General features: G+C 41.9%; 1 protein-coding gene across 6 annotated transcripts; it reads right to left on the reverse strand.

Moving 5' to 3' along the window:
• SYK (spleen associated tyrosine kinase) lies at positions 27,545 to 132,606 on the reverse strand. 6 transcript variants are annotated; one of them, XM_013966200.2, is made up of 15 exons: positions 132,408 to 132,606; positions 87,122 to 87,188; positions 84,095 to 84,523; positions 81,627 to 81,787; positions 65,139 to 65,274; positions 61,972 to 62,053; positions 61,555 to 61,598; positions 59,833 to 59,901; positions 50,723 to 50,810; positions 48,984 to 49,161; positions 45,291 to 45,500; positions 44,263 to 44,452; positions 34,663 to 34,803; positions 33,405 to 33,517; positions 27,545 to 29,929 (listed from the first exon to the last, which is right to left on the reverse strand). In XM_013966200.2, exons 3-15 carry the CDS (start codon positions 84,494 to 84,496, stop codon positions 29,857 to 29,859), a joined length of 1,887 nt encoding a protein of 628 aa, XP_013821654.1. In that variant the 5' UTR covers positions 84,497 to 84,523; positions 87,122 to 87,188; positions 132,408 to 132,606; the 3' UTR covers positions 27,545 to 29,856. The 6 variants fall into 6 exon arrangements, with proteins under 6 accessions (XP_013821654.1, XP_005684241.1, XP_005684242.1 ...); XM_005684184.3 differs by having other exon boundaries at positions 87,118 to 87,188; XM_005684185.3 differs by lacking the exon at positions 132,408 to 132,606 and adding an exon at positions 97,824 to 98,151 and having other exon boundaries at positions 87,118 to 87,188.

The following is a 265,188-nucleotide window of genomic DNA, read 5'->3' on the forward strand; positions in this document are numbered from 1 at the left end:
TTGGGACTCACCATTGTTTTGGGGGGGTGGACCTCAAGCATCTGGGATACATGGTATTATTGAGAAAAACTGAGACTTGTCCTTAGGCAAGCCTGAGAGTCACTCTTGTGGGACAGCCAACCTGAGGGGTACAGCTGAGGGGTGTAATCCTGGCCAACAGCCAGGAGGCTGCTAATGTCAGCCCTCTCCATGGAATACGTGCTCCAGGCTCATTGGACCAGAGGGAGGTTGGCAGGCATGAGCTCCTCTCCCTCAAGGCCAGTGGCCCTACCTTGGTTACTCTCAACCTTGTCCTTTCATGTCCCCCAGGGGCAATGGCCTCCTCCCTCTGATGCTGTGACCACAACCCTGGGTGATCCTCTTTCCTCCCACCTTTCCCCAGCCTTGGATAGGCCAGTTACATACTCAATCTATTATTCATGGATAACATGACGCCCTGCCCACCAGTCTTTGGTTTTTTAAATCCTTTTAAATAATTAGTTTTTGTGTATCAAAATACTTTTCTCTTGCAGATTGAAAAGTTTGCCTTTTGATACTATTGTCTCAATAGAGACAGCCTCTGTTAGAGGCTAAATGTTGTATGTGGGGCTCTTTCTTTGATAAATTCTTTCCATAACATTCACCCTCCTTGAGAACACATCTAACAGGCGGAGGAAAGGAAAGGGAGGGGCTCTCAGATGTGCAGTCAGTCCTCTGCTTCCTCTTTCCCCTTATTTATTTTGTCTCCTTAATAAGTTCAAATCCTGGGCATAGTTAGAAGTTGTTGCTGTTGTTTAGTCGCCAAGTCGTGTCTGACTCTTTGGCGACTCTACTTTCTTCTTAGTGTAACAATATATAAAGTGGTCGTGTTTTTCACAAAACCTGCAAGACTGAAGACCTTTGGAGTCCAGCATACAGTTGTTCCTAAAAAAATGTTCCCTTTGAAAGAGGTCACCTGCTCCTCCTTTTTTTCTGCTCCTACCCACTCATCTTTCCTTCTCTGATGAGATCTTCCAGTGAATGAAGGGTGGGATTGGTAAGCAGCTTCCCAGGTTTCACCAGCTATCTAAGATCTTTATAAGCTTAGTCAACACTGCCTGTCCCAGAGAATGCAGGAAAGAGGCAGTGATCCAGGGGTCTAGAAGTAACTTCTCCCACCCCTCCCCCCCACACTTATGTACAGATAGAATTGTACATTTAGTGGGACTTGGATTGGTTTATTTCTCAATTCCTTAGACAATAGGGGCTGTTTCCACCTGAAAATATTCTTGAAAGTGCTGGCCCCTCATCCAAGCAAATGGGAATAAGTGCACAAGTGCCCATCAGCAAAGAATGCATGAATGCATCACCTGACACCCCACTCTTCCCAGAGAGGGAATGCCCCTGGAACTGGGACAGAGTGACCTACAAGCTCATGAGAAAACCCAGGGGAGGAGCTGGCAAGAGTAACATGAGCCAAAGAAGCTGAACAGGAAAGTACAAACTGCGATTCCATTTGTGCTGTTTGGTATTCAATCACTAAGTCGTGTCTGACTCTTTGTGACCCTCATGGACTGCATCACACCAAGCTTCCCTGTCCTTCACTATCTCCCTGAGTTTGCTCAAAGTCATGTCCATTGAGTTAGTGATGCTATCTAATCATCTCATTCTCTGCTGCCCTATTCTCCTTTTGCCTTCAATCTTTCCCAGCATCAGGGTCTTTTCCAGTGAGGTGACTCTTCACATCAGTCAGTTCAGTCACTCAGTCATGTCCGACACTTTGCGACCCCATGGACTGCAGCATGCCGGGCTTCCTTGTCCATCACTAATTCCCAGAGCCTACTCAAACTCATGTCTATCACATCAGTGATGCCATCCAACTATCTCATTCTCTGCCGCCCTCTTCTCCTTTAGCCTTCAATCTTTCCCAGCATCAGGGTCTTTTCCAAGAAGTCAGTTCTTCACATCAAGCGGAAAAAGTACTAGGGTTTCAGCTGCAAAATCAGTCCTTCCAATGAATATTCAGGACTGATTTCCTTTAGGATGGAGTGGTTAGATCTCCTCACAGCCCAAGGGACTCTCAAGAGTCTTCTGCAATACCACAGTTCAAAAGCATCAATTCTTTGGTGCTCAGCTTTCTTTATAGTCCAACTCTCACATCCAAACATGACTATTGGAAAAACCATAGCTTTGGCTAGACAGACCCAATGTCTGTTTTTTAATATGCTGTCTAGGTTGGTCATAGCTTTTCTTCCAAGGAGCAAGTGCCTTTTAATTTCATGGCTACAGTCACCATCTGCAGTGATTTTGGAGCCCCTCAAAATAAAATCTGTCACTGTTTTCAATGCTTCCCCATCTATTTGCCATGAAGTGATGGGACCAGATGCCATGATCCTTGTTTTTTAAATGTTGAGTTTTAAGCCAATCTTTTCACTCTCCTCTTTCACTTTCATCAAGAGGCTCTTCAGTTCTTCACTTTCTGCCATGAGGGTGGTGTCATCTGTGTATCTGAGGTTACTGACATTCCTCCTGGCAATCTTGATTCCAGCTTGTGCTTCATCCAGCCTGGCATTTCACATGATGTACTCTGCATATGTTAAATAAGCAGGGTGATAATATACAGCCTTGGTGTTCACATCAGGTGGCCAAAATATTGGAGTTTCAGTTTCAGTGTCAGACCCTCTCATGAATTTTTAGGGTTGATTTTCTTTAGGATTGACTGATGTGATCTCCTTGCAATCCAAGGGACTCTCAAGAATATTCTCCAGCACCATAATTTCCAAGTATCAATTCTTTGGCCCTCAGCTTTCTTTATGGTCCAACTCTCATATCTATACATGACTACTGGAAAAATCATAGCTTTGACTAAACAGAGCTTTGTTGACAAAGTGATGTCTTTGCTTTTTAATATGTTGCCTAGGTTGGTCATAGCTTTTCTTCTAAGGGGCGAGCATCTTTTAATTTTATGGCTGTAGTCACTGTCCTCAGTCATTTTGGAGCACAAGTGAATAAAATCTGACACAGCTTCTACTTTTTCCTCATATAGATGTCATGAAGTGATAGGACCAGATTCCATGATCTTAGATATTTCAATGAGTTTCAAGCCAGATTTTTCACTCTCTTCTTTCATCAAGAGGCTCTTTAGTTCCTCTTTGCTTTCTGCCATTAGAGTGGTATCATCTGCGTATCTGAGGTTGTTGCTATTTCTTCTGGCAATATTGCCTTCAGCTTGTGATTCATCCAGCCTGACATTTCACATGATGTACTCTGTATAGAAATTAAATAAACAGAGTGATACAGCTTTGTCATACTCCTTTCCCTATTTTGAACCAGTCTGTTGTTCCATGTCTTGTTCTAACTGTTGCTTCTTGATCCGCATAGAGGTTTTTCAGGAGACAGGTAAGATGGTCTGGTAAGTCAGGGTAACAGCGGCCCTGGTCCCACTCTAACCAGGTGATCCTTCCTTGGGGCTGCTGACATCTGCTCTTGTTCTGGGACTGGACATGTGGGTTTAGCAATTAATGAGACTTCAATAAATCATGCACTTATGAAATGTGCTCTGTGTGTGTGTGTGTGTGTGTGTGTGTGTGTGTCTCACATTTAAAAGTAAAAAAACTCAAGGGCCACATCTGTGTGGAGTGAGGAATTCAGAAGATCCATGTGGGTCTTTGGGAAGGAGAGGCCCACAGACACCACTTTCCTTGTCCATGGCACTTCCCTCCTGCTTGGTGATCTGGTCTATGTTTTCTCTCCGTGGGCTGTAAGTGACAAGCTGCGGTTATAGTGGGGGATGGCCAGTACAGACTGAAGTGGGATCCCCCAATGTCACCCACTGTGTGATCATGGCTTTGAGGTGGCTGACAAAAGGGAAAATAAATAGATATATGAATCATTATTGCTGCTTTTAACATTAAGACTCCAGATTATCCAGAACAGTGAAAACACTAAAGAGTGTTTTGATAATTGAAGTTGAAGATCCAGGTTTCTTCCAGAATGTTTGCAGAAGGACAAACAGATGAAAGTACAAGAAGAAGCAAAGCTGTGAGGGGCAGCTGTTGGTCCTAGAGCTCTAGGAGGAGAAGCCTGGGAGAGGATGAGAGCTGAAAACCTCCCAGAGCCAAGGAAATGGGTTTCCAGTGGCAAACTTCTTTTGTGAATATAATCCAGAATTCATTATTATTGTTGTTGCTGTTATTTGTTTGATTCATGTAAAACTGACCTCTTAAGAGGAATAAATTCAGTTTTCCTCTGAGAAACCCTTAAAAACAGAACCATCCTCTTTGAGATAAAAGAGGACAAACCAATTTAAAACTTTCACTTCCTCATTTCTTTTGTTGAATCTCAAGGGAACTTAGGGAAAAAACAAAACACTGAGATACACGGGTCTATTTTAAGAACAGCAGGTATTTCCACATTGGTGCTTTGACTTATTTCTAGACCAGAAAACCGGATTGCAGGTCGTTTCACAGAGCCCTGTCCCACCTGGCATTTGCTCTTCATGGGGCATGGGAAAGGGCAGCATGGGGTCAAGCCAGAAAGGCAGTTTTGTCTTTTTCATGATCGAATGCAAGAATGCAGAGGTCAGGATTGGAGCTTAGTCTTTTCTGGAAATGATTCCTTTGAATCAGGAGGACCAGTTAAAGAAAAGAAACAGAATTGCGTGTTCCCTGGTAACTCACGTCACTGCTGCTATGTGCAGCTTTCCTTATCAAGACTTTATCTGGAAGCTTCTCGTGGGAGGTTTGTTCCCATCCGAAGTGTGGTGGTATTCGAGTCACTGCAAGTGTATCTGCTAGCGGAGTTGCTTCTATTTCTAGAGCCATGCCCGAAGGAATATGTAGGAAGGGATTTCACAGATTTCAAGTATGAGTGTTCTGCATAAGGAATCCCACAACATTTGAATGCAGACTAGTACAGCCACTACGAAGAACAGTGTGGCAATTCCTTAAAAAACTGGAAATAGAACTGCCGTATGACCCAGAAATCCCACTGCTGGGCATACACACTGAGGAAACCAGGATTGAAAGAGACACATGTACCCCAATGTTCATCACAGCACTGTTTATAACAGCCAGGACATGGAAGCAACCTAGATGTCCATTAGCTGATGAATGGAAAAGAAAGTTGTGGTACATATACACAATGGAATATTACTCAGCCATTAAAAAGAATACATTTGAATCAGTTCTAATGAGGTGGATGAAACTGGAGCCTATTATACAGAGTGAAGTAAGCCAGAAAGAAAAACACCAATATAGTATATTAATGCATATATATGGAATTTAGAAAAATGGTAACAGTGACCCTATATGTGAGACAGCAGAAGAGACACAGATGTATAGAACATCTTTTGGACTCTGTGGGAGAAGGTGAGAGTGGGATGATTTGAGAGAATAGCATTGAAACATGTCTATTATTATATGTGAAACAGATCGCCAGCCCAGGTTCGATGCATGAGACAGGGTGCTCAGGACTGGTGCACTGGGATGACCCAGAGGGATGGGATGGGGAGGGAGGTGGGAGGGGGGTTCAGGATGGGGAACACATGTATGCCCATGGCTGATTCATGTCAATATATGGCAAAAACCACTACAATATTGCAAAGCAATTAGTCTCCGATTAAAATAAATAAATTTTTAAAAAGTTAAAATACAAAATAAAATGTATCAAGAAAAAGATGAAGTACTTAGAATGTCAATTTTTAAAATAAAGTCATTTTTACATGAAGTTTGAAAATTGTATGGAGAGTGTAGACATTGGGAAAGCCACCTTCTCATTTGTAATTTCTGTGGTAGGCAACTTCTGAAATGCATCCCAATGGTCCCCACCCACTGATATTTATACTGTTCTGTGCTACCCTTCATTTGAATCTAAGCAGGGACTAGTGACTTGTTTCTAATAAATATATAGTGGGAAAAGTTTTGAGATGGTATTTCCAATACTAAGTTGCAAAAGATTGTGATTTCCATCTTGCTCCCTTTGCCTTCTCATTTGCTCAGTCTCATGAATCTAGTGGCCCTGTGTGAGTCTTCTAGGAAGATGCTCACATAGTGAGGAGTAAAAGGGAGAAGTCTGGCCAATAGTGTGCAAAGAACTGAATCCTCCAGACATGAGTAAGCTTGGGAATACTCTTTTACTAGTAGTCTTCAGACAATGCTGGTTCAGCTGGCACCTGGAAGGCAGCCTTGTGAGTGACCAGAGTCAGAAGACCCAGCTTAGCAGTGACTTAGATTCCTGACCCACCAAAAGTGAGATAATAAATATTGCGGTGAGCCACACACACACACACACAAAGGAATCCCACAACATTTGAGTTTGAAATGACCATCTGGATCATCAGGTCCAGGAGTCCCATCAAAGCCTTTCTTGAGGTGGGGCTGCCGGAGGGAGTTCCAAGTCGATGCCTTCACGCTTGGCACCTGCTGTGAGTATTGCCACACAATCTCCATTTATGCACTGCGCTTTCTCACAAACAAGATTTCATCCGACAACACTTACCAAAGTTAAAAAGAGTTGAAAACCACTCAGTTACTTGAGGCCTTTATTCCACAAACAGGAGAACCAGGCACAGAGAAGCATGCTGATCAAGGATTCCCAAACAGAAAGTTCAGCAGATCACTGAGAACTCTCAAACATGAGAGAAAATGGAACATTATGAAAAGGCAACAATTCAACAAATGGAAGGAGCCTATTTGGCAAAGTCTTAAAGGTAATCACAATATAGTCAAGGAGATTAGAGAACATAAACTATTCATAAAACAAGAAGAGTTTGTTATGAAAAAGAACTAGGAAACTTGGAAAATTTTAAAAAAAATGATTGCTAAAAAAAAAACCCTCAATAAGTAGGTTCAGTAGCAAATGACATGATTGAAGAATGATTTAGTGAACTAAAAAACCAGTCATTTCCTGCAGAATATTCCTGAGGACAAGAAAATCAGAATAGGAGAGAATAGTGAACACATAGAGGGGAGAGTCAGAAGCCTCATCACTTATTTTCCTAGAGTTAGAGGAGAACAGACAGAATCCAGGGAGGAAAATAAAAGAATCTCTATCAGATATTTTCAGTTCCAAGCAGGACTAGCCTTACCACTGTGTGGCCTTTGCAGTCTATGGGGCCCTGTGCTTGAAAGGCTGTCGACTTGACTTAATACCTTGCTGTCACTGACTTGAAATTGTTAATCATTTAAGCTTTGCATTTATGTTTTGTAAGTGAGTCTGATGGGGATAATGGAGCATACATGTGACAGGGGAGACATTGCGCAGAACTGGCGTCTGCTGGTGTCCTGTTGCCTGATTCAAATCCACAGTGCCCCGTAAAGAGAGTAATTGTGCACAGGATGCATGGAGTTCATTCAGCAAGACTCAGAGTGAGTACAGTAAGTGTGTAGCTTTATAGCCAAGTGAAGGGGTGGTGACAGCTCTGCAAAGCCACTCTTTACTTGAACCAGAACTTGCTTCCAATGCACAGGGAAGGCAGTGGCCATCTCAGCAACATGAAGCACCAAGGCGCCCTGGCCTAGCCTCCCTTACCCCTTTACATTTCTGTTTCAGCCCACCACTACTCTAAAGTGCCAACACAGCAGGAGAGGGAAGCACATTCTTATTTAGTTCTTCCTTTCTCCTCGTCAGGCCAAAGTGTCAATAAGTGAACTAAAAATGCTGGAGTTAGTTTTGTGCAGTATTTCCACTGTTTGGGTAAGAATGAAATACACCTGCATGGCTCTTCCCTAGTGGTCCAGTGGTTAAGATTCTGTACTCCCGATGCAGGGGACCCAGGTTCAATTCCTGATCAGGGAACTAGTTTTCTGATATGGCAACAAAGATCCTGTATGCTGCAATTAAGACCCAGCACAGCCACATAATTTTTCTTTTTAAAGAAAGAAATACACCTGCATGAATTACACAAATAAACTATGCAATTTCAGTGGTTCTTCACGTGGCTCAGATACTCTTGCATTTACATTTAAAGTGACATTGCACAGTATGAAGGTGAATGTTAAAATGTATGCTAATAATGAAAAATTTTAACTTGTATTTATTCAGAACAACATTAAAAACACCATGCACAGTGGAATATTAGTCAGCCATTTAAAAGAATGAAATAATGCCATTTTCAGCAACATGGATGGACCTAGAGATGGTCATACTGAGTGAAGCAAGTCAGACAGAGAAGGAGAAATGTCATATGACATCCCTTTTATGTGAAATCTAAAACAAAATGGTATAAATGAACTTACAAAGCAGAAACAAACTCACAGCCTTAGAGAACAAACTTACGGTTGCTAGAGGGAAGGATAGGGGGAAAGACAGATAGGCAGTTTGGGATGGACATGTACACACTGCTATATTTAAAAAGGATAACCAACAAGTATCTACTGTGTAGCACATGGAACTCTGCTCTATATATATGGCAGCCTGAATGGGAAGGGAGTTTGGGGGAGAAGATACATGTATATATATGGCTGGGTCCCTTCACTGTTCACCTGAAACTATCACAACATTGTTTGTTAATCAACTGTACTCTGATACAAAATAAAAAGTTTAAAAAGCATAATGAAATGGAAATATTGGCACAAGTATGGGGAGATATCAGCATATTCTTAAGGGAAACATATAAATGAATTTTTACATCCAAAAAATAAACGAAAACCAAAACACCATTCAAGTCAAGAGAGTCTGTAAAGGAAAGGAAAGCTTTATACTATGGTGTCTATAAGTATGCTGTAGAGCCCCGCATTAAAATTTTTCATGGGGTACTGCGAATGAGGTAACAGGCCCTCTTTAAAAGGCCTGATAGATTCACAGCAGAATATACTTTAAACATGTTTCTTTTGGAAATTCAAAGGTAAAGGGGAATTTTTTGAGCTTTTCAGAGACAGAAAGAGAGTTCAATGACAAGAAATGAGAGTGACCAGGACAAGCGATGTCTGAGCTGGGTAAGGATTTCATTGCTGATCAAGACTGTGCCACTCTGAATGTGAGCACTGTGGGGTGCCCCTCCAGGGCTCCCTACTCGGTGAGGCCATGCGGGCAAGGCCCACAGCCTCTCAACAATTGGGTGGCCCAGGCGGGACCTTGTCTTCAACTGGTCTAGAAAGCAAAGGAGGTGGTGAAGCCAGCGTCCCAGGGCAGTAAGATGGCTGGTTGTGAAATCCCCAGGGCTGTCTTCTCGCAGAACCGGCAGGGCTGGCTCTGGATCTGGGCCAGGTTCCCGGACGTGCAGAGACGCAACCTGCTGGGCTGTCCCTGCGGGGCTGTAGGCAGGGCTGTGGTTCAGGGACAGGTTGGAACAAAGCGCCCACTTCTCTGGCACTTGGACACTGAGGCCCAGCAGAAAGCCCAGGAGGCTGGTGTGGGTGGGGGAGGCTGCAACAGATGTGGCCGGGACTGAAGGACACTTGAGCCACCTGAGAGACTGCTGTTACCCATGTCAGGATGGCCAGGACTAACTCTGAGTTCATGCCCTAAGTTCATGCACTTATAGACACAAGCACACACAACTGCAAACAGACACAGGTAAACATCTGCAGACAGACATACAGAGACACACACATTTACAGACATACACACACACACACCTAGAGACACACACAACACACATATATTAAAATACACTCCACAGATATATATATAGACACATACACAAACTCATGGACACACGCAGACATATACTTAAGAATACACATAGACATGCACATATGCAGACACACACATAGACATCTACACACACACACACACACACACACACAGATGATGAAAATTTCTCTTTTGGCTCTTTAAATATAGAAACCAGGGAAGGAAATGTACAAACAATTCACTTGGGCCAAGCAAACTCCTGGGCAATGCTAGGAGCTGGTGAACTATACAGGGAGTCGGGGTTCTCTTTCATCCCTTCCCCTTCAACCCTTGGTAGAGGCACTAATTAACGAATGTAGCCAAGCCATCTAGGAGGAGTGATACAGGGCAAAAAAGTCCAGTCGGCCGGAGTGTTGGAAAAGCCCTAGGTGCGCACTCATTCTCATCCTTGCTGGGCTGGTCCAGGCTCAGAAAGGAAAGAAATACAGCTCCTGCTTCCAAGGACTTATAGCTGGACCTCCATAAAACACACCTCTCAGGGTGGATGGTACATTGTGTTACAGGGACCATGAGAGTGAGGGAACGCAAGGGAGTGGGTGCTTAGCAAGGGGAAGGATTTATGGGGAAAGAGGCCTGGGCTAAACTCTTTGGTTGGAAGGGCTCAGGACAGAGAGTGAGGCCAGGGCAGGCACACAGGCACTCTCACTGGGCTAGCGTGAAGGGAAACTTCTGGCCAAGGACATATGGAATCATGTTAACAGGTTCTTATGCTGAGGAGTTCTATGCATTTTCTAAAAATTTATTTTATATCAGAAGATAATTGCTTTACAAAGTTGTGTTGGTTTCTGCCATACACCAACATGAATTAGCCATAGGTATACACATGTCCCCTCCCTCTTGAACCTCCTTCCCACTTGCCACCCCATCTCACCCCTTTAAGTCATCACAGGGCACCAGGCTGAGCTCACTGTGTTATACAGCAACTTTTCACTGGCTATGTATTTTACATATGGTAATGCATATATTTCAAGGCTATTCTCTCAATTCTCTCCTTCCCGTGCCGTGTCCACAGTCTGTTCTCTATGTCTGAGTCCCTATTCCTGCCCTGCAAATAGGTTCATCAGTACCACTTTTCTATATTCCATATATATATGGAATATATGATACTAGTTTAATATAAGAACATATATCGTTAATGTACGATACTTGTTTTTCTCTTTCTGACTTACTTCACTCTGTATAACATGCTCTAGGTTCATCCACTTAGTTCTATGCATTTTAAATGTGCTTTCTGGATCTCTGAAAGGGGGCTATTATCTACACAGGTTTCTATAAGAATTCAACCACAGACTCTGTTCTGCTCAGCAGGATGCAGCCTGTAAATCCTGATATGAGCAGATGGTGGAGGCTGTGGGGGTTATGAGGAGGTGACAGGTTGTAGCTGGAAGATAGGACAAGTGGGTCCTGACTCTAATGCACAGCGGAGTTAATCCAGTCTGCTAGATCAACAGCATGTGGAGCTGGAAAGTCGCTGTTGGCTAAAAAGGTCTGATCCTGGGTTGAGGGGCTGAATAAGAGGTGAGGGGATGGATCTTAGTTGATCGTTCTCTCTGTGGTTGGAAAGAGAAGGTGCACAGAGAAATCTCCAGGTCCAGTCATTTATAAACAGAGACACGTCTATATTGATAATGGGGATTCCGGTGGGAGTGGGTGATGCAGGTCTGGTAGCAGCTACACCGTAGAAGCAGGCTCTGCACTGGGGCTGAGGCCTGGAGACTCACTCTGGACCATCCAAGGGTGCCAAGTCCAAGTCTGGCCCTGGGTTTTAGCAGTACCTCCAAGGCACAAAGAACTCTCCAGCCTTGGGGTCCACGTGTGAACAGAGAGGCCTTTGGCCCTTGATCCTGGAAAGTCTGGACAAACGAAGACCATGCAGGGGCTGCCCTTGCTCTTATGAGTCCAGTTTTGGCATCTGGTCCCAGAGTTGCCGCCTGGGTGCTGAGGATCTCTTGGACTCCTTGTGTAAGGCCAGGCTCTGTAGATGCCTGGGAGGCAAAGTTTAGGGAGATTTTCCCCCACTGCTGCCAAAGAATTCATGCTTTAGAACTTGGTGCTAGAGAAGACCCTTGAGAGCCTCTGGGACAGCAAGGAGATCAAACTAGTCTATCCTAAAGAGATCAACTCTGAATGTTCATTAGAAGGATTGATGCTGAAGCTGAAGCTCTAATACTTTACCCACCTGATATGAAAAGCCAACTCATTAGAAAAGACCCTGATTCTGGGAAAGACTGAAGGCAAGAGAAGAGGATAAGATGGTTGGATGTCATCATCAACTCAATGAACATGAGTGTGAGCAAACTGTGAGATAATGAAGGACAGGAAGGCCTTTAGTGCTGCAGTCCACGGGGTCACAAAAAGTTGAACATGACTTAGTGCCTGAACAACAACAACTCCCCACTGCCCTCAAAGCCTGCCCTTCTTTCTCTAATCCATTCCTCATCCAGCACATAAGTTCTAACTCTAGCCTCACCCTCTCATGCTGCAGAAAGATATGATAAGGCGTGATGCACAGGTTGGAGCTTATTTCTCGAGCTGAATCTCCCCATGTGGGGACCAGGACTTTGCCTGGAGGTGCTGTGGTGGGAGGGCTGGGACTCAGCTCCCAAGTGGGTCACTTGAAATTCTTCATGGTGGTGTGCCCAAGTGCAGGGGAAACTGGACCACAAAGCACATTTGTTTAGGGTCTAAATGCCTGCCCTCTGTGTGAATGTTATCCGCAGATCAGGAGTCAGTTAACTAGAAGGAAGTAAGAGAAAATGTAGAAACACCAACCTAGAAGGGTGATCTGTCACTCTTGACATTTCTCAGATATTTGGGGGTGTGTCAAGGAGGCAGCTCATCCTTGGCTTTGCTCCATGTCTGGGAATCAGGAAACGACACTTCAGCCCTGCAGTGGGATTTCCTCCACTTGCTGACGATTGGTGACCTGGGTGGAATAGAAAGAGCTCCGAGTAAGTATTTATGAACTCCACAGGCTCTAACCACACCCATCTTGGGGACTTAGTTGCTCCCCTTGTAAAACAGGGTGGGTTAGACCTGGGACCCTTTGTGTTACCCCCTTAGAACCTGCATCTAAACCATGCTGACTACATAGCAAATGCATTGTTTATAGATTTCTTTTAATCAAAGGCTTGGACTATACAAGCCTGAATTAAGCAATCTGAGTATTTCTGAAGTCTGAGTGGCCTTCTCCAGGAATATGTGGTGAGTCCTTTAGTTCCCAAAATTCTAGACTGGGGAAGAACAGGCGTGAATGAGGGACCCTTCCACCTCAACCATTCAGCTTCCCACCTCAAAATGAGCTCATCTCAAGGTCAGGCCAGCAGGAATGAACGCGAGCCAGGCAGATCTTTACAAGAGGACTTGAAGAAGCCTTTCAAATTCCCTCTACTGGTCAATATCTAATGGCAGATTAGAAATTGCTTCCCTGAATAGAGTAGCCAGCTGCTAACCACTTACATTGGAAGTAAATCACTCACTACATCTTTTTACCAGCCAAAATGTGATTTCCAATACTGCAAACTGTTGTTGACTTTCAGGCTTTTGTGGAAATACTGCTGCTAAGTCATTTCAGTCGTGTCCGACTCTGTGCGACCCCATAGAGGGCAGCCCACCAGGCTCCGCCGTCCCTGGGATTCTCCAGGCAAAAACACTGGAGTGAGTTGCCATTTCCTTCTCCAATGCATGAAAGTGAAAAGTGAAAGTGAAGTCGCTCAGTCATGCCCGACTCTTAGCGACCCCATGGACTGCAGCCCACCAGGCTCCTCCGTCCATGGGATTTTCCAGGCAAGAGTACTGGAGTGGGGTGCCATTGCCTTCTCCGTTGTGGAAATAGGCGGAACCTAAATCACTGCCTCCGGGGCTTCCCAGGTGGCGCTAGTGCTGGTAAAGAACCCAGTAGGCCTAAGAGACGGGTTCGATCCCTGGGTCAGGCACATCCCCTGGTGGAGGGCACGGCAACCCACTCCAGTATTCTTGCCTGGAGAATTCCATGGACAGAGGAGCCTGGCAGGCTGCAGTCCACAGCGTCGCAAAGAGTCAAGACAGGACTGGAGTCACTTCGCCAGCAGGCTTGCAAATTGCTGCCGCCAAGACTGGTGAACTCTCCTAGGTGTTGCGCTGCCACCTAGTGGCCGCTGGGGGAGCGGCCCCGCTGGGTGTTTGTCCTGCAGCCAAGGGCGCCCCGGTCAGCCATGCTCCTGGGAGGGAGCCAGGGAGCCTGCTGCCTTTCTGCCATGGTCTGGTCAGACTGCCTATGTTGACTCGATGGGATGGTCATCCCTCCCATCTTTGTCTTTCCCTTATTTTCCTCACCTCCCATCTCTTCAAAGGGGTTCAATCCAATGAAATAACCCCCCACTTCCCCCCGCCCCACCCCCTGCAGCACATGGCAAGGTTTTTGCTTGGAGACGAGGCTTCTAAGTCTCAGAAATTACCCTGGATTTGGCCCTGGCACAGGCTGACTGAGCCCCAGCAGGTTAGGACTACACCATTAGATTCAGGAGGACCAGACCCCTAATCTTCAGTTTCAGGAATATGGCTTACTTGGGGATCTTTGTTCTGCCCTGGCACCCCTAGTTCACTAGGTCATTATAATAGGGTGCCTAGCAGCCCAGAACGACCTCACCAGGTTGTCACTTGGTGGCTTCAGAGCAACTAACACTTGTGGGTGCCTCCCTGAACAGGAACTGCACAGAGATGCTACCCCATTCCTGGGTGGCCCTGGGGCTGGCACCTGTGGGCTTCTCAGACGGCTTGAGAAACAGGCCACAGACAGGCTTGTAGACCAAGGGGTGGTGGACTCTGGGTGGGGGGAACCCCGGGTCACACACCCGGTTCCCTTCCTGCTTCCTGCCCTGATCAGACTTCCCATCACCTCCTCCCCAAGAAGCCCTCTGTACAGGTGGGATGATTATCACTGATTTGGCAGCTAAAGCAGCACCAGGGAGGAGGTGGCTTTCTCCAGGCACCTGTGAGAGACGCAGAGGGAACTGGGGCCTGGTCCAATTTCTCAATTTCCTTGAGCTCTTTCACTTGGGAGGGGGCTGGAGAGCAGAGGGGCTCCCCGCTGAGGCCCTACAGTTCCGGTTTAGAATGATGACCTTGGGGTTGTGATGACTAAAGCTCTGTGGGGTCATAGGGCAAAGCCAGAACACAGTGGCTGGACTGGGCACAATCCCTCCTCAGATCTGGCTGAACAAACCCACACGGAGAGGCCCTGGCGAGAGCCAGGAAGCCGCAGCTCGTGGGGACATGGCCCTGGGCGGCCTCCCTGTCTGCCCTGTCACTGTGCCCTTGCCCAGGTGGGCGAGGGTCTTGGGAAACCCCTTTCAGTGCCTTCACCTGCCTGCTGCCCACCTGGGCGGCCCATGCCCAGCACCAGGCAAACACAGCAGCTGTTTGACACCGACTATCAATGCCTGGGCACTTTCTCCAGGTGAGCCTGACCTCCCCCAGCTCCCAGCAATTCTGTGTCTCCCTGTGGCTGGCTCTGTCTGTGAAAAGCTTTTGGGGCCGTATGGGATGGGCTAGACATAGGGGAGCAGGGGGGAAGGAATCCTGGATTCTAGCAGAGCCCCCTTTTGTCCAGGTGACTTCTGACATCTGTCTCCCCACCACCACCACTGCCATGCCCACTGTCTGACTGGCCAGAATTGGGGTGAATGCTGGGGGCAGATAAAGGATCTGTGGCCATGAACGGGGGCAGGGTCTGTAGGCTGTTAAACACAGCTGTTCAGAGATCATAGTGGAGTACCTCAGATGGTTCCCATTTCTCTGCCTGACCTGGAAGCAGGGGGGCCTAGGTTGGGGGTAGCAGTTCCTAGCCAGGCTATTGGAGGCAGGGACCCATAGTAAAAGTATTTCTTTATGCAAATATAATCATGTCTGAAACAAAGTGTTAGTTGTTCAGTTGTGCCCAACTCTTTGCTACCCCCATGGGCTCTGGCCTGCCAGGCTCCTCTGTCCATGGGATTCTCCAGGCAAGAATACTGGAGTGGGGTGCTGTGCCCTCCTCCAAGGGATCTTCCTGACCCTGGGACCAAACCTGGGTCTCCCACATTGCAGGCAGGTTCTTTACTATCTGAGCCATGAGTCAGCTGAATCACAGATTCTCTGAGTGAGAATATTCCTCTAAGGTCAGCATTTCTGAGCCCATGGGCCTTGAAGGGACACAGAAGCAGACACACGGGAACACAGCGATGGCACCTGGCTTCTCAAAGGACTCTCAGGACCCTGCACTTTTGCTGTGCTGACATGGCCAGACCTGGTCTGTTGCAGGTGGGCAAGCCCATGTTATAGAAAGAGAGAGAGCCTCAGGGCAGCGATAACCATCCTGGTCAGCTACCTGCCCACAGATGTCCTCAGCTACACAGCACTATGTTCTGACCCTGTGCTGGTCTGGGTGCTGGGACCCAGGGTGAGCAGGACCTGGTGGATTGGTACTGCCCTCCTGCCTGTGACCCTGACCCCGACCCCTGCAGACTTGTGGACTCTGTGGGGACAGAGTCCGGTCTCCTCTGGCTCAGGGATCAGGAACCTGCCTAGTGCTGCAGGGAGCAGGAGGGGTGAGGCCAAGCACCCTCACTGAGAAAGTGGTGGAGTGCTGGAGACAGTCGGGCCGCAGCTGTCAGCATCTGAAGTGCAGTGCCCTCTGACCCCCAGCAGTTCACACGCCCACAGCTCCCGGGGGCACTGGGTTATTTGGAAAGAGCCTGGAAGCAGGTGATCCTCTGAGAAGCTGACTCTAAGGAAACGTCAGGGCAAGCGTTTATCAGCTAGAGCGTGGGTTCCACATGAGGAGTGGAGAGAGGCAGGGCCACAGCCGCCTTCCCATGGGGCTCATGTGGCCCAGCAGAGCTGTCCCAGGAGGGCCAAATGCCGGACCTACACAGACCTGGACAGCCCACCTGGATGAGGTGATGTCCCTCGTCCCTCAGGATGTCCGCCTGTGCCAGGAAGCTTCGTGGGTCTTAAACTACCCTCTGGCTGAAATGGGGCCCCTGGGAACTCAAGATATGCCTCCAGGCCCTGGGCTTCCCTCTGGGACAGCTTCAGGCTCAGTCCTGGGAGCTTCTCCCTGTGGCTCCACTTGTGACCAGAGAGGGGGGTCACTGTACAGCTGAAAATGGTCAGGATGGGCCTCGCTCTCTGCCCCACCCACCCCAGGACAGGGAGGCAATGACTTGGGGTCCTGGCACCCCAGGACCTCAGTGACTTGCTCATATAACCTTGTGTTCTAGTGAAGTGAAAGTGAACATGTCAGTCGCTCAGTCGTGTCCGACTCTCTGCGACCCCATGGACTATAGCTTGCCAGGCTCCTCTGTCCATGGAATTCTCCAGGCAAGAATACTGGGATGGGTTGCCATTTCCTTCTCCAGGGGATCTTTCCAATCCAGGAATCGAAGCTGGGTCTCCCGCATTGTGGGCAGATTCTTTACTGTCTGAGCCACCAGGGAAGTGAAAGTTACACATTTTGACCCCAGGGCATGAGACTGTGGTCTCCCTTCTGGACCTTCTCAGTGTATCCATACTTATCTGTTCTTACAAGTGGTTCCCAGGCTGCACCGGATTCAGGCCCCACAGAACTAGAAGTGCTTCTGCTCCGACCACCCCACCCCAAACACCTGGGAGCCTGTTCCTCCCAGAGACCACACATCAGACTCACCCACCGGCCTTTAAACATTGTCAACACCCAGGCCACAGCCCAGACCCAAGGACACCAGCACAGCATACCCCTGCAGGCAAGACTGGAGGGCAGCAGGTCAACCGCCAGAACCGGGGCCTCTTGTTATTCCGCTTGGGGCCGCATGAGCCTCACCTGGGAGCTGGGAGGCATGAAGTGTGCTTTTCCAGTCCCATTGCCTCAGAATCTGCTTTTCAACCAGATCTGTGTGATCCATGAGCCCGGGAAGGCATTGAGAAAGGGGACTGGGAGCCACTTGTCCCCCTCCCAGGTCTCCCTGGCACTCATTTAGCTCCACAGAGAGAAAGGGCACCTAGTGCGGGCAGGGCCGCCGGACCCTGGGTTTCCCCGAGGATGCTCGTGATCGCTTCCTGGACCCGTTGCAACAAAGCACTGCAAACTGAGCAACTTAACAACGGAAACGTGTTGCCTCACAGCCCTGGTGGCTGGATGTTCAAGGTCAAACCGTGGGCCTGCATGGTTCATTCTAAGATTGTGAGGGAAGGATCTGCTCCAGGCCTCTCTCCTTGGTCTGTAAAAGACCGTCTTCAGGTTCACAAGCCATCTCCTGGTGTGCATGTCTCTCTGTCCAAATTCCTGTTTTTATAAGGACAAATGTTGGATTAGGGCCCACCCACATGACCTCATCTTACCTGAAAGTGAAAAATAAAGTGAAAGTGTTAGTTGCTCAGTTATGTCCAACTCTGACTCAGAGAGCCCGCCAGGCTCCTCTGTCCCATGGGATTCTCCAAGCAAGAATACTGGAGTGGGTAGCCATTCTCTTCTCCAGAGGGTCTTGCTGACCCAGGAATCGAACTCCAGTATTCTGCGTTGCAGGTGGATTCTTTACTGTCTGAGCCACCAGGAAAGCCCCATCTTACCTAAATCATGTGCAAAGACCCTCATCTGTCAGTAAGATCATGCTCACAGGTACTGGGCTGGTATTTTAGCATCTTGTTGGGGACACAGCTCAACCACACCTTTCCCAGAGTGTCTCAGGGCAAGGTCGGTGCTGCAGCCCCCTCCTAACTGGCTAGAGCCATCCTCGGGCAAAGGAAACACTGCAAGTCCCTTAGAAGGCACAGCCTGGCTTCAGCTGCCCCTGTCATCTTCAGAAAGACACGGCATGGTCTTGGGGCCCATCTCTGAAGGAACTATGGGGTTGGTCAGCTAGAATCTCTCTGTGCTGGGAGTGCGGTTCTGGCTGGACTCCGGTGGGGACCCAGCTATTTCCAGGCTCTTGAGATGAACAAGTGGGCTCAGGGACAGAAGAGTCCATCTGCCCAGTGTTATGGGCTGAGTCATGATCCCCAAACCCATGTTAAAATCCTAAAGATGGGAACATTTGGTCTCAAAGACAGATGTTCACAGAAGGACTAACACGTTTTTCAGGGAGAAAACAGCTGTCTGCAAGCCAAAGAGAGAGGCCTCAGGAGAAACCAACCCTGCTGATGCCTTGACCTTGCCCTTCCAGCCTCTAGGACTGTGAGGCGAGAGATGTCTGCTATGTAAGTTGCCCTGTGTTCGGTGCTTTGTTATGGCAGCTCTGGGACACTGCCACACCCAGGGATGTTGACCCGGGGAGGACTCAGTGACGCTGGCTTCAGGCAATGGATGGGCACAGGGAAAAGCATGTAAAACATGCTTTTGGGGGAAGGGCCTGATGGCCACACGCAGCTCCAGACATACACCCAGGTGTGCAGGCAGATGCGGGCAGGCATAGTCTGAAGAACCCGACTTTGTTCTTGTCCTGTGAGACATGGGCCAAGAACAGTCCTGCTGGGCCTTGGTCTCTGCATCAATTCAGGGCAGGCTGCCCTGCCAGGGATCACAAAGTCCGTTGGAGCCACATGTGAGACCCCAGGATGCTCAGCAGTAAGGTGGGGCATTCACAGATGCCGGGGATCAGGAACGTTTCCATCTTCCTTATGAATCTAGCTTTGGTTTCATCCACAGATGGTGTGACCTGGGGAAAAGGAAGCAGGGAATGTGGGTGCCAGGGGGACCCTGATGATGTCCCAAAGGGGCTGAGCTCCAGGGGACCCAGCTTGATGGTGCAGAGCCAGGTGGTAAGCATCCAGGCAGAACCCACAGTAGAGTGTGGTCCTAGAAGGTGACTTCTCTCCTCTTTTTAGGCACTGTCCATCCACCCCCACTCACACCATCTACACCCTCCAGGATAAACTTAAAAGATATTTAGTTCCCCTGTGCGAGGGAGTTATTTAACCAAGCCTCCAGGTTGTTGGTCTCCACTAGGATGTGTGTAAGGGAATGGCTCAGACTGACAACACCATGGATTTTGCTCATTGCTGGGCATCCTGCAAGTCATCTGGGACACAGGTGCTGGCTGTGCTTTTGAGGCTGAGGTCCCCAGATTCTTTTCCTGGACGAGGCCTGAACCTCACAGTTTCCTCCAAGTCACCCTCTGCTGATTGATGATAGCTCCTGACACCTTCTCAGGCCCCCTGACACCATATTGTCCTATTTGTGAGACTCTACAGACAGAGAGGGAGTGAAGGAGGCAGCTCAGTTGCTAGGCTGTTTCCCAATTTGCTGGCCAACACCGACAAGCTGATCATGACACTGACTTCATGCCACAGATTTCTCAGTTCTTTCGTGAAAAGTTGGAACCCAAATCACAGGGATGTGATGAGGTTTAACAGTCAAAACCACCAAGTCAGATTTTTATCAGCCAAGAGAATTCAAGACCTTCACCTTTCACTGAGATGCTTTGCAATTGCTGGGACCCCTTAGAGAACTGTCCTGGTGGGTGTTCAATGACCCATCACAGAGAACATCGGTCAATGCCACTTGGCTTTCATTGAAGAAACCCAACCTCCTGGAACTCAGGTGGGGCTCTGACTTGAACTTCCTGCCCCAGGATGCCAAATGGTTCCAAGTTACCCAAGTTAGAGCTCTGATACAGAGGAGCACCAGTGATGGGCCACACAAGGGGGATGGGTTGCACTGTTAAGTATTATCAATGCCTTGGCCCCCGAGGCTCCACTCCAGAAGAATGGAGTATTGCTGTGGGAACACTATAGAGAATGCAGCCTGGACACCAGCATTTTTAAGGTTCCAGCTGACTCTACTGTGCAGTCAGGCCTCGGAACCAGTGGTATTAGATGAAGACATCTGGGTTGGCTTCTTTTGGGCAGCTCTTCTCTGAGTCAGGAAATTTCCATTTGTAAAATGAAGAATCAGTGACCATAATCATCTCAAAAGTTGATTGTTTTTTAGACTAAAGATAGAAAATGTACCTGAAAAGGCTTTGCAAGCTACATTATGCAGATGCAACTTCTATTACAGAGTGCTCAAAAGTGACACCACACACACCTAGTCTACCAAAGCAAGCTGAACCATGTGTGTGTGAGCAATGTTCTGGGCATTCATGCTTTGCTTGATTTTTTAAAAATCAGTTTTAAAGCCCTGTGCATGCTGGTTGTCCCAGTAGTCAGAGGTGGAGGCCAAGGGTTGCCAGAAGGCATCACGTGGGAGTTCCTTCCTCTGACCCACGTGTGTTCACCGGGCACAATCCAAAAGCTGCATGTCACTTTCAAGTGACATGGATGAGTGGTCTTTGTTTTCTCTCCTGGTGAAGTCTCTAAGAATCAACAGTGGCTTGGTGCTTCAACCGAGGCCGAGGAAGGGTCCTTGCCCCTGTTAGCCATGCAGGGAGTTGTCTTTGAGACAACCTGGGCCATGGCTAGCTTCCAAGTGCCATGCATGCCCACTCTGCCAGTGGGCTGGTTCCTCAGGGGCAGGGAGACAAGGAGTCACAGCAAAAGCCTAAGTTCCACTGAGGATGCACCTGCAGGTGTGGAAAGGATGCCACCTGCTCTCAGTAGACCTGCCTCTCTCCTGACATGGGGCTCCCCAGCACACCACCCTCTCACTGCAGAGCAGCAGGCGAGTCTCTGCAGTGCAGACAAAGCAGCCTTTCTTGTGCACTGAGACATTAGGCTCTTAGAAAGATATCAGTAATAGTGCCCTTGGTCCATGCTGCCAAGTGGGGGAAACCAGTTCTGCACACTGAGAACTGAAGTGGGGAAAGCAGTGATCAGGTTGTTAACAATAAACAGTTATTTTTATGTTGAGAAGAGTATTAAAAGGACAAGAAAGTCTGCATATGACCCTGCAATCCCACTCCTGGACACATATCCAGAGAAAAACACGATCCGAAAGGATACATACATCTCAGCATTCATTTCAGCACGATTTATAATAGCCCAAACATGGAAGCAACCTAAATGCTCATCAACAGAGGAATGGATAAAGTAGATGTGGTACATACATTCAATGAAATATTACTCAGCCACTAAAAAGAATGAAATAATGCCATTTTCAGCAACATCGATGGACCTAGAGATTGTCAAACTGAGTGAAGAAAGTCAGAGAAGGAGAAATAGCATATGTCATCCCTTATATGTGGAATCTAAAAAGAAATGATACAAACAAATTTATTTACAAAGCAAAAACAGACTCATAGATTTAGAGGACAAACTTACAATTGCCAGGGGGAAGGATGTGGGGAAGGGATAGTTAGGGAGTCTGGGATCCATGCATATACACTGCTATCTTAAAATGGATAACCAGCAAGGACCTACTATATACCACAGGGAACTCTGCTCAATGTTATATAGCAGCCTGGATGAGAGGAGTGTTTGGGAGAGAATGAATACATATATGTGTATAGCTGAGTCCCTTTGCTGTCCACCGAAACAATCACAACATTGTTATTCAGCTATGTTCCAATAAAAAGTGAAAAGTTTTTTTTTTTTTTTAAGTACAAACAGATCTGAAAAAGAAGAAAAAATATGAACACCTGTTTGACACAGCTTCACACACACACAGAGAATCCCTGGGGAACATTACAACAGAATACAGGCCCCATGAGCCAATTTTCGACCCTGTGTTTTCAGATTATGACATCCAGAAGCGGAGTTTTGGAGTAGAAGGAACTCACTGGCACTTTAAGGCAAACCCTCACCTTAAATGAGAACGCAGATGGGGGACATGATGACTTCAGTTCACTGCAGTCGCTCAGTCGTGTCTGACTCTTTGCAACCCCCTGAATCGCAGCACGCCAGGCTTCCCTGTCCATCACCAACTCCCGGAGTTCACGCAGACTCACATCCATCGAGTCAGTGATGCCATCCAGCCATCTCATCCTCGGTCGTCCCCTTCTCCTCCTGCCCCCACTCCCTCCCAGTGCCTAAGAATGAGGCACAGGAAAGATACAGAAAAATCTCATTGCAGGACATTCAGGAATGGACATCATACTGACTTGAAGAGAAGGAACGTTCCAGACTGAACAAATGTCTGAATGTTCTGATTGCAGAGGAAATCATTTGCCATGGCTGTCTGCGCTGTGCTGTGCTTTAGCTGGGCAGCCCTTTTCTTTGGAGTGATCACCTCCACTCAGTTCTGTCTGTCTCGGAAGCTTGGCTTCATCTCTGAGCCGAGTGGAGTCTGCTCAGGTTCTGATGTCCTGATGCAGATTCTGTATTTAGGTCACCTTCTTTCTGTCTGGTTTTCCTACCGTGTACATACTCGCTTGAGGTAAAAGGTAGAGATAAGTGGGTTTGGCTTCATCAAGCATCCTGTTTTTTTTTTCTTCAGGGTTGAATGTTGACAGAAGCAAGAAGAGGAGGGGGGAGGTGGTGGGCTGGGGGCTTATTGGGCAGCTCATGTGCCTCAGTTCTGGCGGGTGCTTGGGGGGCAGCACACTGCTATGTAAGGTTGCTCACTTGGGCACCTGGGCAGGCAGAAAGCTCCCAGGCCTCCCTGGGAACGCATCCAGTGCCCAGAGATTGTGCTCTCCAGGGTGCCTTCAGGATGAGAGGAGATGCCACTCCTGATGTTCTCTAAGCATCACCGGGTACATCACGGAATCAAAAACCCACTTCCTGCGCAGAGAATGCATGTAACTCGCCTACTCTGGTGAAAATCATTTTCTTTCTGGCCCAAGTCCCCTTACCAAAATGGTTTTCTTGATCAACGATCTTTCCTTCCTTTCCTTACCTGCTCGCTGCCTACGAGGCTGACGCCTCTACCCTGCGCCCATGTCAGGGAAGAAGGGACTCGAGCAGCTGTTCACAGGCCATGAGTATTTACAGCGTCGTCTTCCAAACAGCTTTGACAGCCTTGGTGGTTTATAGAAAATTCATGATGTCATTACTTCATATGTGCCATGGAGAATAAACAGCAACTAGACACTGGCTCTTTACTTTTATGAATGAGGAAGAGTTGTTTGTGAACAATGTTCATTTTCCACTCACTGTTCCACAGCTGAATGGTAGTCATGGAAAACTGAGTCATTCAAAGACCTCAGAGATTGCAAAGGCATCAAGTCTCATGACTCATGGCTTTGGTGAAATAACGCCTAGCTAAAAAAATAGCTCCTGGAAATGGCCTCAGTTGAGTGGCATGTGGGCTGAGAGCATCGCTTAGTCAGCGAATATCCCATAGGAGGGTGGTGACTGGCAGTGCCAGGCTGGTGAGATCACCAGTTCAAACAGGCTCAGACGGGCCGAATCACAGCTCAGGATGTGCTGGCTACCCAGGTGAATGCTTGCTGGACTTGGTGGTAGTGGCTCTGGGAATATGCTCTTTCTTTCTTTCATTTTGTAGCCACACTGTGTGGCACGTGGAATCTTAGTTCCCTGACCAGGGGTTGAACCTGTTTCTCCTGCAGTGCAAGTGAGGAGTCTTAATCCCTGGAGTGCTAGGAAAGTCCACGTTCTTTCTTAATGTAGGTTAATGTTGTAAAACTAAAAAATAATAAGTGGTCTTAAAAAGAGTCCTATGTGACGAAACATCAAGTTATATGCCCGGTGCCCTCCTTCTGTATGAAAATGCCATCGTTTGATTTCTTTTTCTTCGAAGGAAAGAGTGATTATATATGTCCTGGCATTGTGTGTGTGTGAATGAGAGAGAGAGAGAATATGGTGTGTAAATAACCCACATTTGAGGACAGGACGGGGCTAGTTTTTCAGCAATAAATACATGATAACTGCTTCCTTGAGCTTCCCTGGTGGTCAGTGGTAAAGAATCCGCCTGCCAATGCAGTAGGCATGGGTTCATTCCTTGGGTCAGGAAGATCCCCTGGAGAAAGTCATGGCAACCCACTCCAGTATTCTTGCCTTGGAGAAACCCATGGACAGAGGCGTCGAGGGGGCTACAGTTCATAGGGTCACACAAGAGTAGGACACGACTTAACAATTAGACAACAGCTCCCTTGGCTGATTTCAGGGACAGAATCACCTTCCCACAAACACACTGCATCTGCTGTTGAGACCCCGCCCTCCTGCGTGTTAACTGTGATGTTTCCCAGACTGTGAGGAGCACCAGCTCCATCTTGCTAGTAGTCTTGAGCACAATGGTGGCTCTATGGTCAAAGAAGTCAGGAAAATGATGAGCTAGAAAAAATGTGTGAAAAGGTCTTTGCTGCACTATTCCTTGAACCTTGGGCTAAGGGGACACTGGGATTCTTATGTGGAAATGCTCTCAGCCATGCTATTTCGCCAGGGAACTGCTGGGTGCACAGCACGGCTCTGTCTCCAGACTCACATTTGGAGGGAAGACACTTGTGAGCTGTTTATCGGGCTTCTCTTTGGGTGATGGCAGGGAGAAGGAGAAGGGGTAGGGCTTGGGTGCCTGAGTGCACTTTGCCTTTGCTGGGCTTCCAATGCCTGAGAAAGGTCACGATTCAAGAGGACTGGCTTTCCCTGAGGGTGGGGATGAAGTCCATCCTGAGGCCACAAGCCAATGTCCAGAAGGAAGCAATTACTGCCTAAAGTGGGAAATGCCGGCATCGTTTGTCCTGAATTAAGATCTCATTCTGGCGCTTTCAGTTATTTTTATTTTTCTGAAAATCAGCTGTATGTTTCAGAAGCTGGGAGCCACTGCCACTCCTGGTCTTGAATGAAATGAAGTTGCTCAGTCGTGTCCGACTCTTTGCAATCCCTTGGACAGTAGCTTACCAGGCTCTGCCGTCCATGGGATTTTCCAGGCAAGAATACTGGAGTGGGCTGCCATTTCCTTCTCCAGGGGATCTTTCCAACACAGGGATCGAACCCCCGTCTCCTGCATTGCAGACAGATCCTTTACCATCTGAGCTTAGGTGTCTACAAATTGGTGGGCAGTTCAGGATCACATGAGGAGTTGTCATTTCCTTGTATTAGGTGGTCACTGGGTATGTTTCTTTATAGTAATCACAGGACTTTCCATAAAGGGGGTTACTTCTCAGGCTCCTCAGTTTGGCCTGTGTGGGTGCAACGGGGAAAATGCCTTCTCTTTCTCAAGTAGACAATTTCAATGGAACTACTGAGTGGACAAGAAGTTGCCCCAGCTTACAGGAAGGTGGCTGTTCTCTGCTAACCCCTTTCCCTTGGGCCCCAGCAACTCTCATCCTAAATGCAGCTCGGGACAGACAAAGTCTAGCAGGTGCTTTTTTTGAAGTGAGAAAGTGTTTATTAACTGGTTTTGAAGTCCCTTCCTGCCTTTGGAAAGTCAAGCCACGGGTCTTAAAATCTCTCTCAGCCCAAGCTCAGTTTGGTGGTAAAGCCACTTCACGTCACCGTTTCCAGTGGTCACAAACATGTGATTGCTCGGGTTCTGCTCCCTCACAGTGATCACAAATGGGATTGCTAGTTTTCTGCTCCCTCCCTGAGGTTGAAGAAGTCATTTCCTGTGCCATCACTCAGCGCCACCTGCTGGCCTGCAGAATTCCCACAGGTCAGGTGCTGTGGTGACCGGGGCATTTTTAGAATATGTAGCCCCGCCTCCCCCCCCCCCCCCCCAATCCCGCCTCTGCGCCTGGCATTTACGTGTGCCAGGGCAGTCAGTGGGTAACCCTCAGCTGCACTTTTGCACATCAGGAGGCTGAGTTTGTATGACTCCCCCAAGGTTAGTGCTGGAGACCACCTGTTATGCTCTGCTTCGGGGGCAACCCGCCAAGAGGCTGTTTGGCGGTCTGTGTTGTTCCTGTCCTGGGGCCGTCCTGATCTCAGGGCCCACCAAGGGAGAGTGAGGCCAGTCAACCCAGGTCTCTTTCAAACCTCTGCCTGCCAGGAGCCGGGGAAATTCTAGTGGAGCTGGAGGGAGGCTGGCAGCCAGGAGAGACCCTGGTACTTGACCCTGGCATAGAGCAGGTAGAAGAAAGATGACAGGGCCACCACTGTATCTCCCACGGCAGGACGTCTGCCTTACACTTGTGCTGAATTCCAATGAAGTGGTCGTTTGCAATAAGGTTCAGTATATATGTATGGCATGTGTGTTTATGAGGTATGTTACGTGCAAGGTATGTGTCTATGTGATGTCCATGCATGTGTGTCTAACCTCCTTTAAAACAGGGAATGGGGGCTCTGGCTTTCTTTCCTTGTCGCCTTCAGTACTCCCTAAGCTATGTGTACAGAGAAAGGGAAAGTTCGAACCCACAGCCCTGCTCTGGCCCCTTTTGGGATTTCTGTCTTGTCGGCCCACATCCCATTAGGGTACATTGTGAACTGCAAGGCTCTTGCTGGGCAAACCCCTGCCTGTGAACAGAGGAGCTCCGTGGCTCAGGGCCCTCATCAATAGGCCTTTACCTTCTGTGCATGGCAGAAACTTCCAGATCCATTCCCACCAGCCTGCAAACATCCACCATTTTAGACCGTGGCTGGGGACTTATTGTTTTTAAACACACTGCACACTGGACATGCTGTTTGACACAATGTATTTGACAGTATACCTATCCTATTTTGGGCTTCCCAGGTGGTGCTAGTGGTAAAGAACCCACTGTTCAATGAAGGAGGTGTAAGAGACACAGGTTTGACCCCTGGATTGGGAAGATGCCCTGGAGGAGGAAATGGCAATCCACTCCAGTATTCTTGCCTGGGGAATCCCACCGACAGAGAAGCCTGGCGGGCTACAGTCCCTGGGTCACAAAGAGTCGGACATGACTGAGTGACCGAGCACACCTATCATATTTTAATTACATCCATGCAACTCATCACAAAGCTCATTTAAATGTTTTATTAAAAATTACAGTTGAAAAAAAGTCCAGTGACAAAAGATTGCTCTTCCGAGATGAATGGAGAATACAACACCAGATTAACTGGTCAATTGTGCTCCTTGGGAGGCTGGAGGCCTGACAACCCAGCAGTCTGTCCCACATGTGAAAAGCCGGGTGGGGTTCTGCAGTCATTGGTTGGGGGTAAATGTGAAGTCACCATCCAGTGGCAAAGGCAGGGCTGATACCAGCAATTGCAGGGAAAGAACAGGTTCAAACAAAAAGCATTTATTACTTTAACCACAGAATGAATTATGTTTCTGTTACAAAAACTTTTGGTCCCACTGAGGAACAAGGTGTTTGTGGCATCATCAGACAACAGATGCTGGCCAGGGCAATGTATCCATCATACTGTCCTTTTGTTCCTGTTAAACATGGACTGAAAGGCACATGGAACTGAAGGCACACGGACTGAGCCCAGATCAGGGTAAAGACGCGCTTAGAAGCATCAGAAGGGCAGCATGCATGTGAAAGCCCAGCCCAGGCCAGTTGCCCCAGAGGAAGTCCTAACCTTCCAAATTTTGCTCATTTACATCACAAATCCCTCTTCTACAAGGTTGCCTTTCCCTGTGTCCCTTCCTCTGTGACCCCTCGGGGAAAGGAGAGTTATCCATAATACGGGACACAGTTTTCCCTAGACGTGGACACTGGCCACAGGGGGAATTCTACACTCAGGTCTCTCTCCACTGGGGGCGAAGCAGAGGACAGCGTGGGAGGGGGAAGCGCTGGCTGCCGCCCAGGCTGGGTTTCTCTTGCCCGCTAGCATTCTAGATGCTCTTCCTCCCCTGAGTCCGGGGAGGGGTGAGGAGATGCTAGGCAGCGGACAATCCCACCGGAAGGATGGAAAGAGCTCTGCACACTCACTACATGCACCCCCCTTATTCCTGTATGCATGCAGCCTCAGCTACAGACACACTCTAGGGCTGAAGAAGGACCCCGGGAGTCCAGCAGTGTGTATGGATGGCCTCTTTCTTAGATGCCATCCTCGCTTTATCCAGATCTTCCTCTGATAACTCTACACAGCCTGACCACAGAGATGGAGTCACTAATCTTTATAATTTCAGTGTGCTGTGCACTGAGTATCTGCTCAGCACACAGGGATCCTCTCTTTAACACAGGGAATAAACCACGAGGGGGCACGATTCCAAAAAGCAGGGGTAGGTTCTGAAAGTTTCTTAACACAAGTTCCACCAGGGGACTCATGTCTTTGCCTGGCTAAGCTGGGGTGCTGACCGCTGCCTTTCTCTGTCCCCAGCTCCCCTGTCAGGAGGGGGGCCTCCTCCTCTGGCCATCAGCTGGATGTAGATGCAACTGATGATGAGATGCTCTGAGTTTATGTGTCTTGACAGACCTAACTAAGAAGGATGGTCAATTAACACCTACCTTCAAGGGCTACAGCAAACCTGATATCAATGAGCTGATGCCCTACATATGATCAAACAATAGTCAGGATTAACTAAGAAGTAGGGGACTAGAAAAGATTTCCTGGGTTTCGTAGCTTCAGCTGAAAATCATACTCAGTGAGGCCTACTTGTGGGCAGGGCAGGGTCTTTGGCTTTATTTTGAATTAATACTTGCCTCAGAAACTTATCTTTAGATGGCCTTGGCCAACAGGTTGTCCCTTACCATGAATACATCCAGCTGCAGCAGAGGAAGCTTGGCTAAGCAGACAGCAGCCCGCAGCACCCTGCTGCTTGTCCTTGGTCAGACCTGAGATGATGGGCACCTTTTCCCCTACTGGATCTTCACAAAAAACCTTCTTTATTAGTCTTCAGTCAAGTACAGCCTTCAGAGAGTCTGAAGGAGAGAGGCTGCTGTGGGGAGAGTAGGCCTAGCCAATTCATTCTAACAGGCCCCATTTTCCATGTAGACCTGAACTTTCTGCCTCAGAACACACAGAGCAAAAGCAGGATCCAAACTTTCTATTTTCCCTGAACTGGGCTACAGGCTTAGAGACTGCACGGATGCAGCCTGATTTGTTTGTTTGTTTTTAAGCCTCAAAACACTTTTATTGGGGAAAGTTTCTCAGTGGCAGGGCTCAGTCTCAGGACCTGTCGGAGCCATGTTCTAGAAGCAATCAAACCCCTTCTCTCCTTTCCCTCCCTGGCAGGTGTCACAAGCCAAAGGCATCCTCCAGAAATTGCAGCCAAGGTGGGCAAGAGGGCTGAGCACGCCATGGTGATGCTGGGTGTTCAAATGCAACCCAGGAGCCTGAAAACTGGAAAATGAGAAAGGAGTTTGCAAACAAATTCTGCAAACAACGTGCCACATGGACAAGAAACACGCACGAATCCATAGGCTCCTTAGTCCTGCTGTCTGTCTGTCTTCCCACCACTTCTCTGGGGCGGGTTTACTTTGTGGAGGGTGTGTTCCAGGACAGGCCTTGGGGGAACCACAGTCACAGACACAGTCCACATGAGCTGTCTCTCCCAATGGGCAGAGGGAGGGAGATGAAGGCTCAAAATCAACGCACTAGAGAAGTCTTCCCGCGCCGCTCATCTGCTGAAAGACGGCGTGGGAGCCTTTAGTTAACCACGTCGTAGTAGTAATTGCGCAGCCGCAGTTCCACAGCTACGAATCCAGGCCTATTCTCCACGCTGCAAAGGGAAGAGAGGTATTACTGTTTGTTATCAATGCTAGAGAAAAAGCGCTGATCACAGCTGGGGCCTTTGCAGGCCAAGTGCGAGTGGAGTGACAGCGCCCTCTGCTGGCTTTCTCAGGAACCCATGGTCACAGCACACCTCTGCTCTGGGCTCAGGACAACCAGAAGCTACTGGGGAACAGTGTCAGGCCCACCCCAGACCCACAGAACCAACCTGCATACAACAGGGTACCCAGGTGACTTTAAACCCCACTTTTAGATCTATAAACCCCACTTTCAGAGACGGTCTATTTATGATCTAGCAAAACAGAATGCGTCTGAAAATACTTAGTTGATCAGTGTGCTGTGGATAAACACTTAGCTCCTAATCTTTTTAAGAAAAAAATGGGGGCACAATTTAAGGTTGTGCCCCAGTAGATGGCTCTAGATTTTCTGAAAACACGCTGCTATTACACACCTTAATGCGGCAAACTCTTACTTTTGTCACTGTTAGCAGGTGAGGCAATGGTGTATGCAAACCACGGGTAAAAGTCTTTAACAATCTGCAACCTCTAAACAAACATCTACAGGCATCTCTGTTTCATCTAACATGGGCACACTGAACAGGATCAGCTGAAAGCAAGTATTTCTTAAAACTCTGAGAATGTGTCCTTGTTTGGAAGTTATTTTATTTTGCAAGATTTTTGGCAATATTGCAAGTGGGTAAAATCACCCAGTAAGTGACACAGAACTTGAGGTTAAACTGCATACACTGTCCACATTCAACCTTTTTGACCAACAGCAGCTGCAATTTCACATGGTTCAGCCTAGGTATGAGAGAATAGCCAGGCACCACACATGGGGACAAAAAATCACTCACTCACTGTGCAGTGGTTGCAACAGAACCAAAATGGGCTGTTCTAGCAAATGGCATCAAAATAAATGGTTGCATTATGGTTTTCATTTGCACTCATGGTTTTCAAGAGCAAGCAATAAAGCTGCTTGAAGTATGTCATCTGCGGTCATGGTTAGAGACAAAAGCTTCCTCCAGCCACCAAGATGTGTCTCCAGCCACCAAGGTGTGTGCAGGAGTGGAAGTGATGGCCAAGCCTGGGATGCAGAACCGCAAGTGGAAATGTGTCCACAGAGAGGGAAACCTTCCCTCCTGCTACTAAGCTTCTACAACTAAAGAGCACAACCTCATCATCTTTGCCAAATGGGTGTTCTCTGACCGAATACACAAAAAGTCCCTTAAGAGTCTTACTGTGAGGGTTTCATCCACCAAATAGACTGTACTGTGTGCGTGCTTAGTCACTCAGTTGTATCCGACTCTGTGACCCCATGGACCATAGCTCGCCAGGCTCCTCTATCCATGGGGATTCTCCAGGCAGGAATACTGGAGTGGATTGCTGTTTCCTCCTCCAGGGGATATTCCCGACTCAGGGATCAAACCCAGGTCTCCTGCATTGCAGGCGGATTCTTTGCCATCTGAGCCACCACGGAAGCCCATGAATACTGGACTGGGTAGCCTATCCTTTCTCCAGGGATCCCCTTACGTGGCAAGCGAACTAGTGTGGGGAAATAGGAATATAGAAGGACCCTCAGCAAAGACGCCTGTCAGGTTTCCCATAGAATCTCTCCTTTACATTACGGGTCAGGCTGCTGCCAGGAAGCCAGGGAAGCTCTGAGCTTCTGCAGAGGAGCGTGGCCAAGGCCTGTGTACTTGATGGTGTCCTGCCCACTTCTGTGTACCCGGGTCTGGGGTGCTTTTGCTGCTCTGACCCTGGTGCCCAGCAGCCTCCTTCTCATTTCCTGCACTCAAGTTCCTCACCCTGCAGTTCTCAGTTGGAACACTCCTTCCTAAAAGAGGCCAATATGGACTTGTCAATGGAAGTAAAATCCCCACCCCTCGCAAATTCTCTGTGCGTGTGCTGTACTGTACTCAGTTGCTTAGTAGAGTCCGACCCTTTGCGACTCTATGGTAGGAGGGTCTGACTACTACCAGCTGGAATAGTGTCCAGCTCTGTGTGCCTGTAACCCTCCAGGTTCCTCTGTCAACAGAATTCTCCAGGCAAGAATATTGGAGTGGGTTGCTGTTTCCTCCTCCAGGGGATCTTCCCCACCCAGGGATTGAAATTCTCTACTCTCACTCAAAGATCCCTGTGGTTTGCTCTATGGCACCATCACAATATGTAATCATGTGTTTAAGTGCTTAGTTTATTTGTTTCCTGTTCGCCCAGCCCAGAATTGTTAACTTCCATGAGGAAAGTCGGAGAAGGCAACGGCAACCCACTCCAGTACTCTTGCCTGGAAAATCCCATGAACAGAGGAGCCTGGTAGGCTGCAGTCCATGGGGTTGCGAAGTCGGACACGACTGAGCGACTTCACTTTCACTTTTCACTTTCATGCATTGGAGAAGGAAATGGCAACCCACTCCAGTGTTCTTGCCTGGAGAATCCCAGGGACGGGGGACCCTGGTGGGCTGCCGTCTATGGGGTCGCACAGAGTCGAAAACGACTGAAGCGACTTAGCAGCCGCAGCAGCATGAGGAAAGTTGCTCTTTCCCTTGGCTCACCCCAGGTCACTTTTAGATAATAAAGAGATTCTTAACTTCCATTCCCAGCTACAGTCACGGAAGATGCTTCCTGGGATGTTGCAGAATTCCAGGTTGCATCTGAAAGCACTTAGAATATCCATCATCTTGGAGATGCTTCTGCAGCATCAGATGTCATACCTGAGAAGAAACCTGATCCTCAAAATATTAAATCTATTGGCAGATATATGAGTTCCTCTTGATTACAGACCTGCATCTTTTCCAAGCTACAAAGGTTCTGCAGCACACTTTAGTGTCAGAGGGACGGAGACCCTGGCCCTGGGTTTCTCCACAATACACATCCAGGCAGCCAAACCCAGGCAAGGTCAAAGGCCATGTCCCTTATTCTCGGGGGCAATGCATTTCCCTTGTCAGCTGAGCTCCCCTGCATATCACCTGCCTACAATGTCACATGTGCTCTACCTGGCAGGCCACTGGGGCAGACTCTAGGGCCACTGTTTCAAGTTCTGAGTCACTTTTGGGGAGTGCAACCTGAACCAATCCATCCGTGATCATGCCTCAGGCTGACAGGTGATCAGGAATTAGGACAGTATGACATCTCTCTAAGTACTTCCATCATCTTCTCTTACCAAACATGGCATGCATCCCCAGACCAGACACTTAAGAACATTTGTTTTTTATTTTGAACACCCCTTAACCCTGACTGATATCATCTACATTTAAATTTTCATACCTGGAATTAGAGTAATTTATACTCTTTAGACTAAAGAACAGAAGTGTATGGTCCAGGAAGCAAGACCTGTCCCCGATTGTTTGTTTAGAAGGGAGCCGATCCCTGATTCATGAAAAGATAGCATTTATGCTCCTTATTAGTGCTTGGCAATTCCATCTGCCTCCAGAGGATCGGGCTACATGGCAGGAAGGGCTAGGTACTCACTCATAGGTCCAGCACAGGGTCATCAGCTCGTACATCTCTCTCGGACACCCTGGTGGGCACCCCATCCTCTCTCCTTTCTCCAGCATAGCAGAAACTTCACTGCCTTTCATTCCCTAAACCATGCAAAACCAAGCACAGCATTCAGCAAAACAAAACAAATAGAACCCATCCCTGAAAAGAGACGAAAGAGTAGATACTGTGTGACTTCAATTATATAAAGTGCAAGAAACAGAAGCACCTAACCTATGATGCCAGGAATCAGGTGGGGTGACCCTTGGGGTAAGTCTTGTGCATGTAGGGGGAAAAGGGAGCTTCTGTTTCTGCTTTGAGGGGCTGGCTTCATGGGCAGGTCCCAGTTATGAAATTCCATCTAGCCGTAGCCTAGGATTTGTGCACTTTTCTGTATATATATTTTGATGTGAAAAAAAAAAAATCTTAGAGAAGATTACTGGACTGCACATTTGCAAATGAGAATAGCCATTATTTTTCTTTCAACTCTAATGAATGTCGATTTGGGTAAATGTTTAAGTAAAATTTGTATTTTAAGGCAGGACAAAAAAATTAAATATAAAATCCTCTCTGTGTGTTTTGACCTCCTCTCTCCCTCACTAATGGGCAGCGTGTATCTGCACTACACATTAACCCGAGCTCCTCAAAGACAGGAGTACCTGCTTGACCACACAGATCAATTTTCTTTCTCTCTTCTGACACTGGCAATGTCACTTCTTTAAAAAATAGTGCTCTTTCTTAGCTCTGAGGGGGTTGTGCTGACTCGCTGCTCCCTCTGTACATGCTTACCTGGACTGTTTATCCTTAGTGAACGAGTATGTCATTTTGATGTATAATCTTTTGTCTCAAAAGATCTTGTCTCTAAGACTGTGCCTTCGACTTTTAACAGGTAGAATAACTCTCAATGCCTTCTAAGAATTTGCTTCCTGGGTTATGAGCCTCAGTTTGGCTCAAATAAAATTCCCTTTTTTCCTTCTGATCTCGATAGTTAACCGAATTTTTGTTGACATATGAATGCATATTTATGTGTATAATACACAATGAAAAAAAACCCACATATTGTCCAGATAGTTTCAAATATTTCTTTCAATTTAGAATAAACTGAGATCATATCAACTCTGTACTCTCAAAAGATACAGACTCAGGAAGGGTGACCAAATTTGAAGTTTTTCAGGGTCCTGTAAGGATAATCTGGTGCTTATCTGTTCTGATGGCCTGATAATTAGGAAATGGAGCACAAGTAACTCACCCGATATGGCTTCTGCCCATAGGAAAACGCTTCCCACATTAACACTCCGAAGCTCCAAACATCACTTTTGCTGGAGAACTTGTAGTAGTTGATGCATTCCGGAGCATACCACTTCACAGGCCACTTTCCATGGGTCTGGGCCTGAAAACGAGGCAAATGGAGATGTTCCATTAAGGATAAAATGATGGACACCATGTCTGTTCATAGCAGCACTATTCACAACAACCAAAGGTGTGAGCTCCCCAAGTGTCCATTGACAAATAAACAGATACACAAAATGCGTGTATTGACATAGTGGATGCACATTTAAGAAGGAAGGGGGTTCTGATAGATGCATGACACAGATGAACCATGCAGTTGCCTTTTATTATGCTCAGTGAAATTAAGCTGGTCAAGTCACTAAAGGACTAATATACGATTCCACACAACTGAGACCTCTGTGGAGTCACAGAGACAGCAAGGAGAATAACTGTTGCCTGGGACCAGAGGAGGGGGAGAGATGGAGAGCAGCTGTTTAATGGGTACCGAGTTTCAGTTTGGGAAGATGAAAAGAATTCTGGAGACTAGTTGTGAGCAACGTGAATGAACATTACTGAACTGTACTCTTGAAATGGTTAAGATGGTAAAGTTTATGTTATGTATCTCGTGCTAAGTTGCTTCAGTTGTGTCTGAGTCTTTGTACCCCTTGGACTGTAACCTGCCAGGCTTCTCTGTCCATGGGATTCTCCAGGCAAGGATACTGAAGTAGGTTGCCATTTCTTCCTCCAGACGTTAGGTATATATTTACTGCAATTTTAAAAATCAATAAAATCACGACTCACAAAATGCCTATGTATATATATTGTCTGAATCTTAAAATATGATTAAATCTTAAATTTTTAAGATTTAAATATGCATGTTTAAGATTCAGACTGAAGTTTTTGTATCCTCTAAGTCCCTTTCTCTTACCTCTTCGGTTGCTCACAGCTTCTTGGAGTTTGGCATGACAATGCAAAAGTCAGGCCTGAGTATTACTTAATGGTTTTGTTTCAAGAAATACTGGGCTGTTTACAATATATTTAACTATTATTGTACATTTGTCCACAGTTTTAAGTCAGCCCTGATTATTTTGGGGGAGATGGTTTCCTAGTATCATTTAAAACAAAGTTGCAAACTTTCTAATTTAAAAAAGCAAGTGGTGGTAAAAAGATAAAAATTTTGCCCAGAAAAACCCATTCTGAGGGACATGAGGTTCAGTGTGACATGGATAAGTCTTACTACCTCCCCTGGAAGTCACTATAACCCTGGTGGCATCTCTTAGGTGGACAGAGGGAGGCCAGCTGCCCTATGGTGGCCAGAGGGGGACAGCTCAGGGATTTTAATCTGAGATCATAGCTGCCAGCACACTTCTTTAAATGGCACATTGCTTATACTTCTGTCTCATTCATTTTATGTATTATTTTTAGATTTTGATTTCAGATTTTTTTGAACAAGCTAGTCATGTATGTTATTTCAAGTTTATTCTGAATTTTGATTATAAGATAAAACTTTGACAAATCCTAAATATGAGGGAAAGTGAGTCTGTTTCCACTACAAACTCCAAGTCCTCATCAACAGAGACAGCACGTTTGATTATTTTTCTTGAGTCCTTCCAGAAAAATCTATATACGAGTATAAATAAGTAATACATGTTTTTTTTTGAGAGGTAATCAAGCTACAGGCATATACTTTTACACTTTACTTTTTAATTTTTCTACTTAGCCATGTGTCATAGATATATTTCTGTCAGCACTTGCAAAGGAAGTCACTTTTAGAAGAGTTAATTGCATGCTTTCCATAAATCTGCTATGATTCATCTAGCCAGCCTCCTGCTGAGAGGTCATTAAGCTTTTTTTTTACCGATTTTCGCTCTTATACATCATGCTAGAGTGAACCTTACTGAAGTGTGTATTTGCCCTGTGTGTGGAGTACTTGCAAGGAGTTGCTGGATCAAAGGGCATCTGTGTTTACGGTCCTGGTGCTGCCCAAGTCCATCCTGCCATGCACAGTTCTCCAGGAGCCCAGCTAATCTGCTTCTGCCACTATCATCTCTCTTTAATCTTTCTTAACTTTTTAAAGTTTTTCATTTCACTTTGTTTTCTTAAAGAAATTCATCATGTTCCCATCTTTTCACGTGTGTTCAGTTTCTTTCGACTGCTTCTAACATGGCTTTTTTTGGATACAGTTTGATGACTGAGACGTGTATATACTGCAAAATATTTACAACAATAAGATTTGTTAACACACCCTTCACCTGACAAGATTACCATATTATTTGTTGTTGAAATGGTGAGAATGTTTAAGATCTACTTTCTTAGTAACTTCCAAGCTTACAATGTAGTGGACTTTCCAGGTGGCTTAGTGGTAAAGAATCCAGTTGCCAATGCAGGAGACCCAGGTGATGTGGGTTCTATTCCTGGATCAGGAAGATCCTCTGAAGGAAATGGCAACCCATTCCAGTATTCTTGGCTAGAGAACCCCATGGACAGAGGAGCCTGGTGGGCTACAGTCCATGGGGTCACAAAGAGTTGGACACAACTGAGTATGAGCACACACAATGTAGTACTCTTAACTCTAGGCTCCATACTGTAGGTTAGAGCCCTAGAATTGATTTTATAACTAGAAGTTTGTGCCCTTTGACCAACATCTTCTCATTTCCCCCACCTCCCAGCTCCTGGCAACCACAATCTACTCTCTGTTTCTATGACTTTAGCATTTTTTAGATTCTACCATGTAAGTGAGGTCATATAGCATTTATCTTTCGCTGACTTGTTTCACTTAGTGTAATGTCCTCAAGGTATGTCTGTGTGCTGTGCTCTGCTGTGCTTAGCCGCTCGGGTGTGTCTGACTCTTTGCAACTCCATGGACTTTAGCTAGTTAGGCTCCTCTGTCCATGAGTATTCTCCAGGCAAGGATACTGGAGTGGGTTGCCATGCCCTCCTCCAGGAGATCTTCCCAATCCAGGGATTGAACTCAGGTCTCCCTGGGTTCATTGCAGATAGATTTTTTACCATCTGAGCCACCAGGGAAGCCCAAGAATACTGGACTGGGTAGCCTATCCTTCTCCAGGGGATCTTCCCAACCCAGGAATTAAACCAGAGTCTCCTGCATTGCAGGTGGATTCTTTACCAGCTGAGCTACTAGGAAAGCCCCCAAGGGACGTTGATGTTGTTTCAAATGGCAGGATTTCCTCCTTTTCTATGGCTGGATATTCCCCAGGTATTTGTCTATAGTTTTAAGCCAACACACACATACACACACATGGACACACTCACACACACATCACATTTTCCTTATCCATTCATCTATTGATGGATATTAGATTGTTCCTATGTCTTGGCCATTGTGAATAATGCCGCAATGAACATGAGAGCTATCTTTACCAGATAGTGATTTCATTGTCTTGAATATATACTTGGAAGTGGGACTGCTGAATGATAACAGTAGTTCCGTTTTTATTTTTTGAGGAAACTCTGCATTGCTTTCCATAGTGACTGTCCAAATTTATAGTCTTACCAATAGTGCACAAGGGTTCCTCTTTCTCCACATCCTCAATAACATTATCTACCTCTTATCTTTTTGGTGACAGCCATTTTAACAGGTATGAGGGGACATATGGTGGTTCTGATTTGCATTTCTCTGTTGCTTAGTGATGTTGAATACCCTTACAGATACTTGTTGGCTATTTGTATGTCTTCTTTTATTATAGAAATATAGGAAAAATAGAATCTTTCCATTCTGGTCCTTTGCCTATTTAAAAATCGGATTATTTGGATTTTTTGCTACTGAGTTGTATTGAGTTGTATGAGTTCCTTATATATTTTTGATAATTACCAATTATCAGATAGATGGTTTTTCAAATATTTTCTCTCATTCTCTAGGCCGATCTTTAATTCTGTTGATTGTTTCTTTTGCTATACAGAAAACTTTTTAGTTTGATGTAGTCCTGCTTGTTGCTTTCTGCTTTTGTTGCTTGTACTTTGGATGTCACATCCAAAAAAAAAAAAATCATTGCCAAGACCAATGCTGAGGAGCTTTTTCCATATGTTTTCTTCTAGGAGTTTTATAGTTTCAAGTCTTACATTTAAATTCATTAATCCACTTTGAGTTAGTTTTTGTGAGTGTTATAGTCCAGGGGTCCAATTTCATTCTTTTGAATGTGAACATCCAGTTTTTGAAGAGTATTTTCCCCCACTGGATATCCTTGACTCCCTTATCAAATATTACTTGACTATATATGCATAGGTTTATGGGCTCTTTCTTCTGTTCTATTGGTTTTCATGTTTGTTTTTATGTCAGTACCACACTGTTTTGTTTACTATAGTTTCATAGTATAGTTTGAAGTCAGGAAGCATAATGCATCCAGCTTCATTATTTTGGAGGATTGCTTTGTCTATTCAGGGTCTTTGGGGGTTCCATATGAGTTTTAGGATTATTTCTTCTATTTTTGTGAAAATGGAATTCTTGTAGGGATTTGTATTGAATCTGAGGATGGCTTTGTGTAGCATGGTAATTTTAACAATATTAACTCTTTGTATCCATGAACACAGGATATCTTTCCATTTATTTGTGTATTCTTCAATTTTTCATCAATGTCTTATTTTCAGTCTGCAGATCTTTTAACTTTCTTGGCTAAATTTATTCCTAAATATCTATTATTATGCAATTGTAAATGAAAGTTTTTCCTTCATGTCTTCTTCAGATAGTTCACTGTTAGTGTATAGACATACAATTGATTTTTGTATGTTGATTTTGTGTTTTGCTATTTTACTGAATTTGTTTATTTGTTTTCACAGCTTTTTGATGCAGTCTTTGGTTTTCTATATACAATGTGGAGGTTAAACAGTGTGGAGGTTCAGGGTGCCATCACTTCATATACTCAAAAATCCATGTATAACCTTACAGTTGGCTCTGCATCTTCATGGTTCTGCATCTATGGATTCAACCAATAGTGAAATATGTAGTGCTATAGTACGTACTTAGTGAAAGAAATCCATGTGTAAGCAGACCTGCACAATCCAAATCTGTGTTGTTCAAGGGTCAACTGTATAAGATTATGTCATCTGTAAATAAAGACAACTTTATTCTACCTTTCAGGTATGGATGTCTTTTATTTCTTTTTTTAACTTGAGGAAACTTTGATACATAAGCCCTTTTTTCCCCTAATTGCTCTTGCTAGGACTTCCAGTACTGTTTAATAAGCACTCATCTTATTCCTGATCTTAGAAAAAAAGCTTTCAACCATTCTCCACTGAGTTTGACATCAGTTGTGGGCTTGCATACATGCCCTTATTGTGTTGAGGTATGTTCCTTTTATACCAACCTTTATGAGACTGTTTATCATGAAATGATGTGGATTGTGTCAAATGCCTTTTATGCATCTAATGAGATGACCATATGATTTTTATCTTTCATTCTATTAATATGGGGTATCACATTTACTGATTTGCATATACTGGACTAGCCTTGCATTCAAAAATAAATCCCACTTGACCTTGATGTGTGATCTTTGTAACGTGTTGCTAAGTTTGCTAGTATTTTGTTGAGAATTTTTGCATCTAAGTTCATCAGGGATATTGGTCTATAGTTTTCTTTCCTTGTATCTGGCTTTCGTATCAGGATAACATTGGCCGTGTAAAATGAATTTGAGAGTATTTCCTCCTCTTCTATTTTGGGCATTAATTCTTCTTAATATGTTTGATAGAATTCTCTTATGAATTCTGTTAGGTCGATTTGGTCTAAAGTATAGGTCAAGTCCAATGTTTCCTTACTGACTTTCTGTTTGTATGACCTATCTATTGTTAAAAGTGGGGTATTGAAAACTCCCACAATTATTATATTGTTATCTATTTCTCCCTTCATATATGTTAGCATTTTCTTAATATATTTAGGTTCTCCAATGTTGGGGCATGTATATTTACAATTATTATATCTTCTTTATGAATTGACCCATTTATCATCATATGATGACTGACCTCCTTTGTCTCTGGCTAAGGTTTTTAGATTGAAGTCTATTTTGTATGATATAAACCTAGGTACATTTGCTACTTTTTGGTTTCCATTTGTAAGGGATATATTTTTTCATCTCTTCACTTGAAGATTTTGTGTGTCCTTAAAGTTGAAATGAGTCTCTTGTAGGCAGCATATTAGCTGGTTTTTTTTTTTTTTTTTTGTCCTTTTAGTCACTCTATGGTTTTTGATTGACAGATTTAATCCATTTACAATTACAGCAATTATTCATGTTATTCATGGGTGAAGATTTACTAATATCATATTATTGTTTTCTGGATATTTTAGATTTCCTGTGTTCATTTCTTCCTCTCTTGTCTTCCTTTGTGATTTGATGATTTTCCATAGTGGTATAGTTTCTTTTGCTCTATCTTTTATACATCTACTGCAAGTTTTTTCCTTGTGGTTACCCTAAGGCTTACATAAATATCTTACACATATAAATCTATTTTAAGGTGATAACAACTTAACTTTGATTGTATGAAAATACTCTTACCGTTTCACTCTTCCTCATATAGGCTATGTTTTTGATATCACAATTAAAGTCTTTTTATATCATATATCCATTAATAAATTATTGCAGCCATAGCTATTTTTAATACTTTTGTCCTTTAGCCCTTATGCCAGCATTAAGTGATTAACACAACACCATATTATAGTAATGGGGAATGCTAAATTTGATTATATACTTATCTTTATCAGTATGCTTTATATTTTCATATTTTTAATGTTATTAATTAGCTTCTTTTTATTTTAGCTTGAAGAATTCAGAATTTCTTATAACATAGGTCTAGTGGTAATATATTCCTCCAGCTTTTTTGGCTGGGAAAGTCTTTATCACATCTTCATTTCTGAAGGACATAAAGCGTTCTTTGGGATATATAGTATTCTTGGTTGGCATTTTTTTTTTCTTTCAGTACATTGACTGTATCATTCCACTCTCTTCTGGCTTACCGATGTGTGCTGAGAAATCTGTTGGTAGCCTTAGGGGGAGCCCTCTTGTAAGTGACAAAATTTTTTTTCTCTTGCTGCTTTTACAATTCTTTTTCTGATTTTTGACAGTTTTATTATTGTGTGTCTTGGAGAAGATCTATTTCAACTGAATTTATCTGGGACCTATGAGCTTCATGGACTTGGATGCCCAAATCACAGATTTGGGAAGTCTCAGTCATTATTTCTAAAACAAGCTTTCTGCCATTTCATTCTCTCTTCTTGGACTTCAATAATACATAACTCATTTCGCTTTATGGTGTCCCGTGAGTCCCATAGGCTTTCCTCATTCCTTTCTTTAAAACAGTGTTTTGGTTGTGTTGAGCCTTTGTTGTGGTGTGCAAGCTGTGGTGCATAGGCTTAGCTACCCTGAAGTATGAGGGATCTTAGTTCTCTGACCAGGGATTGAACCCATGTTCCCGGTATTGGAAGGTGGATTCTTAACCACTGGACCCCCGGGGAAGTCCTGAGAGAATCAATTCCTAGGCAGGTTGATAAGAAGTCTGGGGTCCCTGAGGAGAGGAGGAAGGGGTCAGGGGCTCTTGAAGCAGAGATAGGGGTCTGAAATTCTTGAGGCTTTCCTTTCCTGGTGAAGAGAACTCTTTCTAGCTGCGTTCTCGCCTGGCACTGAGTGGTACTGACCTGAAGGATGGGATGATGCAGGAAAAATGAAGTTATTGTTCTTTCCTTTTAGTGCAGTTATTCTCATGGTTTTCATTCTGCTGTGTTGCTAAAGCTTTTTAAGTGGACTCCAGAGTTCTCTCTGGAGCTCTGCGAGATAGTGAAGGACAGGGAAGCCTGGCATGCTGTAGTCCATGGAGTTGCAAAGAGTCAGACATAACTGAGTGAATGAACAAGAGTTCTCTCAAAGCTGTTTTATTCATGGATAGCTACCTGACCATTGATCATTTTTGGAGGACAGAATCTGGATCTCCTACCCCACTGTCTTGTTCCTGATCCTTTGCCTTTTATTTCTACACTGTCTTCTATATTTTCTTCCCTTCTTTATAGATTTTTAGAGATCTGCTTGTTCCCTTTTCAAAATATGCTGTTTAATATCTGTGGCAGTTGAAAAAATTGACCCTCATGTTCTTTGATATTCCTCCCTTCTGCCTTGAATATGGGTGATTTGGGGTTGCTCTGACCAGCAGAATAAGTGGACAAGACTGTAAGCCAGTTTCTAGGCCCTGAAGTTAGGAGTGTGACAATCTCTACTTCCTGCCTCTTGAGTAACTTGGACTCAGGACACAGTCACCATGCTGTGAGGAAGCCCAGGGGTAGATGGAGAGGCCACATGTAGACAAGTTATTGTTAAATGGATACAGACCAGTGAAAGTCCCAGATCATGGCCCATGTCAAATGAGTCATTAGTGGTGTGAGTGAGCAGAGCGCTTGGAACCACCCCCATGACACTGTATGGAGCAGAGATGCACCATTTCCACCAAGCCCTGCCCACACCGCAGAACTGTGAGTAAGTGCTTGGTGTTGTTTTAATGCAACAAGTTTTGGGACCATTTGTTATCTCAACTTCTCCGTCTCCTCTTTAAGCCCTTGCTTTAGATAGTCTGTATTTCTTTCTTCCTACTTATCATGAAGTGCATGTTCCAAAGTGTCTCTAACTTTAAAATCTATTTTTTTTCTGGTGTGTATGTGTGGTTATTATTTGAAGGCCATTGTTTCTTTTGCTCCATCTCCTAGCAGTCCCATCAAAAGGATCATTTGATGCTTCACACATTCTGGCTCATTTCTGAAGTGGCTTCTCTGGGGCCAGCTTGTCTATGAAGAATGGAGTGAGGAGCTGTGATGGGGGCTCTGCTTCTGTTGCTCAGCCTTTGCGCTGACCCTTCGCTGACTGAGATCTGCTATCCATCACCATCTGCCATACCCACTCAGAGAAAGCATGAGTGGGTGTATGTGGTCGCTTAGGTGTTTTCTCCAGCCACTTTGTGGTGCAGCACTCAGGGAAAGTTCACAACTCTCACCCTGCCATTCACTAGTTAGATCATCAGGGTATGTCATCTATTTCTGAGACTGTTGGACATTCCCAGGGACATGAAGAGTTGAGAATATGTTCTTGACACCCTTTTCTGCTATCTCATCTCTGTTACATTTTCCAGTGGGTCAGGGTAGACTCTACATACACTCTGTGACTGAGTTCATATGAGGATGGGGCTGTTTACTTTTTTCCCTTCTTTTACTTTTTCATTTGAGGGTTCATAGAGGAGCTTTGAAAAATCCTACTAGAGTCAACCTGTCCAATATGTATTTTCCAAAGTAATTTAACAAATGAATTATATTCTTGTTTTTTCCAGATGAATCATCATTAATACCTTGATTCCCTATTGTTCTAAAGAACATAGTTTGGAAGATACTATTCGGAGTAAATCTCAAGTTGTGACATATTAGAGTATTTCCATCTTTTTAACAATAGAATCAAAGCTTAAGAAGAACATTTCTTACACAGTTATTTTTCTATAGGGAAACTGCTTCTTGAAATCTTACCAAAATAAAATAAAGAACCATATATTTGCATTTCAGATTTTTACTACCAGCTGCTCTCAATGGTGGGTGAGTTGTTCGTACCTTGTAGTAGTTTTCATCAGCACGAAGTGCTTTGGAAAGTCCAAAATCACTGATCTTGGCATAATGTTGAGTAACCAGCAATACATTCCTTGCAGCCAGATCTCTGTGCACAAAATTGCACTCTTCCAAATATTTCATTCCCATAGACACCTGATGAACCAGCTCTATGATGTTTTTATCCTTGACATGCCTGAAAGCCACACATATGTCATTAATGATAGTGAACAGGAGTCCATTTCAGAACAACCAACCATGCTTCTCACACAGAGAAAATATGAATCCACTTATTTCCTATTCTTCTAAAGCAAGAGTCACAAGTGGCAGTGACTGGTATTCAGCTGCTAGAATTACATGAAAAGCAGTATACAGGGTGGTCAGACCTGGCTCATGGAGAATCAGGGTTCAGTTAGAACCCTCATTCCAATATTGAAAAGGTAAGAACACAACCTTGAGTCCCACTGAAGTACAAGCATAGGTACAAATGGGATAAAGTAATCAGTGGCTATTGTTATGATTTATTCCTCATGATTCTCTATCTCAACCATGACTGGAGATGAGCATAGCATGATTACTCCATTGATGGTTGCCATGAATTAACAGCAATGGATATTTTCAAAAATAATTACTTATGGGAATGCAGTAGTTAGCCAGATATGTAAAATATCACTGTTTTCCCATATAAAATGTTTATTTAATTGTTTCTTTTAAAAGAGCACATTCTTTCTGCCTGGTGAGAGGAGAATGCTTGCTAAGATAGTCTAGGGCTGACTTTATCACCAGGCCAGTATGACATGAGCAAAGGAGACCAAATTGTTGAATTAGAGTTTTTCTTTATACATTAAGGGGTAAAGAACACTTGATCCAAAGACTACAGCTTTCAAACCTCCCCACTCAAGGTCCCTGAGTGTGGGCCAACTCTTGGAAGGCACCGGAGGAGACAAGGGTTCTGGAAGAAATCAGGCTATGATGTGCACTGGGCAGGCAGGCCCTGCCCCTCACATAAGAGCTGCTGGGGCACCTAAGGATACCTGTTCTGTTGTAAATATTTGTTGAGTGGACCAAGTTCTGCCATCTCCATGACCAGCATCCAGGACTCAGCTTCACATATCCCTATCATGCGCACAATGTAAGGGTTGTCAAGCTGCTGCATGACATTCGCTTCTGCTAATAACTCATCCTTAAGAGCAGGGTCATTGGCCTCATTTTTCAGGATTTTCACAGCCACTGTTTTCACAACTCTGCAAAAGAAATCAAAACACATAAGGAACTTTTCAAAGTAGTTCATGTATGGATAATCATCTTCCATGACGCATAATTCCTGTGCTGGAAATGAAGTAATGGAAATACCTGCCACAGAGTGGAAATGTGTCTGAAGAAGCCATGTTGTACATGGCTAATTCTTCAATCATGTTCTCTCATTTTATAGACAAGGAGTAATATGTAATTAGTTGAAAATAATCGGAGAGTGCCGAAGAATGCCCCAACCAACCAGAAAGCTGACACACTGTAGAATATTTAAATAACTTTCAAACAAACTTTAAAAACTGACATGCATGGATTCCAGTAACATCTTGAGATTTATCACATCATTATGTATAATGTATGTAATTACAGCATGCCTTTAATATATGTTACAATGAATTTCTAGATGCAGAATTAAAAAGCATGCACTGTTGAAGCTTATAATTTACAAAACACTTCTAAAAACTGAATTTTGTTCGTTTTAAGCATGCTTCAAAAAGTTTGGAAAAAAACTAATTTTTTTCCATTTTCGAATAAAAGCATCATCTAAGTCATGTTTGAACTCTTGAAAATATCCTGACATGGTGGGGGCTTAAAGAAATAAATAGCACTTAAATATGTACAGTTTGAAAAACTGCATCTTTTCATGATACAGTTCCCACAAATGCAGGAAGTATAACTCTTTTGTTGAACTTCAAAAGTAGAAAATGAAAACAGATGTATCAAATAAAATAGGTTAAATAACATAATAACAGAGTAAGTCTGACATACATTCAGAAAAGAACATATAGCTGCAGTGTAGAACTCAAGAGTATTTACACATTGCACACAAGATGTAGTTCCTACACAGATGGAAGTATAAAACATATCCAGTACCCAAGAAGCCTCTGCATCCTCCTCCTGAGATCAAGGAAATATAATATTATGCCATCTATAGATAGCTTATTGTTTCACCTTTCACATTTCAGTCTACCATCCATCTGGAATTAGTTTCATGTATGGTGTGAGGTAGGGGTCAAAAATAACAAGCACAAACCTCTTGATTCTGCCAATGTTTAAGGAAGAAATAATATTCACAAATTTTTCCAGAAACAAAAAGAGGAAGGGAACTTCCCAACTCATTTTATGATGTTACCATTAGCCTGATGCCAAAACCAGACAAAAAAATTACAGGAAAATAATTTACTGATATCTCCCATCAATGTAGATGCAAAAATCCAAAGGGAAATATTAGAAAATTTAATTCAGTGCTTTATGAGAAAGATATAATGAATATATAATTCATGAATAAGATAGGTTTATTCCAGGAATGCAAGGTGGGTTTAACATCTGAAAATCAATCAGTGTAATTCATCCATAAACACAACAAAGGAGAAAAAGACTATCAGCAGAGGAGAAAAAGTAAACAAAAAAATGTAACACACATTTACAATTAAAAACAAATCTCTCAGAAAAGTAGAAACAAAAGGAAACTTCCATAATCTGATAAACAGCAGCTATGAACCTACTGGTGAAATATTGAAAGTTTTCCCCCTGAAATCAGGAATGAGGAATGTGACCACTGGCACTTTTATTTAACATTGAACCACAGTATCTAGTTAATACAATAAGCCAAGGAAGAAGTGTAAAAGTATAAGAATTGGACAGGATAAAATCAAACTGTTGTTATTTATAGATGATATATTTCTGGGTCAAACAATACACAAATAAACTACTGGAAATAATGAGTGAAAAATAATAGAAGACTTTAAGAAAAGTTGTTGGACATCAGGCAAACAGACAAAGTCATATTCTTGCATTCAAGCAATGCCAAGGAATAGCAAGAAAAAATTTTAAAATTATACCACATATAAAATCAAAAATATTAAATACCTATGAATGAATCCAGCAAAGAAGCTGTGCACGACCTGTACACAAAAAGCTAAATAATTTTGCTCAGAGAAATTAAAGACCCAAATAAATGGAAAAATGGGTCATGCTTATTGATATGAAGACTCACTACTGTAAAGACATCATTTTGCCCTCAGTTAACCTATGTGGTCTTTCCTCTCCCCACATCTCTAGTTGAAATTATGTATCTATAGTCATGTCCCTGTCAATTTGTATATTTAATTAAGCAAGGAATCGAGTATCACAAACAAGTTGAGAAAATTTATACCTTAATACAGGATAATTTATATTCATTTATGAAATAATGGACATATATTAATTTATTTAAAAGTAAGCATAGCAGTCATATATCTATATATATATGACAATATATCTGTCATATGTCATATATAGATATATATATATACACACACAAAGTCGGACATAACTTAGTGACTGAACAACAACATATATATATATATATATATATATACTTGTATAAACACATATGGTGAAAGGGGTATGATTAAAAGCATGTTTCTGTGCATATTCTTGCTTGTATTTTTGACCCTTGGGCCACATAAATTATCTACTCAAGAAAAAAACTGTATACAAAGTCCTTAAATTTAAAATAGCATCAAACAACCAAACCCAATTATATTCATATCAGTAACTTCCTAGCTTGAACATAGATTTTCAGAGGATTTGTTTCAAAGGATTTTAGAAACCAATAATTTTACTGAAAATTCCATGACAGATGCCTTGTAAGCACCAAATAAAATACAAAGAGATTTTTAGTAATCTAGCAATTTTAATTGTTAAATAATACATACTAGGGGGTTTCAAGGTGGTGCTAATGGTAAAGAACCCTCTTACGAATGCAGGAGACATGAGACATGGGTTCAGTCCTTGGGTTGGGAAGAGCCTCAGGAGAAGGAAATGGCAACCCACTCCAGCATTCTTGCCTGAAGAACCCAATGGACAGGGAAGTCTGGTGGGCTACAGTCCACAGGGTTGCAAAGAGTCAGACCCAACTGGAGCAACTTAACACGCACGTGCACACACATAATACATACATACTGTTCTTTGAATTATAGACTAGAGCAAATAAATAATTATACTAATGATACTTGTCATCAAGAATTTTCTGGTTAAGAGAAATGAGACACAATTTTTAAAAATCAAAGAAAATAAGTGAAAACACTGTTATCAATGAATGATTGCATCTTAAATAATACATATGTGTATGCATGTGCATATAAAGATCTAAAAATTATAGACACTCAGGTTTGTTAACGGTCGCAGTGTTTGAGTGGTAAAATATGATGTTTTTAGTTTCTTATATTTTCATTGACTCTTAATTCGCTATAAGGGACACACAATACATCTAAACTATTACATACACAGTTAATATATGTAATAGAGGCTTTCATTGTAATTGTACCAGAAATGACCAAAAATTGTACTGTCAATCATAAAGGATTTAGCCATGCTACATGACATTTTGTGTCTGGGATTAAAAGAACATGACACATGTATATGTGGTAGTTTCTAGAATGCAAGCTCACATGAGAATAAGTGCAGGGAAATGGTGCAAACTTTTGACTTACTTTTTCATCTGGTAATAGCCCTTCTTCACAGTCCCAAAGTTCCCAGAGCCTAGTTCCTTGTCCTCCAGGGTCAGCAGCTTCCTGTCCAGGTAGACCTCCTTAGGCCGGATCTCCTCGGGGTCTGCATAGGGGCTTTCGTAGACCTCAGTGTCCATGGGCAAGGCTTCTCTCTGAGCTTCTGAAAAGGAGTTAAGAAACTTACAGCCCATGAACTTGATCCCATGTGAAATTGCCATTGTCCCCTGCTCTTGCCTCCTGGGGTCATGCCTTGCATTTCATGACCTTGGTTATCTTGGGCATTTATAGTGCCTGTGAGCACTTCAGACACAGCCTTTCCCAGCTACGGCAGGGTAGGAAAAAGGCCCTCATCTTTGTTGTACTTGACCCCTGTTCTTGCACTGAAGTACATCAAGAAAGAGTTTTCCTGTCAGCAGCAGAGACGGATGTGCTCAGTTGTGTCCAAATCTTTGGCGTCCCATGGATTGTAGCCTGCCAGGCTCCTCTGGAATTTTCCAGGCAAGCATATTGGAGTGGGTTGCCACTCCCTACTCCAGAGGATCCCCCCAACCCAGGGGCTGAGCCTGTATCTCTTGCCTCGCCTGCACTGGCAGGTGAATTCTTTACCATTAGCACCTCCTGGGATGTGGCCCTCCTAGTGGGCTGTGGTGCCTTTAAACTGTCTGAAAATCCTGGCCCTCCTTCACTGAGAGGCGGGGTCTACGTCACCTCCCCTCCGTGGCTTCTGTAATCATGTCCACCAATAGAGTACATCAGTGGTGATGTTTGTGATATACTCAGGCCAGGTCCTAAAGGCCATGCCTGTTCTGTCTGGGTTGCTGGGACTCTTGAAGCTTCAGACTCCGTGCAGTTGTTCAACTGCCCTGGCTCCTTCTATGCTGTGAGAATGCTGTGAGACCAGATGAAGAGTCTCTGAGGCTCCATATCCTGGAGATGAAAGCTGCTGCCTGGCCTCCAGTGCCTTGGTCGTAGTCCCACCACGGTCTCCACTCCTGCTGGCCCAGCTCCACCCCCGATCTGCCTGTAAGAGGCCCCATGCCACCACGGCCCAGTTCAGCCTTGCCCAGATTCCTGATCTGCATAACTGTCGCTGATTTAAGCTACTAACTTTGGGGTTGATTTTTTTGTAGCATTAAATAGATCAAGTTTACCAACTAAAACAAAAACCTGGGGCCACCTAGAAAACCTAAGAAGCTGATCCAGAGGCCCCATTTCTGACCAGTCTAATAGAGGCCTTGTGAGTTTGAAGGGGTGCTTCCCCTCCTGCCCTCACAGAATCACTGCAGTTCCCTGAACATGTCTAGAATCCCAAAACTTAGACGTTTCTTCAGTTTTTACCAGCTACCCATTCTTGGACCTCCATCTGAATTTACTCCTGGATACAGACATCTTTCCAAGAACAGATCTTAGAAATGGAAACTTTAAATAGCGTTAGTTATTACTGGAAAAGGTGAAATATTCTGAAGCAGGGGGTTTGGAGGATATTTTCAATATGGCTCATTTATTGTGAGGGAGGCTGTACAGATCATTTCCTCCAACAGACACAACTACTCGCAGACACATAGCATCTTCCACTTGCCCCCAGATGACAGGATCACTCACTGCTAAGCAGCGCCTGTAACAGCTGCTGACAGCAGGGCGAGCCTGCCCTGCCATTTGCAAGGGACTGTGGGAGGCATCCTTGCGCTGTGAATGCCCAGGGCTAAAGGGGCAGCTCTTACCTCTCTCGTTGGCCCACGGTCCTCGGTCTGGCTCGTATGGGTTGAATGTTGTAGAACTATCCACCTGGTTCCCTGAGGATGTGCGGGTCTGAGGCACACAAATGATAACAGCTCATTTTTCTTCATGAATAACACTGTTGAGTTGGCCTGCATACTAATTTTTATTTTCAAATAATCACATCTTAACTTAAGCAGGGAAGACAAAGGAAGGAACCAGGAAAAGAGACAGGAAAACAACAACAACAGCATGGCTTATCTCATTCTCCGGGCAACTGATGGGATGCTGTGAAGGCTAAATAGAGCTCATGCTTCTATAACAGAAGGGGCCTGCAGGGATCCCAGGGGGTGTTGTGAGAGAATTAACTAGAACTGTTTTGGTGGAATTCCCGCCTACTTACTTGCCCTTTCAAATCCTACTTCCACTTGCTTAAAGATGCTGAGTATTTTCATTATCCCCTTGGATTCATTCTCTTCCATTAATTTTTTCTAATATTACAGAGAAGTTATTGAAAAAGAAACATTAAATATCCACCAGCTGCTTCAACCCACTTCCCAACTCTAAAGCATCCATGAATTCCCAGTATCCACGTGTATCTTTACAATCTGTGGAGATCTAGCAACATTTGGGTAGATCCCAGAGGGTAGTGTTGGTCTGGTCAGTAAGCTAGAGGTACCAAGATGAAGCGGCTGCTAGCATCCCAGGGTCTAGTGCCCCACCTGTTAATTGTCACAATCGTCATTATCATCATCTACCAACCCTCTGAGACAGGGAAGCCTGTTTTTGCTAATCTGAAGGCAGGTATTTCTTCCTTGTACCCAGAGCAGGTAACTGATGCAGATAAAAAAGCTTTGCTGGCCATTATTAATGGCAACTTTCCTTAATATTTATTTGATTTGCATCAGTTTGCAGCAGGAAATAATTGGGGGAAATCCACTGTTATATTCCTATATCTTTTCCCTTCCAAAAGTCTCCATCTCAGTGGAGATCCACCTTTATCCTCAACTAAAAATAAAGGTGTGTGCTTACTCACTCATGTCCGGCTCTTTGTGATCCCATGGACTGTAGCCCACCAGGTTCCTCGGTTCATGGGGATTCTCCAGCAAGAATACTGGAATGGGTTGCCATGCCCTCTTCCAGGAGATCTTCCCAGCCCAGAGACTGAACCTAGGTCTTCCACATTGCAGGTGGATTATTTACTGTCTGAGCCACCAGGGGAGCCCAAGAATACTGGAGTGGGTAGTCTATCCCTTCTCCGGGGATCTTCCTGACTCAGGAATCGAACCAGGGTCATCCTGCCTTACAACTGGATTCTTTACCAGCTGAGCTAACCGGGAAGCCCCCAAACAAAGATACTGCTACTAAATTTGGTTCACAGAAAAACCATGGTTCAAATTATCTTTGTGGCATGAGTTGAGTAGAAAGAAATTTTATATACACCCCCTTTTTCTTTTTTTAGCAGTGCCCAAACACTGGCCATGAAGAAATGAGATACTGCCATATTTTGGAGAAATTTAAAGAAACAGACAGTAAGCTGAATTTTACACAGTTGCTTATCTACTGGCACACACAGAATGTTCACCTGTCTTCCTGATATCCCCAGCTCGGGATCCAAAATACAGTAATGAAGTCACAGTGCATCACTTCTGCGACATGGTCACCTGTGCCTGAAACTGTCTTCTTGCTGCTTACCGAGCTCTATAGAGCCCTGGCTCACCATGGCAAAGGCCCTTCTGACAAGCTAAAGGACATCTGCTCTTATGTGTCAATGGAATGCCATTGTATCCATTTTCTGATCCACTTTCTCAGCATTCTTATCAAACTGTTTAATAGAAACAGCTGTGATGTATCAAGAATGAAAATAGAATATAAGTTACAGGGGATATAATCATTGATTTACTGCATCAGAGCTTTGTTGCTAAATTGTTCACGCAACCACTGCTAAATAAAAATGAGTGCAACAAACATAACATGAAGGCATGAGTGAACGGAGATAAACTTCAAACTGGGAGGCGTGAAATGTAAACCCTTTTAGTGTGATTTAAAAATGAATTCTCTCTCAAGTTCTTCTATTAATAGGTGTGGAGAATTCCAAATAACAATACACCACTTTAAAAAATTAACATGATTATAAGACTCTTGGATATACAGCTAGTTCACTTTTTATTTATAATTACCCTGTCTCAACGGAACTGTCCTAGGAGAAACTAGGTAATTCCCAAAGCTTGCCATACTCCTGCTCTGCTTAGTCCCCTCCGGTAATCAAACTACAAGGTTGAAATAGTTTTCAAATTAAAAAATAAATTCTCTTTTAGGTTCGCATGGACTGTCATTTCAACTTCTCTGATTTTTGCCCTCGAGGTAGGAAGGTTCTGAACTCAAAAGCTAAACCATGACCCCAGGACCAGCCATCATGGACAAGGAGAAGGCACCGATACCCCTTCTCTGCACTCGAAGGCCTCCCACTCTTTTCCCACTTAGGGATGTATTCCAGGACTGCAGCCCCTCCACCCTGACGGGATGTTCTCCGGAGCAGAAAGACTTCATGAAGGCTGTTACATTTGAAGCCAGAATGCAATGATCTGCGATATGAATCCTGCCAGGGAGAATTTAAAAACAGAGGTGGGGATGTAAAAAGTACTGAAAAAGACACTAGGGCATGAGGAGTAGGAATCAGTGGTGATGGCCACAGTTTGCCTATGGCCCTGGACAGACTGATGCATACTTTGATTGGCTGTGTGGTGTCCATCCCTTGTCTGTCTTGTCTATGGATAAGAAAATGGGTTGTGGGTCTCCTCTTGAGAAGGTTGAGCCCCATGTTTTAAGCCGAAGTGGTTCAAGGGCTTCATTTCAACACTGCCCAATTAGACCACCAGCCTTTGCAGCCTAAACCTAGTTTCCTTCAATAACCACATCAGCTCCCTGCCTGGACCCCTTGGCCCTCCCTGCCCTGACTGCGACAAAAAATGGAAATACACTCCACAGAGAATGCACTCTGGAAGAAATGGGAGGTTTTTCTACTGTGTCTGTTAAAAAGGCCGTATTGACTTGATTTGAAGATGAAGCTACAAATGCAAGTTTCATCTTTCCCAAAGCACTTGGTGATTCTACCATTCAGCAGAACAACAACAAAACCCTATGGAATCAAATGCTTGATTGAAAAGAAGATTTGAGGACTTTGTAAACAATGAACTCTAAGGCAAAATGATAAACTAGGAAAGTATTGTTAATATTTAGAATTGAAATGCCTTTTAATTTAATGAAAAATGTATTGCTGATCCATTATATCATCTGTAGTTATTAGTTCTGCTCTGTATTTTATCATTTGTTCTGCCCTAATCAGTAACATCTCCTTTTCTGCATAGAGAACAAGGTATCAATGAAATGTGGACTGTTGCTTTCCCCCTACTTTGGCTGACATTGGAAACCAAAGTCAAACCTGCAGGACACCACTAGATGTCAGTAGCTACCTTAGCTTTCCACCTTTCAAAGCGCAATTTGCGAGTTTTAAGTTTTGTAAATTCAAGTAAAAACAGATCACTCCACAATAATAAAAATAGTATTTGGTTAGGTTGGGAAGATCCCCTGGAGGAGGGCATGGCAACCTACTCCGGTATTCTTGCCTGGAAAATCCCCGTGGACAGAGGAGCCTGGCGCGCTACAGTCCATGGGCTTGAAAAGTGTCAGGCACAACTGAGTGACTAAGCACAGCACTGCACAGGTTATAAATTATGATCCTTGATCTCTTGTTGGCTACTTAGCTGAAAGTAGAGAATATATTTGACAAATATCCTTTGAGTGCCTATTTTTAAGAAGTATAGATTCAGAAGTGAACAAAAGAGAAAAATACATTGCTTTTATGGAGCTAATTGAGAGTTTCTTGACAGGTATTCTGATTTTCATTTCTAGGCTTTAATTTTTAGACTTAAAACACATTTTCAGGTCAGGTAACAGCAGTAATAATGATGACAATATATTCAATGCTTGTCACCACTGCAATGACAAAAAGAGCCAGTAGGCTTCAGAAATTTTAGCTGCCCAAACCAGACCCAGTTCTGGTCTTCAGTGGAATGACTGGTCCCAGTCCAAGGTTCCAGAGCTAAAGGCAGACTCTCCTTGGTCAGGGCATGAAATAATCTTCGGTTTGCTTCAGATCCATAAAAATAAGCACTTGGCTGTCATAATTAATTTTCCTTCACCTTAGAAGCAAAGATCTAAACCTGGTCCTTTATAATGATGTGGAAGCATTTTCTCAAGGGTGTGGCCCACCGCTTCCACATTACCAAGTACATGGGTATGATTTAAGAACTCCTTTCTTTCTCCTAGCTGATTCTTCATGAATCGTGTTAAAACGTCTAAAAGTATTCCAATCAGCAATGTAGGTGCTGGAATAAAACATGAAAAATGGATTTGAATTTGAAATTCTGGAACATTTTTCCACAACTAAGACAAATGTGAACGCTATGTTTCATCTTAGAGAACGTGCCTTTGAACTCTGAAACAGAAGCACGGTCTTTAAGGCTGCTGTTGTTCAAACTGACAGTGATCCTCAATAGAAGGATTGGTTTACATACTTAAAGCAGCAAAGAAAAATATTCCAATGCTAACAATAGGTGGAATTTTATCCATGTAAGGATTAACAGTCCTTAGAGTAAGTGATGGCAGGAAGCAAGGATAGGGTAGGTTATACTTGAATTATTCTTCAGTTAAATTCATTCATAATTTCAAGTGTTAAAATGTTACTAATCTCTAAAGAAAAATACTCCTGCCCTTAAATTTTTGTCATAATATTTCAAATTATCTGATTAATAATATTCTGTAAATCATAATACATTTGTCATTAACTATCTGCATGCTGAGTTAATTCAGGTTCTAGCATGTCCATTTTGTGCCTGAATTATTTAAAAAACAACTATTCATATTGAACAAATAAACAAATTCAAGAAAGTTATTTATACCTCAACAGATGGGATATTTGACATAATTTCCACAAGTCTTTTTCATGACTGGTTAAATAATGGGAAATTCCTCTTTTATTTTTTAAGACCTAAGTATTAGTTCTCCTAAAATATTTCCGGTGAGCAATTAAAATATTTTTAATTCATTGCTTAAATCATACAATGTTTCTCTTTATTAATGAACTACTGATAATTTTGGCTTTTATGAAAGTTCAATGCATACTTCAAAGCTGTTATAAATTTAAATACACAATAGCCCTCTTTTAGCCAGAAAAGTATTTCCACAGTATTAACCAGATTAATTAGCTTCTAATATTTAATTGTCTTTTAAAAGTGATTAAGTAATTTAATAGGAGCAAATTTTAAAAAGCACAACAGGGTTTCAATGAAAAAATGGGTCTCCTTGACACACCATTTCCTACTCCCAAGGCAACTAGTGCTATCAGTATTTGCTATATTCTTCTAGAACATTCTACACTGTATCAGCACATATATATGTGCCCAACTTTGTCATCTTTAATTAACATTGCATTTTGGAAATGACTCTATATCTCAGCTACCCATCATGGTATGAATTTTATCATAACTGATTTCATTTATTTCCCATTGATTTTTAAATTATTTCCAGTCTTTGTCAATGATACAATGTTAGACATGTACCATTTCACACTTCTCCAATAAAGTACAGCTTACTCACCACACACTTGTTGTGTGGTGTCACCAAGCTTATTTATATGGGCTAGTTTTACAGCTGGACATAAGACAGCACCATAGCTTTAACTCACATTTCTCTTATTATGAAATGCAACAGCTTTTCCTATGCTTAAGAACTGTTTGTATTTTCTTTCCTATAAACTATCCTATGCCCACTAACCTATTAGATAGTTAAAACTTTTATTGATTCATATAATTTCTTTATATAGTAAAGATATTGACCTTATATATGGATATGTGTGTATATATATATATATATATATGATCACTGCTAATATTTATTTCAAGTTTATTATGTTTCTTTGGAAGACGTTTTGGTTCTTATCCACACGTCTTTTATTTTTTGGTAGTCTTGCTGATGTTTTCTTCAATTTCTTTAGACATTCTTCTTTCATCTAAAGGCCTACTGAATCTTATTTTCTGGATACTTCTGTATCACTGTGGGTGGGTGGGCTTCAGGCTGCTGGGGATGACCACGGGGCAGGAGAGGGGCTTAGTTCTTCACAGGCCGGGTTACTGTTTCCTGGGGTGATAGCGCCTTAATGTGTCACCCTGACTGGCCTGAATGATACTGCTGTGTTACTGACTCAAACTATGATCATGGTACTGCTGTGATGGGATTTTGGAGAGGTAATTAAAATTCTTAATTAGTTGCTTTTATTTAGGGAGATTATCCTGGGTGGGCGTGACTGAATAAGTCAAGGGTTCTTAGAAGAGGTTGAGACTTTTCTAAGAGGGGTGGGGCAGGGCGAGTGACTGACCCTTGGCTGTTAATGACAGTTCCACCTTGCTTATCCGCCCTTCCTGATGACTTGCCCTATGGACATTGAACTTGCCCCAACAGTTGTGTAAGGCAAGTCCTAGTGATAAGTCAATATATATATATGTGTGTGTGTGTACATGTATACAGATGTTTATATAAATATGTACTTATGTGTGTTAAAAATGTACCTATGTGTGTGTATGTGTGTGAGTGCACTGTGGGTGTTTCATGCATAAACCTCTGATCACATTCTCCTGGGTGAACCCTAAGTGATGCCCTTGGACACTACAGAATTAAGGTGAACGTGGAAAGCTGTGTCTTCTCTGCAGTGAAACTGCTTATGTCTGGGACTGCCCATGGGTGGAGGACTGTGCATCAGCACTTGAGCCTTGGGCCGTCAGAAAGAGAAGGATGAATAAACAAGTGGTGGGAGTCAGAGTGTGGTCCAAGTCCACAGAGACTCCTCCATGGCTGCCACACAGACTCCGTGCGTGAAGGGCCGAGGAAGCCAGGTGAGTGAAAGGTTCTAAGCCTGCCGATGGGGCTCCATGGATGGGCAACGCAGTGTCCTTCCCCAGGTTGTACTATAATATGAAGTTTTGTCAATGCAGTGTTTGATTAAGGACTCAAAGAGATGACTCATGGTTGAAAAGCACCCTGAACCAGAGCATATTTTGAATCACCTCAGTTGATGGGGCACCATCTGGCCTATTTTCCCCAGAATATGGCCCTATGAGATGCCATCTTGACAACTAGGTGTGCCTTCCCCAAGGAGAAGGGGTGAATGCTGACAGGGGTTGAGGGCCAGGAGGGCCAGAAGGTGCAGCCACGGATAGTTCACCTTGGACCATGGGGAATGTTGACCTCTCCAAGGCCAAAGCCTCAATCACCTATTGGCCCTGGTGGCTTGAAACAAACACCAAATCATGGGGCAAATGGGGTACTGGCCTAGCATGCATTCCCTTGACAACTCCCCAGCCTTCCAGCTCCTAACATGCCACCCTGGCGTGGACAGCCCTCAGGGTCACCCCTCTAAGAGCAATGCCCCAACATAACTGAGGTTTCCCATGAGCTGATCCACCCTGACTGGGAATGTGGCCTTAAAACAGATAGTTACTCCATTCAGGTTTATCACCTAACTTTCCCCCTCAAACACTACATTAAACTCACTTCAATTTTTTGTAGTCAACAAGATTGAAAATATCTAGAATACAACAGCTCACTTGGAAAGAAAATCTCGGGGCTTTTATGCTTTTCATTTACATTGTTTCTGCTAAGTACTTCAGGCAATCTGCTTCATGAACTCATGCTTGATTGTATGCTGACATGTCTAGAAAAGGGGCTTCTCAGGGAGCTCAGCTGATAAAAAATCTGCCTGCAATACAGGAGAGCCTGGTTCACTTGCTGGGTTGGGAAGTTCCCCTGAAGAAGGGATAGGCTATCCAATCCATTGTTCCTGGGCTTCCCTGGTGGTACAGATGGTAAAGAATCCACCTGTGGGAGACCTGGGTTAGATCCCTGGGTTAGGAAGATGCCCTGGGAGAAGGCATGGCAACCCACTCCAGTATTCTACCCTGGAGAATCCCCATGGACAGAGGAGCCTGGTGGGCTACCATACATGGGGCCACAAAGAGTCGGACACGACTGAGCAACTAAGGCACACATGTCTGGAAAAGTACTAATTGGATATGAAAATGGAAAGAATTATTAATAAAATAATTTTATACCACAATGATAAAACTAAAAAATAAGAAATCCATATACATGTTATAAATATTTCCTGAGGGAGGTGATTCATTATAACTGAGTCATTAAAAAACCTTTTTATTTACCTCATAATTCAATCATACAGCAAAATATGAATATGCATTATATGTCAGCTTTTGTTGCTGTTGTTTAGTCACTAAGTCGTGTCTTTTGCAACCCCGTAGACTGTAGCCCACCAGGCTCCACTGTCCATGGGATTTCTCAGGCAAGAATACTGGAGTAGGTTGCCATTTCCTTCTCCAGGGGATTTTCCTGAGTCAGAGATCAAACCTATGTATCCTCTATTGGCAGGTGGATTCTTTGCCATTGAGCCATCAGGAAAGCCCATATTATGTCAGCTTTACTGACTCATAAGTAAAAATGATGTTCTAATCTTCAAATTCCACCTTGTCTTTATATATGTTATACCTCAGGTTCTGTGTTGGAACTCTACAGCCACAGTGAAGTTACTCTGGCACTTGATATTTATAAAATCAATGACCTTGTGTAGCCACTGGGCAGGGCCCACTCTACTTTGGCTATTCCTTCCACCAACGTGTAATTTATCTAGTCAATTACCATAACACTGCAGCATGTGATTCTGGTTTCCTTTGAAAAGACTTTCCCATATGAGAATTCCCTCACTTATTACACTGACGGAGACGACTTCCAAGTGCACACTGTAGCAGAGAGAGCGTGCTCACGGTGATGGACTTTGCAGCAAAGGGACTTGGACCCACATGGAAAGCACAATGAGTACTGGGCACGGGCTGCCCATGAGGGCTACACATGGCAGGGACATGAGACCAGAGCAGCAGGAGGGTTGCCAGCAGTGCACACGGAGGGGCAGCCACAGGGCAGAGCGTGGGTGCTGAGTGCGGGTCTGTCCTACCACTTAGTCAGGGACAGCAAGCAGGGGACTCTTTAGCACCTTTCTGTGGTCACGCTTTGGGAAGGAGTATGATTTGATTCTTGAGATTATTCCACCCGCTGACCAAGTCTAGAAACCATAATGGCAAAGAGGAATAGTAAATGTTTCAGAAAACAAATACTGGCTACCTTACATGACATGTTATTTTAGCTGCTCTATAATTACAGTAACCCCCTCCAGATTCTGTTGATGAAATGCCCTAGAGGCAACATGTGATCACCAGAAAGGCTTCAAGAAAAGCCTACTATTTGAGTAGAAGGATCTGGGAAAATATTTTGGCAATATTTTCCATGAAAGGCTATAAGATTCAAGTTTTCATATTAAATAGCCCACTTTTCGTATATAATTATTGTCAAACTGAAGACAAATCATCCTAAAGAAACTAATTCTAAAAGCCCAATTTTGTTACTTCTGGGTGCTGATTCCATGATGCTTGTGGAAATTCACTGAGTTGGACCCTTAGGGAACATGCATATTTTTATATAGTCAGTAAAAACTTTTTCCAAAATGTCTAACTCCTTGAAGCCATTACGTGATGCACAACTAAAGAGAAGCCATGATATTCTTTTAAAGTTCTCACCCCTAAGCCCACATGCCTCTTAGAGCAAAATGGACCTGTCCTATGGTGGATAAAATCTTAAAGTTGACTCGCCAGGCCCATGAGTCGTGTAAAGGGTAAAACAAAATGATGACTCCATAATGGTGCTTTACTTTAGAAGTTGATCCCAAAGTTCACTGGCATTTCAGTTCCCTTGATTTGGGGACAAGAGCTGCCTCAGACAGACTGCTTGGTTTAGCATAGGTGCAGCTTCTGAACAAGTCAATAGCCCCTACCATGGGTGGAGGGTTCATTTCATCTTCTGCAGATTTTAAGGGCTAACGGGCAGAAAGTGAGGTATAGAGCACATAGCTCATGTTGGGGGAATTTTTAAACCTCACAAATGGCATTAAAGGGCATCAAAGGTCCACAGTGAGGTCCCCTTCAAAGTAGCAGGACATAATTCCTGCTTGGAGTATAAATCTGTGTGTCAGCTCCTAACAGTCTGGAGAGAAGAGAGAGCTGGAATTCTCTCTTTTCAGGAGCATCAGGCATGTGTTGGCCAAACCCACATGTAGAAGTGTGGAGAGATCACATTCTTACCACCCACTGATGTGGAGGGGGTGGTGGGTTCTTGCCAAGCCTTCAACTCCATCCTTATTTAGAGGCTTCTTCTCTCAAGTGATAGCACCAAGCACCCCAATTCCAAGCCTTCCTCCACCAAGCTATGGCCAAAGCAGCTCTCCTGGAAAGGGTGAGTTTTCTGATAACAATGTCTTATCTGATTTAACCAAAAGAGTTTGGCAGTCAACCTCACTGAGACAATTTATATACCCAGCTTCCTACCCATCATGCATGTGGTCACAGGGATCATAAACGTGACTCCTCATGGATGGGTCAGGGCTGAGCCTGAATAATATGTTACCATTTCCAAAATCTACTGATTTAACATTGGGTTACATGGATATTTCATATACTTTTAGAAAATGGAGGGATTTTAACCTACCAAAGAAGCTAACTTAGCTAGTTCAGAACTGAAAATAGGCTGATTCTAGCTGCACCAGCAATCCCAGTTTATCAAGTGTGATAAAAGCAATGACCATAACTCCTTTGTCTAAAAATACTTTTCATTGTGCTAATATACAACTGCTTCATCATTAATGGCCTGGCTAAGTAACACTTACCCCAGGATGAGAACTTGGAAGTTGTGGACGGAAGTTAATATTTCCTGGTGAGAAAGAACATGCACAATTAGTGCTGTGTCAGAGAAAACCATCTATTTATCCCCTCCCCCACCGCAGATCAATCAACATGACTGTAAAATATTACTGCTTGAGAAGCAGATATATTTTCTGCATACATTTCTCGTTATCCTCTTTCATTCAATTTTCTCATATAAGCAATAAAAACAAATCCATTTTTAAAATTATTGACTAGCTTTTGATGAATGATAAATATACAGTTGGAGTAATCATTTTAATCAATCAGTAAAACCAAAGTCTCATCCCATCTGGTTTGACTTTGCAACAGATCAAATTTAAAATGAGGCTGATTATTATCAGCATCTGAAAGAGGGAAACTCCAATGTCTTGGCTACTCACCCGATTGCCCACCAATTTTTTGACATGGAACTGTAAGAACTCTTAACAAACCATCTGATTTATAAGAATAATGCTCGACCAGCTGAAAAAGAAAAAAGTAAGAAAGTATCATAAATAATGGGGGCAGGAAATGCTCCTTACCTGGAGCAGCTGACTCCCCTTTTGGATTTTTAAAGTGATTCAAGGACAGCCCTAAACAACAAAAGGTGCTTCCTTGGTGGTCTTCCTGATTCCTCCCTACACCTCTTTTCTGCCACCCTCAGACTTCTGGCAGAAGTCCACATGCCACCTTTCCTTTTTAACCTTATTCTACTCCTTGCTCCCTTCCCTCCTTCCTTCCTTCCCTTCCTTCTTCCTTTCTTTGGTGGTAAGTCGCATGTCTTTGTTTATATTCTTCTATATCCATGTGATACTATAACAACGAATTCATTTATTCGGTCTTTCAACAAACATCTGTTGGTTGGTAGGCCCTGAGATAGGACAAAAGGTAAACTATGGTGAATGAGACACATTTCCTACTGTTGAGGCGCTTACTTCCTTGGTGGAGAAGGCTATACATGAATTATAATGTGGAGTAATTGATTCTGTATTAGTGCTCTGGGCAAAGGCTTTGGAGGGACCAAATAACTCGCCCCAAAAGTTTCAGAGAGAAGACATCACCACACGAGTGACATAAGATCCAGGGCATGGAGAAAGCTGGCCCTTTGGAGAATGGCCTTATGTTCGCAGAACATGGACACCCTTGGCTAATGGTGCCCAGAAAACTATGAATCATGGTGTCTGATTCCTATATTAAAAGGGAAATGAATGGCAAGTAGATTTATTTATACCTAATCAAAATTATGCAACAGGAAGACAGCCTTAGTTTTCACATTTTCTTTTCTCAAACAGGCATTTCCTCTTCAGACAAACTAAAATCCTTCTATCTGATATTTCTTTCTTATCTATTTATTGATTCCTTTTCCAGTTATGGACTCTTGGCTCCTAAACCTGTTTTTTCTCTCAAAACTTACCTATTTGGGTAAATGTTCATTGAATGAATATATTTTATCCTTCCAGGGAGCATTCTTCTTTAAAATTTTATTTTATTGTGGAAAGAACACAACATGAGATCCACCCTCTTTATAAATATTCCAGTATGACCAACCCTAACACACTACTGAAATGGACAGCAAAGCTCTCTCTGTTCTGTTAAATGCAACAGTGTGTTCTCAGACATAGTACTGAGATACCTACAACAGCTGAAATATCCCATGCATCTCTCCAGTATCATTCAAATATCTCCTTACATTCTTATGGTTTCAGACAATCTACTCCAAAAGGATGGGTGGGAGGTGGGCATATACATAAAGATTTCCCTCTTGGGCAAGGGTACGCAAACATTTTCTGTAAAGGGCCAGATACTGATATTTCAGTCTTTTCATTCCACATATCATCTCTGTCACATAGTTCTTTATTAAAAAAAAAAAATCACCCTTTAAAATATAGAAACCATTTTTCTTCAGGGACTACACAAAAGCAGCTGATCCATAAGTGTGTTGATTCTTTCTCTACAGAAAGGAAAACTAGAGTAGTGAAGCGATTACCAACTCTCAGAAAAACAGCACCAGATTCCTGGGTAGGGGAAGGGTACCATGGAACCTTATTGTTGTCAAGAAAGAACAATGAAATCACACTCATGAAAATGGAAGGTCCTGCTGGCACTTTCGAGGCTCTTTCTTAAACAAACATACAGGGGAAAGATTTAATTAAGGCTGACTACTACTATATGGTAGCAGAATCAGTAAATACCGGAAAAAGTCTTAGAAAGGAATTTTCCAACAATTAAAGATGTTTAACATTAAAGTCAGCATGCAGACTTGGAGACTGTGAGTGGACTCACTCAGGGAAAATGGTCATTCAGGAGAAATCCAATGGCTGTGTGGCAGTGATGGAGCCCAGGACCTTCAAGCATCAGACTGACGGATGGAGGCCAGTGCCTTTCAATGCACACCATCAGTGATCCTTGTAGGAGGTGAGAGTCTCTGATGGGAAATTAATTCCAGAAGGCAATGTTCCCTACTCATCTCTCTGATTTGCATTGAGCAAACACTCTTTCAAAACAATACCATTAAAATAAAGCAAAGACTGTGGTCAATAATGAGCTACATGTCAATGAGCTACAAACCAAAAGATAATGTCAACATTATGACTAATGTGCATGAATATTAAAATACCCAGCATGCAAAGAAAAAGATTTTCTTCCAGTTACAGTTAAGAGCCAAAATACATCATGTGGTGGTTACTCTGAGTGCTTTAAAGGTAATAGGGATCCCTGATCTCAGGTTTTAAAAAGACAAGATTTTTTGAGCCTGGTACTTTCCTGCTGGTGCCACCCATGAAGTTCCTGGTGGGGCCTCCATTTGAACCCTTCCCCAGTGACATCCTGCACCTACAAAAACTCAATGTAGCTGTTGTTCTTGGGGTGGCAGAGTCCTTTGGTTTTCTCTGCCTCTGGGCCCACTACAGTTTGTAGGATGTTCTGCTATTTCCTCATGGAGCTGTGATTTAGAATGAAGCCAAGTCGTTCGTACCTGGTGGAAAGCAGCGGTGAACATCGGATTAGAGCTCACTAGTGCCTAAGTAACTCTCATATTACACATTGCTTCAGGCTTTACTATCTGGGTTAAGACGAACTCCTTTTTAGGCCAGGGGTGGATAATCCTATACAAGTGGTGGCCTGACACACAGGAAATGATGACCACTAGGTTGCCTTAATTTTGCAGCGATTCATTTTGCAGCAAGAATGGCACTTGACATTTTATATTAAATTTGGCCCCTCACAATTCAAAGAATAGTCTGATTAGCCACCTTTAACACTCCCTTCCCAGCCATCTACACTTTTCTTTACCGTGTATTTGTCTGAAAGGCTGCTCTGGGCTCCAGGTAGAACGTCCCTAGTGCCTTAAGGCAGGATCTCCTGTTAAACCATGTGTAGTCCTGGTTAGGTACCACTGCCTGGTGCCAAGAGCTGAGGGGCCCTGAACGAGCTATGGGAGCCTCAGTCACCTAACGTGGTAACCCTAGACCAACGCATCCAGGAACCTGGAGGGTGCAATGTGGAACTCTGATTGGGCAGGTCTCAGCAAGGACCCAGGTCTTCTATAAAGGTCCAGGAAGACATGTACCTGCCAGAGAGTGTCGAAATTCTTCCCGCCAGGGATGGAGAGCTTCCCCGTCTTGTCCTTGTCGATGCGGTAGTGCAGCACCTTGCCCTCGTGCAGCAGGCACAGGGCGTAGGACCCGTTGTCCTTGGCCCTGATCCTGGAAGAGAGAAGACAGTGCGTCACCATCACTCCTACTGCCTGCTGGGGGTGGGGAGGAGCGCCCCGGGCAGGCAGCCTGCAGCAGCGTCTTGACCTCGGGGTCAAGGGCTTGGTACCCAGGGGGGCCCAGCTCACAGCTCGATGACACCTCGAGTCCCAGACAAGGAACACCCAGCAGGCTTGGGAGCACTGAGGGGATGTCAGGAGAGGCCCAGGCTCTGGGGGTGAGTCCTCCATTCACCTGGAGCACAGCCTGGCTCAGGGCACAGGTACATGAATCCCACAGCACCCCAGAACAGTGGAGTCTGTGCAGCCCTCTGCACTCAGCCCCTCTCTTCCATGAGGTCTGCTTTTGGGTTAGATTCCAGACAGTGCAGTTCCCCCACTCAACCCAGGGTGTGTCACTGGAGGGGGTGTTTGGTGGGCATTTTAACTAGGAATATTCTTGACCCCAGATGGAGGCCAGGAAAGGCTCCCACGTCCTAGGACCCTCTTCATTCCGTCAAGCTCACTCTCCTTTTTACAGGGAGGAGAAAGCAGGACTGACACTTAAAATGTCCCATGGTAAAGAATCTGCCTACAATGCAGGAGACTTGGGTTCGATTCCTGGGTCAGGAAGATCCCCTGGAGAAGGAAATAACAACACACTCCAGTATTGTTGCCTGGAGAATGCCATGGACAGAGGAGCCTGCTGGGCTACAGTCCATGGGGTCGGACATGACTTAGTGACTAAACCATCATACGATAGCGTCAGATGACATCACCAGGAGAAGAAAATATCCGCCACTGGGGGCTGGGGACCAATGAGCAGAAGCAGGGCTGTGCTGGTTGCCCTGGCTCTGCCTCCTGGTCCCCTCCTTGATGCCACTCCCTTCCCTTATCCAGGGATGAGACTTGTGAGCCTGATGCCAGACAGAGACACCCATTGCCCTGCAGGGAGAGGTCTTCTGCCCTGCCCAGGAAGACCTGTGGGACTGTGGGAGGGTGCAGTCTAGGTGAGGGCTGCAAAGGCAGAAGAATGGAGGTGAATCCCCTCCCCCAACTGAACTCCTTAGTCATCACCATCCTCAGCCCATCTTCCCCTCTCAGCAACTCAAACCTTTGGGATCACAAGATGTGAGAGGGTGAGTCGCTGAGATCTCAGAAGGTCCCAGAAAGCACTGCCGGCCTTGTCATTTTCTAAAATGAGGGAACTGAGGCCCCCAAATGTTAAGCAATGTGTCCAGTCAACTGTACTTTGGGAAGAGGCCCAAATGTGCCAAAACTGTCATGGGATTTCCCCATTGTGGGGAAATTTCTGATGCCTCCCCTTGGCTGTAAGAGACCACATCCACAGGACCAGCTTTGGAAGCTGATGCAGTCACTTTTGGCCTTGTAGATTCATCTCAAAAAGTGAGCCCAGGACATGAGAGCTCAGCTGTGTCACATGGGGTTGGAACTTTGTTTTAAAAATAAGTTTCTTTTAAGTTGTGCTTGGCTGTGCGCGGCGAACAGGTTCCTTCCATGCCTCAGTGCTCAGGGCAGCTGGTGTGGGTGGCGGGACACACCCAGACTCCCCTCGACCTCTGCAGGACTGCTTCTGAAACCTTCCACACTGTGAAAACAGCCCTTCCCCCAAACCCAAGCAGACCGCCTGCACCCCAAAGTGTAAGCTCCCTTTCATGGTCACATGGCCCATGAAGGCCAGTTGGCTGCTGTCAAATCGAAAAACAACCACACAGAAAAGGAAAAACAGTTTTATACGAGGAAGAACTGAGTTTATCTCTTAGGGAAGCTATTTTATAAGGCAGGATTACTCACCCCTGCTTTGCTTAGTTTATAAGCATCAGTGGCAAACAAATTGGATAGTTTGAAGATTCAGAGAATTATACAAATTCTAAATACGAAGCATTAAGAATTTATGCAAATACATATAAAAGGGTAACTTGGGATAACGATGTCCATAGGCCATTCCAAAATACCATTCTCTTTGATTTCCAGTCTTTTGTGTCTTGGGCTTCCCTGCTGGCTTAGAGTCTGCCTGCAATGCTGGAGATGTGGGTTCAGTCCCTGGGTTGGGAAGATCCCCTGGAGAAGGAAATAGCAGCCCACTCTGGTATTCTTGGCTGGAAAATCCCATAGATGGAGGAGCCTGGTGGACTACAGTCCATGGGGTCACAAAGAGTCAGACACGAGTGACAACTAACTTTGGAATCTTGGACCTTTGGGTCCTGGAGACAATTAAATGGATCTGAACTCTGACTTTCTGAATCCATGTCCAATGCCCATCACTCTATCTTGCCTTAAGTCTTGATTGACCTTTTATTGTTAAAACAGGCAGAGGATCACAGAATGACAGGGAAATAGTGCAATCACCTCATTAGAAATGGGGAAATGGAAATGAGGCCCACAGTGGAAATAACATTATGCCCCTTCCAGACTGGCGAAAGTTAAAAAGACGGAAAATAATAAATTGCTGAGAATGAGGGCAAAAGACATCTTCATTTACCGCCAGCAGGTGCATGAATTGGTTCAATCATTTTGGAAAACAATTTGGAATTCTCTACTGACTTCACTCACTCACTGAAACTGAACCTATTTATTCCGAGTCAGTGATACACTCCAAGATATACAAAATGCATGCATTCTGCACCCGTAACGTGTGTGGGGATGTTTGTATCAGCTTTATCTGTCATTATCAAAAATTGTAAACAAGCTAAGTATCTGCTGAGTACAGAGTAAGTCAGTCTTGGGGTATTCATACCACAGAATGTCATGAATAAAATGAACAAACGACAGTGGTACAAAGCACAAGTGACTCTCATAAGTATAAATGGACGCTGTGATTCTACCTGTACGAAGTTCCCAGATAGGTAAATTTGAACGATTTCATTGAGAAATGTATACCGAGGTGGTAAAAAGTGAAAGAAAAAAAGAGCTCTGGCTCTAGAAAAGATACACTAAGATACACGTATAGAGTGAGGTACTCTAGTGTGTGTTGAATATTTCATAAGAAAAATGGCATTAAAAGAGCTGGTGTGAGACAAAAATCAACCAGCTATTTCTATAAAGGCACACACTTCCTTGAGGATCCCCCCGAGAAGAGGCCCTGGAGGAGTCTCTCTCGCAGAGCTCCAGACAGGCAGCCTGTGCCAGCTCCTGGGATACCAGTGGCAACAGCTACCTGGTGAGCACAGTCTAAGGAGCAGCAGGCACAGGGACAGACCGTGGACATGCAGCCTGAGCGGCCCCCAAGGCAGCTGGCAGGAAACGAGGCAAAGAAGGGAAACCCACAGGCCCAGCATCTGTAGGTGGCAAAGACCAGAGGCTTGGTGACACTAACGGCCAGCAACTGTGAGGTGTCTGCTGGCTGGCTGCAGGCAGATCCTGGGCTGGGTTATTTTTAATCTAACATATGGAAAACACTGGTTTGGAAGCTGAAGTAGCCTCTCCTCCTCCTGGCCCCTTCCTGTTCCTCAGAAAGACCCCCACTGTCCTGGGACACCCACCGGGTTTGTCACGTGGATGCCCAAAGTGGAAAGAGAAAGGGCTAGTCTTGCAGCCTCTCTTGAGGTTGACCACCTTCCAGGTCAACTATCTTCAGCATGTTCCCAGAAGCCCCAGAAGGATTTCTTTCCGGGGAGTCTCTTGGAAGAAGCAGACAGAAGAAGCCAAGACAAACCATGGCTCACGACAGATTTGTGTTTTGCTGTTACAAGGTGAGGGACTTCAGTGCTATCAAACTGTAAGACTGACTTGAGGTCCCTGGTGAGACAGCAGGAGATCCACCTTGTCTCCAAGGGTGGACTCTCTCAGGCTCTGCCACGAGCAGGTTTTGCACATCACAGACATGAGGCACAAGGCAAAACTGAGGTCAGGAGAGTGTTCATCCTGCCAGATGCAGCCTGGAGGGGCTCCCCCTTCCTATGACTTCCTGGATCAGAGAAAACATGTGGTAATGATGCCCAGACATTCATAGGGAAGTAAGGACCCAAGCGGTGGTAGGACCGTCAAGACGACCCTCACCCACCGAGGTCTGGGGTCATGGCATTGTGTCTGCTGCAGACTGAACAGAGCAGCCGGGGCACAGCCTGGCCTACCAAGCATTCTCACTGTCTGCGTATTTTATTTTTTTTCCCCATGGCAGAGCAGAGCATGGCTGGCTGAGGGGAAAGGAGGACGCTGGGGATGAGCTGTATATCTACGGCCTGGAGGGGAGGTTCAGAGAGAGATGGGGGGGCTCCCTTCCAGAGCTGATGCTGTATCAGGTAGCCAGCCAGGCTCCTCTGTCTATGGGATTTTCTAGATAAGAATACTGGAGTGGGTTGTCATATCCTACTCCAGAGGATCTTCTTGACCCAGGGACTGAACTCATGTCTTTCCTGCACTGGGCAGATGGATTCGTCACTGCTGCACCATCTGGGAAGCCTGCTCAGTAGTGTGCTTGCCAGCAAAATGCCAGGAGCATCCTTGGACTCAGGAGAGGTACCAGCCTTAATGATCCACAGAACGGAAAAGAAAATGCAACTTCTGGGTGCTTCTGTCTTCCACTTCAGTAAAATTTAGACACGTGAGACTTCCACACACACAGTGAAAGGAGGATCAGTATGGAACACAGGTCCAGATATGGGGCCACACCAAGCTCTTCTTTCATACACCTGCCTTTTCAAGTTTTATCACAGACTCCCCTCTCTCTCCCTCTGCTCTAATTCATGAGATGAAACCAGGCCACACTGCTTCTCCTCCAGCTTCATGGGGACCTTGATCAGACCAACGAAGAGATACTCATATCAGTCCACCACCCCCTTTAAACTTTTCACTTCAGACAGGCCGTGACTCTTTTTGCGACCTATAGCTGCAGAGCCACATGTATCAAATGAAATGGCACACTTTGATCCCTGATGGCAGCACATGAGAGCACTCAAAGAACTCAGCTTTTACTGTGGGCATATGAGGGTCATGCAGTCTCATTCATCAGTGAACAAAAGTAAGGTTTTTTTTTTTTTTTTCCTAAACCCACAGATTGCTTTTGAAATGTAGGTATATAAGAAAAAGTGAGCTATAACTTGAGCAGGGAAAAGTGAGTGACAAATATGAAAAAAAAAGTGTGTTTCACCTAATGACAAATACCAATATCAGTACTGGCGTGGACACAGGGAGAACATCCCATTCTTGGGGTCAGCAGCAAGGTGAGCATCTGAACCTAGGATTCCCACAATGAAGCAAGGACCATGAAGAAGAAAACCTCTTCAACCCCGAAGGACAGTGTCCCTGGCACAGAACACTCGGGAGTCCCACAGATGAATATGAATCAAATACAAGCTCAAAAGATCACCCCAAACCAAAGGAAACAGGAGTTATGAGAAAGCGGGCAGGAAGAGAAAGAGAGCAGGAGAGACATAGATTTATGCACTAAGGACTCTCTGTATTGAAATCATTAGATTGAGAATATAAGCTAATTATACATGAAATGTTCAAAAAACAAATGAGGGACTCACAAAAACTAGCAAGCAATAAGATGCTCTCAGAAATGTACGGGACTATTTGAGAAACAACCAGAACAAACAGGACTGCTAGAAAATTTTTAAAAATATAACTGATGGAAAAAAGCAGTGGATGAGTTTAAAGTAGATTAGATACAGATGAAGTGAAAATTGATGAACAAAAAGACAATCCAAGGACATTTAATAGTGTAGCACATAGAGAAAAGGCAACAGAAAATAAGAAAGAATAGAGGATGGAGTAAGGCCTAAAATATGTTTAATAGCAAGCTATGAAGGAAGAAATGGTAAGAAAGAAGGATAGTAATATTTGAAAAAAAAAATAGATGAGTATTTTCCAGAACTGATGAAAGAAAAAGATTCATAGTTGCAGGAAGCACAGCTACAGGACAAACACAAGGTGAACTTTAAACACATGACCTTGTTCATCTCGATTAACAAGCCAGATAGCACACTAGTTTTCCCTTTTTATCATTCAGTAAACTGAGGTCAGAGAGATTAATTAGGCTGTCTAAATCACAGAACTATTAAATGGTTGTGCTTGTCTGAACTTAAGTTTCTACAAACAGAAGCAGTTTCAAGGTTAACTATGTCTCAATCAATCAAATAAAACAGAAAAATTACTGCACATACACTTAAAGATCCTCCAATGAACTTGGAACATCTCAAATTATCACTATTCTTAGTTTTGCTAAGGTAGGCACTGGGCATCTTGAACAGGCTCAAATGTGGTCCCCAGACCAGCATCACTTGGGAACTTAGCAGAAATCCAAATTTCTGAGTCATAACCCAAACTTGGTGAGTTAAAAACTAGGTGAGGGGTTGTGGTTTGACCCAGCAATCTGTGCTTTAACCAGCCTCCAGGTGATCTGCACACAAACAGAAGGCTGAGAACCACTGCTTACATCATCTGCTCTGGACTTTGTATCCATCCTGTGGAACCTCCTTCTTCATCCTAACTTACATTTGTTCCTCGCTCATAGGGAATACAAGTGTATATTCTTACACTCTATCTCACTGTCTCTGAAAAATGTGTCACATTCTGAATGCATTTTTTTTCCTGGCTACCTTATACTGAATTGTACTTACAGTGAAAAAGATGCCTCATAGCTCTTTCCAAAGAGAGGCATCCACCTGCCTCCTAGTCCATCTGGTGGGATGGGGGCAGGGGAGAGGAGAGGGCATTGTTCTAAGATTCAGAGGTGACAGGTAATATGTTGTCTGGTGTCCCAAGCCAGGTCCATCCTGGACAAGGACCACAAGGTTTTGCAGACCTCTGATTCTGGGTGATCACAATGTTTTCCCTTAGAAAGGCATTGTCACCAAATCTTCCAGTATCCAGCTGTGTACCGAATGGGGTACACCCTCATCAGACCATCTACGCATGCTGCTCATTTCTTTACCTGTAAGTTCTCCTGGAGGGCTTCCCACAGGGCCCAGACACATAAGAGGCATGAATAAGTGAATGTATGTCTGTGTGCATAATTTGTGCACCCATGTGTGCAAAGGAGGTGAGGGTGTGAGGGGCATGGGGCTATAATGAAAATCAATACAGGGGGCAATGGAAGGGAGGGAGGGAGGAAATGATGAGAGGGCAACACTCCTGGAAAATGGCTAATGACGAAGGGACGACGCAAAAACCAAAGGGCTTATTTCTCCTCGAAAGTCATGAAGAAGGAAGGTCTGGGGCACCTGGATTTCAGATGCAGAAAACATAAGAGGACTCAGTTGTTCCACTGGGCTGGGTGGGAAGATAATTGTGGAGGGCCTGAGAAAGGCAAATGGCACCGCTACTTGGTACCTGCTCAGAGGCCTCTGCACTCTCTTCTTCCTTGGCATACAGGGCTCTGGGGTACCTGAGATGATTTTTGACATATTAAAAAGCTGACATGGGAAAGGAGCAGGCGGAGGAGTCCCACCCATCACATGCAACAACCACAGGCCGGCGCAGGGTGCTGGGGCCCACCCCAAGTGCAGGAGCTGTAACGCTCTATGACCTCAGGACTGGGGAAGCCCACAGGCCACAACTCTCGCCCTCCTCACACGCTCCCCAGCACAGGTGCCTCTCAGACCCTTGGACTCCAGCTCCCCTGGGCTTCCTCTTGGCCTCAGTCTTCACCTCCCTGCCCCTGCCTGCCCAACCCAGCTACCACATAGGCCACACTTGCTCTTGACTTCTGCAAACTACGGTGCCTGGTCCAAGACCTGACTCTGCCATCTCTCTCCCCACAGAAGCCTCATCCCCCTCTCTTTACACTCGGGGAGGGGCAAGCCCAGAGGTCAGGGTTTCCTTCAGGACCTCACAAATCTCCCAGACCCGACAGCCCCACACTGGTTTGGCCCTGGAGACTCAGGCTGGCAGCGCCTCAAACCCACCACTCTCCTAGGATCTCTATTTCAATCCCCTCCACCTCCCAGCCCCGTGGCAATGCTGGCCTGGCATTCACCAGGCATTTCCAAAAATAAGACCTGCAGTCAGCACAAGCAACCTACCCCTTTCCTTCCACTGCTCTCGCCCAGAGGCTCTGGGTACAGTTGCCCAGCACTCGTCCCACTGTGACTTTTCCTCCCTCCTGATGGAGGAGGTCAGGCCTCCTGATGGTCAGGCCTGCCTTTTCACCATCTCGTGTGTGCGTGCATGCTAAGTCGCTTCAGTCATGTCTGACACTTTTCGACCCTGTGGACTGTAGCTGTCAGGCTCCTTTGTCCATGGGATTCTCCATGCAAGAATACTGGTGTGGGTTGCCCTACCCTCTTCTAGGGAATCTTATCAACTTTGGGATCAAACTGGCATCTCTCATGTCTCCTGCATTCGCAGGTGGGTTCTTTACCACTAGTGCCCCCTGAGAAGGCTCAGCTAACTCTAATCAGCCAGTTTAAGGATCATTTGGCAAATCCTACAGTTAGTGCAAAAAAGGATGACCCTCTGGCCTGAGACAGTCGTGTTATCCTCTGCTGTACCCCTTTCCATTGGCCCCTTTTTACTCTCAAAGTGTCCTTGAGTGGACAATCCATTCCCTGGCCCACCCCTTGGGATCTGGAGGAACTTCCGGTCTGGCCTGATGACCTCTCTGTCACTCTTGCTTTGCTCCTGGCCAAGTCACACTCAGGTCACAATGTTGACCCCTAAGACTCTGCACTGACACTTTCTCCTGCCCAGGATCACTTTCTTTTATTTTTCAAAACACTATATGCTGTTTAAACTAACATTTGGCTCTGTTGGGTCTTAGTTGAGGTGAGCAGACTTCTCTCTAGTGGTGGTGTGCAGGCAGTTGTCCTGCAGCATATGGGATTTTAGTACCTCAACCAGGGATTGAACCAATAGCCCCTGCATTGGAGGGCAGATTCTTAACCACTGGGCCACCAAGGAAGTCCCCAGTTTCTTTTCTTTTCTTTCTCCACTAATTTGCCTCTCATTGCTCAGAGCACCGCTTAAACATCCTTTTCCCCAGAAAGAGTCTTACCACTGAGCCTCTGTTCTGAGCACTGGGGCTCCAGCTGAGAAGATGGTGGCCAGTCCCCGCCTTAGGCATTCATAATAAGTGGACTGATGGACAATAGACACGTGAAAAGAAATACAATAAAGATAACGCTTGAGAGTCAGTGTCCCTGGTAGCATTAGATAGGAAGACCGTGATGATGGGTGGGACACATGACACGCTTTGCAGCATGTCTTTCTAAATTTGACATCTTCCCCTAGGCGGTAAGGGCGTGCCTGACGGCTCAGCAGTAAAGAATCCACCTGCAATGCAGGAGATGCTGGAGACTCAGGTTCAATTCCTGGGTCAGGAAGATCCCCTGGAGGAGAAACTGGCAATCCGCTCCAGTATTCTTGCCTGGAGAATCCCATGAACAGAGGAGGCAGGGGGACTACAGTCCATGGGGCTGCAAAGAACTGGACATGACTGAAGCACCAACATGCACTTAGGCTTTAAGCATGGTATGGGCAGGGATCAAAGTCTCTCTCGCTTGTCACGGTGCTGTCACGATGCCTGGTACACATCTGGTGGAATTCATTATTTTGTGGAATGAAAGGATATTTTTTTTAAACAGCATACTTCTGTTGAAAGTCAGACAATAATAGATGACGGAAAAAAAAAAAAGAACCATAGTGAAAATGGCATTGGCGACTTACTGTGTGATGATTCCTTTGATAGATCTAAACTACTACCTTCTCTGTGGAAGGTTAATTCAGTCATTTGGAAAGCCACCATCTGTGTGTTTTAAAGGTCACCTTGAACTCACTGCTGATTCTTTAAGACTTGAAAGCATCTTTGGCCAAAAACAATAATATGTTTACCTGGAGACTAAATACAAAGAAAGTGACAATTCCGTTGTTTTATATTTGCAGAACATGGCACGTGTAGAGCATTTTTGTTCTGAGATAGCTTTCATGGTGACATGAAGGGGCCAGCACATTACATTTCAACAGACATGATGTGCTCTTGGGGGCAGCCTGTGCATGAGAGCTCTGAGCTGCCCTGCATGAACCACATGGTGAGATTTATACATGAGATGGTCAGAGGTCTGTTGACCACAGCCCATCCCCATAGGCTCATCTGGCCCAAGCAGGGTCCAGCAGTGTGATCACATGGCCTTAGAGTTTTATATAATTTATAAAAGTTATTTCATCATAGCCAGAGAAGACCACTCTCTCCTCCACTCCAACTTCCTTTCCTAGAGTTGACAGTAATCCTAAAAATGGATATGCATTACTCAGAATGAGTTGTGACCCAAGAGGAAGGACCAAGTTTTCTTTTTTCAATATTCAGGAAATATTACCAAATTATTGTCAAATGAAGAGGCAACCAAACACTGTGTAGTCAAAAGATGCAGAAAACAAGTGCTATAGACATGTATCAGGCACTTAACTAAAAAAATGATATTACTTTCCAAAATTTTGTATGTCTGAAGTATTTATCAGTTTTTTAGAAGCTTGCAATTCCTTGTGATTTTTCTCTGACTCTAAAATACTGTATTTTGTACCTAATTTTGTGGTCTTTTTAAAGAAGATCTCCAAATTATACAGGCTTTGAACCCCACCAATTCTGGGTCTTTCCTTTTGGGGAGAGGATACAAATTTTTCATAAAGTAAGCTTTGTTTCCCTTTCCTAATAAACTCATTTTGTAGTCACACCTGAGCTGGGCTAATTTCTCAGAATCACAAACCATGCTGTCAAATGAGGCCTCAGAGAGCCGAGAGGATACATTCTCAACATAGCCTGTCTACTCTGCCTCTGTCCCTGGGGTCACGAAAGAGGCAGAGCTCTGGCCTCCATTCACAGGACCTGGGCTGGGGGTCCCTGTCTGGTGTTCCCACCTGGCCATCTAGACCCAAGACATGGATAGGTATCTTAGAACACCCCAACCTGGAGAGCTTAAACAACAGGCACTTCTTTCTCATAATGCTGGAGGCTAGAATTCTCAGATCACGATGATGGTCCTAACTACATAGCACAAGAACTGTGTTCAATGTTATGGGGCAGCCTGAGGAGGGGTGGGGAGAAGGGATACATGTGTATGTACAGCTGAGGCCCTTTGCTGTCCACCTGAAACTATCACAACATTGCTAATCAACTATACTTCAACACAAAATACAACGTTTCTTAAAAAGATGCTGCTAGAGCCCATGTCTCGTGGCAGCCTGTTTCCTGGCTTGTAGACCATCATCATCTGGCTGTGCACTCACATACATGACCTTGCCTCGGTGTGAGCAGGCAGAGAAAGTCTTGTCTCCTCCTTTTCATACGCAATCCCATCATGGGGACCCATCTTCGTGGCTTTGTCTAAACCTAATCATCTCCCAAAGGCCCTACCTCCAAATCTCTTACACTGGGGGCTTGGGCTTCGACATATGAATCTGTGGGGACACAGCATTCAGCCCATTATAGCAGGTGATGAAAAGCCACCTCTAGAAATGGCGCAGATGACTGTGAGGGTGGGGGGTTCTATAGACCACACTGTCCATCCTCTCTGTAAAGAGCCTTTACGCTTACATCCTTTATTACCCAAGGACAGTATAATGTCTCTCTTGGCCACTCTTCATAAAGCCACTCCTGAACAGTCGAGCAGTGCTGTGTGGACAGGAGACAAGGCAGAGAGTGGGCATTCTGAGTGACATGTTCTGGTACCATGCCTTACATGGGGAGAGCAGTGGGGCTTGGGCCTGGGGGAAGGCTCTGGACATGGATTTTTCTGCTGCTTCCTCTCAGGCTATGGTTTTTCCAGTAGTCATGTATGGATATAAGAGTTGGACCATAAAGAAGGCTGAGTGCCGAAGAACTGATGCTTTTGAACTGTGGTTCAAAAGAAAAGACTCTTAAGAGTCCCTTGGACAGCAAGGAGATCAAACCAGTCCATCCTAAAGGAAATCAACCCTGAATATTCATTGGAAGGACTGATGCCAAAGCTCCAATACTTTAGCCACCTGATGAAAAGAGCCAACTCACTGGAAAAGATCCTGATTCTGGGAAAGACTGAGGGCAGGAGGAGAAGGGGGTGACAGAGGATGAGATGGTTGGATGGCATCATTGACTCAATGGACATGAGTTTAAGCAAACTCTGGGAGATAGTGAGGACAGGGAAGCCTGGGGTGCTACACTCCATGGGGTTGCAGAGAGTCAGGCATGACTGAGCAACTGAACGATAGCAATCTCTCCGTCCAAACACACCAGAGACCCTAAATTCCAGCCCTCATCTCCTCCTTGTCTGACAGTCCTGGGCAAGTCTCTTGTGCCTAAGTCCTTGCTGCTGCTGCTGCTGCTGCTGCTGCTAAGTCGCTTCAGTTGTGTCTGACTCTGTGAGACCCCATAGATGGCAGCCCCATCCCTGGGATTCTCCAGGCAAGAACATTGGAGTGGGTTGCCATTTCCTTCTCCAATGCATGAAAGTGAAAAGTGAAAGTGAAGTTGCTCAGTTGTGTCTGATTCTTAGCGACCCCATGGATTGCAGCCTACCAGGCTCCTCTGTCCATGGGATTTTCCAGGCAAGAGTACTGGAGTGGGTTGCCACTGCCTTCTCCACCTAAGTCCTTGATTGAAAATCAAAGAATTTAGACCATTAGCAGTGAGGTAGCTCTTGGCTCAGAAGTTCTGCCACCACAAATGTACTTCATACCACAATTCAAGAGGAGGAAAAACTACAATCTGAGTTGGCCAGATTCCCCAGACACAATCCATCTCAACAGTTAAGAGTCTTTGGCCCATACCTTCTGAATTTTAAACTGCACTAGAGAGGATTTATAACCTCATTTAGGTCTCAGACATTTTGAGATATGGTTTCTGTGGGTGGCAAGAAGACTGTTTTTCTGAGATGGAGGCTGGGGATCTGCTCCATTGAACCACAATGCAGACCAGAGATTCCAGAATGAATCTAATATTTTCACACTCGATTCTCCAAGATATTCCTAAATGGGAACCGTAAACCTTCAACATTAGCCATGGGTGTCCCCTGGCTTTTCATCCTATGTTCATTAATGACTCGAAATCCACTTGTATTTATTAACCTACTAAGAAGTACTTAACATTATGTGTGACCTAGTCGTGTGTTATCTGTGTATGTATGAGTTGCTCAGTCATGTCTGACTCTTTTTGACCCTATGGACTGTAGCCCACCAGGCTCCTCTGTCCCTTGGATTCTCCAGGTAAGAATACTGGAGTGGATAGCCATTCCTTTCTCCAAGGGGTCTTCCTGACCCAGGGATTGAACCCACGTCCCTGCATTGCAGGCAGATTCTTTACTGTCTGAGCCACACGAAGCCCATGATTACGAAGCACAGAGGATAGGTTCTGTTTCTGAATCTGAAAGCCTCCTACATTCTCAACATCTTCCAGGTGCTGTGGGCATGTTTCAGGTAAGATCTGCCAGTCTTGGCACGTCTTAGACGGGGTGGCACAGGAAACAAACACCTCTGAGCTGGTGTGAAGAGGTTGGTGGGGGTATAAGAAGCACATGGTGGTCATGGGCAGCCAACTGGAGCCAAACCATGTCCAGAGGGCTGGGAATGGACCTGCATAAGAGCTGCAAGTAATGATGAGCTGGATCATCAGCCCTCAGTGATAAAATCAAGCAGCAAGATGAGATTTGACAAGGAACTGTGAACATCAGGATAAGAGAGGGTTGGTGCTGAAATTGGCCTCTTCCCTGGGGTCACTGGGGACAAGAGAGGAAACAAATGAACTGCTGCTCCCAACAATAAGGGCCCATCTGCACAGGAGAGACAGAGCCCAGCCATGCTGGTGCAGCCACCAGCACCCATGCCACTTCTCCTTCCAACATCCACTAAAGGCAGTTCTTGTGCTCAGACAAGAGAAGGTGAAGGCCTTGAAATCTCTGCAGGAAAATGGACATCGCACTTTGGTTTAAATGTATATAAGCGCACACAAGTGTGGCTGGTGAGCCTGCTCACTTTTGTTCCTCTGCACTGGCTCTGTCTACACCCAGCCAGATGGGTCCCCATGAACTTCAATTGTATCTGCCCTAACATCTTCCCAAAAGTAGATGCACTGATTTGCCCAAAGAAAAGTCTTAATACTGGAGAGCCCGCAGTGGCCTGGCTCCTATCCTCCATCTGTACCCCCCACACTCTGTACCATCCACAGTGGCCTCATGGTGGCCTGACCCTCTGAGCACACTCCTGCCTCTGGGAACCCACACAGGCTTTTCCCTCAATCAGGATGGCTCCTGGCTGCCCTCAGGTCTCTGCTCAAATGCCTCCTTCATAGCAAGGCCCCTCCTGATCACCCAGCATAAAACAGAATCCCAGACCGCCAATCACAGCAAGTTCTAGTCCCTTCCTTAAATGCTCCAATGCACTGGGCAGCTCTTGTTCAATTGTTCAGTGTCTACTTCTGCCAGTGAGATGTGGACTTCACAAGGCAGAGATCTCCATCTCCAAAGTCCAAGATGGAGTCAGCATCTAGCACCTCACACAACTCTGAAAGTGTTAGTCACTCTGACTCTTTGTGACCCCCATGGACTACAGCCCACCAGGCTCCTCTGTCCATGGATTCTCCAGGCAAGAATACTGGAGTGGGTAGCCATTCCCTCCTCCAGTGGATCATCCTGATCCAGGGATCGAACCTGGGTCTCCTGCATTTCAGGCAGATTCTTTACCATCTGAACCAGGAGGGAAGCCCAAGAACACACACAGCTGTGGACACTGGTAAATGCTGGTCCACAGATGGACAAGTTTATTTAAATGATGGGAAAGTGTGGAGGAGACACATTCTTTAGGGAAACCTGAATGAGGCCCAAGAAGCCTCAGTGGGAAGGACTCCATAGCTGTGGGGCTGTTCCACAGTGGGTGCCCCCTGCAGCACCCCCTTGTCTAGGTCGGAAGAAGGCAGCCTCCTTGAGCACAGCTGTTCCCCTGCGAGCCTGAGAGCAGGTTTCTGAACTGGCAAGAAGGCAGGAGGCCTTGCTGTCTGGATAATACAACTTAGGGCTGACTTAACCCACAGGCGGCCATAGGCCCAGTCTCATAACATGTGTGTTAGAAATTAGTCTTAAGAAGGAGGTAAAAGTCCAAACCTCATGGGAAATGAGCCAAGAGGTGCCACACTGAGTGGAAAACATCTTCCTGCTCCAGGATCTCTGCCAGTGGTTGTTATTACATCCACTAAGCATCATTCCAGTCACCTTGTGTGCCCACTCAGGCTGCTCTATGCTTGTTTTTAGGATCACTTTTTTAAAAAAGTATTATGTTTAAGATCACCTCACCTCTTAAATAAAAGGGATTATGGTAAAGTTGGGCTTCCCTGGTGGCTCAGATGGTAAAGAATCTGCCTGCAGTGCAGGAGATTGGGGTTTGATTCCTGGATGGGGAAGACCCCCTGGAGAAGGGAATGGCTATGCACTCCAGTATTCTTGCCTGGAGAATTTCATGGATGGAGGAGCCTGGTGGACTATAGTCCATAGGGTTGCAAAGAGTTGGACACAACCGAGCAACTAAATTTACTTTTATGGTAAAGTCTGAGGAAGATTCTTTAAATAGATGGATACTCAGAGAAAACACTTTTACTTCTAGGAAAAATTTAAAACACCAACTGGGTGTGTCTCCACATTCTTGGTTACAGGGCCAACACTGCTATGTAACTGTCCAAGGCCAGGATGGGGCACCCAGTCGGCACGGCCAGGGGGTGATCACTGAGTAGTGACAAGCACAGGTGAGCATTCCTCCGTCCCCTTGGTCACAGCATCTCAGGGGAATGAGGTCAAGACCTGTCTGAAACAGCTCCTTGCCTTCTCTGGACCACCAACCCTGCTCCAAGGTGGCCTGCATCTCCAGCAGCTCCAAGATTGAGGTGCGCTGACCATTGAGAATAATAGTGAGCAGGGCTTGGGATGCACACCTCATTTCTGAGATTATGAGGCCAGAGTTCACATACCTGCTTGTGATCAAGTTCCTGCGCTAATCTTTCATATGAGTGACTATCAGAAAATTTTCTTTTCTATCTGCCCCATTGGCATGTCTCTCCAAGTAAAAAGAGAAGCAAAGTCTGAGATCTTGGGGAAAATGTGAGCAAACATATTGCACTGTTTTTTAACATGGGTGGATGCATACTATTACACATCCCATGTTTTCATTGAAAGCAGAATATGTGGCTGAAAAGACTTTCTTAAATGATGTCCCTCAGCGCTCAAAAAGAGGGTTCACTTTGAGGCCAGACTGAGCAAAACAAATGCTGAATTACATGAGATGGCTTCAATTTGAGATGTCTATGAGGCCAACCAACATGCGTGTCTCAGTTGATAGCACATGATCCTTCTCCGAGGTCACCAGGAGTTCAGGGGTGGGAGGGCTGAGTGACCCCTAACTGTCCAAGCAGGCCTGGTGCTAGTGGTTGAAGGGAAAAGACACAATACTTACAAAAACTTTCCATTTGTCTTTGATCCTATCAGGACAATCTGCTCAGATTCATCCCGAGAGATTTTTCCATGGAACCAGGGCATTTTTTCATGGGCTGTGGTGGCGATCAGTTTCTCCAGCTGAGGTTTCTGGCTGATGATGGCCTGCTCAAGAGCTTGACCCTGTCATGAGGAGAGGAGATGGAGCCATAATAAGTGAAGGTGACAAGAAAGACACATGAAGCAGGTCCAATCTGTCCTAAGTCCTGATAACGGTAAAATGAAATCACATCTGTTTGTTTGTTCATTCAATAAAGAAAGTTAATAGACCTCATATGTTAAAGTATCTTCAAGTGCATAACTAACAAAATAGATTTTAGAATACAGAGGCTGGCTTTGCAAAGACACATCGGGCTTTAGAAACCATCAGGGATAATCCATGAGGTCTAGAGAATGGGCCTCCTGACCTCTCCCAATCAATCACCTCCTAGAGCTGATTGTTTTATATTAGACCCTGATCGTTTAATGACAATCTGGAAGACTTCAGATGTGTGCAAGCAAAGAGACATGCTTTGTTTCTGTCTTCCCCTAAAAGGCTTCACTCTAAGTGTTTACATATGCTGCTGCCTGTAACTGCAGATGTGGTCACAGAAAAAAAGAGATAAATCTTGACAATGCAGAAAGGACAACATGGAAAGCAAGAATGAGAAGGAGGCTGACAGCTGAGTAAATCAACTTCCTAATCACACTTAGTGGGAGAGAACTAGATACCTATTACAGTAGTAAATGAAGAACACAAGTCGCTGATTCAAAGTTATAAAAAGAACCAGAAGAAGTGAAAATAAAAACATAACCAACCCCTGAGGAGCAGGAAGAGAGGAGGGGAGGTAGAAGCGAAGGTGAACCTGAATATTTCGTCATGCTTCATAGATGGGACGAAAAACAAAAGCAGTAATAGTTACATACCAAGGAGGCAACCGGTGCAAGAGTTAGCAAAGGGCAAAAGCACCAGAGTGTGGAATACTACTCAGCCACAATAAAGAAGGGACCACTGACACGTAACTGGCTCACAAATGTGTTATACTGGGTGTAAGGAACCAGTCTGAGAAGGCCACATGCTGCATGAGTCCATTTACATGACATTCTGGACAAGGCAAAACTATAGGGACAGAAATCAGGTAAGGGGTTGCCAGGGGCTGGAGTGCGGGGGTGACCTGAGGGTGCTTGATGGCTGATGGACCTGTTGTGTATCTTGACTGGGGCTGGGGGGTGGGGCTACATGATGTCACCTGTTTGTTAAAAAAAAAATGATAGAACTGTACACTCAAAAGGGATGAATTTTCATAGTGTGTAAATTACACCTCAGTAAATCTGATTAAAAGAGCAAAAGGATGGTCTAAGTCTTGGCACCAGGGACCAGTTTCGTGGAGCATAATTTTTCCACTGACCTCGTGGAGGATGGTTTCTGGATGATTCAAGCACATTACATTTATGGTGAGCTTTATTTCTATTATTGCTACAATAGCTCCACCTCAGATCATCAGGCATTAGATCCTGGAGGACCCCTGGTATAAATCATATCCAATAAATACTAATGAAAAATACAGAATCCATAATATTGGTCTGCAAGACTGAACGCAGTCAGTGCAGAGCATATTATAGGAGTAACGGAGTGAGTGGATGGAATCCTCGAAAAGCCTTTACTGTTATCCACACGGACATATAAAAAGCATACATCCACAAAGTGCAAGGAAATGGCTCAACATGTGAGTCCGACCAGAAGACTGTCAACCAGCCTGGTGCCTCCTGATACCAAGTGCTATGGAGAGTGTGGCGGGAATGTAAGTTGTCACAACCTTTGGGACCTTTCTGGATGACAACCTGTCATCATATCCAAATCCTTCACTGTGTTCAATCCAACCAGTTTGGGGTTACCCTGCTGATACTGATAAAAGGTTATGAGAATGGTAGGGGGTATTGTTTATAAACAATGAAGGTGTCTACCAATCTGTGCTAGTAAAATGAATTATGGTCCACAGGAGGGACTATCAGAGGGCCAGTGAGGGGCTGATGCAGCTGTGTGCTTGTTGACATGGAAAATTCTGGAAGAGATGTTAGGAAGGGGTAAAATCAAGTGCCAATCAGTGTGTTCAGTATGATCCTCTTAAGTAAATAAATACAAGTATTTGCCCAGTGATCCTGCTTTGAAAGGGCCCAGCATGAATTGGGTGACAATGGTTTCCTGTGGTGGAGAAACCCACATTGTTGGCACAAAGGGGCCCACCCTCTCAAGCATGACCACAAAAGAGGAAAGGCTGCCTTCTTGGAGTGAGGCATTTGGGGGCCCATGTTGATGACTAAGGAGAAGGTTGCTTATCTGAAGCACCACTGCATAGCTCTCATGCAACTGGGTGCCTGTGTGGAATTCCAGGGCCCCTGTGAGCAATAAGACCCTTCATCATACCTGCCAGAGGACCGCCCACCACCCACCTGTAGGTTCCATGTCTGTTTCACATATTCTCGGATGAGGTTCTCCTTCAAGTCCTCAAAGGGGCCAGTCTTGGGCTGCACCCCCGGCGGCCGGTTGAAGGGCTTCTGGAGGAGGCAGATGAGGCCATCCAGCTCCTGGGTGTGGTAGTGGCAGAGCTCGGCTGGACTGCCATGAGCCCGGCCACCCGTGATGGCATAGGTGCCATTCAGCTCCCTCTCGATGGTGTAGTGATGCGCCTTTCTGTCATGTGCCACTGACAGGGCAAAGCCACCCAGGTAGTTGCGGCTCTGGCGCAGCAGGTAGAGCCCATCACTCATGCCCCCCTGGACCAGGTAGTCTTCCGCCTCCTCCCGAGTGATGTTGCCGAAGAAGAAGGGCAGGTGATTGGCGCCGTCACCCATGCCTGTGCCTTTCCTTCAGGTGTCCACCTGGCAAAACAAAGACCAGGCAGTGGTCAAGACCCGAATGGCAAGACATTGTTAGAGGACCCACCCTCCAGCTCTGGAGGAAAGTCCTCCAGTCAGCAGGATGCTCTTCCTTCTGGGACTCAGGTCTAGAGCCTGAGCTAATCTGCCCTTTTCCTTTCTGCCCACATAACCATTAGATTTCAATCCACGCACCTATGGACACCTTATTTTTGACAAAGGAGGCAAGAATATACAATGGATTAAAGACAATCTTCTTTAACAAGTGGTGCTGGGAAAACTGGTCAACCACTTGTAAAAGAATGAAACTAGATCACTTTCTAACACCATACACAAAAATAAACTCAAAATGGATTAAAGATCTAAACGTAAGACCAGAAACTATAAAACTCCTAGAGGAGAACATAGGCAAAACACTCTCCGACATAAATCACAGCAGGATCCTCTATGACCCACCTCCCAGAATATTGGAAATAAAAGCAAAAATAAACACATGGGACCTAATTAAACTTAAAAGCTTCTGCACAACAAAGGAAACTATAAGCGAGGTGAAAAGACAGCCTTCATAACGGGAGGAAATAATAGCAAATGAAGCAACTAACAAACAACTAATCTCAAAAATATACAACTAACAACTCCTGCAGCTCAATTCCAGAAAAATAAATGACCCAATCAAAAAATGGGCCAAAGAACTAAATAGGCATTTCTCCAAAGAAGACATATGGATGGCTAACAAACGCATGAAAAGATGCTCAACATCACTCATTATCAGAGAAATGCAAATCAAGACCACAATGAGGTACCATTTCACGCCAGTCAGAATAGCTGTGATCCGAAAGTCTACAAGCGATAAATGCTGGAGAGGGTGTGGAGAAAAGGGAACCCTCTTACACTGTTGGTGGGAATGCAAACTAGTACAGCCACTATGGAGAACAGTGTGGAGATTCCTTAAAAAAACTGGAAATAGAACTGCCTTATGACCCAGCAATCCCACTGCTGGGCATACACACTGAGGAAACCAGAATTGAAAGAGACACGTGTACCCCCAATGTTCATCGCAGCACTGTTTATAATAGCCAGGACGTGGAAGCAACCTAGATGTCCATCAGCAGACAAATGGATAAGAAAGCTGGGGTACATGTACACAGTGGAATATTACTCAGCCATTAAAAAGAATATATTTGAATCAGTTCTAATGAGGTGGATGAAACTGGGGCCTATTATATAGAGTGAAGTAAGCCGGAAAGAAAAACACCAATACAGTATACTAACACATATATATGGAATTTAGAAAGATGGTAATGATAACCCTGTATGCGAGACAGCAAAAGAGACACAGATGTATAGAACAGTCTTTTGGACTCTGTGGGATAGGGAGAGGGTGGGATGACTTGGGAGAATGGCATTGAAACATGTATAATATTATATATGAAATGAATCGCCAGTCCAGGTTCGATGCAGGATACAGGATGCTTGGGGCTGGTGCACTGGGATGACCCAGAGGGATGGTATGGGGAGGGAAGAGGGAGGGGGGTTCAGGATGGGGAACATGTGTACACCCGTGGCGGATTCATGTTGATGTATGGCAAAACCAATACAATATTGTAAAGTAATTAGCCTCCAATTAAAATAAATAAATTTAAATTAAAAAAAAAAAGATTTTCAAACACACCCTCTCAATATTGAACCAAAAAACAGAGCATTGGACCAATGGGCCAAACCAAGCTTTCTGTTTCTCTTTTTTTGTTGTTGTTGTTGTTGGAGACAAAGAATTATAAGAGACAAACTAAAAAGAGAAGTCTTCCTGCAAAATAAGACTTAGGAGCTCTCACTCTGATCACCGGGACATAGGGACAGAACCCAGAGGAGTCCATTGCTCTCTGGAGATGAAGATGGGGGTCAAGACCACTCATGCTGGTCAGTTACCTGCTGTGAAGATGTTACGGGACTCCTTTTACATAGACACTGAGGGACTACTGTGTCACATACTGTAGTTGGACCCCAGAGAGTTGAGCACTGGCCACGTTTATATATCACATCAAATCTTTCGCTGGGAGGTAGGACAGGCAAGCAGTTGCCCTGAGGCATGAAAAGTGTCATCCTCCTGAATCCCCAGGCCTCAGTAACATGCAGACCCCTCCCTGCTCTCCTCCACACCACTTCCTGGCACCCACCTTGTACGAAACACATGGCTGATATTGAACACACCGTGTAGGTTCCACATTTGATAAAGACATCTGTCACAAAAAAGCTACCTCTTGCACTAAACAGACACACACTTCAGAAGGGAAATGTGAAGACAATTTGACAGGAAGATTGTTTGATCAGTTGTGGTTGTAGATGAGAAGAATCTAAATTACCAGTCTAAAAAGCATACAAAAGGGTAAACCAAAAGCGGCTTGTCATCAATGGAAAAGTATCTAGATGACTGCATCTGTACATTGAGAGAGCAAAGCAACAACCCTTCATGTTACACACACACACACACACACTCACATGACACATTCAGATACACAAACACCTGTACACACACATGATTACATGAAACAGTTTCTTCTCAATAGGAATTACCTTAAAAGGATCATAGAACATAATACCTGCCTCGTAGAGGTAAAAATTTTCTCCAGGTAATATTGCCAAACCAGTATTTCTCAGTGAGCACCTCCCCCTGTGCCGAAAAAAAGACATAGGTTTTATTATAATTTGGTTGTACAAATAATTTTTTTGCTTACTTCTCTTAACTGACTATCTATCATTACTTTTCCCTTGTGGAAGTTTCTAAACATTCATCACTCAGCGAGGTTTTGTTTTCTCCTAAAAGTACAGTTCATATTTTCTCGTAAGGCAAAGACATCTGCTATTAACCAAAAGTCCTCTCTGGAAAGACAGTGAGTAGACATGTCTTTTCAGAACAATATTTCTCTTCTGCTTCTTTCTCCTTCTCAGGATAATAACCCCTGTGTGCCATCCGTGTTACAAGTTCAGCCCCCTCTCCACAGGGATGGCCCTAGCGCTCCTTTCTCATGCTCTGCTCTGTTCTTGCAATGGGGCTTTCAGGTCCTCACCTGCCACGTGCTGTGAGCCCAGCTGCCTTTCCAACTCCTGTCCCCTGCAGCCCATCAGTTTTCCAACTTCCATGTGCCTGCACATCCCCTGAACTCTGTTAAGAGCAGGGACCAGCCTCGCTGCAGTGCCAACAATCTGGGTGATGTCGGAGCTGGCTCTGACTGCATCTGAGGCTGAGATCCCCACGTACTACTTGCCTACCTTCCAAAGCCCAGGTGTTGCCCCAGCCAGGAACCCACAGTTCTTTCAGAATACTTGTTTTTTCTTGGGCTTGTTTTTAAAATGGCTTTGGCATGTGTTCTGTTTCTCTGTATCCCTTATACATGTATGTAAAATTGCTTCCGTCGTGTCCAATTCTTTGTGACCCTCTGGATTGTAGCCCTCCAGGCTCCTCTGTCCATGGGAATCTCGAGGCAAGAATACAGGAGTGGTTTGCTATGCCCTCCTCCAGGGGATCTTCTTGACCCAGGGATCGAACCTACATCTCTTATGTTTCCAGCATTGGCAGGCAGGTTCTTTACCATGGACGGAGGAGCCCGGTAGGCTACAGTCCATGGGGTCACAAAGAGTCGGACACGACTGAGCAACTTCACTTCACTTCACTTCTTTACTACTAGCGCCACCTGGGAAGCCTCCTGTATCTCTTCCTACTGGCTCTTTAAGGCGCCACCCCCAGCTGCACAGCTGCCCTCCCCTTCCCCTCGAAGCTCTCCCCTCTTATTCCTGCTTCATCTGCTCCATATCCACACAGTTCCCTACAGCTCGCCCTATCCCTCTCTTGGTCAGCTTCATTCCTAGCAGGCTCAGTCCACAGGCCATGGCTGCCCCCTCCTGTTTCCTAGCTCACACACCCCCTCTGCTTGGGTCACACACCATCTTGCCCACCTGCCTCAGATGCACCCTCACTCTCGGCTGTTCCTACTTCTTGAGACTTTTTACAGAGCTGCCACCCAGCATTAGGCTCAACAAAAACCATTACGTCTTCAAAAACAATATTGTAAGTGTTAATAAACATTTTTAATTTATATAAACCCTTAACCACTATCATTTTTAAAATTCATCAGTTTGCCACTAATATTTACATCGGTGCTGGCCCTCTGCTGTGAATCCCACACTGAAGTGGATGAATGTGACCAGACAGGAGACAGGCAGAAAGGCAGCCTGCCGGGCCCATCCTCCAGGCCCCTAGTGGGAGGCTCCTGAGGCATGGCAGGCTCAGCCCCAGCAGGTGGCACCTCTCTGGCTTCCCTGGGAGAGCAAAGCCTGGCTGCCCTCGGCGTGAGCAGTGCCTGGCCGAGTAGCCCTTTTCTGATGGTGTGATTTCCTGTGCTGGAGGTGACACTGCGCAAGGGCCTGACAAAGACGCACTGGGCCGTTGCTCTTGGTGGCGGTTTTGACAGCAGAGATGGTTTGTTGCAAGGACAGCTTAAGGAAGATTCTCGGGCTGTTTAATTTGGAGGGTGAACAACATCTGTGATGCTCTTCTTATGCCTTGTTCAGGCAGCTCCCACCAGCACCCACCTGACACCTTCTCCATAACACAGGCAGTGGTGATGGGCGGTGGTCACCTCTGCTGTAGCCACTGTGCCCAGAAGCTGCATCCCCGCCCTGCTGTTCTCAGCCCTGCTTCTCAGACAGTAGCTCTCGCTCACTTTGCTAAAGCGGTACAGACAGCGCCTTCCCCATTGCGATGCTCCCCTCTCCGCCTGCACTCTCTCACAGGCACTGCTTGAATCTTCCATTTCCCTGGACCCCAGGGGAGATCTGTAGCTCAAATTCTGTTTAACACCCACTAGGATAATATGCCTTCCAGGGTAATAGGATAATATTCCACCTGTGGCTTCCCAGGTGGTGCAGTGGTAAAGAATCCGTCTTCTAATGCAGAAGATGCAAGAAATACGGGTTCTACCCCAGGGTCAGGAAGATCCCCTTGAAGGAGAAAATGGCAACCAACATCAGTCTTCTTGCCTGGGAAATTCCATGGACAGAAGAGCCTGGTGTGTTACAGCCCATGGGACCACAAAGAGTCAAATAAGACTGAGTGATTAAATAACAAGGGTAATATTCTCCTCGACAGTACCTAGAACTTGCTACCTGTTTTTTGTCTATTTCAACTTTTCCAGTTATTTTTTGCCATGTGTGAAACCACTTTATTCTAAAGTTCAAAAATTAAGAAACAAAAAAGGCCATTGGTCTCCATGGACCAGGCCCTTCAACTCCTCCCAAACACCCTCAGCACCTCAGCTGGGGGCATACCTGCATAGGTAGCTCTTGAGTAAGGTGAGGCTTCATGCTATTGCCAGATGAGAGCCTCAAAACCTTGCAGCACTGGGGAGAGTTGGATTGGGAGCTTGGGACTAGCGGATGCTAACTATTCTATATAGAATGGATAAACAACAAGGCCCTATTGTATAGAACAGGGAACTGTATTCAATGTCCTGTAGTAAACTATAATGAAAAAGAAGATGAAAAAGAATGTGTATATAAGTATAGCTGAGTCACTTTGCTGTATACCTGAGGTTAATACGACATTGTAAATCAGCTACACTTCAACTTAAAAGCAAAACCAAAAAAACACCGCAGCCAGTGACTGGCTCTTTGGGGCCTTTTTATGACACAGGTTCAAGGTGGATTTCACACCAAGAAAATGTTTTTATAACATGAAATAGTATTTTGTGATTCCTGGGTAGCCCATTCCTCTTCCCAGCTTAGTTTGCTCTCCAGAGCACATCTCCATGGATGACAACCTTTCAATATGTGGTAATTTGCTATTGAAGACAGATTCTTGTCTTGGTCCTCCCACCAGAGTGGCAGCTCTGGGAGGTGAGAAGAGAAACATTTTGTTCACTGCCCAGTCCTGATGCCTGGAACAGCTCCTGGTATATGGCAGGTGGCCAAACTATTTGTTGACTAATAGGCATTGTGATGTTGCTGTTTTTGTTCAGTTGCTAAGTCATGTTTGACTCTTTGTGACCCCATGGATTGTAGCCCACCAGGCTGCTCTGTCTATGAGATTTCCCAAGCAAAAGTACTGGAGTGAGTTGCCATTTCCTTCCCCAAGGGATCTTCCGAACCCAGGGATCAAACCCGTGTTTCCTGCATTGGCAGGCGGATTCTTTACTGCTGAGCCACTAGGGAAGCCCCAGGTATTATAATGGGAAGAACAAGTCTGACTCCATATTGGATCTATTTCTCTTTAACCTTTGTATTCTGTTGATTTGGCTTTGAGCAGTCGCTAAAAGGATGCTGCCTAAAGCTTAAGTAAAAGTCGTGTCTGACTCTTTTTGACCCCATGGTCTATACAGTCCATGGGATTCTCCAGGCTAGAGTACTTGACTGGGTAGCCATTCCCTTCTCCAGGGGATCTTCCCAACCCAGGGATTGAACCCAAGTCTCCCTCATTGCAGGCAGATTCTTTACCAGCTGAGCCACAATGGAAGCCCAACAGCTTAAAGTATGATAATAACCCACCTCTGGGAACCCTACCTCCCATGTCTGAGCATTAAGCTAAAATATCTTTGGTTAGTTCACAGGAAATGTCCTGACCTGGTCAACCTGTGAATGACTACAGGAAAGAAGAAATTAGCACATGCCTTGCAGAGTCTGACCGGAACCAGGAAATATTTGCAACAACTTAGCGCCAACTTCTTTTTATCTTCTCACCTCCCCGCTTTGCTCTAGAAGAGAAACTAGCATCCAAACCCCAGCAAGATGGGGACACTACTCCACCATCTTCTCGGTCTGAATAAAGCTGCTATTCCTTGTCCCTACACCTCGTGCTCAACTTATTGGCCTGCGGTATGGCGACCTCAGGTTTGGTAACCCTATGATTAAGTGAAAGCAGCTTTCAAAATAATGTGTCTAGAGTAATCCAGTTTTGCTTTGAAAAGGTTGTATATATGAAAGCATATAATAATATACAGCTAGAGAGTGGGAAAGGAGAGAGAAGGTCTGAGGGGACGGTGGGGATGGAGGAAGGGCTGCGGCTGGTTTTACTGGCCTCTTTTGTATTTTCTGTCAAAGTGTCCACTCTGCCCCCTTCTCTTTTGTCTACCATCCTCTGCCTGGCCTTTACTCCATGCTCCATGAATCTGCGCTCATCACCAGTGTCATCAATCTTTACAAGGCCAGACTCAAGGTCATTCTGAGGGCCCTGTCCTGCCTGATCTCCCGTTAGCAGTGGACGCTGCCCAGCACCCACACTTTAGTGGGTCAGTCCCTCTGCTTGGACAACTCCTCCCCTAACCATGGCTCCTTCCTTTGCTTACTCTGCAGCCCAGTGTGGGGTCTTCATCTGCATCTTCTCCCTGCACATGGCCCCCGTGTGCCCATGGATCCCACATCCACCTCTCCTGGCTGAGCTTCTGAACTAAACGCTGGCTTATCTGATGCTTCCACTGAAAATCTAAAAGGCAACTCAACCTTCAGGTGCCCAAAACGGGCTTTCAATTGCTCATGTATGGTCTCCCTGAGCCCCTCTTAATTGAGGAAATGACATTAACTCTAACCAGTTGCTCAGGACAAGACCCTAAAGACTCAGGATCCCTCCCTTTCACTCATCATTCATGTTTAATCCACTCACTTGTTGCTTCTGTTTAGTTGCTAAATCATGTCCAGCTCTTTTGAAACCGCTTAGACTGTACCGTGCCAGGCTCCTCTGTCCATGGGATTCTCTAGGTAAGAATACTAGAGTGGGTTGTTGTGCCCTCATCCAGGGATCTTCCCAACCCAGGGATGGAACCTGCGTCTCCTGCTTTGGCAGATTTTTTACCACTGAGCCACCTGGGAAACCCAATCTGCTAAAGCAGATGATCTTATTTGCAAAGCAGAAATAGAGACACAGATACAGATAAAAAAATATGGATACAAAGGAGAAAAGAGAAGGCAAGATGAACTAGGGGATTGAGATTAACATATATATGGCACAATGTTGGACACAACTGAGCGACTTCACTTTCACTTTTCGCTTTCGTGCATTGGAGAAGGAAACGGCAACCCACTCCAGTATTCTTGCCTGGAGAATCCCAGGGACAGAGGAGCCTGGTGGGCTGCTGTCTATGGGGTCGCACAGAGTCTCACACGACTGAAGTGACTTAGCAGCAGCAGCAGCAGCCACAATGTATAAAACAGATAAGTAACGAAAGCCTCCTGTATAGCTCAGGGAACTCTAGTCAATGTCCTGTGGTCACCTAAACAGGGAGGAAATCCAAAAAAGGAGAGATACGTGAATACATATAGTTGATTCACTCTGCTGTATGGTAGAAACTAACACAACACTGTAAATCAACTATACGTCAGTAAAAATTAATTAAGAAAAAGAACATGTTTTCTTTCACATGGGTCCAGCCCACCCAGTAATGTGTCCCCTTGGGAAACAGTGAGCTTCATTCAAAGACCAGAGGGGCTACATCAAGGGCTGGGGACTCCATCAAAGATTCTTGAAGGAAGTTGGACTAGCTGATCTCCAGGAAGCGCTCGTCAGTTTTCCTCTAAAAGGTATTCTGAAGTCATGGCTTCTCTTTGTCCCCCTTGACATTCCCTGGGTGAAATGTTCGTCAGCTCTCGCTCATGTGAATGGAAGTCTTACCTCGTTAGTTCCCCCTTCCGCCCGACCCTTCTTCTGGTCCACCCTCACCGTGCCCCCAGCAGGCAGAAGCATCACCCTCTCTCAGACACATCCCAAACCCTCCTCCCCTGACCTTCAAAGCCTACTTGATTTGGCCCAAGCCCCTTCCTCCTCTTGCCCATTTGCCCATCTCACCCGTGCTCACCACATCCAGCCACACCACCCTTCTTCCTGTCCTGGCCATGGCACTTTCCCTTCCACACCCGCCCACCCCCTCCCACCACTGCCTGGTTTCCTCCTTCTCAAGCCTGTGGTCTCAGCTCACGTCACCTCCTCAGAGAGGTGATGCTGATGGCCGAGTCTAAGGTGGCTTCTTGACCCCCTTTATCTTCATCTCCTGAAAAGGTTTATTTCCTAAATCCATTCAGTACAAGCAGGCCCATGTACAATGTAAGCTCTGAGGTCTACAAATTGACTTGCAACCCCAACAGTTCACCTGCATCCCAAACACTTAGGGGCTTCCCAGGTGCTCACAAAATACCTAATAAATGGAAATGCGCTGATCACTCCTTTTTAGAGTTTCCACAGTGAATACATATTACTTTAGTAATACGAGCTCTCACTGTGCGGCGGCTGCTCTACCCAGGTGGACAGCTTAGCGCCAGAGTGAGAGAACTTTGGAGAACACGTGTCCAACCTCTTTCAAGATCCACACAATTCTATTCTGCCCAAGACCCTCTTAAGGTGTAGCTGGCTTTGTGCCACCACCACCAAGATCTAAACACACAAATGCACAGGTCCCTCTGGAGCTGCTGTCAGTGGCCCATAGACGTGGCCCTGGCTGGCCTCAGCTCCTGGTAGCCATACTGGGCTACTGGCAAGTGAAAAGCTGCCCTATCGCATGTGATCAAAGCACGCCCTCCACCCTCTATTTACATATTAAGAAGGCTGCATGTGCCCAACTCACACTCTTTTGATTGGTATCACCCATTTCCATCTGTCACCTCTCACTGCATCAGCACCATGCTTCTCAACTTCATACACTTGACAACTGGACCAGACCATTCTCTGCTCTGGGGCTTCTTATCAACTATAGGCCAGGTAGCAGCAATCCTGGCCTCCACCAGTAATGCCAACAGCTTCCTCCCATCCCCCAATCATGAAAACCATCTCCAGACACTGCCAAAAGTTCCCTGGACACAGTCCCCAAATGTCCCCTGACTGGGAGTCATTGTGTTAATCATTAGGTCTGCCCACAAATCTGTGTGTTCTTTCCATTGCTAGAGCATCTTCACCAATAAATTAGATAAATGAATATCCCACTCTCACATTTATTACCATCATCATTCTGAGCACAGGACAGGGAGGGGTGGAAAGGAGAAGAGCCCTGTGGAGGTAAGTGTGCCTTGACTCTGAAGGTAGCAGAGCCAGGGGTGCGGAGTAGAGCCTGAGCGCCATACAGGCTGGCATTGCATCCCAGTTCCTGATTCCCAGACCCATTAGAGCCACAGTTCTGTACCTGTGAAAGTGGTGGCAGTAGCACCAAAGTCACCGTAACTCACTACAGTCACGATGGTTAGTGTGGGGGCTGCCCATGGCAACTGTGACTTCACTCACGGAGGCTCTGAATGAAAACCAAAAGGAATGGTTCATGGTAGGGTGGTGGAGGGGGAGGTATGGTCAGCCCGCACTTGAAAGAAGTGTGTGTCTGCGAGTGTGGATCTGTGTGCATGTGCACACACCACCCCCAACAGACATTCTCACACAAGGATGATGGAGGCTCGAATTGAACCACAGACAATGATTCCCTACTTTAAATCCTGCCTAATCAGGCAAGGCTTCATCCTGTATTCAACGCCCTCTGAGGAATTATCTCTAGAATAGAGACTATTTCATCACTGGGCTTTGATTCTGGCTGCCTCGCCCAAGGAGCCCCATCAGCAGCCCCCCTTGAGCCTACAGAAATGGATTCCTGGGACAGATGATGAACCCCTGGAATCCGACGAGCATTCTCCTGACTTCCTTGTTCCATCTAAGCAGCACTGTGTTCTGCACTTCTGACATGTTACAATCTTCCCTTCCAACTAGCCTCTCAAAGTCCATTTTCCCAATCCCAGGGCCAAGGCTGCCAGCACAACCTTTGCCCTTTACAATGCATTTAGCTTGGAAGATATCACTTGTGTAGTTCTAGCTTATCATACAGCAGTATCATAGATTAAGGGGAATAGCCCATGCTTGCCATCATAAACACAATGTCTCAGATAAGATTAGCAAAGTTAAAAGAAAAAGTCACCCTTCTGGGGGCAGCCTGCGTGCAAGGTTAAGTACATCTGCTCACACCCGGGATAGCAGCTACAAAAGCTGTTTGGAACCCACAACTCAGGTGGAAGGAAATTTTTTTCCCTAGCAGAAAACAATCAGAGTGAATTCAGCATGAGGTGGGTGGGATCTGCACGCCCACCCACCTCAGCTTTTAAGACCTTCTATTTTTTCCTTGTCTGCATCCTGAAAGCCATTAGAATAGATACTTCATAAGGATCAGTGTGTTTCTGTATTGTTTCCTGTTGCCTAGAACAGAAAGTGTTAGTCACTCAGTTGTGTCTGACTCTTTGTGATCCCATGGACTGTAGCCCACCAGGATCCTTTGTCCATGGAATTCTCCATACAAGAATACTAGAGTGGGTTTGCTTGCCCTTCTCCAGGGATCTTTCCAACCCAGGGATCAAACCTGAGTCGTCCACATTGCAGGCAGATTCTTTACCATCTGAGGCACCAGGGAAGCCCCGTCTAGAACAGAGGCACCCCTAAAAATGGGCTTCCACCCTGCAAAGCTTGGTGGAGAATTAGAATGTATACATGGTAGCCAGTCTCCATGATGGCTCCACAGATCCTTTCCAGCCCTCCTACCCTGACTGAGGGCTGACTGCACAGTGATAATGTGTGATGCCTGAGGCTAGTCTATAACGGCCTTTACAATTTCCCCGTCTCTAGATCACTCACCCTGGGGAAAGAGAAGTGAATGTGTTAGTTGCTCAGTCGTGTCTGACTCTTTAGAACCCCATGGACTACAGCCTGCCAGGCTCCTCTGTCCATGGAATTCTCCAGGCAAAAATATTTGAGTGGGTTGCCACTCCCTTCTCCAGGGGATCTTCCTGGCCCAGGGATTGAGCCCACACAGATTCTTTACCATCTGAGCCACCAGGGAAATCCCAATCTGGGGAAAACCAGATACCAAGTCATGAGGATGCTCAAGCAGCTCTTTGGGGAACTGAGACCTCCAGCCAACAGCCAGCATGGACGTGCCAGGAGGAAAGCCACCTCAGAAGAGGGTCCTCCAGGCCCTGATGGGCTTTCAGACAATGCAGTACTTGTGACTGCGGCCTCACAGGAGACCGTGAGCCAGGCCAGGCCACCTCAAAACCGACCCACAGGCACTGTGAGGGGTACCACATGATTAGTTTAAGCTACTAAGCTGAGGGAAATCTGTTGTAGAACAACAGATAACTAATACAGCAGGTGGAATAAGGTCAGATGAGAGGAACAAAGCTGCTTCATACATATTTGAATGACTTGTTGACGAACAAGGTCCCCAGATCTTGGACTGAGTGAGGGAAGTACCTAGAGGCTAGGTTCTGGCAGAGTCAGAATAAAACTTCCAGGTACTGAGGACGGAAGAGATGAACTCCTAAGGTCAGGAGGGAGGGAACTGAGGTACACGTACCTAGTGAGTGCCCCTAGGAACTGCCACCCTGGCCTGTCTTCCTCTATCCCCACTTCTACACACTGAAGACCATCAGAGGCACTGACCCCAAGCCCTGCAAAGGCCTTGGTATCCAAGCCTGGAAACCGGGATCAGAGGCAGAGCCCAAAGTTCGGAGTAAGTTACTGTCTCTGACAACATCGTAACTCACCCACTTTCATAGCATCCTTTCCTTCCCTTTTTCCTCTTCTCTCTATCATGTCAATATCACTACCCTTGGCTCTATTTTCTTTTCATCCAATGCATGAAACAAACCATAGCTGGCTGTCATTATTTGTGACTAGTTATCTTCTATGCTGGTGCTAGTGGTAAAGAACCCATCCGCCAATGCAGGAAATGTATGAGACACGAGTTTGATCCCTGGGTTGGGAAGATCCTCTGGAGAAGGGAATGGCAATCCACTCCAGTATTTTTGCCTGGAGAATCCCATGGACAGAGGAGACTGGCAGGCTACAGTCCATAGAGTCGCAAAGAGTCAGACTCGACTGAAGCAACTTAGCGTGCATATATATGTTCTATATAGGTGCTGTGGACAATAAATTTTCAAATGCTGAACTATTGCTCATAGAGAAAGATCAGGTTGGGTTCTTTCGAGCCTCTGATCCATGATACTTTTGTCAACAGATCAATAAATAATTTCGTTTTCTGTGTGTTCCTGTTTAAAGAAACTCATTTCATGTATATCATTGACATCAACAGCTCACTCATGGCCAACAACCCTATAATTTATGCCTGAGAGAAGCTTATCTAGTGTGTGTTTTCTCCATAAGTCACTTCATAGCCTTCTTGCCCTTAGAAACACCAGACAGCACTTCAGCACTATGCTTGGGGCCCTTTTAAACAATAACAACAACAAAAACACACAAAAATATGCAAAACACATGGCACTAAAGAGATTATGGAAAGGCTACCTGTTTGCAGGATGAGCTGAGACAAGAGGACAGAGTGACTCTTCATTCAACCTCAGCTGAGAGTGACTTGAGTGACTCACATTCTTCCCTGTGCTGTGCATGTAGACGAATGACCACACAAGCGAGGTGAGTATTGATGCGGGGGTTGCAAATCCATTTTAGCAAGAAGGTGAATTTGTAAAAATGGAATCCATGAATAATGAGGATCGGCTATATGTGACTCTCCTCCACTCTCTCCTACTTGCCCGAAGAGCCTCCACTTCATGGGTAGAAACACAATGATGTCTTGGTATAAGGGATTTGCTGGTAGCTCAGCGGTAAAGAGTCTGCATGCAACGCGGTAGACTCAGGTTTGATCCCTGGGTCAGGAAGATCCCCTGGAGTAGGAAATGGCAACTCATTCCAATATTCTTGTCTAGGAAATCACACGGACAGAGGAGCCTGGTGGGTTGCAGTCCATGGGATCACAAGAGTAAGATATGACTTAGTGCATAAACAACAGCAACATAAGATTGTGTACTTACGTGTATTATTCTTGTTTTCTAATCTGTGTTCATATCAGTGCTTTTAAACTTGGTGTAGAACTAGAAGAGGTAGCCTATGTCTTTGTAATTAAAAAAAATTAATTTTATCTTTTAGAGTGTGGAGTATTTTTATTGATTATAATGTTTATCTTAATCATAGATTCCATAAAAATCCCAATATTTTAATGCTAAAAATTTCAGCTACAAAATGATCATTTGCTTATTTGTATTTTTTTTCTTTTTTTCCCTCATATTTAAAATTTTTTAATTGTAATTTTATTATTGTTGATGAACAATATTATATTAGTTTCAGGTGTGCAGCAAAGTAATTCAGTTATACATAGACATGTGTCTATTCTTTTTCAAGTTCTTTTTTAAAAACCCCATCTGCCCTGGTTATCACCAGCCCTGACCTGCGCTTCAAGGCTTTTCTTAAGACCCATCAAACCATGGCTACTGCAGGTGCTGCCCCTGACTAAGCGTTCAGCCCTTTCTACTTCCTGTGGAGGATGTTTCAACAGCACTTAGCACGTTAAAGGTAGGCTGATTTCTCATCACAGGCTCAGTTTCCCCTTCTAATATGGACGGAGGTGACAGTGGCGAGAGTAAGTGCTACTCTGGGGGAACACCGTCTGGGGACAATTTCTGTCACAGCCCTACCACAGAGGGGAACAAAATCAGGAAGACAGAAAAAGATATCTTGCTCAAAGCCACACAGGCACCTCAATGCAAAGCAACCCTGATAAAATTTGCCTGGGAATTCCCTCTGCAGCTTCAAGCTGAGAAAATTAAGTACTTGGACTTGGGTAAAAGGCAAAACTGCATCTGTAGGTTTGATTAATTTTCATAAGTAAGAGGACAGAGCTTGGCCCGGGGGGGGCGGGAGAAGAGTTCTTCCTGGGCGAGTCAGGTTCTGGCTGATGAGTTATGAGAAATGACCAGGCAAAGGGAGATGCAGGGGGACCATCCCAAACAACACCAGATGACTGCCCTCCATCAGTCTGCAAAGGGCCGTGGGCATTGCCCTCTGCAATAGAGTTTGGCTGCAATTAAAACAAAAACAAAAACAAAAACAGGTGAACAGACCTGCGGCTGTAACATGGAGAAGCAGAACCCAAGTCCCCAGCCTGAGATGGCCCCATACCGGCCCCCATATCAGCCTCATATTGGCTCAGTATCTGGACCGATATGGGAGACCACCTTGCAGGGCCTTCTGGGAGACCACCCTGCAGGGCTGTCCCTGGGCCCTCTGAGGCCTGCTGGGCTGGTCACACTGCCTCAGACCGGGTCTCCAAGGCAGCGGCATACTTCACAACTTCTGCGGAATGGTCCCTGTTCTGCACTTGTGGTAAAGCACAGAGATTCTTAGATACAGAGACACACATTTAAGAAACAGAAAGTAAGTCTGAGGCTGGAGAGAACACGATGTTACACTGATATTTAGAAGAGATGAGATGTTCCAGTATTTGAGAATGTTATCCAAACCTTCAAAACCAAGTTCTTCTGCCTTGCCTTTAAAACCCGGAAGGTGCTGAAAATGCATCAAGGAAATACTGATGTATCTCGGCCAACATCTGGATTTTCAGGCTCCACAAAGATATTCAAGAACTTCACTATATCCACCCAATACTCCCTCAACATGATTAGCACAAATCACAGATACAATGCCTACAGAAACATTAACACTTAACATAAACATTAACTCTCAATATATTTGGTTACAAATAAGCAACCAGCCCACCATCGTCAATTTAATTTCAAATTATGAATGATTTATTTATTTAGGATGTTTGTTGGGCATCTTCTATGTGTAGTTCATTTTGTTGAGGACCTCATGGAATAGGAAGGGGACTTCCCTGCCTCCAGACTACAAGCAAGCAGAAGTGGCTCATGGGTGGTGAATCTTCTCCAGGGACCCTGCTTCCATCCCCAGGACTGTGAAGACCCAGATTCTCTACTGTCTACACCTCTCCTCGCTTCCCAGTGTGACTGGCCAGAGCCACCGCAGATGTAACTTCTTGGCGGAAATTCTGTGCACTTGAGGCTCAGTGCTGGAAATGGGGTCCCTGACCCAGCTTGGGCCAGAGATACAGCATACAGAAGACAAGTCTGGATTTTAAATAACTTCCTGGCAATTTTCAAGCACTTTCCTACTTGAGAACCTCTGCCATAATCCAATATTTCATTCCCCAAGTGGGGCTGGTAGAGAGAAAAGGGAATTGAGCTGTCTCCCTCCAGGATGTAGGGAAGAAGGGAGTCTGGAGGTGGGGTGAAACTGGGCTGCCTGGGAAGAGAACCAGGGAAGAAGATTAAATCCTCCACACTGTGCCTGCTGACCTCAAGGCAGGAAAATCCAGCTCCAACTCCCTTAGGGAGGTAAGGTTATCCAGACACTCCTCTGCCAGGGCACCGGGTCAGAGGCATGCTCGTTATGGAGCTGGATTTATGCACAAGGACGCTGTTATTAAAAGTGAGCTAGACTTAGTGAAGAATCAGCGAGCATAGGAACGCATCCAAGTGGTCGCTAGTGATGCCGTCTCATGCTCTCTTGGGGTTGTTGACTGTGGGCTGAAGCCTGGGTCAACCCAGAGTGGTTCCTAGGACATCTCCCCACCTCCAACCCCCACCATGAACTTCACTCAACCATTGTGTCCTGAAAACCATCTCATCACCCACTCTGCTCTTGGGAAATTTAAAAACAACAGATAAAGTCATAGACGAGAGAATTCACATTGTTGGCTCATACTTTACCCCACTGCCCTTCTCTTCCTTTGGGCATATCTCACAGGAAATTTGAACAGGCAGCAAAATTACTGAGTTTTCCCTGGTCCTGATCCAGATGACCCTCCAAGACCCCTTCCCACTCAGAGAACATCTGGACCTGTTGGCAAACCCATGGTCCCCTCACAGTGACTTGGCCTCTCCTGTCCCCTCTGGCGGTGCCTGGAGAAGGTTTTTAGCTTCTGAGCACTATTTCACTTTCTTGTACCCCCACCTCATCTGCACGATATTCACAGGGACCTGCAGCTGCTGGAGAAACCACACGACATTTAAATCAAGGGGCACAGTGGTAAAGAATTCACTTGCCAATGCAGGAGACTCAAGAGACATGGGTTCAATCCCTGGGTCAGGAAGATCCCCTGGAGGAGGAAATGGCAACCCACTCCAGTATTTTTGCTTGGAAAATCCCATGGACAGAGGAGCCTGGAGGGCTATAGTCCATGGGGTTGCAAAGATTCAGACATGACTGAGCACACACACATAGACACACAAATGAAAGGATTACAACTATTAAAAGTTTTACTAGGCATACCTGAAAAATTGCCATCACTTTTTTTCTGGTCAGTGAAAGAATAATTATGGGTGATTCATGATGGCAAAATACTATAGAAATGTATGACGGTATCCTTAGATTTCATAAACCTGTGACATAAATATATCCAGTACTTACATAGCTGGCATAGTGTTCTATGAAAGAGAGAGATGGTCTGACTACACAGTAACTATAGGCAAGAAGTAGGATGGCAAAGACCTAAGTTCTGCTCTTCTGGGCATGCGTTCAGAGGGAGAAGACTGTGCACAGAGCAGAGAGCATACAGCACACGAGCACAGACATGAACTCCCTGAAATACGAGTGCACTACCCTTCCTCTGGGCAGTCACAGAGGGGAGGGCTCCAAGGTTACCGTTCTGGATTTACTTGATTCCCACACATCTGACCTACCTTCCTTTTCTGGATTCAAGTGCAGGTCTGCAGTTAGAAGCCCAGGACAGCATGGAGTGTGGGAAGTGAAAAAGCCCAGGACAGAGAGAAGTATTTAAAGGGAGAACAGCAGATATGGAGAGAAGGCAGAAGACAAGCCTTAACAACTGGAGTACTTCCTGTCTGCGCTGTGTCTGCAATTAGGGAAGTGGGCCTTCTCCTCCCATTTCAGCGAACTAGCCAGAAAGCAGAAGTGCAGATCTCCACGCAACTGGCCTCGTTCACTTGCACATACCAATGGACACCCCAGGGACATGGAACCCACCAGAACAGAGTGTGCCAGTGGCTGAGCCTGCTTGTGTTGAGTCAGTCAGGAAATTCACTCTCCTAAGCGTTCTTACTGAAGGAACTGTGTCCTGAAGTGCTAGGTGTGTGTTAGTGTTAGTCACTCAGTTGTGTCTGACTCTTTGTGACCCAAGAGCTGTAGCCTTGCAAGCTCATCTGTCCATGGGGATTCTCCAGGCAAGAATATTGGAGTAGATGCTGCTGCTGATTAATCACGTCAGTCGTGTCCAACTCCATGTGACCCTATGGAGGCAGCCTGCCAGGCTTTTCTGTCCATGGGATTCTCCAGGCAAGGGTACTAGAGTGGGTTGCCATGCCTTCCTCCAGGGGATCTTCCAGACCCAGGGACTGAAGCTGGGTCTGCTGTATTACAGGCAGATTCTTTATGCTGAGCCACCAGGGAAGCCCACTGGGGTGGATAGCCAGTCCCTTATCCAGGGGATCTTCCTGACTCAGGGATTAAACCTGGGCTTCCTGCATTGCAGGAAGATTCTTCACCATCTGAGCCACCAGGGAAGCCCCGAAGTGCTAGCTGGGGTACACCAAAGTCATCTTGGTTATTTTATACTTTAAACAGCCCTTACATGCATGCGTATGTGATAAGTCATTTTAGTCATGTCTGACTCCTTGAGAACCTATGGATTGTAGCCCACCAGGCCCCTCTGTCCATGTGATTCTCCAGGCAAGAATGCTGGAGTGGGTTGCCATGTTCTCCTGCAGGAGATCTTACTGACCCAGGAATTGAACCTGCAATTCTTAGGTCTCTTGCATTGGCAGGCAGGTTCTTTACCAGTAGTGCCACCTGGGAAATCCCTTAAACAGCCCTAGGACATTATAAATATCAAATTCCTCCTGAACTCTGGATCAAATAAGAGAGAAATCCTAGGAAAGGACTTATCAGCAACCTCAGGATGCTCATTTCTGTCTGGAGATTGGAGAGGTAAGCAAATATGGTCTTTACAGCAGGAAGGCCAGAGTTCAGGGTCAGAGTACCTGTGCCAGCCATCTCTGACTCTGCTCTCAGACCTCCTGGCAGACAGCCACCTGTAGTACCAGCAGGAGACACAACTTCACAAAGGGCCTTTTGTGAGGTCCTTAAAGTTGAGACAGGAGGTGCTTTCCAAGGATCTACCAAACATCTACACACTCTGCAGGAAGCACAGATTTGAATGTCTCACTCCAGGCTGTGCCATTCCCTTCACCTGGAAAACAGCTGGGAGGAGCCTAGCCAGGCTTCACCCAGAAGCAGGTGAGGAAATATCCTTGAAAAGGCAAGATGGAGAAACACCCTCTCCAGACACTTGAAGCTGGAAGGAGTTTGGTGGGTGAGGCCAGGACACTCACAAGGATGTGTTCAGAAAAGTAACAGTAGCCAATCTGTACCTAAAGCTAGCAAAAATGATAGCTTTAACGCAAAAAAGCATTACCATTTTACCAGTGATAAACCGAAGGCACAAACAAGCTTAGTGCTGACATCTGATGACTGTGAGATGGATGATGACAAGGATGGCAACCAGAAGCAGCTCCCCTGCAGGGCGTCAGCTGACCTGCACAATATCCCTAAAGGTAGTGGCTGCTGTAATCCCCAACTCACACATCTGGGTATTGGGCTCCAAAAAGTCAGTTACTTTTCAAAACAGGCACAGGTATTAGTGGGAGAGCCAGTGTGGGAAGCCAGCCCTTCTCTTAGCTACTGCCTTTAGGTCCTCAGGTGAATGTGAAAAGACGCTTCTATCAGCACATCCAAATGCAAGCTCAGGCCTTTGCAATACCAGCATCACCAGGAGCTTGCAAGAATTTTGGCTTAAGAACTCCATCCATGTGACTGCTGAGGACAAAAAAACTAAGCCCTCTCAGACAGTTCTCTCCCCTCCTCATTCCTGAAAATGATGCATCACCAATCTTACGCATCTTATCTTCTAGCCTTCCAAACACGTCCACTCTTCAATCAAAACCTAATCACACCACTTTTCTGCTAAAGATTCATCACTGTCTGCTCTCTGATCTCAGGATGAACACCAATTTCTTAGCATCCACATCAGTTCCCCTCAGATCTCACTACCCTGGGCTTTCTCTGTACAGCATCCTGTATGCACTCAGACCATCCACCTCCCCTCAAGGTACCATGTGCCTTTCTGTTGTAATACTGAACGCAGTTCTGACTTAATTTTAATTTACCTTTACTTAGATGTATGTGATTATTTGACAAATTCCTATCTTGAAAAATGCAGGCTGAGATATCTATTCATCCCTCTCTCTCTTTTTCACTTTTTAAATGAATTTTTAATTTTATGATATATTTAAATTTACAGAAAAGTTGCAAAGATTGTACAGGGAGCTTTCCTATACCACTACATCCAGCTTCCCTTATTATTAACATCTTACATGATTATGGTACACTTCTCACCATTAGTGAACCAACAGTGACAAATTATTGTGTTATACTTTATTATTTTCTTTGGGTTTCCTTAGTCTTTACCTACTGTCCTTTTTTTTCCTGTTCCAGGAACCCAGCCAACATATCATATTATACTTAGTTGTTATATCTCCTTAGGCAGTTGTTTGGCTACAACATGCTGTCAGACTTTTCTTGTTTTTTATAATCTTAACAATTTTGAGAAGTACTGGTCAAGTGGTTTGCAGAATGTGCTTCATTCAACTGAGGTTTATCTAATGTTTTGCTCATGGTTACACTGGGGCTTTATGTGTTTTGGGGAAGAAGAACACAGAAGTAAGTTGCGTACTATCAACATGACTTGTCACCACTGATGTTAATCTTTAATCCTTGGCAGAGGAGGTGGTTGTCAGGTTTCGCCACCGCAACGTTGCTCTCCTACACCATCCCCTTTCCATATCACCCTCCTTGGAAGGAAGAATTTCTGCAAGATTTGCACTTAGGGACAGCTGAGATACCTCCTTCAGGGGAGAGTATCTATATTAATTGTTTGAAATTCTCCTGCAGAATAGATCTGTCTATTCTCTCCATTTATTCATTTATTTAATAATTTATTTTGGTAAGTATGGATTCGTGGATATTTATTTTTTTATCCATTAGGTTATAATCTAATGCTACTTTATTTTGTGTCTTAAATTACTCCAGCCTGGTTATGGGAACACTTATGACTGGCTCCTGTGTCCCTCTGACACACCTCCATCACTGTGGGGTTTTGGGGGCAGTTTTTTTTTTAAATTTTTTACCTTTGGCATGACAAGATACCCCAAGCTTATCTTTATGTTTCTTGTTCCTATCCCAGAATCTATGGTTTGTATTCCTTTTTATTGAGGATCTGGGCACTCAAGATCTGGGCACTAGGCAGGCTTGCTGCTACCAGGATGTCACTATTCTAGACCTTGTTACATGACAGAGCAAAGAAATACATGTGTCTACTTAACCTGTGTATGTAATACATGTATTTCTGTATATATCCCTCTGTATCTGTATGAATCCGCATAAGAGTTTCTACTGATGTCTCTCCATCCCTCTGTTTTCTGGAAGAGAAAATTGTTGAAAATTGATATAATCTCTTCCTTAAGTAATTCACCAATGAAACCGTCTTTTCTGGGTGCTTTTTTGGAAGGGAGGTTACAAATTATTGATTTAAATTGAAAAGACATGGATATTCAAGCTAGTTTTCTTTCTATGAGTTTCAACAGTTTGTGTCTTTCAAGACAGTCTGCTTCACTCAATTTACCACATTAGTGAGAACCGAACTGTGTTATAGTATTTAATTGTTGTCCACTTGTCCACTGAATCAGTGGCACTGACCTCTTTTATTTCTGATATTGCTAATTTGTGTCGTCTCTCTTTTTTCCTGTTTACCTTAACTAAAAGTTTCTTAAGTTTATTGATATTTTTCAAAGAACCCATTTTGAGTTTTGTCAACTTTCTCTATTGTCTTCTCGTTTTCAATGTCAGTTATTTCTATTCCAATTTTAATTATTTATTTTCTTCTTGCTTTAGAGAAATGTGCTCTTTTTTCTGTAGTTTTCTCAGGTTGAAAAACAGCTTGCTGATTTTATATTTTCTTTTTATCTGACGTATGCACTTAATGCTTTAATATATGCACTGCTTTTGATGCATCCCATGAATTTTGGTAAGTTGTATTTTCATTTTTATTCAGTTCAAAGTATTTTAAAATCTATCTTCAGATTTCTTTCTGAACCCACATTGTATTTCAAAGTTAGTTGTTCAATTTCCGAACATTTGGGGATTTTATAACTTTCTGTTACTGATTTCTGGTTTAATTCCATTGTGTTCAGAGAACATAATTTGCATATTTTTTCATTTAAATTTGTTCACACGTTTTTCAAGAATTCGTTCTGTCTTGGTGACTGTTCCATGTGTGTTTGAGAAGAACGGGTACTGGCACACAAGCAAACATCAATGAAACTAATCACATGAATTCTTTTGTTTCTCAAGAAGTGCATGCATATATTAATAAATATTATGTATATACTACACTGGTGAGCAGTAGCATTGTTTTCAAAACAATATAAATATCTTAATTTAAAATACTTTATTACTAAAAAATATTAACCATCAACCATCAGTGAGTCATAAAGTTTTTGCAATAGTAACACCAAAGATCACTGATCATAGACCACCATATCAAATATAATAATGAAAAAGTTTGAAATATTGTGAGAATTACCAAAATGCAGAAACATCAAGTGAGCAAATGCTGTTGCAAACACTGCACTGATAGAATCGCTTGACATAGTGTTGCGACAAACCTTCAATTTGTAAAAAGCATCAATACCCATGAAGCACAATAAAGCAAAGTGTAACAAAATAAGGTCTGCTTGATTTTTTCCATTGTTGAATTGGATATCTTATAAGTATCAAGTCGAAGAAACAGTGCTGCTCAGGTCAGATATATACTTTCTGATTTTCTATCTACTTCATATATCAATTACTGACAGAGGTGATGGAAATTTTCAGTTGTAATAGTGGATTTGTCTAATCTCCTTTCAGTTCTGTGTTTGGATTGTGTATTCTGATGCTTAAACATGTGCACACATGTTTAAGGCTGTTGTGTCTCCTTAGATGGTTGATCCATTTATTATTATGTAACATGCCTCTTTATCTCTGATACTCTTCCACTTTCTGAAGTCTGCTTTGTCTAAAATTAATACAGCTACTCTGATATCCTTTTGATTAGTGTCAGCATGGAATATCTTTCTCCATCACTTTACTTTTACTTTATATGTGTTTTTACATTTAAAATGGGTTCTTTGTAGATAGTAGATAGTTGTGTCTTGTTTCTTAAACCATTCTGACAATCTCTATGCTTTAATTTGTATGCTTATACCATGTGCATTTAAATTGATTATTGACTTAACTGGATTAATATCTACAACGCTTATATCTTTTTTTTAACTCACTGATGTTTGTTCTTTCTTTTTTTCCTCCTGTTTAAGCTTTCTGTGATTTTAATCAAGCATTTTATATCTTCTTAGCATATCCTTTAAAAATTTTAGTGATTGTTCTGTAGCTTACACTATACATTTTAAAACTTAAATTCCACCTTTAAATAACACTATACTACTTTACTCATACAAGGACCTCATAACAGGGTTTTCTCAATTCCCCCATCCTATCTTTAAGACAATGCTGTCGTTCATTTTGTGTATCCATGTTATAATAATCCAATATGCTGTTACTTCTATTGCTTTAAACAGTTACTTTTTGATTAATTATGATTATTAAAAACAAAATAACCTTTTTTTTTCTTTTTCACATAGATCCAAGCTTTGGACCTATATAATTTTCCTTCTACTATTAAATAGTAATATTTGCTGTAGAGGCAGTCAGCTAGTGGTGAATTTTTTTTTTTAAGTCTTTATTGAGTTCGTTACAATAGTATTTCAGTTTTATGTTTTGTTCTTTTGGCCATGAGGCATGTGGGATCTTAGCTCTCTTAACCAGAAACTGAACCTGTATCCTCTTCATTGGAAGGTGAAGTCTTAACCATTGGACTACCAGGGAAGTCCCTAAATTTTCTGTTTTTGAAAAGTCCTTATTTATTCCTCACTTTTGAAGGGTAAATTTGATGGATATTCTAGGTTGTTGCTTTTTTTTCTCTTTCAACACTTCATATCTTTCACCACACCATTTCTCGTTTGTATTGTTTTTGATGAGAAGTATGCTATGATTCTCATCCTTATTCCTCTGTAGGTAAGAGTTTCAGTGTTATTTTTTTAACTGGACTCTCCTACAAGTGTATCCTTTATATTTGAAACAAGCAGTCCCTCACCCACCTCATTTACATGCTAAGTCAGTATTCCTCAGTCATCCCAGGGTCAGGTACCAGGCAACTAGGAACAGCCTGTATGCACTAGAGTCCACTGAAATTATTCAAACTAGCCAATTCCAAGCTTATTTGTTCTTTCCCACAGAAACCACAACAAAGCCTCTTGTAAATATTTTCTTCTCTCCCTCTGCATCCTGGCAAAACCTGGTGCTTCCTAATGTAGCCCTGCATGGTGTGCTATACCGCCTATTTCTAGGGATCTATGGGTATAAAAACTTCCATCTTCATGACAGTTATTTCTGTGTCTGTGTGTCTTACCATACCCCAGGTACCCTTAAAACAAGGTTTCTAGAGATAAAGCCAGAGAAAGTGGAGACCTTCCTGAGACTGTGACTCACTGAAATTTCTCCCTTTCAACCTAGTCCACAATCGTTCTCACCAAAATGATCATTTAAGAATTCTGTCTCTTTAGAGCTCCAATAGCTTCTGCTCTAGGTAAGCAGGATTTGGTGTTTCTGGAAGCACCAAACATAATATTTGGTCCATAAACATTTCTCAAATGAATAATGAATGAATGAGTGAGATGTAACTGCAGTTTTATCCAGATGGGTGCCCTAATTGTTCATCTCAAATCTAAAATTTCTAGGTGCCAATATGTCCTAAGACCTCTGTTTCCTAAGTCTAAAAAAGTATCACTGATTCTCAGCTTTGTAATAGTCTAAGAATAAAAGTGACAACACCTATTTTAAGTTCTACTTGTTGGAGCTGAAACTAGAAGATGGTGTCTCTTTTCTTTCACCCTTACCAGGTGTCTATCCTATTAGAGATGGCCCAAAAATATTTGACAGATAAATAAATAAATGAATAAGTAATAAGATGTGATTACTCCTTAACAGATGGTCTACGTGCGTTTCTCAAATGAAAGAATGAATGATCAGATATGATTATTCTATAGTAGATGGTCTATAACTACATCACACCTATGAATTTATAAATGAATGACTAAATGATTCAGATGTGATTATCTGACCCATAAACATTTGTCAAATGAATAATGAATGAATGAGTGAGTGAGATGTGATTGCAGTTTTTTCCAGACAGGCAACCCATCTCAAATCTAAGGCAACTCACAGGTACTTCAGGGTTCTAAGTCTGGTCCACCCAATTTCACTCTAAATAACTAGAGAACCCAACATCCTCTGACATACATTCTCTACTTTCTCCCCAGGAACTCTGAGACCAGTCCTAAACTACTTCTGCCTCAACTGACTGGATCTCTTGTTTTTCATGCAGATCTGGAATGCAGAAGGAAAAAAAAATACTCTTCCCCAAATACAATACAGCTAGAAAATCTTCATATGTCCCATTTAGATACTGTCCAGTGTTACTTGCATGTGTGTGTGCTAAGTCACTTCAGTCGTGTCTGACTCTTTGCAACGCTATGGACTGTAGCTCACTAGGCTCCTCTGTCAATGGGATTTTTCAGGTAAGAATACTGGAGTGGGTTGCCATTTCCTCCTCCAGCAGATCTTCCCAACCCAGGGATTGAACTCACATCTCTTAAGTCTCCTGCATTGGCAGGTGGATTCTTAACCACTAGCACTACCTGGGAAGCCCTGGTTAATTAATAAATCATAATCTTGTCCCAAATTACAGGGACATTATGAACCTTATTGTCTTAATTCCCTTCTTATCCTTCTGCATAACCATTAAAAACATTTGAGGCTTAAACCAAGAAAAGTACAATAACTCTGCAAAGTTAAGGGCCTTGTGCTTTGAAAACAATGTTCACATTTCCCTTTTACCCGAATAGTAAGATCAAGCTGCATTTTCCATGCCTTATTTTAGTCAGAACCTTCTTGTAGAGTCACAGAAAGCCTTGCATTCTTGGGGTGGAGAGGTGGTCTGTGACATGGTCACGGGACCCAGCTTAAGACAGAGTCCCTGGGTCCAAACACTGACTCCACTGCTTTTAAATCAGGCAGCTGAGCCTCAGCTTTCTTCATTAGCAAAATAAGGGTCATGCTGGAACCCACTTCCAATAGTGGTTTGGGGATTCCATTGTCAATCTGTATGAAGGGCTCACAGTGCATGGCCTGGAATCTGGGACATGCCCCACCCAGGTTGATAATGAGGGTGGCCTAGTGGCAGTCAGGGTAACAACAGTGCGTACCTTCACTATTGGAAATGACTTCCTTGGGTAGATTTTCTCATCCTTTCACTCCTAGGACGGCATGTTCACCTGTCTCCATGGTTCTGTGGCTGTCAGCAGGCTCAGATGATACCATAATTACAAGTGTTCCCCTAATGCTAATTGTAGTGGGAGGGGGATAACTCTATTATTATCATGCCTTTTTTTAGAAAGGAACATTGAAGGTGTTTAGGGGTGAAATTTCATAACATCTGTAGTTTACTTGGAATGCACTTCAGAAAAAAATATGACAAAATAGAACCACAACTAAGCTTTGAGTATATGCATGATACACTGGTCGGCATATTAGAAAATATTCAAGATAAAAATGTAAGTTTTTTCATGCAAAAATATTTTTTTAAAATGAGCATATCCTACCCATCTTGCATAATATGGGCTTTAAAGACAAATTTTAAGCCTGTCCCTGTCAACCACCACTTTGACTGCATGAGGGTCCATGATTATCCACACGGACATCTCTGGGCTTTATGGATCTTACTGGAAAAAGTGTGGATTTATGGGTCTTACTAGGGCTAACCAGGTGGCTCAGATGGCAGAGAATCTGCCTGCAATGTGGGAGACCTTGGTTCTATCCGTGGGTTGGGAAGATCCCCTGGAGGAGGGCATGGCAACCCATTCCAGCATTCTTGTCTGGAGAACCCCATGCACAGAGGAGTCTGTTGGGCTACAGTCTATGGGGTCGCAAATAGCTAGACTAAGTGACTAAGTACAGTACATGGGTCTTACTGGAAAAGGTGGGGATGACCACAGCCTGCTAGACCCAAACACCCCCCACCCCAAGCACATAAAGTGATGGAGCGTATCAAAGAATAAGGCACAAGAAACTCTGAAAACAGAGCCTGAAACAAAATATTCTCTATTATGATGTTACCTAAAATATTTTGTTCTCAGAAACCTCCAATTGCTAAATGACTACCATATGAACGTATGACCTTTATCACAAGAATTGTTTAGGTTCAACATTTCCCACCTAAAAAATAAGCTCTGCTCCCCCTAGAAGATGCCCTTCTGCTATTGGCTGGGTGGTGCCCACTGCTTATACTCATGCTAATTAGCATTTTATTTTATAATTTGCATCTGGACTTGGGGAACTATAAATTTCTGACAAAAACCAAAGCTTTGGCCTGTTTCCAGTGGGACCCTGAAGCTGTCTTGAGTATTGTACAGACAGAGTGCTGGCTCCCCAGGCATGCTCCAGGTGTGGACCTGTCTTTTTACACCTGAGCTGTATGATGCAGTAAAGACCTCACTGGAGGAAAATGCTTGTTGGCATCCTGCTGTGCAGAGGGGTTTCTGTCTGACAGCCTCTGACTCAGCCTAGGCCAAATATGACCTGTGATGACTGAGGGGTCTGAATACAGTGAGTCACGAGGACCTTCTGGTGGGTTCATATTACTGTATATTATTACCAGCTTCCCACTGTGCACCTAGCTGGGAGGGAACTTGACATAAAATCAATCCCTGGGTATGATAAAGATATTTACTTAAAAATACTGGCTATGAAAAATTAATCTCTCATAAGAAAATCACTAACGTAAGAATCTGATTCTTATTTTGAGAAATCACTAGGTTTGCTACCAAATTTAAACCTGACCTTGGCGAAACGTCAGGACATTTTCTGTTTTTAAGATTTTTTTGATGTGGACTATTTTTAAAATCTTTAAAGAACTTGTTACAATAATGGTTTGGCTTTTTGGCTTTTTGGCTGCACCGCATGTGGGATCTTAGCTCCCTGACGAAGGATCGAACCTGCACCCCCTATCCTCGAAGGCTAAGACTTAACTACTGGACTGCCAGGGAAGTCCTACTGTTAGGACTTTAAATTCTGATGAATTAAAAGGATTTATTTGACCTCTGAACCTGTTCACCAATGTCCTCCTGGTACCAGAGTAGTGACAGGTGCACGGTAGGAGCTCAAGAAAAAAACTGCTAATTTAATAACTATGCAAAATGCAAGGCTAAGGAGATGTTCACTGGATTATAAAATAGTCCATTTGTTTCAAACCCACGTCTCATAAAAACAGTCAAATTTAACTGGGTTTTAATTATTTCCCTGATTTGTACAAAAATGAAATAAAACAGTCATTCCTAGTTATTTGTGGTAATTATGTTTTATAAAGTTGCCACTAACACTGAATTAGCAAATATTGAACCCATTGTTGCTAGGGGCAATACACGGCTAAGTTCCTAAGAGTCTCAGGTCATCTTTTCATTATCCAAATAATACATAACCTTGTTTTACGGATGTTCCTGTTTAAAGAAATCTTAGTATATATATAATTATATATAAAGTCTTATTATATATATAATATTATATATATATATAGTTGATTCGTTAATATTGAACTCACAGAAACAGCCCTATGACCCATGCCAGAAGGAAACTTATCCTACACATGTGTTTTCCCTGTTTAGGTACATCACAGCCTTCCTGGGCACAGCACATTAGACAGCATTTCAGCACTGTGTTTGGGGATCAATTTAATCATCAACAAAAAGCGCAGAAAATACACTACTCAACTGATGTCAAAAAGAACACGATTCTTAGGGTGAGCTGAGACTAGAAGGCAGAATGTCACCTCATTCAGCCTAAGCTAGGAACAAGCATGTCAGATGACTCAAGTATTCTGCCGCTCTGCACACATCCACAAAGGGCCACAGAAGCACCATGGGTATTGACTCAGGGGTCACAGAAAAATTTTGGTGAGCAAGCAAATTTACAAATATGTAATCTGTGGAAAGCTAAATATAAGTCTTAGATTCATTTTTTATTCACAAGGGGGCTCAGTGGTCACAAATTAGATGGGAAAGTACAGGCTACTGTAAAACATCAATGCAAGGGTTAAGAGATACTAATATTTGGAAATTTATATCTCAGTTCATCTCAGCTCCCTCCTGATAACCATGTTTTCCTTTATTTCCTGGCTCTCGAATAAGATGTGTCTTGGCACTCTCAAAACATGTAAGCAGTAATTACATTTACTAAAAATCAGTCTACTGTGTGAAAAAAAAAATCTGTCTGGTTTACTATCGTAGGTGTTGATGTTTGCTGTAGATGAGCTGTACAGCTCACATGTCATAATCAATGCCATATACACAAGGCAATGCAGCAAATAAGTAAGGGAATAAACAGACTTTGCACCCAGAGGGGCCTGCTGCTCACCAGCTCTCCAGCCTTAGAAAGTTACTCTCCTCAAAAATGGTACAACTTCTACTTTATTTGGGATGCTCTTCTTTTAGAGGAAAGAAAGGGAAAAAATGGTAAATCAGCAGTGTTTGTTAATTGTGAGTGATGTTGCACTTTTCTGAAATTTTTAAATGGTTGCAGTGAAGAATAAATGAGATTATGTCTGATCAAGCCCTGGTGCTGGGCCTGCTCTTTCTTTCAACTTGGCTGTAAACAGCTTAAGTGCAGAGAGGGATCTTGGCTACTGCAATAGCCCCAGCACCTAGCACCATTTCTGGCTGGTGAGAGGTATTCAGTGAATCAATATAATGAACAGATCAAGAAACCAGCCAACAAAATAGCCTCGGTTGGACAGGTAGATTGGAGAGGCTGGCAGAAGCAAAGAGTGCCACATGAACTTTTTTTGGTCATTCTGAAGTTGTTTTCTGTGTGTTTGTTCTTAACTGTTCCTGTAGAAATGTAGTTGTTCCATAAAAATGCCAAACATGCTAGGTTGTCATATATGATAAATATCAAAATATCAGATAGCTTGGATGTTGACAGAGTAAAGATGTCACAATTCCCTTCATTCTAAAATCACCCTCTAGAAAAAACAAGAGAAATGCCATGGAACTAATAGACCCCACTCACTCTGAACAACAATCTGAGGGGATCAGCAAAATGCAGCAAAGGCTTGTCCTGGGAGCATGAATACCTTTAAGGAAGATGGTCAAGGAAGCAGAGGTGCTTCTGCAGACCCCAAAGCCTGCAGAGCTGGGGCTTCTACTGAGCAGGTGGAAGGAAGCCAGCCATCCCCTGGGGGTAGAGAGGAGATTCCGAATGGCTGGCAGCCTCCCTGAAAGAAGTAAAGGTTTAGCCAATTCTCTCTCTTCCTTCCTTCCTTTCTTTCCTTCTTCCTTCCTTCCTTTTTCCTTCCTCCTTGTCTCCCTCTCACACACACATACACACACAGAGACACACACAGCATTACTGAAAATGAGGAAAAGATTCTGCTGGGCTAGAATACATCCTAGGCCTCTCCCTGACATGATTCACTTCCAAGATGAGGAACTTACCCTGCATCTGGACAGTGACACTAAGAGGAAAAAAAGGAGAGAAGCAACAAGAGAAACAAACAGCACGCAAAGAACACTGGCTAGAAAATCGTCCCAGGGGGCAGATGAAATCACAGCCACACATACAGCCATGGAGCCAAAGGACTTAACAGAACAGCCACTGTTCGGACCAGTAGCTCTAAATGGAGACACAAAGGGCAGAGGAGGAGGTGGGGAGGCAAGAAAAGTCATGGGAAATAGGCCGGCAATCAGGGGGAAACGCAGGAAAGAAATGATGTCTGTTATTTCCCGCAGGAAAAAAGAGAACAGACACTAACACTGTGAATAAGTGGACAGGATGGAGTAGCTTGAGAAAAATGAAATGAACAAAGAGTGGAAGAATTCAACAGAAGAAGACAAGAAGGACAAAGGAGATCCAAAGTATGTAAGACTGACATTCCTGAAGTAGAGAATTTAAATAAAAGGGTGGTACAGATGTTTAGAGTTTCAACTAAATGTCAGCTTCCCCTGGATTCTCTTATCCAGGATCTTACAAAAGGAAGGAAAGTTCTGGGCTTCAGACTTCTTCTCAGCCACGCTCCAAGCCAGCAGGCAAAGGCCGGGTGTTCCCAGAGGGGTCAGGCATGTCTAGACCAGAAACAAAAGGTTCAGCTGGGCTAAGGGCTGGCTGCAAACATCACAATTTCAGGACAGGGACTAAAAGTACTGTGGGTGGTAGAAAGGTTCGAATGCTTCTGCCAAGAGTCCAAAGGCCAAGCAGGCCCATTACACCTCCAAGACTGCTTCCAAATCACTCCAGATGCTTCTTGTCTGTGCAGATAGGGTGGGAGCACAGAGGTCGGTACAGCAGCCTACAGAGTCTAAGTCTGAGGGCCTGTGCTGCTGCTCCCAGAGCTGGATGAGCACATAAAATCACAGAAGAATGTTTTCAACAGTTAAGTTCAATAGCAAAGCTCTAGGCCAGAACAGTGATTCTTCACGTGGACCCAGGTAACAACCACCCGAGTACCTTAAGTACTGGTGATGTGCCTTAAGCCAAACTCAGTAGTTCCAGAGGTGGGGCCCAGATGGCACTGTCTCTTTGTTTAATTTTCCAAGTGATTCTCGTGAGCAGCGGGGACAGAGAACCACTGTTCTAGAATGACTGCCTCTGTACCGAAGGTTCAAAACTAGCCCAAACAGAGCTGGCTGATGATGTGAGCAACAGCGTGGGCTACAGAACGGAAGAAAAATGGAAAGAGTAGGAAATTCGAAGTTTTACATAGAATTCTAAAGAAGAAATAAGAAAGACATTCAGGAAACCATGTTTAGTTCAGTAAAGCCTCCTCCCACACTGATTTTTAGACATACTGATTTTGCTAACTCAGCGATTCGGGTACAAGTGTCTTGCCCCCAAGTCCTCCTTGCCCATCGCGCGTGCGTGGCGGCCGGGGGTGGGGTGGGGCATGAAGTCCGCTTGGGAATCCACACGTTTTGCTCCACTTCCTGACGTCGGGCTGAATCATGAAAGGAAGTTCTATAATTCGCAAACCCGTCCAACTGCTTCACTTGTGGTATTTTATCTCTCCCGAAACTGAGCAGCACAGGAATTTCAGAGACAGGCAAATGTCACATCTCTCTTACGCCGCCCAGAATGAGGATGAGGCAAAGACGGAGCCTGGGGACGGGGCAGGTGCCCCGCTGGGGTGGGTCCCCCGCACAGGGTGGGTCCCTCTGCCCGTCCCCTCCCCATCACAGGCTCCACGGGTGCTGCCTGCCACAGGATGCACCTGCCTCTCAGCCCGCCTTGCCCTTTCCACTGCCCTTGGAGCTCTCAAATGCACGTGTTCACGTTCCGTTCCCAGGAGTGAGAGTCTTGTTTTCTTGTATTGGCAGGAACAGAACAAGGTCATGCGATCAGCATTGTGTATTCCTCATTTTGCCTTGAGGAAGAATACACTCCCTCTTCAAATCTTCCTTTTAAAATGGACAGATTTTGGATTACAGATATTTTGAGGAAATGGCATTGGATTTTCTATTTTACTGCAGAGAAGTTAATCAGTACTCAAATTTTCCCCATTAACTCTAAATCCTCTTGAACAAAAAACTAGCCTATTCTTTCAGAAACTATACCAAACCAAGCGTGCTTAACTCCAGGATATATTACTTAGTATTCTCCAAGACGGGGTTCCCATTAGACTGCTCCAAGAGCGCAACTGGGAACCATTTCAGGCCCTATGTGAGAAAACTGTCACTAAACTAGACTCTCATGGTGTGTGCACTTGGGCATGTGTGTGTATGCACATATATGTGTGCTGGGTGTGTATCTGTGTTGATGGAGGTTGCTGTGTTGAGAATGAAAGGGCCAGACCTGTTTCTTGTGGTCTTATCTCAGGGATGTGGGCATCCTGCTCACACCATCATCTCTGAGGCTAGAGTCCTTTAAAGATACAGGAGGCACCCAGGATCCACACGTGGAAAAGAGTGCAACAATGCACTGTTGACACACAGCAGTATCAAGAATGAGGAACAGTGTGCAAGGGATAGAAACTTGTGTCTCCTCACTCTCCAGGAAGGACCCTATAGGGCTCAGGTATAACGCAGAGTGGTTAATCTGTCCCCAAACTATATTGTAGTGATGGAGATACTAGCTCTACTCTGCCCCACACAGAGCCACCTGCCGCATGAGGCTAGTGAGCCCTGAAATGTGGCCACTGTGACCAAGCACTGAGTTTTACATTTTATTGCATTGTAAGTATTTGCAGTATAAACAGCCATATGTGGCTGGTAGCAAAGCTCTGAGCAGCACAGTTCTAGTTCTTTTCCAGGGAAGCTGGAGAGAGGCCACGTGTCCTCAACTGGGCAAAGTGTCAGAGGTGAGCAGCAGGCAGTTCCTCCATTGGACCAATGTGATAGGACTGCAGGTCAGCAAAGGGAATCTCATAAATTCACGCCAAGGAACACTCTGTGTGGTCCAGACACCTCTGCCTTCCAGATGTTTTTTCTACTTGGGCCAAGCTTGGGACTCTAGGTTTTCTCTTAATTAACAAGAGACACACACTTTATTCCAAATACCTAGCTTACTGTATTCAAACTCTACATGACATATTGAAATGTAAGGAGGGGACATTAAAAGTCTCTACACATGTGCAGAGGGCCGCATGCTGGAAGCATAGAACTCACAACAATGTCCTCAGCATGGTCTCCAAACCAATGTAAAAGTACATGACTGGGGTCCAAAATAATGTCATACTGTGTTTTAGAGCTTCAGGGTTAGAGTGCTGCTAGGACCCCCTGAGCTGGTTGTCCTTGTCCAGTCACTTGGGGACAGGAGAGAACACTCCATAAGAGCTGTCTGTTAAAACCCAGCAGGGTTCCCCAGGGCACCACCAAAGAATAGACACACACTTGCTTCAGAGTCAAGTGACACTCGGGCCAGAGCCACTCTTTCTGTGTTGTTGTTCAGTAGCTCAGTCACATCTGACTCTTTGCAACCCCACGAACCACAGCATGCCAGGCTTCTCTCTCCTTTACTATCTCCCAAAGTTTGCTCAAACTCATGTCCACAGAGCTGGTGATGCCATCCAACCAGCTCATCCTCTGCCGTCCCCTTCTCCTCCTGCCCTCAATCTTTCCCAGCATCAGGGTCTTTTCCACTGAGTAGGCCCTTCACATCAGGTGGTGACCGAAGGACTGAAGCTTCAGCTTCAGCATCAGTCCTTCCAATGAATATTCAGGGTTGATCTCCTTTAGGACTGACTGGTTTGATCTTCTTTCAGTCCAAGGGACTGTCAAGAGTCTTCTCCAGCACCACAGTTCAAAAGGATCAATTCTTAGGTGTTCAGCCTTCTTTACGGTTCAACTGTCACATCCGTATATGACTACTGGAAAACCATAGCTTTGACTATACAGGCCTTTGTTGGCAAAGTGATGTCTCCACTTTTTACTGTTTTCTAGGTTTGTCACTTTCTGTGACCTTCCTATAAAGTCTTTTAATATCATTTTGCCCCTGGAAGACCCTCCTTTTCAATCCCCAGGCGACCAGAGGCTACGTAGCTCCTTGACTACCTTTACACAACCATGACTGCTCTGCAGACCACCTACCTGTCTGCAAGCCAGTCTGCTGAGTGCTCTGCACAGAGTGTCTCTGGAGCCACAGTCACTCTGGGGCAGGTCTTTTCAGCCTTGTTTTGGTGATGAGGTGGCCAGAGCTGAAGCAGTTTCAAGGAATGACGGAATTGGGCACTGCCTGCTGCTCGCCTCTGACACCTAGCCCAGGTGAGGACACCTAGCCCAGGTTGGGTCCTGGGACTCTTTGCTGCAGTGTTTGTACCTGGACAAACATCTCCTTAAGCAAAAAATTACAGAGAAGCTGTAAGGGACTAAAATAACTGTGTGCATGTGCAATTGAGGCAAATTATGGATGAAATACAAAAAATACCTAAAAGCCTCAACCATCACTTCTGAAGAGCTAGGAACAAAAGCTATGGACTGAAAGCAAAAGTGGGGTACTGTGCATGCCCCCTGCACTCAACACCACTAAGGGAATGGGCAACCCACCTAAGCCACCCCTACAGTCTGACCCCTGGACCCACCCCTACCCCCACTTCCTATAAGGAACTAAAGCACTTTCACTAGGGCAGCAAGCAAGGAAAACTGTTCCTTGTTTTTGCTCCCCACTGCTGTGGGTGCCCCAATAAAGTTTCGTTTGAATTTCTTGTCTGGCCTCTGACCAGTTTCCATTGATTAAGGAGGCCACAAACCCTGGTCAGTAACAGAATCAGAGCCATGGGCTTGGTTTGCTCCCATCACCCACACCGCCTCCCAGAGAGACTTTCAGAGCTGGACATTTATAGGTCACAGTCATGGTCCTAGAAGTTTCATTACAGAATATCAATGTGAGTGCACGGGATGAGCCCCTGGGCCTTCCCATGTGGGTGCTGCTCAGTGCTCCCACGTGTATGCCTGGATGGACACAGTCAGTACCAGGAAGCCCAGAACCTGGGAAGCCAGCCCCAGGGAAGTCCCCAAATGGTCCACACAGAGAGTGGCCCCTCCGTCAACATCTGCTGCAGCCTTCAAAGCCCAGCAACCACAGTCACCAGAAAACCCAGGCCCCAGGTCTCCACCCAAAGCAAGACTGTTCATTTACATCCTCCTCATGAGAAAAAAACCATCTCACATGAAACAGGCAGACGACACACTGTCTGAGAGTAAATAAGGCCAGTGGACTTGGAGTAACGCTAAAAACTAGTCTGAAAGATGGACTAATCATTCACATTATCTTGGGTAAAAAAAAAAAAAAAATGGTACGCATGGTTTGTCTAATCAGACCAGTGCACGCATTCTTTCTTGGACAATCATTTCAGGTGTGCTCACCTCCTACAAGTCTCACAGCAGGGTGCTAAGAACACACTCACATTCTCACTCATGCTTCCAAAACTTCCACAGGCCTCCAGATGTTGTGAGTGCAAGTTTCCAAAGAGTAGAGTGCTTGAAGCATAAAAATATGTGAGTTTTCTCTATCTCAATCACTCTTCTCTCAATCAATCTCTCTCTCCCTTCCCCCGCCCCTCTGTCACACACACAAAGTGAGGATGTACCACCTCATATGACCAGAGTCTCTTCAATCAGAGGCACACGTAGCTGCCACTATACCCAGTAAAATCACATTTGGTGGAACTGTGTCCGGCTGTGCTTGTGTGCTATACAATCCCATAAACTAATTCTAAACCAGTGGTTCTCAACCTTGGCTGCTGCACTTGGTGCAAGAGGAGTGAGGAGACCTTAACAATAAATATCCAAGGCAGGTCACATGCCAAACCACATTAGAAACTTTGGAGACAGCCTGGGCATCAGTGAGTGAGACAAGCTCAGATGATGGCTGTGTACAGGCATGTTGCAAACCTTGGCTGTACATCTCTGGGCAAACTACCCAACCTCTCCAAACCTAACATCTTGGAGACAGTACAGTCCCAACAGCCATAACTGATGCTTTGTTTTTGAATTCATTCTTTTCCTGGTCCCTTCCTACTTAGCCTCCAGCCCCATAAGCAAACCTCATCATTTCATTACAATCACTGAAACATCTGTATGCAAAGTAAAAATGCACATTTCACTTTTTTTTTTCCTCCAAACCAATTCCCCTGCTGCCCTCACTAGATAACTGCTGCTCATAGTTGGGTGCCTTTGCTTTAGAATCTCTCCACATATTTACACACACACACACACACACACACACACACACACACTGGTATAAGCAGACCTGCATATTTATATAGCAAATAACATTCCAATGTAGCCTACATTGTTATGTGCATGTGTTTTCAAAAATATAGTGACATACTACATCTTGCTTTTAACTTGAACATCTTTATATTTTACTTTGTAAGATTCCACATTTAAGAAAAACACCACATATGATTTAAGTGCATGGATAGACCACAGTTCATTTAATCAAACCTGATACAAATTTCTTTTCTTCCTTCCTTCTTTCCTATTACAAAATAAAATGTTGCAATGAGTTACAGTATGTATATATATATATTTCCCCAGTTTTATCAATTTATGCATGTAATAAGTTCCTAAAAGTGAAATTGTTGAGTCAAAACACATGTGTGTTTTATATTTCCAAAGACATTACCCAACTGCCTTGCAGGCGCTGACCTGTGGGGGCGTCCCTTTTCCCCACATCTCACCATACAGTAAACCCTTAAATCAACGTGAGTTTCCAGAGAGGCAAAGCATATTCTTGTGCTTTTGGTTCATTTGCATTTTGGGCTGCTTGTTTGTGTCCTTGACTGCTCTTTCTATTGGAATGTGTTTATTTTTCTCATTGATTTGAAAGAACTCACTGCATATGAGGGCTTCCCCGGTAACTCAGATGGTAAAGAATCTGCCCGCAATGTGGGAGACCGGGGTTCAATCCCTGGGTTGGGATGATCCCTTAGAGAAGGGTATGGCAACCAACTTCAGTATTCTTGCCTGGAGAATCCCATGAACAGAGGAGCCTGCAGGCTACAGTTCACGGGGTTGAAAAGAGCTGGACATGACTGAGCAACTGCACAGTCTTTCACAGCACTGCATATGAAAACTACTAATCCTTTACCACAGACCTTGAAAATAAACGTATCTTTTGTGTTTTTTCCCCCTCACTAATTTATATTTTCCCTTTGTATAAGGACTTGTTTGCAATTTTAGAAAATCATACTCAACCTTTTCCTATTATGGTTTCATATTTTCTACCATATTTAGAGAGGCCTTCACTCCAGTTATTTTATAACTCAACTCTTTTCTTCTAGGACTTTATATTTTATTCAATATTTTTGTTCAATCCAGAACTTATTTTTGTACACAGAGCAATGCTTTATTTTTCCCAAATCATCAGTCAACTTTCTCATGACCAATGATTAATAACCTATGCTCCCTTTCCTGACTGATGGGAAAGGCCACCCTTGTTTTGCACCAAATTCCACGTGGAGTTTGTGTCTGTTGTCCCACGTTCCTTTGCAGTTTTCCCTTAAGATCTTGTAGAATTTGTCTCTCTTCACCATTCTTACTTTTTTTTTTTCCTTTGGGTCTCATAGGTTTCATTAAAAAAAAAAATTGCCAGTCTAAGGTGGAAGGAAGATCGTATCATGAGCATTTTAACTTGCTTAGTTTTGTGTGTGATGGACATCTTATTTCATAACCTTCTGTGCACAGAGCTCACTTCGGCTGGCTTAAGAAATCTCTCCATCGTGATAATGGAGAGCTCCTTCATGCTCCTGTGGCTACATAGCAAGTCCACAGTGGGGGTGGGGGTGGGGGTGGGGGAGGTGGCAGGCTCCACTTAACTACCTGTTGTGGTGATGGACAGGGAGGCCTGGCGTGCTGCGATTCATGGGGTCGCAAAGAGTCGGACACAACTGAGCGACTGATCTGAACTGAACTGTGGGAGGAACCACTTCCTTTCGCAAATACATATGTTGAAACCCAGACCCCCAGTACCTCAGAATGGGATGTTGGAAATCAGGCCTTTACAGAGGTAAGTTAAAATGAGGTCATTAGCATGTGACCTAATTCCCTATGACTGATGTCCTTATAAAAAGAGGAAATTACAGATACATGAACAGAGAGAAGAAGATGTAAAGATACAGAGAGAAGACGCCATCCATAAGCCAGGGAAAGAGGCCTCAGAAGAAACCAACTCTGCCCACACCTTAATCTCAGACTTCCAGCCTTCAGGACTGTGATGCAATTAATGTCTGTGGTACTGTGCTCCAGGGACCCTAGAAAATGAATACACCATTCCTCTATTAATGAATGCTGATAGTTTCCAGAGAAGGAATATCTTGCACATATTTTTGCAGGTATTGGCTTCTTGGGGAAACATACATGACTTTTCTACCTTCTTTCTAGAAGGCATCCTCCCCCTGGAGTTGTCAACCTGCCTTCCTTTGACTAAAACCATTGAAATCCCAGCTGCATCACAAATATTTCCACCATGCAACAGAACTTCACTTGAAATTTTCCTTTATCTCCTGCTTCATTCTAATCTTCAGGACACCTTGTATGCCCCCTCCCAACCCTCTCAACAATAACATGTGCAGAGAGCAGTGATTCTATCCTGTGTGGGGACAGTGGCAGAGATATCAGCCTGATATCTGAGCAGACAAAGGCTCGGAGTATCCTTTTGAACCTTACTTAAAGCTTCTCACATTACTTTAGTTCACTCTGGGTGGTAGATTTGAAAGTCAGCTCAATCTCAGTTGGATAGTAACGTGCAAAGCATCAGACATTCCCATGTTAACCTCTCATGGATTCAGGAATTTTTGGCCCTATTCCTACTGAATTTGCTTAATTTCTCAACACAAACTTATGAAGATAACAAATTTTCTAAACTGCTGGTAAAAGAGTGAAATCAACATGTCAAACTGGGCTTCTGCCCTCTGGCTGCCTCCACTGATAGGACTTTAAATCTTAGCACCAGGCACAACAGCAGGTCCCTTTAGGCTCCTCATTAGAGAACTGGATACAGAGTCTAATTCTGGATTAGAAACACCTGCGTCGTAGGTTTCAACTCGCAGCAGCATTGCTTAGCCGCTGGACAAGTCCAAGTGACATCATCTTTCTGGGACTCACTGCTTCTCAGGGGGTTGAGTTAGATGGTGCCTAAGATCCCTCCCCGCCTCTACCATCCCAGGCATCCTTACACACACTTCTAAGAAACATGATTCAGGACTAGCAATTGCCTAATGATCAGTAGAGACTTAACAATGCAGCCCTCTCTCTAGAAACAATTCCTGCCTAAGCTGTAGAAGGGCTAGCCCAGCTCCCAGGGTAATAGGGAAGATGAAAGAAGCCCCAAGTCTGCCTTTCACGGCTGCTGTAGGGAGCTCCCCTTCCTCCTCCTCCCTGTCACTTCCTTCACAGCTATGACCATCAGCTGATTGGTGTGGCTTAAAAAAAAGGAAGTGTTGGACTTCCCCTTCAAGTATAAACAGCAGCTAAAAATGCAGAGAAAGAAAAGAAACAGCACCAAAAACAATAATATAGAATATAAATCCATAACCATGCTGGGAGCAAAGAAAGCAGATTGTTAGCGGAATGGAAACTCTCACTACTCTTGAAGGACTCAAAGAAAGATGGGCTCAAACTTAGGAAACCACAGCCTAAGTGCAGGCAGTTGGGGATGGCTGCAAAGAGTCAAGGGTGTAGTGCCTTGGAAATGACAAAGCCCGGTGGGTGAGGTGGGGGAGAAGCAGAGTGGGAAGCAGGCAGGCAGCCAAACCCTCTCCAACTCCTCAGCTGCTGGCACCCCTAAGAGCAGCAGAAGGCCCTCTGCAGGAAAGACAGGAAAGACGTGCATTTGGAGAGGCAGAGTATGGCCACATCTGCAAAGAACAGAGAGTGCCTGCGCCCCACACCGTGGTTACTGGCTCATCCTGTCCTGCTCACATCTCACGCTCCTCCCATCTCGTGTGTGTGTGTGTGTGTGTGTGTGTGTGTGTGTGTGTGTGCGCGCGCGTGTGTTAATCACTCAGTCGTGTCCAACTCTTTGCTTCCCCACGAACTGTAGCCTGCCAGGCTCCTCTGTCTTTGGGATTCTCCGGGCAAGAATACTGGAGTGGATTGCCATTCCCTCCTCCAGACCCACATCATGGGTGACAGGTAAAAACAGGGCCATGCAACATACACAGCCTTAAAAACTAACTCCGAGGGCATCTCTGAAACAAGACCGGCACACATCCTAGCACAACAAGAAAGCTAACACCACAAAGGTAAGGAACCAAATGGGCAGACAAATGAGTAAGTGTCAAAGGAGTTAGAGCTCATGGAGCAAGAAGAGAATGTCTACACTGGAAGCAGTCACAAAAACAAGTATCTGGAAGAGCCTAAAGTATCACTTAAAAAATAAAGAATTAACTACTTTCCTTCTTTGCTTGCCCACCTGTTTGCTAAAATACAAATGACTCAATAGATGGACTGAAAAACAGGATGGACAGGGCTGAAGATCAGTCTTGAGCAAATGATCAACTTGTCAATTCCATGAAATGCAACGAAAAGGGTAAAAGAGAGGGAGCGAATGAAAGAAAAAGTACATTCTCTGCAGCTTTGTACATAATATCAAAAATTAGAGAAAAATCCTAAATGTCTATCAATAAGTCATCATATTTTTTGCTCTGGAATAAAACACAAGGATCACTGATAGGAAGGGCTCCCCTAAACCTGTTGATTAAAAAAGTTAGTTGCAGGATGCCACTGGTATTAAGAAGACACACACTATATCTTCTAAAAATACACACATATATATACACGCATGAATGCACAGGATGCTAGATTAGAACACTATACATCAAGCTGCCCTCCCTCAGCTGGGGTGGGCTGGGGCTAAGAGTGGAGGTCAACGAGGGTTCCAGTGTTACCTGTCATATCTGAATTCTTCACCAATGGGTATGTACTCAGACATCAGTTATGCAAGTCAACACTTTTCAAAAAGAAAATGAGAGACAGTTCCCCCATCTTGGAGGTCAGAGAAAAAAAATTTCAGAGCCAGTAGTTACTCATCTGTGACCTATTTGGGACTGCTATTATTAGTCTCCAGCCAAGACTACAGGGCAGACTCCCAGAGCTACCCACCTGGGAAAGACTGTGACCGTTATGCCAGTTCTAACCACAGGCCAGGTACGATTACTACATATGTTGTCTCCACCATGCACCACAAGGAAATCCCCTATAATCCTTCCATCTACAAAGACTGAAAGAGTAGCTTGAAAACAGTGGGATTTGAACCCAATGAGACTTCAGACCCCCTACTCTCAACCACTGTTGATAAAAAATATTCAGTGACTGAAGCATTAGGGCAATCAAGTGATTCAAATACTCTTAGTGTTTGAGATGAAAATAAACCTAGCATTCTGCCTCCGTCTAAGCAGAGCCTGAGGATTTTGTAAAGGGGCAGCAGGTTACCCGCTTTTTCCCAAAGTAGTCCTGGGGAGCCCCGGTATACAAGATGCTCCAAGAACCAGTGTATCCCATGATCACAGGGGTGTGAGAGTTCAGCGACATGCGCCCTCACCATGCACACCACCTGCACAACCGCCATGAGCAAGCCCAGGACAATGATCCTGCTTACTCAACTTTATTCTGCCTAAGAATAAGGAAACAAGGAAAGGTTAAACAAGCAAAGCTTCCTAGGAAATACCATTTAAAATTGCATAGCACCTGCTTCAGAAATCAAGAGAATTGAGGCCAGTCATCTGATTTTTAAAATTTGTGGAGCCCCCATTCCCAGGAAAGTATATATTCCCATTAATCAAATAATAAAACATCAGGGTCAGAGCAAATACAGGGGTGACACTGAGATTGATTTAAAATATAGATGCTAACTGCTAAATTGGAGCTAAGAATAATCTTTCACTAAGCATGATTCAGAATACACCCCAACCTGAGAAAGTATAAAAGTTCCAAAAACTACAAAAAGTAATAAATTATACAAATAAGCAAATAACCATAGAAATCAAAAGTTTTGGGGAAATGTTTTCAACAATTATGACAATGGATTTAAAAAGTACACGAATGTTGATAAGAGTTATGTTAAGACTCCAAAATTCGTACAGGACAGCAACTTGCAGAAAATATATTTAGCTAACCAACACCCCCAAATATGCTTCAGTTATTAATAGGTACGTAGCAAGACTGAAAAGAAACTGTTAGACTGATGCAAAGAGGCAGGGGTTTCCAGAAAAAGAAAGAAATGGAACTCATAGAGTGCTTGATATATTTGACTCAGTAGGAAATTGAGTCCGAATTGCCGGGGTTGGGGGGGGCGTGCGGTTTAGCTTCGTGTCAGAGAATCGGGGAGCGAACCACTACAGGCACAGGACCAACTGAGAAAACACAAAAATGAAACAAGAATTTACCCCATGAAAAACAGTTTGAGGTACAAGAAAGAAAATGGAACTGTACTATACAACATGCTCTATTAGTAAACAAAATCACAAGGTAAATACCAAGTAGCATCTTAACCCTAGGTTAAGGTTCCAGCCATCCATTCATCCTGTGTTCAGCAGGGTCTGAGTCTTTGTGACCCCTTGGACTGTAGCCTGCCAGGCTCCTCTATTTATGGAATTTTCCAGGCAAGAATACTGGAGTGGGTTGCCATTTCCCCCTCCAGGGGAACTTCCCGACCCAGGGATTGAACCCATGTCTCCTGTGTCTCCTGCATTGCAGGCGGATTCTTTACCCCTTGAGCCATCGATCGGGGAAGCACACAGAAAGATTATCTTGGGTAATAATAATTATCCTAGGACTGCCATGTCCTTACTTCTCAGAATAGGAAGTCAGCATTGTCTAAACTGATATATATATAAAAAGCAAGTGAACATAGCATCAGGAAATAAGGAAAATTCTAGAAGAAATAGCTAAAAATATTAAAAGATTGCTTTTGGGGAACAGTACTAGAGGATGGGAAGGTATTGTTATTAATAGAAATTAAATAAAAAGATTAACTCAGGTTGCACCAAAACATTTCCAAGATAACTGAACAGAAATGGACAGATTTAATAAATTGTCAGACTGACCAGAACAGCATGAAGATTTAGCATTTAAGACAGAAGATGGAGTGGGAAAGTAGAAGGTTAATTGTTGCACATTCAAATGCTCTTTGTAGCCTCACTGAGTATAACTAAAGAAACCAACGTTTAAATTGTGACTTTTTCTACAATTTGGTGCTCAGCCCTCTTCCATCCTTTAACACTGCCCCACTGACTGTATCCAGGCCTAAGCCTCACTTACGTGACATCAGCCCTACACTCTCCTTGTCAATCCTGCTGTCTGCCCAGCCTCTGCTCAGATCAAATATCTCACACACAGTGTGCCAATCTGGAAGCCCAATGTCCTCTCAAATCTGTGTTCCCCTCCAGGGCTCCAGCACAGCACTGAGAGGTACTGCCTTCTCTAGCAACAGGATCTAGGATTCCAGTATCAGAGCCAGGTACCCTCAGGACAGAGGATGCTACTTACCAGAAACTGTCGATCATAAGTTTTCAGTACATTACCCTTGGTAATTGAGGTGTTACATCATCCTCACCTTTCTCTTCCTATCTTCAGCCTTTGGCAGCCACCAAAAATAGATACATAATTTTCCAGAAACAAAAGAATCAAGAGAGAGTCCTTTCTGATTTGTTAAACCTACGTGAAGTGAAGTGAAGTTGCTCAGTCGTGTCCGACTCTTTGCGACCTTCCAGGCAAGAATACTGGAGTGGGTTGTCATTTCCTTCTCCATTTTGATTTGTTAAACCTACTGTAATAGAAACTAAATATTCTTCCTTCTATCGGTGTCTTTGGCAGTGGCTAAATTTGACTATATTTAAGATTTCAATTTAACCACCTTTCAGGATTCATAGGGCAAAACTTACATAATTAATTCTTAAAAAAAATTAAGTTGATACAAGCTAACATTTTGCCAGAAAAAATTCTAAGCTAATAGAAAATATTCCTGCTGATGCAAAGCCACAATGAATGAATAAAGCTTTCCCTTTAAAATCCAATCAGCTGAGTTTTTTAAATCTTCCCACAATTCCTCTCTTTTTCACAAACTTTTAAAGAGAAAGGAAAAAAATAATCTCTTTTTTTTCTGAATGAAAAAAGCAAACCCAACCTGTTCAGTTACAAAGTAGAAGGTAAGATGGTGAGACATAATTAAGTCAAGCAATTTAATTCCAGTCTCTCTTTAAGACTCTGCTTTTTCATTTCAGTTGCTTTAAAAGAAAAGCAATGTTCAGCGTATATATATATATATTTTAAATTTCACTCACTGGCCTAAGTTCCTAATTTTCTCTCCACTCATTTGCTGCTAAATCAGTCCAGAAGTGGAAGAAATTGTGGGGCGGGGCAGGGGGTGACTTAGGGAATCAGAAAAAAACTATATGGTGGAAAGCTGAGAAAGAAAACAGGAGCTTAGATTGTACAAAATACTGGGCCATTCCTTAGGCACAGATAATGGAGACAGAACAAAGCGAACAGGAAGCAGTATTTCTTCCAAGGACAGGCTGTATACCTCTTCATTAAGTAGCTACTGCATTCTTTTTTTAGAATCAGAGTGGCAGAAACTTTGCTGTTGAAAAGTCTATAAGTAAGGATGAAACATCCTATTCTCACTCGGAGGGTCTGTATTTTGATTATCATTGAGAATTCAGGGAAGTCTTGCTATTTCAAACTTTCTGTAAAGGCAGGGGAACTATTTGTCTAATTACTGGAAAGTGTGACTTGTTGGGCAACAGAAATGCAAGTTGCTTTCAAAACCTAACAGTAGCTCCATGAAGTCTAACACAGACTCAGTTCCTTAGCCTTAATTCCACAAAGCTCTGAAAAACAAGGTTTTTGGTGAGTTTTGCCCTGAACTGGCACACAGTTATGTGTAGCCTCTCTTTATTCCACTTAGTGAGACTTTTCACACTATTGGTGCAGAAATATTAACACGTGGGATTACAGAAGGCTGCCCAGGCTGTGTTAGAGTGGTGTGCAATATATGGCGTCAGTTTGCATGCACACCTTACTAAATTCTGAGAAATGGATTTCTCAAGGCTGAAGCTCATATTCTAAATTTGAATTCTAAATTCTGAGAAATATTGAATTCCAAAACATTATCTTGGCACAGGCTTTTGGATAATGATTTTGGATATGCTATGTGCTGCATAAGTTACATTCTGTTAAGAAGTCTTTAATTTAAAAACAGAGAAATCAGACCTGCAATTAGAATAAGAAATACGAACCTAAAGAAGGCTAAGGTGAATGGTTTCTGAAACGCAAATCTAGCGGTAAAATGAGCTTTCTGACAATTTTAGCCTCAGGAAAGGTAAAGAGCTAAAATAAATACCTCATTTTTATTCCTGGATTAAAACATTAAGAACATGATAGTTATTGAGATGATTCCTAAAATCCTACATATTGAAGCACTCTAAATACAAATAATAAATTTTTTATTTATATAAAAGTAAAATAAAGAAATATAAAGTTTCTATCTTACTGCAACATTTCTCTAAACAGACCAAAGCAAAAGTTCAGTGTAGATAAAACAAAACAATTTGATAAAATAATTTTAGTAGACAAGATTTTTCACTTGAAACATCTAATACTTTACATGTATTTAAACCTTTTAGGTCAAAGATAAACCTATCTGGGGATAGGAGAGAGGTGTGCACATCAACGAATTTAGTTGCATCTAATGAAAATATTGCCTGAGTCACAGCAATGAATTTGTTCTTACTACAACAAAGAAAACAGATGTTAGAATCAATTCCATTTCTTTCAGGAATTCTCCATCATCTCCCCCCCTCCCACCCTTTTTTTTAACACAAAGATTCAGATGTGAGATATCTCCAAGTCTTTTAACTACATACTGAACTACCTCTAAGGAAATGGCAACCCACTCCAGCATTCTTGCCTGGAGAATCCCAGGGACGGGGGAGCCTGGTGGGCTGCCATCTATGGGGTCACACAGAGTCAGACACAAATGAAGTGACTTACCAGCAACGGAACTACCTCTAGGATTTAAGAAAAAGAACAACTCCAGCCAACAGTTTTATTTGGGTCAATGGGAATCTTTAATGGAGTCAGGCAAACTCATTAAAATAATCTGCAATCTGGTTTCCAAAAGCCACCTGGCAAGATGGCAAGGGCTGGCTGGTCACCAGTCAACAGGAGTGTCTTGGGTTGGTTCCCGTGAACATACTGCACCATGAAGGAGAGTCTCTTTGCCAAGCAACTGCACCGCAAACGGCCAAAGATTCAAACTCTAACTTCTCCAGTGGTTGTCTTTTTAGTTCTTGATAATCAAACAAACCAAAAAATGAATCGCCTTTGTATCATTATGTAGGTTAGGTTTAAAGTTTTGAAGCCGTGCATTCATGTGTGAAGTCGCTTCAGTCCTGTCTGACTCTTTGCGACCCCATGAGATGTAGCCCGTCAGGCTCCTCTGTCCATGGGGAGTCTTCAGGCAAGAATACTGAAGACCCCATTTGCTACTCCAGGGGACCTTCCTGATACAGGGATCCAATCCTCGACTCCTGCATTGCAGGCAGATTCTTTACCGCTGAGCCACAAGGGAAGCCCTTTAAAGCCATACTGCCATAGTGCAAAAAATCCTTAACTCAAAATTATCGCATTTAACTACACCAAACTTTCCTGCTCTTCAAGTAATTCACTGGCTAATTAAGCTATTTTACCATGAGAATATGAAGGAAAAAAAAAAAAAGGCAATCGTGCTACTGTTCAGAAACTGTCATGTTTTTATGCAACTGCTCTTTCTGTAGTAAAAGTATAAATAAAACCTTTGCATGCGTATGAACATCTCTACATGGAATCACTTCCATAAATTCAGTGGAATTTTCCAGTGACTTCTGTAAATGGCCAAACGAAAATAAGTTCTTTCCGATACCCGACACCGAGTTTCTTGTGCCTGCGGATTCCAGCTAGTCTCCCAGGACGCAGCAGCTTCCGCACTTGCTGCGCACAAGCAAGCCCATTGCACAGCCCCCAGACCCCCAGGCCCAGCCCCTGGCTTCCCGTACAGAAACCGGAGCCCAAGAGACACTAACTAAGTTTAAGAGAAAAGCTGGCACAATCGACTAATTCTCAATCGAAATATTTTATCAAACGTTCCCTCCGATTTTCAAAGCAGGAAGGCCCTGAGCGTACCTGCCCGGGTGTGCCTGGGCGCACAGGTCTTGTGCGGGCCAAGGAGGAAGGGCCGCATCTTTCCCCCTCTCGGCGCCTTCTCCCCTCCCACGCCGCCTTCCCAAGCCCAGCAGCCAAAGCGGAGGGATCGCGCGGCCACACCTACCTGCGCCAGGTGAGGCGAGGGCGGGGCGCGGGGCTCCGAGAACTCGACGGGCGAGATCGCGGGGGCAGCTCGGGCACTGCGCCGGGCCACCCGCTCCTCCTCGCTGCTCCAATCGCCGGAGTCACCTCAGTCGCCTAGTGCACGACGCTTCCTTATTTTGGGCAACTTCCTTAACGCGCCCTGGCAGGCCCTGAACTTCCTCCCAGCTGCCGCGCCCCGCTGCCCCAGGCCCGCCCTGCCGCCCGTGAGCCCCGCGTGCCCGGTGCGCCCCCAGCGCCCAGCGCCGGGGATCGGCAGCCAGAGCGCACCGGAACCCGGCTCGCGGGGTGGGCCTGAGAGGCAGGAGGCCGGAGGGGAGCAGGGAAGGGAGCCAGGTGGGCGCTCGGTCCCCACTCCCCGGGCGCAGAAAGCCCAGACGAGGGGGCTTCATATGCAAAAGGGGGGCATTGCCAACAACTGGACCCTCTGGCCACCTGTCCTGCCTGCTGCGTGATTCTTCCAAGGACCAACTGGCACTCAGGGTCACGCCCACTTGCGGTGCAATTGTTTGGGAAGAGAATCTTGTTCACAGTGTGGTCTATTCCTAATCACTAACCCAAGACGCTCCTGCTGACTGGTGATTGGAAGGCCCATGTCGTCGTCCTCCCAGGTGGTCTCCTGACATAAGCGAACATCAGATTTTACAGCTCACCTTTGGGTGAGCCCAGCCTGTCCAGCTGGTCAGTTGTCTGATGGCTTTAATTATTACAAGGTTCTTGACAGTGAGTTAAACTTGCTTCCCTCTTACCCACAAGCAGTTCTGACGTTTAATTAAATAAAGTTTCATCTTTCTCTGTAGTCTTTAAAATGGTTTAAAAACTCCTACCTGGTTCTCTCCCCAGACCCACCCCCCCTTTTTTCCCCCTGTTAGCCTCTTTAGAATCTTCCCATAAAACAACTTCCAGACCGTGGCTGCCCTGGTAACTCTGGCTAGCATTGCCTGTTTGAAAAAGCTTAACCAAAATATAATCAATAAAATAAAATATATAGGGTGTTAGATTAAAGTTGCCATGGAGAAAAAAAAGTTAATAGGAGGCCCTTAGATTCCAGTGGGACCCCTCAGACTTTTCCACTGGAACATTCTCTTCCATTTATTTTTACCACTAACTTTTTAACTCAAGTGAAGGATTTTTATTATGGTTTTATTTGTTAGGGCTTCCCTCGTGACTCAGCTGGTAAAGAATCCGCCTGCAATGCAGGAGACCTGGGTTCGATCCCTGGGTTGGGAAGATCCCCTGAAGGGAAAGGCTCCCCACTCCAGTACTCTGGCCTGAAGAATTCCGTGGACTTACAGTCCAAGGGGTCACAAAGAGTCCGAAACGACTGAGCGACTTTCACTTCACTTTATTTGTTAACCACAAGACTTAATTTTACTGCAAATAGCCAAGGAAATAGCCATTGTTGTCTAAACAGAGGCTACAGAATCTGTCTTGCTTTTACTAAGATTACAATGTTTCCTTAGGTAGTGCTTATGGGAGATAAGATGAGGTTTTCCATCCATCTCTAAGCCACCTTTTAGCACTGCTACAGTCCTTCCTACCTCTGAGTCATCTTAAAGTTAACTAGCTTGCTTTTAATGATTTTTTTTTTTTTTAAAGTTAAAATTATCAGCATCCCTGGTTTTCCAGTGGTTGAAAATCCATCTGCCAGTGCAGGGGACATGAGTTTGATCCTTAGTCTGAGAAGATTTCACCTGGGGAGGGGGAGGAAAGACAACTAAACCCATGCACCACAACTACCCAGCCTGTGTGAGCTAGAGTCGGTGCTGATGTGAGAAGCCAGTGGACCTCAACTAGAGAGCAGCCTCAGCTTGTAGCAACTGGAGAAAGCTTGCACGTAGCAACAAAGACTCAGTGCAGCCAAAAATAAATAGATAAAATTTAAAAAATAAAACTATCACACAAACACCTAGGAAAAAGAAAAATCTTCCTAAAAGTCAATACATTTCTTCCAATCTTTCTTCCTTCAACTTCATGTGTCATTTCCCTTTGCTGTTGAAATAAATCTTAGCTATGATTACATGTTGAGTCCTGGAAGCCTTCCTAACAAAGCCCTGTACCCAAAGGGTCCTACAGACTCCAGACAGTTACTTTTTAAAAATCTCCTGTTCCTTATAGAGTCTTTATTTTTTATTTCTTCAAAAACTATATATATATAGTTTTGCTGCATTAACTCCACCATATGAAGTCTTGAATATATACTTACATTGTCTGAGTGTTACAGTGCCTGGCTTTTTTAGTTGTACTTCGTTACACTGGGCTGTGAGCCACTCCTTGTCCTTGAAAAGTTATTTATGGAAATTAGTTGAGGCCCAGGGTGAAAGTATGTATGTTTGTTTTTCTGTTTTTGATTTCAGAGAGAATTTGCCTTTGGTTCTGTCAGCAGTCTGGAGTGCAACTAGTATGGCAACAATTTAAGATAAATTCTCAGTTTATGTCTTTAGGGACCAACTAGGGGACATGAATCTGGACTGGAGATTTGGGCACTGTTATGGCCAACTTGGGCTTCCCTGGTGGCTCAGAGGTTAAAGCGTCTGCCTCCAATGTGGGAGACCCGAGTTTGATCCCTGGGTCGGGAAGATCCCCTGGAGAAGGAAATGGCAATCCACTCCAGTATTCTTGCCTGGAGAATCCCATGGACGGAGAAGCCCTAGTAGGTTACAGTCCACGGGGTCACAAAGAGTCGGACATGACTGAGCGATTTCACCTTATGGTCAACTTGGAATTCCCTGATGACTCACATGGTAAATCATCTGGCTACAATGAGGGAGACCTGGGCTCGATCCCTGGATTGGGAAGATCCTCTGCAGAAGGAAAAGGCAACCCACTCAAGTACTCTTGCCTGGAAAATCCCATGGACAGAGGAGCCTGGTAGCTTACAGTCCATGGGATTGCAAAGAGTCGGACACGACTGAGCGACTTCACTTTCTTTCTTTCTTTCTATGGTCAACTTGTGGCTGCAGTTTCTTAAGGATTCATTTGCTCTGATTCTGCTTTGCGCTTCTTTTCACATTACTTCTATCTTTGAGTCCATATTGTTTGTATTCCATGTTTTTTTTTCTCCCTTAGTTCACTTGATCATTTTGGTGAAACACAATCTTCTACATAGATATTTATTTTAAAAAAGAAACATAATAACAAGAAGATACAGCACAATTCATCTTCAAGAACGATGCACGTCTCTAAAATACTCTAGGCAGTCATACAGCTCTATATTTAATGTCTCTTTTGGTGAGTATCAATACCTGTGGTGGGTATCTTAGCACTGATAAGATGAGCCATGTAGTGGTGGCCTCCAACGTGGTTAGAACTGTAGCTGACCGCCAAAGAGGATGTGAATCCCAGATAAGGAAGTGGAAATAGGTATTTTAAAGACCTTCCACATCCAAAATGCTTTTACTGTCAAATTTGATTGATGGTTTAGATTGTATAGAAAATAGTAGTTCAAATAGTAGTTCAAAAATGACTCCTCTTCACATTTTAAAGTCATAATTCTATTGCGTTTTTGCTTCTAGTGTTGCTGTTGAGAATTCCAAACCATTCTGATTCTTCATCTTGCATCCTTCAACTTTAATTATGATTCTTTATCTCCTTGGCATTGTTACTAGTTCATTGTTTTGCCCATGCTGGCAACCCTTCATTTTGTTCTGCTTCTTTGTGCCAGACTGGCTTCCCAGGTGACGCTAGTGGTAAACAACCAGTCTGCCAATGCAGGAGACATAAGAGACCTGAGTTCAGTCCCTGGGTAGGGAAGATCTCATGGAGGAGGACATGGCAACCTACTCCTGTATTCTTGCATGGAGAATTCCATGATCAGAGGAGCCTGGAGGGCTACAGTCCATGGGGTTGCAAAGAGTCAGACCTGACTGAAGTGACCTAGCACACTCGTGAGAGATAGCTCCTTGAATCTTGTATCAGAAGCTTTTTCTTTCCTCTGTCTGGGTAATATTGATAGTTTGCTGTTAATAATAAAATACTATTATTGATATGAATAGCAAATATTAATATTTATTCACTTAATGCCTGTTTTACTACAGGCTTTCCACAGGGAAGGTGGGGGTGTTTAGCCGGAGTCCTGTTGTACTAACTGGGCTCCTCTCCCTCATCCCACGTAATAAATATATGAGGGTTCACTCCTCCTTGGGACTTCCTAGGTGGCACTAGTGGTAAAGAATCTACCTGCCAATGCAGGAGACAAGGGAAGATCCCCTGGAGGAGGCAACCCCCTCCAGTATTATAAATTGCCTAGAGAATGCCACGGACAGATGATCCTGGCGGGCTACAGTCCTTGGGGTCACAGAGAGTCAGACATGACTGAGTAAGCGTGTGTAATCCTCCTTGGCAGAGGAAGAAGGGAGAGTTAACTATTTGGGGAGCACTTCTGGGCATTCGCTCAGTTCCCCCGCTCTTCACAAGAGTGACAGAGTCATGCCAGATTGCTGACATTTTCTTTTTTACCCTGATCTCCCAGCAACTATTTTCACTACTTCTTGGTCAAAATTGGGAAAAGCTAAGAACAAACAGTCCTTTTTACTTCTCTCAAGATTTCAGCGAGAACTGGCAGGATTTTGTAGACTCACAAGATGTAGTTTCTGGGAGGTGGGGACATGGCCTCATTGTGACACTTTCAAAGTTCTGTTTTGTGGATGAGCCAGCGCTTTTTTAAGTTCATGCCATTAAGGGCTTCTCCTTTCCTCATTTGGTTACTGTTGGTAACTTTTACATTTTTATTTCTCCCCCTTCCTTTTTTTTATTGGTAGAAGAGACATAGAGGTGAAAGCGGAGGAAGGTTCTTTATCTTTTTTCTAGATGGTAGAAACTTGATACTCCCTGAATATCTCACCATTTTTATCCAAAATTTAATGCCACACATTTCTTTTTTCTTATAGAGTATAGATCATATATTTTAAAATTTAGAATGCAAGGTCCTCATTTTTCTTCTCTTTCAGATAAAAAATACACAGTTATACATGACACTTTAGGTTGCAAATAAAATAATATTTAACTACAACTGCTGAAACAGTAAAATTGATTCATCTGCTGTTGGACATTTTGATTGCTTCCATGTCTTGGCCATTGTAAATAGTGCTGCTATGAACATTGGAGTGCATGTACAGATTGGAGTTCTAGTTTTTTTCAGATATATGCTCAGGAATGGGATTCCTGAATTACACGTTAGCTCAATTTTTAGTTTTTTAAGGAATCTCCATATTGTTCTCCATAGTGGCTATACCAGTTTATTAATACATTCTAACAGTGATATTAGATTAATACATACTAACAGAGTAGGCAATGGCACCCCACTCTAGTACTTTTGCCTGGAAAATCCCATGGACAGAGGAGCCTGGTGGGCTGCAGTCCATGGGGTCGCTGGGAGTCGGACACGACTGGGTGACTTCACTTTCACTTTTCACTTTCATGCATTGGAGAGGGACATGGCAACCCACTCCGGTGTTCTTGCCTGGAGAATCCCAGGGATGGGGGAGCCTGGTGGGCTGCAGTCTTTGGGGTCGCACAGAGTCGGACATGACTGAAGCAACTTAGCAGCAACAGCAGCAACAGAGTAGGAGGGTTCCTTTTTCTCCACAACCTGAATGGATACAGAAGATGTGGTGTACATATACAATGGAGTATTTCTCAGCCATAGAAAAGAAGAAAATGATACCATTTGCAGCAACATAGATGAACCTAGAGATTATCATGCTAACTGAAATAAGCCAGCCAGAGAAATACAAATATCATATGATATCACTTATATGTGAGATCAAAAAAATGATACAAATGAACTTATTTACAAAGCAGAAATAGACTCATAGATATAAGAAACAAACTTATACTTACAAAGGAGAAGGATAAATTAGGAGTATGGGATTAACATATACATACTGACTATATATAAAATAAATAGCCAACAAGGACCTACTATACAGCACAGGGAACTATTCTTAATATCTTGTAATAACCTATGAGGCAAAATAATCTGAAAAAGACCATATATATAAACTGAATCACATTGCTATATACCTGAAACTAGCACATTGTAGATCAACTGTAATTGAATCTATGGGGGTCCAGTGACTGAGACTCTGAGGTCCCAATGCAAGGGGCCCAGGTTCGATCCCTAGTCAGGGAACTAGATCCCTCATGCCTCAATTAAAGATCCCATGCATGACAGCAAAGACCAGAGATCCCATGTGCCACAGCTAAGGCCCAGCACAGCCAAATAAATAAATACTTAAAAATGAAATAAGAAGGTTGAATAGTAAAATTTTGCTGACATATAAAGGAGAAAAATCCCAGAATTAGACAGTATCAGGCGTACTTTTATACAAATTATTTTAAGTTGAGATAAACGTCACGTGACACAAAATCTACCATTTTAATCATTTTAAAATGTAGGTGAAACTTTTAAAAATGTTATGGCTCAGCCCTTTCTTATCTTATGAAGACAAGTTAATTTTGATTAATTAGCCAGAATCACTGGCAGAATAATGAGATGAATTCCTTTATCTCAGTGATTTCCCCAACCTGGCCACATCCATCTCCTAAAATGCCACTGAACATGGCAGGAAGGAGATCCTCTTTCTGCTGCTGGGATCCCCTGCCAATTCAACCATGATCTCAGTGTGACTTTTCACCTACAAATTATGGACTTCCTTCTTTTTCTATAGTTAGTGAGGTTTTGAACAGACAGAGAAAGAGAAAAATTGCTTAAGAACCAAGTAAAGCATTGGAACTTGGATGCCAGCATCTAAGCTAGTGATAAGAACACCCAGTGGAGGCTGCTAAGCCTGGACTGTCATCCCAGTGCTCCCCCTTTCTTGTGGCTCTGAGCAAATCAAGTCTTTTGTGAGAATTTCTGGTTTCTTGTTTTCCATGAAGTCAGCAAGCAAGTATTGTGTGTCATTTATTGCCAGACATAATCCTAAGCACTGGAGATTTAAAAGGATGGGAAAATTTATGCTCAAAAATAAGTCCTCTCTTCACAAGTCTGAACAGGTAGGCATGCATTTGCCTCTTAAAAAATATAATTACTAAGCAAAAATAAACAAATGGGACCTAATTAAACTTAAAAGCTTTTGCACAGCGAAGGAAACTATAAGCAAAATGAAAAAAACAACCTTCAGAATGGAAGAAAATAATAGCAAATGAAGCAACTGACAAAGAGTTAATCTCAAAAATATATAAGCTGCTCATGCAGCTCAATACCAGAAAAATAAACAACCCGATCAAAAAATGGGCCAAAGAACTAAATAGACATTTCTCCAAAGAAGACATACAGATGGCTAACAAACACATGAAAAGATGCTCAACATCACTCATTGTCAGAGAAATGCAAATCAAAACCATAATGAGGTACCATCTCACGCCGGTTAGAATGGCTGCTATCAAAAAGTCTACAAACAATAAATGCTAGAGAGGGTGTGGAGAAAAGGAACCCTCTCACACTGCTGGTGGGAATGCAAACTAGTATGGCGACTATGGAGAATAGTGTGGAGATTCCTTAAAAAACTGGAAATAGAATTGCCATATGACACAGCAATCCCACTGCTGGGCATACACACTGAGGTAACCAGAATTGAAAGAGACACATGTACCCCAATGTTAATCACAGCACTGTTTACAATAGCTAGGACATGGAAGCAACCTAGATTTCCCTCGGCAGATGAATGGATAAGAAAGCTGTGGTATATATACACAATGGAATATTATTCAGCTAGTAAAAAGAATGCATTTGAACCAGTTCTAATGAGGAGGATGAAACTGGAGCCTATTATACAGAGTGAAGTAAGTCATAAAGAAAAACACCAATACAGTGTATTAACGCATCTATATAGAATTTAAAAAGATGATAACAAAAACCCTATATGCGAGACAGCAAAAGAGACACAGATGTAAAGAACAGACTTTTGGACTCTGTGGGAGAAGGCAAGATGGGATGATTTGAGAGAATAGCATTGAAACATATATATTACTATATGTGAAATAGATCACCAGTCCAAGTTCGATGCATGAAACAGGGCACTCAAAGCTGGTGTACTGGGGCAACCCTGAAGGATGGGATGGGGAGAAAGGTGGGAAAGGGGTTCAGGATGGGGGACACATGTACCGCCATGGCTGATTCATGTCAATGTATGGCAAAAACCACTACAATATTGTAAAGTAATTAGCCTCCAATTAAAATAAATGAATAAATTAAAAAAGATAATTACTTAATTGAAAGGAAGTGCAAGCTGTTATTTTTGATTTAATCAAAATCACTTCAGTCAAATGGATTTTCTCATAGGAAGATCCTTCAATTTTTATTTTATAAAAACACAATTCAGTTTTAAGCTTATTTTTTATATAATTGACATTTACACAGTTTAACAAATTAAAAAGTATAATTCAATTATTTTAAGTATATGCACAAAGTTGTGTAACCATCACAAAATTCAATATTAGGACTTTTTTTTTTAACCACGAAAAGAAATGCTGTACCCATCAGTAGTCACTCTCCATTTTCCCCACCTCAGACATTCCACCCCGTCACATATACCCTAGGAAAGCACCAACCTTTATTTCTGTCTCTGGGCATTTCATACAAATAGCATTATACAATATGTGCTCATTGTAACTGACTTCTTTATTATGTTTTCAAGTTGTGTTCTCATGGCATATATTTGTATCTCATTCCTCTTTGTTGCCAAATGATATCACTTTGTATGGATATACCTATACTCTTTTATTTATCCACACACTGGATATTCTTTGACTATTATGAATAATCCAGCCATGAGCATCTGTATGTCACTTTTTTATTATATCATGTGCCAAACATAAGTTTTAATTTTGAAGAAGTTCAACTTTTCCAGTTTTTCTATTTTTTTTGCTTATAGTTTTTTGTTGTATCTAAGAAACCATTGTCTTACTCAAGATCTTAAAATTTACTCTTCTGTTCTCTACTTTTGTTTTCATTCTGTTTCTGGAGTTTTATAGCTTTAGGTCATACATTTATGTTTCAGATGCATTTTGAGTTAATTTTTACATATAGCTTTGAGCATATAAATTTATTTTACATACAAATTTCAGCATATAATTTTTACATATAATAATAAGACTGAGGTCCAACTTCAGCCTTTATGCAGGGGCATATCCAGTTGTTCCACATTAGTTGTTGAAACAGCTATTCTGTCCACAGTCATCTCAACACCCTGTTGAAGATCAATGTAAAGGTTTATTCTGGACTCTCCATTCCATCTCATTGATCTATGTATCTGTCCTTATACCAGCACTGCTGCTGCTGCTGCTAAGTCGCTTCAGTTGTATCCGACTCTGTGAGACCCCATAGACAGCAGCCCACCAGGCTCCCACCATCCCTGGGATTCTCCAGGCAAGAACACTGGAGTGGGTTGCCATTTCCTTCTCCAATGCATGAAAGTGAAAAGTGAAAGTGAAGTTGCTCAGTCGTGTCCGACTCTTAGCGACCCTATGGACTGCAGCCCACCAGGCTCCTCTGTCCATGGGATTTTCCAGGCAAGAGTACTGGAGTGGGGTGCCACTGCCTTCTCCAATATCAGCACTAGAGAATCTTAATTACTGTCATTTTGTGGTAAACTTGGAAATGGGGAAGTTTGCATTCAGCTCTGTTCTAACTCAAGATTGTTCTGGCTGTAATAGTTCCTTTTGCATTTTTATTATATGAATTTTAGGACAAATATCAATTTATGCAAAAACATAAGCTAGAGTTTTGAAAGGAATTTTGTTGACTTTGTAGATCGATTTGGGAACATTTCCTTCTTAATGATATTAAGTTTTTTGTTTTTTGTTTTTTTTAATTTGGAGAAAACTTGCTTTTACATTGTTGTTTTGGTTTCTGCCATACAACAGTGTGAATCAGTCATAAGTATACATATGTCTCCACCCCCCCTGAATATCCTTCCCATTCCTGACCCCATCCCACCCCTCTAGGTTGTCACAGAGTACCAGGTTGGGTCCCCTGAATTATATAGCCACTTCCCACTGGCTATCTGTTCTACATATAATAAGTAATGTATATGTTTCAATGCTAGTCTCTCAATTCATTCCACCCTCTCCCTCCCCTGCTGTGTCCACAGTCTGTTCTTTATGTTTGCCTCTCTACTGCTGCTTTGCATATAGGTGCATGGTTCCATATTTATGCATTAATATATATTTGTTTTACTCTTTCTGATTTACCTCACTCTGTATAACATTTTGCTTCCATGTCTTAGCTATTGCAAATAGTGCTGTGATGAACATTGGAATACATATATCTTTTTCATTTGTGGTTTTCTCTGGGTATATGCCCAGTGGTGGGATTGTTTGATTTTATGGTAGTTATAATCCTAGTTTTTTAAGGAATCTCCCTACTGTCCTCCATAGTCATTGTATCAATTCATATTTCCACCAACAGTGCAAGAGTGTTCCCTTTGCTCCCTCTCCAGTGTTTATTGTTTGTAGATGTTTTGATGACGGTGTGATTGATGTGATACCTCATTGTAGCTTTGATTTGCTTTTCTCTAATGAGCAATGTTAAGCATCTTTTCATGTGTTTATTAGCCATCCTAATGTCTTCTTTTGTGAAATGTCTATTTAGGTCTTTTCCCCACATTTTGATTGGGTTGTTTGTTTTTCTGGTATTGAGTTGCATGAGCTACTTGTATATTTTTGAAATTAATCCTTTGTCAGTTGTTTCATTTGCTATTATTTTTTCCCATTCTGGGGGTTGTCATTTCACCTTGTTTATAGTTTACTTTGCTGTGCAAAAGCTCTTAAGTTTAATTATGTCCCACTTTTTTTTGTTTGTTTGTTTTTTAATTTCCTTTACTCCAGGAGGTGGGTCATTGAGGATCTTGCTGTGATTTATGTCATAAAGTGTTTTGCCTTTGTTTTCCTCTAAGAATTTTATATTTTTTGGTCTTACATTTAGTTCTTTAATCCAGTCTGAGTTTATCTCTGTGTATGTTATCAGGAAGTGTTCTCATTTCATTCTTTTATGTATAGCTGTCCAGTTTTCCTAGGATTGCTTATTGAAAAGATTTTTTTTGTACATTGTATATTATTGCCTCCTTTGTCAAAGGTAAGTTGTCCATTAGTGCATGGGATTATATTGGACCTTTCTATCTTGTTCCATTGGTCTGTATTTTTGGTTTTATGCCAGTACCATACTGCCTTGATGACTGTAGCTTTGTAATATAGTCTAAAATCTGGAAGTTGATTCCTCTAGCTCCATTCTTCTTTCTTAAGATTGCTTTGGCTGTTTGGGGTCTTTTGTGTTTCCATGCAAATTGTGAAATTTTTTGTTCTAGTTCTGTGAAAAATGCCACTGGTAATTTGGTAAGGATTGCCTTGAATCTGTAGGTTGCTTTGGTAGTATAGTCATTTTCACAATATTGATTCTTCCAAATTCAGGAACATGTCTGTTTATGTCATTTCTTTCACCAGTGTCTTGCAATTTTTTTGGTCTCTTTAGGTAGGTTTATTCCTAGACATTTTATTCTTTTTGTTGTGATGATAAATGAGATTGATTCCTAATTCCTCTTTCTAATTTTTTCATTGCTAGTGTATAGGAATGTAAGTGATTTCTGTATGTTGGTTTTATATCCTGTGACTTTACTAAGTTCACTTATTAGCTCCAGTAATTTTCTGATAGTATCTTCAGAGTTTTCTATGTATAGTACCATGTAATCTGCAAACAGTGAGGGTTTTACTTCTTTTCCAATCTAGATTCCTTTTATTTCTTTTTCTTCTCTGATTGCCATGGCTAGGGCTTCAAAAACTTTGTTGAATAATAGTGGTGAGAATGGGCAGGAACCCTTGTCTTGCCCCTGATCTTCAAGGAAACACTTTCAGTTTTTCACCATTGAAAATAATGTTTGCTGTGGGTTTGCAGTATATGGCCTTTATCATGTTGAGGTAGGTTCCTTCTATGCCCATATTTTGAAGATTTTTTTTTTAAAATTATAAACGGATGCTGAATTTTGTCAAAAGCTTTTTCTGCATCTATTGAGTTTATCATATGGTTTTTATGTTTCAATTTGTTAATATAGGGTATCACTTGATTGGTTTTCATATATTGAAGAATATGATGTGAACTTCCTTATGTTCTACTCTCATTAACTAACATTGGTCCTTATGAACCTACTCACCCCTGACCCAGACAAACAACTGTTGAGCCCTCGTCAACATTTCTGCTAGAGATTCTATATATATCTATCTCAGACAGTAGAAAATTAAACTTAAAAAATCGACACTTTCTAAAATATCACTGGTATTTTTCTTTTAGTTAAGCATTACTTAAGTGAATTTTGTTTCTTTAAGTCTATATGTGGTCTTAGGGAGATGGTGAATGATTTGTGAAGGAAATTAAGTTAAATATAAAAGTAAATAACTTGAAATATATAATATTTTAAAAATCTTCTAATATGAAGTATTAAGCATATTGGTATGAAGTCCTATTAAATATTGTTACCCTTCCCACTGGCACTAATGATGAAGAACCTGCCTATCAATGCAGGAGATGTAAGAAATGCAGGTTCTATCCCTGGGTCAGAAAGACCGCCTGGAGGAGGGCATGGGAATCACTCCAGTATTCTTGCTTAGAGAACTCCATGGACAGAGGAGCTATGGTCCATAGGCTCACAAAGAGTCAGACACAACTGGAGTGACTTAGCCTACATTCCCCCTGGGAATCACAATCTATTTCAATTTTACCTAGAAAAAATATTCTTAGAAACAAAGAATAGAAACTATATTTTTCTGATGCAAAATGTTTCAGTTCCATGAATGGGCATTTCCTTCTTGCCCATACATCTCTTCCACTGATAATGTTTGAAAATCTCGACTGATGTGAATTTTCAGTTTTGATCTGGTGTTGAAGCTGTCACTTTGAAGTTCAGTTAAGAATGAAAAATTGTGATTCTTTTCATTCATACGAATGGCAAATAGGTACATGAAGTCATACAGATGCCCTGTAGGCACATGAAAAGATGTTCTACACGACTGATCATCAGGGAAATGCAAATCCAACCACAATGAGTTACTACCCCACACCTGTTAGAATGGTTATTATCAAAATGGATAGAAGTAACAAGTGTTGGTGAAAACGTAGGGAAAAGGGAGCACTTCTTTGCTGTTAGTGGGCACTAAATTGGTAAAACTATGGAAAACAGTGAAGAGATTTCTCCAAACATTGAAAATAGAACTACCATATCATCCAGGAATTCCACTTCTCAGTATTTGCCTAAAGAAAATAAAAGCATAAACTCTAAAAGATATCTGCACCCTCATGTTCTTTGCAGCAGTATTTACAATAGCCAAGATAAGGAAATAACCTAAGTGTCGATTGATTGAGGAACAGATAAATAATATGTGGCATATATACACAGTGGAACATTATTGAGCCTTAAAAATGAATTAAAACCTTCCATTTGTGAAAACATAGGTAGACCTCGAGAGCATAATGCTAAATGAAATAAGGCAGACAGAGAAAGACAAACACCATATGACCTCACTTAAATGGGGAATCTAATATATATATTAGATTTGTACACACACATGCATATAGGTATGCAGAGAACAGAGTGGTGGTCTCTGAGGTAGGAGGTGGGAAGGTAAGAGAAATAAATGAGCTGTTTTTGTCTCTTTTTTGTTATTTAAATAAACTTTATTTTTAAAGGTAAAAATGAAAAGTTTTCAAATTAATGTATCTTTTATAACTATTAATACAGTTTGTTGTAAAATTTGTTGCCATATAGAAACTGAAGAAAGGAATGACTGATTGAAATTATCTGCATTCTTTGCTTGTGAGTCTGTGGGTCTCAAGGCTCCCTGCTTTCTAAATGGTGGCTCTTTGATTTGAGTTAAAGACAAAATAGATGGCTAATAATGACAGGGGACTACTAGATGGGTGGGATTAAATGAAGACAGATTTTATAAATAGAAATGGTTCAAGAAAGAACTCTGATTTTCCAAATAAAATATATGACTAATGTGTGTGTGTGTAATTGCTCAGTCATGTCTGATCCTCTGTGGCCCTTTGACTGTAGCCTGCCAGGCTCCTTTATCTATGGGATTATTCAGGCAAGAATACTGGAGTGGGTTGCCATGTCCTTCTCCAGAGTATCTTCTCAAGCCAGGAATCAAATCTCATATCCTGTGTCTCCTGCACTGCAGGCAGATTCTTTACCCACTGAGCAATAGAAGCTTTAATAAAATGGTAAAGTATAAAAGACACCCAAGTTACAATTCTAGAGGCAACTAAAACTTTTCTTGATGTGGTTTTAGTCATTTGTCTGCATACATATAAATGTGTGATTATGTTTTTTATTACTTGATTGTAGGATTAGATAGCATGTCAGGAAGGAGCAGTGGCTGCGCTTTGCTGGAGCAGCCGTGAAGAGACACCCCAAGCCCAAGGTAAGAGAAACAGAAGTAAGATGGTAGGTGTTGCAAGAGGGCATCAGAGGGCAGACACACTGAAACCATACTCAAAGAAAACTAGTCAATCTAATCAGACTAGGACCACAGCCTTGTCTAACTCAATGAAACTAAACCATGCCCATGGGGTAACCCAAGATGGGCAGGTCATGGTGGAGAGGTCTGACAGAATGTGGTCCACTGGAGAAGGGAATGGCAAACCACTTCAGTATTCTTGTCTTGAGAACCTCATGAACAGTATAAAAAGGCAAAATGATAGTATACTGAAGGAGGAACTCCCCAGGTCAGTAGATGCCCAATATGCTTCTGGAGATCAGTGGAGAAATAACTCTAGAAAGAATGAAGGGATGAGGCCAAAGCAAAAACAATACCCAGCTGGGGATGTGACTGGTGGTAGAAGCAAGGTCTGATGCTGTAAAGAGCAATATTGCATAGGAACCTGGAATGTCAGGTCCATGAATCAAGGCAAATTGGAAGTGGTCAAACAAGAGATGGCAAGCGTGAATGTCGACATTCTAGGAATCAGCGAAGTAAAATGGACTGGAATGGGTGAATTTAACTCAGATAACCATTATATCTACTACTGCGGGCAGGAATCCCTCAGAAGAAATGGAGTAGCCATCATGGTCAACAAAAGAGTCCGAAATGCAGTACTTGGATGCAATCTCAAAAACGACAGAATGATCTCTGTTTGTCTTCAAGGCAAACCATTCAATATCATGGTAATCCAAGTCTATGCCCCAACCAGTACGCTGAAGAAGCTGAAGTTGAACGGTTCTATGAAGAACTACAAGACCTTTTAGAACTAACACCCAAAAAGGATGTCCTTTTCATTATAGGGGACTGGAATGCAAAAGTAGGAAGTCAAGAAATACCTGGACTAACAGGCAAATTTGGCCTTGGAATGCGGAATGAAGCTGGGCAAAGACTAATAGAGTTTTGCCAAGAAAATGCACTGGTCATAGCAAACACCCTCTTCCAACAACACAAGAGAAGACTCTACACATGGACATCACCAGATGGTCAACACTGAAATCAGATTGATTATATTCTTTGCAGCCAAACATGGAGAAGCTCTATACAGACAACAAAAACAAGACCAGGAGCTGACTGTGGCTCAGATCATGAACCCCTTATTTCCAAATTCAGACTCAAATTGAAAAAGTAGGGAAAACTGCTAGACCATTCAGGTATGACCTAAATCAAATCCCTTATGATTATACAGTGGAAGTGAGAAATAGACTTAAGGGACTAGATCTGATAGACAGAGTGCCTGGAGAACTATGGACAGAGGTTGGTGATATTGTAAGGAGACAGGGATCAAGACCATCCCCATGGAAAAGAAATGCGAAAAAGCAAAATGGCTGTCTGGGGAGGCCTTACAAATAGCTGTGAAAAGAAGAGAGGTGAAAAGCAAAGGAGAAAAGGAAAGATATAAGCATCTGAATGCAGAGTTCCAGAGAATAGCAAGAAGAGATAAGAAAGCCTTCAGTGATCAATGCAAAGAAATAGAGGAAAACAACAAAATGGGAAAGACTAGAGATCTCTTCAAGAATATTAGAGATACCAAGGGAACGTTTCATGCAAAGATGTGCTCAATAAAGCACAGAAATGGTCTGGACCTAACAGAAGCAGAAGATAGTAAGAAGAGGTGGCAAGAATACACAGAAGAGCTGTACAAAAAAGATCTTCATGACCCGGCTAATCACGATGGTGTGATCACTAATCTAGAGCCAGACATCCTGGAATGTGAAGTCAAATAGGACTTAGAAAGCATCACTATGAACGAAATTAGTGGAGATGATGGAATTCCAGTGGAGCTGTTTCAAATCCTGAAAGATGATGCTGTGAAAGTGCTGCAGTCAATATGCCAGCAAATTTGGAAAACTCAGCAGTGGCCAGAGGACTGGAAAAGGTCCGTTTTCATTCCAATCCCTAAGAAAGGCAATGCCAAAGAATGCTCAAACTACTGCACAATTGCACTCATCTCACATGCTAGTAAAGTAATGCTCAAAATTCTCCAAGTCAGGCTTCAGCTATATGTGAACCGTGAACTTCCTGAAGTTCAAGCTGGTTTTCGAAAAGGCAGAGGAACCAGAGATCAAATTGCCAACATCAGCTGGATCATGGAAAAAGCAAGAGAGTTCCAGAAAAACATCTATTTCTGCTTTATTGACTATGCCAAAGCCTTTGACTGTGGATCACAATAAACTGTGGAAAATTCTTCAAGAGATGGGAATACCAGACCACCTGACCTGCCTCTTGAGAAATCTGTATGCAGGTCAGGAAGCAACAGTTAGAACTAGACATGGAACAATAGACTGTTTCCAAATAGGAAAAGGAGTACATCAAGGCTGTATATTGTCACCCTGCTCATTTAACTTATATGCAGATTACATCATGAGAAACACTGGACTGGAAGAAACACAAGCTGGAATCATGATTGCCGGGAGAAATATCAATAACCTCAGATATGAAGATGACACCACCCTTATGGCAGAAAGTGAAGAGGAGCTAAAAAGTGAAAGTGAAACAGGAGAGCGAAAAAGTTGGCTTAAAGCTCAACATTCAGAAAACGAAGATCATGGCATCCTGTCCTGTCACTTCATGGGAAATAGATGGGGAAACAGTGGAAACAGTGTCAGACTTTATTTTTTGGGGCTCCAGAATCACTGCAGATGGTGACTGCAGCCATGAAATTAAAAGACGCTTACTCCTTGGAAGAAAAGTTATGACCAACCTAGATAGCATATTCAAAAGCAGAGACATTACTTTGCCGACTAAGGTCCGTCTAGTCAAGGCTATTGATGTGAGAGTTGGACTGTGAAGAAGGCTGAACGCCGAAGAATTGATGCTTTTGAACTGTGGTGTTGGAGAAGACTCTTGAGACTCCCTTGGACTCCCAGGAGATCCAACCAGTCCATTCTGAAGGAGATCAACCCTGGGATTTCTTTGGAAGGAATGATGCTAAAGCTGAAGCTCCAGTACTTTGGCCACCTCATGCGAAGAGTTGACTCATTGGAAAAGACTCTGATGCTGGGAAGGATTGGGGGCAAGAGGAGAAGGGGACGACAGAGGATGAGATGGCTGGATGGCATCACTGACTCGATGGATGTGAGTCTGAGTGAACTCCGGGAGTTGGTGCTGGACAGGGAGGCCTGGCGTGCTGCGATTCATGAGGTCGCAGAGTTGGCTACGACTGAGCGACTGAACTGAACTGAACTGAACTGATTGACTCTGTAATGCATGGACCATGAGTGATAACCAATCCCTGATGATATACCATTAATTATTTTCAGAGATTTGCTATTATGAACTGCCTTACCATAGAGATCCCTGTTTGTACATCTTTGATCGTTAATGGATCTTTCTGGAATAAATTCCTACAAACTGACTTAGTCAGAAGAGGTGCAGTTTTATCTATGATGCTTTTTGCTTGCGGTTCATGGGGTCGCAAATAGTCAGACATGACTGAATGACTGAACTGAACTAAACTGAGATGTGATTCTGATAATATTATACTTCCACCTTGTACAGGTGGTACTCACCACAGGATTGGGTGGAACCAAAGTCTAGCATACACTCTGCTTAATGATGCGTTTATACCAGCTAATGTGAGAGGTGAAAAGTATCTCATTTTAACTTCTAATTTATATCATTTTAACTAGAGAGATTGAATGTAATTTTATTGCTTCATTGATTATTAATATTTCTTCTTTGGGGAAGTGCCTATTTATTACATTTCACAGTATTTTCACCAGGTGCTAATTTTTGTGTTGATTTATAAAAAGTTTTGTAGGTTATAAACCTTATTTCTATCTATGTTCACCAGTTATGTTGTAAATGTTTCTTCCCATTTATTCTTTGTCTTTCAGCTTTCTATATTTCATTTGTTTATGTATTTGTACCAAAATAATATTTCAGTATCTTATATAAAAAATTACCTATTGTTTCTAGCTTTAATGCCTTTGTTATCTTCAAATATACAAAAATATTCACATGTTTTTACATTTCAATCTTTAGAATCCATTATAATACATGTGAAATTTATTTGGCCATAAGGAGTGAAATAGATATTTAATCTCTTTCCCCAAATGGTTAGTCAGTTCATTCAACAGTCCATCTTTTCAAAGATTAGTAATTAAGTTTTATCAAATACTGAATTGCTAAATACTTGAATCTATTTCTGTTCTTGCTGTTCTATTTCCTTTATCTGTCTAATATGCGAGGACATTACTTCTTTAATTGCTTTACCTTTGTAATTTTCGTGCTTTGTAATTTTGCTTCATTCTGATTCTTTTTCAAGATTTGAAAATGTCTTTGCTAGCAAAAGCCCTTCCCCCAACATGATAGGATGTTTACTTTTATTATCAGTAGGCTGAGAAAACACACATGTATGTGCATTCTTAGATCACAGATTCTCTGATTCAGTTTTGAGGAGCTAAAGGAGGCAAACAGAGGGAAGCTGTTCTCCAATTCATGGTTATTAAGTGGAAAAGCGAGTTTGGTATAGTGATACACCAGACTTCTCTAACAGTGGTCTACACTGAGTGTTAAAGTTTTCTGATATTTCTGGTGACTTGCCGCAGAGTGAACTGCTAAAAAACAAGTGTAGGTCACTCTACACTTTGTTGTCTTTCCACACATGCAGCTGGACATATTTGTATTTAGTATAAATTTATGAAACTATAATTTATGCTATAGAATATGTTTATGTTGATTTATAATTTAGAGGCTGATGTTTGCTGACAACAGTTCCTTTTATGACTGGTATAACTAGACAGTCCCCCTTTCAGTATATGTTTGATGTTCTGGAGAGAATCCTTAACAGAAAGAGGACTATAGTTTGTAAGGCGATATGTAGACACATTCCCTACTCTATCTTTCTGTATTAAAGAAGCTAAATGTTAGAACATGGCTGGGACCATTGAGGATTTGGAAGGCGTTGTGCCTGTGGTCAAATCAGAGGATGGGCATCTAGAGACAGCGGGGAGCAGGGGAGCTGTCATGTCCTACATCCCAGCCATGTGGAATTCTCAGCCACGGAAGGCATCAACTTCAGTAACATGGAAGGTATGGGTAGAAGTGACCCAAAGTAGGTCCTTCATTCTCCTTGTCAGAGGCTACACTGAGAACTGAAAACATCTTGAGCAACCAGAGCATTAGAATAACTCATGATTGGAGAGAAGCTAATGATGGCTCCATCAGGACTAGACCATCCTCTGCTGTCCACCTGGTCTTAGGGTCCTTGTAGAACAGGGACATCTCAGAGGAGAAGCAGGACTAGAGCTTCCTGGGGGTGCTGTCTGAGCAGGTTGTGGAGGGAAGTGGGTATGAAATGCAGGGGAGAGGAAATTGGGAAGGCAGCTGGCTACTCAACTTTGGTGAGTGGGCATCAGGTGAGCAGTCATCAGGTGGGTTCATATACACACCTGAAATCAGAGGTCGCAAGCTGATCCCAGGGATTGGACTCTCAGGCCCTGGTGAGCCCTCCAGGACCCTCTGCACCTGGGGGGAATATCCTTAACCAGTTTTTGTGTGAGCTTCTGCTTATTGGCTCAATCCACAGCCTCCTGCCTGGAACCTGCAGAGGGTGCTGTCTGAACAAACCCTGACTCAGGGAACAGGGTTGTAAATTTAGGAATGTTTTGTCATCACGGGGAAAATTTTTTTACTTTTTTTTTTTTTTTTGACAGCTCTTTTCATTCGTTTTTTGTCTTTGAGGCACTTTATAAAAAGTAAAAAGTAAAGATGCTGTGATAAGCGGCCAGAGATTGGTAAACTGCAATAGCTGACCAGATTTGGCCAATGGCCTCTTTTGTATATGCCCTCCCACACCAAGGATGGTTTTTACAATTTTAACGGACTGTTTAAAGGGTGTTTAAAAACTCATACAAGAATTAAACACTGGACTGCAGCCTAGTCCTTCCCCTATCTCTCCCATCACACAATTGTTCTCCTGTTCAGTAGAGTTTTTATTGCCACCTATGCCATCCTGTTTTCCTCTCTTTTACAAGAAAATACAGGGATAAACTACTCCTCCAATCAGGAGTCCCCGAGATGGGCTGCCTTTTGGTTTTCAGAAGCTGCCAGTGGGTTCCAGTGTGTTGTGTTATGATATCAATGATTTTTAAAATTATATTGTTGTTGTATTTTTTATATTGTATACTTAAAAGGCAGTATCTTTCGTACTGTAAATTTGCAGAAAAAGATGCATAATGTACTTTTGTTTTTCCTTCTGTTGGAGTGTACTGTATATAGTCTGTGTGCTTCTCCTGATGAAAATAAACTTTATAAAAAAAAAAGGAACAACTAAACATTGTTGACTATGCCTCAGAGATTCCTTGTAGCCTGGGCATTTTTGCTAACATTAAAACCTAACGTTTTTACCCTCTGGCTCTCTGTAATAAGTGTGTGGACCTGTGACATGCTGCTGCTGCTGCTGCTGCTGCTAAGTTGCTTCAGTCGTATCTGACTGTGTGTGACCCCATAGACGGTGGCCCACCAGGCTCCCCCATCCCCGGGATTCTCCAGGCGAGAACACTGGAGTGGGTTGCCATTTCCTTCTCCAATGCATGAAAGTGAAAAGTGAAAGTGAAGTTGCTCAGTCGTGAAGTTGGTCACCCTTAGTGACCCCATGGACTGTAGCCTACCAAGCTCCTCAGTCCATGGGATTTTTCAGGCAAGAGTACTGGAGTGGGGTGCCATTGCCTTCTCCCATGTGACATAGATAATCTAAATTATTCAAGGAGTTTATTAAGTAAGAGTATTATGGTCCTTTTGTACAGTGCATGGATTCCTTACACTAAATCAGAGACAGGTGGCTTAATGCATTGTCGGAAAGAACACATTAAGTAAGTTTAGGTACTATGTGTTCAGTCATTCAATCACATCTGACTCTTTGTGAGCCCATGAACTGTAGCCTGCCAGGCTCCACTGTCCATGGGATTTTCCAGGCAAGAGTACCTGATCGAGCTGCCATTTCCTCCTCCAGGAGATTTTCCCAACATAGGGATGAAACCTGTGTGCCCTGCATCTCCTGCATTGGCGGGTGGTTTCTTTACCACTGAGTTACCTGGGAAGCCCTAAGTAGGTCGAGGAGATGGAGACTATTTAACCAGAAGTTAGGTTTTACTTGGAAAACACATTTAAGTCATTGGGATTGAATAGCTAGCTGTTCTGAGCTGGTTTACCTTCGTCGTAGTCAGGAAAAAGAAAAAGGGTCTCGTCACCCACAGAGCACACGGAGGCTGCCTCTAGTCACAAGTCAGCTGACTCCTGCCTTCTTCTTCGATGTGACCTTTGCAAGGACCTGATCACCCCCTACACTACCCACCCACCCACAGCCCTCCAGAAGCCAGAGGTTATGTCTAAGCTTATACTAGATCTTGTATTAAATATGAACTATTTGTCTTAAGCTTTTGCACTCTTGCTCTTTTACATATAATAATGAAATGTGATGATAGTGGTTTAGTCACTAAGTTGTGTCCGACTCTCGCACCCCTATGGGGGTAATCCTGCCAGGCTCCTCTGCCCATGGGATTTCCCAGGCAAGAATACTGGAGTGGGTTGCCATTTCCTTCTCCTGGGGATCTTCCCAACCCAGGGATTGAACCCACGCCTCCTGTATTGCAGGTGGACTCTTTACCACTGAGCCACTAGGGAAGTCCAATAATGAAAGGAAGAAAGCCCAAAAATATTAAAGGAAAAAAGAAAGTTCCGTTACCTTTCATTGAAGTTTTATGCAAACTTTTTAAAAGAATGATTCTGTTCAAAAAATTAGTATGCATACTGATTTACATAAAAGTATCAGGTTCAAACATTTTTATATACATTTGTGGTGCTCACTCTAAGTTCTTTTTAAAATTTATAAAGATTTTAACTGTTCTGAATATCTTCATTTTACATTATGGATGACAATGAGAAAGCAGAAAGATTTGTTTGACTTTGGGAATCTTGAATAAAGATCCTGACGTAACCACATATTAAAATATTAAAAATGTATTCTTACTCAATTCAGAAAACAAATTTGACTCAGAGAAACATACTAATAAATGGAAATCTGTCCTTTATTTATTATTTTTTTTAAAGAAAATGACTTTCAATCTTGGAGTAATTTAAGATTACAGAAAAGTTGCAAAAAAGCTACAGAGAGTGGCCATGTACCCTTCTCCCAACTTCCCCAACATTAACATCTTATATAACCATGAAGCATTCATCAAAACCGAAGGACTACCATTGGTGCAATATTGGTGCAATGTTGTTAGCTAAACTGAAGATTTCATCCTGCTGCACTAGCTTTCCTGTTTCAGGATCCATACCAAGGTTCAACTGCGGTTGGTGCCCCTTTGGGTTTAAACTCCCCTAAGACAATATCACATTCAGACTTAAGTGTTTAATGAAAAGACTGGACTTTCTACTTTTGAAGATTCCTTTAAGATATGATTTTCCTTCATTCTGTAATGTAAGAACCAATGAGAGAAAAAGAGAAAAAACTCCTCTACCTACAGGTGCTTTTAAATAACAAAGATTTTTGGACAGATGCCATACTGACAGAAAGAAACCCTTAGTAATTTTTCTTAGAAATTGAAAACTCTCATAATTATTGACGGAAAATTCTTCCTAAGTTCCAAATTAAATTCTTTCTGTGGCAATCTAATTCAGCAGAAACAACAAAGAGTTTATCATTGTCATCATTAAAAGTAGAATCAATGGTTGGTTTAACTCATCATGAGAACCAGGGTCCCAGTGGGAAGTTAGGGGGCCATCAGAGAAAAAGCAAGTCAAGAACCACAGAACAGTTTCCTTGCTGTGGCAGGAGAGACAGAAGAGCTCCCTCTGACAGGACGCTGGCTTTGCCAGGACACCCCTTCTATTCACCAAGTGAGTGTGGGGTAAGACCCCAGAGGCTGGTGTCCCCCCAGTCACCCTGGCTTCACTGAGTCTCTTGGCATAGCTGCCAGCATTTCTACTTTAGAGCAGTCTTGGCTGAGTGAACATTTGCATCAGGGTTTGTTTAGTTTCCGATGACTAGAAATCAAAGTCAGGAGCAAAACACCTAAAACCTTGCCAAACCCCCCCGAAAACCTGTCAGAAAAAGTGGCAGTTACACCACAGGGAGCGTATCAGCTTCCTCCTGCCAGCTGAGGCTTCACACTGAACATGTGCTTTTGTATTTAAAATTGTTTCCATCATTCTTGGTTTGAAGAAACCACATGCTCTTGTGTTTCCAGAAAACATCATTCTGTTGATGACCTTGGGGAGAGACAGTTGAATTCACTTGTATTCCATCAAGATGTCAGTTCTGCTTCCAGGAAAATCACCAGTGTGCCAGGTCAAGAGAGGGAAAGGCAGCTCCATTTCTGCCTCCAGATGATTCTCCCAGGGCCAGCCTTAGCTGTGCTGGAGACACCCCTTCACTGGGGGAACTCAGAGAGCCCAGCCCACCAGGAGCAGGCTTGTGTTAGGAGATTTGTGCTTCTACTTGGTACGTGATCGCCTCTGAACTCCGTCCAGTGGCAGGAACTCCGCATCTGAGCCTGTGTGCCGACAGGGGTGCCTTTTAGAAACTTGAATCTGCTCTGGGGCCTGTTTGATGCATCCATAAAGGCCACCATTTTGTTCCTAGGTTCCTGCATGTAGGATCAGAGCAGTCTCAGAGTCTCTTCATCTTTGGAGAACCCGATTTGCATAAAGTTCTTTCCCACATTGTTCAGCACTTTTTCTTCCTAACACCGCTTGGTGTTAAGGCTGCCTTCAGGAACTAAGACTTAATCTTTTATTGTCACAAAAGTCTAGTTTGGAGATGTCGCCAGTGTAGCCAAGTGCACAGACTCTGGGCTTCCCTGGCTTGGACTTATAGTACTGTGCTGAATAGAAGTCGTAAGAGTGTCTTCCTGGTATGAGGGGGAAAATATTCAGTTTTTTTTTTTTTTTTAAACTGCTGATTATTATGTTGGCCATGGGCTTTTCATACAAGGCCTTTGTTGAGATCATTTCCTTCTGTTCATAGTGTGTCAAGAGTTTTTATCATGAAAGGATGCTAAATCTTGTCAATTACTTTTTCTTCATTTGTTAAGATGATAATGTGAATTTTTTCTTCTTCATTTTGTTAATGTAATGTATCACATCTATTTATTTGCCCATATTGAACCATCCTTACATCTCAGAGATAAATCCCATCTGATTATGGTGTATATCCTTCTTATGTGCTGTTGAATTCAGTCTGCTAGTATTTTATTGAGGATTTTTCCATCTACAGTCATCAGGGATATTGGTCTGTAGTTTTGTTTTCTTATGGTATGTTTCCCTAGTTTTGATAACAGGTAATACTGGTTTCATAAAATGAATTAGGAAGTGTTTCATCCTCTTCAGGTTTTTGGAAGAGTTTAAGAAAGAATAGCATTAAATATTTGAAAGTTTGGTAAAATTCACCAGTGAAGGCATCTGGCCCTGGGCTTTTCTTTACTGGGAAGTTTTAAATTACTGACTCAATCTCTTTACTCATTATTTGTAGGCAGCATAACTTCTTTATCCATTCATCTGTCACTGATGAATGACAATGACATTCATCATTCTAGGTTGCTTCCATGTCCTGGCAATAGTGATGCAATGGACGTTGGAGTACCTGTGTCTTTTTGAGTTATGGCTTTCTCAGGGTATATGCCCAGTAGTGGGGTAATTTGGTCATATGGTAGTTTTATTCCTAGTCTTTTAAAGAATCTCCATACTGTTCACAATGAAAGCAAGGTCCAATGCTGTAAAGAGCAAACGGCATAGGAACCTGGAAAAACAAGACCAGGAGCTGACTGTGGCTCAGATCATAAATTCTTTATTGCCAAATTCAGACTTAAACTGAAGAAAGTAGGGGAAACCACTAGACCATTCAAGTATGACCTAAATCAAATGCCTTATGATTATACAGTGGAAGTGACAAATAGATTTAAGGGACTAAGTCTGATAGACAGAGTGCCTGATGAACTACGGATGGAGGTTCGTGACATTGTACAGGAGACAGGCAGCAAGACCATCCCCGAGAAAAAGGAATGCACAAAAGCAAAAAGGCTGGCTGAGGAGGCCTTACAAGTGGCTGTGAAACGAAGAGAAGCGAAAAGCAAAGCAGAAAAGGAAAGGGAAAGGGAAAGTGAAGTCGCTCAGTCGTGTCCGACTCTTTGCGACCCCGTGGACTGTAGCCCACCAAGCTCCTCTGTCCATGGGATTCTCTAGGCAAGAATACTGGAATGGGTTGCCATTTCCTTCTCCAGGGGATCTTCCCAAGCCAGGGATCGAACCCAGGTCTCCCACATTGTAGGCAGATGCTTTAACCTCTGCACCACCAGGGAAGCCCTTAAATACAAGAATACAGTCTCTCAGAAAACCTCCTGTAGAGACACAGAACTTCAGATCCAAGTACTAACATCAAAGATTTCAAGGGAGGAAAGGAAGCCAGGTTGAAAGAAGAAGGGGGAGGAGGCGGGAGAGGGGGTGTGAAAGGGGTGGCCTTACAGACATCTCCTACCACCTACAGATACCCAGGTGTTATGGGACTTTTCCCTGGGCCTCCAGAGAAGGGAGAACTGGAACTCGGCCCTACCAGAAATCAGACCAGACCAGAACCAGAACCAGAATTTGAGTTCTCTGCCAAGAGGAGGTGATCAGTCTCCAGTCCTCAGCTCAGGCTGAGGGCCCTTTGACCAGATTCCTGCGTCCAGCACCTGGGGACTAGAAAAACAGGGAAGGATTGGAAGGGTTAAGGAGAGGAAAGAGAGAGGGAAGGGGAGAGAGGTCAATAAAGTCTCTTGTTCCTTACCAGTCGGGGCACTGTGGCCAGTTGTCCGTCTCAGGAGGAGACCAGGGACAAAAGGGTCCCAGTTGTGGCTGCTGGGTCTGGTCCATTGGCAGGCAAGCTGGCCCCTGAGTACCCCAAGTGATCAGGATGTCACTCTCAGTGAAGAGTCCCCACCAGAGTCACCATTTGTTGCAAGAAGAAGGACTCCTTCCAGGGCTCAAAACTGGGCTCTTGTCTAACACTTGGAAATGAATTGTCTGAGGAGACACATGTGCTGACAAAGCAAGAGATTTCATTGGGAAAGAGCATCCGGGTGGAGAGCAGTAGGGTAAGGAAACCCAGAAAATGAAAAATATACCCATTTGAATGCAGAGTTCCAAAGGATAGCAAGGAGAGATAAGAAAACCTTCCTCAGTGATCAGTGCAAAGAAACAGAGGAAAACAATAGAATGGAAAAGACTAGAGATATCTTCAAGAAAATTAGAGATACCAAGGGAACATTTCATGAAAAGATGGGCTCAATAAAGGACAGAAATGGTATGGGCCTAACAGAAGCAGAAGATATTAAGAAGAGGTGGCAAGAATACACAGAAGAACTGTACAAAAAATCTCCAAGACTCAGATAATCACGACGGTGTGATCACTCACCTAGAACCAGACAGCCTGCAATAGAAAGTCAAGTAGGCCTTAGGAAGCATCACTATGAACAAAGCTAGTGGAGGTGATAGAATTCCAGTTAAGCTATTTCAAATCCTAAAAGATGAAGCTGTGAAAGTGCTGCACTCAATATGCAGGCAAATTTGGAAAACTCAGCAGTGGCCACAGGACTGGAAAAGGTCAGTTTTCATTCCAATCCCTAAGAAAGGTAATGCCAAAGAATGCTCAAACTGCCACTGAATTGCACTCATCTCACAGGCTAGCAAAGTAATGCTCAGAATTCTCCAAGCCAGGTTTCAACAATACATGAACCGTGAATTTCCAGTTCAAGCTGGTTTTAGAAAAGGCAGAGGAACGAGAGATCAAATTGCCAACATCCGCTGGATCATGGAAAAAGCAAGAGAATTCCAGAAGAACATCTATTTCTGCTTTATTGACTATGCCAAAGTCTTTGACTGTGTGGATCACAATAAACTGTGGAAAATTCTGAAAGAGATGGGAGTACCAGATCACCTGACTTGCCTCCTGAGAAATCTGTAAGAAGGTCAAGAAGCAACAGTTAGAACTGGATATGGAACAATAGACTGGTTCCAAATAGGAAAAGGAGTACATCAAGGCTGTATATTGTCACCCTGCTAATTTAACTTCTATGCAGAGTACATCATGAGAAACACTAGGCTGGATGAAGCTCAAGCTGAGATCAAGATCTCCAGGAGAAATATCAATCACCTCAGATATGCAGATGACACCACCCTTATGGCAGAAAGTGAAGAAGAACTAAAGAGCCTCTTGATGAAAGTGAAAGAGGAGAGTGAAAAGTTGGCTTAAAGCTCAACATTCAGAAAAGGATCATGGCATCTGGTCCCATCACTTCATGGCAAATAGATGGAGAAACAGTGGAAACAGTGACAGACTTTACTCTTTTGGGCTGCAAAAGCAGTGCAGATGGTGACTGCAGCTATGAAATTAAAAGACCTTTGCTCCTTGGAAGAAAAGCTATGACCAACCTAGATAGCACATTAAAAAGCAGAGACATTACTTTGCCAACAAAGGTCTGTCTAGTCAAGGTTATGGTTTTTCCAGTAGTCATGTATGGATGTGAGAGTTGGACTATAAAGAAAGCTGAGCACCAAAGAATTGATGCTTTCAAACTGTGGTGTTGGAGAAGACTCTTGAGAGTCTCTTGGACTGCAGGGATATCCAAGCAGTCCATCCTAAAGGAAATCAGTCCTGAATATTCACTGGATGAACTGATGTTGAAGCTGAAACTCCAATACTTTGGCCACCTGATGCAAAGAGCTGACTCATTTAAAAAGACCCCGATGCTGGGAAAGATTGAAGGCGGGAGAAGATGGGGACAACAGAGGATGAGATGGTTGGATGGCATCACCAACTCAATGGACATGAGTCTGAGTAAATTCTGGGAGTTGGTGATAGACAGGGAGGCCTGGAAAGCTGAAGTTCATGGGGTCGCAAAGAGTCAGATATGACTGAGTGACTGAACCGAACTGACTGATACTGTTCACAGCAGTAGCTTCATCAATCTACATTCCCACCAACAGTGCAGTAGGGTTCCCTTTTCTCCAAATTCTCTCTGACATTTATTATTCGTGAACATTTTGATGATGGCCATTCTGACTAGTATAAAATGAAATAATACCTGGTTATAGCTTTGGTTTGCATTTCTCTAGCAGCAGCAGCAGCAGCAGCAGCAGCAGCAGCAGCAGCAGCAATAATGAGAAATGTTGAGCATCTTTTCGTGCGTTTATTGGCCATCTCCAAATAAATATTTAAAAAGCTCTAGGCTTTTTAATAATATATTCTTTACACATATTATCTATATTTTTTCTTTACCATAGCCTGTGAATTAGAGATCATTATTATTTCTGTCTTATAGATGGAGATGCTAAGGAAGAGGAGGTGAAGTAATGTCCCATGGTCACATAGGCAGGAAGTTTTAGAACCAAAATTTGAATCCAGATCTCTCTGTTTCTGGACCCCTGTTCCCAATTTCATCTTTAATGTTCCAGGGACCAGAGAGTGTACATACCAACCCAGAGAATAGCTTTCTGGAGTAAGGGTACAATTATTTCAGAACCTCTGTAATGCATTTTCACAGTTCAAAACACAGACTAAGGCCATTGTATTACTCCACCAAATAATAAGGATGTTTTGGGGATCCCAGCAAAATGAGAAAAGACAAGTGTCACCAATGGTGACTCCTTGAGTCCTTCACATGATCACTCATGCAGGCTGCCGCTCAACTTGGGAGAAACACAAAGGTCCAGAGCACAGCAGCCACCAGGCATTGTGATCTTCCTTCATCTGATGTAGGAACCAGAAATGGCCCTTGAGGTCCGGGGTGCATGCTGGGATAGTACAAGAAGAGCTGAGGGGAGAGAGGTTATTATCATTCTTCTTATGGGATCAAAGAAATTAGAATGATCCCAAATTAGAATGACAGTCATATTTGCATGTCACATCACTGCCATTTTCACATTGCTAATTCAGAGATGTGCCTGGGAAATAAATTTTATAGATTTGTCAAGACTTGGGAGCATTATTGAACGCAGGCTATTTCTGTGTGAAATTCAGTAACTTTGGCCTTAGAAAGGTCCTGAGTACTGCGGACAAAAGAATGCCATATATATATATATATATATGCCATATATATATATATTTATATATATATAATGTATAGTTGATCAGACTGCTACTGATTGGATTCATACATTTAGCCAGCAAGACAAATTAACATGACATTCAATATCTTTACAATTTACTAACTTTCCTAGTTTAATTCTCACAAATTTATTTATTTATCCATCCATTGCCCCTTCTCTTCCTCTTTTTTTCTTTTAAAATTGAAGTTTAATTGTTTTACCCTTTTTATTTATCTACTTAAATTTGAGATAAAATTGAAACAATATTCTTACTTTTCAAGAAAAATGACCCAAGCCAGAGAGGTGAGCTTTATAAGATCTTATCTTTCTAGTGAAAATAAGCACCTTGTAAGTACAAATCAATGAGAAGTTGTCTTACATGACTCTACCCGCTCTTCTTATTGGACATGTGTGTAAGTATATATGTCACACCTAATGTGCACCAGGCAGTTCTAAGTCCTGAGACGCAAGATGGGCAAGGTCTCTTGTCTCCAGAAGCTGACAGTCCAGGAGAAGATAAGTGATCAATAAGCTAACTGATACGTAAGCAGTTATATTACAGGAAAATTAGTGCTATGAAGAATTATAACAAATGGGAAGGAAGAAATGGAGTGTTAGTGAAGGCATCTCTGAAGCAAAGACATCTGGGGTATGAATAAATGAAGGGGTTCATGAGTTAATATTCTATGAGAAGACGTAGAGCAAGTGTTCTAAGGAGAAGGCAAGAGAAGCGCAAAGGACCTGGACTGTTCAAGCCAGAGTGTTTGGGATGAAGTGAGCATTAGGGTGCGTGATAGCTGAATTGTGGACAAGAGAGAGGCCACATCAGGTCCATCTTATAAATAATATAAATCGCTTTGATTTTGTGAAAAGACAAAAGAGGCCGTAGGAAAATTTTGATGACAAGAGGGACTTTGTTGGATTACTTTTAAATTAATGGACATAGGAAACTATTGCACTGCAAAACTTTAATTTCACTGAGTTGACCCTGATCTATTTGTAAAATTAAGGCATCATTCATGCATTGGAGAAGGAAATGGCAACCCACTCCAGTGTTCTTGCCTGGAGAATCTCAGGGACGGGGGAGCCCTGTGGGCTGCCATCTCTGGGGTCGCACAGAGTCGGACACGACTGAAGTGACTTAGCAGCAGGAGCAGCAGCACATATGATAAATATACAAATCTCATAGGCATGTTTTGATTAGTTTTGACAAATGTATATAAATATCCTTACTTAGGTAACCACCACCACAAGGATGACATAGCAAACTTCCATTCTCAAGAAATTGTCCCATTGCAGCAAGTCTCCCCAGAGTCAAAAATTCTCATTTCTGTCACCTTAGTTTTCCCTGTTCTTGAACTTTATTTTTTAAAAATCATATGCTTAATGTATCATATGCTTAATGTATCCTTATGTGTCTGGCTTCATTTCCTCATTGTCATTTTCTGAAGGTTATTTGTTCATTTATTTTTATTGGGTATATATTTATTTGTCCATTGTCCTAATAGTGAATATTTGAGCTGCTTCCAGTGTTTGGTTGTTCTACATAAAGCTGTTATGAAAATTCTTGTATGAGTCTCTTTTTTGTGGATTTATGTTTTTATTCTTCTTGAGAAAATTCAGAGAATCAAGAATGGAATTGGTGAATCATGGATTTTGTTTAATTAAGGGAAGCTGCCAGAGTGATTGTACCATTTTATGTAAAAGATTTGTGCAAAGAATTCCAGTTGCTTTGCATCTTTGCCAGTGCTTGATGTTACATGACTATCCTTGAACTATTCTTATGGGGATGTAGTGATATCTCACTATGATTTTAGCTACTCTGACAACCAGTGGTTGCTAAACATATTTTATATGCATAATGACACTTCTGTTATTATTTTTAAAATTAATGTACACATACATAATTGATTTATAATTTTATGTTAGTTTAAGGTATATAATGCATTCTAAGTTGCTTCAGTCATGTCCAACTCTGCAACCCCATGGACCGCAGCCTGCCAGATTCCTCTGTCTATGGAATTCTCCAGGCAACAATACTGGAGTGGGTTGCCATACCCCCATCCAGGGAATCTCTAAGGTATACAATAGAGTGATTCAATATTTTTACAGATTAAAGTTTATTTAAAGTTAGAAAATGTTGGCTACATTCCTGCGATGTACATTGCATCCTTATATCTTGTATTTATATTTATTTAGTTTGTACCTCTTAATCTACTGTCTGTGTCTTGTCCCTTCCCCCACCCCCCATCCCTCTTCCTGCTGGTAACCACAAATTTTCTCTATATTCTCTTTCTGTTTTATCATATAAATTCATTTGTTTTATTTTTTAGATTCCACATATGAGTGAAAACATGTATTTGTCTTTCTCTGTCTGACATTTCACTAAGCCTAATACTCTCCAGATCCATCCATATTGTTGCAAATGGCAAAATTTAATTCTTTTTCTTAGTGGAATAATATTCCATTTTGTGTATACATATATGTGCCAAATCTTCTTTATCCACTCATCTGTTGATAGACATTTAGGTTGCTTCCATATCTTGGTAATTGTAAATAATGCTGCTAGCAATATTGAGGGGTAAATATATCTTTTCTAATTAGTGTTTTGATTTTTTTCAGATACATACTCTGGAGTACAATTGCTGGATCGTATGATAGTTCAATTTTTGGTTTTTTGAGAAACTTGCATACTGTTTTCCACAATGGAGGCACCAATTTACATTCTCTCTCTTTTTTTATAAATTTGTTTATTTTAATTAGAGGTTAATTACTTTACAATATTGTATTGGTTTTGCCATACATCAACATGTATCCACCACAGGTATACACGTGTTCCCCATCCTGAACCCCCCTCCCTCCTCCCTCCTCGTACCATCCCTCTGGGTCGTCCCAGTGCACCAGCCCCAAGCATCCAGTATCATGCATTGAACCTGGGCTGGTGACTCATTTCGTATATGATATTATACATGTTTCAATGCCATTCTCCCAAATCATCCCACCCTCTCCCTCTCCCACAGAGTCCAAAAGACTGTTCTATACATCTGTGTCTCTTTTGCTGTCTCGCATACAGGGTTATCGAATGAGTGTTCCTTATTCTCCAAATCCTTCACAACATTTGTCATTTGTTTTCTTTTTGATAACAGCCCTTCTGACAAGTGTGAGGTGATATCTCATTGTGGCTTTAATTTGCATTGCTCTAATGATTAACAGTATTGAGCATCTCTTTATGTGCCTGTTGGCCATCTGAATATCCTCTTTGGGAAAATGTCTAATTATTTTTTCAGTCCATTTTTAATCAGGTTTTTTGCTTGTTTTTTTTTTGTTTTGTTTTTTTTTTTTTTGGTTGTGTTGTTTTTTGGATATTAACCCCCTATCAATGCTATCAATGATATCATTTGCAAATATTTTCTTCCATTCAGTAGGCTGTGTTTTCATTTTGTCAATGACTTCCTTTGTTGTGCAAAAGCTTTTAGGTCCCATTTGGTAAATTTTGCTTTGGATTATTTTGCCTAAGGAGACAGATGTTAAAAAAAAACATTGCTACAAATTATGTCAAATCGTGTTCTGCCGAAGTTTTCCCCCAGTAGTTTTATGGTTCCTAGTCTTTCATCCATTTTGAGTTTATTTTTGTATATGATGTTAGATAATGTTCTAATTTCATTCTTCTACTTTTAACTGTCCAGTTTCCCCAGGAACATTTATTGATGATCTTTTCTCCATTTTGTGGTCTTGCCTCCTTTGTTGTGTATTAGTTGACGATAAGTGCATGGGTTTAGCTTTCTGTTTTCTATCCTATTCCATTGATCTATGTTTTTATGCCAGTATCATACTATGTTAATTGCATAGTCTGAAGTCAGGGAGTGTGATTCCTCCAGCTCTGTTTTTTCTCAAGATTGTATTTTTGATTCCATATAAATTTTAAAATTATTTATTCTTATTTTGTGAACAATTTCCTTTGCATTTGGACAGGGATTACATAATAGATCTTCATGACCCAGAAAACCACGATGGTGTGATCACTTACCCAGAGCCAGACATCCTGGAATGTGAGGTCAAGTGGGCCTTAGGAAGCATCACTATGAGCAAAGCTAGTGGAGGTGATGGAATTCCAGTTGAGCTATTTCAAATCCTAAAAGATGATGCTGTGAAAGTGCTGCACTCAATATGCCAACAAATTTGGAAAACTCAGCAGTGGTCACAAGACTGGAAAATGTCAGTTTTCACTCCAATCCTGAAGAAAGGCAATGCCAAAGAATGTTCAAATTATTGCACAATTGCACTCATCACACATGCTAGCAAAGTAATGCTCAAAATTCTTCAAGCCAGGCTTCAACAGTACGTGAACTGTGAAATTCCAGATATTCAAGATGGATTTAGAAAAGGCAGAGGAACCAGAGGTCAAATTGACAGCATCCACTGGATCATCAAAAAAGCAAGAGAATAACAGAAAAACATCTATTTCTGCTTTATTGACTATGCCAAAGCCTTTGACTGTGTGGATCACAAAAAACTGTGGAAAATTCTTAAAAAGATGGGAATACCAGACCACCTTACTAGCCTCCTGGCTGTATGAAGGTCAAGAAGCAACAGTTAGGACAGGACATAGAACAACAGACTGGTTCCAAATTGGGAAAGTGGTACGTCAAGGCTATATATTGTCACTCTGCTTATTTAACTTATATGCAGAGTACATCATGTGAAATGTCAGGCTGGATGAAGCACAAGCTGGAATCAAGATTACCAGGAGAAATATCAATAACCTCAGATATGCAGATGACACCACCCTTAAGGCAGAAAGTGAAAAACTAAAGAACCTCTTGATGAAAGTGAAAGAGAAGAGTGAAAAAGTTGGCTTAAAACTCAACATTCAAAAAGCGAAGATCATGGCATCCAGTTCCATCACTTCATGGCAAATAGATGGGGAAACAATGGAAACAGTGAGAGACTTTATTTTTGGGGGCTCCAAAATCACTGCAGATAGTGACTGCAGTCATGAAATTAAAAGATGCTTGACCCTTGGAAGAAACGCTATGACCAACCTAGGCAGCATATTAAAAAGCAGAGATATTATTTTGCCAACAAAGGTTCATCTAGTTAAAGCTGTGGTTTTTCCAGTAGTCATGTATAGATGTGAGAGATGAACTATAAAGAAAGCTGAGCACCAAAGAATTGACACTTTTGAACTGTGGTGTTGGAGAAGACTCTTGAGGGTCCCTTGGATTGCAAGTAGATCAAACCAGTCAATCCTCAAGGAAATCAGTCCTGAATATTCATTGGAAGGACTGATGCTGAGTCTGAAACTCCAGTTTACTTTGGCCACCTGATGCAAAGAATTGCTGCTGCTGCTGCCAATTCACTTCAGTCATGTCCGACTCTGTGCGACCCCATAAACGGCAGCCCACCAGGCTCCTCCATCCCTGGGATTCTCCAGGCAAGAACACTGGAGTGGGTTGCCATTTCCTTCTCCAATGCATGAAAGTGAAAATGAAAGTGAAGTCGCTCAGTCATGCCTGACTCTTCGAGACTCCATGGACTTTAGCCTACCAGGCTCCTCCGTCCATGGGATTTTCCAGGCAAGAGTACTGGAGTGGGTTGCCATTTCCCTCTCTGCAAAGAACTGACTCCTTGGAAAAGATCCTAATGCTGAGAAAGATTGAAGGCTGGGGGAGAAGGGGATGACAGAGGATGAGATGGTTAGATGACATCACCAACTCAATGGACAAGAATTTGAGCAAGCTCCAGGTGTTGGTAATTGACAGGGAAGCCTGGTGTGCTGCAGTCCATGGGGTTCTAAAGAATCAGACACAGCTGAGCAACTGAACTGAACTGAACTGAGGGATGACACCGAGGTTTCTAGGTGGCACTAGTAGTAATGAACTCACTTCCAATGCAAGAGACATAAGAGATGCAGGTTCTTTCCCTGAGTTGTGAAGATGACCTGGAGGAGGGCATGACAACCCACTCCAGTGGGTTGTCTCTAGAAAATTCCATGGACAGAGGAGACTGGTGAGCTCCAGTCCATAGGATGTAAAGAGTCAGACATGACTTAAGTGACTAAGGACAGCACAGCACAGATATTACATTAAATCTGTAGATTGCCTTAGGTAGAATGGTCATCTTAACAATATTAATTCTTCCAATCCATGAACACAGTATACTTTTCAGTCAGTTTGTGTCATCTTTGATTTGTTATATCAGTGTCTCATAGTTTTCCAAGTTCTGGTACTTTACTTCCAGAAGTAGGTTTATTTCTATTTTATTCTTTTTGATGGTATGGTAAATGGTATTGTTTCCTTAATTTCTCTTTCTGATAATTCATTATTAGTATATAGAAATGCAATACGTTTCTGTATATTACAATTGTATCTTGCAATTTTATCTAATTTATTGGTGAGCTCTAGTAGTTTTCTGGTGGCATCTTTAGAATTTTCTATGTATATGTTCATGTCATCTGCTAACAGTGATAGTTTTACTTCTTCCTTTCCAGTTTGGATTCCTTTTATTTCTTTTCCTTTTCTGATGACTATGGCTAGGACTTCCAATACTATTTTGCATAAAAGTGATTAAAGTGAACATTCTTGTCTTTTCCTGATCTTAGAGCAAATGCTTTCAGGCTTTCACTGTTGAGTATGATGTTACCTATGGGTTTGTCATATATGGCCTTTATATGGTGAGCTATGTTCTCTCTATACTTACTTTCTGGAGTATTTTAAAATCATAAATGAATGTTGAATTTTGTCAAAAGCTTTTTTCTGCATCTATGGAGATGTTCATATGCTTTTAAAAACTCAATTTTTTAATGTGATATATCACATTGATTGATTTGTAGATATTGAAAAATCCTCATATTCCTGAAGTGAATTCCCACTGATTATGATGTGCCGGGAGCCAGCACGGGAGAGCCCACCCATGACAAGGTCATGCAGGACTCGAGGGACTCCCTGGGCCATCCGACCCATGACAAGGTCATGCAGAAGAGTCCTGATAAGCAAGGCCTCAGGACTTGATGGACCCCCTGGATCTGCTTGAGCATCTATCCCCAAACCAGAATCTGTCTGTCTTATTATTTTATGTCTTTCACCAGCTCTTCTGACATTAGCAGGGGGCTGTCCCCAACCAAAAGAGTTTACTTAGGGCTCTAGTTGATAAATCTCCTGGGCATGAAAGGATTGTTTCAAACTCTCTGTTAGCATTCTAGCTTACTTGGCAGGTTTATCCAGACTCTTGCAACATTGTTGAGCCTATGCTTGCTTCTAAGTTCTCACATCCCTTATCCATTGTGTTCCTGGGAGTGCATATAGTTAAGATATAGAAATAATAAGCAGCAACTTTAACATTAGCAACACTAGACTTTGAGTTAAAAAGTTCTTTCTTTACTGTAACCTGCTGAATCTTTGCTCCATAAAAATGTAACTCTGTACTTTAAGGTTGACGCAGGCTAAGAATTTAAGAAGAAACATTTTAAAGGAAGATTATTGTTCTGGCTGACCAACATTTATCAAAAAGAGGTCATGGAATATCAACAGGCCTCCGGAACAGAAGATGAGGTACAGAGAATAAGACTCTTACAAGAAGGAACCTGATATTGATAAAAGTTATTACTGATGGAATGTTGAGTTGACTCCGCATTTTTCACCTTGCTGTATGTATAACTCAGGGTATAAAAGCCCCGAGAAGAATAAAGTAAATGGGCCTCGCTCACTGAAGCTTGGTCACCCCGTGTTGTCTCTTTCTTTATCTCTTCATCTATCTTTCTTCATTCGCCGACTCGTCCATCCTGAGGATATCCCTGGACTCTGCTGAGGCTGGACCTCAGCAATGATGTTTGATGCTTTTACTGTATTGTTGCATTTGGTTTGCTAATATTTTGTTGAAGATTTTTGCCCTTATGTTCATGCATAAATCAATGAAATAGAGACTAAGGGAAAAAATAGAAAGTTCAGTGAAACTAGGAGCTGCTTATTTGAAAAGATCAACAAAATTGATAAACTTTTTTTCATTAAGAAAAAAAAAGAGATGGCCCAAATTAATAATATCAGAAATGAAAAAAGGAAGTTACAACTGACATTGCAGAAGTACAAAAGATCATAAGAAACTGCTGTCAACAACTACATGCCAATAAAGTGGACAGCCTAGAAGAAGTGGACAAATTATTAGAAATGTACAATCCCCCATGACTGAACCAGGAAGAAATAGAAAATACAGATCAATAACCAGTAAAGAAATTTAATCAGTAATAATAATAAACCCAACACACAAAAGTCCAGAATCGTCAGCTTCACAGGTAAATTCTACCAAACACAGGTGTTAGAGAAGAGTTTAAATCTATCCTTCTCAAACTTAACCCAAAAAATTGCAGAAGAAATGCTTCTAAACTCATTCTATGAGTCCAACACCCTATGTCTGTTGACAGAAACATGAAGTCTTTAGCATTTAAAGTGATCTTGGATAATTACATGCTTATTACCATTTTGTTACTTATTTTCTATTTTTTTTTTATAGTTCTATGTTCTTTTGTTCTTCTTTTAGTTTCTTCCCTTGTGGTTTGATGATTTTCTTTAGTGACATGTTTGTGTTCCTTTCTCTTTGGTTTTTATGTATATATTTAAAGAGTTTTGATTTGTGATTACCATGGGGTTCATATTTGTTGACCTATAGCTATTTCTACTTGTTTTTTATACTGCTAGTCATTTAAGTTCAAACATATTTTAAAAGTTCTGCATTTTTTACTCCCCTCCTCCATGTATTGTGTTTTTGATGTTATATTGTGTATCTTTATCTTTCCTGGTGGCTCAGACAGTAAAGCATCTGCCTGCAATGCGGGAGACCTGAGTTCCATCCCTGGGTCAGTAAGATCCCCTGGAGAAGGAAATGGCAACCCACTCCAGTACTTTTGCCTGGAAAATCCCATGGATGGAGGAGCCTGTATAGGCTACAGTCCATGGGGTTGCAGAGTTGGACACGACTGAACGACTTCTATCTCTCTCTTATGTCCATCCCTTAATGTTTATTTTAGTTATAGTTAATTTTACAATTTTTATCTTTTAGTCTTTATAGTTGTTTAAGTGGTTGATACACAACCTTTATTATATATTTACATTTTACTAGTGGGGTTTTTCTTTCCTATAAATTCTTTTTTTTTTTTTTAAGTTTTTATTTTTATTTTTTTTTAAATTTTTTAATTTTTTTAGTTTTTTATTTTTTAAATTTTAAAATCTTTATGTTGTAGCCTTTTCTTTTCCACTTAGAAAAGGCCCTTTAACACTTCTTATATGGTCATTTTGGTATTAATGAACTCTTGGTTTTTGCTTGTCCTAGAAATTCTTTATCTATCCTTCACTTCTGAATGATAATCTTGCTGAATAGATTAACCTAGATTGTAGGTTGTTCCCCCTTTAGCACTTTGAATATATTATGCCGCTCCCTTCTGGCCTGTAAAGTTTCTGCAGTGAAATCAGCTTACAACCTTATAAGGGTTACCTTGTATGTGGCTCTTTGTTTTTCTCTTGCTGTCTTTAAAGTCATCTGTTTAACTTTTACCATTTTAAATATGTCTTGGTGTGTGTCTCTTTGGGTTCATCTTGTTTGGGATTCTCTGTGATTCCTACTTGAAGATCTGCTCCTATAACCTCCTGTGTGCGGTTGCTGTCATTGTAACTCCCTTCTACTTTAATTGGCTCATACAAAAGTAGCAGAGGCTAGTGAACAGTACCTTCTTCTTTTTTTTTTTTTTAAATTTTATTTTTTTTATTTTTTAAATTTTAAAATCTTTAATTCTTACATGCATTCCCAAACATGAACCCCCCTCCCACCTCCCTCCCCACAACATCTCTCTGGGTCATCCCCATGCACCAGCCCTAAGCAAGCTGCACCCTACGTCAGACATGGACTGGCGATTCAATTCTTACATGACAGTATACATGTTAGAATTCCCATTCTCCCAAATCATCCCACCCTCTCCCTCTCCCCCTGAGTCCAAAAGTCCGTTATACACATCTGTGTCTTTTTTCCTGTCTTGCATACAGGGTCGTCATTGCCATCTTCCTAAATTCCATATATATGTGTTAGTATACTGTATTGGTGTTTTTCTTTCTGGCTTACTTCACTCTGTATAATTGGCTCCAGTTTCATCCGTCTCATCAGAACTGATTCAAATGAATTCTTTTTAATGGCTGAGTAATACTCCATTGTGTATATGTACCACAGCTTTCTTATCCATTCATCTGCTGATGGACATCTAGGTTGTTTCCATGTCCTGGCTATTATAAACAGTGCTGCGATGAACATTGGGGTACATGTGTCTCTTTCAATTCTGGTTTCCTCAGTGTGTATGCCCAGCAGTGGGATTGCTGGGTCATAAGGTAGTTCTATTTGCAATTTTTTAAGGAATCTCCACACTGTTCTCCATAGTGGCTGTACTAGTTTGCATTCCCACCAACAGTGTAGGAGGGTTCCCTTTTCTCCACACCCTCTCCAGTATTTATTGCTTGCAGATTTTTGGATCGCAGCCATTCTGACTGGTGTGAAGTGGTACCTCATTGTGGTTTTGATTTGCATTTCTCTAATAATGAGTGATGTTGAGCATCTTTTCATGTGTTTGTTAGCCATCCATATGTCTTCTTTGGAGAAATGTCTATTTAGTTCTTTGGCCCATTTTTTGATTGGGTCATTTATTTTTCTGGAATTGAGCTGCAGGAGTTGCTTGTATATTTTTGAGATTAGTTGTTTGTCAGTTGCTTCATTTGCTATTATTTTCTCCCATTCTGAAGGCTGTCTTTTCACCTTGCTTATATTTTCCTTTGTTGTACAGAAGCTTTTAATTTTAATTAGATCCCATTTGTTTATTTTTGCTTTTATTTCCAGAAATAAAAGGAATCCAAATTGGAAAAGAAGAAGTAAAACTCTCACTGTTTGCAGATGACATGATCCTCTACATGGAAAACCCTAAAGACTCCACCAGAAAATTACTAGAGCTAATCAGTGAATATAGTAAAGTTGCAGGATATAAAATCAACACACAGAAATCCCTTGCATTCCTATACACGAATAATGAGAAAGTAGAAAAAGAAATTAAGGAAACAATTCCATTCACCATTGCAACGAAAAGAATAAAATACTTAGGAATATATCTACCTAAAGAAACTAAAGACCTATATATAGAAAACTATAAAACACTGATGAAAGAAATCAAAGAGGACACTAATAGATGGAGAAATATACCATGTTCATGGATCGGAAGAATCAATATAGTGAAAATGAGTATACTACCCAAGGCAATTTACAAATTCAATGCAATCCCTGTCAAGCTACCAGCCACATTTTTCACAGAACTAGAACAAATAATTTCAAGATGTGTATGGAAATACAAAAAACCTCGAATTGCCAAAGCAATCTTAAGAAAGAAGAATGGAACTGGAGGAATCAACTTGCCTGACTTCAGGCTCTACTACAAAGCCACAGTCATCAAGACAGTATGGTACTGGCACAAAGACAGACATATAGATCAATGGAACAAAATAGAAAGCCCAGAGATAAATCCACACACATATGGTCACCTTATCTTTGACAAAGGAGGCAAGAATATACAATGGAGTAAAGACAATCTCTTTAACAAGTGGTGCTGGGAAAACTGGTCAACCACTTGTAAAAGAATGAAACTAGATCACTTTCTAACACCGTACACAAAAATAAACTCAAAATGGATTAAATATCTAAATGTAAGATCAGAAACTATAAAACTCCTAGAGGAGAACATAGGCAAAACACTCTCAGACATAAATCACAGCAGGATCCTCTATGAACAGTACCTTCTTTAGGGATGAAAAGGTGATGACTGCTTAATGTGATAGCAGCAGTGCATTTCTACAGCACGATTATAACTCCTTGCATTACAAAAATGTAAGTAAATCAGCCTAAAGTACATACTTACATAGATATAATTCTTTTTTATTTCTTCAAAATACTTAAGAAAACAAATGAGTAGAAACTCTTATTTCATACTCCCCAAAATTTTAAATCACATTTTAATTTAATGGCTATCTCCACAGCTTTCTTTAAAATGTGTCTTTTCATTGCCTCAAAGGATGAGGAAGTAACTATCTTCATTACACAAAGCAGTATCCTTTTTATTTTTCATTTAGCTGAGTAAGCATATTTACCCCTTATAGTATCAAGAGTATTATTCTTTCCTGTTTTCCAGTATAGAATAAATATTTTACATACAAAAATGGGTATACATGGCCCTTGTTATTATTTCACACCTAAACAAAGTATACGTGTGAAGTGTGTATATGTAAGTTTACAGGCACATATTAGTGTATGTAAAAACATGCATGCTGATTCCTGTTTCTGTATGTAAAATATTTAGTCTATATTAGAAAAGAGGAAAGAATGATACTCTTGATACTACAAGGGATAAATATGCTTACTATGGCTTAAATAATAACCATTTACTTAATGCCCATACTATTTAGGAAAACTAAGAGCTTGACATTAAGTTTCTCTAATTTTTCCAGAATTTTTCCAGATTAATATGATCATTCCTATGACCCAATAAGAATTTGAAGACAGGAAAGACTGAATATTCTACTTAATGTGACCCAGCTGGAGTTTTTTGTGGAATTTCAATTCAAACCCATTAGCAGTAATGATTTAGATCTGTCCTCGTGTAATGACTCGGAGGGCCTGATGCTCAGTTATGCCTGTTGTTGTTCAGTCATTCAGTCGTGTCTGACTTTCTGTGACCCCGTGGACTGCAGCATCCCAGGCTTCCATGTCCTTCACTATCTCTCATAGTTGTTCAAACTCATGTCCACAGAGTCAATGATGCCATCCAACCATCTCATCCTTTGTCACCCCCTTCTCCTCCTGTCCTCAATCTTTCCCAGCATCAAGATCTTTTCCAGTGAGTAGGGGCTTCACATCAGGTGGCCAAAGTATTGGAACTTCAGCTTTAGCATCAGTCCTTCCAATGAATAGTAAAGGTTGATTTCCTTTAGGATTGACTGATTTGATCTCCTTGCAGTCCAATGGACTCTCAAACACCACAGTTCAAAAGCTTAAATTGTTTGGTGCTCAGCCTTCTTTACAGTCCAACTCTTACATGCATACATGGCTATGGAAAAACCATAGCTTTGACTATGTGGGTCCTTGTCAGCAAAGTGATGTCTCTTCTTTTTAATATTCTGTCTAAGTTTCTCATAGCTTTTCTACAAAGGAGGAAGCATCTTTTAATCTCATGGCTGTAGTCACCATCCACAGTAATTTTGAAGCCCAAGAAAATAAAGTCTGTCAATGTTTCCATTGTTTCCCCATCTATTTGCCATGAAGTGATGGAACTGGGTGCCATGATCATAGTTTATTGAATGTTGAGTTTTAAGCTAGCTTTTTCACTCTCCTCTTTCATCTTCATCAAGAGGCTCTTTAGTTCCTCTTCACGTTCTGCCATTAGAGTGGTATCATCTGCATATCTGAGGTTATTGATATTTCTTGATTCCAACTTGAGATTCATCTCACCTGGCATTTTGTATGATGTACTCTGCATATAAGTTAAATAAGCAGGGTGACAATATACAACCTTGACATACTCTTTTCCCAGTTTTGAACCAGCCCACTGTTCCGTGTCTGGTTCTAACTATTGTTTCTTGACCTGCATACAGGATTCTCAGGAGGCATGCAAAGTGGTCTGGTATTCCCATCTCTTTAAGAACTTTCCACAGTTTGTTGTGACCCACACAGTCAAAGTCTTTAGCGAAGTCAATGAGGCAGAAGTAGATACTTTTTTCTGGAATCCCTTTGCTTTTTTAATGACCCAATGGATGTTAGCATTTTGATCTCTGGTTCCTCGGCCTTTTCTAAATCCAGCTTATACATCTGGAAGTTCTTGGTTCACCTACTGTTGAAGCCTGGCTTGAAGCATTTTGAACATTACCTTGCTAGTGGGTGAAATGAGTGCACTTGTGGGATAGTTTGAACATTCTTTGGCATTGCCCTTCTTTGGGATTGGAATGAAAACTGATCTTTTCCATTCCTATGGCCACTGCTGAGTTTTCCAAATTTGCTGGCATATCAAGTGCAGAACTTTAAAAGCATCTTTTGAATCTTTTAGGATTTGAAATAGTTTAGCTTGAATTTCACCACCTCCAATAGCTTTGTTCATAGTATGCTTCCTAAGCCCAGTTGACTTCACACTCTAAAATGTCTGGCTCTAGGTGAGTGATCACACCATCATGATTATCTGGGTCATTAATACCTTTCTTGTACAGTTATTCTGTGTATTGTGCCTATGTGCTGTGCTGTGCTTAACTGCTCAGTCATGTCTGATTCTTTTTAGCCCCCAGGCTCCTCTAGCCATGGGGATTCTCCATACAAGAATACTGGAGTGGGTTGCCATGCTCTCCTCCAACCCAGGGATCGAACCCAGGTGTCTCGCTTTGCAAGTGGATTCTTTACCGGGATCTCCTAAAAGGACAATGGTAGTGTTGATTGCCTTGGTTAGCACATATATTACTTTGGTGGTACAGGGTTTTAAGACAATGTGAACCTTCGTCTTCTCAAACTTGTTTACTGGAGGCACTGTGCACTCTGCGGAATCTTATGGAAATACCGTGGTAGGGGTTTCAGTCGCAGTCTTGGGAGTATGACAAACCACACAAAAGGGGAACCAGTCCACCCAACCAGGTGCTCAAGGGTGTTTCAGAACCCATCCCGAGCCCCATTTTCATACTCTGTGTTTCTTTTTGCTCTGTAAGTTCTGAGAAGGCTTGCTTGGCAAGTGGTGCTAGTAAATACTTACAAATGAATAAATGCAAAGTTAATGAATGAACATTTGGATAGTTCAGTAAGGTCAGTCAGTTGATTGTCTCTGGTCTTGGATCCTGCTGCTCCAATCCAGTTGCTCATGACATAGGGAACTTTCTCTCCACTTTGGGAATTGTGCTCAGTTCAAATTGCTCTCTGCAGAGCAGAGCGTATAGTGCCTACCAGTGACCTTCTCTGCTGGGGGAGAAAGCAACATTTCAACATTTTATTCCTTCTGTGGGGTGATGTGATTGGTCAGGCAAGGGTCAAGTCCAAGTGTCTGCTGAAGCAGCACCTAGGTCTGGTGAATCAAAAGGAGCTCACTGAAGTCCAGGACTGTGGGGCCCTAAATGGGAAACCTTAAAAAAGAAGGGCTAGCTTTGCGGTTTAGAGCTAAGATGGTGCCTGGTGGAAGAGATAGGGGCGTGGTCTATGTTACAGCTTTTGATTGGCTCTCTTGATTTCCGTGCAAGTGGACAGCGCTGTGATCACCATAGACTCCTGTTATAATGAAGGCACATGATGATTTGACCTTTAACGAGACTGGTGCAACCAAGGCATATTACACTTGACCTTTAACGTGATTGGTGCGACTATGGAGAGTCCCTCGAAAAACCCCCTTGCTTGCCTATATAAACCAAGAGTTTGTGGCAATAAAGCGGAAGTGCTTAGATGGAACCCCTGTTGGGTCTGATTGTCTCTTGCTGGCCAAGGGGCTGGGTTGGCTGACAGCAGGCTTACTTCTCCTTGGGACCCCTGAGCTTTGCTGAGGGAAGTTCCACTGCCTCTCTCTTTCTGCGGAGCGCCCCCTGCACAGGACACCTGGGCGAAGGTGGGAGGTTCTAGCCTAGAATTGCCCTTTCTCCATCCCTAAGCAGACACATAACTTTGGAAACCTCGGTCAAGACCTTCTAATTTCTGCATCTTAAAGGAGGAGGCTGATGATAACCAACTTTTATTGAAATAATATGTGTCATTCTGCTAACGAATGATTTTGTATATACTTTCTTCTTTAATTTTTGGATATCCTTATGAATTATCCTGTTCCACAAATGAGAAAACAGACTTAGAGGGATTGACCAATTTTGCTATAGATGGCACAGCTGGGACTACCAGAGCTAAAATCCAGCTGTCCTTGAAACACCTACAGCCCCTTGGTTTCCAAATATACCACTGACCACTTAGGTTTACCTCTGAAAAGTGGGAGGCTTTGCAACCGTAACAGCTTCAAATTTGTTTCCAGTGCATGATGATTGTAAGATTTATTTAAAATGAAGAATGACACTTTTGAGAATTTCCCTGCCTGACTTGGTCTCTGTCGTCCAGCAGAGGGCGCTGTAGTCCCAGGCCATGCCTTTGCCTTCTACTGGATGAGTATGAAAAATTAACCACTTCTAACAAAAACCAGTCTCAGCTGGAAAGCACTGAATCTACCTGGAGAGGACGTTGAGGAATGCATAGCAACAGATTCAGATGAAATCCTACCTCATTAGGAGACACAATTTGAACACTGTTCTTTGGAAGGCACCAGAAAAGCATTAAAAACGAAATATCCTTTTATTCCTTGCATGAAAGAAAAGTGATAAAGGTTTTTTGCTTTCTTTCATCTCTATGTATAAACTTTATTATTGTATCTCTAATAGAAGCCATCTCACTTTTGCTGGACCGGATTGTGACACTAAATGACAGAGCACATGGTCCCCTGCTGCCTAGCATTAGATATGGTCAGATGTTTTGAAAATCACCTATTTAAAGAATTTAGCCACCTCATGGGAAGAGTTGATTCACTGGAAAAGACCCTTATGCTGGGAGGGACTGGGGGCAGGAGGAGAAGGGGACGACAGAGAATGAGATGGTTGGATGGCATCACTGACTCGATGAACATGGGTTTGGGTAAACTCCGGGAGTTGGTGGTGGACAGGGAGGCCTGGCGTGCTGTGATTCATGGGGTTGTAAAGAATCGGATACGACTAAACTGGAACTGGAAAGAATTTGCACATGTCACGACCTTAAAACCCTATTTATTTTCTAGATTACTTCCTTTTAGATATTTAAGCTACTAGCATTCTGAACTGAAGGTCAGACTATCATCATAAACTAGCAAGGGCTCTTCCGGTAACAAGCTACTCTGTCTAAGTGACCTCTACAGCCAGCTCATTGGCCACACACTTTCCCTTTTTCTCTGGAGACCAGCTTATATAGAATGGAGCCCTTCTCTTCACAGCAATTACTCCATCAATTCTTGGTACATTATAGTGGATAAATGATTGCTAAAACCTTTGAGCACCTGTTATTTCAAAGCATTTATAAGCAATTCACAGAGGATAATACAATAAAAAATGTGTGAGCACTTATTGTGACTGGGCACTTTTTAAGTACTTTATCTATATGAACACATTAAACCCTCACAGCAACTGCTGTATAACACAAGGAGCTCAGCTCACTGCTCTGTGATGAGCTAGAAGGGTGGCATGGGACAGAGTGGGAGGGAGGCTCAAGAGGGAAAGGAGATATGTATACTTATAGCTGGTTCACGTTGTTGTCAGCAGAAACTAACACAACATTATAATGCAATTATCTTCCAATTAAAAAGAAAACCCTCTCAGCAACTCTATCAAGGAAGTATGATTATCATTCCCATTTTGCAGAGGGAGAAAGTGAGGCACAAAACAGTAAGTGACTTGGTCAAGAGCCCAGAGCTAGCAGGTGGCAGAGCAGAGATTCTGTTCCAGACAGTGTGTCTTCCAAACCTGTGTTCTCACCTACCATTCTTGCCCTCAACATCAGGAACAACAAGGCTTGTGAGGATTGGCATATCCAAGCTGCTTTCTGGACGGGATGATCTCCACCTACATGTATCTCTGGAGGATTCCAGAACCTTCTCCTTAAGCGTAAATGTTGCAGAAGCTGTTGGTATGTATCACCAACACACTTGTCTGGCTTGTGGATTCTGCTCCCGCTCCTGTCTGCATCTCTTCATGACCTGAGAGCATCTCCTAAACCTCAGGAGCCTCTCTGCCCATGTCCAAATGGTCTCAGTGCTGGGAATTAGTAATCCTGGCAGTGCCTCCACCATGATTGACAGGTTGGTGTATACATGCCCACCTTCCTCACCCCTCTAAGATGTGGTTCCACAGTTTCCTGGTTGGGTGAAGCTCCATGGCTTGCAATGATGCTGACTTGATCATGGCCCCTTAATGATTGCCTTTTTGTCCTTTTCCCTCCCTGCCTCCTGTCCCCCTTCTCACTGCGCTGCCTGCCACACTTGCTGGATAAACTCCTTCCTTTATCCTTGCTGGATAAACTAGGGTTCTATCTCCAGGTCTACTTCTGGGGGAAGAAGGACAGTAAGGGATCTGAGTGTCCACATCTAACACAAATGACTGTGGCCTTGCTCTGTACCTATTGTCCCTGTTCTCACATCTGTGCCCACATTCCTGGGGCTAGACCCAGTTTACAGTCTATGTGAGGAAGAATCTCTTCTGCTTGGATTTAAAGCTGAAAGGCAGACTCCCTTTGATGACTGCTTTTCTGCCTGAAAGAGGGCGCTCTATTTATGCTAATGGTTAATCAATTGATTCTATGAACCGAGGGTCCTTATAATAGCTGAACTGACTGTTTCCTATGTGCCAGGCATGATTATAAGTGCTTTGCTTACATGAATTACAATGCATGAGTGGTGCCTATAGGACTTCACAGACCCAGACTCTTTGTGTCAGATCCCCAACCTGTAACTTCTTTTCTGCTACCGTTTGTTTTATACTTTCCAATGACAGAACCAAAACCAAAGATAGAAGAGGGTTCCCAATTCTTCTTTTCCTATTCATGCTTGACCCCTTCCAGCAACATCCTTACTGATGTCTTTTACACAGTTCTTTCTCCAGCAAAACATCTGTGCCTCATAGTTTTTAAAAATCAAATTAGTGCACACAAATAGAAGTTTTTTAAACACACCCTCAGGGATTACCTCCTTTAGCTGGTACTGTGGTATGTTTCCAGGGTAATGGCATGAAGGTGTCAAGGGCAATGATTCATCCAGCTGCTCTTTGCAAGGCTCATGCCCTTGGTTTCGGGAAGGCATTATAGGCCTGCCCAGATACAGCTCTAGAATGTCTGGTTGAACACAGTTGGCTGAGCACATGTGCTTGAGATTCCACCCACTTGAGATTCCATCAACCAGGATTTGAAGAGAAAGGACAGCGTATTATAGCAAAGAACACTAGATGAGCAATGCCAGCAGACTAGAGCTTCTATTTCCAGAAGATGTAACTTTGCTCTGTGAGAGCCAAACAAAGGGAATTTTCAATAAGCACAGACCTCAAAAGATGCTTTGTCTCTCCAGATGTTTCACTCCAGCAAAAGAAAATTAAAAAGAAGCAAACAGAGAGAGAGAAAGAGAAGGAGAGGTATTGAGAGAAAGAATATGGATATTGTAACCCCAAAAAAGAATATTTTAAATTCTGTCAGTGGTTATTTCCATAGCTTTACATGCCCTATTTCTTAAGTTCATATTATACCTTTAGATTTCATAAAATGACTATACATTTTAGCTCACTTCTAACCTGTTATTTACTTGTCCTCACAACCTTCTATTTTTTGACAGGAATTATTCCAATTTCTCTATTAGCTTTCTAGTATCTTTAAGTAGCATTCAGACTCTCTTATTTGGTCCATTTAGATCTGTCTCTGGACACACACCCCCTCCTATGTAGGACAAGAGGATTGCACTCTTACTGCTCCCTCTCAGGTCTCTCCAGCCACATCTTTGCTTTTGCTTGATTGAGACTCATAGCACTTGCATTGTGTTCTAGTACTTGAGGTCATTGGAACAATGGTGCCCAACCACACCCACACCAATTTTTCAAAACCTGGAAATACATGACTTTGTATAACAAAGAAATTTTGCAGATGAGATTAAGTTAAGGAAATCTTAAATTAGGAGGATTATCCTGGTAGGCTCAATGTCAGCATAAGTGTCCTTACAAGGGAAAGAGAGAGGCTGGAAGGTCAGAATAGAGAAGATGTGATGGAAACAGAGGTCAGAATAGCAAGGAACACAGTGGTATCAAGGAGCCAGAAAGACGAGGAAAAAGATTCTTCCCTAGAGGCTCCAGAAAGAGCACATCTCTGTCAACACCTTGATTTTAGCCCAGTGAGACCTGTTTGAGACCTCTGATCTTCAGAACCTTAAAATGATAACTTTTGTATTGTTTCAAATTTTTGAAAGCTTGTTACAGCAACAATAGGAAACCCATACAGCACCACCACTAAGTCTTCCGGGTGTTTTGTCCATAGATTATACACTCTTTGATCTTGTGTGGTTTATATATGTCCTTTTATTTAATCCTGTAAACCATCATGACTCCCATTTTATGGAGGAACAACTGAAATTTAAGGTTTTAGAATCTTGGTAGATATCACACAAGGTAAGAGTGAGCCTGGGGCTTACACATGACCTACTGTAGGTGGAGTCCTGATGCTTTACATTCCACTGGCTCCATGATGGGAAGTGTAAAGACCACCAAAAGTGCTGGGCTTAGTCATTAATGCCTTCCTTGTACAGTTCTTCTGTGTATTGTGCCTATGTGCTGTACTGTGCCATGCTTAGTCACTCAGTCATGTCCAGCTCTTTGCAACCCCGTGGACTGTAGCCCACCAGGCTCCCCTGTCCATGGGGATTCTCTAGGCAAGAATACTGGAGTGGGTTGCCATGCCCTCCTCCAGAGGACCTTCCCAACCCAGGGATTGAACAGGGCTGTGCTCAGTAAAGCTTTAATCTACTTGTTTGCTGATGGATGGAGCTGCACTCCTTCCTTGTTAGTTGTTTGAACTGAAGCAACCCAGCCCTGGAGCTACTGGTTCTATGGTAGGGCTAATGGCAATAACTTCCATGAGGGTTTATACCAACGGGTATTTTTTAGGACTGCTGCTGCCAGTGCCCTTGTCCACCAGGACAAGACCCAGTTCTACCCATCAACAGTTTTTCCCATCAGGACGCTGACACAGACCTCTTAGATAGCCTCATCCCCAGAGCACAGAGAGCAGAAATAAGAAAAACTGCATCCATGCAGCCTCCAGAATGAAAAACACAATCACAGGTGCCCAATATGCTACTGGAGATCAGTGGAGAAATAACTCCAGAAAGAATGAAGGGATGGAGCCAAAGCAAAAACAATACCCAGCTGGGGATGTGACTGGTGATAGAAGCAAGGTCCGATGCTGTAAAGAGCAATATTGCATAGGAACCTGGAATGTGAGGTCCATGAATCAAGGCAAATTGGAAGTGGTCAAACAAGAGATGGCAAGGGTGAGCGTCGACATTCTAGGAATCAGCAAACTAAAATGGACTGGAATGGGTGAATTTAACTTAGATGACCATTATATCTACTACTGCGGGCAGGAATCCCTCAGAAGAAATGGAGTAGCCATCATGGTCAACAAAAGAGTCCAAAATGTAGTACTTGGATGCAATCTCAAAAATGACAAAATGATCTCTGTTCGTCTCCAAGGCAAACCATTCAATATTACAGTAATCCAAGTCTATGCCCCAACTAGTAACACTGAAGAAGCTGAAGTTGAACGGTTCTATGAAGACCTGCAAACCTTTTAGAACTAACACCCAAAAAAGATGTCCTTTTCATTCTAGGGGACTGGAATGCAAAAGTAGGAAGTCAAGAAATACCTGGACTAACAGGCAAATTTGGACTTGGAATGTAGAATGAAGCTGGGCAAAGACTAATAGAGTTTTGCCAAGAAAATGCACTGGTCATAGCAAACACCCTCTTCCAACAACACAAGAGAAGACTACACATGGACATAGATAGTCAACACTAAAATCAGATTGATTATATTATTTGCAGCCAAAGATGGAGAAGCTCTATACAGTCAACAAAAACAAGACCAGGAGCTGACTGTGGCTCAGATCATGAACTCCTTATTTCCAAATTCAGACTCAAATTGAAGAAAGTAGGGAAAACCGCTACTGAATGGAAGACCATTCAGGTATGACCTAAATCAAATCCCTTATGATTATACAGTGGAAGTGAGAAATAGATTTAAGGGACTAGATCTGATAGATAGAATGCCTGATGAATTATGAAATGAGGTTTGTGACATTGTGCAGGAGAAAGGGATCAAGACCATCCCCATGGAAAAGAAATGCAAAAAAGCAAAATGGCTGTCTGGGGAGGCCTTACAAATAGCTGTGAAAAGAAGAGAAGCGAAAAGCAAAGGAGACAAGGAAAGATATAAGCATCTGAATGCAGAATTCCAAAGAATAGCAAGAAGAGATAAGAAAGCCTTTCTCAGTGATCGATGCAAAGAAATCGAGGGAAACAACAGAATGGGAAAGACTAGAGATCTCTTCAAGAAAATTAGAGATACCAAGGGAACATTTCATGCAAAGATGGGCTCAATAAAGGACAGAAATGGTATGGACCTAACAGAAACAGAAGATATTAAGAAGAGGTAGCAAGAATACACAGAAGAACTGTACAGAAAAATCTTCATGACTCGGATAATCATGATGGTGTGATCACTCATCCAGAGCCATACATCCTGGAATGTGAAGTGAAGTAGGCCTTAGAAAGCATCACTACAAACAAAGCTAGTGGAGGTGATGGCATTCCAGTTGAGCTATTTCAAATCCTAAAAGATGATGCTGTGAAAGTGCTGCACTCAATATGCCAGCAAATTTGGAAAACTCAGCAGTGGCCACAGGACTGAAAAAGGTCAGTTTTCATTCCAATCCCAAAGAAAGGCAATGCCAAAGAATGCTCAAACTCCCACACAATTGCACTCATCTCACACGCTAGCAAAGTAATGCTCAAAATTCTCCAAGCCAGGCTTCAGCAATACATGAACCGCGAACTTCCTGATGTTCAAGCTGGTTTTAGATAAGGCAGAGGAACCAGAGATCAAATAGCCAACATCCATTGGACCACCAAAAAAGCAAGAGAGTTCCAGAAAAACATCTATTTCTGCTTTATTGACTATGCCAAAGCCTTTGACTGTGTGGATCACAATAAACTGTGGGAAATTCTGAAAGAGATGGGAATACCAGAGCACCTGACCTGCCTCTTGAGAAATCTGTATGCAGGTCAGGAAGCAACAGTTAGAACTGGACATGGAACAACAGACTGGTTCCAAATAGGAAAAGGAGTGTGTCAAGGCTGTATATTGTCACCCTGTTTATTTAACTTCTATGCAGAGTACATTATGAGAAATTCTGGACTGGAAGAAACACAAGCTGGAATCAAGATTGCCGGGAGAAATATCAATAACTTCAGATATGCAGATGACACCACCCTTAATGCAGAAAGTGAAGAGGAACTAAAAAGCCTCTTGATGAAAGTGAAAGAGGAGAGCGAAAAAGTTGGCTTAAAGCTCAACATTCAGAAAACGAAGATCATGGCATCCAGTCCCATCACTTCATGGAAAATAGATGGGGAAACAGTGGAAATAGTGTTAGACTTTATCTTTTTGGGCTCCAAAATCACTGCAGATGGTGACTGCAGCCATGAAATGAAAAGACGCTTGCTCCTTGCAAGAAAAGTCATGACGAACCCAGATAGCATATTCAAAAGCAGAGACATTACTTTGCCAACTAAGGTCCGTCTAGTCAAGGCTATGGTTTTTCCTGTGGTCATGTATGGATGTGAGAGTTGGACTGTGAAGAAGGCTGAGTGCCGAAGAATTGATGCTTTTGAACTGTGGTGTTGGAGAAGACTCTTGAGAGTCCCTTGAACTGCAAGGAGATCCAACCAGTCCATTCTGAAGGAGATCAGCCCTGGGATTTCTTTGGAAGGTTGCTAAAGTGAAAACTCCAGTACTTTGGCCACCTCATGCAAAGAGTTGACTCATTGGAAAAGACTCTGATGCTTGGAGGGATTGGGGGCAGGAGGAGAAGGGGACGACCGAGGAAGAGATGGCTGGATGGCATCACTGACTCCATGGAGGTGAATCTGAGTGAACTCTGGGAGTTGGTGATGGACAGGGAGGCCTGGCGTGCTGTGATTCATGTCGCAAAGAGTCGGGCATGACTGAGCGACTGAACTGAACTTATCAAAATGAAAATGCAGATGATAAAGTTCCAGATGAAGAAACAAATAAAACACCAGAAAAATGGCTAAATGAAGTGGAGATAGGCAGCTTACCAGAAAAATAATTCAGAATAGTGATGGTGAAGATGATCTAGTATCTGAGAAAAAGAATGGAAGCAATGGAGGCAAAAATTGAGAAGATGTAAGGAATGCTTAACAAAGACCTGGAAGGACTACAGAACAAGCAGAGACGAACAACACAATAACTGAAATGAAACACACATTAGAAGGAACGGATAGCAGAATAACTGAGGTAGAAGAATAGCAAAGTGACCCAAAAGAAAGTATGGTGGAGATCACTACCACGGAATAGAATAAAGAAAAAGAGAATGAAAACAATGAAGACAGCTTAAAACACCTCTGGGACAACATTAAATGCCCCAATATTTCCATTATAGGGATCTCAGAAGGAGAGGAGAGAGAGAAAGGACCTGAGAAAATATTTAAATAGATAATAGCTGAAATTCGAATTTTTTCCTAACATGAGAAAGGAAACCATCAAGAAAGTTCAGGAAGCACAGAGAGTCTCAAGCAGCATAAATCCAAGGAGGAGCATGCTAAGACACATAGACATCAAATTGACAAAAATTAAAGATAAAGATAAAATGCTAAAAACAACAAGGGAAAAAAGAAAAATAATATATAAGGGAACTCTCATAAGGTTAACAGCTGATTTCTCAGCAGAAACTCTGCAAGCCAGAAGGATCTGGCATGATATATTTATAGTGATGAAAGGGAAGAACCTAGAACCAAGAATAGTCTATGCAGTGAAGCTCTCATTCAGATTGATGGAGAAATCAAAAGCTTTACATACAAGCAAATAATAAGAGAATTCAGCACTAAACCAGCCTACAACAAATGCTAAAGGGACTTCTCTAGACAGGGAGCACAAGAGAACAAAAAAGGCTACCCCTCCCCCCAAAAAGTAAGAAAATGGTAATAGGAACATACATATCAATAATTACCTTAAATGTAAACAGATTAAATGCACTAACCAGAAGACACAGACTGGCTAAGTGGATACAAAAACAAGACTTGTATGTGTGCTATCTACAAGGGACCCAATTCTGACCTAGGAACACACACAGATTGAAAGTGAGGGGATAGTAGAAGTTATTCCACAAAAATAGAAATCAAAAGAAGGGTGGAGTAACCATGCTCATACTAGACAAAATAGATTTTAAAACAAAGACTGTTACAAGAGACAAAGGACTCTATATAATGACCAGGATATCAATCTGAGACTATATAACAGTTGAAAATATATATGTACCCAATATAAGAGTACCTCAATACATAAGGGAAATGTTAACAACCATAAATGGAGAAATTAATAGTAACGCAATATAGTGGGGGACTTTTAACACCCCAGTTTCACCAATGGACAGATCATCCAAACAGAAAATTAATAAGGAAACACAGGGCTTTAATGACACATTAGACCAGAAGGACTTACCCCAAAGCAGCAGACCACACATTCTCCTGAAGTGCAAACAGAACATTCACCAGGATTGAACACATGCTGGGCCACATGGTGAGCCTTGGTAAATTTAGGAACATTGAAATAATATCAAGCATCTTTTCCATGCAATGCTATAAGTTTAGAAATAAACTACAAGAAAAAACTATAAACAGGTTACACGTGGAGGCTAAACAGTACACGCTAACCAATGGATCACTGAAGAAATTAAATAGGGAACTGAAAAATTACTAGGGACAAATGAAAATGAAAGCCAATGATCCAAAACCTATGGGATGCAGTGATAGCAGTTCTAAGAGGGAAGTTTATAGCAAGAAACAAGCAAAATCTCAAATAAACAAATTAAATTTACAAGGAGAAAAAAGAACAAATATAGCCTAAAATGAGTAGAAGAAAAGAAATCATAACGATCAGAGCAGAGATAAGAGAAATAGAGAAAAAGGAAACAAAAGCTGCTTCTTTGAAAAGATAAACAAAATTAATAAACCTTTAGCCAGACACATCAAGGAAAAGGTGGAGAGGACTAAAGTCAATAAAATTAGAAATGAAAAAGAAATTACAACTGACACCACAAAAATACAAAGGATCAAAAGATATTACTACAAGCAGCTGTATGCTAATAAAATGGACAGAAATGGAAGAAATAGACAGATTCTTAGAAAGGTACAATCTCCCAAGACTGAATTGAGAAGAAATAGAAAATATGAACAGATCAGTCACAAGCACTGAAATTGAAATTGTGATTTAAAAACTCCCAACAAACAAAAGTCCAGGACCTGATTGCTTTATAGGCAAATTCTATCAAGGTGTTTAGAGAAGAGCTAACACCTATCCTTCTGAAATGCTTCCAAAAAATTGCAGAGGAAGGAATACTTCCAAACTCATTTTATGAGGCCATCATCACCCTAATACTAAAGCCATACAAAGATACCACAGAAAAAGAAAATTAGAAGCCAATATCATTGATTAACATAGCTGTAAAAATCCTCAACAAAATGCTAGCAATCCAAATCGAACAATATATTAAAAGGACCATACATCACAATCAAATGGGATTTATCCTAAGGATTTTTCAGTATCCTCAAGTTAATCAGTGTGGCACCCCACATCAACAAATTGAAGAGTAAAAATGATCATCTCAATAGATGCAGAAAAAGGTTTTGACAAAATTCAGCACCGATTTATGATAAAAACTCCAGAAATTGGGCATAAAGGAAACATACCTCAACATAATAAAAGCCATTTACAACAAACCTACAGCTAACATCACACTCAATGGTGCGCAGCTGAAGGCATTTCCTCTAAGATCAGGAACAAGACAATGATGTCTACGTTCACCAATTTTATTCAACATAGTTGTGGGAGTCCTAGCTATAGCAATCAGGGAAGAAAAAGAAATAAAAGGAATTCAAATAGGAAAAGAAGAAGTTAAATATTACTGTTTGCAGATGACTTGATACTGTACTTAGAAATCCTAAAGACACTACTAGAAAACTGGTAAAATCACTAGAGCTCATCAATGAATTTTTTAAAGCTGCAGGTTACAAAACCAACACACCAAAATCTGTTACATTTCTATACACTAACAACAAAAAAATCAGAAAGAGAAACTTAAGAAACAATTCCATTTACCATCACATTAAGAAAGAATAAAATACCTAGGGATAAACCTAACCAAGGAGACAACAGATCTTTACTCTGAAAACCATAAGACGCTGATGAAAGTACATCAACAGATGGAAAGATATGCCGTGTTATTTGATTGGAAGAATAAATATTGTCAAAATGACTTTATCCTTGAAGGCTATCTATAGATTCAATGTAATCTCTATCAAATTACCACTGACATTTTTTCACAGAGCTAGAACAAAATGTCTTAAAATTTGTATGAGACACAAAAGACCTCAAATAGTGAAAACAACCTTGAGAAAGAAATTGGATATGGAGGAATCAGTTTCCCTGACTGCAGACTACACTACAAAACTATAGTGATCAAGATAGTATGGTACTGGCACAAAAACAGAATTGTAGATCAATGGGACAGGATAGCCAGCCCAGAAATAAACCCATGAACCTGTGGTCAAATATCTCTTCAACAAACAGTGCTAGGAAAATTGGACAGCTACAAGTAAAAAAGTGAAATTAGATCATTCTTTAACACCATACACAAAAATAAGCTCAAAATAGATTAAAGACCTAAATGTGAAGCCAAACAATATAAAACTCTGAGAGGAAAACATAGGCAAAGCATTCTCTGACATAAATTGCAGCAACATATTTTTGATCCATCTTCCAGAATAGTGAAAATAAAAGCAAAAATAAACAAATGGGACCTACTTAAACTCAAAAGCTTTTGCACAGTGAAAGAAGCAGTAAACAAAACAAGAAGACAACCCATAGACTGGAAGAAAATAAGGGATTTTTTTTATTGTGACAAGGGATTAGTCTCCAAAATCTACAAACATTTCTTGAAGCTCAACATCATTAAAATAAAAAACCCTGTCAAAAAATGGGCAGAAGGCTTAAACAGACATTTCTCCAAAGAAGACATATAGATTACCGACCAAGAGGCACATGAAAAGATGTTCAGCATCACTAATTATTAGAGAAATGCAAATCAAAACTACAATGAGATATCACTTCACAGTAGCCAAAATGGCTATCATCAAAAAAATTCCATAAACAGTAGATGCTGGTGATGGTGTGGAGAGAAGGGACCCTTCCTATACTGTTAATGGGCGTGTAAATTGGTAGAGTCACTAAGGAGAAGCATATGGAGGTTCCTTAAAAAACAAAAATTAGAGCTACCATATGACCCTGCATTCCCACTCTGGGGTATGCATCTGTAGAAAAACATAATCCAAAATGATACACACACCCCAATGTTCATTGCAGCACTGTTTACAATAGTCAAGACATGGACACAACCTAAATGTCCATCAGACGAACAATGAATGACTAATATGTGGTACATATATACAAGGTTACTCAGAGAGAATGAAATAATGCCATTTTCAGCAACATGGACAGACCTAGAGATTGTTACACTGAGTGAGGTAAATCAGACAGAGAAGCAGAAGAATTGTATGACATCTCTTATATGCAGAATCTGAAAAAAAAAATGATACAAATGTACTTCTTTATGAAACAGACACACAGACTTAGAGAACAAATTTATGGTTACCAGGGGGAAAGATAGGAGGAAGGGATAGTTAGGGAGTTTGGAATGGATAGGTACACACTGCTATATTTAAAATGGATAACCAATAAGAACCTACTATATAGCACATGGAACTCTGCTCAGTATTGTGTGGCAGCCTGGATGGGAGCGGAGTTTGGAAGAGAAAGGATATGTGTATATGGTGAATCTCTTTGCTGTCCACCTGAAACTGTCACAACATCGTTAATCGACTGTATGCGAATACAAAATACAAAGTTTAATTTTAAAAAAGAAAGGCATTAAATTCATTAACATGAGATATCTGTTCTTCATGATTAGCAGTAATGTTTTACCAAGATGTTTGCTTGACTACATGTATTTCCCCAGCCAAAAGAAATTTCATAAGTACTTACTTGTCCCCTACTTTTCAAAGCAGTCCCCTCAGAGATGCTGAGTGGATGCTTCCTGGGCTACATTTGGTTGGAATAAAATGCCCATGTATTCTTACTATAGATTGTTTACTGGTTATTTGCATCAATAAGAACATACAAGTGCTGGTGAAATAATGAGTAGTCTGGGACACCCCAGCCTCACATAGAGATAAACCAAGAATGAGGTATGAAAAACTCTCTCTCTCTCTCTCAGAGGCCAAAGAAGTTCTGGCTGTGATGTCTCTTCTCTCTGGAAATTTCATTGGTAATGGAAGGTGAGACCTGAATTTCCCCTTAAGAAAGAGGCCTGTGCCGCTTTCCCCATCATACTGAGTCTTCTCTAAGCATTTTTCAGACAATTCCTCAATGTGGATTACAAGGCAGTAGTATGGCAAGCTTTGATGAACAGTCCTTCACATCTGTGCTGGACAAGAGACCAGGCTTGGAGAGGACATCATCACCCTGAGCAGCACCAGCCAGGAGTGCCAGTTTCTTTCTCACTTTCTACATTTGTCTTATTTTTTTTTTCTTTCCATTTCTTCCTCCTTTTCTCTGACTCAACATTGCCTTTCTGTCTCCTTATTCTTTCTTTCTGAAATTAAATCTCTCTGAAAACTGTTGTCTATAATACCCTCCCTATATCCCCTTCCTTCTCTATACTTTTCCCCTCTAGGTCATTCACTGAAATGACTGGTTATGACATGCCTTAAATAGAAGCCCCGAGAAATCTTCAGAACTTCTGTCTGGTCATTCTGTACTCAACTCATGCTCATTTAAAAGTATCTCATAATTATTACAATAAATTATAAAAAACACACAGATCTTCTAGTGATGCCCATAGTTGATAGGGACAGAGTAAAGGGGCAAAGTAAGCTCAGTGGTAAAGAACCTGTCTGCCAATGCAGGAGATGTGGGTTTGATTCCTGGATTGGGAAGATCCTCTGCAGAAGGAAATAGCAACCCACTCCAGTATGCTTGCTTTGGAAATCTCATGAACAGAGGAGCCTGGAAGGCTACAGTCCATGGGGTCACAAAAGAGTCGGACATGACTTAGAAACTAAACAACAACAACAAAGGCACAAAGTAGGTAATTAAATAGCTAATCCCACTAGGGGACTGTGAGTAGAGAAAAAAGTATGGAGACCCCTGTAAGTTAATGATCACTCAAGAATACTTTGGCTACCTGATGCAAAAAGCTTATTCACTGATAAGACCCTGATGCTGGGAAAGACTGAAGGTAAAAGGAGAATAGGGTAGCAGATGAGATGGTTAGATAGCATCATCGATTCAATGGACATGAGTCTGAGCAAACTCCAGGAGACAGTGAAAGACACGGACACCTGGCATGCTGCAGTCCATGGGGTCACAAAGAATTAGATGACTGACCAACTGAACAATAACAACAAGAATGCAGGTTTGCTTAACCACAAAACCAAGCAGGTCTGGTTAGCAACAAAACCATGAAGCAGAAGCATGAGACATGACCCCAAACCATAAAACAGCAGTGGCATGAGACCCATATTCTGCCCAGTGACTTCAGTAAGTTAATTATTCCTAGGACACCCTCCTCTCAGTACACTAAAAGCAAAAATATAAGAAAAAGGCAACATTATACTAAAACTTGGTGGCTCAGATGGTAAAAGCATCTGCCTGCAATGTGGAGACCCAGATTCGATCCCTGGGTCAGGAAGATCCCCTGAGAAGGAAATGGCAACCCACTCCAGTACTCTTGTCTGGAAAATTCCATGGATGGAGGAGCCTGGTGGGCTACAGTCCATGGGGTAGCAAAGAGTTGGACACGACTGAACGACTTCACTTCACTTCATACTAAAACTTGAGATGACTTACCATTTTTAGCATATGTCACCAGGTTTTGTTCATTTTCATTGCGCCCTGACTGTCTTGGCTTGACCATATAGAGACTAGTAAACTCCTTCGCCCGACTAAAGAATGAGAAAGAAGGTGGTCTTCTCCTCTTCACCACTTTTCCTTTGATTACTAAACTGTAGCCCACTAAGATCTAAGTTCTCACCTACTCACTTGTAAGCCTCACAAACATCCTATTCGAATGTCAGTATTTGAATAAATAAATAAATTGAATAAATCACATCCTATTTGCATAACTATCATTTTGCCTCTCAATGAACTCTTTCTGCCCTGAGGCATAAAGGACCAGAGCATCTTGGAGCCCCCAAAATGCCACCTAACAGTTTAATAGCCACCAGTTTTTCCTAATATTTCTTACATTTTGCCTTCTAACAGTTATGGGCTCATCAGTGTTAATTATGTCTTTGTAAACTTTTGAAAAACAGTTCTTTAATTTCTCTGGTAAAATACATTTCTTGTAAGAAACAACTTCTCCCTTTTTACCCTAGAAGTCTGATGAATTCCTATATTAATTGGGTATATAAAGTCACCCTTTCAGACTAAGAAGACTCCTATATTCACTACTCCACTTATATTTTCAGAACAATTCTGTATTATTATGGTAATAGCTGGGCTTCTATCCCTTTACTATGCAAATTTTTCCATTTTAGCTGAGTAAATACTTCCTATCTGCCTACTGAAATGATTTGAAAACCAAAGTCGCACAATGTGTAAGAGCAGACTGTCTTGGTGAATTCTGAAGACTTCTTAAAAAGAAGTTTTTAGGGTAAAAGGCTAACTCCTCCTTAAGTGGTTTAGCAGCTGTCACAGAGGAGGCAGGCCCAACAATAGCATGGGATCCCTTTAAGTAAAATTTAATTTTAGAGTTTGGCAGGAAGATAAAATTTGTAAACTTGGGATTTCAGTGCTCAAGTTTTCTTTCTTTTAGTTCTTTTTCAATGCTTACTGGGGGGAAAATAAAAAAATGTCTACAACCACCTCAGCATAAGCATGTGTGTGTTAGGGGAAGCACACTGATTGAAACTGCCCACCCTGGCCAGATACCATTGTAACCATTTGCATGAGATTTATGACAGGAGGTTCTGGTAAGGAACACGGAACTAATAAGCCTCCACCAACCAGAACAGTTCAGGAAAGGTCAAAAGGAGACACCACATGTCCGAACACCTCCCAGAATCCTTTTCTCTGGCATCCATCTTTGGCTGAACAAGGCGTGCATCACCAGAAACGACTCTGAGTCAGAATGATTGGCTAAAATCAACCTGGAAACTAATCCCGGCACCATAGAACTTGAGACTGCAAGCCATGTGACAGAGCTGTTCTCTTGGGTTCGCTTACCCTACTGCTCTCCACCCTGGTGCCCTTTCCCAATAAAATCTCTTGCTTTGTCAACACATGTGTCTCCTTGGACAATTCATTTCTGAGTGTCAGACAAGAGCCCAGTTTCGGGCCCTGGAAGCAGTCCCTTTTCCTGCAACATACATACATGTATGAAGAGCAGAAGCTATGCTCATGGGTAAGAATGGCCACTTTACCTCCAGTTGTAGACAAGGGGGCCCCTTGTTAGTCTAGATTATCTGCCAGCTGCTTCTCTATGAGCAGAGGTGGTGAGGCACTTTGGGAGCACTTTGTTCTTCAAAGAGGCCCTCTGTGACTTCTTCATTGTACAAAGATAAGGTGTGTTAAGTTTTATACTGCTGCTACAACAATTTGCCACAAACTTAGTGGCCCTAAAAGGCACACACACATATTATATTACAGCTCTGTAGGTCAGAGTCTGACATGAGGCTCATGAGGCTAAAGTCAAGGAGTCAGCAGAAGTGCATTCCTTCCTGGAGTTTCTAGGAAGAATAATCCATTTCCTTGCTCTCTCCAGCTTCTGTGGGTTACCTGTATTTCTTGGATCATGACCCTTTCTTCCAGAAATGATTGGATAAATATTTTTACATCAAATCACACCAACTCTTCTGTTTCTCTTTTTTATTTTTAAGGATATTTGTCATTACATTGGACTCACCTAGATATTTCAGTATAATCTCTCTATTCTAAGGTCAGCTGATTAGCAAACTTAACTATCCTTTGCTATATAGCATAACATATTCACAGTTTCCAGGGACTAGGATGCGTGTGTGGTGGCCATCTTTGGGAGGCCATTATTCTGCCTACCACATACGATACATAATAACAAGTCTAAGACTTGAACTTATACCACCAGGAGATACAAAGCTTTTGAAACACTTCCTATGCCCCAGGTGCAACTCTGGAAGGGAAAGAAATTTTAGGAATGAGGGCAGGTATGAGACTCTGAGAGGCAGGCTTCCACCAATCATGTGTATGTTTTAACATTAGCCACTCTGATGTTCTAGCAAGCTCTGATAGGGTACTGAGCACATGGATATGAATTAGGAGAGTTATAACTTTGAAGTCTAAGCAGGGGACCCCACAGGGGTATGGACCAGTGAGGACTCCACAGCAGTAAACAAGTGTTGCGGGTCTCTGGTAGTCAAGTTTTTTTCAGTAACAGAAGCTGCAGTGCTAGTGGGTTGATTTAACTTCTTAGTTCTCCCTGTAAATTTGGAATTTGAAGTTGGTCTCTATCCTTTTGAACTGAGTAGGTCTAAACCCAAATTAACCTTAGGTTTGTTGGACTAGTGGAATGGGCACCAGAGAAAGGCCCAAAAGGGAGCTACTGAATTTCTTGTTAATAGAAACATATGGTATTAAGAAAAGGATTGCATAAATAAGTGAGAAATGCTTACATCTCTATCTCAAGCTGGTGAAGTGGAGCATATCAATTGTATATATTTATGATATCCATCTTTAAGAAATCTGTTATCCTACCCATGTGGCTTAGCTCAATATCCAGGAATTAGAGTTCATGTACTTACTGATAATATCTTATAGATCTTATTGACTATTTTCTATGAAAAAAATTATCCTTCATTTCCATGACCCTTCTTTACCATGACCTTTCTCCTAACATCATTTTTACAGCACTAAAAGTGAAAGTGATTAAACATTCTACCTGGCTTATCTTCGTATTTTTATTTCTGTGGAGAGGCTTTCCATTTTTTAAAATTATTTCATTTATTTTTTAAATTTAATTTTCATTTATTTGTTCCCTGCTGGCCTCTATTGGTACCCTAAGAGTGCAGGGGTGCCTCATTTCTGCTGGATGGAGGTGGGTCTTCAGGCCTCTGAAGATACCACTCTTCCTGAGAAGACCTAGGTTGCCTTGCTGCTGCTGCAGACATATCCTTTATTTACACTGCAGAGAGAAGTGCCTCATTACCACTGGGTAGGGATGGAAGTCTAGGCTGTGTGCTTGGCCCCCTCTGACACCACTCAGAAGGAAAGGTGGTCAGGGAGAAGAGATACTTCTCATTAACGCATGAGAAAGTACACATCTAGGCTTCCTACTAGACTTTGCTGATGAGTTTATGTATGGGAGTTCAGAGTTTTCTGAGTGTCTGGCTGGAGTAGAGTGATTATCTGAAAACTTTCTGGCTTGCTTGGTGCCCATGTTTCTGATCATTTTACTAGAGAAACAGCAAGATTGTTCAGAGGCTTTTGTTTGTTGGTGTTTCTGGCTGCTGGTTTCTTTAGCATCTAGTCTGGGACATAAAAGGCTGAGAAAAAAACCCATGGAAATCACCATTGTGTTGGTTCTTGGGTCCTAATGTCCTAAGCCAGTCTCTATCTTCTAAGGCTATTTGCTATACAAGTTTTCTTAGAAACATAATTCAAGATAAGGTGCAATCAGTGCCTTATTCCTCAGATAGGCACAAATGTGAGAGGATCAAGAGAAGGTGGCTCAGATGGTAAAGCGTCTGCCTGCCATACGGGAGACCTGGGTTCGATCCCTGGATTGAGAAGATCTCCTGGAGAAGGAAATGGCAACCACTCCAGTATTCCCGCCTGGAGAATCCCAGGGATGGAGGAGCCTGCTAGGCTACAGTCCATGCGGTCGCAAAGAGTCAGGCACGACTGAGAGACTTCACTTCACTTACTTACATGAAACAACTAAAAAGGCACAAAGAATATACTTAAAGAGAAAAAGTATTAAATAATTGTCAGTATAAACACAAGTCCCGAGGTGGTGAAGGATGATATCATCTATTATCAATACATCATTTTACTCACCTGTGTTAATAGAAAGTGAAAGCAGAAAAAAATTAGGTATCTTATTCAGTATTCTAAAGGTAACTACAAGAGATAAAAATAATAATAGTCAAATTAAAATAGCAAAGTACAGGATTAAAAAAAAAGTATAATTGTGCTAGCTTCTTCATCTTTCCTAGAGAGTCAGCAGCCTCAAATTTTACTAAAGACACACAATTTTTTTATACTAATTAGAATTGTAAAAATAATTAGTAGGAAATAAAAGAAATCAGGATACAAACATCTAACTTTGCCGAAGGCAGAGTACAACATATTCATATATCGGCATATACACACATACTCACATGCATGATTACAATAAAATAATACAGATATTGATCAAAAATGGATATGCAGTTTCAGTATATTATCAAATAAATTGATTGAATTCGGTCATATCAAAATAATCAAAATGATATCAGATCAGATCAGTTCAGTTCATTTCAGTCGCCCAGTTGTGTCCAACTCTTTGCAGCCCCATGAATTGCAGCACACCAGGCCTCCCTGTCCATCATCAACTCCCAAAGTTCACTCAGACTCACATCCATCGAGTTGGTGGTGCCATCCAGCCATCTCATCCTTTGTCGTCCCCTTCTCCTCCTGCCCCCAATCTCTTGCAGCATCAGAGTCTTTTCCAATGAGTCAACTCTTTGCATGAGGTGGCCAAAGTACTGGAGTTTCAGCTTTAGTATCATTCCTTCCAAAGAACACCCAGGGCTGATCTCCTTTAAATGGACTGGTTGGATCTCATTGCAGTCCAAGAGACTGACTCTCAAGAGTCTTCTCCAACACCACAGTTAAAAAGTATCAATTCTTCCACGCTCAGCTTTCTTCACAGTCCAGTACTCACATCCATACATGACCACTGGAAAAACCATAACCTTGACTAGACGGACCTTTGTTGGCAAAGTAATGTCTCTGCTTTTCAATATGCTATCTCAGTTGGCCATAACTTTCCTTCCAAGGAGAAAGCTGCAGTCACCATCTGCAGTGATTTTGGAGCCCAGAAAAATAAAGTCTGACAGTGTTTCCACTGTTTCCCCATCTATTTCCCATGAAGTGATGGGACCAGATGCCATGATCTTAGTTTTCTGAATGTTGAGCTTTAAGCCAACTTTTCCACAATCCTCTTTCACTTTCATCAAGAGGCTTTTTAGGCTTTTTAGGCTCTTGAAGGCTTTACTCTTCACTTTCTGCCATAAGGGTAGTGTCATCTGCATATCTGAGGTTATTGATATTTCTCTCAGCAATTTTGATTCCAGCTTGTGCTTCTTCCAGCCTAGTGTTTCTCATGATGTACTCTGCATATAAGTTGAATAAGCAGGGTGACAGTATACAGACTTAACGTACTCCTTTTCCTATTTGGAACCAGTCTGTTGTTCCATGTCCAGTTCTAACTGTTGCTTCCTGACCTGAATATAGGTTTCTCAAGAGGCAGGTCAGGTGCTCTGGTATTCCCATCTCTTTCAGAATTTCCCACAGTTTATTGTGATCCACACAGTCAAAGGCTTTGGCATAGTCAATAAAGCATAAATAGATGTTTTTCTGGAACTCTCTTGCTTTTTCGATGATCCAGTAGATGCTGGCAATTTGATCTCTGATTCCTCTGCCTTTTCTAAAACCAGCTTGAACATCAGGAAGTTCACCATTCATGTATTGCTGAAGCCTGGCTTGCAGAATTTTGAGCATTACTTTACTAGCATGTGAGATGAGTGCAATTGTGCGGTAGTTTGAGCATTCTTTGGCATTGCCTTTCTTGGGATTGGAATGAAAACTGATCTTTTCCAGTCCTGTGGCCACTGCTGAGTTTTCCAAATTTTCCTGCATATTGAGTGCAGCACTTTCGCAGCATCATCTTTCAGGATTTGAAATAGCTCAACTGGAATTCCATCACCTCCACTAGCTTTGTTCATAGTGATGCTTTCTAAGGCCCACTTGACTTCACATTCCAGGATGTCTGGCTCTAGGTGAGTGATCATACCATCGTGATTATCTTGGTAGTGAAGATCTTTTTTGTACAGTTCTTCTGTGTATTCTTGCCACTTCTTTTTACTATCTTCTGCTTCTGTTAGGTCCATGCTATTTCTGTCCTTTATCGAGCTCATCTTTGCATGAAATATTCCCTTGGTATCTCTAATTTTCTGACAGCATGTGGTCCACTAGAGAAGGGAATGGCAAACCACTTCAGTATTCTTGCCTTGAGAACCTCATGAACAGTATGAAAAGGCAAAATGATAGGATACCGAAAGAGGAACTCCCCAGGTCAGTAGGTACCCAATATGCTACTGGAGATCAGTGGAGAAATAACTCCAGAAAGAATGAAGGGATGGAGCCAAAGCAAAAACAATACCCAGTTGTGGATGTGACTGGTGATAGAAGAAAGGTCTGATGCTGTAAAGAGCAATATTGCATAGGAACCTGGAATGTCAGGTCCATGAATCAAGGCAAATTGGAAGTGGTCAAACAAGAGATGGCAAGAGTGAACGTCGACATTCTAGGAATCAGCAAACTAAAATGGACTGGAATGGCTGAATTTAATTCCGATGACCATTATATCTACTACTGTGGGCAGGAATCCCTTAGAAGAAATGCAGTAGCCATCATGGTCAGCAAAAGAGTCCGAAATGCTGTACTTGGATGCAATCTCAAAAACGACAGAATGATCTCTGTTCATTTCCAAGGCAAACCATTCAATGTCACAGTAATCCAAGTCTATGCTCCAACCAGTAATGCTGAAGAAGCTGAAGTTGAATGGTTCTATGAAGACCTACAAGAACTTTTAGAACTAACACCCAAAAAGGATGTCCTTTTCATTCTAGGGGACTGGAATGCAAAAGTAGGAAGTCAAGAAACACCTGGAGTAAGAGGCAAAATAGGCCTTGGAATACTGAATGAAGCAGGGCAAAGGCTAATAGAGTTTTGCCAAGAAAATGCACTGGTCATAGCAAACACCCTCTTCCAACAACACAAGAGAAGACTCTACACATGGACATCACCAGATGGTCACTGAAATCAGATTGATTATATTCTTTGCAGCCAAAGATGGAGAAGCTCTATACAGTCAGCAAAAATAAGATCAGGAGCTGACTGTGGCTCAGATCTTGAGCTCCTTATTGCCAAATTCAGACTTAGATTGAAGAAAGTAGGGAAAACCACTAGACCATTCAGGCATGACCTAAATCAAATCCTTTATGATTATACAGCAGAAGTGAGAAATAAATTTAAGGGACTAGATCTGATAGATAGAGTGCCTGATGAACTATGGAATGAGGTGCGTGACATTATACAGGAGACAGAGATCAAGACCATCCCCATGGAAAAGAAATGCAAAAATGCAAAATGGCTGTCTCTGAAAAGAAGAGAAGTGAAAAGCAAAGGAGAAAAGGAAAGATATAAGCATCTGAATGCAGAAAGAATAGCAAAAAGAGATAAGAAAGACTTATTCAGTGATCAATGCAAAGAAATTGAGGAAAACTACAGAATGTAAAAAGCTAGAGGTCTCTTCAAGAAAATTAGAGATACCAAAATGATATAAAATAACATAATTAACCACAATTAAAACCACAATTAAATAAAACATCTCAATTCACAGTTAAAGAAAATATCTATAATTAAAGAAAATATCATAAACAAAGAAAATATCTCAAAATATCATCATTAAAGCAAATATCTCAATAATATAATGGGGTAAACTACAATTAAAGAAAATAATATAAAAATAGTATAATTTAAATACACCACAATTAGAGAAATATTTCAATTTGAAAAATAAGCCATATTTTTGTTGTGCTGTGTTGTGCTCTATTACTCAGTTATATCTGACTCTTCGAGGTCCCATAGACTATAGCCTGCCAGGCTCCTCTTTCCATGGAATTTCCAAGGCAAGAATACTGGAGTGGGTTGCCACTTCCTACTCCAATGGATCTTCCTGACCCAGGGATCAAACCTGCATCTCTTATGTCTCCGGCATTGGCAGGCAGATTCTGTACCACTAGCACCACTTGGGAAACTCTCATATATATACAGATCAGTCTATCTATCTACATATAGATCAACCTTTTGGTATACTCCTGTTTCCAAAAGAGGGGCACACCAAAAAGTTGATCATTAAGAAGGTAAAAAACAGAATTCTAGACAATTGGTACAAAAAGAAAATCATGGAAAAATAAAAGGATTGTGATAATGAGAAGGAGGAGGAGGAGAAGGAAGAGGAAGAAGATGAATGAGAAGAAGAAAACAACAATGGCCTGAGATTTTGTCAATTCTGTTTAACAATTTTGTATTCAAGTCAAAAAATTGTTAAAGAAGACCAAAAGCAGTATTTAGGAAAGATAAACTTTTTATATCCCTGGTGTTATAAATGATTATGCACCAAACAACACGGTTTCAGAATTAATAAAGCCAAAAATAGCAGGAAATACAACAGGAAATCTATTTCAATGTAATGCTTTAAAATTTTTTTTTATTTTCTCAATTGAAAGATAATTGCTTTACAGAATTTTCAACATAATATTAAAAGGTGGAATAAAGTCTTCATTGTTGGTTAACTATTGACTGACTCGAGTAACTAAAGGCAACAGCAGTACAAATAGTACAATTAGCAAGGAAAATAAAATAATAAATATGAACATCTGTTCCCAGATTTAATGGAAAAGCTTTCAGCTTTTCATCATTGAGTATAATGTTGGCTTTGCATTTGTTATAAATGACTTTTATTATGTTGAAGCAAGTTCCCTCTATATCTATGCTGGTGAGAGTTTTTATCATGAATGGATGTTAAGTTTTGTCAAATGCCTTTCTGTGTCAACTGAGGTGATCATGTGGTATTTGTCAGCCTTTTAAATACCATACCAGTCCTGTCTGGCCTGTTGGCCTGTAAACTTTCTCCTGCAAAATCTGCTGATAGACATCGGATTCCCCTTGTATATAAATAAACTTGGGTAAGTGTTGTATTTTTCTCTTGCTGTTTTTAAGATTCTTTCTTTAACATTCACCTTTTAAAGTTTTGTGTTTCTTAGTGTGTTTCTCTTTGGGTTCATCTTATTTGGAACTCTCTGATGCTCCTGGATTGTCTGTTTCCTTCCCCAGGTTAGAGAATTTTTCAGCCATTATTTGTTCAAATAAGTTTTGTGGCTCTTCTCTACATTTACTTCTGTTGATATTGTCTCAGAGATAACTGAAGTTACCCTCACTTCTTTTCATTAAAAAAAAAAAGAGTGTTTTGAACACATCCACTGTAATTTCCCTGAGCATCCCTGATAGCTCAATTGGTAAAGAATCCACCTGCAATGCAGGATGACCCCAGTTCAACCTTTGGGTTGGGAAAACCCCCTGGAGAAGGGAAAGCTATCCACTCCAGTATTCTGGCCAGGAGAATTCCATGGACCGCATAGACCATGGGGTCACAAAGAGTCAGACACAACTGAGCGACTTTCTCTGTCACTGTATTCACTGTCTTTTCTAATTCAACTATCACTTCTATTTGGTGCTTTCTATCTTTATTGAAGTTCTCACTGTATTCATTTATTCTTTCAAGACCACTAAGCATATTTATGACTGTTACTTTTAACTCTTCATCAGCTAGGTTGCTTATCTTTATTTCATTAAGTTCTTTTTGGGGGGAATTTGCCTTTTTCTTTGATTTGAAACTTATTCCTCTGTCTCCTCATTTGCTTGTCTCTGTGTGCTTGTCAATATGTATTAGATAAAACAGCTGCCTTTCTCAGTTTTGAGCAGTGGTCTTGTGCAAGAGTTGTTCCATGTGGCCCAGAAACACAATCCCCCCACCTGCCGTGGTCACCAGAGTCAGGCACTCTATGGGCATCCCTCATGTGGGCTGTAACGCACCTGCCTGCTGAGATAGAACGACAGCTGCTGTGCAGAGAGGGTGGGATTTTAGCTACTTGCCTATCAGAAAGGGTACTTCAAAAACCACACAAGTGATTAAATAATTTGAATTTGTGATATTGTTGAAATAATCTCCCCAGATATGCCCTGGAAGAGGAAAGGAGGGGTCTCCCTTTCACTCTCTCCTCAGTTACAATGAGTTTGAGAACACAGTGGGGATATGGGGGAAGTTGGATATGGAGGGTGTGCTCTGCAGGACCAGACCCTGTCCACCTGAGATCTCCTCTCTAGATTTACCTTCTTCTGCCATTGATAGATATACTCAGCACTGGAATGGGGTAAAAAGGGCAAGATGCAATCTTGGCAGTCCCCGAAAGAAGACAGAAGAAGAGGAAAGAGGGCATAACGGTGAATGTAATACTTCAGCACAGGCATGTGTCTTATTATATTTGCTCATTTTCTGTAAGTATTATTTTTCTTGCCACTGAAATCATGCCCCCCAATATGTAGAGAAGTGTATAAATATGGAAGATAGGGAAAGGAATACTGATCTAGGTATAAAAGGTCTTCCTAGAAAAATTGAACATAAAAGGACAACTAAACATAAATGCAATGAAAAACACTTATTTAAAACAAATAAACCAATTATATGTATTTAAAAGACATGGCATGTCCTAGGAAAAGTAAATACAGAATAATTAAGCCTGAACATGAGCTGTTTATTGTATTTAAATAAAGAATTTGATCTGATAAATATCTGGTCCTTCTTCTTCTGGTAGAAGCAAAACCCTCTGAAATGCAGAGATTTAGGCTGGCTGCTGTAGACTTTCTCCACAACACATTCCATGTAGAGACTGGAAACTTTATAGAAGAGTTTTAGGACAATGTTCAATAAAATTAGACATAGATTATTACCCCTAGATATACTGTCACTAACTAACACACAAAATGACATAAGCCAAATATTTTCACAGAGCAAAATTAAAATATTAGCTAGCATAAGACCTTATGGCAGAGGAATGGGGAACTCCAGAAAACCAAGAGATAAATTGGAAAATTGTGGTAAGAAGACTAGGGTGATAGAATTCAAGCTGAAGTGTATGGGAACTATGGTTACAGAATGAAGGGTAAATTTTACAAAATAGAAGGGTGGAAAAATTATCATATAATTGAAAAACATGCAGAAGTGATAGGGAGAGAAAATTAGCAGAGTTCTTGGAAAATTTCCTCATTGTTTATAGAATCAGAGGATATTTCAGACCTATTGTGAGTTAAAATGCAATAAACTGAGGCTTATATCAATTTTATAAGGACAGTCAATTAAGCAAGAGAACTGACCGTAGACATACGACTTTCCAATTTGCAGAAGTCATACACAGGTGAGCATTCATATATAAAACAAAGATCAAGTGCATAGACATGAAAATGGAAGTTTAATGATGAAAATCTTATAAAATGATAGAAGGCTGAGCATATCCATCATGTAAATAAATGTAACTATAGTGGAATATCAAGATAAAAGATAAAAATAAACCTCTCCCCTTTAAAAACTGCTCAAACTGCATATGAAAGTAACTAACTGTGAGCTGTCTATAGCTCAAGAGGCTAAGAGCACAATGGTCAACCACAACAGTCAAGAGAGACACTCTGGACAGCAGGTGTGGACTAGGGATGCTGAAGAAAGCCAGGCAGGCACTGAGGATGCTGGCAAGGTGGCCATCAAAGCAAGACTGTAAAGAGGACATGGGAGAGCTCATTGCATCTTTGTGCACCAAATGCAGTGTGTCAGACTTGAGAGCACACAAAAATGGCAAGATAACTTCTGATGTAAGGACATGAATTTCCCTCTGTGGGGTATGGCAGTGCAGAGGGCCTAGGGTTCCACTGCCAGGTCAGAGGGAGGAAATCAAGGAGGTGACTTGAGGAAATCTGCTGTGGTACAGAGGGCTCAACTGGAAACTTTGTTTTCTATCCTGAATTCACATTTCCTCATGGAGGGCTCCTGCCATCATTCTACTAGCCTTTCCTGGTGGGTACAGAAGTTATTTACTGGATAGGTGTGTTTTATTAGGAGTTGCAAGGCTTATACTGATGTCTTGCCAGGAACTATGTATGTGTGGTCCCAAGTCACATCCCCTTTCAAGCAGAGATATATTCAGGTGACTGGCTGATATCACAAGACTGTGCCTACACCTTTTCCAGGGGGCAAAACTGGGGCTAAGAGCAAGTGCCAAGCCCTGCCTTAAAAACTGCCATTTATGGATCTGAATCATCGGATGCTCTGTGATTCAGGCTCTAGACTCTGCTACATTTGCTTATCCATTTCTCTCCTTATTGAAACCTCAGGGATAGAATCATCTGTCAAATTTTAGGCGGAATGGTTTGCCAAAACTACAATTTGCGATTGAAACCTTTTACGATTGCAGACAGGCTTATAACTGGACAGCTCTCCCTAACGATTGTGGAGCATGAGTTTCAGCTTTCACACGGCTGTGTGGGCAGGCAGGGCAGCCAGTAAAGCGTGGACTCTGGGATTTGGAAAGGACATTAGAATCCTTCTGGTTCTTATTTCTCAAATTAGAAAACTGAGCTCAGAGGAAATGTTTTGCCTGTGGCCACTACACCATTATGCTGGAGCAGGGTTTACAAGGACACACATGCGGAAATCTCTGGTAGAGAAGCATAATTTCAAGAAGATGTATACACAGACAGGCACACAAAGTGCTGCAAAGGCATGTAAGTGATTGTGCGCAAACATGCAAAGTAGATTGCTTTTGCCTCATGTATTGTTAATGATCTATGACACATATACCCTTTTCCTTCATGTTTCTTTACAGAGAATGCACACAGCAATCACATTGTCATCTGAACCAATAATGCTGCCTTGGAAATACATGGCAATTTCTAATGAAGAGCTAAAATTAATGTAAATAATATCTTGTTTGTCACAAGAAAACTGACCTCAGTAGATAAGCAACCATTATGGTAATCTTTGCAACTGCTTTAAAATCAAAGATGGAGGCAAGCTGGGACACAGATCAGGCTGGTATGGCAGGACTTCCCCCATTCCAGCTCAAAATATTTTGAGTATTTGAGCCAGGCTTTACTTTGCCCACCTATAGTCCCGGCCACTGCCATTCTGTACTGACTGTCAACACCACTGCCCTTATCCCCTACCTCACCCTTCAAGCCCTGCTCCATGTCACCCTCTAGCATTTTCTTCTTCACTTAAAATTTTGTCTATGGTTTTGTTAAGGGCCCCTGTTGTATTAATAGCCCAAAATGACAAACCTTTTCAACAATGCTTTGAAAAACAGAAAAATTTCTTTAAAAGCTGAAGAACATTCAAAATCCACATTGATGGAAATGAATTATAAAACCCAATAGCCATTTGTATAATTTTCAGTAATAGTGTGTTGGTTGGTCCCTTTAACAGAAAGAATGTTGTTGATTAATAACACCAGTGAGCAGTGCTAGGACCTAGAAAGATGGCCCCAAACTGGATTTCTTTCATATTTTAATTTTTATGTGGCTCACTTATGAATGTGAGGATTTGGCAATTCCCTGCAGTTAATGTTTTATGCTCTGAAGCGTTTGATGTCTTCTCTCTATAGGTAGCTTTGAGAGCCTTATTTATAAGTGAGTGCAAAAATCAGGACATGGTATTTTATGCCTTCAGCAAGTGTTCATTTTAGAAAGATGACAAGGGTTCAGGAGGAAGGGAACTGGCTCCCTTATGTTCTCCTTCCTCCTCTGCCCTTCAGTGGCATCTAACAGCCTTTTTTGTTCAGTATAAGTACATTGTACCCTGGTCAGCAATGAGGTACCCAGAAGGAAGGCTTACTGTTTCTGCTACTGAAATTCCTTCTTGGCAGCAGTCAAGAAGAATGAAAAGGGAAATAGCTATCCTTACCAGTTTATCCTCTGCCCAGACATTGTTCTAAGAATCTGTTACCTCATTTAAATTCCACCATGGTAATATGAGGAAGCTGCCATTGCCGTCTCATTTTACTGATGAGCAAAACAAGGACAGTGACGTTAAGTAATTGCCCAAATCTTCTCAGCTTGCAAGATACAGAGCTTAATCATTGCACTCTAACATCCCCAAAGCCCATTTGATCTTACTTTGGTACAGTTGGTGTACTACTTTTCATCCTGTTCATAGTGCCAATTGTCTCGCTGTTTACACTCTCCACACTGTTCACTGAAGCCAGGGTAGGCAAGGCACGAGCAAAGAAGATAGAAGGAGACTCAAGGAGCTGTAGGAACTGCAGACACATTTATCATCTCCTGGTTGGCATGGCAGCCATAACATAGCCTCTCTCCTGGCTGATACAGCAGTCATAGCAGCTGCCACAACATAACCATAATATAGCAATAACATAGCCATAACATAACCTCATATAACATAACCATGATGCCATTCCAATGCAGCCCCAATGCTATAGCAGCCAGAGCTTTCATGGTGAAGTTTTTGGAGGGTACTGCACAAAGCAACTCATGACCAAGTGAGTATCTTGTGACATGTATGTACAGTGTTGTAAATGCAGTCAGCTCTTACATAGTCATTCTTTACAAAACATGGGATGACAGAGCCTGACCATGACCATGACATCTTGGCTAGCTTGTTCTCTCCCCACAGTTGGCATTCAGAAACATCAATTTCTCTAATCCTCTGCCATATATGAACTTCAAGGCAGGTAAAGAGACCTGGGAAAAAGATCCAGAAGCAGAACAGGAACCTTGTAAAATTTTGAGAAGGTTAACAAGAGGATCTAGAAGTTTCTAGAAGACTCTAGGAATACAAGGACATAGAACCTATTTCTTTGATTTCATGACTATCTTATTAAAACTACTCCTAGGTGTGGGCAAGTTACTTAAGTGTGAGCTTAAAAGGAAAGAAAGTCATATTGTAAAACATTCACCTGTGTAAACTATAAGCTATTCTTGTTTATTTATTGGTCTCATTTTTTTCTCTTTAGGAGAATCAGTCACCTAGATAAACCATGGTTGCTCGTGCGTGAGTGCTCACTGAGTCATGTCCTACTATTTGTAACCCCATGGACTGTAGCCTGCCAAGCTCCTCTGCCTATGGGATTTCCCAGGCAAGAATACTAGAGTGGGTTGCCATTTCCTCCTCCAGGGGATCTTCCCGACTCAGGGACTGAATCCCCAACTTCTGCATCCCTTGCATTGGCAGGCAGATTCTTTACTACTGATCTACCTGGGAAGCCCTCTGATAAACCATGAAGAAAGTTAAAATGTTTCTAACATTGAAAAGCTCAGGCTGTGGTTTCCTATTTCTGTCTCCTTTGGAGAAGGCAATGGCACCCCACTCCAGTACTCTTGCCTGGAAAATCCCATGGACAGAGGAACCTGGAAGGCTGCAGTCCATGGGGTCGTTGAGGGTTGGACATGACTGAGGGACTTCACTTTCACTTTCATGCATTGGAGAAGGAAATGGCAACCTACTCCAGTGTTCTTGCCTGGAGAGTCCCAGGGACAGGGGAGCCTAGTGGGCTGCCATCTCTGGGGTCACACAGAATCGGACACAACTGAAGCAACTTAGCAGCAGTAGCAGCGACAGCTTTGCAGCACAAACCAATCAGCTACAAAATAGAACAATTTAAATATTTTAAAATGAAAATGTTACTGCATGTTAAAAGCTACAGTGGGTCTTAAATCCAAGATGGAGGTAGCCTCTACTTTTTCCTGTCTACACCAGTTTCTGAGAAGGGGGTGAAACAAGACCACAGATAGAAACAATCCTTTATACTAATTGAAAGTGCAAACCAATAAGGAATGCAGAATACCCCCTAGTCTTCTGACTCTCCCAACAGCTAGGAAAATCATATATGTATATATACACATATATACATTTATATATATATATTAAAAAATAGACAATCATAAAAGCTTTTGACTGAGTATGAAGAGAGACTCATCTCAGGTATAAACCATTGTTGGAATGTAAATAGTTTATCCAAATCTCTTGAGCTATACATCATGCTTAAGTTTAAAACTAACAAAAGCATTTTTTTCTGAGTTAAAAATAAATACATTTTGGTTTGTTTGATAATCAAAACTAAGCTGTGATTTTTTTTTTTTTTTTTTTGCTGGCTTCTGAATTACCAGTGAAATTAACCATTTTCATACTGAAACAACCAAACTTGTTTAAAGAATGAAACCAAATCAGTGAATTTATGTAACTGGATCCTTCTCAAATGCAAATGATGGTGTTAAATTAAAATAAGCATTCACCTAGGGTGATATTATAATCTTTGATGAAATTTATGCACATAATTTTATCAGCATATCGTACATACACATAAAAAAAGTTTTTTTCATGTCTTCTGTAGAAACTTTCTCCTTCATGGATCACAGCCTTGTGGTGAAGGGGCTTGAATAACTCAATGAAGCCCTGAGCCATGCCATGCAGGGCCCCCAAAGACTGACAACTCATAATGAAGAGTTCTGACAAAATGGGGTCCACTGAAGGAGGAAATGGCAACACACTACAATATTCTTATGTCAAAAAGGCCAAAAGATATGGCGCTAGAAGATGAACCTGCCCAGTGGAAGGTGTCCAATATGCTACTGGAGAAGAGCAGATGGCAATTATTAATGGTTCCAGAAAGAATGAAGCAGCTGGGCCAAATTGCAAATGACAGTCTGGGGGTGAAAGTAAAGTTTGATGCTGTAAAGAAAAAGAGTGCATAGGAACCTGGAATATTATCCATGAGTCAGGGTAAATTGGATGTGGTCAAGCAGGGGAAGGCAAGACTGAACATGGATATCTTAGGAATCAGTGAACTAAAATAGGTGGGGATGGGAGAATTTAATTCAGAAGACCATTACATATACTACTATGGGTGAGAATCCCTTAGAAGAAATGGAGTAACCCTCATAGTAAAAAACAAACAAACAAACAAACAAACAAACAACAGTCTGATATGCAGTACTTGGGTGCAATCTCAAAAATGACAGAATGATCTCTGTTCATTTCAAAGGCAAACCATACAGCATCACAATAATCCAAGTCTATTCCCCAATCACTGGTGCCAAAGAAGCCGTAGTTGAGTGATTCTTTGAAGACCTACAATACCTTTTAGAACTAACACCACAAAAGATGTCCTTTTCATCATAGGGGAATGGAATGCAAAAGTAGGAAATCAAGAGACATCTGGAGTAACAAGCAAATTTGGCCTTGAAGTACAAAATGAGGCATGGCAAAGGCTAACAGAGTTTCTTCAAGAGAACACGCTGGCCGTAGCAATCACCCTTTTCCAACAGCCCAAGAGACAACTCTACACATGGAAATCACCAGACGGTCAATACTGAAATCAGATTGATTATGTTCTTTGTAGCCAAAGATGGAGAAGCTCTACACAGTCAGCAAAATCAAGACCAAGAGCTGACTGTAGCTAAGATCTTGAGTTCCTTATTGAAAAATTCAGGCTTAAACTGAAGAAAGTAGGGAAAATCACTAGGCCATTCAGATATGACCCAAATCAAATCACTTATGATTATACAGTGGAGGTGATGAATAGATTCAAGGGATTAGATCTGGTGGACAGAGTACCTGATGAACTATGGACAGAGGCTCATAACATTGTACAGGAGATGGTGATCAAAACCCTCCCCAAGAAAAAGAAATGCAAGAAGGCAAAGTGGTTGTCTGAGGAGGCTTTACAAAGCTGAGGGAAGAAGAGAAGCAAAAGGCAAGGGATAAAAGGAAAGATATATCCAATGAATGCTGAGTTCCAGGGAATAGCAAGGAGAGATAAGAAAGCCTTCTTAAGTGAATAATGCAAAGAAATAAAGTACAGTAATAGAATAGGGAAGACTAGAGATCTGTTCAAGAACATTGGAGATACCAAGGGAATATTTCATTCAGGGATGGGCATGATAAAGGACAGAAGTGGTAAGGACCTAACAGAAGCAGAAGATATTAAGAAGAGGTGGCAAGACTACACAGAAGAACTATAAAAGAAAGGTCTTAATGACCTGGATAACCAGGATGGTGTGGTCACTTACTTAGAGCTGGACATCCTGGAGTGTGAAGTCTAGTGAGTCTTAGGAAGCAGTCTAATGAACAAAGCTGGTGGAGGTAACATAATTCCAGCTGAGCTATTTCAAATAATCCTAAAAGATGATGCTGTTAAAGTGCAGCACTCAATATGCTAACAAATTTGGAAAACTCAGCAGTGGCCACAGAACCAGAAAAGGTCATTTTTCATTCTAATCCCAAAGAAGGGCAATGCCAAAGAATGTTCTACTTACCACACAAGTGCGCTCATTTCATATGCTAGCAAGGTTATTCTCAAAATCCTTCAAGCTCGACTTCAGCCATATAGAACTGAGAACTTCCAGATGTACAAGTTGGGCTTTGAAGAGGCAGAGGAACCAAAGATCAAATTGCCAACACTCACTGGGTCATAGAGAAAGCAAGGGGATTATAGAAAAACGTCTATTTCCGCTTCATTGAATATGCTAAAGCTTTTCACTATGTGAATCACAAAAAACTGGAAAATTCTTAAAGAGACGATAGTACCAGACCATCTTATCTGTCTTCTGAGAAACTTGTATGCAGGTCAAGGAGCAATAGTTAGAAATGGACATGAAATAACTGGTTCAAGTTCGGGAAAGGAGTACAACAAGGCTTTATATTGTCACTCTGCTAATTAACTTATATGCAGAGTATATCATGCCAGATATCAGGCTGGAAAAATCACAAGCTGGAACCAAGATTGTCAGGAGAAATATAAAAAAACCTCTGATATAGAGATAATACCACTCTAATGGCAGAAATTGAAGAGGAACTAAAGAGCCTCTTGAGGGTGGAAGAGGAGAGTGAAAAAGCCAGCTGGCTTGAAACTCAGTGTTAAAAAAAAAACAACAAGATAATGGCATCTGGTCCCATCACTTCATGGCAAATAGAAGGGGAAAAAGTGGAACCAGTAACATATTTTATTTTCTCGGACTCCAGAATCACTGTGGATGGTGACTACAGCTATGAAATTAAAAGACGCTTGCTCCTTTGGAAGGAAAGCTATGATAAACATAGATAGCATATTAAAAAGCAGAGTTATCACTTTGCTGTATAGTAAATGTCCATATAGTAAAAGCTATCATTTTTCCTGTAGTCATGTATGTATGTGAGAGTTGGTCCATGAAGAGGGCTGGATGCTAAAGAATTGATGCTTTCAAATTATAGTGCTAGAGAAGCTTCTTGAGAGTCCCTTGGACAGCAAGGAGATCAAACCAGTCAATCCTAAGGGAAATCAACCCTAAATATTCATGGGAAGCACTGCTGCTGAAGCTAAATTTCCAATACTTTGGCTACCTGATGCAAAGAGCTGACTCATTGGAAAAGTCCTTGATGATGGGAATGATTGAAGGCAAAAGGAGAAGGGGACAGCAGAGGATGAGATGGTTAGATAGCATCAGTGACTGAATGGACATGAATCTGAGCACACTCCAGGAGAGAGTGGAGAACAGAGGGTCCTGGTGAGCTACAGTCCATGTGGTCACAAACAGATGACTTAATGACTGAACAACAACATCATAGAAATTACCAGTAAATTATATATCTACCTTTGTAGTATTTTGAAATAATTTATTCTCCTTGGAAAAAAAGTTATGACCAACCTAGATAGCATATTCAAAAGCAGAGACATTACTTTGCCAACAAAGGTCCGTCTAGTTAAGGCTATGGTTTTCCCAGTGGTCATGTATGGATGTGAGAGTTGGACTGTGAAGAAAGCTGAGTGCCAAAGAATTGATGCTTTTGGACTGTGGTGTTGGAGAAGACTCTTGAGAGTCCCATGGACTGCAGGAAGGTCCAACCAGTCCATTCTGAAGGAGATCAACCCTGGGATTTCTTTGGAAGGAATGACGCTAAAGCTGAAACTCCAGTACTTTGGCCACCTCATGCGAAGAGTTAACTCATTGGAAAAGACTCTGATGCTGGGAGCAGGAAGAGAAGGGGACGACAGAGGATGAGATGGTTGGATGGTATTACCAACTCAATGGACGTGAGTCTAAATGAACTCCGGGAGTTGGTGATGGACAGGGAGGCCTGGCGTGCTGTGATTCATGGGGTTGCAAAGAGTCGGACACGACTGAGTGACTGAACTGAACTGAGCTGAACTGATTCCTTTTGGTTATGCTGCTGCATTAATATTTATACTTCAACTCAATATAAATATTCATCATATTAAATCCAACTTCTTTTTATTGTCCTTAAAATTGGATTTCCCTGGTGGCTTAGCAATAAAGAATCCACCTGCCACTGCAGGATATATGGGTTGGATCCCTGGGTTTGGAAGATTCCCTGGAGAAGGAAATGGCAATCTACTCTAGTATTTTTGCCTGGGAAATCTGATGGACAGAGAAGACTGGTGGGCTACAGTACATGGGGTCACAAAGATTTGGACAGGACTTGGCAATTCAACAACAAAACAACAGTCCTTTAAGGAAAAAATTTCCCATCATCAGCGTAATGTGATAAGATTATACAACTTTAGTCATATGAGTAGAGAAGTTATTTTCTTACTTTGTAATCCCATGGTTTTTGCAGAATAATTAGATGGCACTTATCAGTCAGTGGTTATTGAAAATATAGTTGTTCAATTAATTCAGAATATTCTCTCAACACAAAGCATAACTCATGTACACCTGTGGTGGATTCACGTCAATGTATGGCAAAACCAATAGAGTACTGTAAAGTAAAAAAATAATAATAATAATAAAAAAAACTTCCCTTAACTCTAGAAACTAATTTATTCTGTAGTGTAACACTTATGGCAAGGGCATTAGTGTAGTTCCTACCCATGAAGTATTTTCCCAAAATTGACAACTAACCATAGTTTATTTAAAGTATATGCAAATGATATGCACACTGTGTGTGTGTGAGTGTGGTGCTTTTGTCTCCTCTGTAGACATAGATAAATATGGATGAAGAAAGTCAGATAATTTGTAGATTTTCCTATAAGAGTAGAAGAGCAATCAGAATCCTTGAAAACAAGACAAGTGCTTGGATTTCTTCAGTGTAGTCAATATGCATTGAGTCCCAGGTATTGTTTGAATCCACTTAATTCACCTGAAAGCCTGTGAGGGAGGTCTTATTGTGTCTTCTCATTTTTATCGATGATGTAGTGAATGTGACTGACCCCTGGGCATGCAGCAGATACGGGCAGTAGGGCTTTTAGGCCAAAGCAATCTATTAGGAATGAAATTTTCTGCGACTCTAACCAAGTGACTGAACTGATGCAGTTTAGTCATATTCCTCATCTGCTAATATAAATCAGGAATCATAATATTGTCAAACAAATAGGATTATTATACACTTGAATGAATAAAAGTGAGTTAGTATCTACAAAGGGTTTAGAGCCATGCTTGCCGCGTAGAAAGCACCTTTTCCATGAAAGGAAGGTATGTGTGTTAGTCAATCAGTCGTGTCTGACTCTTTGTGACCCCATGGACCGTAGCCCCCCAGGCTCCTCTGTCCATGGAATTCTCCAGGCAAGAGTACTGGAGTGGGCTGCATTTCTTTCTCCAGGGGATCTTCCCAACCCAAGGATCAAACCTGGATCTTCCACATTGCAGACAGATTCTTTACTGTCTGAGCCACTAAGGATAGATGGTGGAGTGAGTTGGTGGAAGCTATTCTCTAGGTCCTGCATGCAACCAACGACCAGCTTATCCATAAGGCAGGGTGACAGATAGCTAGTGATGAAGGGAAATCAGTTTTGTTCCTCCCTCTTCCTAACCAGATATTAACCCAACCCAGTAACATCGAGAATGCACACAGGTATGGGTGCTTATCCTGACAAAATGTATATTGACCAAGAAACCAAGGGATAGCATGAAAACACACTTTGGTTTTGCTCTATGGAGTTTTAGTCTACACAGACTCAGCCTCATTTGAGCATGTAAGGTTGGTTATTACCTCATCTTTCTCCTTCTCTGTGTCTTCACCTCCCTGGGGTCTCCACCTCTTCCTGCCTTCATCCCACACAATGGCAGTCAACCTTGAGCACACATCAGAATCACTTGGAGGACTTGCTGAAACACTGAGTGCTGGGCCCTATCTCAGAGTTTTGAAAGGTTGTTGCTGACCCACGAAAAGACGCCGGGATTCTTGGCCTCCAGAAGATAAGAATTCAATCCGAGGCCAGAGACAAGGCTTGATCACTCAAAGCTTTTTGTGCAACAGAGTTTTATTAAAGTATAAAAGGGATAGAGAAAGCTTCTGACATAGGCATTAGAAGGAGACAGAAAGAGTACCCCCCTTGCTAGTGTTTAGCAATGGAGTTATTTACCTTTTAATTAGTAATTACAATGAATCAAAAGAATGTCACAGGTTTGTGAAAATTTCACCAGACCCACTCCCACAGTTTACATTTTAGGATAACAAGATTAGAATTTAACAATAGAAAGATCCTCTAGACCCACTTTCATAATGTACATTCTAAAACATCAGGATTAGTCAGAAGGTTTTCAGGAAGGAGAAACTGTGCTCCAGCCAGATACATTGTTGTTGTATAATCCCTACTACAGAGTTTAAATTTAGTTGTGTAATTGACTAAGACGAAGGATTACGTCTGTTACTCCAGGTGTTTCTTGACTTCCTACTTTTGCACTTCATGGGAAATAGATGGGGAAACAGTGTCAAACTTTATTTTTTTGGGGGCTCCAAAATCACTGCAGATGGTGATTGCAGCCATGAAATAAAAAGACACTTACTCCTTGGAAGAAAATTTATGATCAACCTAGACAGCATATTCAAAAGCAGAGACATTACTTTGCCGACTAAGGTCCATCTAGTCAAGGCTATGGTTTTTCCAGTAGTCATGTATGGATGTGAGAGTTGGACTGTGAAGAAGGCTGAGCGCTGAAGAATTGATGCCTTTGAACTGTGGTGTTGGAGAAGACTCTTGAGAGTCCCTTGGACTGCAAGGAGATCCAACCAGTCCATTCTGAAGGAAATCAACCCTGGGATTTCTTTGGAAGGAATGATGCTAAAGCTGAAACTCCAGTACTTTGGCCACCTCATGCAAAGAGTTGACTCATTGGAAAAGACTTTGATGCTGGGAGGGATTGGGGGCAGGAGGAGAAGGGGACGACCGAGGATGAGATGGCTGGATGGCATCACTGACTCAATGGATGTGAGTCTGAGTGAACTCCGGGAGTTGGTGATGGACAGGGAGGCCAGGTGTGCTGCAATTCATGGGGTTGCAAAGAGTCAGACACGACTGAGTGACTGAACTGAACTGAAGGATTACGTCAAGGCTGTATATTGTTACCCTGCTTATTTAACTTTAATGCAGAGTACATCGTTAGAAATGCTGGGCTGGAAGAAGCACAAGTTGGAATCAAGATTGCTGGAAGAAATATCAATGACCTCAGATATGCAGATGACACCACCCTTATGGCAGAAAGTGAAAAGGAACTAAAAACCTCTTGATGAAAGTGAAAAGAGGAGAGTGAGAAAGTTGGCTTAAAGCTCAACATTCAGAAAACTAAGATCATGGCACCTGGTCCCATCACTTCATGGCAAATAGATGGGGAAACAATGAAACCAGTGGCTGACTTTATTTTTCTGGGCTTCTAGAGCCCATGAATGTCTTCCCAGATGGCCAATGTGAGAACCAGAACTTAGAATACCAAATCACAGTTGATGATGAATTTTATTCCTTATCACTTCTCTTGAGAAGCAAAAATGAACACAAATTATAGCTTTATACCTGCCATTGGAAGAACTCCTCTACACTGTGGACTTCTTGGTATGGGAATATCCAATGTGTCCAAGAGGGAGATGTTCTGCTTCCCATCAGGGCTCAGTAGGCTTCCAGGAATGAGCTTAACACGAAAACACAGGGCATCGAACCCATATCTCTCGCATCTCTTGCATTGACAGGTAGATTCTTTATCACTGTTCCACCTGGGAAACTCTAATCCGATTGGAAAATAGGCAAAGAATCTGAATAGATATTTTTCAAAAGAAGATATGCAAATTGCCAATCAGTTCAGTTCAGTTCAGTTCAGTTCAGTTCATTTCATTTGCTCAGTCGTGTCCGACTCTTTGTGACCCCATGAATCACAGCATGCCAGGCCTCCCTATTCATCACCATCTCCCAGAGTTCACTCAGACTCACGTCCATCGAGTCCGTGATGCCATCCAGACATCTCATCCTCGGTCGTCCCCTTCTCCTCCTGCCCCCAATCCCTCCCAGCATCAGAGTCTTTTCCAATGAGTCAACTCTTCTCATGAGGTGGCCAAAGTACTGGAGTTTCAGCTTTAGCATCATTGCTTCCAAAGAAATCCTAGGGTTGATCTCCTTCAGAATGGACTGGTTGGATCTCCTTGAAGTCCAAGGGACTCTCAAGAGTCTTCTAATCAGCATCACAGTTCAAAAGCATCAATTCTTTGGCGCTCAGCCTTCTTCACAGACCAACTCTCATATCCATACATGACCACAGGAAAAACCATGGCCTTGACTAGACGGACCTTAGTCGGTAAAGTAATGTCTCTGCTTTTGAGTATGCTGTCTAGGTTGGTCATAACTTTTCTTCCAAGGAGTAAGCGTCTTTTCATTTCATGGCTGCAATCACCATCTGCAGTGATTCTGGAGCCCAAAAAAATAAAATCTGACACTGTTTCCACTGTTTCCCCATCTATTTCCCATGAAGTGATGGGACTGGATGCCATGATCTTCGTTTTCTGAATGTTGAGCTTTAGGACAACTTTTTCACTCTCCACTTTCACTTTCATCAAGAGGCTTTTTAGTTCCTCTTCACTTTCTGCCATAAGGGTGGTGTCATCTGCATATTTGAGGTGATTGATATTTCTCCCGGCAATCTTGATTCCAGCTTGTGTTTCTTCCAGTCCAGTGTTTCTCATGATGCACTCTGCATATAAGTTAAATAAGCAGGGTGACAATATACAGCCTTGATGGACTCCTTTTCCTATTTGGAACCAGTCTGTTGTTCCATGTCCAGTTCTAATTGTTGCTTCCTGACCTGCACACAGATTTCTCAAGAGGCAGGTCAGGTTGTCTGGTATTCCCATCGCTTTCAGAATTTTCCACAGTTTATTGTGATCCACACAGTCAAAGGATTTGGCATAGTCAATAAAGCAGAAATAGATGTTTTTCTGGAACTCTCTTGCTTTTTCCATGATCCAGCAGATGTTGACAATTTGATCTCTGATTCCTCTGCCTTTTCTAAAACCAGCTTGAACGTCAGGGAGTTCATGGTTCACGTATTGCTGAAGCCTGGCTTGGAGAATTTTGAGCATTACTTTACTAGTGTGTGAGATGAGTGCAATTGTGCGGTAGTTTGAGCATTCTTTGGCATTGCCTTTCTTTGGGATTGGAATGAAAACTGACCTTTTCCAGTGCTGTGGCCAACAGGTACATGAAAAGATGCTTAATATCAATAGCCATTTGGAGTAGGAAATGGCAACCCACTCCAGTATTCTTGGCTGGAGAATCCCATGGACAGAGGAGCCTGGCAGGGCACATTCCATGGGGTCACAAAGATTTGGACACAACTGAAGTACCTGAGCATGAGCATCAATAGTTATTAGGGAAATACAAAGTGAAACAATCGTGAGATATTACCTCATGACAGTTGTAATGGCCAACCACAAAAAGACAAGTGGTAACAAATATCGGTGTGGATGTGGACAAAGGCAACCCTTGTATACTACTGATGGAATTGTCAATTGGTAACGCCACTATGGAAAACAATATAGAAGTTCCTCAAAAAATTAAAAATGGAACTACCATATGATTCAGCAATAATTCTAGAAATATATTCAAGAAAGCAAAAACACTAACATGAAAAGACATTTGTACCATGTCTGTTGCAGCATTATTTACAATAATCAAGATGTGGACCCAATCTAAGTGTTCATCAAGAGCTGTATGTATAAAGAAGATGTGGTATAAATACATACAGTGGAATAATACTTAGCCATAAAACAATACAATCTTCCCAACTGTGAGACCATAGATGAAACTTGTGGACATTATGCTAAGAGAAAAAAGTTAGAAAAAGACAAATACTGTATGACCTCATTTATAAGTGGAACCTAAAAACAAACAAATAAACAAACAGAAAACATCAAACTCATATAGGTTTGATGGTTACCAAAAATGAGGGTGGGTAGTGGGGGAATTGGAGGTAGGTGGTCAAAAGGTATGAGATTCCAGTTATAAGACAAATAAGTGCAAGGATATAATGTACACAATGATTACTATAGTTAACACTGCTGTATGATATATAGGAAAGCTGTTGCAAGAGTAGAACTCAAGTATCCTCACCACAAGGAGAATTTTTTTTTCTTTTCTTTTACTGTAGCTTTATGAGAGGATGGATGTTAAGTAAGCCTATTGTGGTAAGTAATCATTTAAAAATATATGCAAGTCAAACCATCATACTGTATGCCTTAAATTTATTCAGTGGTGTATGTCAATTATTCCTCAATAAATTTGTAAGAAAAATTAGTACAACTCTCCTCTTCACCCCATCTTCCACCCTCCAGCCCTGAGTAACTTCCTATTTTGGTATCCATTATTTTCTCTATATCGTAGTTTTCCCAGCTTATATTTGCATGTTCATCACCTTAAAGAGGATGTCACACTTCTAAAGTATCTTAGTTTAGCTTTCTGATGACTGATACCCTAAGAATGTAGGCCTTGAACATCTTCTTCACATCTCCTTTGCTTGGCAGAAGTTTGGCAGCAACAATAGCGTGGTCACCAGAGGTACATCGTGGTTGAAAAGAAAGTGCGAATCAGAGGGGCCACTTGGACATGCCAGTGATGTCTTTCAGATAATCAATTCAGAGAGCCTACAGCCACTAATCTCTAATCAATTTTCCAACAGAATAAGCATAAAGCAAAGACAGCTAAATAACATCTTATTTATTTTCAACTGTAGAAAACTTCCCAATTTTGCCTCTTGTAAAGGTCAAGCTATGACCTCCTCGTGATTGCTCTGGTCCTCTCCTGGGGCAGGGAACCCTCCACCTTATGTAGGTTGTTGGGAGTGAACCATGGGCAGAAGCTCCTGGGCTCCAGGGCAAGTCCTCTAGCTTAGACTTTCCCTCAGATACAAGGATCAAAGGCAGTAAAATATTTAGGAATAAATTTAAATAAGGAGATAAAAATATTTTTCAGGTTGTACTTTCTTTATCTTCTGAATTAACTGGGCAGCCATGTAGAACTGCTGCACAACTTCACTGTCTACATTCTTATTTAATCATTGCATTTGTTAGCCAAGTACTGCAAAATTAATTGCCATGAACTAATGAAAAAAGGATGAAGGATGATTTTACATCCAGATCTCACATTCATACCAAGTAAAAGCCATTCTGGGCTTCCTTGGTGGCTCAGTGGTAAAGAATTCACCTTCCAACGCAGGAGATGCAGATTCCATCCTTAACTGGGGAAGAGGCCCTGGAGAAGGAAATGGCATCCCACTCTAGCATTCTTGCCTGGGAAATTTCATGGACAGGGAAGCCTGGTGGGCTACTGTCCATGGGGTCTCTAATGAGTTGTACATGACTTAGTAACTAAACAGCAACAATAACAAAAGCCATTCTATGCTCCAGTGACTCTTTCCTGAGGCTTCTCAGTGTTCACAGAGCAAACACAGAGAGGAAACCAAATTATCAGGGGCACACACTGTTATGAAGATGCCGAGTTCTGAGGGGCCTAATGCACGGGAAGGGGCCGTATTCACACTGAGAACAATGGTTGGGCTTTTTGGCTCCTGCATGGAGCTCACTCCTGAGAGAGGATAAAAAGTTGAAGTGATCCGTGCTAGGGAAGAAGCCAGGCTGAGCATCAGGGTGGGAGGCTCTCTCAGGGTCTCTTAGCATCACAGTCACCATAGCAACATTTGCTCTCTGCAGCCATTCCTCTCCACCTGAAGCTGTCCAGCCCTAGTTACTTATGATGGGACAATAACTTCAGTTGCCATCACCTGTATTAACTACTTACTATATTTTTCTAATTACCTGAATCTCCTAATCAGCATGCCTGTCTTTAAGAGACTGTCTTACTATTGATTTATTAATCAACAAACCTGTATTGAGGTTTAGTCTGACCTACACACACAGTGACTGATGCTGGCATGACAGAGGTTAAAAAGCCCCTCCAGAGGGGCTGGCAGCTGTTGTAATCAGCTTCACTGAACCCTGCTTATTTAACATATATGCAGAGTACATCATGCGAAATGCTGGGCTGGATGAAGCACAAGATGGAATCAAGACTGCTAAGAGAAATATCAATAACCTTAGATATGCAGATGATACCACCCTTATGGCAGAAAGTGAGGAAGAACTAAATAGCCTCTTGATGAAAGTGAAAGAGGAGAGTGAAAAAGTTGGCTTAAAACTCAGCGTTCAGAAAACTAAGATCATGGCATCCGGTCCCATCACTTCATGGCAAATAGATGGGGAAACAATGGAAACAGTGAAAGACTTTATATTTTGGGGCTCCAAAATCACTGCAGATGGTGACTGCAGCCATGAAATTAAAAGACACTTGCTCCTTGGAAGGCACACTATGACCAACCTAGACAGCATTAAAAAGCAGAGACATTACTTTGCCAACAAAGGTCTGTCTAGTCAAAGCTGTGGTTTTTCCAGTAGCCATGTATGGATGTGAGAGTTGGACTATAAAGAAAGCTGAGCATCTAAGAATTGATGCTTTTGAACTGTGGTGCTGAAGAAGACTCTTGAGAGTCCCTTGAACTGCAAAGAGACTCAACTAGTCCATCCTAAAGGAAATCAGTCCTGAATATTCATTGGAAGGACTGATGCTGAAGCTGAAGTTCCAATACTTTGGCCATCTGTTGTGAAGAACTGATTCATCTGGAAAGACCCTGGTGTTGGGGAAAATTGAAGGCGAGAGAAGAAGGGGATGACAGAGGATGAGATGGTTGGATGGCATCACGGACTCGAAGGACATGAGTTTAAGTAAGCTCTGGAAGTTGGTGATGGACAGGGAAGCCTGGTGTGCGGCAGCCCATGGGGTCACAGAGTCAGACGAGACTGAGCAATTGAACTGAACTGAACCACAATCCTCACACTTGTCCTAGGGCCCTCGGCCCCCAGCATCACTGGTTCACATCCTATGACTGCTCACAATTTTGTAAAAAGAGCACAGAAATTGTACCAAACATACCTTTGTTACAGAAATGAATCCCAAGTGTAAAGGCTTCTCTTTATAGAATCTGTGGCTCATTTTTACCCATAAAGATAGCACTTACACTTTGTACGCCATCAAGTCTGACATCACATCAGTGCAATTAAAAAAAAAAGTATTCCATGCTTAGTTCCAGAAAATATTTAAGCTGAGTCACACAAATATATATTATACAATAAGTCCAAATAAGATTAAGGGAATGAGGGCAAGGAGACAAGGGAATACGAGAGTATGGATCAAAGAATGAGGTCAGAGACTTCTTTTTGAAACTATGATAAAAATTTATATAAAATAAAATTGACCTTCTTGGCAATATTTCAGGTATAGTTCAGCCACATTATTTTCACACTGTTATACCAACATCATTACCAGTTTTAGTTTGGCTAAACTAAAACTTTATCCCCAGTGAACAACAATTCCCCAGATCCGCCCCCGCGCAGTCCCTGACAACCTTTCTGTCTCCATGAATTTGTCTAGAATTCATACCTCATACAAGTGGAATCACACTGTTTTTGTCTTTTTGTATTTGGCTTCTTTGCTTAGCATTATGTCCTCAAAGTTCATCTACGTTCTAGCCTATGTTAAGATTTTCTTCCTTCTTAAGACTGAATAATACTCCATTGTATGAATATATTAATAACAGCCGAGAGACTGGTTTCAATCTCTTTTATATCACACATTTTAACCTCAGTGCTTACATAATTTTAATAATTATGAAACATACTCTGTGTATTTGTAGAAAGTCATAAATCATGGCTAGCGTAGGAGGCAGTGACAGTTCTGAATAGCATGATCACAAATCCCACCACAAGTAACTGAACTCAACTCACTGATTGCTTGTTGCTTGGCTGTGTTTATTTATTTATTTTTCCTTTCCAACCTTAAATTATGTTCATTATTTTTCACCATCTAAAAGTTCAGTGTCCTTTCAGGATAGGGAGAGCTATTATAATTGCTGCAGCTATAGCTATCTCTTAAAATATTAAACTATTTTAGACCATTTCTCAAATGCAAAGTTCAGCATGGAACTTTGATTAGTATCCTGACAGTAATGTGCTTGGAAAATGTACTCATTTGATAAATATTGTGCAAGCGCCTTGTCTGTGTAAGACACTGTTCTGAAGCTGCAGACATAGACGACAGGAACTCTGCCCCAGTCCTTCAGAGTTGACATTCCAGAGATGAAGCTTAGCAGTACAAAACCAATGAGCAGATGAAACAATTACAGATTGTAATCTGTGGGATAAAAGGGAGACATAAATGCATGCTGATCTAGAAGACCCTGCACGGAGTGGTGTGGCATTTAAACCTAGGTCACTTTCCCAATGAATCAGCTGTTCCCATCAGATGACCAAAATACTGGAGTTTCAGATTCAATATCAGTCCTTCCAAGGAGTATTCAGGGTTGATTTCCCTTAAGATTTGCTGGTTTGATCCCCTTACTGTCCAAGGGACTCTCAGGAGTCTTCTCCAGCACCACAGTTCTAAGACATTGATTCTTTGGCACTCTGCTTCTTTAAGGTTCAGCTCTCGCAACCTGGCCACTGGGAAGGCCATAGCCATGACTATACAGATGTTTGTTGGCAGAGAAATGTCTCTGCTTTTTAACACACTGTCTAGGTTTGTCATAGCTTTCCAGTAGAGGCAAATGTCTTTTGATTTCACGGCTGCAGTCACCATCTGTAGTGATTTTAGAGCCCAAGAGGAAATCTGTCACTACTTCCACCTTTCCTCACTTCATTTGTCATGAAGTAATGGGGCCAGATGCCATGATCATAGATTTTTTTGTAGTATTTTTAAAGCTTTTTTAATATTTAGTTTTAAGCTGGCATTTAGATGTATCTTAATTGGAAGAATCATATCACCTGATGTGTATTTTTCAAGGAACTGGTGGAATATGGATTGGAGAAAGGCAAAAGGCAGGGACTAAAGAAGGGATTTCAGAAGAGCTGAAGGGGGGGATGATATAGACTACAGGTGGGGTGGTGGAGACAGAGGAACCTGAGCAGATTCAAGCATTTATTAGAAATACTGTTGAGGTCCTTATCTCTGTGTTAGGTATGGGTATGTTAAAGAACAAAAGTTCAGCCATGGAAAGTTGGAGATCTGCTTGGTTTTATTAAGAGATTCATAAATCGGTCAGCATCCCATCTATTAAGAACAGAGATATTCTGAAGAGTTGTAGGAAAAGGAAGGTTTCTATAGTCCAGGGGAAGGTGAGGCAAGGAAGAACAAAAGAAAGGAATATATTGTTTCAGGTCAATGCATCTTGTTTGAGGTGGTGAGGGTGGGGCTGGGGGGGGTGGGGGGTGGGGGAAGGAATGCCAGGGTTCTTATTAAGAAGATGATGTCACTGACCAGAAAATTCCAGGCTAACTGATTAAAATTCCATTTATCAGGAAGATCCAAACTGTAATTAGCTCAAGTATTAGGTCTAGGTTTGGTGTCATGGGTGCTAGCACAACTGATGCCATTTGGGGCCTGGGGTTTTCACTTTAACAAGTATTAACACTCTGGTTTGGGCTTAAGAGGGCTTCCCTGGTGGCTCAGGCAATAAAGAAGCTGCCTTCAATGCAGGAGACCCAGATTCAGTCCCTGGGTTGGGAAGATACCCTGGGGAAGGGAGTGGCAACTGACTCAAATATTTTTGCCTGGAGAATTCCATGGACAGAGCAGCCTGGCCAGCTACAGTCCACGGGGTTGCAAAGAGTCAGATATGACTGAGTGACTTACACTTTCACATTTGGGCTTAAGAGCTGAGGAAGGAGGGGGCATGAATATGGGGGAACAAAACTCAAGGATTCTTGTTAAATATTTCGACATTGTGCTGCATAAGAAGAGGAAATGCTAGCATGGATTCCAGCAGAGAGCTCTTTAATGATACATAGTTTAGGGTCATTGATATAAGGATGGCACTTAAATCTTTGGAAATTACCAAGAAATAGAGTACAGAAAAGAGATTAGAAGACTCAGAATCACATAGTGAGGAGCCTGAATATGGAGAGGTCATGTAAGGCGGGATAAGATAACACAGACAATGGAGAAGCGAGGTTAGTCCGTGAGCTGGTAGGGAAAACTAGCAGAGTGCAGCATCAAGGGAATCAGAAGATAGAAGCCTTCCAAGATGCAGCACTGGGATCTGGGGAGGAAGAGAACCTGAGAAATACCCATTAGATATAGTCACATGGAAGACTGGGTGTAGGCTGTGGTGGTGGGCAAAGCCAGACTAAAGGGATGCCACCCTTCTGGTGGTGGCAAAGCTAGACTAAAACTTCTGACTAGTGAAAAGAGGAGAGAGAGTGGAGACAGCAGGAATATAGAATTGCTTTGAGAATTCTGGTTTATAAGAAAAACTGGAAAGATTAGATGGTAACCCAAAGGAGATAGTAGGTCAAGGACTTCTTTTTTAAGTTGAAAGATAATATAGCATATTTGTATCCTTATGAGAATGTTCATCCAATAGGTAATTTTTATTTCAGAACACTTACATTACATAAAATCTCTTTGTGAAAATCAACCATCACAGGACTAGCTATTAAGGCCACTACTAAATCTTGAACATACGTATAATGCCAGTTGTACAGAAGAGACAGCAGATAAATAAAACTTGAAAGATTAATGTATGACATTTAATAAGCACCTGTTATGTACCGGACACTGATTTAAACCCTGGCTTACCTTGCAGAATAATACAGAACAGGAGCTTATGTTCTTGAGAAGGAAGACATGACAAATGATACCGTGATAAATAACTAAATAACATAATATAGTGGGCAGTGATTATTGCTATAGGAAAAAGTGCAGTAGGAGCTGCTGGATGGTGCACAGAGGGAGTGGTTGCAATTTCATTTATTTATTTATAGCTGTTCCAGCATGTGGGGTCTTAGTGTCCCCATTAGAGATTGAATCTACACCCCCTGCCTTGTAAGCACAGTCTCAACCACTGGACTGCCAGGGAAGTCCAATTGCAATTTTAAACAAGAAGCAGAGTGGGTCTCACTGAAATCACATTAGAGCATAGACTTGAAGGTGAAAGCCTTAATTATGCATATCTGGGCAACAGTGTCTTAAGGATAAAGATGAGAGGTGATGAGAATAAATGAAATAGATGGACAGACACTGGTGGATAGCCCCAAGCCTAAAGTTAATTGTATCAATATCAAATAATTCCAAAGACTTTGAATGTCTGCATATATGTTATAAAATTATTGAAAAATCACATGATCCACAGGAGCTATTCCTATATCTTTTAGTATTATTTGTTTAGAACATGGAGTGTGCATTTTATACAAAAGCATATCATCAGATCAACACTTCTAAGTGTCAAATTTGTCCTATATAAATATTAATCACCTAGACATGGAGCTACTTTACAAATGGAAGGAAATATGAAAAAGAGCCAATAATACTAGACAGGGCTGGAAACCTCCACTCTTACATCTGGATGTAAGAATAACTATTTGAAATCAGTTTTAAGGCATGTATTCCTCATACCTGAGCTGACCTGTTACCTTCAAGTAAAGATGAGGGGGGTCCTAACTTGGCTTTTCTGATGTGTATCTGACAGGTAGTCTAAGGACATCTCCAGAGTGAATCCATGGTCTGACTGGGTAGGCTGGGTCACATGTCCATGCCTGCTTATCCTTAGAGTAGGTCATCTCCACTGAGCCACACATATGGAAAGTCTCCTCCTCCAGTAAATTCATGGTGTCTCATAGCAGACAGGAGAACACGTGAGTGGACTGAGGAAGGAAGAGGACCAGTAATCTACCCCCAGCATATGAATAACCATTTCAGACCTATAAGGTCAACAGGAATGATGTGCAAGGAAGTATGCTGAATGTTAGTCCAGGTCATTTCTGGATAAGAGAATGATACTTTTATATGCATAACAACCCACCAGTGCTTTTCTTTAACTTTCAAATGCAAACAAAATTACAATTTCTCAAGCTTCTTGGAAGGAATAAATCAATCAACACATCAAAGCAGGTTACACAGTGAGTGTCTCATGGCAAATGCTTATATATGTGATTTGTCTATGCTGCTGCTAAGTCACTTCAGTTGTGTCCGACACTGTGTGACCCCATAGACGGCAGACCACCAGGCTCTCCCGTCTCTGGGATTCTCCAGGCAAGAACACTGGAGTGGGTTGCCATTTCCTTCTCCAATGCATGAAAGTGCAAAGTGAAAGAGAAGTCTCTCAATCATGTCCAACTCTTTGTGACCCCATGGACTGCAGCCTACCAGGCTCCTCTGTCCATGGGATTTTCCAGGCAAGAACACTGGAGTGGGGCGCCATCACCCTGGGGTCCTCAAACTCCAGAGTCAAATGCCTGATGAACTGAGGTAGAGCTGATGTAATAATAATAGAAATAAAGTGCACAATAAATGTAATGCACTTGAATCATCGCAAGGCCATCTCCCCGCTGACCCTGGTCAGTGGAAAACTGTCTTCCACAAAACCAGTTCCTGGTGCCAAAAATGTTGGTGACTGCTACAATCCATCAGGGCTATCCAGGTAGAAAAAAGAACATGATACCCTCAAAAACATAACTTTCTTATACTCCTATCTATGAACCTTTCTTTTCACAAAACCCCTCAATGCTACAAGAAAGTTCTAGACACATTAATAAATAAAAATGATCAGATAGCCTCCTAGTTTCTACTGAGCCCAGTAAAGAGAGTTAGGCTCATAGCAGGTGAACAAATTTGGGTAAAGTCACATCATAGTCTGAAGGAAGCTGGATTCCAGTTGGATGATGGGTGGGGTGGGTTGATAGGTGGAAGCTGTGGAGATGGCTGCCGGTCCAGGGAACTAAAGAGTCATAAGAAGCAGGGAAGACTTCCTTCCACTTGGCCACTACTACTACCTTGCAGCAAGTTCCTGCATTTGCCTGCTTCTCCTTCACACAGTGGCTGAGGGGACCAGAAGAGGAACCCAAGTGCAGGAGGGGCTGCAGAGCTTTTTCATCATTTTTAGCTTGCCCAGGCTCCCTGGCCATATGAGATCCAGCACTGACCTTGCATCCCAGAAGACTGGGGGTCTCTACCCTCTCTCCTTCCCCTGATGTATGCCCAGGAACGTCTGTCACTCCACAGCAGTGACCACTGGATGAGGTCACACTACAAGCTGGATATCCTGCCAAGACCCTCTTTCATGCACAAGGGCACACCTTCAGAGAAAATAGTCACTTGCTTTTCCTCTCCAGCTCAAAACTTACCCAACTATGGTTTCACACAGAAACTTGCAGAAAAAAGCATTAAAAAAAAGAAAGAAAGAAAGAAAGAAATGGGTCTGGGTGCTGCTGGCTTAAATAGCATCTTGTGGAACAGCGTGTTTTCCTCAGTTCAGCTGTGAAGAGGGCATGTGTCTCTTTTCATATTCACACACATTCTAGAGAGGAACTAAACTTAGACAGAAAACACTTACATTTTTGTCGTTGTGGTCTTAAATAGTCTTCAAGTAATTTAGTACTCCCTTCATTTTTCCTGTTAGCATGCAGCATAGTCTTGAAACAGAATCCCAACAACCACTCTCACTAACACATCCGAATGTGATCCGTTTTTAGAGAAGGAGTTTTAAGTGAATTGAAAGTTCTTTTCATATGTGTTCTTAAGAAAAGAGAGAACTTGTGTTAAGAACACTTTCCACAGGTGACAGGTTCTGGAGCCCCTCTCCAGTAGGTCTAGAGAATGAAGCAGCCAATGACCCTCCACCGAAGAGAAATTGCACAAAATGACGCAAGGACCTCCAACAAGGCTTTAGATGTGACTGTAGATCATCTTGTTAAAATCATAAACTTCACCAGTAGTTTCTCTGATTTCCCTTCTGACTGCTTTTGACAGTTACCAGGAATCAATCCTGGCCTTTGATGGTGGAACAAAGGAGACAGCAAGAACCCTCCAGCCAGGAGCACCATTTTAAAATTTTGACATTTCTTTCATCTTTTTTTCTTGACTATTTTCATGAGAGATGATTATGCATCTTCTTCTGTTTAAAAGTTAAAAATAAATATACATGTATGTGTGTGTAAAACAGTTAAAAAAGCATGCATTTCAGAAATAGTAACATTTGTTTTTATTTTTTATTAAAATCTGCAATCATATATTTGAAATCAATTTAAAAACATACTTTATATAAAATAATTTTAAAATGTTATTCTTTAATTATAAAACATATAAATCTACACCCAACTTTATATATATGTATTATTATCATACAAAATAAAATTATGATTTGTATATATGAGAATCAAAGGAAAGGTAAAAAGATTGAATACAAAAATCAGTAAATATAGACTGAATATACTTCTATATACTGGAGGAGGAAATGGCAACCCACTCCAGTATATTTGCCTGGAGAATACCATGGACAGAGGAGCCTAGCAGGTTACAGTCCATGGGGTTCCCAAGAGTCAGACATGACTGAAGCAACTGGGCACTTCTATGTATAAACAACTGTCTGAAATTTTAATATAAAAGTTGCCATTTACTATAGCAATGAAGCATGTAAAGCATTGAGGAAACTCTACAGAGAAAATGTCTTTATTAAAAAAGCATTCAGAAGGTCTAAACCATTGAGCAATAAATATACCATATTGAAAGATAGAGACACTGTCAGTAGTTGATTTTCCCCAAAATTCATCCATAAATTCAAAGTCCACAAAAAACTTGCATGACAGATTCTTAAACTGATAAGGAAAATGCACAGTGAAGTCTTCAGGCAATTTTGGAGAAAATAATAATACAAGGGTGTTTTTGCCCTGCTAGATATTAGGACTTGTTATTATATTAATGAATACAGAGAAAATATTGGTCATTGCCAGAGGTGGGAGGTGATAGAGTTGGGTGAAGGTGGCCAAAAGGTACCTTCAGCTATAAATTGAATAGGTCCTGGGGATGTACAACATGTACGGTAATATACAGCATGGTGACTATAGCTATACTGTGTTATATATTTGAAAGCTGCTAAGAGAGTAAATATTAAAAGTCCTTGTCACAAAAAACAAATTTTGATACTATCTATGGGGATGGATGTCTCCTAGGCTTTTCACGATTAATTGGCAATATTTGTAAATATGGAATCATTACATTGTGAACTTGAATATGATGTCATATGTGAATTATAGCTTAATTTAGAAAAATAGTCACATAGTCACTGTTTGAAACATAATAATGTGAAAAGTAATAATAAATAGAAACAATGTAAGTAGAAAGAAACTAACATTACTCAGAAGCAAAAACTGATTTATCTGAAGATATTTTCAGATAAATCTCACAAGTACAATGATGAGTGAGAAAAGGGAGTTCAGTTCAGTTCAGTCGCTCAGTCGTGTCCGACTCTTTGCGATCCCATACCGCTGCATGCCAGGCCTCCCTGCTCATCACCAGCTTCTGGAGTCCACCCAAACCCATGTCCATTGAGTCGGTGATGCCATCCAACCATCTCATCCTCTGTTTTCCCCTTCTCCTCCTGTCCTCAATCTTTCCCAACATCCGGGTCTTTTCAAATGAGTCAGCTCTTCACATCAGGTTGCCAAAGTATTGGAGTTTCAGCTTCAACATCAGTCCTTCCAATGAACACCCTGGACTAATCTTCTTTAGGATGGACTGGTTGGATCTCCTTGCAGTCCAAGAGACTCTCAAGAGTCTTTTCCAACAACACAGTTCAAAAGCATCAATTCTTCGGTGCTCAGCTTTCTTTATAGTTCAACTCCCACATCCATACATGACCACTGGAAAAACCATAGCCTTGACTAGATGGACCTTTGTTGGCAAAGTAATGTCTCTACTTTTTAATATGCTGTCTAGGTTGGTTAAAACTTTCCTTCCAAAGAATAAGTGTCTTTTAATTTCTTGGCTGCAATCACCATCTCCAGTGATTTTGGAGCCCAGAAAAATAAAGTCTGCCCCTGTTTCCACCGTTTTCCCATCTATTTGCCATGAAGTGATGGGACCAGGTGCCATGATCTTAGTTTTCTGAATGTTGAGCTTCAAACCAACTTTCTCACTCTCCTCTTTTCACTTTCATCTAGAGGCTATTTAGTTCTTCCTCACTTTCTGTCATAAGGGTGGTGTTATCTGCATATCTGAGGTGATTGATATTTCTTCCAGCAATCTTGATTCCAGCTTGTGCTTCCTCCAGCCCAGCGTTTCTCATGATGTACTCTGCATGCAAGTAAATAAGCAGGGTGACAATATACAGCCTTGATATACTCCTTTTCCTATTTGGCACCAGTTTGTTGTTCCATGTCCCGTTCTAACTGTTGCTTCCTGACCTGCATACAGATTTCTCTGGTATTCTCATCTCTTTCAGAATTTTCCACAGTTCACTGTGATCCACACAGTCAAAGGCTTTGGCATAGTCAATAAAGCAGAAATAGATGTTTTCCCAGAGCTCTCTTGCTTTTTTGATGATCCAGCAGATGTTGGCAATTTGATCTCTGGTTCCTCTGCCTTTTCTAAAACCAGCTTGAACATCTGGAAATTCACAGTTCACGTATTGCTGAAGCCTAGCTTGGAGAATTTTGAGCATTACTTTACTAGCATGTGAGAAAAGGGAGATGAAAAGAACATAAATGGTAGGATATTATCAAATGTTGAAGATGTTGAAAGAATCCTATCATTTTGGGATACTAACATAGTTCAAGTATAAAGAGAAGTAGGATAATTTTAGGCAAATTCAGGAGAGTGGTCATCCCTTTGCAGGTAGGAATATGAGAACAGAGAAGGGCACAGAGGACATTCTTACTCTTTCTGTGGAATCAAGGCCTTCCAAGAACTGGCCATGACTATGAACAGCCCTAGATAGGCAGGAACCTAAGACACTTTGCTGCAGTGTTGCAAGGCTTGCATTTGGAAAAAAGTCTCTTTGAGCAACAAAACACAAAGGAACTATAAAGGACCTAAAATAACTGTGTACATGTGCAGTTGGGGCCAATTCTGGACAAGACACAAAAAGACCAAAAAAGCTCAGTTGCCACTTCCGAAGAGCTGGGAGTAAAAGCAAAATACTGCACATGACTCCTGTATTCAACAGCACCAAAGGTTGAGCAAAACACCTAAACCATCCCTTTGGTCTGACCCCTGAACCCACACTTAACCTCACTCTATATAAAAAGCCAGCTTGTACCCACTCAGGGAGCAAGCAAGCAAGGGACCATATTCCTTGTTCTCATTCCCCACTGGTGCAGCAGGGGCCCCAGTAAAACCTTGCCTGAATTTCTTGTCTGTCCTCTAATCAATTTCTATTGACTGCTGAGGTTGACAATCTGGGAAGGACACAAAATAATCTGAAACATTTCTGTTGTCCTTGAGAATCTGGTTGTCCAGGAGGCATGGGGAACTTTCCGCGGTAGACAGAAGGACATCTGAGATAGTTCAGTGCAGAGATGCCCAGGACTGTTGGGTATACCAGAATGGGTATGGTCAGAAATGGCATCCTAGGAAAAGTGCTCTGAGGAATGAGAAGGATGTGGATTGATCACAAGGTAAACTAGAGTTAAAAGCCTTAATGGAAGGAATGAAAATAACCTCTGTGTTAAAGGGGATGATGAAAAAGTGGCTCAACTGAACTAAAAGGGAAAGGAGATGGCTGACCTTGTGCTAGGGTTCTTTGCTCTCCTCTCACGGTAAACAGAAAAATAAGTGAAATATCATTAAAGTGAAATTAAAATTAATTAAAAAATAAAGTTTACAGGAAAAAATGTAATGAGAGTTCAGTGAGCAGCTCTCCTTGCATTAATACAAATGCCTGAAATCCCCCCAAATCTAATGCGTTATTATAGATCTTATCTCTTGAGTTAATGGGAGTGTCGAGAGTTAACTTTCCACCTTGGATAGAGGTGGGCATGTTTATGTCTCACCTAGGTGACTGTGCTATACCTCATTAGGGCATAAACAACACAGTATCACATCTTCCAGTATCTAGTGCCCCTAGGTTGACCATTGGATTTTCTTTTTTTCTACAAAGACATCATTTTCATTAATGGAAGCTTTGGTTGATCAATAAAAGTATTTCCTGTGGGTTTCCTCCACCTTCCTCAGCTTCCTCCATGGATGAGGGAGCTGGCCCCAGCTCTATGGCTGTGGGCAGGGAGAGTTAACTGCCAGGCTTTACTGTATTGGGTATCAGGAAAGACCAGAGAAGCAACCCGGGCTCCTCCCCAGGTGCTGAGTCCAGGAGGATGCTACTCTGGAGCACAAAGTCTGACACCAGTCCCCTTCCATAAAAATCATTTCATTTCTGCATTGATTGTTAATTTGTTTTCATCTCTAGGTTTCGCTAGCTCACTACTCCATCCCAATATGGAGGAAGCTATCCTTTCAACCCTTCTAAAGAGAGTGTTTTTTAAACTGTTTTGGCTTAGGCTATTCCTCTCCATTCATATTCTCCATGCCACCTGACCCTAGGGGTCACCACAGAAAGAACCTTCTCTTCCTTCTATTCTATGAAATTCGATCAGCCCTAGATCATCCATACCTAACTCCTCACACTCCTATCTTTTCTTACAATTTCTTGATTCTTTTGATGGGTGTAACAGTTAATTTTAATTTTTAACTCGACTGAGCCACAGGGTGCCCAGATATTTGGTCAGGCATTGTTGATCAAATAAAAATGTTGCTGGGAGAATATTTTTAAATGAGATTAACATATAAATTGGTAGACTGAGTGAAGCAGATTTGTCCCACCCAGTAATAGATGGGCCTTAATCAATTGACGACCTAAAACAAAAAGGTCAACCATCCCCCGACTAAGAGGGAATTTTTCCTGCCTGAGCGTCTTTGAACTTGAACACTGACTTTTTCCTGCCTTTTGACTCAAATAAAAACAGAGATTCCTCATGGGTCTCGAACCTGTCAACTTTCAGACTAGAAGTATACCATTGGCTTTCCTGGGTCTCCAACTTGCTGAGTGCATGTCTTGAGACTTGTCAGCCTCCATAATCATATAAGCCAGTTCCTTATAATAAATACACATACACATGTAGAGTACAATCGTATATTCTGTCATGTTGAACTGAAAGTCCTCTATTTTACATCATCAAAAATTCTGAAATTTATAACTAAAAGAGAACACAAAAACCACCTAGTATAACTCTTTGGAATATTAAGACCTAGAGGAGGTAAATGGCAAGACCAGCAGGCAAAGCAGAATATACTTGACATCGTCCACTTCTTAAAGTTTGATAGTATCCTCATTATAACATAGGGCTTCACCAGATATGTGTATGAATGTTTCCCCTTAGCTCCCAGAAAACCTAGAAGGATGCTACAAGAGCCATAATGAATTTTTACCAAGTTCAAGTCCCAGAAGTATCCCATTCAGCAACATTTTCCTAAGGGGACTATTTGAAAGCAAACATAATCTCTCTGGTGGGAAGCTTCCCTTTGCTGAATCTGAGGGGTCCAACTCTGTTTATCTGTTACCCAGACCTTTCTGGAACTACAGCCCATCTGGCTACCATCATCCTAACAGTGGGAGAGAAGGGATCTTGCCTTGCCTGGATATAGTGGTCGAGACTAGCAAAGTTTATGGAAAAATCACACTCAGGGTTTCTGCATTAACTAAGGTTGGTTTCTTCTTTAAGCAGGCGCTTGTGAATGTAGAGAGCAGCATGTTTTCTTATTTAAACAGCTAAGGGTAAATGTGGTCTGTGAAAATGAAGTTGAAAGAGAAACCATTGCCCTTGAATAATTAATTATTCCATCTTCTCTTGCAAAAATTGGTTTATTATCTCAAATGGAACTCCTTCAATTCTCATTACCCAGTGCATAAGTGACATTTAAATAAATGTCTGCTGGCATCCTATATCACTTCTTTGTTCTTTAGAAACCTTTCCTGCATGCAACATTGAGAAACTTGTAGAGACTGTCCTTTTGAAAGAGTACAGCTCAATAGTAACAGTCATTTATCATTCTTTTGTTCTGTTATTACTGTGTTAATGGTAGCCTGAACTTAGTTATTTCAGCAAAAGTGATTGGTGAATTGACAATTTCTTTTTATTTATTTATGTATGAGTGTGCTGGGTCTTCATTGCTTCAAGGGCTTTTTCTCCCATTGAGGTGAGTGGGGGCTACTCTCTAGTTGGAATGCACAGGCTTCTCGTTGCAGTGGCTTCTCCTGTGGAGCACAGGCTCTAGGCACTCAGGCTTCAGCAACTGTAGCACGTGGGTTCAGTAGTTGCAGCTCCTGGCCTCTAAAGCACAGGATCAGTAGTTGTGATGCACAAGCTTAGTTACTCTGTGGCATGTGGAATCTTCCCAGACCAGGGATCAAACCCATGTCTCCAGCATTGGCAGGCGGATTCTTTATCATTGAGCCACCAGGGAAGCCCTGAAGATTTCTTTTCCTATTTTTTGATGCATAAAGTCAGGTTAGAATTTTTCTGTTAGGTAAGAGAGCAAAACCATAACAAAGACAGAGCATCAACTCTGCATGTGCCTCTCCTTGAGGCTCAGAATTTTTATTATTTTCAAAATTTCTTTTATTGAGGTATAGTTGATTTTCAGGCTTTCCAAGTGACACTAATGGTAAAGACCATGTCTGCTGATGCAGGAGAAACTTAAGAGACACGTGTTTGGTACCTGGGTCAGGAAGATTTCCTGGAAAAACCCACTCTAGTATTCTTGCCTGGAGAATCCCATAGACAGAAGAGCACAGAGGGCTGCAGTCCATGGAGTTGCAGGGAATTGGACATGACTGAGGCAACTTGGCATGCACACATAGTTGAGTTTCAATGTTATGTTAATTTCTGCTATATAGTGATTCAATATATACACACACACACATATATTCTTTTTCATATTATTTTCCTCTATGGTTTATTAAGCCAGTTCAGTTGCTCAGTCGTGTGACCAGCTCCTCCCAGCCCCATGGACTGCAGCATGATAGGCTTCCCTGTCCTTCACCAAATCCCAGAGCTTACTCAAACACATTTCCATTGAGTTGGTGATGCCATCCATCCATCTCATCTCTGTCATCCCCTTCTCCTCCAGCCTTCAATCTTTCCCAGCATCAGGGTCTTCTCCAATGAGTCAGTTCTTTGCATCAGGTGGCCAAAGTATTAGAGTTTCAGTTTCAGCATCAGTCCTTCCAAAGAATATCAGTCTTTCCAATGAATATCCCAATAAATGGTACCTATACTTCTGAAAGTTAGTATTTTTCTTTCCATTCAACATGCTGGTGATATGCCTTCATTTTTTTTTTTTTTTGGTTGTTTTTATTGAAAGTTAGTTTTTTAAAAAGACCAACAAAACAGACAAAATTTTCATGAGCCTAATGAGTGAACAAAGGGTGGAGGTATAAATATCGCACAAGATTAGAAAAGGGAGTGTTGTCATAGATACAGATGATCAAACCAATTACAAGAGAATACTACATATAACTTCTTGGTGATACAACTTACAATTTCCTATCAAAATGTAAATTAGGAGAAGAAAACAATATTTTTCATATAAAAATTGAAAATATGATTGAAGCGCATTGCTTTTTTAAAAAGACACTATGGACATGTGACTCCACAACTAAATTCTACCTAACCTTTAAGTAATTGATTATTACAGTGATCTTTAAAGTATTCCAGACCACAGAAGAGAAAAGAAGTTGTAAAGTCACTCAGTTTACCAGAGAAACTATTGTTATAAGTTATTTTACAATCATACAATTTAAAAAAGAAATATGTCAATCCCAATTATGAATAAAATGTTGGAAAATAGAATCTTGCAGTGTTTTTAAAAGCAACTCAAAATAACTTCAAGGATAGTTCAGTAACAGTCAACTTTTGACATCCAATTAAAAAATAAAAACCATGTGATCATTTGACACTGAAAGATAAAATTTGGCAATCATTCTTAGTAAAAGTTGTAAGAAAAACAAGTAAAACAATCCAGCAACAAATGCTAGATTTCATGAAATGTTTAACATTTCCATTAAAATCCTCACGCTCGTCCAGGCCACCTTCCCTTCTGCAAGTGTAGCTACCGAACCTGCAGGATGGGTGCACTTGTTTCTACTCTTGCCCATGTAGTTCTTTCTTTTCACATCAGCTGGGGACATCTTTAAAAGATATAGAGCAGATCACATACCTCCTCTATTTAAAATCCTCCAAACGATGATCACTGGGTTTGAAGCTCAGAGAAGGTGGCATGGAGAGACAGGTAGTGGACCAGTGGGCACAGAAGAAAAAAGGTGATCTGCTAACCTTGGAAGGGTGCTCAGCTCCACCAAAAACCAGCAGGCAAAATTCAAGTACCAATAATGGGTCACTGACATTCAGATTGGCAGAACTTCACCTAAAACAGTGATTAGCATGGCTGTTTGTGGATAGAAGTAATGCTCTCTTTCATTCCTAGTCTAAGCATGAATTGCAAGGGAGATAGGTTTGGGGGTACAATCAATAAATAGCTGAACATTTCCACAATGTATTATTAGACTAAAGAGACAGTTGCAGAGATATATATATCCTTCATTTTTACATATTTTCATTTTTTCAAATATTATATACATATTGTATATATACATATATATCTATATATACTTGTTTGCATATAATGAAGAGAAAATTATGAGAGGATGGTTACCAGGTTGTTAATTTAGTATTGGTTCAGGGAAGAGAGGAGGAGGAAAAAGAGAGAAATAGGCCCCAAGAAGGATTAGGGTTAGTATAAATGTTCTCATCCAACCCTCCTAGTTTCCCCTCAATGTTTTTTTTTTTTTTTTCAAATTTCTTACTTTGCCTGTCTGTGGCTTTTAATGCAGTTAGGTTTTCTCAAGCAGTGACAAAGCTGGAAACAGTGGACAGATCAGAACCTTCTGCTGGGGAGAACCAGTGGGGATGAAAGTGCAGTCCTCTCTGCTGAGGAGGGGGCATGGCTTCTCCTGCCAGCCCTGTGGAAGGGGATACAGGGGTGGAGAAAGGACCACAGGGGACTGCCAGACAGGCAGGCAGGCTGCTACTTTCAGAGCCTTCTTGGGTCAGGGGAGAAAATGATCATGCCCTCCCCCAGCAACTCTCCCCTGACAGAGGAGAGAATAAAGCCTTTCCCAAATCTCTCCTCTTCATACAGAGAACTCAGGGCTCTTGGGTTCCCTCCAGGCTCTGCTGGCATTCTCCTAGTGTTGAGCTACTTCCTAAAAACTAGGGGTGGGGATAATGGAGGCTTGCTCAGATTGCTGCATTGCTCAGGATTCCTCTGTTGTCTTCCCACAACCCATTTAATCTTTCAAATTTGCATTTATATTTGCTGAAGAGGAAGGAGTCTGCTAAAGTCACCGAGAAAGCAAGCCTCTCTCTCCAAGCCCTAATTTCGTCCCTACTCTTGCTCACCACCCTGAAACCCTCTGCTCCCTGGGTCATATCATGCAGTCCCTCCTCGATTACTGCACCACCCTCAGGGCAGCTGAACATGGTCAAGGGGACATGAATGTTCCCAGAGGAGCCTGTCTGCCCAAATCCATCAACATTGGATTTTTCCTATATTCTACATCTTGCAAAAAGATCCTGCATAAATCCGTAAAGCCATCTGGCTTTTTCCACCTTGGTTTTCTCACTCTTTCTACATCCCTTTCTTTACCTCCTTGAATCAGAGCTTCTCCATTTTACTTCTTGCAACATGAAGGCTCCCTTACATTGTATCCTGAGGTTTTTTTTTTTCCCCAAGGAAGAAAGTCATAAAAGAAGCTCTAAACTCAGACCTAGAAACTGTGCTTTCAAGATGAAAGATAATTTTAACAGTTAGAATTCTCTTTTTTGTCTCAATTCTTGGATTAAAAAAAACACTTTTTATTTTTAATAGGGGACTTCCTGGATGGCTCAGTGGTAAAGAATCTGCCTGCCAAGCAGGAGATGTGGTTTTGATCCCTGGGTCAGGAAGAACCCCTGGAGAAGGAAATGGCAACCCACTCCAATATTCTTGCCTGGGAAATTTCAAGGACAGAGGAGCCTGGCAAAGAGTTGAACATGGCTTAGTGACTAAACAACAGTAACAACAAATAGCCAATTAACCACATTGTAATAGCTTCAGTTGAAGAGCAAAAGGACTCAGCCATAATGCGTAAATCCATTCTCTCCCACAAACCCCTTCCCATCCAGGCTGCCACATAACATTGAGCAGAATTCCCTGAGCTATACAGTAGGTCTTTGTTGGTTATCCATTTTAAATATAGCAGTGTGTACATATCCATCCCAAACTTCCTAACTATTCCTTTCCCTCAGCAACTATATGTTCATTCTCTAAGTCTGGGAGTTTCTATTTTGTAAATAAGTTCATTTGTATCATTTCTTTTTAGATTTCACATGTAAGGGATATCATAAAATATTTCTCCTTCTCTGTCTGACTTCACTCAGTATGACACTCTAGGCCCACCCATGTTACTGCAAATGGCATTATTTGATTCTCTTTAATGGCTGAGTAATATTCCATTGTATATGTATCCCACACTTTCTTTATCCATTCCTCTGTTGATGGACATCCAGGTTGCTTCCATGTCTTGGCTATTGCAAACAGTGTTGCAATGAAGATTGGGGTGCATGTATCCTTTGGATCACGTTTTTCTCCAGATATGTGCCCAGGTGTGGGATTGCAGGGAGAAAATAATTTGCAAATAATGTGACCAACAAGGGATTAGCCTCCAAAATTTACAAACAGCTCATGATACTTAACAGCATCAAAACAAACAATCCAATCAATTCTTGGATTTTGAGACGATCATCTGTCTAGAAACTCAAGAAAATCAGCTTTAAGACTAGAAATAAGTCAAGAACTTTTTCCAGGTTATTACTACCCATTTCTTGAAGGCAGCTATATCTTTTGATTCAATGGACTAGGACCCACAGGCTACAGATTTTTTTCTTCAGATGTTCGCTTGAAAAATACAAGAGAAAAGATGCTTTCTCCGTTACACCAATCATACAATACATATCACAAAATCTGCAGTATAATAGTTTGTCAAGCAATGTGAAGGCTTAGTTTTAGTAAAAATAAATGTTTCTTGTTGATGACTATTAGGTGGCACAGTGGGAAGGGTTCAGTATTCCCATGAGCTCTGACCTCCCAAGTGAGAACCTACCCTGTTCCACCAGGTAAGAGCCAATACCACAGGTAAAGGTAGGAGCCTTGACCCACCAGGTGAAATCCACTAGCATGGTAGATCTGATCTGCCAAAAATTCTGTGTCAATGACAGAGGACTTAGATGACCACAGTCTGAGAAGTAATAACTAACTCCAAGGAGGCTGGTTACTGTTCCTGAAACAACATTTCCCTGCTGTCTGCACAGTGCCTATGGAATTCGTCTCTATATTTGTTTTACTGCAAGGATGACTCTGTTTCTATTTCTAGTGCAATTTTTAATGCTTGCAATCTTTTCAAGCATTCACTTAGGAGATATTGGCCTCTTGGAAAGATAGTGTAGTTGGCCAGCTGAATGTGGTTTGTCTTTGATTCTGAAAATAAAATTAGTATAGTCATCAGGATATGTTCATACGGATGTGTAGGTTTCTCTAGAAATCGTGACTATCTAAGAGTGAAATATACTGGAGGCCACAATGTGTGTGAATATGTATGTGTATCATTAAATATGTATACTATTATGTATGTATATGGGTATATTATTATGTATATGTGTTTATATCATTATGTTTGTGTGTATCATTACATATGTATATATTTGGTAACATTATACATTATATATGTGTGTGCATCATAATGTATGTATATGTATTATTATATATGTATATGTGTGTATCATTATATGTGTGTATGCATTATTATGCATTGGGTTGGCCAAAAATTTCCTTCAGATTTAAAGTAGAAATAAAAGAGATGCTTTTCATTTTCATCAACCACTTTACTGAGCAGCATATACAGCATTTTGTTCCACTACCTCTGTCATTTTTCAGGCAATTTCAGAATTCCATCTTCCCAAAAACTTTTTATTTTTTTGAGCAAAGAAGTGTTCTAGGTGCCTTTTCAGTCTTCCAGGGAATTGAAATTTTTTCCATTAAGAGAATTTTGGAAAGACCAAAATAAATGGAAATCCAAAGGTGTAATGTCTAGTGAATAGAGTCGGTGAATTAGAACTTCCGTCCCAAAATGTAACGGTTTTTGCTTGGTCATCAATGAAACATAGGGTCTTGTGGTATCCTGGTGGAAGATTATGCATTCTCTGTTGACTAATTCCAGATGCTTTTTGTCCAGTGCTTCTTTGTGAAAGTGAAGTTGCTCAGTCGTGTCCACCTCTTTGCGATCCCGTGAACTGTAGCCTACCAGGCTCCTCCATCCATGGGATTCTCCAGGCAAGAGTACTGGAGTGGGTTGCCATTTCCTTCTCCAGGGAATCTTCCCTACCCAGGGATTGAACCCTGATGCTGGGAGGGATTGGGAGCAGGAGTAAAAGGGGATGACAGAGGATGAGATGGCTGGATGGCATTACGGACTCGATGGACATGAGTCTGAGTGAACTCTGGGAGGTGGTGATGGACAGGGAGGCCTGGCGTGCTGCAATTCATGGGGTTGCAGAGTCAGACAAGACTGAGCGACTGAACTAAACTGAACTGAAAAACCCATTGGATGTGTGTGGCTTCCCTGGTGGCTCAGACAGTAAAGAAGATAGGCTTTGTATTTTTTATCCTTTCATTTTCTTACTAGAATCAGATAAATATTTTTAAAAGTGAATCAAAGTTAATTTGAGAAAATCTAGGGAAGATGTTCTGAATCAGGGGAAATTTGAATTATTAAAGAATAGTGTGGGATATGAAGAATGGATGTATGAAGGAGAAGAGTTTTGGCTTTAGTTTTACATATGTTCAGTCCAGTTCATTTGCTCACTCGTGTCCGACTCTTTGCAACCCCATGGACTGCAGCATGCCAGGCTTCCCTGTTCATCACCAACTCCCAAACTCATGTCCATTGAGTCGGTGATGTCATCCAACCATCTCATCCTGTCATCTCCTTCTCCTCCTGCCTTCAGTCTTTGACAGCATCAGGGTCTTTACCAATGAGTCAGTTATTCGCATCAGGTAGCCAACGTATTGGAGCTTCAGCTTAAGCATCAATGTAAAAACTGCAATTATTTGCACCAACCTAATACTCCTTTCTGACAATGATTAATTATACAGTTTTTCTTTACTATCTTTCAGTGAAGCTATAGGTTTTTTTTCTTTACTATCTTTCAAAAATTTTTGTTTCACCTAGGGAGGTGATCCTAGTGGTAAAGAACCTGCCTACCAGTGCAGGAGACTTAAGAGACATGGGTTCAATCCCTTGGTGGGCAACATCCCCTGAAGGAGGGCATGGCAACCCATTCCAGTACTCTTGCCAGGAGACTCCCATAGGCAGAGGAACCTGGTGGGCTACAGTCCATAGGGTTGAAAAGAGTTGAACACGACTGAAGTGACTTAGCATGCTTGCATGTATATTTTAGTTTGTATAATTTAGTGATATAAATATTTCATGATATAATAATAATTTAATGACAAAATAACAATTTAATATAAAATAGAACACATATATTCAGTTCAGTTCAGTTGATTGGTCATGTCCGACTCTTTGTGACCCCATGGACTGGAGCACGCCAGGCTTCCCTGTCCATCACCAACTCCCAGAGCTTCCTTAGACTCATGTCCATCGAGTCGGTGATGCCATTCAACCATCTCATCTGTCATCTCCTTCTCCTCTGGCCTTCAGTCTTTCCCAGCATCAGAGTTTTTTCCTAATGACTCAGTTCTTTGCATCAGGTGGCCAAAGTATTGGATCTTCAGCTTCAGCATCACTCCTTCCAATGAATATTCAGGATTGATTCATTTAATACTGACTGGCTTGATCATCTTGCAGTCTGAGGGACATTCGAGAGTCTTCTCCAACACCACAGTTCAAAAGCATCAATTCTTTGGTGTTTAGCTTTCTTTATAGTTAACCTCTCACATCCATACATGACTACTGGAAAAACCATGGCTTTGATTAGATGGACCATTGTCGACAAAGTAATGGCTCTGCTTTTTAATATGCTGTCTAGTTTGGTCATAGCTTTTCTTCCAAGGAGCAAGCGACTTTTGATTTCATGGTTGCAGTCACCATCTGCAGTGATTTCAGAGCCCCCAAAATAAAGTCTTTCACTGTTTCCATTGTTTCCCCATCTATTTGCCATGAAGTGATGGGACCAGCTACCATGATCTTAGTTTTCTGAATGTTGAGTTTTAAGCCAACTTTTTAACTCTCCTCTTTCACTTTCATCAAGAGGCTCTTTACTTCCTCTTTGCTTTCTGCCATAAGTGTGGTGTCATCTGCATATCTGATGTTACTGATATTTCTTCCGGCAATCTTGATTACAGTTTGTGCTTCATCCAGCCTGGCATTTCACATGATGTCTCTGCATAGAAGTTAAATAAGCAGGGTGACGATATGCAGCCTTGACATACTCCTTTCCTGATTTGGAACCAGTCTGCTGTACCATGTCCAGTTCTAACTGTTGCTTCTTGACCTGTATACAGATTTTTCAGGAGGCAGGTCAGGTGGTCTTGTATTCCCATCTCTTGAAGAATTTTCCAGTTTGTTGTGATCTACATAGTCAAAGGCTTTGGCATATTCAATAAAACAGGAGCAGATGTTTTTCTATTACATTTGGCATGATAAATTATTTTTATACTTTAACGATAACAATTTCTTCTTTTCTCTAAAAACGTCTTGCTCATATTCTGCTAGATTTATTCCTACTTATTGATTTTCTACTGTGAATGATAGTTTTGTAAGCATTGCATCTCCAAGTGTTTGTGCTAGAATATATTAAATTTATTTCTGCACATTAATTTTATATTTTGAAATCATTGTAAACTCACAAAACAATATGAATAATTTATCCACAGAATCTGTTAGATTTTCTATTTAAATAGTCATATTATTCATAGATAATAATACATTTCTTCCTTTCCAAACTTCACTCATCTATTTCTGAGTTCTTTTGCCTTATTCATCAAAATGCAATCTCTAGTCTCACAATGTGCTTTTCCCATTTGTTCTCAAAAGTTTGTTCTATTTTTATTTATTGTGATTATATGTTTAGACTCGTTTATATTTTGCCTATTTATCTCATTATTTTTCTAGTCTTTCTTTTTTTCCCCCTTTCAGATTGATTTCATTTTCCTTCTATTTCTATTTTTTCTCTCTCTTCTGATTTGCAACTTATAAACAGTGCTTTAATTTTTTTCAGTGATTTACCCAGAAATTTTCTCTCAAGTTCTAAAGTTAACCATTATATTGACCATCATCCTAAACAATGTAATAATCTTAGAAAATTTGATTCTCATTATCTTTCCCCTTGATTTATACTAAATTTATACTAAATTCCCCTTGATTGATATAAATAACTACTGTTATTTATTATCTTTTACGTTGAATGTTTAATCCATGTAAAGAAGTTGTTGTTCAATCTGCATAGAAGTTGTTGTTAAAAGAGTCAATGTTTGTTTAGATTATTCAGGTTTATTATTTTTTTTGTTCCCCACTCCTTTGTGCATTCCTATCATCCTAAAAGATTGGTTTCTTCAGTTCACTTGGTCTTTTTCTGGCTGCACTTGGCTTCATCTAATCTGTTGTTTTAGCCCATGGTTGATTTTAATGGTGTATTTTTTAAAATAAGATTTCAATGTGTTCTTTTAATTTACTAAATATAGAATGTCATTGTTGTTCAGTCGCTAAGTCGTGTCTGACTCTTTGTGACCCCATCAACTGCAGAATGCCAGGCTCTCCTGTCCTTTACTATCACCCTGAATTTGCTCAAACTCATGTCCATGGAGTTAGTGATGCCATACAATCATCTCATCCTCTGTTGCTCCCTTCTCCTGCCTTCAGTCTTTCCAAGCGTCAGGGTTGTTTTTTTTTTTTCAATGAGTCAGCTCTTCACATAAGGTGGCCAAAGTATTAGAGTTTCAGCTTCAGCATCAGTTCTTCCAATGAATATTCAGGGTTGATTTCCTTTAAGATTGATTGCTTTCATCTCTATTCTGTTCAAGGGACTCTCAAGAGTCTTCTCCAGCACCAGTTTGAAAGCATCAGTTCTTTGGGGCTTTATGGTCCAACTCTCACATCCACACATGACTCCTGGAAAAACCATAGCTTTGACAATATGGACCTTTGTCAGCAAAGTGATGTCTCTGCTTTTTAATATGCTGTCCAGGTTCATCACGGAGAAGGCAATGACACCCCACTCCAGTACTCTTGCCTGGAAAATCCCATGGATGGAGGAGCCTGGTAGGCTGCAGTCCATGGGGTCACTAAGAGCCAGACATGACTGAGAAACTTCACTTTCAATTTTGACTTTGCACTTTCATGCACTGGAGTAGGAAATGGCAACCCACTCCAGTGTTCTTGCCTGGAGAATCCCAGGGACAGAGGAGCCTGGTGGGCTGCCATCTATGGGGTCACAGAGAGTAGGACTGAAGCGACTTAGCAGCAGCAGCAGCAGCAAACAGGTTCATCATAGCTTTTCTCCCAAGGAGCTGGTGTTTTTTAATTTCATTGTTGCAGTTACCATCCGTAGTGATTTTTGAGCCCAGGAATATTAAATCTGTCACTATTTTCATGTTTTCCCCATCTATTGGCCTTGAAGTGACAGGATCGGATGTCAAGACCTTCATTTTTTGAATAAGTTTTGAATAAGTTTTAAGCCAGCTTTTTCACTCTCCTCTTTCACCTTCATTAAGAGGCTCTTCAGTTCCTTTAGGATGGTATCATTTGCATATCTAGGTTGTTGATATTTTTCCTGGGGTATTCCATATCTAATCATTTCAATATCAGTAATCTTTGCTAATACAGTTGTGTAGTGTTGCTGCTGCTCAATTGTCTTCTTGAAGCCCTGTTTATATGTGTGCTTAATCTCTTCTCATTTCATTCTGTGTTATGTGGCACTCCATCTACAGAAATTCTTTAGACCTTGGGATCAAATTGCTTTCTGCCAGAGGGGTTTAATGTATTCCCAGTCATCTGGAATATCAGTAACCGGCAACCACTGTAAGTTCATTTTTTGCTTTAGGTTTATTAGGCAAGACTATAGTATGAAGGCAATGGCAACCCACTCCAGTACTTTTGCCTGGAAAATCCCATGGATGGAGGAGCCTGGTAGGCTGCAGTCCATGGGGTCGTGAAGAGTTGGACACGACTGAGCGACTTAACTTTCACGCATTGGAGAAGGAAATGGCAACCCACTTCAGTGTTCTTGCCTGGAGAATCCTAGGGACGGGGGAGCCTGGTGGGCTGCCGTCTATGGGGTGGTACAGAGTCGGACACAACTGAAGTGACTTAGCAGCAGCAGCATAGTATGAAGACAAGCCCCAACTTACATGGTGCAACTGCATTAAGAATTTTCAGATAAGATCCTTTTATTTATTTTTAAAATTCTTTCATCTCCTACTCTAAGACTAGTCCATATCCACATTATTTCTCTATTTAAGATGTTTTATTTCATGTTGAGTCAGGAACAGTTTTGAAGAAGTCTTTGGTTGGTGAGCATTCCTAATCAGGCTGTGAGAGCTCAAGGTTTTCCCCACCCCCTAAATGCAGTAAAAATGCCCAATAAAACCTCAGCTCAGGGTCAGTAGGAATTAGCAAAGCCCTTGTTAGTTCTAGCACCAGTGAAAATCTATGTGACAGATTTGCCCTTTCCTCTTGCTCCTTGACTCCAAAGAGCTCCTTTATTTTTCTTCTACATCATTCATGCAATTTTAATATTGATAGTTCAAAATATTTTATCTAACATCATATAGCACTTACTCAAGTGGATGGATTCTGTGATTTTGCCTCCAAAGCAATGAAAACTTTGAAAGCTTGATTTTTTATTGACAAAAAAAAAAATCTTAGGGAACCCTTGACATTAGCACTATATTTATAATCTATTTTTTTTCAGCTTCTATGCAATGTTCTATCATATACAATTATCAATGGTATATCCAGTTTCCTGTTGATGGATATTTTGATTCTTTCCAGATGTTGTGTTTGATTTTACAAATAATACTGCAAAGAACATCTTTTTGCATGTATCTTACTGCACTTTTTCTAGGACACAATTGAATAAACTCTCTATGTTGTTATTTGAATTATTTGATTTCACTTTCCAATTTCTTATTGGTTTGCATGAATCCTGTATCAGTTAGTATTACTAGATTTGGCTGAGTACCACAGAAACATCAAAATACAGTAACTTAAAAGAAAGAGTAATTTGTTTCTCTCAAGTACACACACAAAATGAACCTTAACTGCAAGACTATCCTAAGCTGAGTGCTTTTTCTTTGATGATATGGGACCCAGAACTCCTCTTATGCATTCTGCCATCCAGAGTATTTTCCATATCTTCATGGTCTCTAGTGTTCCCGACAGTATACACGTGTTCAGGTCAGCAGGATGCAGGACAAAGAAGGGACAGTACATGGGATGGCTGTTTTCCAAGGTGGAAAGTCATACAAAATACTTTAGAGATGCCATTTTCCAGAACGTGTTGCTTGCGGATTCCAACCTGCAAAAGAGGCTGGCAAATGTCCTAATTTGTCAATGTAAATTGTTGCCCAGAATAAAATAGAAGGTTTTATTACTAAGGAAAGAGGGAAGAATACACAGTGGAGTAAACAGCTGGCAGATTCTATATTAAAATGGTTTGTGAATCCAGGGAAAGAGCAATTGCCCATGAGAATTTTTTATAATTGTATTAACTTAAAAAGTATATTAAGTTGGAATTGTCAAATTTTATGCTAACTTAGAGAAAATAAATGTTTTTATATTAGGTTAATAATTCTTTTTACCCGAGGCTCTCCTTCTTTCCTTCCCTCCCTCTCCCTGCTCCCAGTAAAGTGGTGAAGTCTGAGCCACCTGTTTCCTGCAAATACATATAAAATTCAGTCATATGAGATTTAAAAGATCTTCATTCTTTTTGTAAATGGTATTGTATAGCAACTATTTTCTTCCACTGCAATTCTTAATTTTCTTATGATTTGTATATAAGAAAGTTAATGGTATTTTTATATTGAATCCAACCAATTTACTGCATTCTGTTTTTTTGTTTTTTAGTTGACCCCCATGGGTTTCTGGATAAACAATTATATTATTTACCATTAGTGATTGTTTTGCCTCCATTTTTAATAGTTTTATCCCTTGCATCCATTGCTCATCTACCAGAGTAAACTAGTCCAGAAAAATGTAAAATAGTACTGAGGATTTGCATTCGTGTCTTATGGGAATTCTTCTAAATGTTTATTTGTGTGTTTATTATTCCAAAATACTGTGGGATTTTGTTCAGTGCCTTTTAGGCATATAATAAAATCGTCATATTATTTTACTACTTTGATCTGTTAATGTGATTGTATTCATTCAATTATCTTCAATTTTGAATATTTTGCTTGATATTTTTCCATAGACATGCATAAGTGAAATTTGTCTGTAATTTTCCTATATTATTTTTTATTCTATCTGAATCATATTAGAAAGTGAATAATATTTGTATAAAATCTTTATACTCTGTTTTATTTTTCAGCATAAAAATTTAAATGTTAGCGTTAACTATTTCTTAGAAGTTTGAAAAAATTTACCTGTGAAGATATCTGAGCCTTTCACCCTCAAAGACTGTGAAATGATAGAAAAATATATATATTGGTTTCTGTCCCCAGTTCCTGTCACAGAAGTTCCTAAACCCTTAGAATTTCCTATATGATAAGTGTACCAGGACTGTCTTTTGTTCTAATATTTGGTCTTTGACTGTAGTTTCTGACAGAGTTCTTAAATTCCTTGGAATTCCCTGAGTGTCTTTTGTTCTAAGGAGGTGACTCTAGGTAGTTCCTGGATAATTTCAGGTTGGGAGCTGGTCATCAAAGATCAAGCCATATTTAGAAGTGTGGAACTTGCAGCCTCACCCTCATCCTTTAAGACGGGGAATGAAGATTGGGATTGAGCCGATTGATCATGCTAATGCAATGAAGCCTCTATAAAAATCTCAAAGCTTAGAGTTGAGAGAGCTGCCAAATTGTGAACAAAGCCATGTACCAGGAAGGCATATCCCAACTCCACTGGGACAGAAACTCCTATGTCCAGAACTCTTTCAGACCTGACTGTATGTGTCTCTTTATCTGACTGTTCAACTGTATCCATTATGATACCCTTTATTATATAATGATCTGGTAACTGCAAGTATTTTCCTGAGCCCTGTGAGCTTTTCTAGCAAATAATCAAATCCAGAGAAAGGAGGTGGTCACAGGAACTTCCAGTTTGTAGCCATATTAGACAGGGGTTACGGGTAATGCAGGGACTTACTACTTGCAACTGATGTCTGAAGTGGGATGAGGACAGTCTTGTGAGTCTGAGTTTTTAACTGTAGGATCTGATACTATCTCGAGGTAAATAGTTTCAGAGCTGAGTTAAATGCTAAGATAACCAGCTGGTGTGGCAGAATTGCATGGGTAAAACTCACACTGGGTGTCTGAAGTGGTATAAGTAGGGTAGTGTGAGAATAAAGGAGAAACAGAAGAGTATAGTTTTTCCCTTACAAAAAGTGAAGTAGATTTTGAGCTTCATCTATTTTTACCCCTTGATAACTGGTAAGGAAGTTTTAATATTTCAATTAGGGTGAGTTTTAATTTTAAAATATTTTACCAGAAAACTAGTTTTTCAAATTTACTCCCAAAGAGCTTTGAAAACTTCTACTTCCTCGGAAAATGTCTGCTTTTATTAGACATGTGAAACTAAAGCAATATTCAAAAATTAGTCAGTGTAATTCACTATATTAAAAAGAAAGAAAAGAATATGATTATGTCAATCAATGCAGAAAAAGTGTTTAATGAAATTCAACATTCATTCATGATAAAAAAAACAATCAGAAAAACAGAAATAGAGGAAAACCTCTTTAAGTTGATAAAGAACACCTACAAAATACCTAGTGATAACATTAGGTTTAATGGTTAAAGATAATGTTTTCTCATAAGTATGTCCTCTCTCACATCTGCTGTTCAACATAGCACTGGAGTTTTAGCCCATGCAATAAAGCCAGAAAAGAAAACAAAAGACATAAAGATCAGGAAGGAAAAAAATAAAACAAAACTTTTTTTCACCTGTGTAGAATGTCACAAGAATTGACCAGAAAAAAAAAAATCTAGAAATAATAGTTGAATTCAGCAATATCACAGGATATAAGACAAGCATACAACAATCAATTGTATTTCTATACTAACAATGAACACATTGATACCACAATTAAAATATCAATAATAATTGCTAGAAATTTAAATTCTAAGGTGTAAATCTAGCAAAACAGAATTTATATGCTGAAAGCTATACCATGCTGAAAGAAAACAAAAACAAAAACAAAACCCCAAATAAATAGAGAAGCATCTATTGTCCTTACAGACTCAACATAAAAAAGAAGTCAATCTCTCCCAAATTATCTACAGATATAGTAAAATTTCAGTCACAATCCTAGCTACATTTATTATTAGACATAGACATGATTACTTTAAATTTTATATAAAATGAAAAACTATAAAAATAAATGACTCTGATAAAAAGGACTACAGGGTTAAGATACAAGGCTTATTTATAGTTACTCTAATCAAACTATGTGATTGGGGTAGAGGGATAGAATAGAATAGAGTAGAGAATCCAGAAAACACTCACATGAATATGTCTGGTTGACATTTTAATACATCTTGCAAAAACAACTCAAATGAAAAAAGAGAACATTTTCAAAAAAAAAAAAGATGTTGTATAATCGAATATCCGTTGACATTTCCCCCACAAAAAAGAACCATGAACTATGTCCCACACATTATGCAAAAATGTACTCAAAATGTATGAAGGACTTAGATGTAAAACTATTAAAACTTTTTCAAGAAACAAGAGAAAATCTCTAAGATGTAATAGTAGGCAAAGAATTCCTAAACTTAATACCAAAAGCCTAATCCATAAAAGAAAATTTGGTAAATTGAAGTTAATAAAAATTAAAAACTTTTGCTTTGCCAAAGACTACGTTAAAGAGTGGGTCTTTATCTTCTGTAACTTTTCTTTTAAAGATTTCTTTATCATTTATCCATTGGTGAATTCTTGTTTTCATGTCTTGACTATTGTAAATAATACTGCAGAGGACGGGGGGAGGGGTGCAGGTATTTCTTCAAGATAGTGATTTAATTTCCTTCATATATACACCCAGAAGTGGAATTGCTGTATTGTATAGTAGTTCTATTAACGTTTTTAGAAAACAGCACACTATTTTCTACAGTGATGGTAGAAATTTACATTCCTTACAGTACTACAGTGCACTGCTGCTGCTGCTGCTAAGTCACTTCAGTTGTGTCTGACTCTGTGCGATCCCATAGACGGCAGCCCACCAGGCTCTTCTGTCCCTGGGATTCTCCAAGCAAGCACACTGGAGTGGGTTGCCATTTCCTTCTCCAATGCGTTAAAGTGAAAAGTGAAAGCGAAGTCGCTCAGTCGTGTCAGACTCTTCGCGACCCCATGGACTGCAGCCTACCAGGCTTCTCCATCTATGGGGTTTTCCAGGCAAGAGTACTGGAGTGGGTTGCCATTGCCTTCTCCAACAGTGCACTAGGGTTCTGTTTCTTCCACATCTTTGCCTAGACTTGTTATTTCCCTTTGATAATTGCCCTTCCAACAGATGTGAGGTGACCAAAGTACTGGAGTCGACTCCTTGGAAAAGACCCTGGTGCTGGAAAGATTGAGGGCAGGATAAGAGGGTGACAGAGGATGAGATGGTTGGATGGCATCACCAACTCAACGAACATGAGTTTGAGCAAACTCCAGGAGATAGTGAAGGACGGGGAAGCCGGTCATGTTGCAGTTCATGGGGTTGCAAAGACTTAGATGTGACTTAGAGACTGAGCAACAGCAGCAACAGAAATGCAACTGATTTTTTTTATGTTGATTTTGTTTCAACTTTACTGAATTTATTACTTTTTTTGGCAATAATTTTATTTTATTTATTTTTTAAATATAAATTTATTTATTTTAATTGGAGGTTAATTACTTTACAATATTGTTAAGGTTTTCTATATATAAGTTCATGTTAATCTGCAAACAGATAATTCTACTTTTTCCTTTTTTATTTGAGCCCCTTTAAATTATTTTTCTTGCCTAATTTCTTTAGTTAGGTATTATACCAGTTTTATATTTAATAGAAGAAGTGAGAGTGAGCACTCTTATCTTGGTCTTGCTCCTGACTTTGAAAGGAAAGCTTCCAACCATTCACTGTTGAGTATGATAGCTGTAGGCTTGTCAAATAGGACTTTATTATGTCAAGGTACGTTCCTTTTATACCAACTTTGTTGAGCTTTTCTTTTTAATCAAGAAAGGATACTGGATTTGTTAAATTATATATATATATATATTGATATCATAACATGGTTTTTGTTTTTTATTCTACTAATGTGACATATTACAATTATTGATTTGGGCATATTGAATAATCTATTCACCACAGGATGAATCCCACAAGATCATAGTATATGATCCTTTTAATGTTGTGTTGAATTTGGTCTTCTTGTATTTTGTTGAGAATTTTTGTGTGTAAATTCATTGGAAGTATTGGCCTGTAGTTTTCTCATAACGTCTTTATCTAGCTTTGGTATTAAAGTAATGTCCTTATGAAATGAGTTTAGGAGTGTTACCTTCTCTTCAATTTTTGAAGAGTTTGAGGGATGGTATTGATTCTTCTTTAAATTTTTGGTAGAATTTGCCAGTGAAAGCATCCAGTCCTGAACTTTTGGAAGGTTTTTGATTATTGATTCAATACTCTTAACTGATTATTGGTCAGTTCAAATTTTCTCTTTCTTCATGAATCAGTCATGGTAGGCTATATGTTTCTAGGAATTTATCCATTTTTTTCTAGGTCTAATTTTCTATTTTTTAATTGCTCATAGTAATCTTTTATGATCTTTTGTATTTCTGTGTTATCTATTATAATGTTTCTACTTTCATTTATAATTTTTTCCTATTGAATCCTTTCTTTTTTCTTGGTTATTCTAGTTAAGATTGGTCATTTTTGTTCATCTTCACAAAGAATCAAATTTTAGTATATTAATCTTGTCTATTGTTTTTCTATCATCTATTTTATTTATTCTCTAATCATTATCTCTTCCTTCTTCGAACTTTGCTCATGCTTTGTTCTTTTTCTAATTCCTTAAGGTGTACAGTTAAGTTGCTTACTCGAGATTTTTCTTTTTTCTTGGTGTTTACTTTTATCAGCTCTAAACTTTCCTCTTATAACTGGTTTTCTTTTATACCACAACTTGTGGTGTGTTTCATTTTCATATGTCTCAAGATATATATTTTAATATATTCTTTTCCTCTTGTTCTGGGTCCATTGGCTATTCAGGAATGTGTTAATTTCCACATATTTGTGAATTTTTTTTGCTTTCCTCTTCTTATTGATTTCTAGTTTCATGACAATGTGTTCAGAAAAAGATATTTATATCTTCTTGAATTTGTTGAGATTTGGTTTGTGACCAAATGTATGATCACTTTTAGAAAACGTTTCATGTGTGCTTGAGGAAAATGTGTGTCTTTGTTGCGGGATGGAATGCTCAGTGTATGTCTTTTAGGATCATGTGATCTGTGTGTGTCTGTGTGTGTGTGTGTGTGTGTGCACACGTGTGTATGTATGCATCTGCTCAGTCGTGTCTGACTCTGCAGCCCTGTATACTAGGGCTTCCCACCAGGCTTCTCTGCCCATTGAATTTTCTAGGCAAGAATACTGGAGCCAGTTGTCATTTCCTTCTCCAAGACATCGTTCTGACCCACGGAGCAAATTTGCATGTCTTATGTCTCCTGCATTGGCAGGCTGGTTTTTCACCACTAGCATTACTTGGGAAGACCATAGTCTTGGTCAAATCAACTATTTCTTTATTGATTCTCTGTCTGGATGAGCCTTCCAATGTTAAGAGTATAGTATTAAAGTCCCAAACTATTTTGTAGGTAAGAACACAGGCTGTGTTGAGCAATAAAGAAGAGCTGGGCTTCATGCCCTACAGTATCAAAGACTAAGATCTGATGCTGCTCAGAGTCACTCATTAAGTTTCCTGGTTATGTAGGATCTGGGGATACACTTAACAGTTGGGTGTCGGAAGCTGTGTTAGGCATTACACACAAAATGGAGGCACGGCCCCAGACCTCTCTCCTCATTCTGCAGGCACAGCCCCTGGATGAAGGAGTTAGGCCTTGTAATTCTGACTTGTTTTTTCCTCTCCTCAGCTGAGTTGCCTGAAAAGGAATATTAAGGTGCTTACTGTTCTTGAGAGGAGCATGAGAAGGCACAAAGCCTTCTACAGTTGTGCCCAGAAAATAATGTATAAAATAACCATTGACATTTGTTCAAGGATCTTTACAAAGACTGCCCCAGGATGAGAACATAGGCCTCAGCTTGAGGCCATGGGAAGGATTATTATCTGTGACCTGTTTGTGAGGGGAATGTTTATGGCAAAAGAAGTTTGCTGAGTTTAAGGTTTAGGATTAATTAAGAATAGCTAGAAGCCTTTTTAGGAGATAATGATCTTCTAGAAAGATAAGAAATAAACTGAGGAATGAGGCATGAGTTACAATGTAATCACAAGTTAAGTATAGGACACATAAGAGAAAGAAGATAATAGATAGTTGAGCTGATTCTGAGAGAATCAGCTGAAGCAGGAACTCTGTTTGTAGGGCAACAATGGTAAATCTTGGTGGGAGAAACTGGGAGTGTCAAACCTCTGATGTAATGCTGTTGTCAAAGTATAAAGGAACCTGAAGCTTGAAATAAACATGTAGTCCCTACTTTGAGTCAGAGGCTACATCAAGATGTAGTCCTATACTACCAATCAGAGGCTATATCATCGCCCGTTGATGTAGTCCCATACTATGAGTCAGAGGCTACATCCTCGCCGACATCATTCATCTTTTCAGGTTGAATCCCTGGCTGCTGGAGCTGGACTCCAGCAGTTGGGCACTTGGGTGGGGCTGCTAACTTGCCTCTCTACAGGTAGACAATAGGATGTGGCTGTCAGATATCCTGGAGGGGCAGGATTGCTGGCTAGGCTCAGCAGTTGGGTAGGAGTGCAAATATGCTCCCTTGCCTAAGCAGGCCTTAGGATATGCTCTACAGCTGCTGAGACTCTGTAGCTATGTTTTATGGTGCATTGCCATAGTGCAACATGAGGCTATGATGAGCCATTGGGTGAGAGTACAAATTTGACTCCCTACCTGGATGAGACCATGGAATAAGCTCCATGCCAGTACATCCCACTGCTGAGGACCCAAATCAGGTAGAAATCTGAACTAAGTTCCATACCAAGATAAAGCCACTGGCCACCAGATGAGATCTCTAATTGGGTGTCACTGAAAGCAGAAATGTTCCCTTGGTATCTCTAATTTTCTTGAAGAGATCTCTAGTCTTTCCCATTCTGTTCTTTTCCTCTATTCCTTTGCATTGATCACTGAAGAAGGCTTTCTTATCTCTTCTTGCTATTCTCTGGAATTCTGCGTTCAGATGCTTATATCTTTCCTTTTCTCCTTTGCTTTTCATGTCTCTTCTTTTCACAGCTATTTGTAAGGCCTCCCCAGACAGCCATTTTGCTTTTTTGCTTTTTTTTTCCATGGGGATAGTCTTGATCCCTGTCTCCTGTACAATGTCACCAACCTCATTCCATAGTTCATCAGACACTCTTATCTATCAGATCTAGGCCCTTAAATCTATTTCTCCCTTCCACTGTATAATCATAAGGGATTTGATTTAGGTCATACCTGAATGGTCTAGCGGTGTTCCCTACTTTCTTCAATTTAAGTCTGAATTTGGTAATAAGGAGTTCACCGTCTGAGCCACAGTCAGCTCCTGGTCTTGTTTTTGTTGACTGTATAGAGCTTCTCCATCTTTGGCTGCCAAGAATATAATCAGTCTGATTTCAGTGTTGACCATCTGATGATGTCCATGTGTAGAGTCTTCTCTTGTGTTGTTGGAAGAGGGTGTTTGCTATGACTAGTGCATTTTCTTGGCAAAACTCTATTAGTCTTTGCCCAGCTTCATTCCACATTCCAAGGTCAAATTTTCCTGTTACTCCAGGTGTTTCTTGACTTCCTACTTTTGCATTCCAGTCCCCTAGAATGAAAAGGACATCTTTTTGGGGTGTTAGTTCTAAAAGGTCTTGTAGGTCTTCATAAAACCGTTCAACTTCAGCTTCTTCAGCATTACTGGTTGGGGCATAGACAGAAGATATTAAGAAGCAGTGGCAAGAAGAACTGTACAAAAAAGATCTTCATGACCCGGATAATCATGATGGTGTGATCACTCATCTAGAGCCAGACATCCTGGAATGTGAAATAAAGTGGGCCTTAGAAAGCCTCACTATGAACAAAGCTAGTGGAGGTGATGGAATTCCAGTTGAGCTGTTTCAAATCCTGAAAGACGATGCTGTGAAAGTGCTGCGCTCAATATGCCAGCAAATTTGGAAAACTCAGCAGTGGCCACAGAACCAGAAAAGGTCAGTTTTCATTCCAATTCCAAAGAAAGGCAATGCCAAAGAATGCTCAAACTACTGCACAATTGCACTCATCTCACATGCTAGTAAAGTAATGCTCAAAATTCTCCAAGCCAGGCTTCAGCAATACGTGAATCGTGAACTTCCTGATGTTCAAGCTGGTTTTCAAAAAGGCAGAGGAACCAGAGATCAAATTGCCAACATCCGCTGAATCATGGAAAAAGCAAGAGAGTTTCAGAAAAACATGTATTCCTGCTTTATTGACTATGCCAAAACCTTTGACTGTGTGGATCACAATAAACTGTGGAAAATTCTGAGAGAGATGGGAATACCAGACCACCTGACCTGCCTCTTGAGAAATCTGTATGCAGGTCAGGAAGCAACAGTTAGAACTGGACATGGAACAACAGACTGGTTTCAAACAGGAAAAGGAGTACGTCAAGGCTGTATACTGTCACCCTGCTTATTTAACTTCTATGCAGAGTACATCATGAGAAATGCTGGACTGGAAGAAACACAAGCTGGAATCAAGATTGCCGGGAGAAATATCAATCACCTCAGATATGCAGATGACACCACCCTTATGGCAGAAAGTCAAGAGGAACTAAAAAGCCTCTTGATGAAAGTGAAAGAGGAGAGTGAAAAAGTTGGCTTAAAGCTCAACATTCAGAAAATGAAGATCATGGCATCCGGTCCCATCACTTCATTGGAAATAGATGGGGAAACAGTGGAAACAGTGTCAGACTTTATTTTTCTGGGCTCCAAAATTACTGCAGATGGTGATTGCAGTCATGAAATTAAAAGACACTCCTTGGAAGAAAAGTTATGACCAACCTAGACAGTATATTCAAAAGCAGAGACATTACTTTGCCGACTAAGGTCTGTCTAGTCAAGGCTATGGTTTTTCCTGTGGTCATGTATGTATGTGAGAGTTGGACTGTGAAGAAGGCTGAGCACCAAAGAATTGATGCTTTTGAACTGTGGTGTTGGAGAAGACTCTTGAGAGTCCCTTGGACTAGAAGATCCAACCAGTCCATTCTGAAGGAGATCAGCCCTGGGATTTCTTTGGAAGGAATGATGCTAAAGCTGAAACTCCAGTACTTTGGCCACCTCATGCGAAGAGTTGGCTCATTGGAAAAGACTCTGATGCTGGGAGGGATTGGGGGCAGGAGGAGAAGGGGACGACAGAGGATGAGGAGTCTGAGTGAATTCCGGGAGTTGGTGATGGAGAGGGAGGCCTGGTGTGCTGCGATTCATGGGGTCACAAAGAGTCAGACACGACTGAGCGACTGAACTGAACTGAACTGAAAGCAGAAACCAAGATCTGAGTGCATTCATTGCTATAAGCACTGCCCCTTTCTACATTTCTATATGGTCCTCATAGGTCAAGTTTGGTAAGTTTTCCCAGTAATTGTCATGAGATGAAATCCAAGTGGAACTCCTGGGAAGCATCCTACAATGCTGAATGTCCACACTGGGTACTCTGTTTTCCACTGGAGAAACTGTTGGCCCATGGGAGCTTCTTTACTATACCCAGGCTGGTGACTCAGTCAGAGTGTAGACTATCTTTTCTAACTTGTTTTGTCTTGGCCTCTGTTTTACAGTGGGATATTCCAGCCTCATGCCTGAGTTCCAGGATTTTCACATCAGGGTCCTATTGGTGGGCAGTTTCTAGTTGATTTTATTGTAATGAGGACTAAAGTTGGAAATGTCCCATGACATCATTTTGATGCTATCATTCCCCATTTCTATGAATTTGACTATCCCCGGGTACTTCATATAATTAGAATTATATAATTTGTACATTTGTGTCTGGCTTATTCCACTTAATGCAATATCTTCTAAATTTACCAATGCTATAACATGTGTCAGAATGTATTATCTCTTTAGGAATGAATAATATTACATGATATGTGTATACCATATTTTGTTTATCCAATAATTCATCATTGACATTTTGGTACTTGCTCCTTCAGCTATTATGAATAATGCTCCAGTGAACACTGATGTACAAATATTTGTATGAGACCCTGCTTTCAAATATTTTGGATATTTATCCAGAAGTGGAATTGTGGGGTCATACAATAATTCTATATTCGGTTCACTTCAGTTCAGTTGCTCAGTCGTGTCTAACTCTTTGCGACCCTATGGACTGCAGCACACCAGGCCTCCCTATCCACCACCAACTCCTCGAGTCTACTCAAACTCATGTCCATAGAGTTGGTGACGCCATCCAATCATTTTATCCTCTGTCATTGCCTTCTCCTCCTGCCCTCAATCTTTCCCAGCATCAGGGTCTCTTCAAATGAGTCAGCTCTTTGCATCAGGTGGCCAAAGTATTGAGTTTCAGCCTCAGCATCAGTCCTTCCAATGAACACTCAGGACTAGTATCCTTTAGGATGAACTGGTTGGATCTCCTTGTAGTCCAAAGGACTCGCAAGAGTCTTCCACAGCACCACAGTTCAAAAGCATCAATTCTTTGGCTCTCAGCTTTATTTATAGTCTAACTCTCACATCCATACATGACTAGTGGAAAAACCAGAGCCTTGACTAGACAGACCTTTGTTGGCAAAGGAATGCTTCTGCTTTTTAATATGCTATCTAGGTTGATCATAACTTTCCTTCCAAGGAGTAAGCGTCTTTTAATTTCATGGCTGCAATCACCATCTGCAGTGATTTTGGAGCCCCCAAAAATAAAGTCTGACACTGTTTCCACTGTTTCCCCATCTGTTTGCCATGAAGTGATGGGACCAGATGCCATGCTCTTAGTTTTCTGAATGTTGAGCTTTAAGCCAACTTTTTCTCTCTCCTGTTTCACTTTCATCAAGAGGCTCTTAGTTCTTCACTTTCTGCCTTAAGGGTGGTGTCATCTGCATATCTGAGGTTATTGATGTTTCTCCCAGCAGTCTTGATTCCAGCCTGTGCTTCATCTAGCCCAGCATCTCTCAGGATGTACTCTGCATATACGTTAAATAACCAGAGTGACAATGTACAGCCTTGACGTACTCCTTTCCTGATTTGGAATTATACTAAATTGTTTAAGTTTCCGTAATACTGTTTCCTCTAGCAGTTGCTATGGGCTTCACAGTCCCACAAATTGTTCTCCACATATTCCTCACATATTTTGTTATGGTTATGAGTTGTAGGAGTTTTTTTGTTTGTTTTTTAGCATTCTGGGTATTAACTCCTTATCAGATAATATTACTTGCAAAATATTTTCTCCCATTTATTGAGTTGCCTTTCACCCTATTGATTGCTTATTTGTTTTATGCCCAGGAAATTTTAATTCTCATATGACTAAGTTGTCTATTTTTAACTTTTTATCTATGCTTTCGATGTCATATCTATTGGTGTCATTGACAAACCCAGTGTCATGACACTCTCCCTTTATATTTTCTCCTAAAATTTTATATGTTTTACCTCTTATGCTTAGACTTTAAAAATCATTTTTGAGTTAATTTTTTGTGTTAAGGCCAAGGTCAAACTTCATAGTTTTCAATATGTATGTACAGTTTTCTCAATATTGTTTGTTAAAAAGACTGTCTTTATCCATCAAATGATCTTGTTATGTTTGTTTAAAATCATTTGATCATATATATGAGGGTTTATTTTGGGCTGTTTATTCTATTTCATTGATATGTCTTTATTTATGCCAGTATCATACTGTTCTGATTATCATAGCTTTGTAGTAAGTTTTGAATTTAAGAAGTATGAGACCTTTAAATTTCTTCTTTTTTAAGATTGACATCAATTTAGGGCATCTTGAGATCCATTTGAATTTTAAAAATTATTTCTCTATTTCTGTAAAAGCATTGCTGTAATTTTATAAGAATTACATTAAATTCATAAATCCCTTTGAGTAGTATTGGCATCTTAATATTGTCTTCCAATCCATGAACATATGATGTCTTTCATAGTTTTCAGTCTACAGGTGTTTGTTTCCTTGGATAAGAGTATTCATATATGATTTATTCTTTCAGAGGTTATTGTAAATAGAATTGTTTTTTTTTTTTTAATTTCCTTAATAGGTTGTTTACTGCTACTGAATAGAAATACAACTTAATTTTGCATATTGATTTTGTATCCTATAACTTTGCTGAATTTGTTCATAAATTGTCAAGGGTTTGATATTTTTATTTTGTTCATATATCATTTTCTGATTTCCTTTTGTTCTTTGTCCATGTTCTAGTTTAGCTCTTTGAGAATTTTAAGGTAGGAGTTTTAAAGTCTTTGTCTAGTAAGTCTAAAGCCTAAATTTATTTAGGGTTCATTTTTGGAGATTCATTTTATTCCTCTCAATGGGGCATATTTACCTATTTCTTATTGTGCTTTGTGTATTTCTTTTTGAAAATTGGACATTTGGGGAAAAAAACAGCCTACTTTCCCCATCTTTGCAGATTGATTCTGTGCAGGGAAAGGCCTTTACTAATCAGCCTGACATAAAGGCATAAAGTCTTCCTAGGCCTTTTGTGGGCATGCACCTTCTCTGGAACTTTCTCTCTCTGTGCTTTCCCCCATTGTTTTCCCCATATACATGACTGGTTTTAAATGTTTGAATGTCCTTAAGAGTCTCACCCCTGCTTCTCCCCATTGCATTAGACATTCTGTTGGGTACCCCTACCTATAATCTATGGTCTTCCTGAGTTTTCACATGTTTTGGCACCTGATATACAAATATTGCCACTATAGAGGAAGAAGAGGTTTTCTTTCTGCTCTTTAGATTCTGATGGCTCAGAGGGTAAAGCGTCTGTCTGCAATGCAGGAGACTCGGGTTTGATCCCTGGGTCGGGAAGATCCCCTGGAGAAGGAAATGGCAACCCACTCCAGTACTATTGCCTTGAAAATCCCATGGACAGAGGAGCCTGGTAGGCTACAGTCCATGGGGTCACAAAGAGTCGGACACGACTGAGTGACTTCACAATCACAAAAAATTAAAAGTTAAATTGATATGAGGCAGATTTAAAGGAGAAAAAACAATTTTAGTTACCTATATATGAATAGGAGTCTCACAAAAATATGAGACTCAAAGAGGCAGCCAGATAACTGAGGTTAACATATCATCCTAAGATAAGAAAAGAGTAAGGGTTTGGAACTTCTTGGTGTAAGGAAGGCAAATTTTAGGAAGATAAGGAAAGAAAATGTATTTAAAATTAATGTTGCTTTATTATTCAGGTAAGATTCTCTAAGAAGAATAAAGTTGTTTCTGGAAATAGCTCTCTATCTGGTATAGATATCTTTTCTAATGGAAATTTCCTTTGCAGGTTTCCTTTCCAATAAGGAAATTTAGACTTTCTGTCTACTTTAGGTTACCTACTTTAGGGAGGTAAGGCGGAGGTAAAGAGGTTTTCCTGAGTTTGTTGGTTCTGTATTGCCTTCAGCTCGAAATAATTCATATACAAAAGTGGCATATTTGGGTTGGCATACTGTGAATGCCTTCATCATCAGTCCTATGTGATTTCTGAATCAGACAAGACAAACCTTGTCCTTTGGGTAGCTTCCAGATGAGATAGAATGTTGCAAATACATTCCAATCTTTTTCTTTTGACTCAAGGGAGGGCCTAAGAACTGGCCTTCCATTGGACCACACTGTGCCTTCTTCTGACCCCAGACTGGGACAGAGTAAGCAGAAACACCAAGATAATTTCCTACCAATTTGAGTGTGACTTTTTCTTGATTGGGCATTCACTTGGTTGCTGCATATTCTTGACTGGTTTTTAGAGCTCCAGCAGAGCTACTTCACTAGGTCTGTTGTCCTTTACTTGATATTTCCCTGGGTGAACAAGGGTCTGAAGCTTCCCAGTTTACCATCTTGCTCAAGTTTGTTGACTCCTGTATAATCTTAATTGGTTTAGAATTTGGGTGGGGAGGGGGTAGTTTTTATGTACTTCACCCTCAGATTTTTTTCAACCCAATGATGAATGAGGTAATTATGATGCCTGCATTCATTTACATTTTACAGAAAAGGAAGACAATAATAAATAAGTATACAAAGAGCTAATAAATAAACAAATAGAAAATGTGAATTAATCATGATCTAGACTCTACAGGAAGCAGAATCTACAGGATGATGGGAAGTGTATTAGTTTGCTGCACTGGCCACAAGGTACCACATACTGAGGGGCTTAAAGAAACAGCGATTTGTTGTCTCAGAATTCTGGAAGCTAGAAGACCAGAAGCTACAGTTCACAGTTCTAGAAGCTTCAAGTTGTTCTCAGGGAGAATCCCTTCTTGCCGTTTCTAGCATCTGGTGTTTTCTGGTGACCCATGGCATTCCTTGACTTGAATATATGTCTCTCCAATCTCTATCTCCGTCATCACATAGCTATTTTCTCCCTGTATATCTCTTCTTTTCTTAGAAGGATGCCAACCATTTTAAAGTAAGGGCCATTCTACTCTAGTTGTTGTTGTTCAGTTGCCAAGTTGTGTCCAACTCTTCACAACCCCATGGACTGCAGCACGTCAGGTTTCCCTGTCCCTCTCCGTCTCCTGAAGTTTACCTAAGTTCATGCCCATTGAATCTATGATGCCATCCAACCATCTCATCTTCTCCTTCTACCTGCAATCTTTCCCAGCATCAGGGTCTTTTCCAATAAGTTGGCTGTTTGCATCTGGTGGCCAAAGTATTGGGACTTCAGCTTCAGCATCAGTCCTTCCAAGGAGTATTCAGGGTTGATTTCCTTTAAGATTGACTGGTTTTATCTCTACTCTTGTATGACCTCATTTTAACATAACCAGTTGTTTTGGCAACAAACCTATTTCCAAAGAAAGTCACATTTTGAGTTACTAGAAATTAGAACTTCACATATCTTTTTGGAGAGGCACAATTCAACACACAACAGGAGGTGATACAGGTTTAAACAGAGGAGTCAAGGAAGATCTCTCTCTAGACAACATATTTAGAAGTAGATTTGAGGCAAAGAATGTAGTGAATGATCATGGGAAAATAAGCTCACGGAGCTGATGTGCAGAATACATGCAGCAGCCTTAATGGGAGGAAAGCCTCAGTGTATTTGAGAAATTGAAAGAAGCCCAGTTTGGCTGGCACTTCACAGCAATGGGACTTAGGGCATGAAATGAAATTGGAAACGCAGCAAGCCACTGGATCATGAGAGCCTCATGAGCCAACATAAATGTTGGGCTTGATACTAAAAACTCTGGGATGCCCCTCTAGGCTGTATTTGCTCCAATCTTCCTGGCTGTTTGTGGAACAGACTGGAGATCAAAAGCATAGATGAGGGGAGACAGCTTAGAAGCTCAGACTCATTCAATGATATCTTCAGTCTTTTTGACTTTTCAAAGGGGACAAAAGTGAGAGGGACAAAATACATGTTTCTACTATGTATATTATACAGATAGAAAAGGGAGAAATGATGATATGAAAGAGACAAATGCTTAGGAGGAAAGTAATCCTGTGCACAGTACAGAAACTGGCCTGTTCAGGAGGAGGAGTGACTAGAAAAGGGGATGCTTGAAACCAATATCTCACTGTCCTGTAATGTATCATGATCCCAGAGAGCAGGCTGTGGCCATCAGTGGAGATGACTGGGATGGGGTGGGTGGGGGGGAGTCACTGGGAACAAAGGGACCATGGAAAGAAGGGAGCAGAGAGTAGGATGAATCTTTTAAGTGGCACTGGATCCGGGTAAAGAGGAAGGTCATCAGACCCAAAGCACAGCAAGATGAAGTGAAGACAGTGGTACAGTGTAAAACAAGGCAGGGTTTTGCAGCCAGATAGGGAGATAGACTCAGAAGATATGATGCACTGAGATCAAGGAGATAATGGAGCAGAGAGAAAAAAGAAAACAGTCTCTGTTTGAGATGCTACAGGAAAAGTAGAGACTGGAGAACAATCAGTTTTTAAATAGGGAAAAGGGGGTGGCAGACTCTTCCACAAAGCAGTGTAGGATTTAGAGGAACTTGATAAATAAGGCACAAATGTTCCATCAGCTAGAATGGAAGACTGGGGAGGAGGGAAGGCAAGGGGTTTGATGGCCTGGATCCTGGGATGTGCAGAGCAGTGCACAGGGTTGCATTTTGTGGATAGAATCATCTGTATGTGTTCACTAATATTTTAGTGGACCAAGAGAACTAGGTCAACATTAGATAAGGCAGGGATGCGAAATTCTCTGAGATTACAGAAAACAGATGTCAGCATTAGTATCTGTGTAGCCTGGGTAAGCTGAAAAGATTAATAACAGATAGCAAGCATGGTGCCTTGTCCTTACTGGGTTATACACAGTATGGAGGGAGGCAAGGAAGGTGAGAGGCAAAATCTCCCTATACTTGAAAAGTATCTTATACAGTTGTACAGAGCCTGAAAGGATGAGTAAAAATGCAGAAGCATAATTAAAACAAGTGGAATAACATAAAACTTTTATTCTCTGTAAAAATTTCTGCCTCTGAAATTCTTCATTCATGACAAACTGATTTCATTCTCTCCAGATCATCCTTGGCTTCTGAAGAGGGTGTTGCCACACATCACCATGAGCACCACTCGAGACTGAAGCCTCCTTCCCCTGTGGCTGGAGTGTTGCTGTTGAAGGCTGTCAGCTGATTTCCTTCCTGGGACTTGCCCTCGAAATGGAGGGAGGAGAGCATACATACAATAACTAACCC

This window comes from Capra hircus, chromosome 8 (genome assembly GCF_001704415.2).
Source record: "Capra hircus breed San Clemente chromosome 8, ASM170441v1, whole genome shotgun sequence".
Classification (NCBI taxonomy): Eukaryota; Metazoa; Chordata; class Mammalia; order Artiodactyla; family Bovidae; genus Capra; species Capra hircus.

Excerpts from the sequence above, each read along its gene's own strand:
- SYK (XM_005684187.3), bottom strand. The coding sequence starts at position 84,496 with ATGGGTGACGGCGCCAATCACCTGCCCTTCTTCTTCGGCAACATCACT. Across the intron at positions 81,788-84,094 it reads AACAGACATGGAACCTACAG|GGTCAAGCTCTTGAGCAGGC; the intron begins GTGGGTGGTGGG and ends TCCTCATGACAG. Across the intron at positions 34,804-44,262 it reads CTGATGAAAACTACTACAAG|GCCCAGACCCATGGAAAGTG; the intron begins GTACGAACAACT and ends CCTCGTTTTCAG.